The sequence below is a fragment of the Elgaria multicarinata genome, chromosome 6, assembly GCF_023053635.1.
Source record: "Elgaria multicarinata webbii isolate HBS135686 ecotype San Diego chromosome 6, rElgMul1.1.pri, whole genome shotgun sequence".
Classification (NCBI taxonomy): domain Eukaryota; kingdom Metazoa; phylum Chordata; class Lepidosauria; order Squamata; family Anguidae; genus Elgaria; species Elgaria multicarinata.
Window position 1 is genome coordinate 97589358 of NC_086176.1, and position 288358 is coordinate 97877715.

The 288358-nt window shown below is 43.3% G+C and overlaps 6 protein-coding genes, 1 long non-coding RNA gene and 1 other non-coding gene across 13 annotated transcripts; 6 read left to right on the forward strand and 2 right to left on the reverse strand.

Annotated features, from left to right (window-relative positions):
* Positions 1-43862: 43862 nt before the first annotated feature.
* Positions 43863-88405, forward strand: C6 (complement C6). 3 transcript variants are annotated; one of them, XR_010025557.1, is made up of 19 exons: positions 43863-43941; positions 46930-47110; positions 48877-49033; positions 49761-49905; positions 53483-53624; positions 55787-55925; positions 57580-57780; positions 63561-63801; positions 65043-65165; positions 68827-68993; positions 72262-72487; positions 74291-74462; positions 75491-75602; positions 77315-77447; positions 80004-80195; positions 80674-80758; positions 81997-82241; positions 85221-86919; positions 86958-88405. XR_010025557.1 is itself a non-coding variant. In XM_063128111.1 (18 exons), exons 2-18 carry the CDS (start codon positions 46953-46955, stop codon positions 85436-85438), a joined length of 2856 nt encoding a protein of 951 aa, XP_062984181.1. In that variant the 5' UTR covers positions 43863-43941; positions 46930-46952; the 3' UTR covers positions 85439-88405. The 3 variants fall into 3 exon arrangements, 2 of the variants coding, with proteins under 2 accessions (XP_062984181.1, XP_062984182.1); XM_063128111.1 differs by having other exon boundaries at positions 85221-88405; XM_063128112.1 differs by having other exon boundaries at positions 43864-43935; positions 85221-88405.
* A 2693-nt stretch (positions 88406-91098) lies between these two features.
* LOC134399986 (uncharacterized) lies at positions 91099-96652 on the forward strand. The gene is made up of 4 exons (XR_010025558.1): positions 91099-91275; positions 93428-93522; positions 95163-95429; positions 96484-96652. It is a non-coding gene; the product is annotated as an uncharacterized LOC134399986 (long non-coding RNA).
* A 4978-nt stretch (positions 96653-101630) lies between these two features.
* C7 (complement C7) lies at positions 101631-134732 on the reverse strand. Its single transcript, XM_063128118.1, has 18 exons — positions 134599-134732; positions 134238-134293; positions 131803-131878; positions 129259-129400; positions 128348-128501; positions 124613-124751; positions 122829-122963; positions 119801-120044; positions 119001-119114; positions 117535-117701; positions 115059-115287; positions 114417-114588; positions 113203-113290; positions 112160-112292; positions 111602-111793; positions 106695-106791; positions 106127-106311; positions 101631-102260 (listed from the first exon to the last, which is right to left on the reverse strand). The coding sequence occupies exons 1-18, from the start codon at positions 134602-134604 to the stop codon at positions 102067-102069; spliced, it is 2523 nt and encodes an 840-aa protein (XP_062984188.1). The 5' UTR covers positions 134605-134732; the 3' UTR covers positions 101631-102066.
* A 10387-nt stretch (positions 134733-145119) lies between these two features.
* Positions 145120-152520, forward strand: RPL37 (ribosomal protein L37). Its single transcript, XM_063128672.1, has 4 exons — positions 145120-145205; positions 146823-146958; positions 147933-148017; positions 152405-152520. The coding sequence occupies exons 1-4, from the start codon at positions 145203-145205 to the stop codon at positions 152472-152474; spliced, it is 294 nt and encodes a 97-aa protein (XP_062984742.1). The 5' UTR covers positions 145120-145202; the 3' UTR covers positions 152475-152520.
* On the forward strand, positions 152246-152328 carry LOC134400996 (small nucleolar RNA SNORD72). The gene has a single exon (XR_010025628.1). It is a non-coding gene; the product is annotated as a small nucleolar RNA SNORD72 (small nucleolar RNA).
* An 882-nt stretch (positions 152521-153402) lies between the features above and the next one.
* On the forward strand, positions 153403-203559 carry PRKAA1 (protein kinase AMP-activated catalytic subunit alpha 1). The gene is made up of 10 exons (XM_063128790.1): positions 153403-153472; positions 165923-166093; positions 182507-182648; positions 185767-185860; positions 187629-187773; positions 190636-190723; positions 193362-193586; positions 195418-195901; positions 196045-196171; positions 198680-203559. Exons 1-10 carry the CDS (start codon positions 153403-153405, stop codon positions 198922-198924), a joined length of 1791 nt encoding a protein of 596 aa, XP_062984860.1. The 3' UTR covers positions 198925-203559.
* A 4761-nt stretch (positions 203560-208320) lies between these two features.
* Positions 208321-252872, forward strand: TTC33 (tetratricopeptide repeat domain 33). 4 transcript variants are annotated; one of them, XM_063128115.1, is made up of 5 exons: positions 208321-208379; positions 210964-211190; positions 228754-228835; positions 240550-240681; positions 252089-252872. In XM_063128115.1, the coding sequence occupies exons 2-5, from the start codon at positions 210973-210975 to the stop codon at positions 252440-252442; spliced, it is 786 nt and encodes a 261-aa protein (XP_062984185.1). In that variant the 5' UTR covers positions 208321-208379; positions 210964-210972; the 3' UTR covers positions 252443-252872. The 4 variants fall into 4 exon arrangements, with proteins under 4 accessions (XP_062984185.1, XP_062984186.1, XP_062984184.1 ...); XM_063128116.1 differs by having other exon boundaries at positions 208339-208399; XM_063128114.1 differs by lacking the exon at positions 208321-208379 and adding an exon at positions 209848-210063.
* An 8728-nt stretch (positions 252873-261600) lies between these two features.
* Positions 261601-275501, reverse strand: PTGER4 (prostaglandin E receptor 4). The gene is made up of 2 exons (XM_063128673.1): positions 274450-275501; positions 261601-263460 (listed from the first exon to the last, which is right to left on the reverse strand). The coding sequence occupies exons 1-2, from the start codon at positions 275275-275277 to the stop codon at positions 262867-262869; spliced, it is 1422 nt and encodes a 473-aa protein (XP_062984743.1). The 5' UTR covers positions 275278-275501; the 3' UTR covers positions 261601-262866.
* Between the last annotated feature and the right edge of the window lie 12857 nt (positions 275502-288358).

The window sequence follows — 288358 nt, forward strand, 5'->3', positions numbered from 1 at the left end:
CGCCAATCAGGCCTCCAAGGGGAGGGCATTCCACAGTCGGGGTGCCACAACAGAGAAAGCCCTCTTCCTTGTCCCATCATAGCGTATATGTTGCATTGGTGGGATGCGGAGAAGGGATCCTTCAACAGATCTGAGGTCTCGGGCAGGCTTATATAAGGAGAGGCGCTCTCTCTCAAGTATCGAGGTCCCAAGCTGTTTAGGGCTTTAAACGTCATTACCAACACCTTGAATTCCAACCGGATTCAAGGTGTTGGTAATTGGTTCCATTGCTGTACTTCTGTACATTTTTTCCTGATGTCCAGCCGGAATCTGGCTTCCTGTAACTTGAGCCCATTATTCTGTGTCCTGCATTCTAGGATGATCGAGAAGAGATCCTGGCCCTCCTCTGTGTGACAACCTTTCAAATATTTGAAGAGTGCTATCATGTCTCCCCTTAGTCTTCTTTTCTCCAGGCTTTCTCCATGCCCAGTTCTTTCAGTCTCTCCTCATAGGGCTCTGTTTCCAGACCTCTGATCATCCTTGTTACCCTTCTCTGAACCCCCTCCAGCTTGTCTGCATCCTTCTTGAAGTGTGGTGCATCTACACAATGGCATCTATGCAACATGTGCCCTCATAACATCCATCATCTCATAACATCCATTGACAGGTCTTACAAATTATATATATAATTAAAGTTTTATCAGGGTTACAGAAATCAAAAATAATACCAAACAAAAGGAGAAATTACTGAATGCTAAAAATAGTCACTATGTCCATGAGTTACTTTTTTTTAGCATGGGGATTCAAATGACTGATACGAAGTGGCATACTCCCATTGACTTCAATGAGACCCTGTTAGTTTGAGTGATCGTTGAATGACTTTCAGGCCCAGTAGCACCAGTCAAGCAGCTGCTGACAGCCCAGTGCCACCTCTTTGCAGTTTTTGTCCTGCTCTTCCAGCATTGCCTCCTCCTCCTCCTCTCCTCACCCTCTGGGTGCGAGATGATTCCACTCACCCACTGACCCATAGGCTGATAGTAGATGTTTGTAGAACAGAGGTGAGATGATCACAGAGACAGCCCCCGTTACAATGGAAGGGCAGTGGGGGGTGGAGAGATCCCAAGGACCCGTGCAAAGCCTGGAGCCAGCCCTGATGACTATTCTATATGTCGTGCAAGAAAAAAGCTCCCCAAATTCAAAGAATGGCCTTTTGCGTCCTTTCTGTAGTGCCTAATGCAGGCAGAGAAAATTTTGCCTACCTATAAGCTTATATTTCCATTGTCCTTTTAAAAATAAATAAGTAACCCAATTTTTTTAACTGCCTACTATATTTTATTTGGGGGAGGGGGGGAAAATAGTGCTACATAATTTTAAGCCAGGATGAAGAAATAAGTCTGAAATCCTTTGCTGGTGCCTTTAGGCCCTGTTTTAAACTCCCTAGAAACATCACCAGCCATATTTCGAAGCAGAATTAAAATAGGTGGAGTTTTGGTCCGATCAAACAGGGCATCTTCCTATGTTTGTATGCACACAGTTGGAAATAAGGTCCAAAACAGACCGTACTACCTGTCTAGCAGCTATGTCTTTTTTCACCCTTACTCTAGGGTAGATGCAGGGCCCCTAATCCAGACTTTTAAACTCTACTTACTCCCCACCCTATGTTAGGGTTCTTGATCTGGATCAGGATCCCTGAGCCTTCTCTAGAGTACTAAATAAATAAATATGTATCTGGTAGGCACACATTTAAAATAAGGTCTGTTTTTTGGCCCTACTTCACATTAAATCCATTGGAACTAACATCTGCGCAAACATGCACAGGATTGATTGTGCATCTGACTGGTTGTTTGGCTCACAACTCTTGCTTCGGTTTTAAGGCTACAATGCCACATGCCTTTGCATGTGTGTATTTCAGTTCCTTTTAACTCAGAGGGACCAAGGTGCGCATAATACCATTCCAGACTATAGCATAAGGGCCGAACTATATGTGACGTGAAGCGCATAGTGTGGTGTGCATCTTTCGTAGAAATGATAAATAGACGTTTGTGGGGGTCCCAATCATAACTGGGACACAGAAAGGAGGATTAATCTTTTCCTCCCCCCACTGTGATCCCCACTGAACATCACCCCTCCAAGTTGGTATTAGCAGTAGGGCAGCTAGGACTGGACCTGGGTACCAAAGTCCAGAGACCTGAAGTTCAGCCCCCCCCCCAAATGACCACCCAGAGAGAGTGGCAAGTGCAGAAGCAAACTTTATTTTATTCCTGTCGTGGTGATGGTGCTATGATTTAAGTGAACTTAAAAATGCATAACTGCACATGCTCAGAGTATTATTATTATTATTGTTGTTGTTGTTATTAGTTTGGGAAATAGTTTGGTTGTTGCTCTTCTGACATATCCTGAATGTAGGAGCAGTTTGAGCACATGGAATGATGGTTGGAGTGGGGGAAGAGTAATGTTAGCTGCATGCTTCACAACCGAAGTAAGGCACATGGCCATCTAACCACCTCCACCCCCATCAAACCATTAAGTCCAGGGTCTAAAATTACCTAGCTGCACTGGTGTCTATTAGTGATGCCAACTGGAGCTTCTTTACAGTGCCAAATAGCTGTTTGTGTGTGGTGGGGGCGGGGAGATTTTTGTCAGGACCATAGTGTTGGAGGAAATGGTTGAACTCTGCTTCCCCTATGAAATGATCCCAATCCTGGTTGGGTCCTGCAGCTGCTGCTATTTATAGTTTTTAAAAGATACCCACAATGCTAAATCACATGCTTAATGTCCTGTGTCATTTGGATCTAAGGGCTATAATGCCAAGTCCCTACTAGGACTGTTCACACAACCTTCTTCACACACTGGCCTGATTCACACATAATGATGACCCAGTGTATGGGTTACATATGGGATTTCATTGAATCATCAGTTGTCATTATGTGCGAACCCTACACATTAGTTTAAATATGGCTTGTCAACCATGAACAACCCAGGAAGAGAATCCATGGTTTGTTGCTGGGTTGTGAACTCTGGATTGTTTGTGGTTAACAATCCATAGTTAAGCCGTAGTGTAGGGTTTGTATGTTGTGACAACCCGTGATTCAACAGCAACCCATACTCAACCCATAATCTGTCTTGCTGTTATGTGAGAACCAGTGCCTGAAAGCATGTGTCAGGGTGTGTGGGGGCCCACGTTGACCAGCTTTGTCTACTTGCCACCCATGCATGTGCTGGCTACACCTCTTGCCATTGTGCGCATCCCAAGGAACCTACACTCATACCAATGTACACATACAGGGCTCCTCAGTTAGGGATGGGCGAATAATCAATTTCAAAACTTCTCAAGGCTCTCCTTTTCCCACCCCGATACTCATTTTGCTTTGTCCTCCTGTGCAAATGCAACTGGGTGGGTTTTGTTTTTGTTTTTCAAACCGGAAAGTCTGCACTTTCAAACAGGAGAAATGCACCCTTTTCGAAGCGTGCTGACAAATGCATACTTTCCCCTGTTGACTAAAGTGTGAAAACAGTCCTTTTCGGGAAATGCTCAATTCAAAGTGCATATTTTTCAAAAAGACTGCATTTTGCAAATGCGAAGACAGGCTCGAGAATGTACGAGCTTTTTCCGAAAGTTGGGATTGGATTCACGCTTGCATTCAAGGTTGCAAGCAGCCTATTTTTCCAGCGTCAATGAAATTCTCATGCATCCCTAACTCTCATGCAAGATGGTTTCCTGATTGGCTGGGCTCCCCGCTTCACACAGAAGACCCCTATGCGAATTGGTCAGTATATGTGGAGGGACCCTTCACATGGCTGCCAATGTGATGCTGGAGCTTCTTGAGCCTCGCATTGTCATTGGAGTGGGTGTCGCTGGCATGACCCTACAACTCTCAAGTGTGCTTTCAGTGCATAAGGGTGTGCGTATATGTGTGAAATCTCCCGCTCCCCTGGTGAAGCCTAGAGACAATACCACCACAGTGGTTTCATTTATAATATACACAAATTATGGATGTTACCATGTATTTAAAGATGTATTATATATAAATATATGTAGCTATATTGTGTCTTGAACTTTCCGGAATTGTTAAAATGTCTGCTTAGCATCACTTGCATTTGTTGACTGGGAAAATAAAAGGAAAAAACGTGCTGGGAAAATTAAGGAAAAACATGTGAAAAAACCAAGGCCTCTGCAGAAATAACATAAAAGGAAAAAAAAATTTTCGTTAGAAACTTTATTTTAGTGATGTTACTAAACTGGAGGGAGAGAGAGAGGGAGAGAGAGAGAGAGAGAGAGAGAGATTGTTGGGTGTGTGTTTTCGTGTAATTAATCATCTCCTTCCATGTGGAGAAGCACAGGATATTATGGAAATGATAAATTTGCCTTAATTAAAGGAGGGGGTGTAAAATGACGCTGTGGCTAGGTTCACACAATGCACTATCCCACCAAGTGCAGGTTGCTGTCAAACCCAAGATTATTGTGTTGTCTGACTGCAGCGCTTTGTCCTCAGGGTGGCTTGCGAACCATGCAGTGTGGTTTGTTAACCACCCTGACTAACCCAACAACAAACCATGGGGTCTCAAGGTGGCATGTCAGAGAAAAATAAACCACACTGCATGGTTAGCAAGCTACCCTATGGCTTGTTAACAACACAATAGATAACACATGGTTCAACAACAACCCACACGGGGTAGGTTAGCGTGTTGTGTGAGCCCAGCCATTTTGTTCATTGGTGGGTATAGTCAATGATGGACAGAAGTTGTTAGCATGACTGGTAGCATCTTCAGAAGCTCACAATTGACTTAACAGCCTGATACCACTGATAAGAGCTTCATTATTTCAACTGAAGGCTTTTTGCACGGTCTGAATATGACTGCCACTTAGATCAGATCTATGTAGTAGGAGATAGGCAGCTAATGCTGAAATGATATTTTCAGCTGTTTTCTCTCCAGCCATCTGTAGGGGTTAGGGGTGAAACAGAACTCCCCGAAAGATGGGAGGCTGGCAAACTTCTCTGATTTGGGGGAGGGATTGGCTTACCTTGACTGAGCCAGAACATTCCAATCTGGCTGTCCCCAGCAGGAAATTCAGCTAGGTCAGGAGGAAAAGCAGAAGTCCTCGGCCATCTCATTCAACTTGGATGAGCCAACCCCACCCCCATTAGAACTTCATAGAAAGTCAATTGCCCCCCACCCCAAAAGCAGCAGAAATGCTTCCCCATCTTTCATGGGGATAAATTGTCTCCCAAAATTTGGTTCACCATTACTACAAATTGATTGATTCCCTTCTTCTCTGCCAATAGCCAAAGAAGGGCATGCAAGAGTCTAGCCAGTTGAGGGAGAGTGCCATAGTCTAAGTCCCACTCCATGCATTTGATATGGTAACTAGTGTTAGATTTGGACTATGGCAATTTGGGTTCAAGTCTGTGCCCAACTCAGACACGATGCTCACTGTGAAGCTTTGAGCTGGCACCATCTCTCAGCCTAAGTTGACCTCCCAGAATTCATGTGAGGCTAAATGGGGAGGGGAGGGACCATGAGATTGTTGGAATGAAGTACAAACAAGGCATCTGGATAGCTAGATATCTGGGCCAGGAACTGCCTTGTCACACTCCACCATGCTGAAGTTGCTTTTGAGCTGGGCACACAACACAAAACCCAATCACTATTTATGACAAGAGTGGAAGATGTGGAGCTCCTTCAGATGCAGCTCCTATCAGCTATAGTCAGAGTAGCCAATGGTTTGGGATGATGTGAGTTATAGTTCAACAACATCTAGTGGGCCTTATATTCCTCATCCCTGATTTCTGCGATCCAGCTCCATTTTCAGAGATGAGAGAGAGAGAAGTCATATGAATAAGGGGCCCCATGAAATAAGGTGTTGGCTTTGGAGCATCTGCTTGACCAGTGACTTTATCTGCATGGTGAATGGGAAGGACATCAGCACACCTCCTCCACCTGCCCCCTTCACCCACAGCTTCCTGCTCCAAGGCTACTGTCAGTCTGATCCAGGTACAAAGATCCATGTACCTAAAAATGACTTGCTGGACAGAGTACCATAGGTATAACCTGGATGCACATTCAGAGGCATATCTCAGTGAGGGAACAGTCCATTTCCTGTGGTGTGGTGCTTTTTTAAAAAAAGCATATCCCCATTCCTGTGCAACAAGTTACGCACTAACATTTTACTGACATTTTACTAGAGTTGGATTGGGGCCCTCTATCATAAGAACAGAAGAAGAGCCCTGCTGGATCAGACCAAGGGTCCGTCTAGTCCAGCACTCTGTTCACACAGTGGTCAACCAGCTGTTGACCAGGAACTCACAAGCAGGACACAGGTGCAACAGCGCCCTCCCACCCAAGTTCCCCAGCAACTGATGTACAGTATATAAACTTACTGCCTTTGTATATGATGGAAGATCATATATATCTCCCAACTTTCTGTGCCACGAAGTGGGGCTCCTAAGGCAGATAACAGACACAATTCAAGACGTCATAATACATTTAGGGATATTCTTTTATTTTTCACCTAAGATATAGTGTGTGTGTGTGTGTGTGTGTGTGTGTGTGTGTGTGTGTGTGAGAGAGAGAGAGAGAGAGAGAGAGAGAGAGAGAGAGAGAGAGAGAGAGAGAGAGAGAGAGTTGTCTACCAATTAACTATTTCACATTGATTTATCATTTGGCTTTTTAAACTAGGGCCCCACCCAATCCTCTGCTTCTCCAACATGTGCTGTTCCCATATACAAAACTGCACCACTGGGTGGCTTTGGCCCAGTCACCATCTTTCAACATAAAGGGCTTCACAGGGCTGTTCTGAAGTTAAATTAGGAAATAAGAAATCATGTCCTTTAGGCTGGATTTTAAGCAGAAGTGGAATGGAGGGGGAAGCTGGCTTGATATTAAAGCCATACATTCTGCATCAGTCAAAGGAAGAGAAGGCGTTGGCTCTTGTAGGTGCTGTGCAGGTATCAGGAATGCTTAGACCAAGAAACAAACACAATTCCCCATTGCTGAGAATATAAAACAATAATAAAATAAAACAAAGAATCTTGTGGCACCTTCAAGGTTAATACATTTATTATGGCATAGTCTTTCGTGGATACTGTCCGCGTCATGAAAGCTTATCCCAGAATAGATTTGTTAGTCTTGAAGGTGCCACAAGACTCTGTGTTGCTTTTGCTGCAAAAACTTACAGAACTACCCCTCTACACTTACTTATATTGGTCTCCATCGCCAACAGGCTCCTGTTAGAAACAGAAGAGAGAAATCTCAGTTTTTACATTAGAGCCTCCAGAGCAGTGGAAGGCATCTTGGTGCCTACCAGATGTTTTAGACTGCAATGCCCATTAACCTCAACCAGCATGGCCAATGGTCGGGGAGGTAATAAATCCTGTGGAGGGCACTGAGTCACCTGACTCTGTTTGAGATTCACTGCCAGTCAGAGTCAACAGTACTGGGCAAGACAGACCAATGACTTGACTATAAAATGACCCCACTGTCTTGCTTTGTTAAAAAGACACGATCTATTGCCTCGGGATTGGGTGGGTTCTCCTTCATTGAAGGTATTTAAGCAGAGGCTGGGTGGCCATCTGTCAGGGATGCTGTTGTTGCACCCAGCAGTGCAGAGTCTGCACTGAGCAGGGAGGGGTGAACTAGATGATCTCTGAGACCCATCCAGCTCCATGATTCTACATTATAAATAGGGCTGTGCATGGTCCCCCCAATCTGCTTCGGATCTCGATTCAGACCTTCCGAATCGGGCCCGATCCAGTTCAGGTCGATTTGGACCTCCCCCAAACAGCTTTGGATTTGGAATTCGGAGGTCCGAAACACCCCGATCTGCTTTGGATTTGGAATTTGAATCTGAAGCGGTGCACAGCCTTAGTTATAAATGAAATAAACAGATACAGTTTTGTTAGCTGTAGCACCAAGCTCCTAGTCCTTCAGACCTTAAATCGTTGGTGCTTGGACTTTTGGAGTACCCTTTCTGCATCAAGTCATCTGCCAAGGAGTCTTGGGCATTATACGGACTTACCATACATTGCAGAAACATCTGGGGCATGGTGCAGAGCTGATCCATATGGAGCACTAGCAGGCCTGTTGCATCTCCTTGTGCTCTTGCATGGATGGAGAGAACACTGTAGAACATGCCATGCGTTGCAAGCAAGCATCAGTGGTAGCAGACAAGTTGTCCCAGGGATCTCATCAGGGAAGCCCTGATAAGTTTTCAAGGAAACCCATGGTTCCTCAATAGATGGTTTGAAAACCTTTGTCATACATCCTGAGTTTCCAATATGGTGTCAGTGGGCACTACTGTACCACTGGACACTTCTCTTGGTGTCCCCTAGCCCTTCCTGATCTTTATTTTATTTCTTAAGGGATTTTTTGTTGGCTTGTTGCAAAGTAGAGTGCTGCCATGCAGCATCTTCTTTATTTGGGTTCAAAAGAGTGTTTTTGTGTTTTGGAACTCAGACTCCACCTCTGCCTTATACTTAGATTCTTGGCCAAGTTACTTTTCTTTAAATCTCATTCTTCTGGGAAATGAGTTTTCTGTCACCACCCATGCCCATGATGGGATCCATTTTATGTATGGGCAAGGTGCCCCCATGGAATCCATTCTATGAGTGGGCAAGGTGCCCCCATGGAATCCATTTTGTGAGAGTGCCCATGACACCCTCTCAAAAGTCCAAATGCACTCACTGACTCAAAAGGGCATCCGTAGCATGAAGTGTTTGTCCTTGTTTGGCCTTATCCTGTGTTTCAATCTTTATGCCCATCTAAATCCAGTGTGATTTTCACTGGTTTGAAGGAGTGTCGAGAGACACTCCTTCCTAGTGTGTAGCTGAGCAAAAACCAGCGGGCCCATTGCAAGGCCTTAGAGTGAACGATTCTGAAGATAAACTATCAGCATCACAGAACAGCTTCTGTGTGGTTCGGTTTCAAGCAGGGCACCTCGAGAGACAAGCGCAGCTGCCTGAAGAGGGCCTTTTGTGCGGACATAGGAGCTGAGCCGATAACTATCTTAGGAGTCCATTTTCTTATACAGTGAAGCAAAAGCTAGTAACGTATAATACAATATGTGTGGCATAGCACTGCGATCGCTTCTGTGTTGACATTGTTCTGAACTGTACCTGTTTACCTGACAACAAAAGCTAAAATATGCTGTATACTATGTAAAATGTATTGATTACAAAATTTGTTCGGAGTTCAGTGATTCCTTCTCCTACCCGCATAATTTTGGAAGTTGTGCCAGTGTCTGTGTAAGTTTTCATGTCTGTGTGTGTTTGTGTGTGTGCGTGTGCGTGTGCGTGTGCGTGTGTGTGTATGTATGTGTGCAGGGGCGTGGGTAGTGTACGTTGTACAATATATGAAAATTAGCAACTTAATCCTAAATGAAAAGGGTAGTTGTCTTATCTTTCTTAAATGCTGGATCTGCTTAATTTTGTGCAATCTTGAAGTTTCATGTGTGGTTGAGGATTTGTGTATTTGGGCTGAGATCCAATGAGCTCTTTAAAAGTAACTCCATCGATTACATGGAATTCTCAATATGGCCCCTTGGATCTCAGCCTTAGGGTTTGATGGTTTTCCTTCTTCGTATGCAAGTTTTTATTTAAAAAATGAAAATGAATGTGGCTTTAAAAATAATATTAATAAAAAATCGATCTACAACCACAGATTTGAAATGGAATAATGTAGTTGTAGGTTTCATGGCGATGAAATTAGATGTTCATCACAGAATTTGGAACTCATCATCAATGCGTGTTGCACTGTTGGGTTGGTTTCAAACCCGGGAAGGAGGGCAGAGGAATGCTGTCATATTTGTAACCCACATCTGATGAAAGAAGTCCTAGTTTTATTCCTGAAACCTGGATTTTGAACCTAGAAGGAATGGAGGGCTACAATTTGTTTTAAATAAATAAATAAATAAAACATTTTGCTAGATTCTGTGATTGTTCTTGAATGTTCAGAACAGATTCCAATTATTATCGGTATAGAGGAATTAATCCAATGTCAAATTCCAATGAAAATTCATTTCAGCACTAAAGTATGGCCAATTTACACAGCCTCTCTAAGGCTGCAATCCTATGAGCACTTTCCTGGGGCTAAGGTCCACTTAACTCGATGGGACATACTTCTGAGCAGACATGAATAGGTTTGCACGATAAATGACTCAGAGGACCTATGGATTGAATACAGTCCTATTATGAAATTCAGTCTGAAATTCAGTTGAAGGTAAGGGCCTATTTTACACACTCCAGCTTTTTTATTGAGGCCACCTTAAATCTCTTTTGGTGGATGTCTTTATCACCTGGCACGTTGCTTGTGTGGAGCCATTCATGGAATGTGTGGAGGGAGACAATCGTCTCCCCAGCCATATAACCAATAAATAAGAACTCTGAGATGCTGCGTAACCTACCATACTTTTGATCAGCTAACAATGACCCTGGTTGCTGAAATGAGGTTGTTTTGTACTTACAGGCACCCACCTTAGGCTATCAAATTAGGGAAGCTGTGCTGTGCAATGCACTGGCTGTGTTGCCGTTTCTATCAGCCCAGCTCCATTCTAGGTCCAAATTGCCCATTGAAAGAAACACAATGCAGCGAGGGCTACTGAACTGAAGTGGCTTTTGTGCCACATTGCAACTGTGTTTGCTTTGATCAGTATGACAGTGGCCTTACGGGATTGCAGAGTCCACAAATGGTGCCTAAAGCTTCATTGATTGCCACTGAGAACATTGGTTCTAGACAGGTTAAAAATGGTTGTGGCTAAGGCTTTGGGAGCAAGTGCCACTGGGCCGTGCTTCTGAGTAGATATGAATAGAATCAGGCAATGTGCCCCGTTGAAAGCAACGGAACAAGTCCGTTGCATGTCCAGTGGCTAATTTATTGCTTTCAGTGGGATGTTGAATGTAAATAACCAATTGTATTGGGGCCATATAATCATCATTCAAAAACAAGCAAGGGAATCCCGGTGAGTTTTTCTATACGCCAGCATTAATTCCTATACTATCCGATTATACTGGCTCTGAATTACTGTCATTGGATGCTATGGCCCTCCTTATTCTCCGGGAAAGCACACCCTGAAGGTGGGCCCTAAGAGCTCCTGACTTCTGCTAATGCATCAGAGTGATTTGATAGTTTTGGGGTGAGTGGAAATTGTGGATGTGTTAAATCAGCTCAGATTGCAATGTACCAAAGGTTCACAGGCTTGCACCTTTTTCTCTCTCTCTCTTTCTTTTAGGATCTGGGTACTTTAATAAATGTTGCATTAAAAATAAACAAAATAAACAAAATGCCTACAGTTCCGTAAAGCAAATGTGTATTTTTATTACGAGAATGTGTATTTAATGTAAAAACAAACAAACAAATGTTTCTTTGTATTTAGTGAAATGTCGAATAAAGCCCTGATACCCAATCACCGTTTTTTGATGATTTTGTCCAATCCATGTGTACAACAAGGTCCCAAAATAAGGTGGTTTCATGCACAGTGCCCTTCAGTTTACCGTCCTGAAACCTGCTTAATACAGATAGCTGCTTGAATGGAAGAAGTGCTTTCTAAACAGAAGAAGATGCTTGCAGCACAGTGGTGCAGGCAGTGTGTTTTTCTGCCAGGGATCATGGGTCTTGAACTATACTCTCCATTTTCATTGAGGTGGGTGAGGACAGATGATGCCAATGTCATTAATGTCTATTCGCTACCGGGCCAGGTTTAAGGTTCTTGTACTTGTGTACAAAGCCCTAAACAACTTGGGACCAGGATACCTGAGAGAGCGCCTTCTCCCTTACCAACCTGCCCAGTCACTGAGGTCATCCGAGGGCCTGCTCCTGGTGGTTCCATAAAGACCCATCTTCCGATTGGAATCCACCAGAGCCTTCAGCACGGTGGGGCCCCCTCCTGTGGAATTCCCTGCCTCTGGAGTTCAGGCAGGCGCCAACTTTGTATCCGTTTCGGCGCCTCCTGAAAACATCGTCGTTCCAGGAAGCCTTCCCTTGATGACCAGCACGGTTTTCATTTTGCTTCTTTTAAAAATCTATTTTAAAGTGCTTTATTCTGTTTTTATTGTATTTCATCTTGTACATTGCTCCAAAATTTTGAATGGGCAGCGGTATCTAAATATTGTAAATAAATAAATAAGCAGCAGTTTCCTCAGATTACAAAGGAAGATAACTTCTTCTATGTTCAAAAGAACATCCACTGCCTGCTACCTTGCCCTGGTTCCTGCGGTAAACATTTTCACTTAGGGGGCTAGGATGGAGGCGCTGATAGGTGTTCATGAGCAGAACCGAGGTAGACAGTCTGCTTGAGGTGGGCTGTGCTGCCTGACCCGATTTGGCATGCAGAATTTGACCTAGCCAGTCACTTACGCATCACCAAAAAAAGAGGACAAAATATGATACAGATTTCCACATATGAATTTATATGTATACATGCACATTTGGAGAGAATTATTGCGACTTACATACAATGCATCTCACCATAGTGACCAGGAGCCTTTCTACATGACGCTTTTATTGTGTGCTCGTGAGTGCTCACTCATGGTAGTATGCAGGTCCTTTACACGACACCGTCATTATCCAGGGCCTCTCCCATGTTTTGCCACCATTATTATGGGCTTTCCCCCCCCTTAACAGAGAAAGTCTGGTATTATTTAGAAATAATGGAATGAGGGTCTCATGTAATTGTGCAATTCTGCTGTACCACAGCACCATCTAGTGGTTGAATAATGAAACCTATAGAAAGGCAGAGAAAGAAAACCCCCATTAAAAAAGCATGTGTAAAGGAGCCAATCTTAATCCTGCAAAGAATCTGGAAGCAGAAGCCTTGGTAAGGATGTGGAATAAAAACCTCATGTAGAAATGCCCCAGGTGGCCTGTGTGACTGCTTGGTTTGCTGTCCAGGCAGTAACTGTTGACAGATTTTAAGCCCCCTGCTCTCCCTTAGGTTTACGTTCTGACTTGGGATGAACTGCCCTTGAAATAGAGGATGCCTTCCAACAAAGGACTGTCCTCTGTAATGTTGGCCACCCTAATTTGAACAGGAATACTGCTCATCTATATGAGCATCACTGCTTGCTTTCTCAAAAACATCCCTACGTTGAGCTATGAGCCTTTCACTCAGCACAAACATCACTTTTTCAGGCTGGGCCAAGCTTTGAGAAACTGGTTCTGCAGGTTCTCAGTGCAGGTCACTTTAAGCCAGGGCCCCGTCTACATGGGGACGCTTTCCAACACAATGCAGTTGAAAACCACACTTTCCTCCATTCAGATTTGCTCCTGTGGCACATGCAGCCAATTACAGCAGCTTTTACGTGAGGAAAAAGAACCCACTTTCATGCGGCAGGTGGCATAAGAAACTATTTATTTATTTATTTATTTATTTTATTACATTTCTATGCCACCCAATAGCCGGAGCTCTCTGGGCGGTTCACAAAAATTAAAAATATTCAAAGTATAAAACAACAGTATAAAACCATAATATAAAATACAATATAAAAGCTCAACCAGATAAAAACAGCAGCAATGCAAAATTACAAATTTAAAACACCACGTTAAAATGTATTTATAGACTGTTAAAATACTGGGAGAATAAAAAGGTCTTCACCTGGAGTCTAAAAGCATATAATGTAGGTGCCAAGCGAACCTCCTTAGGGAGCTCATTCCACAGCCAGGGTGCCACAGCAGAGAAGGCCCTCCTCCTGGTAGCCACCTGCCTCATTTCCTTTGGCAGGGGCTCATGGAGAAGGACCCCTGAGGATCTACATAATGAACTACATTCATTATGGCATATGTGGATGGGGTCTTGTGACATCAACAAGTCCTTAAACCTATGTGCAGGTCTGCTGCGGTGAATAAGCGGAGACTGAAAACAGAAGGCATCAACACACGTCCTTCTTTAAAGTAGGGTGACCCTATGAAAAGGAGGACAGGTCTCCTGTATTTTTAACAGTTGTGTAGAAAAGGGAATTTCAGCAGGTGTCATTTGTATGCAGGCAGCACCTGGCGAAATTCCCTGGTGAAATTCCCTCTTAAAGCTGCAGGAGCCCTGCCCTCTTTTGCATCTGGTCATGCTAGGCAGGGCTCCTGCAGCTCTAACTGTTGTGACAAAGAGGGAATCTCACCAGGTGCTGCATGCATACAAAGGACACTGGCTGAAATTCCCTTGTCTATGCATACAGGAGCCCTGTCCTCCTTTCCATAGGGTCACCCTATTTAAAGTCATTAAAGTTTCGCACAGTTCCACTGCAGCAGATAAGGGGAGATTGAAAACAAAAGCCCATGAAGTCCTCAATTCCACCTACTTCTCTCTCCCTTCCCATGCTAAGTGCAATTGAAGAAAAAGTGGTTTATTTCTGAAAAGACACGTTTATCCAGGCTGTTTTCAGGGAGCTGTTCCTTCAGTTTCATTAATCTTATGCGACACAGCGTACCTGTTCAAAACGAAAAATTTTTTAAAAATCCCAAAAGCAATGTGCTGACGTTCTCAGGAGTAAGGCTCATTTGGGTGAAAACAAAAGGTGATCCGCAGAGGGTGAAGCCAACTCCTTTCCTCAGGTCCACCCCTGGCTGATGCAACTTTCCCAGAGCTGCTCACTCACACTCTCTCACTCTCTCACACACACATAGAGAGAGAGCCACCTTCACTGCCACTGCCAAAGCCAGTATCATAAGTTGAGGTCACACAGACCCCCAACCTGCACTGAAGCCGTCACAATGGGAAAATCCATCACAAAACGACTTCACAAAAATGTGGGTTTTGCAGCAAGAAAACCCACAGTTGTTGCAGAGAGGGGGGGGGGATGTCATATATTATGACCATGTGTGGGGCACAGTAGCACCAGAGTAGATCCCCTGTGCAGACCCAGCCCAAGAAACAACTGGCTGTGTTGGTGCCTGTTAGCTAGTGTGCATGATGTCACTGACACACACATTTCCTGCCACCCTCCGTGGAGCAGTTTCCCCGACTTATATTTTACTTTTTTAAAAAAAGTGAAAAGGAAGGAAGGTTTTCAAGAAAGCGACAATAGACATCTGTAATAATCACTCAAGTTATTCTTCCTCCTAAATCCCAGCAAGCATTCCCTTGAAGAAATTATGGCGGGGGACAATTTGCATTTTCTTCTACTACATGAGGAATTGACTTTATGGTAGTCCATAAATCTTGACATTTCCTGCTACGCTAGATGAAAGATGCTAGAAAAATGTAAACTAATAACTGAGGATGAATTGGCTTCTCACCTTTGGAGCTGTGCGTTCTCTGACATCAGAGGTGGAGGCTTTGAAATAAAACAAAGGCACTGCTTACATTAATTTAGGCTGACCATATGAAAAAGGAGGACAGGGCTCTTGTATCTTTAACAGTTGCATAGAAGAGGGAATTTCTGCAGGTGTCATTTGTATGCATGTCGCACCTGGTGAAATTTCCTCTTCATCACAAGAGTTAAAGATGCAGGAGTCCTGCCCTCTTTTGTAGCTGGTCAAGAGAGCAGGGCTCCGGCAGCTTTAACTCTTGTGATGAAGAGGGAATTTCACCAGGTGCTGCATGCATACAAAGGACACCTGCTGAAATTCCCTTTTCTACGCAACTGTTAAAACTACAGGAGCCCTGTCCTCCTTTCTGTATGGTCACCCTAGATCCACATAACCTCTGAGCGGTGAGACGTTTCAGGGGTGTAGCAGTGCTTCCCTGGTTTGTGTCCCTTTTGGAATGAGGTCACTGGAGGCTTGTGGCATTTTGTGATATTTTCATTGATTTAATCATCTGCAGCTGGAACTATAGCATTAAACACTCTGACAGATGTCCCAAAGTTCACTCTTTCCCCTGTTAGATCTCTAGGGAGAAAGCCAACAGTTTAAGGGGTTTCCAAGCCCATAAAACCCAACTCCCTCTGCCCTTTATCACTTTGACTCCAAACTGCCAATGTAAACCTTCATCCCATGTACCTGTTTCCCTCGAATTATCCCCTACAGCGCAAAGCTGTCATCATTGTTGTTGTTGTTGTTAGCTAAATCACACCTAAGATCCTTTGCATACCAGGAAAAGGGTTTAAGGGGGGAAATGTAAAAAAAACTCATAAAAAAATCAACGGATGACCCAATCCGATTCAAATTTGGTATGCTTAAAGCTCTCCTTAATATCTATTACTGTGCCAAATTTGATGTCTTTGAAGTGTGGAGGCGGACCAGCGGCCATTCAGTTCACAGGCCTGCCCTTTCCCCCCTGTCTGGGCAGATGGCGACCAATCAGGGTTCACCATCTGCCTGGACACACCTCCAAAGCAGCTCCGGAGCAAGGCGACAGACAGATGGCAGATGCCTTCGTCCCCTCACTACAAGAGAAAAAAGGCAGGGTAAGTCCCTGACTTTTAAATTTTATTTACTTATTTATTGCATTTTTATACCGCCCAATAGCTGAAGCTCTCTGGGTGGTTCACAAAAATTAAAACCATTCAAAGTATAAAACAAACAGTATAAAAGCATAATATAAACTACAATATAAAAGCCCAATCAGAATAAAATCAGCAGGAATTAAAAATTTTAATTCAGCGCTTCAGGGGAAAGCCCTGGAATGGCTACGCAATCACTACTGCATTATTAGTATTAGTATTACTAATAGTATTTACATTTCTATACTGCCCCATAGCTGAAGCTATGCCCAGTGCCACTGTGGATCCACGCCCGAGGGTTTCCTCTCGTCAAGAGAGCCCCAGAGACTCCTTGCTTACATCATTTCTGGTGGGAATGGGCAGAAGAAGAACCCCTTCTTTCCTTAGCCATTGTTAAGGCCATCTATTAAGATCAATTAGCCAATAATTTAAAAAGAAATTAAGCTTTACTTGTCACGGTTTGACCCCATGACATGGGGTCCAGATCACAATCTTACAATCAAAGAATCACTGAGTTGAAAGGGATCATGGAGATCATCCAGCCTAATCGCCTACTTCATAACAGTGAGAGCCAGTATGGTCTTCTTGTCCTGGGAAATTCGCTTCTGGTGGGCTGTTAACCTGGATGCACTTTTTCCTTTGGTGCCCTTTGGGGGTCATCTGGACCGCCCCCAGGTTGTGAAGCCTCCACTCCTTGGTTCAGACTAGTCCTCCACAATCTCAAGGAGGATAGACTTATATGATTAGATGCACATGTATGATGTAGTACAAGCTGCTCACATGGAGAGACAGACAGGTGGTGGCACTATGGAATGCACAAAGCCTTGTTGTAGTGCTTCCTTCTATTTATTGAGATTGCAGCCTTGTTAAAGCCAATGAAAATGTTAGCAAGCATAGGGTGACCATATGGAAAGGAGGACAGGGCTGCTGTATCTTTAACAGTTGCATAGACAAGGGAATTTCAGCAGGTGGCATTTGAATGCATGCAGCACCTGGTGAAATTCCCTCTTCATTACAACAGTTAAAGCTGCAGGAGCTCTGCCCTCTTAACCAGATACAACAGAGGGCAGGACTCCTGCAGCTTTAAGTGTTGCGATGAAGAGGGAATTTCACCAGGTGCTGCATTCATACAAAAGACACCTGGTGAAATTCCCTCTTCATCGCAACAGTTAAAGCTGCAGGAGCCCTGCCCAGAGTGACCAATTACAAAAGAGTGCAGTGCTCCTGCAGCTTTAACTGTTGCGATGAAGAGGGAATTTCACCAGGTGCTGCATGCACACAAAGGACACCTGCAGAAATTCCCTTTTCTATGCAACTGTTAAAGAGCCCTGTCCTCCTTTTCATATGGTCACCCTAATGACATGAAACACAGAGACTTGGGCTCTGACTACCTGAAAGCCAGAGGAAAAACACTTCTGCAAAATTCAGAGCACCGTTTTATGTTCTCCTCAGAAACACTCTCCGCCCCGCCCCATCCCACTGGGCAACACACACACTGAGCTTTATAGGTCATCACACAAAATGTAATTGAATTGTTACCATCACGCGCTTTTGTCAAAGTGAGGGCCCCCGCTCCCTGCTTCTGTTCTCAAGTTCATGGTTTCAAATTGTGCTTTAAAAATGGCTCTCTTATGAATGAGCAGAGGTAGCAAATTACTCGTGGCATCGATTCAAGCAATCTCGATGCAAATTAGCCCTGGTGGCAAAAGGTGAAGGCGAACTAATAAAACAGCATGACTCCCCTCCCCCTCTGCCACTGCCTTATCGCAGAAAGGCTAATGGCGCTGCATACAAATGAAGCCCCAATATTTCGATAACAATTTTCTGCTGTGACTAAATTAATTAAAACCTGGTTTTATGTCTCTCTCTGGGGGGTTACGGGGGAAATTGATCATTGTTCAAATTCATAAATTCCCAAGCAGTCAGCTCAATGAGGAATGAAATAATATTTAAGCATTTAATATTCTCGGAGTGGTGCAACATGGTAAACAGCAAAATTGGACATGAGACAGGGCGAGAGCAATCTATGCCCCCAAAGCAGTGTTTCAGGAGGGCCAAAGGATAGTTCAGATTCCTGGATCCAAGGTTGGAGACAGCGCTCCAACCTTGAACCCAGGAGTCCGAGCCTTCTGCCACTCCCACTCTACCTCGCAACTGGTGTGGAGAGAACCAGTGCAACCGGCATGGAGAAGGGGGAAAGGAGGCAGTTGGAGAAGCAGGGATATAAGCTATCTTCAGCCCACCACAGCCTCCTTCCCTCCCCCTCCACGTAGCCCTATCTAGATGGGCAAAAACACCCGTCTAGCAGAAATGCAGAGCTGGAGAAGCGCAGAGGTGAAGGTGCCCATCAGCCTCCAAGTTCAGAGGCTGATCGGAATCCTGATAGGGTTGCACCTCAAGCTGCCTTTATACTGAGTCAGACCATTGGTCCATCTAGTCCAATATTGCAACCTTCTTCAGCCTGGTGCCTTCCAGATTTTTTTTTGGACTTCAACTAGGGTGACCATATGAAAAGGAGGACAGGGCTCCTGTATTTTGCATAGAAAAGGGGATTTCAGCAGATGTCATTTGAATGCATGCAACACCTGGTGAAATTCCTTCTTCATCACCACAGTTAAAAGTGCAGGAGCTATACTAGAGTGACCAGATACAAAAGAAAGCAGGGCTCCTGCAGATGTATGTCTGCATCTCCAACTTGCAAGGTAGGTAATTAGTCTATATTTTTCAGAAGTAGCACTACCACCGGCCCATGTCTTTTTAATAGCCCTTATCCTGGCCCCAAGATGTTGGCTTGCTGGGAGTCATAGGCCTTTTTCTGTCTAAACATGCATAGGGTTATGCCCTAAGAGAAATGTGAGCAGGGAAGCACCCAAAATCTCACCCAAACCCAAAAAGCAGAGAGGCACTGTATTCAGGAACAGAGAAATGTTTCTCCCTAAGTGCCAAGTTGATTAATTTATGCCCAACGTGTATTGGAATAGTATTCATTCTTCAGGGCCAATCTAGGAATATATAGATGTGTGTATGTGTGTGTTCGTGTTATGCATACCTACCTAAAACCTTAAAACACAGCCAGTTCATATATTTAAAAAATGAACAAAAACAATCCGAACAAGCCAAATTCTCACACAACCAACCACCTAAAAATTATAACTCCAGTAAGAAATGTTTGCATTCAGTTAACTTAGAAATTTTTCAAATGGAAAAATAAAATGCTGCTCTAACTATATATCATAAAACAAGACAAAAAGCACCACACATTCCCATAAAAGATAAACAAAACTCATACCAAGCTGCACATTCTTAGAAATTACAGCCTCAATTTCTACAAGATGGGGGAGGGGAGAGAGAAAAAGAAAAAGATTTAGGGCGCAATCTTAGCAATCTGGGGACCATAGGAATTTTCAGATTCCCCCTCCTGAGACTGTAAGACACTCCTGTCTCTGTAGACACTCTGAATTCTGATCCCCCGCTGCTGTCTGGGACCGTGTTCTAGTGGGCAAGGAAGGGAGGGAGAGGCCAGAATCCACAACATCCAGGGAATTTCAGCAGGTGTCATTTGTATACATGCAGAACCCAGTGAAATTCCCTCTTCATCACAACAGTTAAAGCTGCAGGAGCCCTGCCCCCTTGACCAGATACAAAAGAGATCAGGGCTCTTCTCCAGTTTTAATTGTTGTGATGAAGAGGGAATTTCACTGGGTGCTGCATGCATACAAGAGACACCTGCTGAAATTCCCTTTTCTATTCAAGTGTTAAAGATACAGGAGCCTTGTCCTCCTTTTCATATGGTCACCCTACCAGTAGCCTCCCCAGCTCTGTTCCTGCCCCCAACCGTGCAACCTGCAGGAGTAGAGCTTTTCTTTTAGATAGACTCAGATGCCCATCTAGAAGAAAAAAACAAGGGCCAGTTCTACACCAAGCAGGGTAGTGGTTTGAAAATGGTATATGGAATGTGTCAGTGGGCCCCAGTGGTTGTCTGTGCACTTCAATACCTTTAGAAGGCAGTAGAGTAGACCCTTCCAAGGGGAATGTAGAGGTGAAAATTGCCTCCATCGCTCCTGCTCTGCTGGGCTTCTGCTGCAGAAGATTGGCTATTCGGGGTACTCTGACATAAGAGCAATTCTTCAAAGGATATAGGATTGTGCCCTTACTTACTAATTCTTCTTCCCAACAAACCCTGAAAGGGTGGCACGCCCCCTCCCAAAACACCCCAAAGAAAAAACAGCTCACTGAAGATGGTGCATGCTCTGTGAGCACAGATTGCTGACTGACTGTTAAGAGGTTAAAAAAAAACACAACCTCCCAGCGAACTGGAGATGAGGAAGAATGCAGTGGAATGGAGTATCTTGCAAAAGGGTGTGGCTGGCTGGCTGGAAACTTGAGCTGGAACTCTTCACACTGCAGTATTTTGTTGCATTTTTCACCCGTATAGTTATCATGCCTAATAGCTGTGGATGGACTTACACTCCATGAATTTTTCTAGCATAAACTTGTAACGTCCTTTCCCTCTGCTCTTTTATTTTTTAGGCATAAGAAATCATTGCATCACTGAAAGACTCGACACCAGAGCAAATGTTAGGAGAAATGTATTAATCCATTATTAATCAAATACCAAATAAAAGAAATTACTCACAAACTGTCCATCAGACCTGATGGCGATTGACCCAGGCAGACTGGGAAAACAGGTCTCTGAGACTTTCCGTAGCAGATACATAATTTTACTTCACAGGCACCTTGTTGTAGAGTTGGCACCCTGTTGGATGCCAATCTTCTTCCAATAATAGTGTTAGAAAAACCGTTTTGTGCGGCTCTCCTCTCTTGCCTCATGTTTACCAGTTATTGCGTATCATGTTCAACAGGCTGGCCTTTTCAGCCAGATAGGGTCGAAATTGTCTGCTTTTATATTTTGCGTTTTCCATACTGGAACAAAAGTATAGTAGAATTACAGAATTCCCCACCTTTAGAACTCTATTTCTGCAACGACCAGTAAACCCGCAATTTTGCAACATTACATTAGAAGCGATAGGGAGTCTTTAGCAGCTGGTGTTTTGTGTAAACATGTGTACTGATTATGTGTTCCTAATTGTAACCCCCTGAGACTTCAGGGGGAGTGTGTAGTTTAAAAAAAAATACACACTGAGAAATATTTATAATGCTGAAGCATTTGGAATGTCTGATATCTTTGTGTCTACAGTTAGGGCTGAATTCCTTCTAAAATGGAATTAAAATTGAAATTTGGGGGTTTCTAATTTATTTATTTATTACATTACAATAGGGTCCAATATCCAAAGCTCTCTGGGCAGTTCACAACATTTTACATCTTTCAGTGTACTCCAATTTAGGCTTCCTGAAAAATAAATAAATAAAACTTCTACTGCTAAAATCAGAGAACACAGGGCAACCAGGATGATCCGGGGTCTGGAAACAAAGCCCTATGAAGAGAGACTGAAAGAACTGGGCATGTTTAGCCTGGAGAAGAGAAGATTGAGGGGAGACATGATAGCACTCTTCAAATACTTAAAAGGTTGTCACACAGAGGAGGGCCAGGATCTCTTCTCGATCCTCCCAGAGTGCAGGACACGGAATAACGGGCTCAAGTTAAAGGAAGCCAGATTCCGGCTGGACATCAGGAAAATCTTTCTGAGTGTTAGAGCAGTACGACAATGAAATCGGTTACCTAGGGAGGTTGTGGGCTCTCCCACACTAGAGGCATTCAAGAGGCAGCTGGACTACCATCTGTCAGGGATGCTTTAGGGTGGATTCCTGCATTGAGCAGGGGGTTGGACTCGATGGCCTTGTAGGCCCCTTCCAACTCTGCTATTCTATGATTCTATGAAATATTTAGCAGGATCTGGGTTCTCCTATTGAAGAAGTGTGTGTGGCGAGCGTTAGCCCAAATCCACACTGCTTGCAATGTCATCTGTGAATATTACCAATAGCTCATGCAACATTAAATTGTTCAAACCCAAGACTCTGTGTGACTGCAAGAAAATATGTAAGCACATAAATTTAGGGTTCCTGCAGTCATGCACTGGCAGCAGTATACAAAAACTGCTGTGGTTGGATTTGGCATTCTGCAGCACACATTTTTATTCCAAGAGGTTTTTCTTAAAGAATATAGAAGACATTTCCCTTAATAACGTTCTTCAAAATGTATTGGGAATCATACCAACTTGTGCACTTGTCTTTCTAATTGGCACTGAGAGCAGCACCAGCATCTCTGAGCACAATGAAAGCCCCAACTCCCATCTTAAGAAGGAGGTGCAAGTGGCAGCCGAATGTGGAGAATGTGGATAGAGAGACATTTCTCTCCCTCTCTCAAAATCCTAGAATTTGGGATGATCCCATGAAACTGAATTGTGGGAGATTCAGGACAGATAAAAGGCAGTACTTCTTCACACAGCGCATAGTTAAACTATGGAATTCACTACCACAAGATGTAGTGATGGCCACCAATTTGGATGGCTTCAAAAGGGGATCAGAAAAATTCTTGGAGGAGAAGGCTATCAATGTCTATAAGACCTGATGGCTACATCCCACTTCCAGTATCAGAGGATGTATGCCTAGGCAGCGAGTTGCTGGGGAATACAGGTGGAAGGGCACTGTTGCACCCATGTCCTGCTTGTGGGTCCCTGTTCAACAGCTGGCTGGCCACTGTCTGAACAGAGTGCAGGACTAGGAGCTTCATCACACCTACACATTTGTCCTGGTTTTCCCTTGAATTATCCCACTTTGTTTCCACAGCGTATGAAAGCTTGCAAACTTACACCTGTGCTCTTGTACGTCCGAAGCCTCTTTACACCTCTCCTGTAGCATTGCTGTTATCCTGCTGAGGTTCACCTTGTTGTTTTCACCGTCACCTCCACCCATTGATCTCCTTTGTACCTCCCCCTACAATTTATTGGTTGTTGGAAGTTGGACAACTCCCCCTCCATTCATCCTGTCGGAAAACCTCCCTCCCCACCTCTTCCATGAGCTTTCGCATTACCAGAAGAACCGGACTTTCCGCGCACCAAAATAAGTCACTAAGGGGGGGAGAAACAACCGCAATCATAGCAGGACATGGTTGGCATCATCGGAATCCTTTGCATGCAATTCGCCACAACAGCAGACTGTAACGCTGCTGTGATTGAGCTCTAGATGGACCCTTGGTCTGATTCAACATGGCTCTTCTTATGTTCTAAGAGGTTCTGTGCCCCGACAGAACAGAACAGCATCTCTCTAATGTCTGAAATTCTGCTTGCAGATGCATAGAAATCTATTGTTTTGATCTGGCAAAATGGATCTGGAAGAGGGCATTCACCCAACCACCTTGAATAATTTGCTCTCCTCTGGTTGACGCTCTCACACACAAAAAGACAACAAACGTGGGACAAGGCTGTGCTTTATCCCCCAGTGAAACTAGCTTTTTAAACTCTTGTTTCCATTTGATTTCCATCCGAGCATGTCACAAATGCTTTCCTTGCCAGAAGCAATGTGAAGGAAACCCACTGAGATTTGTTTATACCTCACAGAGAAATGGCAAAGTAATTCTAATTACGCAATGCATAAGTAAGCACGCGCAGCCAAGCACACACCTGCAACCATGTCTCATAATCTGCATACCACTTGACGAAGAGCTTCTTTGCCTGACTGGGCTCCTTCCTTTCAGCAGCTCCTCCGTTTACTGTCGACTTGTGGGTGTACCTGTTGCATTTTATGCCTGGAAGTTAGGGGTATCCAATTACGCAGGCCCATCTTAATTTCTGAGGTAGGAGAAATGTTGTATTTAATGCAGAACTAGGAGCACTTTCAGAGATCCATGAGCCATTACAAATAATATTCACTATCAGGGCCGGTCCTACCATAAAGCAGCCTGATGCAGGCACAGCAGGTGGTGGAATATGGGAAGAGTGGCAAATTGCACCACTCTCCCCTTCCAAAGTGCCTGCTGCTCCTTGATCCTGCCAGCTGCCTCACCTACTCATGCAACTCCCATCCACCCGACCTGCTTGGCCAACCAACTCAGCTGGTACCCCTTGCTGGTTTACTCTTTTTGGTGTGTGTATATATGCCGCATCCCCAGCACACTGCCCATCCTGGGTTTCCACCTTCAGCAGCATGCGGCGCCTGTGTGAATTTGGCCAAAGTATCACGAAAGGTCCTGGAGATTCAGAGATCTGATGCTTTGACCAAGTTCATGCAGGCACTGCGCAGCTCCTGAAGGTGGAAAGCCCTGATGGGCACTGCACTGGTGAGGGGGGCATGCGTAGGCATGCCAAAAAAAGTAAGCCTGTTGAGCAGATCAGATGGAAGGGTGGGAGGGGTGGTGGCAGTAGCCCACCCTTCCCATCCAGCTGTTGCCTAGGATGGGGCCTGCTTGCTATGCCCTGTTTCTCACCAGGGTACACCAGGGTACATTCCAAGCTTGGCAAGGGCATAAGATTTTTCACAATCAAAATTGAGAGAAATGTCACAGGAGAAGACAAGGTAGGCAACATTGACTCAAGGATATGAGAAGCTAATTGCCAAGACAGCTGAGGAGGAATTGACAACCACAACTGCCTAAGAGCATTCCAGGTGAGCATCCTGACAAAGAAGAGGCATTTCCTTGTTAGGTGAAGACAGAGAGAAGAAGGACAGGAAGAGGGGAAGGAAAAGCTTGAGGTGCTTTTAAAACTAAATAGTGGACCAAATTCATCCCCCACTAACAGGGCCGGCTCAAGACATATTGCTGTCTGAGGCAAAGGACAAGCTAAAACAGCTGTTGAACCTTTCTTCAATGGGACGGCATCTTCCACCACACCTGAAGGCAGCAGCCTAGCTTATGTGGTGCAAGGCAGGCTGTGTGGTTCACAGCTATCTCCTCCAGCACCTTGACGCCTCCTCCCAGCATCTGTGACCTGAGGTGACTGCCTCACTTTGGTTAATGGTAGGGCCTGCCATCCCCGCTTAACCATTTCAGAAGAGGATTGACCCATCCCCAAAGGCCCTTGTACTCGCACCAGATCTCACATGTGAGAACTAGATTTGCAAACTCAAATCTGACTGTTCAACTCACCCAGGACCACCATGCAAAAAGAAAAGTAACCTTCCTTTCTAAACACTATGACTGGGAAGTCCAGAACCATAGCTACTAGGAGGAGGGCTTTCTCCACTGTGGCACCCCGGTTGTGGAACGAGCTCCCCAGAGAGGTCCGCTTGGCGCCTACACTGTACTGCTTTCGTCGCCAGCTGAAGACCTTTTTATTCACTCAGTATTTTAACACTTAATTTTAACTTAAATTTAAATTTTACTGTTTTAACTCTGTATTTTAATCCTATATCAACTTTGCTGTGTGGTTTTATCCTGGTTGCGCTTTTTATACTGTATTTCGTAATTGTGTTTTAAACTGTTGGGTGTTTTACTGTGGTTTTAATTTTTGTGAACCGCCCAGAGAGCTTCGGCTATTGGGCGGTATAAAAATGTAATAAATAAATAAATAAAATAAATAAATAAATAAATAAATAAATAGCGAAGAATCTGATAGCAGGTGAGGTTAGAATTTGCCATGGCCAGGGCATAACTCTGGCCTACTATAGCCAAATCTAGACCTCCCAACTCAGCAGTGGAGGCTGGTGACTCCAATGTCAGTTGGGCAGTAAATCTTCTCTGGGTTTCAGTCAGAGTCAGCCAGAACTCTAAAGAAGCTATCCAAGATGCGGAAGCCAACCAGAGTTCTGATTGAAACCCGGAATGGATTCACTGCCCAATGGCATTGGAGCCACCAGCCTCCACTGCAACTCAGGGTCCCTGACAGGGGGCAACATGCAGTAAGCGGAATTGATGCGGGTTCCTTATCCAACAATCATTGATTGTTTTGCCACTGCCCCCTCCACCATAGCAGCAAATCTGGTAGCAGTGGGGATGATGAAGGCTACACTGAAATCGATGGGCAGGGCTGGCTTGCATGGGACACCATTGATCAGCTCTCCATCTGATAATGCTACAGCATCAAGTGCTTGCAGATCATCCGCTGGGCCCATTGAGTAAGAATATCATGCTGCAACATTTACGTGCTTGTTGAAGTTGCTTTCTAAATTAACTCACTACCATTTGATCATGCGTAACTCCAAAGCAGCATGTGTGGGTCTCCGGCTGTAATTAAATGCAATTAACATAATTACATGGGGCTAAGTTCCTTGTGATGCTCCAGATGCTATCCCGGCTTGGTGCTTCCTGATACTATTAACAGTGTGCTGCTTCTTTTACAGAGATGCCCATTGAGATGATCAACGATAGGAAGCCCACCCAGCCCTGCCCGTTTCAACCTTAGTTTGATACTCCAGCATGCCTCTTTCAAGAGATGATCGCACTCTGTATATCCCCCAGGTCATGGATATGGTTACAGATGGAGTCCTTTTGGAACAGTTCCTTACAAAGAGAACAAAATAGGGAGACAACGAAATTGACTAGGCACAAGGCTTGTTCCAGTGAGAAACAATGTGAAATTGACTAAGATAGGGTGAAACTGGTCAATTCTGGCTGGACAATCAGAGAGGAAATTGGAGCATCATCTCTCTCCCCAAAATGATGTTTCATTTTATTTATTGCATTTATATCCTGCCTTTTTTCATTCAAGGAACCGAAGGTGGCATACATAATCCTCCTCTTTTTTATCGTCCCAACAACCACCCTGTGAGGTAGGTTAGGCTGAGGGTCAGTGACCATCACAAAGTCACCCAGTGGGCTTCCATGGCCAAGTGGGGACTAGACAATAAATTGCATGGACACTTAATAGCATAAATCACTCCCTTGGTATTACAATTCACAAATTCCTTAATATAATGGTTTTGTTTAACTGCAGGGTTTTCAAATACTTTTACTGTGGTACACACGCTGCAGTGTCCACATGGGTAATTTCCCACAATCTTACCACCACTAACACTGGAAACTACCAAAGGGGGAGGAGCTTTCAAGGTATTGTGTACCAGTATGTCCCTCAAATTATGTGTACGTTTATATGCAAAAACGGGGTCCTTTCTGCACCATGGAATTTCTGACAAAAGATGCCAGTGTTTGCGAATTACTGACCTTACCTGGGTTGTGTACCCATCATAAGTCAGAGGCACTACCACTCTCTCCTGCTTGGTTTGTTCCAGTGTTGGCTCCAATAATATACTCCAGCCCAAGTTCTTCGCTTTGTACAATGCCTGCCTCAGGACCCTGTTGGGATATCCCCTTTGCTTGAGTTGTTCTGAAAGAATATTAGCCTGTGCACAAAATTCTCTTATATTGCTACAGTTCCTACGTAGTCTGATCATCTGGGAATAGGGCAGATTTCTTTTCAAACGACACAGATCTCTGGAGTCCCAGTCCAACACTCTAAACACCACACCACACTGGATCTCTGGTTGAGAGCCAGTCTGAGGTAGTTATCTCTTATTGAAATGGAATGGTCATGGTTTAATATGTCTGTAAGCTGCCTTAAGAGTTTCAGGAAAGTTGGCCTAAAGATATTTTAAATACATATATGCATACTTACCTATACTGAGAGCCAGTGTAGTGTAGTGGTTAGAGTCTTGGACTAGGATTGGGAGACCAGGATTCTACTCCACAGTCTACCACGAAACTCAGTGGGTGACTTTGGCTTTGGGTTAGTCACTGACTCTCAGCCAAACTTCCCTCATGGGGTTGTTGTGGGGGTAAAATAGAGGGGACGGGTGGAGGATTATGTACCATACCATACATCTTTATTGCGATCCATAGATCCATGAAAAAACAAGAATCAAACATGAAACATCAGACAGTTAGAGCTATTGTCAACTTTCGTCTAATACACAGAGAGCTCTAATCCTGGCTGCCACTGTAAGAAATTTAACAACAGCCAAAGTTACTTTCGAGGACTTATCTTCCAACAGAAACTTAACATAAAATTTGTCTGAACTTCTGGACAGTTTACTCAACAATGGGGTGATCATAAGATGATTATAAAAGCTATAGGACAGAAGGATATGCTCCATTGTCTCCACTTCCATATTCCTACAGGGACACCATCGTTCCTGATAAGGGACACCAGCATATCTGCCCCGAAGTAATTCAATAGAATAAACATTGCATCTGGCCTTGGAGAAAGCAATACAATATTTAGCCACCGACAGGTTCTTTAAATAGTCAGCCAGCTGAAGAGGCCCAACGTAATGAACGTGCAGTGCACTGGGAGAGCAAGAAACATGAGAGTGAGTGCGTAAGTCGCAGAAGGCTATGTCCCACAGTTTTTGTTTAACAGATTTGAAAGCAAAATTCAAGCCCAGATTAAGGAGGAAGGAAGCGGAGAGACCGATTGAAGCTGCCTTCCTGGCAAGAAGAAGGATTATGTACATCACCTTGGGTTCCTTGGAGGAAGGGCAAGATGTTAATGTAACAGCTCACCTGAATCCTGGTTCTTCCTGTGTCTAATTTTAAATAATAATAATAATAATAATAATAATAATAATAATAATAATAATATTTTTTTTTTACTGGGAAGATGGCATGCTGCACAGTGAAGTGCTGCCCACCACCACCATCTCTATTTGGATTCAGAAGGGCAGCTTTGTGATTGGAGCTCAGACCCCACCTCTGCCGTGCATTTCGATTCTTGGGCAAGTTAGTTTTCTTTTAGACTCACCACTCACTTCTGGGAAAATGAGTATTTTGTGACTAGCCGTGCCCACCACGGCAGCCATTCTATGAATGGGCAAACCCCACCCCCATTGCAGCCATTTTGTGAGAGTGCCAAAAACACTCTTCCAAAATCCCAATCGAAAAAGGTCTGGGACTCTGACCTAACCCAATACAGTCTGTAGCCACAGGTGGAGGTCTTTTGCATCACCTAATACCTAGAGCGAAAGAGTTCTGAGGGTCTTGTAAGGCCATCTAGTGCAACCAGGACATGGTCTGAAGGCACATGAAGCAGCCATCTTGCTGAAGCTAATCAGGTCTGGGTCTGGTCAATGTTTGGATGAGAGACTTCCTAGGAAACATATGTAGCGCACCTTAAATTCAACGATGGAAGAAAGGTGGGATATAAATATAATCGATAAATAAACAAACAACCCCCCCCCCCCGCCTGATGTAGGAAATCCAGGTCTTTTGGAGGACTGCAGATGCCAAGGCTAGAACCTGAGGCCTTCTGCATGCAAAGTATGTGCTCTGCTACTAAGCTATTGTTCTGTCTCTCACCATACTTATGCCTCTTAGCAAATTCCACAAGGCCACTTAACATTAATTTAAAAAAAAAACAAAAAAACCTCCCACAGCCAAGTTCTAGGATTGCCACCTCTTCTTCTCCCCCCCACCCCCGGTCCTGCTCTTACGCCCTTAATAGCAGCGTGACACTCAGAAATGTAGCAGATGATGCTTTTTCCTAGAGGTTATCTCCCTGCCAGGAAAAGAAGCAACTGTTACATTTTTATGTGTCAATTCTACAGTTAAAGGCACAGGAGCCAGCCCAGGGTTGTGGCTGTTGTTAGTAAAGGAACTAACTGTGCTTCTTTCTCTTCCCTCTTCTCTGCCCAGACGAAAAACAATCAGCTGGCCTATTTTGCATATTGCAATAATAAACACACCCACAGCGAACAACACTAGAGCATGATGACAGCTTTTGCCATTCAAGCCCTTGTAAAGCCTTTCCCTGTTTTATTTTACAGCCACCTGCACGCCGCCTTTATCCGTGTCCCACAAATGTATTCCCCACTAATGAGTTTTTATAAATGGCAAAAGGTAGGTGTGTACCTTTGCAGATAGAGCAAGCCCAGAAGGGCTTGAATTGGCCGTGAAGTTCCTGTGGTTGTTTTCCGCCGCTTCCCCAGCTGCTGCCAAATAATTTGCAGTTTAGGAAAGGCTAATGGAGCCATAAACAAAGCACAGATGCCGCCTTGACTTTCTTTATTGTGTCGCATTACAGAAATGGTCCTCTGGATATTCTTGGTGTTGAGGCGGTGGGCGGGAGACACCTGTCAGAAGTCATAGTGATACATTTATATATTCTGGTCCAGAGCCTTTTAGGTTGTCAGGTCTCATATACACCAGCAGTCTTCTCGTTAGAACACTGGTGGCATATTACCAGCGTTGTTAATTCCTTGGGGGACTTCATTCACAACAGTCACCTAGCTAGACATTTCTATGCCAGGGACAGGTGCCCAATTCTGTCCCCCACCCCACCCTGCTCCAAGAACCTGCACTGCTGGGGCAAGTTGGGGAACTTTCGGAAAGATGCTGCTGAAATGCTAAGTTCTCATTGCTTAGGGTGACCATATGGAAAGGAGGACAGGGCTCCTGTATCTTTAACAGATGCATAGAAAAGGGAATTTCAGCAGGTGTCATTTGTATGCAGGCATTCCTTCTTCATTACAACAGTTAAACCTGCAGGAGCCCTGCCCTCTTTTGTATCTGGTCAATAATGCACATTAGCATGATGTGCACTTGTGCAAGTGGAACGAAATTCTTATACATCCCTTAAAAAGATCCAATTGTGTCCATGAGTGGGTGATGGAATGAATGACACCTGACAATCTGTGAAACACAAATGAAAAGGATTTAACAAAATCTGTACATTCCTAGGATTCCAGAATGTTTGACATATTGAGCGTGGCTGCAGCTTAATTAAAATTAATGGGACACTAACAGTTGAGATGTTTATCTGATGCAGTCTTGAAGTTACATTAGACCCATTGACCTTATAGTGGTCCATTGTGTGAGTGAGTGAGTAGGTGTGCATGCTTTGAAGGAAAGGCCTCCTGAATCATTAGCATACTGGTGCTCCCTAGTGGTGAAGTTTGCTTTAAATGATGGGATGCAAACTTTGCTCACTGTTATGCAAACCAATATTTATTAATGGGCAATTGTCCTCTGCATACCAAAATATTTGTTAAAACTGCTGCCTTCAGGGGTGGCCCATCTACATAGGCAAACTAGGCGGCCACCTATGGCACCAAACTAAGTGGGACACCAAATTCATGGGGGGATGAATACAATTTTTAAAAAAATGCAAATAAAAATGAAAATTCTGTTGCTCTATTTTATCTGATCTCAGAAAAGTTGGTTGTCAGACAGACAGAAAAACCTGAATAATTTTGACTCTGTTTAAATAAATGTATTTAAAACGCTTAATGATGCATTTGGCATGATGTCTGGTTTGTCCTTTAGGTGAACATGGGCCAGTCACTACTACCTCTCAACCTGACCTATCTCCCTGGGTTACTGTGAGAACAATCCTATGCCCCCTAGACAGTGTCGGAGGGGTGGGGCATAGGATTGCTTGGTTTCTGGTTCTGAGGTTGGAGACAGAGCTCCAACCTGGAAGCCAGGAAACCACACTCCCCACTTCTGCACCCTCCCACTCGTAACCAGTGTGGAGAGAACTGCACCGGCTACCACTCCGCACTTAGAAAACAGACAACAGAGATGGGGGGAAAGGGGCATTCCTAGGGGCGGGGAGGAGACTAAGGCCACAGCTAGACCTAAGGTTTATCCTGGGATCATCCAGGGTTCGCCCCTGCCTGAGCACTGGATCCCCTGTGTGTCACCTAGGTGAACAGGCTTGACCCCTGGACAAATTTACTATGCCACGACACAGGCTCTGACAACAGACCCGGCCGCGGCTTCTCCCTGCTCAAGTCTTTAGTGCTCTCTGTGTTTAGAGTACTTGAGTTCTGGGAAATTTGAGGGTCAGTGTAGAGAGTGGTGTCTTTAGAGTGTAGTGTGCACGTAGTTGATGTATATTAATCAATACTGATAATGAAGTTCAAGATTGATTGTGTGAGAAAAAGGAAAGTGCGTATGTGAATGAGTGAAAGGATTGGATGAAAGGTTTCAAAAAGGTTTTTAAATGTTTTATTTGAAACAAAACTTGTGAACTTTTAAAAATAAATTTTAATTATTTTGTTTTTAACTACCATAAAAATCCCACGTGTCTGTTTGGCATTTATCATCTGAAGTTTACTCATTTAACACCCACTCTGTCAATAATTCCCCTCAGCACATATAACTCACAGTGTTTTATTTTATATAGTAAAATCCTTCTCCATTTTAACCCCCTTCTCCACATAGTTTGGAGGAAGGTGGTTTTTATCCCTTGCCTCAGGCGTATCAAGCGGTGGTGCTTGGCTTGAGCAGGGAGTAGCTGCGGCCGGGTCTGGTGTTCAGAGCCAGTGTCGTGGCATAGTAAGTGGTAACTGCCCCAGCCTCCTTCCCTCCTCCTCTACAGCGCTACTGCTAGATAGGCAAAATCACCCATCTAGCAGAAATGGGGGTGGCGGGGCTGCAGGCTACTGACTATCTACATAGGGGTAGGCCCTGTAATGATAAAATGGGGAAGGGCGGGGGAGGGACAACCACGTAAACTACCCCAAGCGGTTGTGGCACTCCGACTGTGGAATGCCCTCCCCTTGGAGGCCTGACTGGCGCCAACGCTGATTTTATTCTGGCGCCAAGTGAAAACACGGCTTTTTAACAAAGCTTTTAATGGTTGAATTCACTAAGATGGCACATTGTTTTAACTGTTTTAATAGTTTTACTGCTTTTAAATTATATATTGTTTTAACTTGATTTATGGTTTAATTTGTTTTTAGCTGTTTACATTTAGTGTATTATACTGTATGCTTTTATCTGTACACTGCCCTGAGATGAGTGGGATATAAATGGTTTAAATAAATAAATAAATAAATAAATAAATAAATAAATAAATAAAATAATTCTGTGAAAAAGGTTCACCTGCTGAGTTCTACATCACAAATGGCTGATCAAGGCACAATGGCAGGTACTTTTTTTCTGGAGAATTAGCAACCCTTGTCTGAGGCAAAATGTGACGCACAGACTTCCTGGCTCACAGCTTATAATTTTGATTCTCATCAGCATCTGCTTTTTAAAAAATAAGCAAACACCGCAATCGAAAATAGGATTTTTGCTAAATTGTCAGGATAACTTTCAGAATAAGCTTCAACCTCACCACAGCTAGCTCACTTGAAAAATACATGGGGTAGCTGTGGTTTGCCAATTTTACAAAGTGGAGCGAGAGCGTCCCTGCCCCATAGGTGTGCGCAAGGGGTGTGCCAGGTGTGCCCAGGCACACCCTAATATCTTAAACAATAAGCACAATAAGCACTGAATTGAGGGGGCCATTGAGTAGGGATCCAGAGGGGCATCCAGATGCAGCAGGAACGATCCTCTGGCTGCCCCACCATCATGCCAAAGAATTGCTGCCTCTGATAGAACACTGTTGCTTCCAGCCCCAGGAGCAAAAACAAATCACTCTGCTGGGAGCCTCTCTGCTGGAAGCCGCATTTTGAAGAGGTCAGGAGAAGAGCCTGCAAAGGCTAATATTGCCTCGTAAGACCCTCCACTGGCCAGGGTCACCACAAAGCCCCATCTATGCTGGGGCGTGAGCACCTCCTCGTTCCCCCTCCCTCATCTGCAATGGCCCTCCTGTGGTCAGGCGAGTTGAACATGGAGTGTCTAATAAATAAAAGAATAAAAATAATGTCCTTTATGGTTTGAGTATTCAATAAATGCTTGCCTTTAAAAAAAATACATTCCCTGGGTGCACACCCTAATGAAATGTGTTGTGCATGCCTATGCCCTGTCCCGAAGCTACACAGCAGAGAAACAACCTGAGCCCCAGGAAGTCTAACAGAGGGAAGTGTATCCAACTGCACCATTCCACTAGTTCAAATGACATTTGCACTAGTAGAAATTAGGTTCCGAACTATGCACAAGAGGAGAACCTTTCTCTGAGCTACACAACAGAGAAACAACTGGACCCCAAGAAGTCTAACAGAGGGAAGTATCCAACTGCACCATTCCACTAGTGCAAATGACATTTGCACTAGTAGAAATTAGGTTCCAAACGATGCACAAGAGGAGAACCAACGACAGTTATGGTTGCACAAGTGCAGTTGCATAACAGAAAGATTCGGCAGAGCTTGAGTTTGCATAATGCTGCTGCTGGATACTGCTCATAAGAACCTAAGAAGTGCCATGCTGGATCAGACCGAGGGTCCATCTAGTCCAGCACTCTGTTCACACAGTGGCCAACCAGCCATTGGCCAAGGATGAACAAGCAGGTCATGGTGCAACAGCACCCTCCCACCCCTGTTCCCCAGCAACTGGTGCACACAGGCTTACGCCTCGAATACTGGAGATAGCACACAACCATCAGGGCTAGTAGCCATTGATAGCCTTCACCTCCAGGAATTGATCCAACCCCCTTTTAAAGCCATCCAAATTGGTGGCCATCACCACATCTTGTGGTAGTGAGTTCCATAATTTAACTATGCGCTGTGTGAAGAAGTACTTCCTTTTATTTGTCCTGGATCTCCCACCAATCAGCTTCATGGGATGACCCCAGGTTCTAGTATTTTGAGAGAGGGAGAAAAATGTCTTCCTATCCACATTCTCCATACCATGCATAATTTTGTACACCTCAAGAATTTAGCTAGTGGGATGTTGATTCAGAAGGTCAAACTAAGAATGCTTGGGATGGGTGCACAGGTGTACAGCACAGTGGGGAAGGCAAAGATTAATGTCTTGTCAGGTTTACACAATGCACTGCCACGCTACAATCAATTTGGGGAGAGGGTCCCTTGATGCAGTGTTTTACCATAGCATCAGTTTCCATCTGAGTTGCCGTGCTATCAACAAATTGAGTTCATTACAATAATAATAAAGCTTTGCACTTTGAAGCGCCGAGCATTGAAATTCTTTAGAGATGAGAATTGATTACAGCTTCATAACAGAAGTGTGAGAGGAATTATAGATGTATCTTGTAAGCTATATAAATGAAAATGGAGGAACAGAGAGAGCAAAAATGAATCACCTTCATTCATCAGAACATGGTCTCTCTCTGAAGAATTCAATACAGCATATCAGAAATGTAGCAGTGTATTCGCTTCGGTAGTCTGTTGATGACCTGAGGTGAAGATGTTCCCAAGTCACCTGGAGACAATCTAATTCAGAATTTGCACATGAACTAGCTACAGCTCAATCTCAAGAGAAACATAAGAAGATGAGGGGATCCATTTATGCAGACACACTTCTAATTTCACTAATTCCAGTAGCAAATGAATGGAAACCATGACTGGAAAAAGTAGATGGGAGGGATTGCAAACATTTTAGAGGACATTCTAAAAAGTCAAAATACCCTCAATCAACTGCAGAGTTGAGATGATTGTAATGAAATTACATTTTAAAATATAGCTGTAAACCATAACACATAGGAAAGACAAGGCAAATTGATTGAGGAAGATTCCGATTAAAAATGAAATCATAGTTTGAAAATGAATCAATGTGATGGTCATGGCACAAAAATTCTCTTGCCGTTTTGAGTGTAATTTTCAAGGTCCAGGGAATAATAGCACACTTACAGTGCAATCCTATGTTTCTACTCAGAGGTAAGCTCCACTGAGTTTGATGGGACTTACTCTAAGGTGAGTGGGTAGGGTGATCATATGAAAAGGAGGACAGGGCTCCTGTATCTTTAACAGTTGCATAAAAAAGGGAATTTCAGCAGGTGTCGTTTGTATGCATGCAGCACCTGGTGAGATTCCCTCTTCATCACAACAGTTAAAGCTGCAGGAGTTATACTAGAGGGACGAAATACAAAAGAGGGTGTGTCTCAGAGATTTGGATATAATATTATGCTCATCAGGCCCAGTCCGAGGCAAGTCGCTGTCTGGCCGCCCGAAGCAGGAACCATTCGCCACTTCTTTCGCCTCCCACCCACCTGCTAATTGACTTTTCTTGTCATGTGTATGCAAGCACGGCTTGCCATCGCGCTGCCTATAAGGTGTTTCCATCTTCAGGAGCTGCGCAGCACCTGTGCCTCAGGCAAAGTATCGAGATCCTGGAACTTCCTGAACTTCTTACGATACTTTGCCTGACCTTGGCACAGGCACAGATTCAAGGGGAAGAGAGACTGTTTTACATTTTTATACACTTATTTGGGATTTCCCAGGACCTAACGGGGGAAATAGTAGCATATCAAACAGAGAGAGAAAGAGAGACTTGTTGTAACTTTAATACTTTGTATTATTCTTCATCTGTTATGCTTGCTTTTAAACGGAACAGATGCAAAGAGTTTATAATGCATATTTTTTTTTCAATAAAAGTATATTTTCATATAAAAGGTCTTATGGGAGTGCTATGGGCCCATGTCTCTGAATAAAGCTGAGATGACTACCTTTATTCAAAGGCAGTCCTTCCTGACAGGGGGAAAGAATCTGTCAAATCCAGATTTTGTGTTCCTCCTCCCTTAATTCCTTTCACATTCTGGATGCTGGTAATATTTCTGTTTCAAAGTGGGGGGAAATGGCAACAGGATTATCCAAGCTACAGAATTTGTCAACTCTATGGGGAAGAGCTCTGTCAGTGTAACCCAAAAGCACACACATTGCATTTTGAACATTAGTTGGTTGTAATAAAATATATCATTTCATTATTATTATTATTATTATTATTATTATTATTATTATTATTATTATTATTAAGGCTGGGTCAATATGGCTGTTCAAGGTTTTATCTGTAAACATGTGGCTGTAAGGAAAAGATCTCTATTATTCTGGATTCCTTTTTGATCAGCATTGTATTAAATTCATATCAAGAAATGGACCAAGCACAGAAAAATGCTAATGTGTCCCTTTAATCCTGCAACAGTATATCTTTAACCAAAGATTGCTTTCTTTTTTGAGTGCAAAAACCTTCATTTCTGCTTAGTTGCTATAGCAGGTTGCCATGGTAACAGCTGCTATTAAAATCCTTTAAACTATTTATTAAAATCAAGGCCGAAAGAAGCAAAGCAAAGCGGAAAAAACCCCCATAAAGATGATACCATGCCCTTGCTCCCTTTAAGTATAATGTACTTTTTTTTCCAGATAACAGCCTTAACTGATGTCATAAGCCCAAGTCATCCATTACTCAAGCTGGGTGAACAAACTTCACTGTGGTAAATCCCTGTCAGGGTCCAAGACCACCCCAACCTCTCATCCCCAGAAGAAGAGGCCCCTGAAGTTCAGGGATAGAATTTTGTTACCAAAAAGTCTCACAAGGCTTCCTCTTCCTCAGGACCAGTTACTCCAAGAAGACCCCAGAGGTCTACCTTTCCATGCATCCAGAAAAGGTTGCATTGTTATCTTCAGACTCTGAGGAGTCCAACCATGCAGACACCAGCACACTCCAGCCACCCCTATATCATTGCCACCTGAGGCTGCTTTATCTTTTTAATTTTTAATATTTTATTGGTTTTTTTATCATAACAGACAAAATATTAAGAATAATATAGTACGTCCTTCAGATCTTTGCATAACATGATGGATATAATTCAATTGTCAAAAATGCCCATCTACACAGTCCATTAACTATGCCCATGAGCCTGCAACTCTTTCTTTCCCTGGAGTTAGCCATTGTAGGAATAAATAAGTAGTCTAGATAAGTGTATCTTTTAATAATGTGTCATAATAAGCAAGAAACGAAAGGGGAAAGGGGGGACAATGATGTGAAGTTACGCATAGTTGGAGAAACTGGATGGAGAAAGATATTTCTCCCTCTCTCATAATATTAGAACTTGGGCTCATCTAATGAATCTGAATAGTAGGAGATTCAAGGACAGACAAAAGGAAGTACTTCTTCACACAGCTCATAGTTAACTGCAGAATTTGCTTCCACAAGATTGGGGGGGGTAACAGCGATCAATTTAGATGGTTTGAAAAGGGGATTAGACAAATTCTTGGAAAAGAAGGCTAACAATGGCTGCTAAGGATGATGGCTACAGCCGTTGTCAAGTATCAGAGGTAGCATGCTAGGGAACATGAGTGGGAGAGGGCTACAACTCCTGCTTTGGGGCTTCCTAGAGGCGTCTGGTTGACCTCTAGGGGAAGCAGGATACTGGATAAGATAGGCCAATGGCCATGCTGACTGGGGATGTTGGAGGGCAGCAGGTTGGAGAAGGCTGGCGTAAATGATCTCCTCACAAATAAACCAATCTTGGGAGGCAAAGGGTAAATCTCATTACTGATTCTGGCAGAGCCCCATTTGACATGGACTTCATGTACATTATTTTGATGCTCAAGCAAGAAGTTGCTGCACTGTGTTAGAATTGAAATGGGAAAAGCCAGGGAATTTCCCTTTGAGGAAATAAATATTTCACAATCTAGACTCAGGCCCTCTAAACACCAAATGTTGCTTAAGGATTCGAGAGGAAGGTTGAAATGCTTCCCAAACTATGTAATCCTACCTCTGGGTCATTGGCTGGTTAATGAATAACAAATAACAGGAATCTTATGAAAATGAGAGAGAGAGAGAGACACAGACAGAGAAGGGGGGCTGTTCAGACAACATGCTAGACCATGGCGAGGCCATTAACTTTTTTGCAGTAATTGTGGTTATGTAGCCACTATGGTTAAGAATAGTTCACATGATACACTAAGTCATGGTTCCTACAACATGCTAAGCCATAAAGTTTAACCACCATGGCTTAGCATGTTTTCTGAACAGGGTCACAGAGAGAGAGAGAGAGAGAGAGAGAGACCGAGACCGAGACCTTCATGTCTGGAATTTCTTTGAATGATCATAGTATTGCTTTCCAGCGTTTGAATTTTGATTGATACTGAAAGTTCACATTCTCTCTCTCTCTTTCTCTCTCTCTCTCTCTCTCTCTCTGTGTGATTGAAAAAAGGCAACTGGTTTGATTAACAGTAGCACATATTAAGAAAAAGAAATCAGCGAGTATGGTAGTTCAGCAATGCCCATGTTCTCAGACTAATTCTTTTCTTTTCCAAACCACAAGAGATAGGGAACAGTGAGTTACTACAGCATCCGGTTGTATGAATTTATCTTCTGTAGGAAAAAGATCCTGCCTTATAGTTTGCTAAACCCTGATTACGCTTTCACACTCTTCCAACAGGCCCTGGTAATGGGTAGCAGGTTTATTAAATCAGATATACAGCTCCACTAGCAGTGCTGTACACAAGGTTGCCCACTTAAGCATTACAAAAAAGATGACAGAAGAGGACAACAATTTGCATAACATTTGCATATGATTTTTTTTATGTATAGGTGGACATCTAGAAAAACACACACCCTATAATTTAAATAGAAATACTATCATAGTGTCCTGGCCGGTTCAGTTCGAGAGAGGCATTCCATCAAGTATTGCGGTCCCGAGCCGTGTAGGGCTTTATAGAGGTTAAAACCAGCACCGTGAATCGGACTTGGAAATGTACAGGCAGCCAATGTAAGCAGGCCAGAATTGGTCTTATGTGCTCGGACCTTCTGGTCCCAGTTATTAATCTGGCTGCTGCATTTTGCACAAGCTGCACACAAAATTACACACTAATGTGGAATTGGGATGGAATGGACCTATGAGTGAACATACATAAAAGCATCACAAAATGGAAACAGACCAATTCGTCCATCACAAGTGCGGCCATACAGTTGTGCAGAAACGAGCAACCTACAGAGGTGTCATAGCTGAGAAAAGCTGAGTGGTGTTACTGTTCCTTTTTAAATCTAAGCCCTATCCAGCACAGTTACACTTCTCTAAATCCACTCTTCAGTTTTCCTGAAAAGCAGCTTTATAAATTGCACCCGGCACATCCTGTTAAGAATTGACTGGCAATTCTTCTGACACTTCCCCCTCCCACCCCCCCGCCAGTAATAATAAGGGAGACGGTGACATGTCTTCTGAATCTGCTCAAGTCCTTTCAGCCAAGTTTCTCGGAACTTTTAAGGAGTAACCAGAGGAAGAATAATAATGAGCTTCTCAAATATCTTCTCTTCAGCAGCTCTTCTAGGACTGTGGCTTGATTATTTAAGGTGTGTGTGTGTGTGTGTGTGTGTGTGTGTGTGTGTGTGTGTGAGAGAGAGAGAGAGAGAGAGAGAGAGAGAGAGAGAGAGAGAGAGAGAGAGAGAGAGAGAGAGAGGAAGGAGGGAGGGAGGGAGGGAGGGAGGGAGAGACAAGGGAAAGTAGACTTGTGCCCTTTCTACACCATACTGGTATAGAGGGAAGGAGGAGGGAGGATCATCCACCATTTTTTTATATATATATATTTTTTACTGAAGATGAGTGCATGTGAGCTCCAACTAAAAGGTATGTTTTCCCCCCCACCTCCTCACATTTACTTGCGAGAAGGAGGGACGAAGCTGGGATGGGGGCCCACACACCTCCCGTGGTCTCGGGACAATCCTGAGCCCGTGGGAAGAATCGGGTTTTCCAGGGATTATTTATCCCTGGAAAAACCTGTGCTTATCCCCCCCCCCCCATGCTCCCGGGAGTCCCTGTGTGTCATTTGGATGCACAGGGACTTGGCCATGACCAGCCTGGAGTTTTGGGCTGGCGTAGAAATGGCCTTGGGCTTCCAGTAATGTGTTGAGAAATGTTTCAGCAAGCTGTTACGGCTATGAGGAACATGGGTGGGGGCAGGCCTTTGGCTGTTGAATATTCCAGGCATTCTGTATTTAAAGAACAAGCAAAGCTAGAGGCCATCTTCATGGTGCTGGGTCCTCAACCCCGCACTTCCCCTCTCCTGGGGTGGCATTGGGTAATCCCGACATCAAGGGGGGAGCGAAGTTTTTCTGGGTGGCCATCTGGGTCCTGGAGCCACCACCACAGTTAGCCCTGGATTGCCCGCAGAACAACGTTACACGGCAGAAGTGTCGTGTTGATGTTGTTCCCTTTGAAATAGTCGGGGTAAATTCCTGACTTTTTCAGAACGCAGCATCACGGGGAACTGAAGAGAACTGACGGAAGGAGTATACCTCATGGATGGGAGTCCATGTGAAAGGCTCCGCAGGCCAGATGAGGTCTGCAGGCCAGAGGTTCTTTATCCCCGTGGTGGCTGTGAACCTGCACCTGCGTCATCTAACCGGTCCACAGCCACCATGGGGCTTTCCCTATGTGTAGACAGCCCCCTAGAGCTATGAAAAATCCTCTCTGAGAAACTGCACTAACCTTTCAACAGTCTATTTTTATCTAGAAATTCTAAGCAACATTGGTTTGTCCAAGGGCAAAATGATATATTGCGGGGTAAAACATGGGACTGCAGTATGTTAATGCAGGGGCAATTAGAGGGTGGTTTCAGCAAGCAAACAAGTACACTCCGTTTGTGTCTTACATGATCCTGCCCTACAAATGCTCCCTCTTCAAGCTATTTCAACTTCTTCCGTCCTTCCTGTTCCCAGAAGGTGGGACATCATACACCTCCACATGTAGTGGTGGTCATTTGGGGTCGTGATGATGCTCCCAGTGAAGCTGAAGGGTGAGGGTTCAAGGCAGACAAAAGGAAGTTGCTCTGCCTTCATAGAGCACACAGCTAAACTATTTGCTTCCACAAGATGTAGTGATGCCTCCCAGACAACAGGGCCAGCCAGGAGGTTTTGTTGCCTGGTGCGAAGGACAAGATGGTGGCCTTCTCACAAGAGCCAACCAGACTGGCAGGTGAATTTTATTTCCATGCTGGCAATGGGACAACGTCCTCCACTGCACCTGAGGGCAGCAGGCTAGCTCGGCACAAGGCAGGCTTGGTAACACACACAATTTTGCCCTCCAACACCTCACCACTACTTCTGCACCCAGCATCCAATTCTGGAGGCAGCCACCTCACTTTGCTGAATGGTAGGTCCTGCAGACTGCTTTAAATAGGGGCTAGACAAATTCTTGCAGGATAAACCAAAAATGGATAAGTACTGGGATGGGGGATATTTTGAGCTCAAAGATGGCATTCCCTTGCTCGCAAGCTCTCAGGAGTTTGGTGTCAAAAGTAGATGGGGCATTTGACAGGTGTCAAAAGTAGATGGGGCATTCATACAGATACACACTGCCTCCACTCCCTGAAAGACTTTGGGAAGACATCAAACTGTATCAAAACTTTAAAACCTTTATTTTTACTTTAAAAAAAATAATCACATGAGACTCAGGCATTCCACAGGCAGTCTCCCAGGCTGTCTGCACTTTGATGTCCTACCAAAAGGTTTCAGGAAGCCTGGGAGGCTGAAAAATGCTACAGAAGGATTGTTGTAAGCAATAACTATTCACTACCAGCCAGGTTTAAGGTTTCGGTACTATGTACAAAGCCCTAAACAACTTGGAATCAGGATACCTGAGAGAGCGCCTTCTCCCTTACCAACCTGCCTGGTCGCTGAGATCATCAGAGGGCATGTTCCTTATGGTTCCACATGGACCTATGGCCTGACTGAAGTCCACCAGGAGAAGAGCCTTCACTGGGTGGCCCCCTTTCTTTGGAATTCCCTCTCCCTGGATGCCAGGCAGGTGCCGACACTGTGTTGTTTCTGTACACCTCCTGAAAACAGCTCAATTCCAGGAAGTCTTCCTTAACCAACAGCCATGGATTTTATTGGCACTCTGTTTTTTTAAATGTATAATTTTAATATGGTGTTTTAATCTCCCCCCACCCTGTTTTACTTCTTATGTTCCCTACTCCAGACTCTGTTTAAGATATGGAGCGGTATACAAATTTTGTAAGCAAATAAATAAATAAAAACCACATGAACAAACACACAGAGGCTCATAACATTATGAAGAGAACTGACGGAAGGAGTACACCTCATGGATGGGAGTCCATGTGAAAGGCTCCGCAGGCCAGATGAGGTCTGCAGGCCAGAGGTTCCTTATCCCTGCTATATACTGGCTCCAAACACCATTCGGTGGGGAACAACAGTAGGGTTGTTCGCCCTCATGGGGGCTTCTCATACGCATCTGGTTGGCTACAATGAGAAACAGAATGCTGAACTAGGATGTCAGTGCAAACTTAGGCTAGGGCAAGATCTACGCTAGTGCTATTTATCGGGATTGAAGTGCACTGATCTGTTGGGGCATATTAGGCATTCCATGCACCACTTTTCTATTCCATATTATCCAAAATACCACAAAAGGTGTCATTGTGTGCACTATGAGGGATAAAACGCTCAAGGAGAATGTAGTGTCACCATGATGGAATCTTATTGATATGATATGAGACTCATCACACTTCCCATAACATAACTCCACATCAAAATCCTGAAATGACTCTAGGACTGGAAAGTCCCATGTTCAAATCCACAGTCAAGGAAGCTCGCTGGCTGATTGTGGGCCAGACACTGCATCTCTCCACCTGACATACCTCACAGGGTTGTTGGGAGGATTACTGGGGGTCTAGAGCCATGGATGCTACCCCTGAGCTTCATGGAAGAAAGGTAGGATAAGAATGTAGTAAGTAAATAATAAATGTCACTGGTTTACTTATTATTTCTCTTTACTTTTTTGTTTATTAGTGGCTACAGCCATCATTCTGGAAAACAAAAAGGTAGGCTTAGATTTACAGTCCAGTTGTAACCATGTTTACTCAGAAGTAAGCCTTGGTGATTTCAGTTAGACTTATTTCCATAGTGGTAAGCTTGTTTACAATTGCGTACTTGGTTACATTTTAACTGACCACAAACAGAACCGCTGCATTGCACCATCACCAGGTGCCTCTTGTTCTAATGGGGTGATGTCAACACTGCTCTTTGGTCAACAAAGAACCATATTCTGCAATCAAAGTGGTTCACTTTGCCTGCAGGAGCCCTGTGTGAACTATATTTCTTCCTCGCACATAAATTGTAAGGGTAAGGTTTTACTCCATGTATATGTATTGGCTTGTGATCGTGATGAATGAACATACATAGCACACCTGCAGTTTTTTGTGTGGCTCTTCTAAAGCATCAAATAGATATGCTCTCTTAGATTAAGGAATGCAGCAAATAATGCTGGAATTAGATGTGTGTGTTTTTTAGGGTTGCCACACCTGCCATTGGTTTCAAAGCTTAGAAAGTACTGTAGGGAATAAGAGAACTTGTAATTCCAGTTCAACTACTAATGAAATATGATTTTTCTCCCTGTGGGTAAGTAGCCAAACCAATTCTCTGCCACACAGGAGAGCTTCGTGGATTATTTTTTATTTCATAAAATGTAAAAAAGATCTCCGTATGAATTTATTTACTATGGTAAATGTTGGATATAAGGAAAATAAGGGGCTGAAGTTAAAATGGGAGAAGCAAGAATTCATAACGATAATTTTAAAATTAGGTGGCAGCCCGTTCAGTGATTTTTGAAGGGCTGTAGTGATCTTTATAGCTTTGTTAATGTTAAACTTAGGGTTGCCACCTCCCCACCCCCAACTTGTCATGCTCTTTTGCCTTTAAAAGCATCTTGACTCACAAAAATTCAGCTACTGAAACGTTTCCTAGAATTGAGATAAGTGTGGGCAAGGCAGGGACGCCTCTAGCATAATTACTGTGTTTCAGGCCTGTAAAGAAACAAGTAACAAACCTAGCAGATACGGACATCTTTGAAAAGTTGTAAGTGGAGGTAAACGTGGTTAGAAAATGCTGCAATATAATGTGGAAAAAATGTCTTAAGGATGGGGAATAATCGTTAATGATGAGATGAATATCACCATAAACGTACAACTTTAATGATGAGATAAACTATTGAAGGCTGCAATACGATGGACACTTTCTGGGGCTAAGTCCAGTTGAGCTCAATGGGGATTAATTTAGAGTTGGCGTATTTGAGATTGCACTGCATGGTTTCCTTTTTCGGCCTGGCTGGAGCCCTGAGTGGGGATACGCTGTAACATTTCGTTGACACCCCACTTGAACTGTTCTATTGTCAAAGCATCCCGCATCACTCCAAGCTAAAGACAGAGAATTCTACGGATTCAGTCTTGATTGTTCATAAGAACATAAGACGTGCCATGCTGGATCAGACCAAGGGTCCATCTAGTCCAGCATTCTGTTCACACAGTGGCCAAGCAGCCATCGGCCAGGGATGAAAAAGAAGGACATGGTGCAACAGCACCCTCCCACCCATGTTCCCCAGCAACTGGTGCACACAGGCTTACTGCCTCGAATACTAGAGATAGCCTCCTGCTGCTGCGCCCATGTACCCCAATAGGTGCCATGGTGTGAATTAGACTGGAGAAGTTGCTCCAGCTGTCCCAGGCTGTAATGGAAGTCCATCCAGCAAGAGCATCTCTGGAAGTAGTGGTCACTGCAACCTTATACAGAAGGCCTTGCCTAGCACACCCTTCTCAAGCCAAGCACTACTACTTGAACAACCTGAGGGTAGGGTAAAACACAACCTTTTCCTCACATGAGAGGGTAAAGGCTAGAATCTGGAAAGGTTCTGCTGTGCATGAAATAAGCTGATATATATATATATATATATATATATATATATATATATATATATATGGTGTTTAACAGTAGAGCAGGTGATAAAGCCAAGCAGACACGTGGTTTGAGGTAACAAAACATAATAAAATGTTTATTTTATTTAGTTACTTTCAATGCCAGTTAACCTGCTTAATCTACTAGTTCTAATAAAATGGGCTGACCATATAAAAAGGAGGACAGGGCTCCTGTATCTTTAACAGTAATGTAGAAAAGGGAATTGCAGCAGGTGTCAATTGAAATGGGTGAAATTGCCTCTTCATCACAACAGTTAAAGCTACACTAGCTATAGTAGAGTGGCCAGCTACAAAAGAGGGCAGGGCTTCTGCAGCTTTAACTGTGTTAATGAAGAGAGAATTTCACCCACTTCAATTGACACCTGCTGAAATTCCCTTTTCTTCATTACAGTTAATGATACAGGAGCCCTGTCCTCCTTTTCATATGGTCACCCTAAAAACAGTAATCTTATCTCCATTCACTCTCCACGCTACTGGGCACTCTCATGACTAAACAAATCCTAACTCCCTTAACTCACTCAAAACTCATTCAAAACTAAACCTCAATCTCCTCAGCCAACCTATTTATACTCCCCCTCTCTCACAGCATCATCAGCCACACCCACTCAGTCAAACATTCCGCACTCACTAGACATACAAACCCTTCAGACATACCTAAAGGACAGAAAGGTGGATTCGCCACAGTCACTCTTGCTGGTGGACTCTGCAGAAGGTGGATAGTAGGTAGCTGGATGACTGTTGGACGTAGTTGGATGACTGGGGCAGGGGGAGGCTCCTGCAACATGACACATTAATCCACTGTGGGTCATGTTTTTGAGTGATTCATGGTGGGTTAGCATGATGTTTGAACAGGCCCTTGACTTATCGAAAAGGTCCTATGACACATCTCTTTAACCTAGGCCTTTAAAATTATTTTTAGTGGTTTTATAGTTTTATTTTACATTGGCTGAACACCACCTTGTTGGCTTTTTGGAAAAAAGGGACAGTATAGAAATGTTAAATGAATAAAATCCAGATGGGATTGTATCCTACGGGCATGTATCACCGAGGTCTGCTGCTTTGGCAGTTCCTTCAGCACTAATTGGGATGAAGGGCCTGTTATAGGCATTTCAGTGTCTGCTCCTCATACGTCTGGTGAGTCACGGAATTCTCCTCATGCTAGTTCATGCAGTGGTGCAAATCAATGGCTTTGGGGGCCCCATCCTGCTTTCACTTAACATTTTCAACAGTTATCACAGTTTGATCCAGCGTCCGTCATTATCTACAATATATTGCATTGTAGATTAGCTCTTAAGCTGTCCTATTGTAGAAATGGGAGTCAAACTGTTCTAATTGCAGCCCTTTCCCCCATTTTGCATTGTAGGCTTCATTGACTTTGCTAGCTCCATGGCCATAGCTATGGACAAAAAAATTAATTGGCTACTCCTTATCCTGTTGCAAGCCACAATTGAACGCAGCGAGGGATGCTACTGTGACCATTATCCATGGACTCCCTGGTCGAGCTGTTCAAGAACCTGTAATTATGGGACTCAAAGCAGGCAAAGGTAGGTGAGAAACACCTTATTGCTTATATAACAAATGAATTTTTTAACTTTCAAGTTGACTGATAGGAACATGTCTCTTCTCCGTTCAAAAACCTTTTTTAACAATGACATGTTGGTGTTGCGTGATGGTCCCTTTTTATTTCCAGGGTCAAGCACTCCCTCTGTTGCTGCTTTTTTTTGCCAGAAAAAAAAACCCTTCTGAATTTATTGATTTATTGGGCCTCTTCAGACAACATGCTAAACCATGGTTAGGTTGCTAACACGTTCGGAACAAATGGCTAGTGAATGTGTGTTTAAACCATGGTTATGTAGCCACCATAGTTAGAAATGTAATTAAGCGAGGGGACATTCCAAACTTTCCCCTTGTATTCCCTTTTAGGGCAGGTGTAGGAGAGAGCTGGGGGTGCAAGCAACTGATTTAGAAGGTTCCCTGATTGGTGCTCACTACACGCAGTTCCTTTCATGACTCTCTTAATTTGTGAGTGTTGTTGTTAGCTAAACATTTCAGACTTCTAATTCCTTTTATGAAGTCACATCAATATGGCTTATTTTTAATAGGGAAAACTTACATTCCTTACTTTGAATTGGATTCATGGGGTTTAGCCTGTGTTTTCTTCTGCCTGAAACTGTGAGCTGTGCATTTCATAGGAGATTGGTTGACATGCTGAATTGTCAACTTGTTCCTTGTTAAACAAGTACATTATTTTTGTGAACCACCCAGAGAGCATTGGCTATTCAGCGGTATAAAAATGTAATAATAAAATGTAATAAATAAATTAAATTAATTAATGACACATTAAGTCATGGTTCACAAGACATGCTAATCCATAATATTTAGCTCAAAATGCTTAATCACCGTGGTTTAGTGTGTCATCTGAACAGAGTCATTATATTTGTTAAATGCCTATCAGCAAGTTCCCTAAGCATCATACAAAATCAATTAAAAACAATGTAAATATGGCGTTTTCCATGTATTATTTGTTAACTACCCACAGGAGATAAAGGACGCGCTCGGACCACACTTTGGTGGGAAGTCCACCTCACAGGCTGAGCAGTGTGGACTTGTAGCATGTCACTTTAAAGCATCATGGTAAAAGTTGTCCGTGGGCTGGAGTTCACCTACTGCATGGGGTAGTCTCCTTTTCTCTCCTCCCCTCTTAATGGTGGTGCTAGTTCCCGCTTACCATATTGGGGTGCCGCCATTCTGTGGGGAGGGGAGGGACAGAGCCAGGGTGGGAGAGAGAGCTGAAACACACGATGTGCCTGGCACCCTAGAAATAAATGGCATCAATGCACTTCCCTGGAAAATGGATCCATCTGCTGAAGGAAGAAGGCGACAGCCTTGGGAGATTTTGCACTGACATGCTGCCCCTTGTTGCTAGAGCAACGGGCGTGTTATGTCTGTCACCGATACAGGCATCGCCATAGGGAGAAAGGAGGGCAGGAGGCTGGATTGCTCCTCAGAGGAAAAGTGATCTATCTGCCCCTTCCTCCTTTCAGCATGGCTAAAGCAATCTGCAGCGGGACACATTCAGTAAGGACGCCCCGCTGCATGTTGCTGTAGCTGCACTGAAAGGAAGGCAATAAATGTCAAGCTGCAGGAAATATCCTTCCCCTGCACCCAGTGCTGTGGTCCATTTGGAGACTGGGGGCCCGACTTGATGGTGTTGCGTTGGCGCTGTGAGGCCTCAGGCTCCCGCATTGGCACTCCTTCCAGGGTGGACATTCTGTTTCTTTGCTTGACAGGACCTCCTTTTGTATTCTAGGCAAATAAGGATAGATGAGTACTACAACAAAAACTTCTGTGCCCAACTTTGCACCACTCAGGAATCAAGGGCCTGCAACCAGCAGATGTGTCCTATCAATTGCCAGATTGGAGACTTTGGCTCCTGGTCAGAATGCGACCCGTGTATTAAAAAACAAGTAAGTGCAAAAGGAAGGTGGGGAAGATGTGGCTAGAAAAGTGAGGCAGTGGGAAATGGGAATAATGATTTCTGTGATGGAGAACAAGAATATTTGGGTCGGGACATAAGAAGGGTCTAGAATATAGCTCAGTGGTGGAGCACCTGTTTTGCATGCAGAAGGTCCTAGGCCAGCCTTCCTCAACCTGGGGCGCTCCAGATGTGTTGGACTGCACCTCCCAGAATGCCCGGGAGTTGTAGTCCAACACATCTGGAGCGCCCCAGGTTGAGGAAGGCTGTCCTAGGCTCAATCCCTGGGATTTCCAATTAAGGGAACAGGTAGGCAGTGATGGGAAAGACACCTGCCTTAGACCCCAGAGAGCAGCTGCCAAACAGAGGAGGCAATATTGGGATAGATCAGGGGTGGACAACTTGTGATCCTTCACCATTGGGCAACTTGTGGCTCTCCAGATGTTTTGGGTGGCAACTCCCATGAACCTTCACAATTGGATATGCACAACTTCTGGAGGGCCACACGCTGTAGGGTTGTAGATCTTCTGCCTCGTAGAAGAGCCTCTTTAGCCCTTTCCCAATGTCCATTTGTAACAGTATTATGAAGCGTTTCCTGTCTGAAAACAACAACTTTATATAAAATTTGTGGTATGCACTGTTCTTTCTTTAAATGTGCTGAGACTAAGATCTTACTGCCCCCTCCTCACATTTCAATAAGCCCTCGTTCTGCCTTTCAGTTTCGTACCAGAACCCTGAACCGACCCTCTCAGTTTCGGGGACAACCCTGCAATGAGCAGCTGGTAGAGTCCCGGAGGTGCTACCCAACCAAACTTTGCAACATAGAGGAAGTAAACTGTGCAAATAAATTCCAGTGTGAAAATGGTAACTCTCATTTTTATACCCTCCTGAATTAGATTTAAATCTATTGATTTAAAATAATTTGTTTTTTTATATATTTTTAAAAAATAGCCTTAATGAAAACCTCTTGGAATATCCATAATCTGATACAACACTCTGGTTGGCAACTATCCTGGCCTGTGGGCCAATTGGGGCAGGAGCACAGAGGCAAAGATGATTCATAGAAAATACTTTCTACTGCATAATGGCAGCCATCTCTGCAGACAGTTCCCGATGTTATTGGTAGTCAAAAAGACTAAAACACTGTAGATGATGTTTTAGTCTAGGGGTCCTGATCCCGTCAGGTCCCAGTCAAACCAGATTTGTGCATGCCAAAGTGAGACAAAATCACAAATGGATCAGTTTATTGAGGATACACAGATGATAAATGGAGGAAGGAAGAATATTCAAAGAAGGCTCACGTCCCTTCAGTTGACAAATTCTAGCCTGGGGTCCCCAAAGCATACAAAATGTTCTGCTAGTACCAGCAAATGTTTGCCAGGCTGGTAGCGTGTGTATTCCCCCTTGGAGCAAGACCAAAGAGCAAAACCATCTTGTTTCACCCTAATTCAGGAGCTGACAAGTTGGCACACACACCTCAGGGGATGAGATCACACAGCTGGCCAAAACAGCTTCAAGGTGAAGCTGTAGATTTCTAGCCTGTGTGAGAGGTCTTCCTAATTAACTACAAAGCTGCCGGTTAGGCCAAACACATCTCTATGCATTCAAACAGCATATACTGTAGGATACTGCATCAGTTCAAACCTTTGACTCTTCATCAGTCTTCTAGTATCAAACTCACTACAGATAAAGCACCAGATCCATCCAATGTAAAGTGCTTCTTGGTAGGAGTCCACTTGTACAATTTAACACTTCCAAGACAAACTGAAATGCTTGTTTCTGGAAAGAGGCAGGATGGTGGTGCTCGCATAACAGAGCTCCATCGACCTTCCTCTTTCCAAGAACAAGTGTTTCCTCATGTTACAGGGAAATCTCTTTTGTGAGAGTGGTGGGTCCTGCTTGTGCAGTGGAATTGGCAGGACCCACCACTTGCAGAAGGGAATAAGTGGGACAGAAAGGAATCAGCAGGGGCATAGACACCCTATCATAGAATCATAGAATAGCAGAGTTGGAAGGGGCCTACAAGGCCATCGAGTCCAAGCCCCTGCTCAATGCAGGAATCCACCCTAAAGCATCCCTGACAGATGGTTGTCCAGCTGCCTCTTGAAGGCCTCTAGTGTGGGAGAGCCCACAACCTCCCTAGGTAACTGATTCCATTGTCGTACTGCTCTAACAGTCAGGAAGTTTTTCCTGATGTCCAGCCGGAATCTGGCTTCCTGTAACTTGAGCCCGTTATTCTGTGTCCTGCACTCTGGGAGGATCGAGAAGAGATCCTGGCCCTCCTTTGTGTGACAACCTTTTAAATATTTGAAGAGTGCTATCATGTCTCCCCTCAATCTTCTCTTCTCCAGGCTAAACATGCCCAGTTCTTTCAGTCTCTCTTCATAGGGCTTTGTTTCCAGACCCCTGATCATCCTGGTTGCCCTCCTCTGAATACACTCCAGCTTGTCTGCATCCTTCTTGAATTGTGGAGCCCAGAAGTGGACGCAATACTCTAGATGAGGCCTAACCAGGGCCGAATAGAGAGGAACCAGTACCTCACGTGATTTGGAAGCTATGCTTCTATTAATGCAGCCCAAAATAGCATTGGCCTTTCTTGCAGCCATATTGCACTGTTGGCTCATATTCAGCTTGCAATCTACAATTCCAAGATCCTTCTCGTTTGTAGTATTGCTGAGCCAAGTATCCCCCATCTTGTAACTGTGGCTTTGGTTTCTATTTCCTAAATGTAGAACTTGGCATTTATCCCTTTTAAATTTCATCCTGTTGTTTTCAGCCCAGCACTCCAGCCTATCAAGATCACTTTGAAGTTTGTTTCTGTCTTCCAACTCCCTGTTGGAGTCTGCCTCTTGTCTATGATATGGAATTGAAATTGTCTTTTCATTTTGATTTATTTTGTCATAAGTGACTCTGAGAAATGTAAAGGAGTCCACCCATTTTAACAAATACATTGTATTATTTATTTAAAATATTCATCTGCTGCTCTTCGGTATCAAATCACAGTGTACAAAATGCATTATAACAAGAAATAAAATAAAATTCAAAGGTGAAAACAACGACAAAGAACATCTACCAGTCTAGGCATGAAAATCAGCAAATACCTGTGTATACAGATAGGTTTTCAACATGCTCCAAAACACTGTCAAGGATGGCACCTGTCACACTGCAAGGGAGGGGGGGGAGAATTCCAAAGGAAGAGTACCCTTCCCTTGGTCACCATCAGATGTACCTGTGTAGGTGATGGGGCAACCAGGAGACCCTGACCTGTAGATCTCAGTGAATGGGCCAGTTGATATGGGAGAAGGTAATCAAATCTAACATAGATTTGGGTGACTATGCAAGGAAGGACAGGGCTCCTGCACATTTGATCATTGTCCAGAAGAGGGGTTTTCAACAGGCTCTGATGACATGGCAGAAGACTATGGCTCCACTTGGGCTTCCAAGCTAGACTTCACAGACTCAAAGGATGGCAGTGCAGCCTCCTCATGCTGTGGGTGATGGTAATGAGACCGGTTCCTGATGCAGAGCATGGGGTGGTGATGGGGGCTATTTATGGCTCACATTGGGCCAAGTTTAAGCATCTGGCATTTGTTTACAAAGCCCTAAACATCTCAGGGCCAGGATACTTAGTAGATCTCTTGGCCACCACCACCTTCACCCTATCTGCCTTTTAGGTTGCTGCGCTCATCAGGAGATACCCTGCTGATGGTGCCCAAGATTTTGGAGGTCTGGAACATAATGGCTCGGAATAGGGCCATTTAATATTGTAGCACCCACTCCCTGGAACTCCCTACCACTACAAGCTAGTCAGGGACCAACCCTACTGGGGGTTTGGTGCTTATTTTAGGATGTTTTTAACAGTGTTTGCTATGTTTTTAATCAGTATGTTATGTATTTTATGATTGCTGTTGTTCCCCGTCTCAATCCAATCAGAGAGGCGGGTAAGAAATATATTATTATTATTATTATTAATCATACATTTCCTGCCTTCTGAATACACTCTGTACAGCACCATGTACATTGATGGTGCTATATAAATAATAATAATAATAATAATAATAATTAATTATGATATACTGTATTGTCTTGAACATCACTTAGAAATATATTTTAATGTAAGCAATTCATATATATTGCTAAATAAATAAAGTATACCCTTTCCCACTTCCTCTGCATCCATGGCTTCATCTCCTGAACCTGGGGACTCCCCTGGAGTCATGATGCCACCCATCGCTGTATTTTCAGGTACAGTTGATCATTTGCCCTAATATTTAGTTTGGCCCTCTGAATCTGAAATTTTACTTGGCGTGAATATTTTATTTCCCTGTGCAATGACACAACACTTAATGAAAGAATTCCTGTTGGAGCTTCTCGCCTCCAATGCTATGGCCTGAAGAAAACAAAACAGAACAGCTGAGATGCTGCTCTTTCTTTGCAACAGGTCGCTGCATCAGCCGAAACTTGGAATGCAATGGAGAAAATGACTGTGAGGACAATTCGGATGAAAGGGATTGTCGGCGTGTACGGGCTGTGTGCAACAGAAGGCATGAGAGCCTTCCTGGTGTGCATCTAATGGGCCATGGGTAAGTTACTAATGTTTCACTATTGTCCTTGAAAAGGCAAGGCTACACAAAGGCTGGAATGCAAGTTTTGAGCACACTTTGATTATGTATAAAGATCTTGTGGTAGCATTTGTAATTTCTGTTCTCCTAGGCCTATAGCCTCTCTATTTCATAGAATCATAGAATCATAGAATAGCAGAGTTGGAAGGGGCCTACAAGGCCATCGAGTCCAACCCCCTGCTCAATTTCTCTCTTTGAGGATCATCAGACATGGGGAATCATGTTTCCCTACCATCACATACTGTTGCTCTGCTCCCTGCTTCACTTCCGCATTGGGGACGAGCTCAAATTACACAGGGGAGCGTGCAGGGACCACGTGGCTCCTATGGAACAATGGGAATGGCGCCCCTTTATAGCGGAACTTTCCTGCACATGGCAGGAAATCCTGACAAATCCCAACTTATTTCAAAGAAGTTTTCTGTGGCTTTTTTAAAAATGCGAAAACTGGGAAATGGAGCGGGAGGCACGCAGAAGGATCACTGCGTTGTCAAAATGACCCACGAAGATCCGTGACTGGCCAGTTGTGAGGGTGGGATAAAACGCTCGCCTGATGACACCCTCTGTCTCTCTCCTCCCCCTAATACTAGAGATTCAGCAGCAGACTCAAACAACAGTGTCACTTCCAGACAGTCACCAAGTGGCAGTGGGAAGGGAGGGAGTCAAGTGTTGGCAAAGGAGGTGCTTTTCCTTTCCCCCACTAGCCACTTTCCCCCATCAACCCCCTTTCCTGCCCAACTACTTGCCACCTGTTCATAACTTTTCCTCCATATTAGTTTTGTTGGGAGGGGCGATGTCTGCTGGAGAGCATTACAGATAGTGATGCCACTGGAATGTGGAATTAGGAGGCTCGTAAGTCAAATCTGCAGGGCTTACAATGCTCGTATGTATCCCAGGCTTGAAATGCTGGCCTCAGTCCTTCTCATCCCTCTACCCTTTGCCATGCTAATTTCCCTTTCTTCTCCACCTTTAGCCTCGCTGTTTCTCTCCCCACACTTCTTTTGACCAGGCAGGCCCTCACAGCAGCCATTATGTGACTAGCCACATCCACCACGGGAGCCATTTTGTAGTGGTGCACACAGTACTTTCTCCAATTCCCAAATGTACCCACTGGTTCAAAAAGCTTGGGGACTAATGGGTTAAGCTCTCCTGCTTCCTTATTACAACTTCTATCCTCTCACAATTTGCAGTTGTTCTGACATGATTGACTTTCCCAGACTCATGTCTGCCTCTGAATGTTTAGTTCAACAGAAGGGGGCGGGGGGTGTGCTGGAGAGAGATGTGACGGGAGAAACAAACCGGAAATTCTTGCTAATCCTATTCAAAGTCTTTTAACTTGATCAGACATCTTGCACTCTACTTTAAACTATTGTTTCAGATCCTATGGGCTCCCTGGTCAATGTTAACCATGGTTGATTTCCATGCCCATGAATTGCATTACTGAGGAAGATGGGGAGAGCTGCAGGGACATAGTTGTGTCCTAAAGCCTGGTTTCTGATTTCTCAACCATGGCTACGAGAGATTAGGTGTTACTTCTGCACTGTTCCGGAGAGAATAAAGAAAGAGAAACTGATGGACATTAATCCATTCAAACAAAAGGGATCTGGTTGGAAAAGTTGAGAGGATCTATTCCAGCTTTACCTGCCCTGGTGCCCTCCAGATACAACCCCCATCAACCCCATCCATCATGGCCAATGGTCAGGAATGATGGTAGCACATAAGTAGGTTAGGGAGGATAAATTATTCTAATGAAATTTTGAGAAGATCTATTCCAGCCTCACCGCCCCTATGCCCTCCAAATACAACTCCCATCAACCCCGTCCATCATGGCCAATGGTTAGGAATGATGGTAGCGCATAGTAGGTTAGGGAGGGAGGATTATTCTAATGAAATTTTTGTTTATTTGTTTACTTGGTTTCCAATTTACACTCCACCTTCAGAAGTAAGTCCCATTGACTTTCAATGGGGCCTGCTTACCAGTAAATATGCATGGGCATATAGCTTTATTTATTCTTCTGCAAAGTCACCCGTCAGTCAAAGGTGGAAGAAAACCTTGCTTGACTTAAGTGCGACCTTTGGTGCTCATTGTGACAGGCTAGACTTTCTGAAATATTTTCTTCCTTTAGATATCACCTTTTGGCAGGAGAGAACAGAGGAGAAGTCCTTGGTAATTCGTTCAATGGAGGCAAATGCACACTGGTCAAAAACAACGACACGAGGAAAACGTTTCGTGTCCCTGCAAACCTAGAGGCTGTCAGCTTTCAGGTAATGGTCAAAAGATATTAAGCATCAGATTTTGGATAGAAATGCTCTGCAATGCTTACGAGGCCAGTGATATTGCTTGAGTGCCTAGCCTTTGCTTAATGGAGCACTGGCACTTTTCTTTGTGCATCATATTCTATAGAGAGCTTGGTAGAATTTAGGACCGGTTGCAGAATCCTGAGAATCTCAACTTTTTTAAGGAGGACGTTTCTTGTCAGCATGATTTCAATGGTGTATGTATTCTGAAGACATGCAGACAAAGTCTGCAGTAGGCTCCCATCTTTAAAAAGTGGGGAATCTATGGGGTGGTTACCTGCTTCATGAGGTTTAGTCACTTTACCTCAAAAAATGCAACCTTCTTGCCTATCAGTTATCCAACCTTCTGTTGCCCTGTCGTAATCATATTGCTATTTACAAAAGAAAGCAGTTCCCCAAATTTAAACACAAACAAACAATTCCCAGTTCTGTAAAACATCCGTTGCTCCAATCCTGCAGGGAAAATCTAAGAATGTAAGAAGAGCCATGCTGGATCAGACCAAGGGTCCATCTACTCCAGCATTCTGTTTGCACAGTTATATTAAGTGATATACAAGCATTATTAAATTAGAGTGACCATATGGACAGGGCTCCTGTATCTTTAGCAGTTGTATAAAAAAAGGGAACTTCAGCAGGTGTTATTTGTATGCATGCAGCACCTGATGAAATTCCCTCTTCATCACAACAGTTAAAGCTGCAGGAGCTACTCTAGACTGACCAGCTACAAAAGAAGGCAGGGATCCTGCAGCTTTAACTGTTGTGATGAAGAGGGAATTTCCTCAGGTGCTGCATGCATATAAATGACACCTGCTGAAATTCCCTTTTCATCACAACTGTTAAAGATACAGGAGCCCTGTCCTCCTTTCCATAAGGTCACACTAATTGAATAAAGATGGGTCCAATACTATGAGTTCTGCTCTTGATGCTCATTAGAGTCTGAATTTGGAGGCTTATAAGTATCCAGCACAGAGCAGGAGCTGCGGCACAGGTAATCATCACTTTAGTTGCATCTCCCGCTTTGCATTCAGCTAGATGGGCTTTTTCACCCATCTAGCTGAGCTGTCACAAAGCTGGCCTCTCCAGTCCCCTTCCCTCCCTGCTGACCCTGCCAGTTTGTGACCTCAGAGATGCAACTGGGCATGATTGTCTCCACATCAGTGATGATGGGAGGGGGGAGGGGAGGGGGAGGGAGCTTAGATTCCTGGCTGTGAAATTGGAACAGTGTCTCTTACCTCAGATCCTGGAATCCAAAATATCCTATACACCACCACCACCGGACTCTGTCCAAGGCCCCTAGCATTTCTCTCTAAATAAATTACTTTGCATTACAACAGGGACCAGTGTACTGCTGCTGGGAAAATTCATCACCAGCTACTGCAGGGTCACAGCTTAAGCTCAAAGGGATGTCTGATGGAGCTGTGTGGCAGATGGCCTCAGTATCCCTGCTAATAAACAAATGCCTGTGAACCACTGCTCCACTACACCACTGCCATGTCAAACAAGGTTCCCACCCCCATGTTGAACAAAAAAAAATGTGTGAAAACTGATCTTAACATTGCGCCTTTTCTTGAATGTGCCTATCATCAGGAGGCTATCTATGTTTTACCTCTCCTCTCCATAGGTTGAGAATGAAGAGGATGACGTGGCCTCCGATTTCTACAGCGATTTGATCCCCTTAGAGTCCAGTGTGTCTGCCTTGCATTCCTCCTCTGGTTCTCACAGTGGCTCTTCTGGAATCCCCTTTCTGTTCTCTAAAAAGAAAAAAGTGAAGGTCACATCCTCATCCTCCTTCAAGGAAGCCATTCAAGCTTCATATAAAAAGGTATTTGACATGGACTGAGCCCATGGTTCCTTTAAGAGAACATTTTTTGCTTCATCCTAGGGAGAGGGAGAGGGGTTTCTTTGTGTTCAAAAAAGGACTAGCAAGTAAAATGGCATGGCTGCACTGGATGAGAAGTGCCTGGCGTGATAACACCTCCCTGGGCTGGTACCGGGTGGGGGGGGGGAGAGTAACAAGTTGCAGCTGTGCAATGTCTGGGAGCATTCCCCTTCCCTTCAGGAGAGGTGGGGGTTGCTATGGGGTTTCTATTGGTCAGGGTGGGTCTGGTGACAAGGGGGTCCCAGAAAGGGATAAAAAGCTTGGGATAAAAAAGCTTGGTCTCTTTCCTGTGGGTGTCAGGAGTCCAGTGCGTGTGTGGTGAGCCAGAGCATCCAGGCCGGGCCGGCTGGATGGCAGAAGCTCCACGTGGACACTGAGGGAAGGAGTCTAGTTCAAGTGATGTGAAGCTGAGTCAAAGTGAGCAACAAAGAGGTTGAGTCACAGAGTTAAGTGTTTGTTATGTTTTAGATTAGGTTTGGGTACAAGTGAGCAAGGGACCTTGCCGGAGTTACGGCTGGTGGGTGGTTAAGTGGGGAGTGAGTGTGATTCCATTGGCTTGAGCGTGTAAAGGGGGAGGGGGAGGGGAGGTATTAGTCCCTGCTGTCCTGAGTGTGTTATTCCTTTGTCCGTGTTTCCTCCCCCCAAAAATCTCTCTTATATGTGTTTACCTTAATGTGTGGACCCTTAGGGAAGTGTGTAGTGTGAAGAATAAAAGTGTTTGGTCCCTATCTCCTGAGTGTAGTGTCATTTCCTTGAGAACCTAGACTTCAAAGGGTTAAAAAGTGGCAGTGAAGGGGTGAGTGTTTGGGCTGGCTGAGTCAGACCCCCGCCCCCCTTCTCCAGCTGAGGAATCGCTGAGTCAAGCCGAGCGGTTCCACCACAATATTCAATTCATGCTTTGCTTCTGTCGTTTGGTCTCCATCCAATGGAGCCAACTTCTGGCTTGTGGAAGGACAGATCTGGAAAATGCAATTGTTTAATATCCAGCTAACATGAAAACACTCCTGTGCCAAATTGCCTGTATTATAGAGAGCAGAAGAGGGCCTCATAGGCCTGAAATGTCTGCCAAAGGAAGTTATTTTATGATTGAAGAAGAGGCCATTTGGTTCATTTGAGAGCAAAGAATAGAGACATAATGTTTCATATGTGGGTTATTGATTTCTCTTTTCAAAAGACTTCTGGTGGGTGAAATTATATATTTTTTCAAACCCAGTGAAACCACTGGGATAGGATCTGAATAAGAGTGATCTCCCCTTCTTTACTGATTATTGATTCAGCAGGAGAGACTGATGACATTAGATATATTACAATGGGAAAATACCACCATCATAACATTCTGGGATGCAAGTCGACTGAAAATGCAGCGGCATTGAGTCTGAGGTTATCAGCGGGAGATCTGTGGCTGTGTGTGGGCTGGTGTGGGTTTCTCAGACAGCAGGTCAGGGTTGGCGTTAAAGGTAGGCATCATTGGGCATCTGTCAAGGGCCCACATCCCAATAGATGCCCACTGCCAAAGCCTCATGGAGTTGCTCCTCCTCTTCACCATTGCTTCCTGCTTGTTCCTCTGCCTCGTACTCTAGCCATTCCCACCAACACTGAGAAGCAGGAGCTGTAGACACTGCTGACTATTTGCTGATTGGCTCTCTACTTGTCAAGCAAGCGAATGGTAGGATGAGGAGCAATAGCAGCTAATGACGATGGTGGGGAAACAATAGGCTCAGTGAGGGACGGGGCCCATTGAGGGTGTCTTGCCCAAGGGCCCGAAAAATCTGGATCTGACACCATAGAGAGACTGGATATGTGTTGCCAAACAAGGTAGGCAGTACTGGGTCAGATGACCTAGGCTACGACTTGATTCAGTCATCCATGCCTCCAGACTGGATTATTGTAACGTGCTTTACATGGGCTGCCTTTGAAGATGGTTCAGAAGCTTCAATTGATCCAAAATGCAGTGGTCAGAGTTTTGTCTGGCACTTGCAGAGCATATAACTCTGATTCTGTGTCTGTTCCTGTGGGTTCCTACTTGCGTCCAGGTGCTAGATGCAGGAGTCCACCAATGGGAATTGTTTATGCAGGACAGCGGTCATTTTTCCATGGGACCCAACCTATGACGATACCTCCTCATGAAAGCCTGCTTCTGAACAGACATCACCAATTGTAAAGCTGGGTGTCTGTGATTCTAATATATCTGGCAGTAGTTAAGATGAAAGCCAGTGTGGTGTAGTAACTACAATAATGACCTAGGAACAGGAAACCCCTGTTCAAATCCCCATTCAACCATGAAGGTCACTGGAAGACTTGGAGCAAATCATTGTCTCAACTAGGTTAGGCTAAGAAATAATGATTCACCCAAGTGTCAGGGTTGATTTGAGGATAAAATGGAAGGGTCAAGCATGTTCATTGCCTGGAGTTCCTTAGAGGGAATACGGCATATAAATGGATTCTTCTTCTTCTTCTTCTTCTTCTTCTTCTTCTTCTTCTTCTTCTTCTTATTATTATTATTATTATTATTATTATTATTATTATTATTATTATTATTTTAGAACACCTGTTTCTCAAAAGCATATTCTACATGATGAATTTATTTTATTTTTATCGTGGTGCAACATCTGTGCTTTCTTTCAAATATATGTATGTATGTAAATCCTAAATCTATTCACAATAGCTAATGTTCCAGTAAAAGCATGAGTATTATGGTGTATTTTTTTAAAAAAAAAATCCCAACAACCTCAACAACAATAGCTCATTGTATAAAAAGTGTGCTTGATGGAATTTGTTTAATAAAAGGCTAAAATCCTTTTCCAAGTGAAATGAATATGTACACAATTGTTTTTTAGTGTGTGCAATGTAGAGATAATTTTTTTTCTTAACCAAAAAGTACAAAAAATAATAATCCTACATTGCAGCAAGAACAATGGCCAAGAATTTTAAATGGGAAAAGTTTTGATAAGAAAGAAACTATTGGTGTCAGTGGCCATTCCGGCTAGAACTGTTGCTATTTACAATTGAAAGATGCACAGTTCAACAAAGAACTAATGTTAAGTCTCTTTCTAATACATTAGTTGTCAGAAGATGTGGTAAGAATCACTAGCTAAGTTGGGTTTAATTTACAGGGACATGGCAGTGTCCCTGTAGTTAAGGTCGGAGAGTAGATAAAGCAGTCTACCATTATAAAGGGGTAATAGAGGGTTCATAATGTTCATAAAATTGAAAATATTTCACCAATCATCCTGAAATTAACATGTGACAGAAAGAAATGTTGGTTTTACATATCCTGAAAATTTCAAGAAGATTGGTGAAAGATTGAGGGAAGAAAGGCAGTACAAAAGGAAAAAAAAACCCCTCTCTGAATCAAAACGGTTCTGATAATTTAAGCTGTTGATTTTTTTATCCACAAAATTTGGAGTATTCAGCCCCTTACACATTAATCCAGTGGTGGTGTCTTCTTTCTCCTTCATTGTAGTTGGTGGAATGGCTTTTATTTTATTTTAAATTCTCTTTGGTTGATTTTTAATTAATATTTATTCATCCTATTAAGAGTGAATACAGAGACCTTCTTCAGGGATAGGGCGACACATGCTCAGTAGCATCGCTCTCCCCCTCCCTCCTGCCTCCGATAAATTAGAATGTTGAAAATAAAATGGCCACCTGTTTCCTCTAGCAAAGTCATTTCCTTAGTGGAATCATCAGTGTCGTCTCAGAAGTAAGTTCCATTGAGTGTAATGGTCTTACTCCCAGGCAAGTGTGTAGAGGATTTTAGCCTTTTTAAAACTGCCTGGAACCTTGGAAGGGGCTTCATTACACAATGAGGACCCCCAATGACCAGTCCAAAATCTATTCAGCTGGCCTGGACTCAATATTTGGGAATTCATTAACTGGTAATTTTCTTTTCTCAGAGTTAGGATGGGGGGAAAAATAGTTCCTTTGGGCTGCTTATGGGCCTTAACGAAGGATGCTACACCATTCGTCACTGGTACCAATCCCAACTGTTTATACCGTCCTCTGGTAATCAGTGCATGAATCAGTGCTAGCAGCTATTCATGCACTAATTAGCAGAGGAGGATATAAACAGCTGCGATTGGTACCTGTGACCAGTGATGTAGCATCCCTTGTTAAGGCCCATAAGCAGTCCAAAGTAACTATTTTTTTCCATCCTAGCTGCTAGCAGCTAGCACTGATTCATGCACTGATTACCAGAGGAAGGTATAAACTAGCAGCTAGCAGCTGATGGGGTAATGGGACGGAGTGAATGTGTGCTCGGGGGGGGGGGGGGGAAATGGAACGTAATAAAAAATGAAACCAAGAAATTCATCTGTCCCAAAGATGAGACATATTCATGGCGGACAGCTGCGGGAAGGTGTAGTGTGGAAATAAAGAGGCGACACAAGAAAGCTGGGTTTAAACAAGGGCCAACATTTATTTGATGGATCTGGATAGGGAAACCTAAGCGGGCATTTACCTATCACGGTGTACGTCGTTACTAATCAAGGCGAGACATTCCGAGCCTAAGGGGCGGCGAGTATCTGTCGCCACCCCTTTGGCTCCCCCTTTTTGGGGTGGTAGGTCTTCCGGTGTCATCCCTCCTCCTGCCACCAGGCTGTGAGCAGGTGAGAAAGGTTGGCCTCAAGGATAAGCCCTATTTCAGCCGCTGGACCACAGGACTTGGAGCTGCTGAACCTCAGGCGTTATCCTTCACCCTTTGGTGCCTTGGAATGTTCACCTACCTTAACAACCGCAGATGCCTGCCTACCCGCCATAAATGTGACCGAATTCCAACAGATTAACCTATTTAATACTCCCTGGGCTGTCTTGCAGTATGAAGTAGGCGAAAAAACTCATAACCAATTCAGATTATGAGCAAAAAATTCCTACTTGGCCCCCTGAACAGGCAACCAGCAAGCCCATACTGCCTACAGGGAAGGAGGGAGGGAGGGACCAACTTTGGAAAAGAGGGGGAGAGGAGGGGAACAAGCCTTTAAATAGGCTCTGAATCCCCTCCCTCCTCCTTTGGTGCAAAGCACCAGCCAATTGCTGGTGTCCATGCCACCTCTTTCCTCCTCCACCCGCAATTGCCTTCCCCGTGCCCAGGCTGTGCCGGGCGCAGCAGAGTAGCATATCTAGAAATTACTGTTAGCCATTACTTCCTCTAATACAATTCCTCTAATACAATTCTAATACAATTCCTCTAATACAATTAGATTGTAAGCCTATGCGGCAGGGTCTTGCTATTTACTGTTTTACTCTGTACAGCACCATGTACATTGATGGTGCTATATAAATAAATAAATAAATAAATAAATAAATAAATAATAATAATAATAATAATAATAATAGTGAAACAAAGGGGTGAGTGCTGATAGAAATATAGCCAAAATGGGGCCATTGAAAGCAACCCTCCCAAAAAAAAACCTTAAAAAACAACGAGGGGGCAAAAACCAGCCCAATGAGGATTGAGTGGATGGAATGCCCTGTTTGAGCAACTTACATCTTATAGAATCATGGATGAGAGCTTGGCTGGCTGATTATTTCTCAGCCTAACCTACTGACAAGGTTCTGTGGATAAATTGGGGTGGTGAAAATATGTGCATTGCTCTGAGGGACATAGAGTGGTCTAAAAATGAAGATATATTCATGTGTACCAATCCATAGCATTTTGCCACAAGAAACTCTACATGTTATTATTAACTGGAGCATTGTCTCTTTTTCTTCTTCGTCTCTTTCAGAATTCCAACTTCATTCGGATCCATAAGGTGATTTCAGTATTAAACTTCACAGTGAAAGAGTCAGACTTGCTGCTCTCTGGGGTGTTTCTAAAGGCCCTCAACAGCCTCCCTCTGGAGTACAACTATGCTCTCTACGGCCGGATATTCGATGACTTTGGGACTCATTACTACACCTCTGGTTCAATGGGAGGCACATATGACCTCCTCTATCAATACAGTGCTGAAGAAATGAAAAATTCAGGTATAGTGTCATTGGCAAGGGAAGATCAGCCTACTTAGGCCAAACTAAACATTTCACTAGTCACACATAGCACAGTGATGTGGGATGATTTATTTACCCTCATATAAGCATGCATGGCTCCGGTTCACTTTGGAGCTTCAGCACTCCAGGAGGGGATGTTAAACTTCCCCCACCCAATTTTCACCCCAAAATCCCACTCACCCCACAAGGGGGAAGTGTTAAAAAGAAAGAAAACTCCTCCCTTTTTTAAATTTCTCACAGGTTGGTGGAATTTGGTGGGGATAAATTGGGGAAAGGTTTAACTTCCCTCCCTGGAACTGCACTCTCATTCACAATCGGGCGGGGGGGGGGATTTGAGGTAAAAATGAATCAAAGGGAATTTCTCATCTATCCCTATTCTGAGGTGTGTGATAAAGGGGTTTTGTTTTGTTTTTTGCATGCAAACGAGTGCCTGGGAGTGGGCAGATGGTGGTGTGGAGGGCACTGGTGGCTAGAAATCAGCACAAACAGCCAGAGGTGATTGAGCATCACAATAATTTTTGTCTCAAGCTGTTCATCACAAAGCTGCAAAATCTCATCTTTTCTTTTCTATCAGTAAACTTGGCTTTAGGCAAGAAGCCTTCCCACAGTCTCCATTGCCTTATCTGTAAAATGGGTATAACCTAGCTCATAGTGTTGCTTCCAGCGGGTGAGGGTAGACATGAATGCCGAATTGTTTTGCAGCTTTTAGAGCTTCATCCCACATACCCATTTCCCTCGAATTATCCCTACAGCACTAAGCTGTCAGCGTTGTTGTTGTTGTTGTTGCTACCGGGTGGCAAGATCCTTTGCATACCAGGAAATGGGTTTAAGGGGGGAAATGTAAAAAAATCATTAAAAAATCAATGGATGACCCAATCCGATTCAAAGCTCTCCTTAATATCTATTACTGTGCCAGTTTTGATGTCTTTATCTTTAAAGCTTACGCAGATGTAAGCATTTGTTTAATTTTTCTTCAAATTCTGCTCCTGTGCCCCAGTGGCCGCTCGGATGATACCCTTGAACATTAGTATCAAAATACAGTGAGTCTTTTGCTTTTATAGCACAATTAAAGCAGGATGCATGGGAGTGCTTCACAATAAAAGCAGATTATAAGATGGAAAACTTCGGAGTCCTTTGCATGCAATTTGCAGTGATTGCACAGTATAACGCTGGTGTGATAAAGCTCTTAAAGTGTAACAGAAATGACTTCTCTGCCATAGGTTTAACAGAGCAACAATCACAAGAGTGCGTCCGGACAGAAACGACGAAGCGTATCCTTTGGAAAAAGAAAAAGAAAGTGCATACGAGATGCGAACACAATACGATGAGTGCTCGCCATGAAGGTGACTCTAAAGGAAAATGTGTTACACAAAATACATATGGTCATTTTCAGTAGTCCAGGATTTTTGGTAGGTGAACAATATGAACACGGCGACTGCCATGCTGAATCCAACCAGTAGTCAGGTTATCTCAGTATCCTGTCATTTTCCAATGGCAAGTGCATGTAAAGAGGGCACAGTGGATCATATCCAGAGCTGCATCTATGTTGTACTAAAAAAAATATGTTTTTAGTTAATGAGATGCAGTGGCGGCTGGTGCCTCTGATGTCACTGGGACGGTGAATCCACTCCATTTTTAATCAGAACCAGTGAGAACTCTATCCAACCTTGGATAGCTCCTTTAGAGCTCTGGCCAGTTCTGACTGAAACCTGGAGCAGATTCACCACCCCACTGACATCAGAGCCACCAGCCACCACTGATCAGATTCTGCCCTAGAAAAGTCCCAATATTTATTGTTAAAAGTCACCTTCTGGGCCAAACTACATGTGATGCTACATGTGTTGCTTTGAGGGTTCAGGCTTTAAAAAATCCAAAGAGCATCTGCTCAGGAGAGGAAGGGAGGGGACTGCTAACTACCCTGGATCGAAGCAGGCACTCCCTTGCATACATCTGGAGGTTATATGCATTTAAAGTCACATGCATTTAAAGTCACATTTGTTTGGCCCTGAGAATTTAGCCTGAAAAAGTGGTTCATAAATAATGAAAGAATAAACGGTTCACAGAAAGTTCCATTCTGCAACTTGCATGCATCGTGCAATTTCAGGCTGCAAGCCTATCTAGCCTTACCTGGGAGTAAGTTGCATTGTGCTGAATTGGGCCTGCTTTTGCATGGACAGCATTGCACTGTCAGTGAATTTGCCTGGGCGTCTTCTTTCACATAATTTACTTGGCTTTGGCAAAGCATAGCGAGTGGAATAGTGATTTCCAAAGCATGGAAGTCCCCTGACCTCTCATAATCTTACACTACCATTGGCTTCTGAAATTTTACCAGTCACTTTCGAATTTTATTATCGTTACTTGAAGGCTAGAAACTTGCTTTTTTTTAAAAAAAAATGAAATGAAAAGAAAGCTAAGATTCTCAGGGGGCTAGATCCTGTACCTTTTGTTAAACTCTACATGTGAGCGGTGATCTTGCAGAATTGTGGAATACATAGAGGCCTGACAACATCCCTTTCTCAGGGGTTAATCCTCAGTGTATTCCATGATGAGTATAATTAGGAAAGGAATTGAAAAAAAAACCTGCCATCATCATATGGCCCTTATACAAATCTATGGTGCGACCACAATTGAAATGCTAAGTTAGGGTGACCATATGACTGGATTTGGCCAGATTTGTCCGGGTTTTTGATGACAAATCCGGGAGGGGAGGGGAGGGGAAATCCGGATTTTCCCAAAGAGCAGCTCTAATGGGAATTAACTAAAATGCTTATAACTCTGTCATTTTTTTAGATAAAGACATGAAACTTGGCACAGTGGTAGCTCTTAGGAAGGGCTTTAGTGATACCAAATTTGAAACAGATCCGTTCATCCATTGATTTTTTAGGATTTTTTTAAAAATTGAGGTTTTAAAATTATTATTTTTAAAATTGTCATTTTTAAAGATAAAGAGATGAAACTTCGCACCATGATAGGATTTAGGTAGAGCTTTAGCCACACCAAATTTGAAACAGATCAGTTCATCCATTGATTTTTTAGGAATTTTTTTAAAATTGAGGTTTTTAAATTATTATTTTTAAACCGTCATTTTTAAAGATAAAGAGCTGAAAGTTGGCACCATGATAGCTTTTAGGTAGAGCTTTAGCCATACCAAATTTGAAACAGATCTGTTCATCCATTGATTTTTAGGGATTTTTTTAAATTTGAAGTTTAATTTTTTTTAAAAAAATATTATTATTAAAGATAAAGAGATGAAACTTGGCACCATGATTGCTCTTAACAAGGACTTTAGCTATGCCAAGTTTGAAACAGATCTGTCCATCCATTGAGTTTTAGGATTTTTTAAAAAAAGTTTGAGGTTTTAAAATTATTATTTTTAAATGACATTTTTAAAAGATAAAGGGCTGAAAGCTGGCACCATGATAGCTCTTAATGAGAGATTTAGCCATGCCAGGTTTGAATCAGATCTGTTCATCCACTGTTTTTTTAGGATTTTTTTAAAAGTTCAAAGTTTTAAAATTATTGTGTTTTAAAACTGCTGGAGCCATATCCTTCGAACTCAGGTTGTCAAACCTCCTCTTTGGGGTTTTGCATATTGAGCAGTTTCAGCCCTTGGCATTAAGGGGATCTCCAGTCTTTAGGTAAACTGACACAACACCCACCCTAATGTTAGAGTAGAGAAACTTGTGACAATTGTACACAAGCTTTTTTAAAAAATTGAAATTAAAAAAAGCCAGCCATCCGGCCGGCCAGTAACAAACCCTGTTAACAACAACAGCAGCTTTCAATGAGTGAAGACACAGTCAGAAAAGATATTTGAGGGAAGGGGAGACTGTATCACACAAAGCATAGCAAAAGCTTCAAAGTACAGCAAAACTGAGTGAAGTTAATTTCAGATACATTGAATCTCTCCCTTGTTCTTTATTTCAGTGATTTTAACATTAAGATGCTATGTAGAACAGATTTGTCTTAAATGTGTGCTGTAAAATCAGACATGTGACCAAGGCTATGTTCGGGTGGGCACGCCCCCTTGGTGCTGGACACGCCCACTTGGGGGCCGACCATGTTGTCCCCTTTTTTGGTTTCCAAAATATGGTCACCCTAGCTAAGTACAATTCTAGTCACTGCACCTAAAAAGGGATATTGCAGATTGGAGAAGGTGCAGAAAAGGGCAACCAAAATCATCAAAGGGCTAGGGTAATTCCCCTTTGAGGAAAAATTACAATGCCTGGGACTGTTTAGCTTGGGAAAAGGCAAGTTCAGGGAGACATGATGGAGACATACAAATATATGTATAGTGTGGAAAAAGTGGGTAAGGAGACTTTTTCTCCCTCTCTGCTAATATTAGAACCCGGGGTCTTCCCATGAAGCTGAATAGTGAAGGACCCAGGGCAGGTAAAAGGAAGTTTTACACAGCGCATACTTAAACTATGGAATTTTCTCTCACAACATTTATTGATGGCCACCAACTTGGATGGCTTTAAAAGGGGATTGGACAAATTCATGGAAGATAAAGCAATCAATGGCTACTGATCATGATGGGTTTACCTCCGGTCTGGGAGGTAGTAGGCCTCTGTATACCAGTTACTGGAGAACATGAGTGGTGTGGTGCTATTGCACTTATATTCTACTTGTGGGTTTCCCACAGATAGCTGGTTGGTCACTGTGTGAACAAAATGCTAGCCTAGATTGGGCTTTGGTCTGATTCAGCCTGGCTTTTCTTATGTGTAGTAAAAAGTCATCCTTTCCGAATACGTATATGATTCCAGTGAAAGTTGCAGTGGCATATAAGCCTAAAGTCATCTGGCGCAGTGACGAGAACACCCACCCAAACAACTTTAGCAAAAGATAAGGGTGGATGAAGATACTTCTTTTTTACTTCCTGCCATTTTATAACGGTGTCCTCTGCAAACTCTTTTCTGCCTAGACTCTGAATGGATGTTGTGAATTTGATCATGTATGTGGTGGCCAAACTCTTGAAAATCACTAATTTCAAATCTGTCTCAGGTTCATTTTTGCAGTCCTCTGAAAAGTCGATCTCATTAGTAAAAGGCGGGAGGTCCCAGTACGCTGCAGCTCTTGCCTGGGAACAAAGAGGGTCTTTCCCTGAACACGACACGTACACCAATTGGCTGGAATCCGCCAAGGAAAATCCAATCGTTGTTGACTTGGAGGTAGGAAAATGGAAAGGAGAAAGAGTGAAAGAATGTGATGGCTTGACCCATGAAGTTATTGCATATGATGATGATTAATTTTAACAAAGATCCTATATCTCTCAGTTCACAGTTTTGCTAGCCTGGCTACAATTCTTGTGGGTACAAAATACAGTTACATGTTGTTATTTCCTAATGAAGTTGCAACAAAATATTTCAGAGCATTGTTGCAGTCAGTTTTCCCTGCCCACTTTCAGGAAACTCCATTCCATTCCCCCACCTACATGGGGTTCCTCCCTCCCACCATCTTTCTGTCAGGTTTCTGTGGCCACCTGTCAGGTTTCATGCTCAGCCTCCGTTGGGCTGCTTCTGAGGTTCCCCTCTCCTTAGTGCTTTTCCCCCCACTGAAAGGTCTGTATGCTGGGGGAGGCGGGGCGTATGTGTGGATAGAGAGAGAGAGGTTGGTTTAAAGTGACACATCAGCAAAGCAACAAGGAGCTGCTGGATTCACTGTGAATGCAGTCAATCTTAAGGTAAAATGTATAAGAAAGATAAAAAGACTAACAACAGAGTATTGAAATATATATATTTAGAGCTAAACGTTTTGGTTTCTTCTCTCTTCATTAGCTGTGCTGTTAAATGGATACCAGGCGTATTCCAAACAGCTACTGATGGGGACGGAACCAAAACATTTAGCTCTAAATATGTATTTTTAACACACTGTTGTTAGTCTTCCTATATGTCCATTACTTCTATAAACCTGGGGGTTCTCAAATCTGCTGATGCAGTTGCTGAACCTCTTGTGTATGGGTGGTGCCATTTTGGCTACATAAGTGATGGCACTCTCCTTTTGAACACTGGAAAAAGATGGAGGGGTTATTGCTAATGCGTCTACAGTTTTCTACACTCCCTGCGCACAGTCCTTACAATCTAACAGAGGCAGGATCTGCACGACTGCTTGAAAACAGTTAACAACAGTGGTGACAACTGTTGGGGCCCAGGACACATTCCATATACCATTTTCAAACCACTTTCAAAGTATTATATCCTGCTTGGTGGAGATCTGGCCAGTCATAATGCAAAAGGACAAAGTCCAGAAGAAAACAGGGAATTCAGTAAACTCAAGCATTAATTTTTCAGGCTGCATAACACAATAAACAATGAGATTTTTAAAGGCTGTAGTGACTGATGAAAGTGATTGGTCTAGGAGGACAATGATGCAAAATATCCACACTCCAGGCCTTAAGTGTTGTTGTTACTGATGCTGCTGTGGTGTATTTTAATCATGGCTGTAACATCTGGATCAACTGATAGATCTCTGGATGAATGCAGATCACCAATGATTTATGATTCCCAATAGTTTTAACAATAGCAGCAACAAAATGACTCCTCTCTTGCCCTAAAATAATTCTTCTGAAAGGAAGAAAGCTTGATGTAACCAGGAGTAGATTTTTCTGCAGGACTGTGAGCTGTCTTCAGTTGTGGTACTCAACACAAATTCCTGGGCTCAGAATTTTCAAATTTTAAGTATATTTATTTTGTATCTGACTCCAATTTAGGGATGCCCATTGTGGAGAAATCCAGCCCTTTTTAGGCTCTGAGATTTCCCCAGAGCCCCTGGCTCAGCTTGCACATGCTGAGCCAAAATCTAGGACTTTCATGAGCCTTTTCCCCCCCTTTAAATTGACATGTACATAAATAGCAGCTGCAGTTTGCATAATTTGCACACATTTTGGCTGTAGTTTGCTTAATTTGTGTGAACTGCAGCCATAATATGCTTAATTTGCACAAATTTCACTTGAAATTTGCACAAATCAGTTTTTCCCCTTTAAATTGACATGTACATAAATAGCAGCTGCAATTTGCATAATTTTCACACATTTTGGCTGTAGTTTGCTTAATTTGTGTGAACTGCAGCCATAATATGCTTAATTTGCACAAATTTCACTTGAAATTTGCACAAATCAGTTTGTGCAAATTCAGCAAAATATGGCTGAAATTTGCACAAATATCAATTTAAGGGGTGGGGGGAACCCTCCAAAATCCATGAGCTGGCCTGACTTAATCTGCATCATGTCAGGTCAGCTCATGAGTAAGTAAGCCAGAGTCCAGGGAGGGGGTGGACAACCTTCCAGTTCAGAGATATTGGGGTTCTAATAAAAGAAAAAGTAGATCATAGAATCTGAAGCCATCCCAACCTGGAATTAAAATATTTAATGTAGAATAACGGTGAAATTTCATCCTTTGATTGATGGTGTGCCGGCGCCTCTTATGGCAAAAATTGTTTTGTTGCATGCAATCTGCATATTTACTTTATTATTATTATTTATTTTATTACATTTCCATACTGCCCAATACCCAAAGCTCTTTGGGCAGTTCACAACAATTAAAACCATAAAATACAGGATGATAAAATACAGTATAAAAGTTTAAAACTACAGTATAAAAATAATATTAATAACCAAATTAAACCTAGCAGCAGTGCAAGATTTAAAATACAATACCACATTTAAAACAGAAACTGAAAAATTAAAATGCCTGGAAAAAAAAAAAAAAAAGGTTTTCACCTGGGACCAAAAAGAGTACAATGTAGGTACCACGCTAAATGGAGATGCTAATTGCTGGAAAAATAAGAAAAACAAACAAACATAATAATGATTTTGACCTGTAGCAACATTATTGACATCCATTTATACTGGGAATAAAACTCAAAGTTATTTTAAATGATTTAAAAATGAGTACACTTTCACATCAGGTTAACACTGGCCCCTCCTTGAGAGGGTTTTGCCCTTCAAGGCATCCAAAATAAATAGATAGATAATTTTTAAAGAGCATGCAGACTCACATACATTTTTAAAAATAAAAAGATGGGGGCATATCTTATTAAGGCAATCATTCTCTTTGTTTCCAATGTCTGTGTATTGAATGCTGCTGCTTAGATAGCCAGAATGACACCATACACACACGAGAGAGAGAGAGAGAAGCATCAGCAAACGTAGTAATACAGAAAAATGAAAGGAACCAAAGAGAGGAACCCCAGGCAGCCCAACATTTTCATTCAGCGGCTATGGACAGCTGATGCCACTGGGAAGGGGCAAAGACCAGAAAACCAAGGGTGGAGGAGGACTGGAATGGAGTGACTGAAATCCTGAAGAAGCATTCCACGCTGCAACGCTTAGTTGCAGGTCTCACCTTTTCTAACATCATCTCAAAGGCTTTGAAGTCTGATATGCATTTATGTTCTGCGACTGCTCTAGTCCTAATTGCTTCCCGGGCACTTGCTCTTTAGTTGGCTCCCATTTTGGATTTGGTGAAGAACTTCCCTTGCGCAGCGACGAAGCGTCGTAATCTCCGGAGAGCGCTTATAGACTACATGGAACAATTTGACCCATGCCAATGTGCTCCGTGTCCCAATAATGGCAAGGCTGTGCTATCGGGAATGGAATGCCTCTGTGTGTGCCAAGCTGGTACTTACGGTGATAACTGTGAGATGCGAGCGCCCGACTACACATCCGGTATGATGTGTTAATATATATATAGCTGGAAAAGTATTTTTGCTGTAGCAGTGCAAAATAGACAAATGGTATTTTTTGCAAAACATGCTGGTTGTTAGTCAGCATGGTTGCAGATGCCGTCTTGTGCCTCTCCATTCTGCTATTCCCAGCTGGCAACAAATAAGAACAGAAGAATGGACCCTGGGTCCATCAAGTCCAGTACTCTGTTCACTCAATGGTCTACCAGCTGTTGAAAAGGAACTCACAAGTAGGACATGGGTGCAACAGCGCCATCCCACCAATGTTCCTCAGCGACTGTTATATAGGGTGACCATATGAAAAGGAGGACAGGGCTCCTGTATCTTTAACAGTTGCATTGAAAAGGAAATTTCAGCAGGTGTCCTTTGTATATATGGGGAACCTGGTGAAATTTCCTCTTCATCACAACAGTTAAAGCTGCAGGTGCCCTGCCCTCTTTAAAATCTGGTCACTCTAGTATAGCTCTGCACCTTTAACTGTTGTGATGAAGAGGGAATTTCACCAGGTTCTCCATATAGACAAAGGACACCTGCTGAAATTTCCTTTTCAATACAACTGTTAAAGATACAGGAGCCCTGTTCTCCTTTTCATATAGTCACCGTACTGTTATATGTAGGCTTACTGCCTCTAGAGGTGGTAGGGTGACCATATGAAAAGGAGGACAGAGCTCCTGTATCTTTAACAGTTGCATAGAAAAGGGAATTTCAGCAGGTGTCATTTGTATATATGGGGAACCTGATGAAATTCCCTCTTCACCACCACTGTTAAAGCTGCAGGAGCTATACTAGAGTGACCAGATTTAAAAGAGGGCAGGGCACCTGCAGCCTTAACTGTTGTGATGAAGAGGAAATTTCACCAGGTTCCCCATATATACAAATGACACATGCTGAAATTTCCTTTTCAATACAACTTTTAAAGATATAGGAGCCCTGTCCTCCTTTTCATATGGTCACCCTAATCAAGGGTAAAGCAGTTCCACATTCCTGGGTAACCAGCTGGGAAGGGCCTTTCTTCTGTATTCACCTCTCCTAAAAGGCACAGCAGCATATCACGGAAACGTTCTAAAGTGGTCAAGTGTCCTCTTTGACAGAGGATAATCCTGTATTTGAAGGGCTGCCAGAGGAACTTCCACTATTTGAAGGTGTCCTCTGTTTGAAGGGCTGTTTACAGATAATGAACCATAAAAAAACTATCCCCCATCAACTGTTAGCACCTGAGCAGCAGCCTGAACAAGGCACACAGGTCACCTGGTTACCGTCTTCCACACGTACAGCGAGATGTAGTGTGTTTCTACTTAAAGTATAACAATTCTTTTTAAATTTGTATCTAGATATATAGATTAGCCTGTGCAAATGTTATGCCAATCACCACCCTGATTTGGTGAAGCATTTCCCTTTTTTGAATTGGGCGGGGGTGGCCACCCTAAAAAAAAAAAAGGCCGCCCAGAGCAAAGCGCACAAGAAGCCAGCTTGTCTTGTGTGATCAGTGATGATGGAAGACATCAATTAGAAGATGTTTCAGCACCTAGGACAAATGCCAAACCAGGGCAGTGCCCTTTAGTGTTTGGCCAACAAGCCTATGAAGGAACAGGATTACATATTTTTCAGAATTATACCATGCAAGTAAAGGTCAGATACAATATTTCATCCTTGTGAGAGGAGAAAACTATTGATCCAGTGTTAATTCTTTGGTACACAGAGAAATGGCCCTAGCATCTGGTGTTACATTGCAAAGAGCATCATGGTGAATCCAGGCCTGCTTGGGCTCCCAATTCCTCTGTTTCAGTTGCCGTGGATGGTTCCTGGAGTTGCTGGTCCGCATGGAGTTCCTGTGATGCCTCCCATAAGAGACGGAGAAGCCGTGTTTGCGACAATCCCTCGCCGCTAAATGGAGGGAAGACGTGTGAAGGCCAACAGGAGCAAGAGGACGAGTGTTACTTCTCCATATTTGCTGACAGGTAAGAGCGAAAGAGTAAGGCTGACTGAGGTAAGGGCTGTAACTCAACCACAGAACATGCACATTGCAGAGAGAAGGTCTCGAGTTCGATTCCTGGCATCTCCAGTAAGTCTAGGAAACAGAGCTGTTGCTCTGTTGAGATGACCACAGTGGTTCAGCATTTTGAGCTAAACATTTTGGCTTAGCGTGTCGTGGGAACCATTCCTAGCCATGGTGGCTGCAGAACCACGGTTTAAACATGCTCACTAACCATTTGCTGCAAAAGGACTAGCAGCCTAACCATGGCTTAGCATGTTGTCTGAACAGGTCCAGTGTTGACAACACTAAGCTAAATGGACCAATAAGCTAAATGGACTTATTGGACCACTAAGCTAAATGGACCAATGATCTGGCTTAGTGCAAGCAGCTTCCTATGATCCGAAGGCAGCCTTGCTTGCTGGGGACTGCTGATGGTTGTAGTCCAACACATCATGTTGGAAAAGGTGGTCCTAAATCTTCTCCCGAGAGGGTAGGATTCATAAGTCTTTTAATATGTCATAACAAACACCCTCTTCAGTCTGTTCTAATTCATCATTCCCCTCCCAAAACTTTAGACCACAACTCCACTTGATCACAGGTTCACTACTGATGTCATGCCTGGTCTCAGACAGGGTCTTTCACACCACCTGCTACCTGAGCCTTTTAACTGGAGATATAGGCTTAATGCATATGGACATAGACCAGAAATAGAATAAACCAATGGAGGCTAGTGGCTCTGAAGTTAGTGGAGCAGTGATTCCACTCCAGGTTTCCATCAGAGCTTTTCAGAACTCTAAAGGAGTTACCCAAGGTAGCCTTTTTAGAGTTCAGACAGGCTCTGGTGGAAACCTGGAACAGATTTATCACCCCACTGATGGTGGAGCCTCCAGCCTCCACTGGACTAAACCTGGGGTCTTTGGCATGCAAACCACTGAACTCTGGTTCCTCCCCCAAGGGTCAAAAAGACAGGAGTCTTAATGCCTTCAAAGTCAACCGTTCTGTTTGTTTCAGGGGGGGCTTGTGTATAAATGATGATGATGCCATGAAGGAGGCGGACATTTTTGTAGGCGAGCCCGAATCTGGATGCTTTAAACCAGTCCCACCAGAATATGGATTCATCAGGGTAAGTGTTGGAGATTCAAAGCATGGGTGTGGTTTTGGCAAACATCCCCGCTCTAAAAAGGCAAAACGCTGTGCCAAAATTAGCAGCTGGCTCTCTTATTCCTCTTGGCTGAAGCACTTAGGGCCAAAACAGACATTACTTTGACTGTGAATTGAGCAGCTACGACTTTTATTCAGTTTTTACTCTAGAGTAGGTGCAGGGGCCCTGATCTGGACCAGGGACCTAGCATGGGATGTAGGGGCCTTCTAAGTTCTGGACTGAGACCAAATGAAAAGACAGAACTGCTTAAAAGTAATGTCTGTTTTGACCCCCAGCGTGATGGTGGTTGCTAAACTGGAACCTGGGGGCAAAAGGGCCGTTAACGTCATGCCCTCCTTATGAGCTTCCTGACTAGGTATTACTAGTGTAAATAAGCCTTGGGCCTTAGTCTTAGGTGAAGACTAGCACTGTAATGGTGACAGGCATATGCTTTGGGGAGGTTTTCCTGAATGCTGCAAGCCTGTTAAATTAATGGGAGCTGGGAAAGGAAGCAGAGCAGAGCTGCACAGATCTACCTGCCTTGCCTCTAAAGATATGAGTGGAAGCTCTAGCTTTAGATCAGGGATGTGTAACTTAGGTAAGTCCAGGGGGCATTTTTGCCCCCCTGGTGGTGGCATTCTGTGTGGTGACCCCAAAAAAATTTCCAGGGGGAAAATGGCACCTGTAACTGCTTGCAAGCTACATTTGACCCTTTGGGCATTCCATCGCCTCTGTGGACACCTTCTCCCCCTCCTAAAATAATTCAAATAAAAATAAAAAGTGGGCTGCCCCAAATTTGGTGGGGCGGTATGGATGCAGGTGACCCATGGTTCATGTGTTGCTTTAAATCTTGGCAGGCATAACACTGCAGTAGTATGAGCCATACTAACTGCCTTTTGGATACAATACGAGACAGTACCTAGAACCAGTGTGGGATAATGGTTAGAGAGCACAGCTAAACTATGGAATTCACTTCCACAACTTGTAGTGATGACCACCTATTTGGATGGCTTTCAAAGGGGGTTGGAGAAGTTCCTGGAGGAGAAGGCTACCCATGGTTACTAATCCTGATGGTTATATGCTATTTCCAGTATCAGAGGCAGTAAGCATATGTACACCAGTTGCTGAGGAACATTGTAACCACCAGAGAGCTTCAGCTATGGGGCGGTATATAAATTTAATAAATAAATAAATAAATAAGTGGGAGGGTGCTGTTGGTCTTGTGTCCTGCTTGTGAGTTCCTGTTCAACAGCTGTTTGGCTGCTATTTGAACAGAGTGCTGGACTAGATGGACCATTGGTCAGATCCAGCATGGCTCCTCTTATGTTCTTCATCCTAGTGCCAGACTAGGATGAAGGACAACCAGGTTCAAATCCCAACTCATCCATTGAACTCAATGGACTGGCCTCAGTACAGTCACCCTTTCTTTCAACCTAACCTGCCTTGCAGGCTTACTGTGAGGTTAAAAGAATTGGAGGAGAACCAGTGAATTTGTTAGCCACCCTTGAGAGCACTTTTGCTGAAGATTGGGATAAAACTTACTTAATAAATTAAAAGGGGCAGTGATACCCTGCAGCAAAGTTCTGTGCAAAGTTGCTGTATTCCTAAACGAACCTAAGGTCTTATCTCTTGAAGGTTTCTGATTGTCCATGCATTCTGTCAGCGAGTGAATGATTTCCCAATGTTGATTTCAGAATGAAAAGAACCACTATGCAGTCGGGGAAGATGTGGAAGTTGTGTGTTTGAGCGGATATAATCTAGTTGGGTATCAGTACCTTCGCTGCCTGCCGGATCAAACATGGGCACAACAGCTTGTCGAGTGCCAGCGTAAGAATTTTTTTTTACTCACAATTAAACTGGCAACTTCAAGAAAGTAAAAAATAATAGGGGTAAACATTAGTGGTGTGCAGAGTGACTCTAATCCACTCTGAAATTTGGAGCAGAGCTCCACTGACTGTGTTCTCTGCTTCAATTTTGGAGAGGCTCCCCTTACTCCTCTCCATCAGATTATCCAATGGAGCTCCATTTCATTTTTGGATAACCACTTCAATGTAGCCTATGGCAGTTAACCAAAATGCTTACAGCTCTGTCATTTTTAAAGATAAAGAGATGAAACTTGGCACTGTGATAGCTCTGTAATAGTAGGGGTTTAACCATGCCAAGTTTGAAACAGATCCTTTCATCCTTTGATTTTTTAAGGATTTTTTAAAAGTTTGACAGCTCAGCTGTCACATTGCCTATGACAATTAACAAAATGCTTACATCTCCATCATTTTAAAGATAAAGAGATGAAACTTGGAAACATGATAGCTCTTAAGTAGGTCTTTAGGCTTGCCAAGTTTGAAGCAAATCCTTTCATTGCATGATGTTTAGGATTATTATTATTTTTAAAAAAATCCCCCTCAAACCATCCCCCCCATACACATGCACACACATCCAAAACTATGCAGGACCTTTTATCCTTTACTTTGCTGATGTACAGTTACGCATCTCCAGTTTATAAAAATAGAGATCTGCTGCATCCACTGACAGTTTGCTTTAATGGGGTGAAATCGGTGGGTCCTCTCCCTATGAGAACACCCCACCCCAATTTCACACCATTAGAGCAAATGGTCAGGGAACGTAGTGGGAATGGGCCCTGTTATGTGGACATAGATGTATGCACATAGAGCTGAGTGAGTAATTGGCCCAGTCTGTCTCCTCATGTGGAAGAGCTAGTCTGTCCAGGCATAATATACACAGAAGGTCCATTTTCACTAAGGCTGAATGTGTAGCCAGCAGGGGAGGGGGATAGTTGGTGTGCTCCCCCTCCCTCCCTAATGTAATCTGAATATCTGTCTGTTCATCCACACATGCACACAGTAGCGAAAAAATCTGGCTTGTCATTTGATACAGCAAAGCCAACAAAGTAAGTTACACAAATGTCAGGGTTGGACACATTGTGTATGCCTCACCTAAGTGAAGTGACATCACCCCTGCTATAACACCCTCCTGAAGGATGGGTTTGTCCATTCTCCTGTGGGAAAGAGCTGCCCCACAGCAGGGTGAGCCTTATAATGCTATTTCTCTGATGGCTCTCCCCTGGCTTCAAACTGAGTCAAATTAAGTTGTTGTTTTTTTTACTCCACAAAGTTTCATGGTGTGCACAACTCACTTTGCATCCATGAGCCGAGCTGCAAGCTGTTCCCTGAATTCCAAGAACATTTTGGCACATTTGGGAAAGCGGTTGTGCAATTTGTGCAGATTTCTGAGCAACTTCCGAGCAATTTGTGCAAATTATGACTGAATTTGCACAAATTACGATCAAATTTGCGCAAATTACACAAATTCGGCTGTAACTTGCGCAAATTGCAGAACCTTCCCCCTGCCCCAAATTGCTCAAAATTCCCAGAATGTCTGAAAACTGGCCCAACTCATGGCGGATCAAGTTGGGCATCACAGTGGGAACCGAAACAAAGTCTGGGGGGACAAGCTTAGGAAAACCCGTCAAACTCTACCCCCCAAAACAGATTTCTCTGACATCCGTCAGTCAATTGGAATGCTATGTGCTACTTAGGAAAGTCTGCCACCTAGTGACTGAATGTAGTGCCACAGGCTTCAAACATATGGACACATTAAAATTAATTAAAATTAATTAAGGCATTTTAAAAAGCAAATAACCCTGGATCCACTTAGTATGAATGCCATGTTCCAGTTGCCAATGTTCAGGGTCTTGGCAGTGTAACACAGAACAGAAAACACATCATTATTGGGGAAGGCCACCTGAAGTAGTAAGACTGGTGGTGAATCTATTCTGTACAGCACCCAATTAAAATGCTCCTGTTTGCCCAGGCATTTTGAGGAGAATTTTGACATTTCAAAATGCAGTCTAAATAGATTTTTAGATTGTTTCTGTATTTGCTGGATTTATGACTTGTATGTCTCTGTTTCAGTTTTGTAGTTCTATTATATTGTTTGTATAATTTTATATATATACTACCTTGGGATTGCCTTTGATGATGAAGGAGCCATGTAGAAATGATTAAAATAAAATAAAATGCTACCTTCTATGGATGGAAGCACATTCTTTCTAGGAAGCTTACTCCCATAGGATCAGACTGTCCATTTTCAAAATGGATTGAAAACAAAAGTTCACATTTGAAATTTCAGCCGCAAGATAACAAAACTTTTTGTTGCATCTTAAGTTGCAATCCTATGTATGTTTACTGTTTAGACATAAAAAGTGCCCTGCAACTCCCAGCATTCCCCAGCCAGTATGGGGAATGCTGGAAGCTTTAGGACATTTTTCTGTTTAAGCATGCATAGGATTTCACCCTTAATTGGTGATTTAATTTGCAGGCGCTTTGCCATGACATGTTAATTTGTGCTTGTTTTTTACTCTAGCATCTGCTTGCCCCAGGCCATCAGCATCTCCCGATGTCGCGATTACTCCATATAAGAATGAATACAAGATTGGGGAAACCATCCAGTTACACTGCTCTCCGACTCTGAGTCTAAATGGCCCCACACGATACACTTGCGGGCAAGGCCCATCCTGGAACCCTCCTGTTTGGAGACTACTGACCTGCGAGAAAGGTAAAAGGAACTGAGAGGGTCCAGGTGATATAGTGGTTCAGCTGTTGGACTAGGACTCAGCAGACCCAGATACAAATCCCCCACTCAGCCATGAAGCTCATTGAGTAACCTAGGGCCAGTCATACTCTCAGCCTAATATTCCTTGAAGTGTTGTTGTGAAGATGACATTGGGGGAGGGGCACCCATATATGCTCCCCCTGGCTCCATGGGGCAAGGGTAGGATAAAAACGTAAAAAAGAAAAAACATTTAGGGTGCAATCCTATGCATATTTAGACAGAAAGAAGTTCTACAACTCCCAGCATCCCCCAGCCAGCCATGCATAGAATTACCCCCTTAATAAATTTAGGTCCATCCAAACCTCCTTTATAGATCTCAATAATAATAATAATCCTGGCATAATGCCTGACTCAGTCTTGTATAATATTGGCATTCATATTTCTGTGCCTCTCAAAGTCATTGCATTCCTTACTCTTGCAGCTAATCAAGCTCAAGGGAGTTGCAGCCCTGGTCAAAAGCAGTCTGGATCCCAATGTGTGTGCATGTCCCCAACAGAGGATTGTGGGTAAGGTATATGCAGAAGAATGTCACTTTTTGCCCACTACTGGAGGTGTTTCTAGCTCATAACAGAAATGTTGGTTCCAACTGAAGCCCTCTTCGTAGGTTCTCCTGAACGAGTGAGGGCTGAAACTGGGGGGTGGAGCTTCACATGTTGGCTCCGCCTCACAGCTGGCATCAAGGCTAAGCAAAAATCCCCCAGAGTTGCTCTTCCTTTTCACCTTGCAACCTACTTGTTCATCCTCTGATTTCTGTGGTCCAGACAATGGTGGCGTCGAGAAGGAGAAGCAGTACACACACTTTATGCCTGGAATTTGAACAAATTATGCAATTTGTGTCCAAAATTTATGCAAACCTGGAAAATCTGCAAGCCGTCCGGACTCAATGCAGAGTGAGTCGGGTCAGCTGGAGGGGAAGCAAGTCAAAGTTTGGGGAGCCGAGCTGTTGAAAACTCGGTGAACTCTACCCCTTGGATGGGTTCTTCTCACATCCCACAGTCCTAAAAGTGTGGTAACTCTTTCCCTCATGCCTATCCTCCATTTTGGAGTCAAGTGGTCATTCTCAGAATGTCTGTGTGCCCCCTTCAGTAAACTAAAGAGAGCCTGTGAGATGTGGTGGTTAGAGTATTGGACTGGGAGTCGGGAGATCCGGGTTCTAGTCCCCACTTGGCCATGGAAACTCACTGGGTGACTTTGGGCCAGTCACAGACTCTCAGACCAACCTACCTCACAGGGTTGTTGTTGTGAGGATAAATTGGAGAGGAGGAGGATTATCTATTTTACTTTGGGTTCCTTGAGGAGGAAGAAAGGTGGGATAAAAATGTAATAAATAAATAAATAAATGGCTGTGATTGCAATTTTCCCTTGAGGAGGAGCTTTTGTCCTTTTGCAACCTGTGCTTTGCACCATCTTGCCCTTGTACTTGTTTTTCTGTACATAGAGAACGTAATTTATTTATTTATTATTTAGCCTTGAAGTAAACCTGAGCAACTCTTGCAATTGCCTTAATGTCACCTTCACAGGCAGCCTGACAAATTCACTACTGTTGTTTTGTGTCTGGTAGTGGCTAAAACGATCTGGAATGCATTGACTTGGCTTGCCAGATCGAGATGACTCGACCAGAAACAGCCTCCGAAACAAACCCAAGTATTCCTGACATCGTAAACAACTCTGGAGAACGCCTCCTTGTGTGTTGTGCCTTTCAACCTCCTATTACCCAGTAAGGTTTTTCTTTGTCCTTTGGCAGCCACTATTCTGAAGACGTTTGTGTAATACCGGATGCTGCTTCTGAACAAGCCATTACCAAGCCCAGCTGCCAGTTCTTGGCTGAAAAATGCCTGGGAGAGAATCCGCCCCATTTCCTACATTCTGGGCCCTGCCACAGGGTCACTGACTTAAGCTGGGCCCTAGAAAGGCTCAAACTCTCTACAGGCAGCATAAAGCATGAACCCTGTGGCTATGACACGTGCTATGACTGGGAGAGATGCTCAGGTACGTGTGCCTCCTGGATCCTGCTATCGCTCTGGATTGAGGTGAGGGATGTATGGATTTTGTAAAAATCCATTCTACTTGCATTTTGTGGCTTGTCACATGCCCTTCGTTCTACCATCCACTCATTTTTCCTAATTTCCTGAATTTGCGCAAATTTTCATTTGTGCAAATTCACACTAGGAAAATTACACAAATCCCCCCAATGCATAAATCCTTCCCCAAAATGAGCAAATCCCACCTGCAAAACACGTATTTTCAGGGTTTAGCCTATGGTGAAAATGCACTTTTTAACATATGTATATATGACTAAATTTGAGTAAAATTTCAGAAAGTAAAAAACATCATTCAGATAACCTGACCCCAAGTTGTTTAGAGTCCTTCCCTCTTTTGTATCTAGTCACTCTAGTTTAGCTCCTGCAGCTTTAACTGTTGTGGTGATGAGAGAATTTCACTAGGTTCTCTCACGCCTTTGCCCCAGAAGACCTTTTTTAGGGTGACCATATGAAAAGGAGGACAGAGCTCCTTTATCTTTAACAGTTGCATAGAAAAGGGAATTTCAGCAGGTGTCATTTGTATGCATGTCGCACCTGGTGAAATTTCCTCTTCATCACAACAGTTAAAGCTGCAGGAGCTAGACTGCAGCTACACTGTGACCAGATTTAAAAGAGGGCAGGGCACCTGCAGCTTTAACTGTTGTGATAAAGAGGAAATTTCACCAGGTTCTCCATATATACAAATGACACCTGCTGAAATTTCCTTTTCAATACAACTGTTAAAGATACAGGAGCCCTGTCCTCCTTTTCATATGGTCACCCTACCTTTTTTCACTTCTACATCTCAGTCTTAGGACATGTGAAGTAATGAGGGGACAGGGCCTCTGAGCATATTTTGCATGTCTTCCTCCCGTTGGGTCATTGTAGCCATAAGCAGCCTCCAATTAAACAGGTCAGAGCAATCTGAACATCTTGCAGCTCAGACAGGAGGATTTCTAACCCATCCGATGTGCAGCTCTTCTCATTTTAGCACGTGGTTGTTGCCAACGCTCTGGGCCACCCTTGGGAATTCCAACATGCCCTTATCAACGCTGTGTTCTCCTTCGCCCCATGCAGCATTGTAAATCCATCTTGTAAAAACAGCTGCAATGGCCGTGGCCGGGGGAGGGATACTTTCTGTTTAATGAAGAGCTTATAGTTTGTGTGGTTGGGTGAGCCTGTGCCAAGAAGCAAAATCCCCGTGAGATTATTTGTCCAACCGTTCTTGTGCAACAAGGCGAAAGGCTCATGGTTTTTCCCGTAAGGTTATGAAATATTTGTCGCTTGGCGCAGTGCACAGAATAGCCCAGCCAAAAAAAAGTGGGGGAGAGTGACAGCTCTGTGAGAAACAGAGGTCAGGCAGGAGGGTGGTGTGGGAAAGAGATGTCACGGGGATGAAATGTGCCTCCCCTCCCTCTGGGATAAGCCAGCATTAAGCGCACTGTTTCTCAACTGATGAGCCGAGCTGAACAGCTGGGTAACCATCTGAAATTTTGTTTTTGACCTGTGAGGAGCCAGGGCTGCCCCAAGACATTTTGTGAGCCACTGTAGTGTACTGGCAAGAGTGTTAAACTGGGACTGGGAAGACCTGGGTTCTAGTCCACACTTGGCCATGAAGGAGCATAAACAGTACACAATTTAATACAAAGCAAAGGAAATAAAATTGACAATATTTCCACATAAGAGCACTTGCATTTCAAAATTGAACATCCAATGATTTGATCAAAAGTGCTCTTTTTCTAATGGCCAGCCGCGTTTTGACCAGAAGGTCCTCTTCAGTGGCCCAAAGTCTAACGTATAAAGTACATACAAAACATACAAAAAACATTCATTAGTGCCTTAGGAGGAGATAGGAAAGAACGTTTTTTAGTATATACCACAAATAATCTTTATACATACCTAGGCTTGTATGTGCAAAAAACATTTATCACATAGGGCTGACTGTTTTTTTTTATCATTCCTGGGTTCACATAACACGCTAACCCACACTCAGTGGCTGAGTGAGGTTTTTTTGTTGTACTGTGGGTTATATTGTTGTCTGAACACAGCGTGTTTACCACAGGATGGCTTGTGAACCATGCAGTGTGGCTTATTTTTCTCAAACAAGCCAGCTTGAGAACCCATGGTTTGTTGTTGTTGATTAAGAAGCCACACTGCATGGTAAATAAGCCACCCGTCAGATAACGCACTGAGTTCAGACGACACAATAACCCACGATTCAGTGATCGCCCATGATTCAACAGTCCACGTTCAACCACTGAGTGTGGTTTAGCGTGTTGTGTGAACCCACCATGGGAAATGGATGCTGTTTTGTTGCAGTCCAGATTATCCACTAGCATGAAAGCAAAAGGGATGGCATGGACCAGGAGATTCAGGAAACATAACCACCCATGCAGTTGACCCCAGGATACTGAGTAGATTCCTCAATAAATGGTCAGATCGTGAGGCCTTGCTAGATTGTTTTGAATTCCCTTGAGTGCAGCAAACAGACAGAAGACATACAGCTTAATTGCCTCCACATTACACCTTTCCACTAGGCTGGCAATCCCTTGTTCATTCTCTTTTTACAGAGTATCCAGATGTCCACCATTAAATGTGGATGTCTACCAAGGAAAGCTTACGTGCATAGACCTCTGTGTACGTAAGTGTTCCATGTGTTCTGAAACCCTGATTGTGCAGGGAATCAGATGCATGAAAAGCCTGCATACGTCGAAGTTTACCCATGTAGGCTTTCCTCTGCAGACATTGAAGTTTGACACATGGATTTACAGGAGAGGTATTGGAAGCGTCATGCAATTTTGGGAAGGACGAGAGCTGCAGCCCAGTTCTACGCATGGTGCCCATTCATGAAAGAACCTACAATCTGTCTCTTGTTCCTTTTGCAACATTTCCAGCTCTTTCAAAATATGCACCTGGGTACTAAAACCCACTTTATTTCCTTTCGTAGAATTGCGTGGTCAGTGCCTCTGCCTGCTGGCTAGCCAGTGCCCTCGAGGTGGTGAGGAGCACCTTTTCTGCATCCAAATTAGGTCAAGAAAGAAGACGGTCAGCCTCTGCATGCTGGGGGCGATAAAATGCTCCAAGATGAACATTGAAGTGCTACATGAAGGGAGCTGTTCAGCTGAAGAACCGTCAAGGTCATCACTAGACCAACCTCAGCTTTAGTAGCTCCTTTTCTTCTTGGCATCTTCAGACGGTTCTGATTTCAGGGACTGAGCATCCCAATCCAGCATTTTTATTTTATCCAACATTTTTTTTCTCTGCAGTCTAAATGTTCATAGCTTTCAGGATGTCGGAGAAATCCACAATGGAATCAAATGAGTTCAGATTTCTATGAATCCGACCTGCAGATTCTGCAGTGGACCAGCATTTCCTGAGTCGCATGAATGCCATGGACTTGCGGGGTTTCGTTTTTAAATTTCTGGAATTTTACGCAAATTTAGTCATAGAAAAATACTTTTTTTTTAAAAAAAAAAATACAGCCAAAAATGTGCATTTATCCCATAGGCTAAAGCATGGAAATGCACATTTTGAAGGGATTTGCAGATATTGAGGGGATTTGGCATTTGCATAAGTGTGAATTTCCAAAAATTTTGGAAATTGAAAAAAATAAGACTCCGTCAGCAGATGACAAAACAAAATCCATGAAACACAGCTGGAACGGATTTTATAAAACCCATACATGGCAGTTTGCTTTCTCTTCAGTTGACTGCCTCTGTGCATGTGTAGAGCACCTTTTGTTTGAAGGAAACCAGCTTTTGTTCTAACAAGATGGGTCTGAGGACACAGTGCCTCTGAGTGTCTGCAGAGTGCCTTTCCTCTCACAGGAAGCAGCTTTATAAAAGCCAAAGGGCAGTGCCTCTAAGCATACGCAGAGCATTAAGATATAGAAAGTACAGACATAACCCCAAATGCCAAACAATCAAAACTGAGGCTGGATGGCAGTGCGAACTCAAAGCATTTTGCTGCCTGAAGCTGTTAGGGTAAAAAACCCAACCAGAAGGGAGGGAACGGGGGGGGGGATTTACACATCGTCGTGAAGGCGCTTGCGTGCGCCTGCAGTGTGCCTTGAAACTCATCGTGTAGATCCTGCCCTGGACTGCTGAGGGGAAATGTATCATGACGGCGAGGAGCTGCCCGCTCAGGCGCTCCTCGGCTCGGAAAGGGGTGTGTGTGGATGTGTGTGTAGGTGGTGCCCAGCTCCGCCCAGGCTCTCTCTCTCTCTCTCTCTCTCTCTCTCTCTCTCTCTCTCTCTCTCTCTCTCTCTCTCTCCCTTTCCCGGGGTCTACGTGTGAGTGAGCAAGTGAGGGCGGGAATGACGGTAACAGCAGAGCAGCAGCGTTGCAGGTGAATGCGAGGAGTTTCCTGCGGAGTCATGGAGAGATCAGGGCGTGGGAGGGGAGGCGGTGGTGGCTGGTTGAACAGCGTGTGTGTGTGAGAGAAAGAGAGGACCACGGCAGCAGCAGCGACCAGGAGAACAGAATGTGTAGGGAGAGAGCAGTTGGAGTCGGTGAGGATGAGGAAGGGCCGAGGGTGTGCATAGATGAAAAGTGGCACGCGAGAGGAAATCGGGGGAAGAAGTACAGGGGGGGATGTCTGCACATGTGTGTGTGTGTGAGAGAGAGAGAGAGAGAGTGTGAGAGAGTGTGTGTGTGTGAGAGAGAGAGAGAGAGATGAGAATGAGAATGAGAATGAGAATGAATATGAATAAAGTTGCATCTGTCTGAAGGACGGAGTTTGAGGGATCTACACATCGTCGTGAAGGCGCTTGCGTGCGCCTGCAGTGCACCCCGAAATTCATCGTGTAGATCCTCCCCAGGAAAACCAGACAAGTCCAGATTCAGTGACCATTCTTTATTGACCTACATGTGTAGGAGGAAACTCACCCTTGATGGATCGAAGAAGAGCTTCTCCACCCATCATCCACAACCAACATCTTTTATAACATTCCGTGCCCCTCCTGATGAGCTCATCCCTCCTCCCATCCCTTATTGATTGCAAAGTTATACGTTTTCCATAAGTGAAATTGTTTCTAACAGCTAACAATACATAATATTGTAAATAAATTTTATTTTAATTTGCAAATATGACAATACTTGCTGACAAGGGGTAAGACCCAGAAGAGTAGGCCTAATGCTAAGTTTTTGTTTGTTTTTAAAAGGGGGAGAGGAAGACATTTCAAGGTCATATTGTCAAACAGCATTTTAAGGGTGCAATCCTATGCATGTTTAGACAGAAAAAAGTCCTACTACTTCTAGCATCCACCAGCCAGCCATGCTTCTGTCTAAACTTCCACAGGATTGCACCCTAAATCTCTTATATGTGTCTACTCAGAGTACATAAGAACATAAGAAGCACCATGCTGGATCAGACCAAGGGTCCATCTAGTCCAGCACTCTGTTCACACAGTGGCCAACCAGCCATTGGCCAGGGATGAACAAGCAGGACATGGTGCAACAGCACCCTCCCACCCATGTTCCCCAGCAACTGGTGCACACAGGCTTAGAAAGGAAAGGAACCTCTCGTGCAAGCACTGAGTCATTACTGACTCTTGGAGGGATGCCAGCTTTCGCTGAAGTTTTCTTGGCACGCATTATAGTGGGGTGGTTTGCCGTTGCCTTCCCCAGCCGTTATTACCTTTCCCCCAGCTAACTGGGTACTCATTTTACCGACCTCGGGAGGATGGAGGGCTAAGTCAACCCGAGCCGGCTGCCTGAAACCAGCTTCCGCTGGGATCGAACTCAGGCCGTGGGAGAGTTTCAGCTGCAGAAACTGCTGCTTTACCGCTCTGTGCCACACGAGGCTCTGCTTACTGCCTCGAATACTGTAGATAGCACACAACCATCAGGGCTAGTAGCCATTGATAATGGGACTTACTCCTAAGTAAGTGTTTTCTCTTTTTGAACAAGCCATGTTTTTGCACATCGTATTGATTAGAATGTATAGTAAAATCCTGACTTTTGTATTATTTTCTAGAGTTTCTTCCACATAAAATGGTTGTCTGGGCTCTCAGCAATATGCGCTTAACATTAATTATAACCTAGGGTACACTTGGCTTATGTGCCTGAAGTTAAGTTTTCTGTTGAAACTCAACTAATACAAATAAATGCTTGATCAGAAAGGCCAATTATATATCTTCTTTTCATGGATTGCTTTAACAATTTCTCAGCACTCTTTACAAGTCAACCGTTGGACTGAAGGTGCAAGTGGCTTGTACATGCAGTGCCATTTTCTTTACTGTACTGTCAACCAGACCCGAAATTTTGTGGCTTCCTTCATATGGCTTTTAGTCCATCAGGGTAAGTCTCCCTTCTTTTGCAGATGTTAATTCATGTATATCTTGGGCTATATATGCATTAATAAACAAACATAAGAATTGCCTTGCTGGATCACATCAAGATTCAGAAACCTAACAAAGGCCGTCTAGATGGCTCTGGAAAGTTCATAAACAGGGTATGAAAATGGCCTTTCCCTGTTGTTTGTTCCGCATCTGGATGCCTAGTTTTGGTTTGTTTGTTTTAAAAAATGTAATAAATAAATAAAATTACCTCTGAACACCCAGATTCAATTTAGCTATCATTTCCTCTAATAGCGACTTCAGCTGGTGAGAGCCAATAGAAATAAAGCCAAAACAGGGCCACAGGGGGGGGGGAAACATTTGGGAGATCTCAGCGTGCTAAGGGGAACCTTGAGGTTTGCAGAAGTACAATTAAACAAAAAAAAACTTTACATAGAGCATGTGTAGAAAAATGCCTTGCTGCATTGTGCTTTTAGTTTCACCCATCAATGAATAGTGTCATTGCTTCTGACATGGTGCGTGTGTGGGCGGAGGTGGGGAGTGTATTTAAGTTCTTGAAATTGAAGAGTGTTCCTGTTCACAGGTCCATTCAATCAGCAATGCCTTATCCAGGCTATGAGATGGTTCTCTTTATGTGTGTGTTTTATTTCTATGTGTCTCTCCCTCTGTCCTCCTTTTCCAGCTACTCCAGTCCATTCCCTCTCAATTTTCCATCCCTCCCCACAACAGTCAGTCAGCGTTGCATGTCCACTGAGCATACTCCATCCTCATTGGGCTGCTTTTGGCAATCTCCTGTAACAGACCAGCAATACCCTATTCTGTGTGTGGCAGTGAGAATAGCTACCAAGCTAGGTTTAAGTTGCTGGTGTTAGTAAACGAAGCCCTATACAAATCAGGACTAGGTTACCTCAAGGAATGTTAATAATAATAATAATAATAATAATACATTTCTTACCCACCTCTCCAATTGGATCGAGGCGGGGAACAACAGCAAGCATAAAATACATAAAATACTGCTTAAAAACATAGTATACAGTGTTAAAAACCTCCTAAAAGCATCCTAAAAGCACACTAAAATTATCCTAAAATTCTACTGGATAGGCTTGCCGGAAGAGATCAGTCTTAATAGCTTTCTTAAATGCTGATAGACTGTTAGGTTGATGAGTCTCCTCCGGCAGGCCATTCCACAGTCTGGGAACAGCAGAAGAGAAGGTCCTCTGGGCGATGGTTGTCAGCCTAGTCTTTGCTGACTGAAGTAGATTTTTCCCAGAGGTCCTGAGTGTGCAGGGCAGATTGTATGGGAGAAGGCGATCCCGCAGGTAGCCTGGACCCAAACCATGTAGGGCTTTAAAGGTAATAACCAACACTTTATACTTCGCCCGGAAACTAATTGGCAGCCATATACCAACTTTCCAGGCCTAGGGTAGATCATACCTTGTTATCCATGCCTATGAATTTCCATTTGGCGATGACACAGAGATGCTCCTTCTGTATGGCTGTGCCCACCCTGTGCAATGCTCAATGCTTGTGCTGTTTTAGGCGTTTATTGAAAGCACATCCGTTTACTTTGGCTTTTCCCCAGCCATGAGCTATCTTTGAACCAATATCAAGATACTACTGTGTTGTGCATGCACTTGCGGGGTTGTTTTTTTTAAAAAAAAAAATCTTTTGTAAACTACTTTGAGATATGTTCAGATGAAAAGCAGCATATCAATACTGCTAATAAAAATCAGCACTTATTGAAAGTATCTTCAATTAGTGAGATACTAGAGTGAGTATTATTTTAAGAATGCTTGTGAGACATTTTGCATATGGAGTGAATCTCGGGCGTGTAACCAGCAAGCATGCCCCACAAACTGTCAGCTCAGTGACTGGGACAGCTTGTCAGAATGCGAGCCATGTGGTAAAAAGAAGTAAGCAAGTTAATCACAGGGCGCATGAGCAAATAGGAAGCATGCAGTTTACCCTTTGTTTTCAGAGAGTGCATGCACAGTTCAGAAAACAGAACAAGATGAACTGAAGAATTCCAAGAAACTTCCCATGTGGTACTTGAGCTGCTTTCTGCTTAAAGCTCATAGTAATAGGCTATTCAATTATGTATCTTCTAGTACAGGAGGGTTTCTAAGCAGATGCTATTGAGCCTTTCTATACAAGGCATTTATTGTGCACTCATGATTGAGTTGTTTATGGGTTCTTTAGACATCTTGATCCTCCAGTTCCACTCCTGTTTTTTAAGACCACTTTCCTGGAGGGCTTTAAAGCAGGAGAAATGCACTTTTTCAATCTAAATGTGCATAGGATTGTGCCCTAAATTTCTGTATAAAATATGTAAACATTGGAGTAGTAATGGTTCATAGTTTTCCCCTTCTGAAACACATTTTGATCTTGCTTTCTTTTGAAAATCATGGCTTTAAAAATTGGGACTTGTCCCACAACAGATTTTTTATATATTTAAAGTGATTAGGCAAAAGATGTTTGACAACAGTGGCTTTTACTTCGACCATTCCCTCCATCCCAAACAGGATTACTTGGATCTTTGTTGATTGGTGAAAAATCAAGAAGACGTTCTCATAGGAAATTAAGGTTTTCCAAGGGAACCAAGGAAAGTTCTTCTGGAACACCATATTTTGGGGTCTCATTAACCATCACAGAAGCTACATCAGCTTATGCCATCCAGGAAGCCATTAAGTCATCCCATAAAAGGGTAAGAATATGATATCTGCTTTCCCACTAGAGCGATTTCATATTGCCAAGTCTTACTTTTCTACAATTAGCTGAAAGCAGAATTAAAATGGACATTCTACACAAGCGCTTAATTTAGCACAATATTATATCAGCAGTGCCCATCCCAATGGCCAAGATCTTTCCCAGATGTCTACTCGTGAGTACATTCCACTTAGCAATGTCCCTTTTCTAATGTTAAAGTTTACTCTTTCTCTTTCAGCCCATTTTATTGCTTTCCAGCTCAGCACAACTGCGGGATTGGTGCTGATTCATCCCTTATCCAAGGAGTAACTACAGTAGATATGATGTTATTTCTACCCTTGTGTGGACCAGCTCTTCTGCCGGTCTGTCCTCACTCTGAGCTATTCTGTGGGCATTCCCGGGTGGAAGGCGACCTCCTATTGGTCACCAGAAGCCAGGGGAGAGGCGAGCCTAATGGCCGCCAGAAACCCCACACTGCCTCCCCTTGTTAGAACAACTTGCCCCCACCACACAGTGTGGGTTTTGGTAGCGGAGCAATGCTAACCTGGCGCCATGAAGACAGCCCCCAAGAGAATGCTTAAATAATGGGCAATATAAAAATGCTGGAAAATAAATAAATAAATAAATAAATAAATAGCTTACATTCAGAAGGCTAAATTTATCTTTCTTAAACCGCAGCGTCGGCTTGTTCCAGGCCATCAGTCTCCAGTGCCATCAAGATCTCCCCATTTAAATTGCAGTATCGAACTGGGGAGATCCTCCACTTGAGTTGCCCAGATGGTCACATTGTTACTGGCCAAAAGAGCTTCACCAGTGGGGATGATCTCTCCTGGATGCCTTCCGTTTTGGGATTGCTTACTTGCAAGAAACGTATGCACCTACGAATACCAGTTTGTGCCCTTGTGGCATTATGCTTGCTGTGTAGTTTCTATTTACTGTGCTTTTCTTTCGTTTTCTTTCATGCCATCCTATGCTAAAGGTTCAGTGGGGATGACACATAGACCCTGTTTAGATGACACACTAAGCCATGGTGGTTAAGCATTTGAGCTAAACATTACAGCTTAGCATGTCATGTGAACCATTCCTAACCATAGTGGCTATATAACCACGGTTTTAATACAGTCACTAACCATTTGCTGGAAAAGGGTTAGCGGCGTAACCATGGCTTAGTGTGTTGTCTGAACAGGCCCATAGTCTAAAGCAGAGGTGGGGCACCTCTTTCAGCCCAAGCACCAGATTCCGTTTTGGGGAATAGGATCTCACTCCAGCAGTGAACAAAAGGGATGGAGCCAAGTAAAACCCAAATACCAGCATATATTAGCATAAAGCTTTTACTGCCAGTAGCTAAGCTTTTGGGGAGACATTTCAAGCTTTTAGAATGGAGAGGGAAATGCACAAAACCTGGGAGACCACCAAACCATTGTTGGCTGGGGAAAAGGGGGTGGGGCCAGCATAAGGGAGCAGGGCCTTCTGGGGAACCCAAGGGGGGTAGATTGGAGCCCCGGGGCCTATGGTTTTGCACCCCTTTTCTAAAGCATGCATGCCCAAATTGTCAGCCAATCAGTAGAATGCATCCCACCAGCAAGTCCTGAGCCCACCAGTAGCTCAATAAACCTGCCTTGTTTACCTGCGTGGCATTGCAAACAAGGGAGTGTCAAGCAGGAGAGCCTGATGGCTCTGGTTTTGGTGGGCTGTGAATCCATTCTGGGTTTCAGTTGGAACTTTAAAGCTCTATCCATGCTGCTGAAGCCTATACCCAAACTAGATTCAGCACCTTGGACAGCTCCTTTCGAATTCTGACTGGTTCTGACTGAAACCTGGAGTGGATTTACAGTCCCACCAAAATCAGAGCCAAAGTCCTCCACTCGTGTCAAGCATCAGTCATGCAATGACATGCAGTTGACAGGTTGCACCTTCAGCTACAAGTTGCGAAAGTCTCTTCAAAATGAGGACAGAACATGAAAAACATCATCTACGAAAATAATTGCTTCATTTCTGAGTGTGGCGATCCTTGCAGACAGATCAAAATTCTACTCTCCTTCCAGACAAGAGAGGAGGATGAAACCTGGCACATCTGCTTGTCAACTCGCCTTGAAGGCTGCGCCTGTGAACTGCCATGGTCTTCTTACTAAAAATAAAATGTATTTCAGGTGTGCAAACTCATTCCAGAGGCAACTGCAGGCTTGGAGAGAAAGAGCTGGAGTCTTGGTGTGTCTGTCTGCCTCCTGAGGAGGACTGTGCATAAGTAAGGAGAGGGAAGGGTGAGAATGGGGTTTCAATTTGTTTTTGATACGAATTTACTAAAATACCTGAGGGAGCACCTCTCCCTATATCGGTTTGCCCTAAACCTTTTTTGTTTCAACTTGTTTTTATTGTGAATATCAACAAACAGTAAACAAAATACATCATGGAAAGGGGGGACCCCATACATTGTGTATATAGAATTATCATCATTTCCATTGTATGTACCATACCACCACCACCACCACCCAAAAAGGGAGAGTTATACAAAGATTTCAAAAAAAGCAGGCCAGATTACCATATATTTATCCACTTGCAAGTTGCATCTATATAACACTTGTTCAAAAGTTGATAATGTTATTAGGTCCTCAATCCATTGTGTTATGGGAGGTGTGGATTTGTCCTTCCAATAGTATAAGTCTTTTGGCTGTCAGGAGGGCTCTGAAGATCCATCAGCATTGACCTTGTGTTAACTTCCAAGAAGCCAGTAGGTAATTTAGGAGATGCACATTATTTCATATTATAGTTTCAGTAGAAAGTTCATCCTTATTATAATCTCCTCCCAAATGGGGGCAGCTTGCCCTAGTCCTGAGAACTGTCAGAGGAGCCCTTCTCCCATGCCCCACCAATGCAAGATATACACTGGTAGGACATGGGAGAGGGCTTTCTCTGTTGTGGCACCCCGACTGTGGAATTCCCTCCCTCTGGAGGCCTGACTGGCACCAGCCCTGGCTTCATTTTGGCACCAGGTTAAGACATGGCTTTTGATGGATAAATCCACCAGCCTGCACACTGTCATGTTTTAATTAGATTTTACTGTTTTAAAATTTCATATTGGTTTTAACATATTAATGGTTTAATTTGTTTTAGAATTGTATATTTATTCTATTTTATATGTGTGGTTTTATCTGTACGCCACCCTGAGATCCTTGTGATATAGGGCAGGATATAAATGTTTTAATAAATAACATAAATAAATAAAATTCACAGATTTCTTCATATTTTGGATGGAAAGAGCTTGAGCAGCGGGTTGCTGTGTGCAAGTCTTTTCTTCTCCTTCCTGAGGCCTGGGAGGGAAAAGGAGGCCCTTGTGCATGCTCATTGCCTACTCATGGACAAGCAAGCCAGAGTTAGGAGGGCCGAGCTGTCAAAAGCTCAGCGGGCTTCACCCCTCCCCTGGATAGATTCCTCTGTCATCCCTAAAGAGAAGCAATGGGCTAGGATGTGCAGGACTGATGGATCCTAGAGAGAGGGGGGCGTGCAAATCTACATAAGTGCTTATAACTTTGTTTATTACCATTGGAAATGTTATATTTACTAGCGTGTTAAAATGTCATAGGGCACACTCAGGGAATACAGTGTAACTTACCTTTCTCTTTCCATTAGTAATCCATTAAACCAGGACACACTGTACAGCAGGATCGGCACTCCTGCTTTAAATCACTTTATAACAGTTTTGACAACTGTTGGGGCCCAGGACACACTCCATATACCATTTTAAAAACTGTTATAAAGCGCTTTAAAGCAGTAGTGTAGCTAGGAGTTTCTGTTCGTCACTCGTTTCAGTGATCTGCCCACTTCCTGTTCTCCTGCCTTCTCCCCCCCCGCCCCCCCCCCCCCCATTTTCTACAATCTCTGCTACAGGGTGGGTGAATGAACACGAGGAGAAATGCAGGAACAACTGTTGTTTTCGGCGCTGAAATCAACTGGCCATGCCTCCCAGGTCAATGACTGGCTAAACAATGAGGTTTGAAATTTAAGAGAGATGTAGTGATAATGAAGAAAGGGGGCACATACGAAATCATGCAACGCTGTTACAATGTGAAAAACGAAAATATATATCGCTAGAAAGAAGAAAACGACGAAGATACAATGTTAAAAGACAAGCATCATGTGTCCCAAACAGTTATTGTAACCCTTCCTTAACATTTTTTTCCCATAAGTGTAGATCCAGCCAGAGGGGGGGGGGTATGGGTGATGGAGAGACCGCGAAAGTGAGCACAAGAAAATAGCTATAGGGAAAAGAGGTGGGGAATCATAGAATCATAGAATAGCAGAGTTGGAAGGGGCCTACAAGGCCATCGAGTCCAACCCCCTGCTCAATGCAGGAATCCACCCTAAAGCATCCCCGACAGATGGTTGTCCAGCTGCCTCTTGAAGGCCTCTAGTGTGGAAGAGCCCACAACCTCCCTAGGTAACTGATTCCATTGTCGCACTATGCCCAGGGACAGGTGGGGGTTGGCTGGGTCCTCTCAAACCTGGACATGGGCCTGTTGATTAAAATATTTATATCCTTATGTTTGAGGCCAGCAAGTTGTTATAAGGAGCTAATAACAAAGGACTACTAAAAAAAGACAAAAAGATGAATAAACATAATATAAAATATTAAAAAGAAACTTAATAGTCAAATTGAATCAATTAAACAGCAGCAAACCAGCAAAGAAATTTAGCAGAAGAATTTTAAGGGGGGGAAATTGCCAGGAGGAAAACGTTCTCAAATTCAGAAAGGAGCTCCAAAGAGTTCCAACACATTTCTATGCCTGTCTACTTTGACGTAAGCCCCAGTAAGTTCAATGTGTCTTGTTCCCAGGTAAGCGCATATAGGATGGCAGCTTTAATAACTCTCTAGTGACAGAAGATTGGTCAAGCTGTTGGCTCCTCTTTATAGGGTCATTATGTTGATGTTAGAGATAAAATCCGGTAAGCAGTGCTGGCATTATTGCACATTATGCACTCACAGATGGCTGAATAATACTGGAAGTTAATGGAATGCCAAGTATAAAAAAGCCACGGAATGTGAGATGCCCAGGTGATGAGTCCAATGATAAAAATGCCAGCTGGACAATGGCAAGAAGTCGTGGGACTGCATTCTCTCCGAGTTCTAACTTATATCTATTGACAATCGCAACACAGAAGATATCTGTGTTCTGGATGCAGCATCTAAGCAAGCCCTTCCAAAATCTAGCTGTCAATACATGGCTGAAAGGTGCAGGAGTGAGGATCGCCTCCATTTCCTCCATTCTGGACCATGCTAAATTACCACTACTTGAGCTGGGCCATTGAAAGGGCGAAGCTTTCAACGAACAGCACAAGGAAGGAGCCTTGTGGATCCGATATATGTCACGACTGGGAAACATGTCCAGGTATGTCTCTTGCACATTGCAGTTCTGAACTGGAAAGTCCAAAAACAGAATTATGTATTTAGAAAAATACCTGGTTTCAGGTCATGATTAAGTTATTAAGTTATGAATCAGTATTATATCATTTTAATTACAAATTCGCTTTAATATACATAATTCCTAAATGCCTCCACACCGTATGAAAAGCACTCACAATTATTCACAAAGAAAATAAATGAAAGTTGAATAGTATCCTTAAAGTAATTATTCCAATATACTATAAACAGATTCTATTTTCCCATAAATCCCTATTACTACCCTTTTTATTTCGGAAATAATATGTAACCTTAGGCGTAGCAGCAATATGCCATATCTTTAAATACCATTCTAAAATAGGGGATGGATTACCGTTTTTCTCAATTAGCTACACAAACCTTAGCTGCTCTAATATTAAAATAATAATAATAATAATAATAATAATAATAATAATAAATGTCGATGAAAATGTGTAACAAATTCAAGTAGTCAAAGGGTTGTGAGCTGATGTCCACTTGTGCAACAGCACATCTCCCGCCCTGATCTACTGGGAGGGTCTCCTGAAACCTATGTGTGAGACCCATATTTAGTTAGTTTTAATGAAAAAAGCGAGAGTGTAAGAGAAGGCTTTTGGGTGATTCACTCTCTATAAAAATGGAACTCAATGTCAGTGTTTGTTTTGCAACTTGTTGTTCACTGTGTAACAGGGTGAAAGCAATTGTGGGTTTTCTGGTAAAAGGCCTTGGCTGAAAACACAGGAATACGTTTTTTGCCAGGAAAAGACAATTCATCTGGTTACATTCTTCACCTCTCTCATTCTTCGTATGATTTTCTCTGTTTAGCTTGAAGTACAATCAAAGCCAGTTTTAGATGCTTTCACGCCATCTCTCTCTCTCTCTCTCTCTCTCTCTCTCTCTCTCTCTCTCTCTCTCTCTCAATTTCACCATAGACTTGGGTAGACTGTGACCAGGGGACAGGTGGGCTTTGCTCAGTCTGCTATCCAGGTATTAACTGCGAATGGGCAGCTTCAAACTCCTGCTGTCCTTTCTTATGGTTCTACATCTATAAAAGAGGACACATGGGATCCCCAATCCTAGGCCGATCCATGCAAGCCTCTTTTGCTCACATCCACCAACTTCTGTAAATGTGTCCAAATTTACAGGTTAGAAGGAGCATTCAAGGAGAAACTTCTTCCTCCTTGATTAATGCCTCAGAGAGTTAAGCTCATTGTTTGCGCTTGCATAACAGGCAGGCATCTAGTTATGCAGCACAGCCTGGAGCTTTTCTATCCACCCTGAATGTTCTGTCTAGGGAGATCCTGCAATGCTTCGCCGTAACATTAGTTCTGCACCAAAGCGGAAGGTAAGTACCTTGGATTTATCTTTTGGCCCATTTCTCTGGCATAGAGAATTTCCCCAGCGGCCGAATTGATCAACAAACCTTCTAAAGTGAAGGAAAATTGGCAAATGCATTAATCAAAGTGAAGCCAAGATTTGAGTTATTGAAGGGGACGGACGGACCTGAGAGCCAAACAACTCTGACTCATATTATCGTCTCTTGACAGAAAATCCCACGGTACTTTACACAGGCAGAAGGGCAGCAGCAGGCTCTGAAGCCAGGATACATTTTGCTGATGCAGAGACCTCTCCTGTTGCTGCTTCCACGCATGGCTCTTGCTCCTAGAGATGCATGCTCACATTTTTCTTGGGAGTGCCTAGGCACCTTCCCCAGGTGCCTCCCATATGCTCTCTAGACTGTACTTTGTAACTGCAAGCTCCTCTTTTCAAATGTGACTATTCCTTTAGGCCCTCCCCAAATGGCCCTAACTTACGCTACCTATTTGTGACCGTGGGGATGTCTAAATACTCAGAAAACGCAGGGTGGATTCACAGTAGCACGGTGTCAATTATACGACGCAGCTGCGGTTATGCACCCACCCATGGGACTTTCTGCCGAAGCTGCGGAGAAAAAAGTCAGGGACTTAACCAACTTTTTTCTCTGCAGGCAAGAACGCATAAGACGATGTCAGGACAGCCCCTTACCTCCCTCCGGAGTCAAAGCGGAGGCTTGGCCAGGCGGAGCCTGGTAGAAGGCGACCTGCGATTGGTCGCCTTCCACCAGGAAGAGGCCAGGGGCAGCTCTGGTCCCCAGATGGCTACTCAGAAACCCCGCACTCCCCTCTCAGTGTCAGGATTATCCTATGCCACCCCAAGGGTTTCTCAGGGACACAGTGCCGACACCTTCCAGTTGTGTACCAGGACCAGCCAGAGGCAGACAAAACAGAGAAAATGCATCACCAAAGGAGGATACCAATTTGCATATATACCATTTAATAGCGTGTCAGTAGTATCCTCTATTTTTTGGATATAGATGCAAATTTAGAAATAATAACTGAAGACTTGTATAGAGCACTCTCTGCATGGGGGCGGGCGGAGCTTCCTCACTGAAAGGACTGCATGCCAGCAGTGGGTAGGGCACAACCTTCCCAAACACAGAACCCCCGCCATACACACACTCAATCCCTACTCCAAGATACTCCCAGCCTATGGCAATTCAGCTTCAAAAAAGCTTTCCATTGGAACCACATGGGCTGCAAAGCCCCAATTGGTGCACCGGGGGATTTTCAGGGCAGGGGTGCAGCATGCAGAAAGGGTTAACCCTTCCCTCCCCAGCTGCCACCTTCCCCAAATTGCCCCCTCTGAATTGCAATTATGCTTGGTGGGGGAAGCCTCCCAGGGGTTTCGATGGAACGCTGTTTTCCCCAAAGCCTAACAGGTGTGGAAACAGCTGGTTGGGGAGTCCCCGCAGGCCGCTGGTTCCTCACCCCTACTTTGCATATCACACTATCAATACCAGGTTTTGTGTTTGAAAGGCATGCTGAAATGATTGTGAAGTAGATGGGGAATATTAATCTAAAGAAGACTAACTTTTGAACAAGAATTGCACTGCTGCATTTTTTTAAAAAAACACAAAAACATTTCTTGATAGGCGATACTTATTCATCTCTGAGTGTTTTAAGATTGCTGAAAAAGTCTAGCATGGCACAGTTCTTCTGCTTCCTTTAATAAGTCAATGGGAAATAAATGCAGCTTACTGCAGGCCTACGCAGCTGACGACCCACCAAGCCGCTCACTAACATGTATGGGGGCCTACTAGTTCCAGGCAGGCAGCAAATGCAGGAGGGTTTCTGAGCCCCTAGTGAGCAGTCATATATGGCTGATGGGTTCTTTGGCTTGGTGGGTCAACAAATGGTGCAGGCCTCACTTATTGTATTAATATTCCCTTCCTGTCCTGCCACTACCCATTAGTTTTATACAGAGACCATCTTTCCAACTAATTTGCATGCCACCGGCAGCTATTGGTCCCACATTAGAGGCAATTCTTTGGTATGCGCACATTCCAGCCCCAGTAACTCCAGGAATTTCAACAGCAGGGATTGAAACACAGTCTTAAGTCTCTCCCTGAAATCAAAAGGACTGAACTTGGGATAAATCGTGCCTTAAGAGAAAAGGTTTAGAAGCAGCCACAGGTTTGGAATAGGCCTGTTTTCTCCTTTGCGGTTGATCAGAAGTCTAAAGATGCACAGTGTGGTCATGAGCTTTTAAAGTTCTACATTCTGATGTGAAGAGTGAGTTCCAACCCAGGTAGCATGCCAAGACCTGTGGCTAAGTCCCTGATGAGAAGAGAAGAGCCCTGCTGGATCGGACCAAAGGCTCACCTAGTCCAGGGCCGGATCTACACTACTGCTTTAAAGCGCTTTATAACAGCGCTTTGAAGCAATAGTGTAGATCCAGCCCAGCATTTTGTTCTCGCAGTGGCCAACCAGATGCGCCAATTGGAAGACCCCCAGCAGGACATGGGCGTAACAACACCCACCTGCTTGTGTTCCCCAGCAAGGGGTATTCTGCACATGAGGACAGCGTCCTTATCTGACAGCCAGCCAGATTCTATGAGTTAAAGGGCTTCTGTAGTTGGGGCAGCCGAGGGAGCCACAGTTAACCTAATCATAGGTTAGCGATGGGTTGTTTAGCCCACATGTTTTGGCAGATCACAATGCAGCTTGGCGCCAGTTAAAGAAGCTCCCTCTTCTGTACAAGGAGTCCGGCCACTCTTTGCATGTGGTGACCCTACTGTGCCTATATGCCACATTCTGTCACAATCTTATCCGAGTTGCCTTCAACTTTTACAGACCCTCCTTTAGCTTCAGCCTGTGACATAGGCCTCGCTTATGGGTCTTCCAATAATCTGCACCACCCTGATTTTTAAACCATACATGTCCATCCTTCTTTCTATTTTTCTCATCCCTCCACCTCTCTCTCTCTCTCTCTCTTTTTCCCCATTGTCCTTTCCTGCTCTCTACTTCTCTCTCTGTTTTTCTCAGTCTCTCTTTCTTTCTTCTCTTAAAAGAACAACCCTTTTTTTAAAAAAACAGGCAACTAAATAGTGATGCTATCACCGGTATGATATGCCTTAGGTTATTGGTCCCAACCCAAGATTTTAAGACAGGTGATATATGGCACATTCGTGATTGGCCACTCACAGACGTTTGCAGGTCCTTTAGATGATGCTGTCAACCTCCTGCATGGCTCCCGCACCTTCCTGGGGTTATCCCACTCTTAAAAAAAACCTTGGATATCCCAATTTTTCTGAAAAGTTGTGGGTTTTTCTAATGTATGCTGCGGAAGTTGTGCAACATACTAGAGGGCGCTGTCCATTCAAGGCTATGCAAGGAGGGGAAGTTTTCAATTACAAACCACGTGGTCGGGCAATTCAAACCATATGGTCACCCTATTCACCTGTGTACTGGAGCCCGTCTCAATGCGCAAAGGAGTAGCCCCAGTAAGGCTGTGCAATTTCCCCCTAATGTAGAGACACTCCATATGTTTTCACGTCATCAAGAAACGGTACTAAATATAAGCCAGGGAAATAGGAGGAGGCTTTTCATTCCCATTGGGTGGGATCAGCAGGTGCAAAGAGCAGTTTAACAGCATGTCCGTAGTGTTCGCAAATGCACCCCTTTACTTTCTCCCATATAAACAAAAAAATCCCATTCACTCCACCGGGAAAACATAAAAGCACCACACTTGCGATCACACTTGTAATATGGACGCAATCTATCCTACGTCTCACATTGGGTGGCCTTCCCGTCTTTGACAGGAATCTGGAGAGGAGGGAATGTACCTCCCCAGATACCCATCCAAGGGGTATACACGCCTTTTCTCTCCATATCATATACACAGTGACGGTCCTTGAAATATACAAGCCCTCTCTTCCCCATCACATCTAGAGTGATGTTCATCTCAGTTTGTTCATTTTGATCCTTCCCCTGTCCCCTTTATTGCACTTTGTTTATAACACACTGTAAAACTTGTCCTGCTACTGATGCATCTTGGTTATTGGGGACTTTGTACAACACAAGGCCTTATGCCAACAACGTTGATGCTCTGTCCCTGGCACTTGAGGATGCCGGCCTCGCATTCCGCCATAGTCTGCTGGGCACCGCTGCCATCCACGTCAACACAGATGCTTATTCCTGCACTGCTGCTGCACTGTCCGGCTTCTCTGCATACACATTGGTTGGTTTGACCTAAAGAACAGCCACAAATTAGTAAATTAATCCAGTGAAAGAGAAAAATCAGACATGGGGGCTGTCTGGACGTCTTCTTTGCCCTGGGATGGCTCCAAAACTGTGCGGCGTCAGTTAGATGACGCAGCCACAGATTTGAAGTCACCCTGGGGCAAAGAGCCAAAAATGTGGGGCTAAAATGTCGGGGACTTGCCCCAACTTTTCCAGTCAGAGCAAGGGCAGCCCTGCTCTTCCGCTGGTCTGTCTTCACTCAGGAGCCACTCTGGGGGTGTTCCCAGTGGACGGAGACCCCTAATTGGGCAGGGGGCGGGATGGAGAGCGGAACAGACGCCAGAATGCCCCATGCTGCCTTGCTGTGGGGAGAAGAGTTTATTTTCTTCCCTCAACCTGCCACTGCCATCACTTCCTCCTCCTAAAACAAATTCTTTTCTTCCCCCTCCCTGAGCTGCTGCCACCGCCTCATCCTCCTATAAAATACTTTCTTCCCCCCACAAACTGCCACCACTTCCTAAAATATTTTCTCACACTGAGCTGCTGCTGACGCCTCCTCCTCCTCTTCACCCTAGTCCCAAGGAGGGAGGGAAGAGGGGGCGGATGACAGCCATAGATCCTGCGCTTGCTCCTTGGCGTGGGGATTATCTGGTGCAACCCCACAGGATTGAAAGGGAGGTTGGGGAAAATGTGGCACCAATTTGGTGCCACCCCCAAGAATTAACTGAGCAACCTGAACGAACAAGCAATGCAGAAAGAACAAAAAGAAAAAAGAAAAGAAAAAGGCTGAAGCGCGGGGGGGATGTGACCCCCCAACAAGCTCTTGGGGGGTCGTCACATTCCAGTAGTGGGTGGGGCCAAAGGGAAAAGGTGTGGGGCCAAAAATACCAGCATATTTTAGCTTAACGCTCTTACCACAGGTAACTATGCCTTAGAAGGGGCATTTCGACCTTATAGAATTGGAGGGGGGGTCGGGGAAGCTGCCCAAATCCAGGGAACCATCAAACCATTGGTGGTTGGGGAAAAGGTGGAAGGCCATGGCCATCCATTGTACTGTTAGCACCAGGGGTGCTGAACTTTAGGGCCATGGGCCAAATTCGGCCCACCCAGGGTCCCAACTGGCCCACGGCCCTAAAGTTCAGCACCCCTGGTGCTAACAGTACAATGCGGTGAGCTAGGAAGCTTCTAACTCTTAAACAGTTCCCCAGTGGAACAAGCTGACTAGGGAGAATGTGAAGCCTTTTTTCCCTAGCGGTTCTCCTCAAACTGCAGAAGCACAAATGTAGAAGGGACCCAAGCAGGTGTGGCCCACCAGAGGTTCATACTATGGTGCAGGGCGTCACTGTCCAATGGCAAGCCAAGGCAGGAAGGACAGTTCAAGCCATTCAGGCATTAACAATTTGCAGAGATGCAGAGGCATGTCATAGTCTACGCCAGTGCAAAGGTCTTCCATCCATGTAGTAGTGTTGGTCTGCAGTGCAAATGATAATGCCCTCGTGGGCCATGCTTAGGTCCAACAGCAAGCACTCCAGTCCCCTGGCATGGGACGGGAAAACTCAGCTATATAAGCCAGACTAAATTGTTTCAATTTGGTGGGGTGATAAATTATGAAGTGTGGGCTCTCATCATGACAGTCTCCCAAGGAGAGTCCCAAAAATGCAGGCAGTTGTGGTATGCGTGCATATGTATGTATATTTTATCTCAAGGCGAAACATTTTCTCCCAAGGGGGAAAACCAATAACCCAGTTCTAGCTCCACCAGGAGAAGGTCTTCTGTAAAGCTGGTGTGTCAGTTGCCCATTCAAAACAAAGCCACCCCAAAAACTTTGAATTATAACAGAGATAGCTCACAATGATATATTGTTGCAGGGAAACCCCATTTTCCACCAGCTACTGTGAGATCACTGCTAAGGTCAAAAGGGAACAGGGAAACCTGAGGGAGGCGGGACAGGATGCCTTGTCCCTCCTCATCAAAATGTCCCAGCACTTCACCCCTGTGGACCCTGTCTCCATGACACTACCAGCAGAGAACAAGGACATTTGTTCTATTTGCGTATAGAGGATATTAAAAATCAACCGAAGGGATTTTTTTAAAAAAGAAAAGCTATTCCACCAACTACAAGGAAGGAGGAAGAAGACACCAGCACTGGATTAATTAATAAGGCCCTAATGACTTCAACAATCATGGGCAAAAATCTCGCCAATACAAATCCAGCAATCATGGTGAGAAAGAAAGAGGGTTTTTTTCCTACTTTAAACTGCCCTCCTTCCCTCAATCTTTGACTAATCTTTTTGAAATTTTCAGGGTATGTAAAACCAACATTTCTTTCTGGCACATTTCTTTCTGGAATTTCAGGAAGATTGGTGAAACATTTTCAATTTTATGAATGTTAGAATGACCCCCCATTACCCCTTTATAATGGTAGAATGCTTTTTTCTTCTTTTTTTACTGTACGGCCTTAACTAAAGAGGCACTCCTGGGCCTCTTTAAATATGATGCAAAGAAGGGAGCTGAAACCTATGGACCCTGGTTGAACAAGGAAATTAGTTTCTGTATTCCTAAAGAACAACCAATTAGTCATTTCAAAGTGGATAAAGAGTGAGATGTCCTTGGTTATGGATAACAGGTACAGCCTTGAGAACAATGCCTGTCTATATCCCTCCTAGTTTCCAGATGTGTTCTAAAGAGGGGAAGTTTACAACAGCTGGGATTGTTTAGCTTGGAAAAAAGGAGGCGAAGGGGAGACATGATAGAGGTGTACACAATTATGCATGGCATGAAGAATGTGGATAGGGAGACATTTTTCTCCCTCTCCCATGAAACTAGAACCCGGGGTCATCCCATGAAGCTGCTTGGTGGAAGATTCAGGACAGATAAAAGGAAGGACTTCTTCACACAGAGCATTAAACTATGGAATTCACTACCACAAGATGTAGTGATGGCCACCAATTTGGATGGCTTTAAAAGGGGGTGGATAAATTCCTGGAGAAGGCTATTGATGGCTACTAGCCCTGATGGTCATATGCTACTTCCAGTATCCGAGGCAGTAAGCCTGTGTGCACCAGTTGCTGGGGAACATGGGTGGAAGGGTGCTGTTGCACCATGTCCTGCTTTGTTGGTCCCTGGCCACTGTGTGAATAGATTGCTGGACGAGATAGACCCTTGGTCTGATCCAGCATGGCACTTCTTACATTCTTATGTTCTTAAGAATCGCCGGTAGAATTCAGCGGAGTCCGGTGGCTCCGACATCAGTGGAGCAGTGAATCCACTCTGGATTTCAATCAGAACCAGTCAGAACTCTAAAAGAGCTATCCACCCATCTTAAAGTGCTGACCAACTCTCTGAAACCTGGAGAGGTAGAGCTGTGGTTGGCAGGTCCCTTGAAGAAGATCATTATTACCCTTCTGCCATGCAGAAGAGCCTCAAAAGAGCACTGGGCACATTCTAGGGTGCATGTTGACTTTGCTTGAAGCAATGGCAAAGCTAAAGAGGCCTGGCCCGCCTCCCATTGAAACTGAGAATGTACCCTAGGACCCCCTCGCTATTGGTATTCCTCAACAAATTGTTGTTAAAAGGGCTCCCAAGAATATTAAGTCTGAAAGGCAGTCCCTCCAGTCGCTTCCCTCTAATCTCTGGTAATGATTCATAATTCACCATCTTCATGGTTCTGAAGAGCACATCGAGGAATATGGGAAATATAGTCCCATAAATTTGGGGCATTTTTGCCCAAGGCCAATCCTGTATTAAGCACAGGAGGCCACATGTGTAGATTCTTCCTGCTAGTTCTATTTCCATTAAAACTCATGCACAGATGGGGTCTGGTAGAGGTTGTAGCACCCCACAATCCCCCGGCAGGATGTAAGGAAACCTCTTACCATCACAGGTCTCCCAGATCTGGCACGAGCCACAAGACCTCTCAGCGGCAGCACGCGTCCTGCAGTTTTCCTGTCCGACCAAAGCATATTGCCTTCCCATGCACTCGAGGGCATGCAGCTTACAAACTGTTAGCCATGTGCTTTTCTGGGTTCTTTGGTCCGTAGCACAGATGTCCAGGGAAGAGCTGGAAAGGAAAGCAAGAAATCACACTGTTACATGCACCATAGAACCAGATTAAAATCCCAGGAGGCCATAACCCTGTTCCCCTCCTCCTATTTTACAGATCAAGCAGAACCAAGGCTCTCTTTTCATTGAGTTAAGTCCCATCTCTGCTAGCACCAAACGACATCTCTTTCAAGCCAGGTAAAATGAAGAGACAGAGTAAAGTGGTCAGAGCCAGGGCCTGGGGAGGCTGAGAGAACGGGTTTTTTAATAATAATAATAATAATAATAATAATAATAATAATAATAATAATGAATGAAGCTCAAAGCTCTCTTATCTGTCACACCCTCATGCCCTCAGAAATGTACATTTTCAAATGTATGTTTCAACCTCTTGCAACTCACCCACATTCGTAGGGCATCTTACACACACATCTCGTCCCCTGGACCTTCTCCCATGGCTGGCATGAGATCGTTGTGGGTTCAGTAGCCACACGGGGAGCTGAGGTGAAAGAAGAAGAAAACACACGCTCCAGAAGAGGGCAGAAAGGCAAAGAGTGGATCACCTACACTGCTTCCAGAATATTCTCATTGGCTTCAGTGAGACACATTCTCCGTGCCGTTTTGAGAGAGGTCCACCAAGGATCAACTTGTGTTTAATCTGCAGCGTTGGTGTTGACATAGTGCAGAGGTGGAGAACCTGAGGTCCGAGGGCCAAATCTAGCTTGGGGTGTGTGTGTGTGCCAATCACAAGTGGCCACGCCCCTTTTCCCCAGCCCTTCCCTCCCAACCACCAATCGATCGGTTATGTAGTGGGTTTTTCCAGTCCCCCCCCCCATTCTAAAAGGTTGAAATGCTTAGTGACTGGCAGTAAGAGCTTTAAGCTACAATATTTTGGTCTTGGGTGGGAGGGTTGGCCCTGTTATGCTTTGCATTTGGCCGTGCCCACCACTGGAACGGGGTTCCCAAGAGCTTCCGCATCATTAAATTCTACTCTTGTGTTGAAAGAGGTTCTGCGCACGTGCATAACAAAGGCCCAACTACATGAGCTCCTGACTTTTTCAGTTTATCTTCATTTAATAACAGACTTTTGGGGGGGGGATTTTTATTGGCACCACAGTGCAGAAGGAGGGTTAACCGTTTCCTCCCCTACGGTAATAACTATGAACAGTGTTATCGTTTCTACCCACCCTAGCTGCAATTCACTTTCCCCCCCTTTTCAAAGCCTCTGTTTCTTTTTCCTAGGAGGTGGATTATTTTAATTGCAATGACAGTGGGGGAGGGAAGGCTTTAAAAAAGTGCTCCCTTTTGGAATGGGAAATCTGCCCTTTGTCATGAACTCACTGGGTGGCATAAGAGAAGCTAATTTCTCTCAGTTGCAATTCCCATATCTACAATATTTGGTGTGGCCGGGGGCAGGGGGGGTGTAATGATACTGCCTTAGCTTACATTGTCATGGTAAAGATTACAAGTAGATAATTTAGGCAAAGTGCTGTGAATATCTGAAAGTGTTATGCAAAGATGATGATGATGATGATGATGGTGGTGGTGATGATTAAAATGGGAGGTGCTGGACCTCAGAGCCCTGCTCTCAGCTCTGAAAGGTCTCCCTGTGAATCCCTAAAGCAGCCTTCCCCAACTTGGTACCCTTCAGCTATGTTGGACTTCAACTCCCATCGTTCCATCATGTATTATTAAGTAATAATATAAATACATCCCCTCTGCAGTCTTCTTGACAGTTTTCTCTCTAGTTTACACAGAGGAATCTATTGATTCCTTTCGTTCTACCATGCCTCAAAAAGGCCAGTTATGTTTACTTTAGAACCTCTCACAATCAAGCTCATCCATTTTTAATATATGTGCTTTAAGCATACACATACACATACACATACACACACACACACACACACACACACACACACACACACACACACATCCATACAGAGAGAGAGAGAGAGAGAGAACACTTTTGCACATCTTTTTTGATGCACTTTGGGGCTGTTGTTGTTGTCTTAAAAAAGCATTCACTGTTTATTGCCTTAGTCATTTGACATTTTCCTACTCTGCGGGCTCCATCACACCTACTTTTTTTTCCTGGTTTGCCTCCACGATTTCCACCTCTGGTTCATTAGTACGTCAAACTAATGGTCCCTTACACGTGTGTTTGTGGTACCGCCACTGTACCGGTGAAATCTTCTTTCACTTGTTTGCTCTCCCACTCCACCCCACCCCTTCTCCTTCCCACTCCAGTTCATTGATTCTTGTCGTTGATGGACATTGTGATGGACAGGTGCCTTCTCCATATTGCTCTGACTTTGTTGTCTAGCATTTTACCGATTTAATGTTTCATCGTCGGATAATGAGAGTAGTGTTGGAGCAGCAAAAATCCGTTCAACTGAGTCAGCACAAGCCCATTCTCTTTCGTCTGCAAGACCTCCCTTCAAAGCACCCCCCAACAAAGCACATAGCACGAGGATGGCAATACATTGGGACAGAAGGGAGCTTTAATCCCGCATGGAGGAAATAAACCGGACTTTCCCCACTCTAGGAAAACACAGAAATGGAGAGGAAGAGGCGGGCATGACATCATGTGAGTACCGCGCTGCAAAATGGCAATCCAGGCATGACGAGTGCGATAAAACGCTGGTGTGACAGAGCCCACAGTGTGTAGAAAAAACAATCACTATGTTGTTGTTTCTTGTTTTGTTTTCATTTTGGCATGGGTGTGTGGGTGTCCTCCCTGTGTATGTGTCTTTTCTCTGAGCGCCACCAGTTTGCCTTCTGTTTTGTTTTGCTTTGTGGGGATGAAGATATGATTTAGCTTCTGGGGCTCAGAGACCCCCACCTTCACCCTGTGTCGCATTTCATGGCCAATTTACTTTTCTTTTAGCCTCACCAATTTGCTTTTGGGGAAATGGGCATTTTCGGACAGGCCATGCCCACCATGGCAGCCATTTTGTGAGAGCACCCACAACTCTCTCTCAAAAGTTCATATGCGCTCCCCTGCACCAGGGTTGGAGACACCGATCTAATGGCGGTAATGGGGCAAACGCCAAAACGGTGCCATGGGGTGGAGACTAGGGGTGTGATCCGCTCCGATTAGGAGCATAGAAGCAGTAGCGGATTGGCCTGCTCCGCCTTACCCAGAGGCGGAGTAGGAGCGGACCGCGGACCCCTAGAAGCAAGGCGAAGAGAAGCGCCCATTTTTCGGAGCGCCTAGTTCAGGCGGAGTGCTCCGGTCGCCATCTTGAAAACATTTCACCATAGGATTGCATTGCGGCAAATAATCGCGGATAACTACGTTCTTTTTGAAGCTATCGTTCTGGAAATTCTTGTGCTCAGAGAGTCGTGGATGGGGGTCATTTTGAGACCACTCTCACCTCTCTGTGTCGTGCGGGTCGCGTGCTATATTTGTTTGAAAATCGGGTCAACCGCGCGGCTCAAACGGCGTTTTCGGCTTTTCGCCCATAGGATTGCATTGAGGGAAAGAATCGGGCATAACTGGGTTGGTTTTTAAGCTATCGTTCCAAAAATTATTGTGCACAGAGAGTCGTGGATGGGGGTCATTTTGAGACTACTCTCAACTTTCTGTGTCGTGCGGGTCGCGCACTAGAAGTTTTTAAAAAATCGGCGGGAAAAATACCTTTTTCAAAGGGCTGAGGGGCAGAGTCAGCTCCCGGTCATGATGATCCCAAAGTTAGAGGAGGACATAGGCAAAACGGGTAACTTGGGATTCTGGGAAACTTCTCTTTCTTCATCTGAACGGGCTTTTCCCAGTGTTTTTTAAAACAGTAGCCCCACCAAATGCACAAACACAACCTGAAATCATATACTAAGCCAAGAATAAGAGATAGAAACACAGCACTGCTACCCACCCTAACTTTGGGGAACAACTGAAAAGATGTGGTGCAAGGGGATGAGCTCCCCTAGGGCATCTCATCGTGGACGTGCCCCCACTCTCTCCTGCACTGGAAGGCCATTAGAGCCTTCCAAAGAGAGTAAAACGGTGGAGCAATGCCTATCATGAGTCGAAGTGAGCGTTCATTTCTTAGTGGTGGAGCGATGCCTGTTATGAGTTGAAGTGAGCGTTTGCTTCTTAGAGCTCTCGTGGTGAAGCAATGGCTGTCTTGAGTTGAACTGGCAGCTACTTCCCCCTTCCCCAGGCACATCCCCCTATTGCTGGTAAAAGACAGATATAGCCTTTTTAAAAAAATTCTTCTTGCTGTTTATTGAGCAACACTGCTGCTTTTAATTCCACCCCTCCTTTGTTTATTTATTGATTTATTCCATTTTATATGCATTACTGGCTTATCCTTGGCTCACTTCCTTATGCCCCCAGAAATGCCAGCTGCATGCCTGCCTGCCTTCCCTCCCTCCTCCCCTGCCCACCTCGCAGGGATGTTGTGTGTGTGTGGCTTTGACTCAGGGGAGAAGTCCTTCCTGCGCTCACTTGGAGTTTTGGAAGTTCCAAATTTTGCAGGTTTAAGCCCCGCCAAAAAACAGGGGATGATGGGACTGCCTTGAGTCTCGACGTGCGTATGTATCCCTGGATAAGCTGTCATGGTGGTGAGTTTGAGGTTTTTTTTTAACGTGCAAAATTGACGGAGCTATGGAAAGGGGTGTTGAATTTTCATAAATTCCCCAAAAATCAGGGGATGATGGGACTGCCTTGAGTCTGGGCGTGCGTATGTATCCCTGGATAAGCTTTCATGGTGGCGTGTTTGAGGTTTCTAACGTGCAAATTGACGGAGCTATGGAAAGGGGTGTGAAAATGGGGTGCCCGATTTTCAAAAATTCCCCCAAAATCAGGGGATGATGGGATTGCTTTGAAACTTGGCGTGCGTGTGTATACCCCCATGAGGTGTCATGGTGCCAAACGTGAGGTTTCTAACTTGAACAGAAAAAAAGTTGTATAATTTTTTAGCTTTCAATGCAAGCCTATGGGGGGGAAAAACGGAGCTCCGGATCCGGATCCGGAGCTCCGAGCGGAACGGAAGTGGGCGGGGCGGGGGCGGGGCGGAGCAGCCCAATCCGGAAAATGGCGGATCTGCAAGTGAAGCGGAGCGGGGGGTCCGTGCACACCCAGACACCAAACTGTAGGTATCTGCCCCCTCTCCCCATGCACTCTTGAACTGAATCCCGAACCTTCTAGAATCTACTGCCCAACCTTAAATGGATGCCTAATTTTCCAAGCCCTTGATGTCACATTCTTGGGAGCCTTTTGCCACCATCATTCTCACACACTGTGTAACTTACCAATATAAGGAAGAGTACTGTTCCTTATCAATTCAGGAAGAGTGTTTTTGACATACCTCTTCTCCTGCACTGGATGTCATTAATATTAGGAGACCATCTTAGACTAGGTTCACACAAAAGGAGAGCTGCTCCTTCCAGCTGCATGTCATCTGGGCACGACAGGCGTACTTTCTCTCCAATCTGATATGAGGGTTTCGCAGGGTCTCCAATCAATCCTCCTTCCAACGCAGGTAAGACGCAAACTGTATCTAAAAAATAGGAAGCAAAGATAAATGCTTTCTATTCCTATATAAGTGGCTCTTTTCTTCCTTCTCTAGATGGTTTACATTTCTTAAGTCAGTAGTCCTCAACCTTTTCAGACCCAGGATCCCTTCTTAACTTCAACCAGAAACAATGCTTAATATACTACTACGTATGTTTATCTTTCTCTTCTCCTCTGTTTTTCTCCTTCTCCCCCACTTTCTATCTTTCTCCTATTCTCTACATATTTTTCATTCCTTCTTATAAATAAACAAATAAACAATAAAAGGATGGTTTGGTTATAGGTGGAATAAACCATAGGCAAGTTTTAGGTATTGCCCACCAGTTGAAGTCTCACATTTTCTTATACGTACTCTGGCACCTTATCTGTCCCATGATCCACTGGAAGCCTTCACCACACGTAGCAATCCGTTCCCCGACAAGGGCATATCCATTATTGCAGGTGTAGCTGATGCTTTTCCCCACAGGATATGATGAATCAGCATCCTCAAAAGAAGAAAACTTGGGAATCACTGAAGGTGACAAGGGCACTTCAAAAATCCTTATGTGATGGAACAATTCTTATAGAATTCATCAAAAGAGACCATGTTGTGGCCTTTCTTGCATTTTTGATGTATAACTGCCGCAGCCCTGGACCTGGACACTTCTGATTCAAGAGAAAAGTTCTGGGACATTGAGAAATGTGGTCATGGAGAGGACACACCCTCTGCACCATCTGAGGAAGCCGTTACTGAGGCACCAAACCTCTTGCTTGTCCTCCAGTAAACAAACAAGACAATACTTCCTTGGATGAAAAAGAACCCCAAGAGAGAATGTGCTTCTCCCATCCCTTCACCCAGGGCTATAGGATAGAAGCCCCTACCCCGCCGCCATTTTTTCTGCGCCCCCTGGTGATGAATCTGCCACAGCAATAGTAGCAAAAAAAGTGGTAATTTTGCAAGGAAGCAAGTTGCTAAGGACAAAAATGAAAGATGGCATATAAGAAAGGGGGGGAAAGACTACAACTGCACATTAAAACATGGTTTTACTCTGGTGTAACCTAAATCAGATGTCACACTCGAGTTATACTACTTAGTAAATGCTACTAGTATACTTGCAGTAAACTAACAGTGCAATCCTCTACGTATCTACTCAGAAGTTCCCCACTTGAGTTCACTATATGGCTGATGCCTGAGCAGGTTGGTCTAGAATTGCAGTCAATGATCTACACTACTGCTTTAAAGCGCTTTATAACAGTTTTGACAATTGTTGGGGCCCAGGACACACTGCATATACAGGTTTCAAAACGTTTTCAAAGCGCTTTAAAAGCAGTAGTGTAGATCCCCCCCACACGTAATACTATTCTATTTACAAAAAGAACCTAGGAAAGGAACACATTCTCTTGTGCTTCACCTACTTGAACATATCCGTTTTCCAAGGGAGGAGGTGGGGGACAGGATTCTGTGCCAAATGCAGACATATCAAAGCAGTGTGGTTCTATTGAACTATAAAGCAAAATATGTTAAAAGACCATCATCATCATCATCATCCTTATCCTCATCCAGAGTTCAAGAGATTTGTCATCACTCATTTCAGAATGCTTCACTTCTCAGGGAAATCAGTTCTGCAAATCCATTAAGCTTCAATCAGATGACAATGAGGATCACCTAGAGCAGTGGTTCTCAACCTGGGGCACTCCAGATGTGTTGGACTGCATCTCCCAGAATGCCCCAGCCAGCAGAGCTGGCTGGGGCATTCTGGGAGTTGTAGTCCAACACATCTGGAGCGCCCCAGGTTGAGAAAGGCTGACCTAGAGGTTGGGAGAGGGGAACCCAATGCAGAAATGGGAGCTGTGGGGTGCTCCTCACCTTTGCTTCCCCCCTTGCGTCTCTCCCTCCCCCACCCCCATCATCCTTTTCTTATTTTGGTATAAATAAAATTTCCCAAATCTTTGAGCCTCACATGAAAATGTTACTTTGAGCCAGGGCATTTTCCTAGTCACAATCCGTTTCAAAGTCTCACTTGCCTAATGGACAATTTCAGTGAGTTGTGTGTACATATGTATGTGTGTACTAGTGATTGGTCCTGATTTCACACGGGTTGGAATAGTCCTTAGTTTGATACAGCAAAGCCTTTGAGCAAATGTATGCAGCTGTCATTAGGTGGACACATTGTGCCCACCCAGCCTGAGTGAATCCAAGCCCGCTGGCAACCTATAGCCCCCGCAGGAAGGGCCTGTCTTCATTCACCGTGGGGAAGGCAGAAGGGAGGGGGTGAGCATATAACTGCCCGTTGGCCTAATAATCTCCCATCACTTCAAACTGTAAGAGGCTAGTTCTAGTTAGGGAAGTCTGCCCTTAGGCGTTGCTGCAGGCTTCAATCACATGGGCACATTTAAATTAATTAAAACAAATTTATGTGTTTCAAAAACAGAATAACCGTAAGGTGCATACCCCTAAGATTGCTTTAGTATGCATGCCAGGGTTCAAGTGTCTAGGTTACACAATCTTGGAACTATTGTGCTGATGGACACATGGGCAGACAGACACACATCCTCTTTTTGTGTGTGTGTGTGTGTATACTCACACACACTTATCGATCTTACACAGGGTATCCCAGTGGTATCCCTACCGAAAATATTGCAACTCCTCATCCTCGCACTGACGGTTTTCCAAAGCTTCTCCAATGCAGGACCTTCCGCCACCGCTAGGGTATGGATTGTTACAGCTTCGCTGTCTTGACTTCCTTCCCGCTGTACAAGGACTCCAAGAGGACCAGCAGCTCCAGCCTCCATCAATGACTCCTGCAAAATTGCAGGAAGGGCCACTTGTCACAGACTCACAGAAGGGATGTCATCTAGCCTATCGCCTCCGATCGGAGCAGGAATCTTGCAACGGCAGCATAGCTGACAGACCAGCCTCTGCTGAAGTCCCTCCGATGAAGGAGAGCCTCGTTTAAAGTTAGTATCCCTGGGTGGTCTACTGGGTTATCATCCCACAGTTGGGGTTTTGCTACAGAAAAGGCCCTGTCTCAGGTAACCAACAACCCTAGCCTCATACAGCAGGGCCTCTGATGAAGTCCACAAAGTAGAGGTAGACTCATACAGAAGATATCCTGATCCCCAGCCATTTAGACTTTATAGGTCAAAACCAGCACCTTGAATTGGGCACAGGAACAAACTGGAAGGTGGTACAGCTGGTCCAGGACTAGTGATACACATTGCCCGGCCTGCTCTAAATACCTGGAATCTAAAACAGAAGAAATATCACTTGCCTGGCTGGTCTTGTACAAGAGTTCCCAGTTCACAAGCTGCTCCAAACGTATACGGTTTGCAGAAACATAGGCACTGAGTTCCTATGATGGCTGCTTTGCCTCCATTTGGACATGGCCGGCATCTGCAGGGATCATTTTCACTCAAGTACTCTTCAATGGCTTGTTTCAGGTGAAGTCTTTTGACTGAGGCACACGGTACTTCCTTCACCAACTCAAACAGTGGTGTGAGCTATATATAATGAACATGTTCAGCTTTTAAACACATTGTCGTTCAGGCTGGAACTTTAATTTCCAAGTCTTTCCCCAAGGAATAAAGAGCCATTTTCATGGAGCACAACCCAGCCAAAGTTAAACTCTTTTAAGTTCCATTGACTGGAGTACAAGAAGGTTAAACAAGTACTTAATAGTCCCATTAAGATCAGTGGGACTTAAAGGAACTTTATTTTGATTGAATCATGCTCATGGCGTTTTCCAGGGTCTCCCACATAAAAGCAAGCTAGGCTTAGATCTGCATAGCAGTGGCAGAGATATTCAGCATCCTCAGACTCTTCTCTGGACTAGGGACATATGAGAAGTTCAGTTCAGTTCATTTTTTAAAATCAGAATTTAGTTTCTACTTCCTGGAACTGAACACAGACCGAAACATATTTTGCAGTTGAAGTCCATACTCTGAGTTTGAGAAGTAATTCGTGGGGGGGGGGGGAATGTGTTTGAGAAATGCCCATGCTTCAATTAATGGGAGAAAATGTGTAGATTTCAAAAATGTATGCAATCCATACGAACACTTGTGGAAAGGCATGTTAAATTTGCTCAAATTTTCATGCAGAAAAAAACAAAACACCAAAGCTCACAATCTGATGTGAGCATAAGTCAGAACGAACTTCAAAGTGGAATTTGGAGAACCTCAAAGAGCTCAAAGTTTGCTGATTTACACAAGCCATAATACCTTAAAAGTAGATTTGCCAACTTCTTTATTTATGAATTTATACCCTACGTTTCAATGCCCCCAAAATATTTCTAGAGTGGCATACAAAAATACAACACAATAATAAAAGCCAAGAGATAACACACACACACACACACACACACACACACAAATAAATGAACAGAAAAATAAAAGCAGCCGTTAAAGCAGCTCCACCACAGATTACAATGTTTTAAGAATTAATATTTCATTTGGCGTGCAAGATACCGGTTGCAGGTTTCTATCTGATTTAAACTTAATAAACATTTGGCATAAAAAAAAAGAAAACCATTTTCAGGCAGAGAAAAATTGAGGGGGAAAACATTTTTTGCATTTCATTAAAGACTGATAAAGCTACTGATTGACCTATGATAATGATTGTTCTGTGATGTCTATATATTAGGGTGACCATATGGAAAGGACAGGGCTCCCGTATCTTTAACAGTTGTATAGAAAAGGGAATTTTAGCAGGTGTCATTTGCATGCATGCAGCACCTGGTGAAATGCCCTCTTCCTCTTAACAGTTAAAGCCGCAGGAGCCCTGCCCTCTTGACCAGTTACAAAAGAGGGCAGGGTTCCTGCAGCTTTAACTGTTGGGAGGAACAGGGAATTTCACCAGGTGCTGCATGCCTACAAATGACACCTGCTGAAATTCCCTTTTCTATACAACTGTTAAAGATACAGGAGCCCTGCCCTCCTTTCCATGTGGTCACCCTACAGCTGTTCCTTCATTTACTTGCAGACAAGCTACAATGATCACAGGGATTTCCTTTGATTTCCTGTTCTTTGACTTAGCCAGTGGCCAGTTCCAAGAGACCTTCAGCAGCACAGAAGGGGAACCACAGGAAATGTGGAAAAGCAAAGCAAAGTGAGATTGGTTGTTTTAAGCAAGGAGCAGTGAGGTCAGGCTTTAAATCAGCCCACCCCAAGAGAAATACTTGGCTGATCTGGGCATCGACAGCTGTGAAAACAGCTGGCCAATGTATGGAGATGAAGATATATGGAGCAGTCAATGTATGGCTGGTTCAAGATATATGGAGTGATGCTAAACTGAAACATAAAGACACATAAATTTCCTCCTCCTGATCGCTCCCAAACATCTCTCAGGATACCTGCCATTTTGATTCCTCTTTTCTTCCGCTTGAAAGAAGTTCACGGGACTTTTCATGTGGTCAAAACTGAGGGATGTTCCACATGTGGAAGGAATCCACTGTCTCAGCTCCCGACCTCCAAAAGTTGACCATTCCTCCATGAACAGAGTCTACGTACATACACATGGTTTGCACGCATGCTCTTGTTATGTGGTTGAGAACCCTGCATTTTGCAGAGCACCACATCACCTGTGCAAAGCTGACATGCATGCAAGTTGAAAGTGTGCAGGCTCTGCCCAGGAGATTGGATCGACACCCGGAGATCGGAAGCAGAGGCAGCCACCACCATCCCGCTGATCCCCTGGGCTTTGGACTGGGTGAACTGGGCTCGTTGAATCTAAGGAAGAAATCCAACTCTTACCTTTCGCTTAACGACTCTAGGATAAAGGGTCACAGATCGAGCCCAACGGGCATATCGTTCAGAATTTGCGACAGGATTCTGCACATCCAAGTAGACCAGGCCAGCCACATCTCCTGGACTCCCTCCTTCTACATAGGGGTCAGCTTTAATCTGATGGCTGCTGGTACCTGGAAGAACATGTGGAGTACAGCATATAAAAATGAATAAATAAATGTTTTATATTGTCCGATTATTCGTGTTATGAGTTTACAGTCAGACTAAATGAGCTTTCAACCCAGGGCTTCTGATTGCAAAGAGATTCAACTTTGCAGTTCTTGATTCTAAGCTTTCTAGAAGTAGAGCTATTGATGTAGACTCCTGGAAGCACAGACTCCTAAAGCCCTGACAGTATACAGCTAAGAGCTAGGTACAATTCTGTTAATGTGTTTTAATGGGAGCTGAGATGCCCCAAGAAGGCATAGGTCCTTTGGGTGGAAATGGCTCATCTTTGACCTAGCACTCCCCAATCTCCAAAGAAAGTGCTAAATGAGTCTGGGATCTGAGTTTGTTTGTTGAACTGTGGGTTATCATGTTGTCTGAATACAGCCAGGGTGGCTTGTTACCTATGCAGTGTGGCTTATTTTTCTTGAACAAGCCATCTTGAGATTCCATGATTTGTTTTTGTGTTGTTCAGGGTGGTTAACAAATCATGCTGCATGGTTAACAAGCCACCCTGCGGAAAACGCGCTGCATTCAGATAACATGCAAACCCACAGTTCAACAAGCAACCTACAGTTCAAAACAACCCGTATTCAACCACTGAGTGTGGTTTAGCATGTTGTGTGAACAGCCCCTCTGTGTAATAGGCAGCCAGTGCTGGGACTAGATCGGAAAGAAGGCAGGAAGCTGACCTTGCTCTCTGAAGGAAATCCTATGACCCTATGGGTTCCCCTAGACCAAGGGTGCAGAACCTCTTGCTCGTGGGCCTAATCTGTGCAGGGACTGCCAAGCAGGATGCCACTGAGCAGAGATACATACAATGAAGTGAAATAATGCCACCCGCAATAAAATGCTAACAAAATGTAAACCGCCCAGAGAGCTTCAGCTATGGGGTGGGATACAAATGTAACAAATAATAATAAAATGGTTCACTCAAAGCCGGGAGAAATAATAATAATAATAAAAAATTTACCTTGACACCTAAAGCTAAATAAGCTAGGGATATATCTGGGGAGCATGTTCCACAGTTTGAGACACCACCACAGCGAAGACCCTGTCTCTGGTTGGTGGTCACCACCTGCCTAACCAATGAAAGTGAGGACACACGGAAGATAACTAAGGACTGGACAGGCTATTGTGAGAGTAGGTGGTCCTTAGATATATTGGTCCTAGAAGTGGTACATCACTGGTGCTGCCAGCAGGGGTCATGTGAGCAGCAGGGCCACCCCACACAAGGGCTCCGTTCAAGAATATACACAATCCTTTACCTGAAGATTCCCGCAGTAGCTCATCCACTTTTTCACATTCTGTTTTCTTCTTCTTTGCAAAAATATAATTCTTGCTCGATGAAGAGCATTTGTGCATGTCTATTATGCTCAAACCTAGTAGAAAAAGCAACCATTAACTTTGACTATGCAGTGAAGGATCAATGCAAGAATTTCTAAAGAGCAGAACTTCCTGCCGAACATAGGCTAGTTCTATGCTACCACTTAAGCAGCCTTTCTTTCTTAAAGGTTTATCCCACTTTTCTGCCTCAAACCAAAGTCTTTAAGGCAGTTCTCCGATTTTTTTAAAATAAAACATCACCACAGTAAAAGCAAACAGAATAGAGGTCGTTATTGAGTTTATAAAACTAGCAGGAACCATGAAAGGAAAAGGCAGTAGGATGTTCCACAGTCTGGGTGCCACCACAGAAAAATCTTTTGTCTTTTCTGGCCAGCCGTCTCACCTCTGAAGATAAGGTACATGAAACTGGGCCAGTAGCATCACTAGAACAAAATATATGAGGGTGGCCACAGAATCGCAAAGTGAATTTGAGGGAGTTTGTCTCACATTGTATTTCTGAAAGATATATTTGAATAGCCAGGGCTGGCCCTCCCATTAGGCAGTCACCTCAGGTGGCAAAGGCTAGGAGGTGGCAGCAAGGTGTTGGATGATAGAGCTGTATGACCCATGCCCTCTGCCCCCTAAGCTAGCCTGCTGCCTTCAGGGGCAGTAAGAATAAGAAGGTAGTTTATTCACCAATGAGCTCTTTCACTATTTGGAAATGGATACCCTGACACAGTACCTTTTGATTTTCTGCTATCTGAAGCCACGTGAAACAGCAGTTTGTAATATCCACCCAAAGATCCAGACTGCACAAAATGTGTTCCAAAATGCTCAATTAATCTCCGGTATGCATTATGTTCATAGAAGGTGGGAAGGTTTGCAAGCTCCTTCCAGAAGGGTTCAGCCAGAGTTAGAAATTCTGGTCGATTATTGATGAATTGAGCAACTTCAACGTCGTTTTCAATAACAATGAGGTGGTTACTCTAGGAAGACAGAAATAAAGATGTCAACGTAGGAACATAGGAAGCTGCCTATACTCAGACCACTGCTCTGTGTAGCCCAGTAGGATCTCCCACCACATTATTTTTAATTTATTTTAACAAGTAATCATAACAATATATCAAATAAAGTCACACATATACATTATGTCAATTAGAATATTACATCTATTGTTAATTGTGTATTAATTAGTCCATTCCTACACCAAACTAGAATCCACTGTGCCAAAAATTCAATTGATTAATTGGAAGCCCATCTTCTGTATTTAGTTTTAAACAATACCTTAAGAACGGGTGCCAAGTTTCTACAAAATTATCTTCCTTTACTTCACCTCTAGCCATACGGAAATGACTGGTTAGTTTCTTTGCCAGTGCAACTGACCACGTTCTATCAAGATAGCTCTGGAGTGAAAGTCCTTTGCATTTTCCCAGACTCTAGTGATCTCGGTTCTCTAGTCCAGTATTGTCGACACTGACTGGCAGCGGCTCTCCAGGCTTTGAGCCAGGGGCCAGATCTACACTGGATGAGCAATACTTTGTTGACTGCTTGATTCTACATGCTTGAAAATTCAACTACTAGAGGCTATTAAAAAAAACTGCCTTCTGCCAAGCGGATGAGGGATGGAGTGATTTTTCTCTCCTCTGCCAGCCTGCCTACTCGCCTGCATCGATTTCCCACTAGCCTATGGCTACCAGGTGAGGAATTAAATACTGCTCTAGATTTAGGATCAAAAACTTAGCCCAAGTGCTTGCTTTCACCAACTGAAGAGGTTGTTAAACTTTTTCTTTTAACAACAGAAATACCACAAACTGCTTTCGCAACTGTCCTGTTTTCTAAAGTAATTTGCCATGCAGCAGAGGGGTGGGGATGCACGTGATCCACATCTGAAAGTTTTAGGAGATCATCAGATGAGTGTTTTATAGCATGCTCGTTACTGGGCACTCGCAGATTTTCACAGGTCCTTTTCACGACGCTGTCTACCTTCCACGCACCTCCTGCTCCTTCTGGTCATTTTCCCGTTAAACCCACCCCCCACCCCTGAAAATCCAATTTTTCCTCCTACAACAAAATGTGTTGCTATTTCCTGTTGTGTGCAGGGAGAGCAGTGCGATAAAAACACCCACTTCAATGGGCCACGTGGTCTTTGTTTACTTCCTCTTTCTTCAGCATGTGAAGGAAGAGAAAGCTGCCCATCCCTATTGTGAGACAGGAGCATGAGGCAAAGCGATGGGAGGGAAATGCAATCCCCCCCTTCTGAAGAAGCTCTTAAACACCCTTGGGTGCCATGAGGAAGTTGGAGAGACTTTTGAGTCCTGGCCTAGTTTTTGTACAGACTGGAAGCTAATGTGAAACAAGAGTTGGTTAACGACTGGGATATTTGGGTCATATGCTAGAAGAAGGGAAACCATTGGGAAAACGGATTCCCCCTCCCCGCTGAAGCTCTCCTGCACGTGGGGGTCTGCAAGAGGAAGAGAGCAAGTTGTGTGAGTGGAGGCCTAGTCACACAGCGTCGTATTTAACTCTTTGCCCTTTTCTTTTGTTCTAAATCAGCTGTACAGAATCCTCCCCCTGAACTGGGGTCCCAATCTAGCCCTCCAAGGTTCTTCCCCAGGTAACCACGCCTCTTTCAACTGGCTCCACCCACTTTCCCCTGACTATCAATCATCCAGAGGTTTCCGTGGATTTCTGCAGCTTTTCTCTCATTCTAAAAGTCAGATGCCTCTGCTAAGGGTTACTACTGGCAGTAAGAGCTTTAAACTGGAATTTATGCTGGAATTTTTAGTCCAACCCCTTTTGCCTCTGGCCCTGTGCACTGTCGAGAATATTGAAACCTTGACTGCAAGTTACAGGAAGGGGGCAGTGTTGCAGTTAGCTAGTTAAAATGGGAATTTTGGGCATAGCTAGCCTTAGGATCTCTATAGCTTACAGTGAGGTTTCCTTCTCTTCTCCCTCTCTTACTCTGGCTTCCAACCTTGTTGGGAGCACATGTGCTTGATCTCAATCCTGCTAGTGTTATAGAACACAAAGAAATGGACTGAACAAACTTTGTCTGAAACTATATGCTGTACCTGTGTTTTTATGCACGAAATTGTGAGTAAAACAAATTATCTTTTCGTCACTAAAGAAGTGTGGCCCTCTTTTTTTAAAAAAGCCTTTGAGTATTATTATATTATTGCATTTATATCCCACCTTTTTTCCTCCAAGGAACCCAAGGCGGCGTACATAATCCTCCTCCTCTCTGTTTTATCCTCACAACAACAACCCTGTGAGGTGAGTACATGTGGGACTGGTACGCATTCATTCTGTTATGGCTTTTGTTTTTCTCTGCTAAGTGCCTTTTTAACAGAAAGCAACAATACCAAATAATTCCCATCATGCACTATTGGAATGTGCCCCCCACCCTCCGAAAACTTCTCTGAAATGGAATTTGGCAATCAGGCTGAAAGTAGTTCAACACCCTTGTTCTAAATTCACCTTGAAATGCTCAAACTACCCACTAGGAAGAAAACAGAGGTGAGTTTTTTTGCCTAGCCTGGCAGATTCATCAAGAATATCGGGAGCTCTTGGATTTTGTAAAAACACATTTGTTGTCACTGTGTGATCACTCTTGCACACACACACACATACACATACACACACACACACACACACACACACGGCCACTCTATACATTTGGCCACGTCTCTCCTCCAAGGAAAAATATCTCTGTAAATGCTATTCTGATCTTTCCACTACTTGGGACAGGAACAGCATGAAGGTGTATTTACCGCTGAATAGTTTTCTTCATTTTTCGATGGTGTGTACTCTCGGTAATTATTTGCAGTTACAAGAGTCTCTTTATGTTTCATATACGCCCAGGAACTGCTATAAAACTCAGCACTGAAGTCATTCTGAATTTTCACCTATAAAAAGGAACAAGTCCACTTAATACAACTTCTATTTTTATTAAGAAGTGAGAAAATATTTACAATTATATTCTGCTTCTTGGCATAGTTATGGGATGCTTCCGCAATAGGCCTTTTTGTTAAGCAACAATAATAGCTGACACTACCAAAAATTAAGTAAGACATTCAAACATTAAAATTAAAACCCTACAAATTATGCCACAGTTAATGAGTGAATCCCCCCCACACACACATACACCAAGATTCTTTATTGGAGCTTCCACCACAATAGGACTGTGTTTCCTCTAACGTTAGCCACACCACCCATGAAGTGCTAAGTTGCAGAAATTGCTTGACAGTTGAAATTGAATGACAGTCAAGCGGGAGAGGAGGCTCATGGGCATTCAATCAGTGGGCATTAAAAGGTGTTGGCAGGAGCAGGCTAGGTCAGCACTGTGCAATTGTGTGGGCAGCAGTGCTACACAGTGATGATCCGGGGTCCCTGGGCCTCTGATGTCACTTCCTGCTACCTATCAGTAAGGATGTGGGTCTACCCTTCTGTTTGGTTGCTGCTAGGAACACATGAGTCTGCCCATGTCACCTTCACAGGTTAGACCTGTTCAGGTGTTCGTCTGAATGCATGGCAGCCAAAAGTGGGAACAGGATATGGGGGCACACATGCTAGGTTCTCCCCCAACTGCTCCACCCCAACCTTCATATGTTCTACATGCCTTCGGGTGAACATGCTTAAAACCCTCTTGGCGACTGGGAACCCTGCTTGATAAGGTTTTCCTGATTGCACAGGGGCTTCTTCAGTCCTTTGTGCTAAACATGTGAAGGTTGAGGGCAGTACTGGTGGGGCTAATGTGTGCACCCCATCTCTACTTTTAGCCCTCAAGCATTTGTTAAAAAAAACCAAACACATCTGTGTAAATATGTGTGTGGAAAAATACATATGTTTTTATACACAATTTCATTCTGTTAATGGATTTCTTTTAAAAGTTCCTCTCAAAATGTGTCATTCATTAAGTATTTAAATGTGTAATTTAAAACCTATTTTAATGCATATTTAAATGCATATTTCCCCCCCCCTCTTAAAATGTGTGTTCTCTCAAAACGGCCCTGTTCAGAAGACATCTTAAAACATGGCTTTAACGACAGTGGTTAAGCCAGAAAGCCAGGCCATGTTCAGAAGACACCTTAAACCATGGCTTCAACCACGGTGAATAAGCCTTTTTGCCTTAAGTCACCGTGGTTAAAACCGTGGTTTAAGGCATCTTCTGAATGGACCACTGTGCCTTTAAATGCAAATTTTCTAGGAAAATACGTATTTAAATGACAGAATTACCCAGCAGAGGCTTGAAATTATAGTATTCAGGAAATGTTTCACCCCTTTTGTTTCCTTTGCTGAATGTCTAAACTGGCCACAGATCACAATGGATTTTTGCTGGATTATGTCCATTCATTATAATTCAAACTGAACCCTCAAGATATTGCAGATTCCATCTCCCTGCCCTCCCACATTTTTATTATTTATTAAAGAGAATCTTGAATATATTTATTTATTTATTTCATTTTTATACCGTCCAATAGCCAAAGCTCTCTGGGCGGTTAACAAACACCATGACTATACTGTAACATCATGACTAAAATAAAACAAAACACACCTGGAACGTGTAAGCAAGGACACTGTCACTCAGCCGGTAATATTTTCTCTGGTCACCACTGTATACCTTTCTGCACTGGCCACCAAAACTCTTAGTGTGAATGACTCCAGCTCGGGTCTCACCAGTAAGGGCATCAAAGCTGCAACCAACCAGAGTTATGACACAGTCTGTAATGTTCACTGGATTTAGGAACAGCCAGTTGTGTTAACTAAACACTGACATATCTGCAGACTACATTCAAAACTAAATTACGCAGAGAGCAGGGTCATGTATAATTCTGTACTGACTAAGCCATAGCACAGATCCCATCATAGCATGCTACCTCAGGGAAAACAAGATTGCTCTCCCGATTGTGTCAACAGAAGAGAGCAAGTACCTGCTAATTCTAATGCATTTTATCTCTATAGCAACTGTCCTTGCTAAATTACATTTCTAGGTAAAATTAATCCAACTTGATGAACAACAATGGCCAAACTCCTCCCATCTTTTTTATCTGTTCACCCTGATAACAATGTTCGCCAACGTTGTTATCTTTTCGGCGCCAGGCATTTAACAGCATTTAACAACATATGCTAAGTTTGTTTGTTTTTTAACGGACCCCAGAACTGTTGCTGTTTAAAAGGGATACTGTAATACTGTTGTTTTTATAATTTTTGATGGTTTTAAATTTTGTATACTTTTTAATGTCCACTGTTTTTTAACTTTTGTGAACCGCCCAGAGAGCTTTGGCTATGGGGCGGTATATAAATTTAATAAATAAATAAATAAATAAATAAATAAAATTAATAAATAAAACTGCAGTTACCTGCCAGGCCACAGGGACACATCAAACCTGAAAGGTGTTTGCTTTGAAGCAAGCCTTTATACTGACATTCTTGTAAACCCACCAAGTGTGGATCCACAAAGCTAAGGGATAGCAATAGTAGTTCATGACCATCCCTACGATCCACCATATTCAAACAGTGACTTATAAGAACAGATGGTAGAGGACCAAAACCTAGTCTCATAGCAACTCAATAAGCCAACCCGGGAGACCTAGAAATTAAAAACAGGTGACTTTGCAACCAGAATCAAACCCATTCTGAGCATCACTGTGGCAGTTTGCTTGTAGAAGGAAACGCTGGCACTCTTTCTGCTGCACTTGAGCACCACCAGTGATACAAGTCTAGAGATGTGAAGGCCCAGAGGGGGGTGGGACCAGAAAAATTCAGGGTGGGGGAATGGTTTATTTCCGAGGACTGTTCTTGGTTCCCCCCACAAAATGGAAAAATTGATCAGCTTTAGATTATGAAATATTTTCTTTTAGAATTTAAGACAACATATTTAAATATTGTTACTCAGCCTTTACTACCCCCAAAATGATTTCTAAAAACTATGTTGTAAGAATGCTTTTATAGAAAGATTAGAGATGTAAAATGTCTGAAACTAATGAAGACATGTGGGGTGAATGTTTTTTTTTTATCCTCTCTGTAAGATTCCCAGCATAGTTATTTTTTTCATTCCTTATTAAAATTATTTATCTAAAGTATATTTTACTTATGGACATTTATGCTCCGTTTCCTAACTGACAGCATTCTTGACAGCATTCTTGACAGTTTGGGTTCTGTTCCATAGAGTCCTGTGTTTCTGATGCTGCAGCAGTCACTTAACGTAGTTCTAATCTATTCAAACATTAATTACAAATTTATGAACTGAGTTTACTTTTAAAAGTTTTAAAATATAATGATAATTTCATGGGCAAACTAAATTATACATAAATAAACTTTAGGAACAGAAAGGCTGCTTTATGTTCTTAAAGCAGCCCTCCCAACCTGGTGTAGTCCGGATGTTTTGACTACAATGCCCAGCATTCCCGAAAATGGCCATGCTGCCTGGGGCTGATGGGAGCTGAGGTCCAAAATATCTGAAGGACTCCAGGTTGGGAAAGGCCGCCTTAAAGCAACAAAGTGACTTGAGATCTGCAAAGAGCACTAAAAAAAATAATGCGGATTTTTCTATTTCCCCCCAAATTTCCATGTCCCCTGCCCCGTCCAAATAATAAAAATAAAACTCACTCCCCCACACACATGGATTCAAAACTCCCAGAAATTTTAGATCTCTATGCAGGTCAGGAAGTGGTACTGGAGTTGCTATCTCAGCAGCTGTCAGCCTATAGGGATCTACCTGGCCTAAGACATGGGTGGCCTCAGCTGCCCAGTTTGAACAGCTTGTTGCATGAATCAGGAACAGGCTGCTTGCAGACTCTGTCTGCCCACCTGGGTAATTTACCTGTTTGCTCAGAGCTTGCTTTACCTCCAGACCACCAACGGTGACCTGACCCAGGAAAAAGTATCCCTTCTCTTCCCTTGCATAGCCAGGAGGATTGATTAACTGGATTCGATCAAATGTTTTGCTATAATTATATTACATGCCAATCAAGAATTATATAATCTACCCTATAATAGAGCTGGATTAACTCTGATCTAGGGTGGCCAGGTGTCATTTTTGACAGAGGGCAGTCCTCTATTTGAAGGGCTGCCAGAGAACTGTCCTCTATTTTGAAGGTGTCCTCTCTTTTAATGGCTGCCCTGTCCAAGTCTTGCATAAAGTTCAAGAATCTTCAGAAGGAAGAGGTGGGCCTTGAAGTTGCCTGTCAACAGTACCTGGAGAGCAGACTGAGCCAAGGCACACAGGTCACCTGGACACAGTCTTCCACACTACTGTAGTTCTATTTAAATTACAATAAATATTTCTAAATATGTATCTATACATATAAATTAGTGTATGCAAAATGTATGCAAATAGGTATCCTCTTTCATCCCCTTTTTTTGGTGATGCATGCCATCTTTTATGACAATTCACAAGTGGCCGCCCAATGCTAAGTAGTCTGCAAAGCAGTGCCCCTAGCTAAATTTTGGGTGTGTGGCTGTGTTATGATTTAATTATCTGGACGTTCCAATATGCAAAGAGAATATCTAACCTCCTACGATTAAGGAGCGGGATATGGCAGCAAGTGGAAAACAAATTGTAGAACATTGCAAACTACCTTAAACCCATGGGATGGAGAGATGCAAATTCAAATAAGGCTTCCTTTCCTCATTCCCCCCCCTTCCTTTCGTATCATATTTCTTAGATTGCAAATCTGTGGGCAGGAAGTGTCTTATTTTCTTAATCTATGTACGCTGGCTAGAAGACATAGGACACATTGTGTTGTTGTTTTTATAATTAATAATAATATCCTCACACTATTTCTCTTCAGCTCTCATCCAAGCAAGTGGAATCTGCATTGATCAAACATCTTCAAGCCATCAAGGATCCATTATGGAAGCACTTTTTAGCTATTAATCCTAATGAAACGGTCAACTTCTCGCTTCATATGGCCACCAAAACATAATGGGAAATACTTCAAATGCTTGAAATACATTAAATTCATCATTGTGTTGCCTGGAGCCAACACTGTTATCTTTCAGGCACCAGGTCAAGACTTTTCTCTTCTCCCAGGCATTTAACAGCATTTAACAACGCTAAGTTTGTTTTTTAACGGACCCCAGAACTGTTGTTTTTAAATGAATACTGTTGTTTTTATACTGTTGTTTTTGGTGGTTTAAAATTTTGTATACTTTTAATGTTTACTGTTTTTAACTTTTGTAAACAGTCCAGAGAGCTTCGGCTATGGGGCGGTAAATGAGTGTAATAAATAAATTTAAATAAATAAATCATCATCACTGCACCAATGAGAACCACAAAGAAACTTACCCTGCTCCTGTAAGTTCTACATTAGGAGGGGGCTTCAGAGGAGGATTAATGTTCTCACACACCGTATTGACCACCTCACACCCATCTTCATCAGCGCCATCTTCCTCGCAATCATGATCCCCATTGCACACCAACAATTTGCTAATGCACTGTCCTAGGGTGGTAAAGGTAGATAAGAACAACAGTGAAGAAATTCCTGGACCCAGCTAGAGAATGAAATTGACACCTTCTCTGTCATTTAAACAACCCAGACCTGAGATGTCAAGTTCATGCAAAAAAGACCAATGCACTTTTTCTGCCCCCTTTCTAAACATGCACTAGCTGTGGAGTCAGAGTAAGCCTCATTGACATCTGACACAGAAGACCTGAGTTTGGATCTAACCTTTACTAGAGCTATGTATCGCCTGCCAGTCTTGGAAACCTGTGACTTGTTTCTACCACCAACTAAGGGCTGGCCCTACCGTTAGGCAGAGTGAAGTGACTGCCTCAGGCGGCAGATGCTGCAGGCGGGGGCTGGGCAGCAGTGGCAGCCTCCCAGCTGTTTCTCAGCTATTCCCCTTGGACTGAAACTAGAGCTGTGTATATCACACAAACTCCTTAGCCTGTAAATTAGTCTTGAGTTAAGTTTCAAATGGCAGTCAAGTACATAGACAGGGGAGCGTGTGACAACTGGTTCCTCACCTCAGCCAGCAAAATGTCTTGAGCTGGCCCTGCTCCTCATCCTTTTAAGTTTCAGGCTTTAGATCTTAACCTGCAGTCCCTGCTCTGGCAGCTTCACTACATTCTGCCCTACCAAAGCCCTCAACTGACCCTTTATTTTCCCAAATCTCCCTCTGCTTTCTCTTGAGCAGATCCCATTGGCATCTCTTGTGGCACCATAAAGCGGTCACTGGGTTGTTGAAGCAACATACCTGATGAACATCTGAAACGATCACCGCAGCCTTCTTCTGTGGGGCACCCTCTCGTGGGTACACATGAACGGGTTTCAAAGGAATTCCCCGAACATGGATGCCCTCCAAACTGTCCGTAAACTGCTATGGTCCGTCTGCGAATCTAAATCCAAAAACAATCCTTTATTCCCTTGAGTAGAGTTACAGAACTAGTTTTGGGTGGGGGGCAGGGCCGATGACCTTGCCCAGCCCTCTGGGGCCATCGGATGCGAGTGGGCACGGCCAGCCCGTGACATGAATGGTGTGGCCACACCCACCTGATATTGTTTGCTTCCTGGCCCAAGTGCTGGGTGGATCATACTTGTGCTTGCACCAGTGGCTAGACTTCTTTATGCATGGGATTTCCTGGTTAGGGATGCTCCATGCACAGCACAGCAAAGCCAAGCTGTCCATTTCCCCTTCAGTGACTCGTCTGGCTCTACCCCATCTTTGCACACCCTACTGTAAGGATTCAGCCCAGATTCCCTGCTTTGTTTTTGGACTTTGATTCAGATTCAGAGGTGGAGCTAGAAGAAGCCCAACCAAAACAGGGAGCGGGAAAGGAAATTCCCCAAGACTCTCCAGGAGTCAGGGATGAACCTTCCCAGGGGCTTATCAAACAGGAGGCCCAGATTCAGAGACCGTCTTCTCCACCCTCGCTGTGGGAATTCAGTCTTTGTCAGAGGGGGAGGGAGCACCAGAACTGGCATGGCAGAGTTCATCACAGAGCTGAGAAGAGGTGGGAGGCAGTCCACCAGATGGGCTGCCTGTAAGAAGTGGAGTCAGGAAGACCCTCCCTGAAGGAGGAGCCCAGTAAAAGCCTTGGCATGGTGTGAAACTGTCCATTTGAGTTAAAAGGCAACTGCCTTGCTTTATTTAGCTAATTAGGCTTAGAAGACAGTTCCTGGCCTTCACAGATGCTACAGGTGATATTAACTGAATAACGAGTTTGTGGATTGCACAGGAAGTTTCTGTTGCCTTATTATTCAGTGGGAGGGCTTGGAATCCTGACACCTACCTCCTTCGTGCAAAAAGATGAGGAAACAGGATAGATGAAGCAGAAGGAGACTCTCCCATGTGGGGAAGAGCAGCTGCTTTCCCCAGTGCAGATGAGTCACATCGCCTGTTGCTCCACATCACCGCTCCTATCTCCATTCTGAGATTGGAGATAAAGTGTAGGGGTTCTGCTGCTGATGGAGAATCCCTGCTATTACCTCAGATCAGGTAGCAGTAGGGGGATACCCTCTGAGGTGATTATACAGGGGGTGGAGTTTATACAGGGCAATGGGCTGGACTGACTAGATTGGGGTGTCCCGCAGGCCAGAGGTTGTTTATCCTCCTGTCCATGAGGATAAACAATGGCAGTGGGCAGGGGTGGAACCAAAAGGGGACATGGCAACCACCTTTTTTCTCTTCCTTTCTGCCATCCCATTTCTCTCTCTCTCTCTCTCTTTCTCCATCCCAAAGGTGACCACTTACACATTGCCAGGACAGAGGAAATGCATGGCACATCCGCCAAAAGGATCATAATTTGCATAGGCAACGCTCATGCAAATCATAATTTGCATAACCTTTGCATATGCAGATTATAATTTGCACGACCTTTGCATATGCCCTTCAAACAGAGGACACCTTCAAATAGAGGGCTGTGCTCTGCCAGTTCTCCAAGTCAGAGGGCTGCACTCTGTAAAGTAGGGCACCTGACCATCCTATACCTCCCTCTTTCCCTCTGTCTTCATACCCAGGGACTGATCTCTCTTGCGAGACATCTGAGCTGATCACTCTTTCGAATTCAAGCCAAGGGAAGAATCAAAGTAGGTTGCCCACCACTGTTTTAGGGGTATGTTCAGATGGCGCTCTTGCACTGCAATACTCTTCTCACTTCCTTGGAAGTGAGCCTATGGAATTCAATGAAACTTACTTCTGAATAAGTAAGCAGGGTTTATGAGTCTAAGGCCATAGCTAGACCTAAGGTTTATCCCTGGATCATCCAGGGGTCAAACCTGTTCATCTAGGTGACACACAGGGGATCCAGTGCTCAGGCAGGGGTGAACCCTGGATGATCCCAGGATAAACCTTAGGTCTAGCTGTGGCCTAAGAGCGTCATCAGATGAGTGTTTGACTACTGCCCATTTATGGATGTCCACGCGTCCTTTAGACAAAGACATTCATCTCCTGTATGCCTCCAGCTCCTTCCACTCACTTTTCTGTTGCAAAATAGATCCCTTTTAATCTGACTATTAAAAAAAGAAAAGAAAAAAGCAATGTGCCTCCATTTCCTGCCGTGTGTAGGAAAAGTGACGCGATATGAACCGCCCCTGAATGGGCCATGTGGTTGTTGCTTCCTCCTCTTTCTCTCCCTGTGTAAAGAGACCATTGCTATTGTGGGACAGCAGCAGGAGGCCATAGCGACGGTAGGGAAACGCGAAAATCCACCTGCCCGATGATGCTCTAAATGTACTTAATTGCTCAGGATTTTGGATCGGAGGGCCCAGTTCACATACAGGTGAGAAATGTTTTTAGTACCTGAATCTTACTACAGCCATCACATTCTGACCAAGGACCAAATGGATTCCAGCTGCAATGGACTGGAGAAGAAGCCCTGTTGCATTTTATAGAGATAGAAGGAAAAGCATCGTCAAGGATTGCAACATTGAGACAAGTGATGTAGCTTGATTGTATAGCATGAGCTTTGCATTCAAGAGGTCCCAGGTTCAATCCCCAGCATCTCCAGGTCAGATAAGGGACTGCCTTCAAGGCGCTGGCTAGGCGCCGCCTCCCTCTAAAAACCCGCACTTTCCCTCTCCCATGGTGGCATTGGGTAATCCCACTGCTGAGGAGGGAGTGCGGGGTTTCTGGGCGGCCATCTGGGTACTGGAGCCACCTCCGCCATCTTCCTGGTGGAAGGCAATCAGTCGCTAGTCACTTTTCACAAGGCATTGCCCCCGGATTGACTCCAGATTGACCCGGAGCGATGGCAGATGGCAGAAGCGGCGTACTGACATCGCTCTGATTGGAAACATCAGGGTAGATCCCAAACTTTTTCAATCCTCAGCTTCGTGGGAAAGCCCTGCGGTAGCTGTGAAGCTGGGCTTGCATCGTCTAACTGATGCGACGCAGATCTGCCGCTACCGTGGGGCTTTCCCGGTGTACAGACAGCCCCAGGTAAAGACCCCTGCTCGAACCCCTAAAGAATGGCTGCCAGTCAGTGTGTAGTCAATGCTGAGCTAGATATAGCAATGGCCTAAGGGCCAAACTAAATGCTCTGTTAATCACACACAGTGTAGCTATGCAACTTCCCCTACCTTTGTGCAAGTAGCCCTGGCCCTCATTCAGTTCAGGACAATGGTGCCCTGGGAGGGGGTGGTTTAATGTGCCCATTTTTCCCCTGCTCTAACTCAGAGTCCCTAATCTATTTCTCCAGGACCATGTCTATTTTGGCCCTTACTTACTAGTGCAGGGACCACATGGGAAGTGGCTGTATTGACATACTTCACAACATTATGAGAATAAGTGAGATAGGACTTTTAAATAGGGGTGTGCACGGACCCCCCACTCCGCCCCGTGGGCCAATCCGAAAATTTCGGATCAGCTCACTCCGCTCCACGCCGCTCCGCCCATACTCTGCTCCTCTTCGCCTCGGAGCTCCGGCTCCGAATCGGAGCTCTGCAGTGGAGGGGAGTGGCGCCAGGTAAGGCTGGGAGAGGAGGGCGGGAGGTTTACCGGGCCCTGCCGCCATCGCCACCCGTGCGGCGACGGCGGCAGAGCCCAGTAAGGGACCAAGGGGGAGGGGGGCCTTACCTGCCTCCATCTGCGGTCCGTCGGCATCTTCAATTGAGCCCGCGGTTCAACCAGGAAGTCTGGGCCGCTTCTGGTTGAACCGCGGGCTCAATTGAAGACGCCGACGGACCGCGGATGGAGGTAGGTAAGGGAGAGGAGGGCGGGGGGGTTACCGGGCCCTGCCGCTGTCGTCGCATGGGCGACAGCGACAGCGGCAGGGCCTGGTAAACCCCACTTACCTTTCCGGTGGAGCTCCGGATCGAGGCGAAGGATCCGCCTTCACCTCGATCCTCTTCGCCATGCTCCGCCGGCCCCCCAATCCTCTTCGCCTCCGCCTTAAGGGCAGGCGAAGCCCCCCGCTCCGCTTCTAATTCGGCGGTCCGATTAGAAGCGGAGCACATCCCTACTTTTAAAGCCTTTTTAATGCTCAAAGATTCCATGGATGTAGTTTCTTCACAATTCTGAACTATGGTAATAAGAAATAGGTTGTGCGCAGGGGTTGTATCTCGAGTAGCCAGTCTTTAAGGAGGGTTTTTTTTTTTTTTTTGCAGGCTTCCCATCCTTTAACAGTGGAATTTCTGCCTGTAGTTCAGCTGTTAAAAGTATAAAAGTCCTATTTAATTAAAAGAATGACAACTTGGAAAAAAGTGGATCTCTGTGAATCCACAACCTATTCCATACAACTGAAAAATAACAGTCATGCTGTCCCTGCTCTTGAATACACTCACACTCAGTCACTCTCTCTCTCACACACACACACCTACCTACCTCTAACAGAGAATGGGGGGGGATGAGTTGCGACAGAAATTGAGTCAACATGAGGTTGCTGAGGAACACGAGGGAGGTATCAGCATAGTTGGAGGAACTTCAAGGTTTGCAGAAGTAATATTTGGGGGGGGCACTCTCACGGGGTAACCACCTTCAAAAGCAACCCAATGGGAACTAAGCTTGCTCAGTGGGCATAGAATGTTGGGTGTCAGTTAGGAAATAAAACTTGGCGGGGGGGACGGGGACAAGAATGGTGAATCCTGCAACAGAGCATGGCTGGCTAGAAACCTGAACAGGAACATTCCTATAGCACATCAACATACTTCTGCAGGTCCTACTTGTGCTAAATAAAACACATTTTCCTTAAAACAAAACAAAAAACACCTTACTAGTAGTGCCAAAGGACCACTTACCCTGTAAGAGCAGGAAAGGAGCCTGCAATTTCCAACAGAATGAAAATTCCAAGTGTCTAAAAATGAGGCAAGGGAAGGGAGAAATTATTCTTTGCAATTAAAGTGTCTATACGTTTGGTCTGGTTTTCCAAATGTTAACCAGTCAAATTTCTACTGCAAACAGAGGCCGCTGTCAATGACGCTGACACTAAATGTATACATTCTGGTTATGGTTGCTCCTGGCATCAATCCCCTTCCTTTTTATCCCCCTTGACAGATCTGCCACCACTCTGAACTTTTCTTCCGAAGGCCTGCCCTATATAAGTTCCTATTTCATTAGCATTTGTTTCATTAGTAGAAACTGGCTCAGTGAGTGCCTTACCTTCATGATCGTAGAAATACTGAGCTACACAGCAACTAGCAGTGAAAAACACATTCCTCCTTCGGGACAAGAATACAGTTCAGAAGCAGGAGGAGCAGTCGTCAGTCTGTCTGCCTCTAAACTTCTGGAGACTGTCTCCCCGAATGTTTCACTTTTTCTTTTGCTAGCGAGGCTTTAAGCAACACAGTGGAATGTTCAGACTAACCCATCTCATCATCTCTGGGGATGCAAACAGCCTGTTCTCGTAACCGCTCAAGTATCTTAAAGTACTAAAACAAAACAAAAAGCCTTTATAAATCAAAGCTTGGCTGTTTACACTGCAAAGCACTGGAATACAATCCAGAGAAAATACTTCTGAAATAAAGAGAACTTAGAAACCTGCCTTTCAGTAGGTTGGGCTTTTGGTCCATCTTGCCAAGTATCATTTATTCCATGGTAGGCAAGACTTTGAATACAGTTAGATTTGCTTCCTTCCCAGTAAACATGGCTAGGATTGCACTGTAAATATAGCAAGAATCAAGAGGAAGGAGGAGGAAGGTTAAACTAGCTCTTTAATGATTAAATATGTTCCTTGATACGTGCTTGGATAATCCATTTGCATTTGTAGAAACTAAACAACTGTCTCTACATTATTCATGTTATTAACACAAAGTGATTTAGACAAAAGAGTAGGCAAAAGAGATACGTGCCAAGATTGGCCTTGAATATCTTTCAGGGTTGTGATTTCACATTTTCCCTCAACGGTCCATGTAGCCAACTACTTTCATCTGATCCTTTAAGATGGAATTCATGGCATGTGTCGTTTGTCTTTCATCTGTTCCTTTGTATCATTATATTTCTTTCCAAATAAACAGATGTGAGTTGATTCCAATTGTGCTACCTAAGCAGAGATTCGTTGAGGAAGGATAACCTTCTGGCATTCTCTTTGTTTATTTATAACCTCTTTTGAAGACAGAGGGCCAAACTAGATGAGATGAGATGCAAATCACACAATTAGGAATTGCATTAATGGCTTTCTAAAAGTAAATTGCAAGGTGGCCTGGGGACCAATCCTGGCTGGGACTCTGGCATGGGAAGACAGGAGGGCTTTAACTCTTTGCCTCCCACTGTGCTCCTGATCAGGTCCCTCTATTCTTACTAGACGTCCTTGGTCACACACACACACACACACACGTGTGTGTGTGTATAATCTATCTATCTATCTATCTATCTATCTATCTATCTATCTATTCATTCGACCAAGCCATATATTTTAGGATTTTGAATCTAGAATCATTGTGTGCCTCAGAAAGCTCATAGAGTAAACTTATATACCACGGGGAAATTAGCAGTAGGACACAGACCAAGGCTTGGATCAAAGGATATTGATTTTATTACAGAATGCAACTGGATTGCTTAATACGCAACTTCGGTACTGCAGAGAAACATTGGTTAGATAACCAGCTACCTATATATTTGACGTCCTTGAGACAGAAGGAAAAGACAAGCAGAATGCCAAGTGAGGTAGAAAGCATATGCCAGCACCACATCAGTCTGTGGTGAGGTGTTAGGGAAGCTAAGGGGCACCCAGGAGGCATAACCACAATGGGATAACTTGATAGGTGAGAAGGGATTTAGCGCTGCTCAGAGGGGTGACTGGATGAGAAATAGCAAGTTGGAGAGGAGGGGGGAATGGAAGGATAAGGAATCAAAATACAAATATTACCTCTCCAAATCAAGGCAAGAAAATGTTCTACTTTCCTGGAGAATCAGCAGATCGTGAGGTTATCCTAAGCATCACGAGACCAGGAGTAGCTTAGATGGTCTTTGATGGTGGTAAGTGGAGCCCTGCAAGTTCCTGAAGCCTTATATTGTGGAAAGCTTTCTGCGAAAATGGTCTGAAGGAGGCAGTGCATTCCCCTGGAATCCCAACTGAACCAAGTTTGAAACAAAACAAAAAATGGTGAAGGGGCAGGAACACAAGAGGGAAGGAATAAAGAAGGGTAGACCTGATTAGTAAGGGGATGGAACAGTATGCTTCGCCCCTGAGGTTGCACCCGAACTGCACTGCAGGATGATTGGAGTGAACACTGAGGTTTAGGAGATATCTTTGATAGGTTTGGTTAGCTGAAAAAGCAGGTTTCCCTAGATCAACAAGAATAAGGGGGACTATATTAGGAGTATTCCACACCAGGGGTGGGGAAAACTTGTGGCCATCCATTGGCCTGTAACTTCAATTAGCCCTAGGGGCTGCCTTCACAGCGCTGAGTTGGCACCACTCTGCCGCCAAACCCTGCAGTATCACTGCTGCTGGGTGGTGGAGAATAATCCCCACAGGAGGAGGCAGAGCGGGCTTTCTGGTGGGCAGCAGGCTCACTGGTCCTGGTCCCTTCCACCTGGGAACTCCTTTAGCACAGTGCCGGAGCAGGGACAGATGGCAGAAGAGCCACACTAACTTCTCTCAGGCAGAAAATTCAGGTTAAGTCCCCAACTTCTCTGTTGCTCCTCTTTGCCCTGGGGTGACTCCGAATCAGCGGCTGCATCATGTAACCGATGCAGCGCTGATTCGGAACCACCCTGGGGCAGAGGCGATTTTTAGACAGCCCCATAGCCAGCATATCCAACAGTGAGGGATGATGGGAGTTGTAGGCAAAAACTTCTGGAGGGCCACAAGGTGCCCTCCCCGGTCTACACCATGGGAGGTATGCAAATTTGAAGAGGGCCTAGGTCCCTAAGCATTCTTGACACAGATGCCTTGTGAAAAAATGAATCAGGGTTCTGGTTGTAACAACTGCTAGCTATTTACAGGTAGCAGCAACACTTCAGGTACGGAGTTTTCTCCATGATGGGGCTCTAGATTGGCTAATTCAGAAAGTTCCTTGGGAAGCTTAAGTTAATGCCTATGCAATCAGAAAGGCATTTGCATGTTCTGGAGTGCCTATAGTTTCGCATCACATTGAAGGTCACTCCTAGTGATTTAATTAAGCCAGAGGTCAGCTAGCACTAGTGGTATCTTCCTCTTCCTGACTGATCTTAAGCTCTTGCTCGGTCAGCCTTCCTTGTCTCTCAAAAGGTGTGAGAGGCATCCTTAGAAATGGTAGTAGTGAGGCTGAGCTCCCTGTGCCATTGGAGCAGGAAAAATGGCATGGGGAAGGTCAAAGGTGTCACAATTTGTGGTTGGGGGCTCCTGCCCCTACTATTTCTATTTTTTTTTAAAAAAAACAGGACTGGGGAAACAATCTTGTGGTGAACGCATGACCCATCAGAGACAAGTATTAGCTTTGGGCAATGTGACAGAATCTCTGCCTGAAGGAACTTACAGCTGAGGAAAGGAAAACCGAGAAATGAAAGAAGTGAGGAAGAAGAGACTATAGGACGTCTTGACCACCCACCCCGCACTTATTCGTTCAGTGCAAGAACTAATTTTAAACTTGCTTCACAAATAAACGTTACTATAAGCTAAAGCCTAGGAACTTATTGGATATCTATACATGGGTATCTTCAACTTGCTTCCATCTGGCATCTAGCCGTGGGATAAAACAGAAGGCACTGCCTAAGAGATCATAATAACTCTTCTTCCAAAAGCGGTGTACTCTGATGGGGAGTCTATTACACTTCCTTATTAGCTTTTGGCTCTTATTATTCAACAAATAGGAAGGTTCCTCCTTAAATTTCAAATGTCCTTGGATTTTAACAACGTCACACCCATGAAAACTGATTTTAAGTCTTAGAAGGTCTTCTGGTCTTGATCTGGACTGAAGCTGAAGAAGAACTCATCCCTTCATGCACCACTGCTGTTAATGTACATGAAATTCCGCTTTTCCTTCATTATGTTCTTATGTTTCCAGATGCCAGCTCTTCTCCTCTATTACTTCTGCAGATGGCAAGGATCAAATAATGTCTGGAAAGAGAGAGAACGCCGAGTTGTTAAATTCTTAGCTTGTGAAATTGGCTTTCAGCAAGAGTTTCTGGACTTGTTTCTGTTAGCAAATGTCATCTGCCTTTTTCTAATTAGCAGTAATTAGCTCCAAGGCTCTAAAGGTATTGATCACATTTCAGGGACTTAACTGAATGTGCTTGGAGACCTTGATCTCAGAAATGTGTCAAATGACAGTGTTGGGCTATTTTCTCCAGCACAACTGGTTCTTTCCCAAGTGCCTTAATGGAAGCAGACTTTTATAAATATAGTAAACTTTTGGTGGCATCCAAGGAAAATGAAGGGTTTATCTGCACATTCATGGAAGAGGTTAAATGCCTCACCTTTTAAAAAAAATTAAATTAAATGTTTTAGCAGGGTTTTTTTTTTTGGAAGAATCATGCAGAGAAAATCCTAAAGGCAGACCCATAGCAAGAAATTGGTTTTTCCCCCCTGTGGCAGGAGAGCTAATCACAGACTGGGGGAGAGCATCATAAATTAATGTAAAATTTTAGGCAAGTTACTACCCAATTCCACAGTAGAAGTAAACCTGTCTCAAACTGGTAGCCATTCAACACTTATATTTTAAGTTCTTTATTACAAATCAGGGTGGATAAAAATCAATGATTTTTTTTTAAAAAAAATCAAAAATCTTTTTTTTTTAATTTAAATTGGTTTTAATTTAAATCAGATTTTTTTTATAAAATGCTTTTTGAGGAAAGGTCTATCTAAAGATAGTTTTCTATTTATGATACATTATAGTCCAAAGGTTATTCATCCTGAAATAAGGATTAGTTTTTAATTATGTAGCATGAGGCTATATATTCATGCAATGTTTAAATTTTTTGGTAAATGAATTCCATTAATCCATTCACAATGTCAAGCACTTCCAGAGGTTTCTGTAAGATTATTGGGCAAGTTTTCTATCTAGAAGATATTATCACAGATGCTTGGTTCTGAATTTGTGTCTGCAGATATCACAATCCCATTGTTCCTTTGCAAATCTATGTACACAGAATCAACCCCTTACCTCTTAAGTGCTAAGTTTCAAAAAAATCAATGAATAGAGTGCACTTTTTTGGGGGGGGAAGTCACATGATTAAATCGAGTCTTTCTGAGAGCTTCATCCCACGTACCTGCTTCCCTCGGATTATCCCCATAGCGCTAAGCTTCTGCCATTGTTCTTGTTTTTGCTACCGGGTGACAGCGATCCAGGAAGTGAGTTTAAGGGAGGAAATGTAAAAAAAAACATTAAAAAATCAACGGATGACCCAATTCTATTCAAATTTGGTATGCTTAAAGCTCTCCCTAATATCTATTACTGTGCCAATTTTGGTGTCTTTATCTTTAAAGCTTACGCAGATGTAAGCATTTCTTTAAAATTCTGCTCCTGCGCCCCGGCGGCGGCTCAGAAGATACGCTCAAAAAGTAGGGGCTAAATATGGCGAATCTTTTGGCTTTATAGCACAATTAAGGCAGGATGCATGGGAGTACTTCACAATCAAAGCAGATTATAAGGTGGAAACTTCTGAGTCCTTTGCATGCAATTCTCAGTGATTGCACAGTATAACGCTGGTGTGATAAAGCTCTACGTAGTGATTTAAATCAAATCCACCCTGTTACAAATGTATTTAATTATATTACGCATTATTGCATTTTATATTATGTATTATTGCATTTTCCTCCAAGGAACCCAAGGCAGCGTACATAATCCTCCTCCTCTCCATTTTATCCTTAATTGGCTATCTTATGGTCCCTGAAATGGCATGTCAAAAGCCATAGGATATAGTGGAACTCCTTTACCCACAGAGAGGGAGATCCATGGGCAAAGTGGCACCATCCTGTTAAATAGCTGCCTATTTAACAGCAGAAAGGTCCACTACTGCTGGTCTTCCACTGTTGGCATAAGGAAGGGGAGAATTTAGTTTGGGCCGCATTTTTAAACCGACCAACCTAATTTGCAGTTCCATGACTAACATGTAGATTAGAACACAGTTATCCTTTGAAGTGCACACTTCGCTGGATTCTGTGATGAAATTCTTGGGTCAAATATTGTGTACAAAAATGTGAATATTAGAGAATATGACATGCAAACACATGTAAGTTAGGGAAGGTTGAGCACAAAAATGTATATGTTAGGAAGCTGCATGTGAACATGAATACACATTTCATGTGTGTTTCTAGCAGATGGGTGTGGAAATTACATGGAATGGACTTATGACTGATTATAGACTGATTTATGCATCCCTACATTGAAGGTCCAATGGCACGGAGGGCAAGAACGAATTGTTCTGCAGGCATCTGGAACAAGGGGGAAACTTGAAGCTGGCAATGGAAGGGAAAAGTTCAAAAAACAGGAAGGAGAAATGCCCCCGCCCTGATCTTCCATCCTGCCATTGGGAGCCCAACAGGGCATAGGAAGTAGTGATTCAGCGCTGTCCTCTCTTTAACATATGCAGATTTGTTTGCAGAGAAATGAATGACCACTATACTAGGGTGACCATATTTTGGAAACCAAAAAGGAGGACAACATGGTCGCCCCCAAGGGGGCGTGCCCACCTGAACATAGCCTTGGTCACATGTCTGATTTTACAGCATACATTTAAGACAAATCTGTTCTACATAACATCTTAATGTTAAAATCACTGAAATAAAGAACAAGTGAGAGTTTCAATGTATCTGAAATTAACTTCACTCACTCCTACTTTTGTAGGTTTTGCTGTACTTTGAAGCTTTTGCTCTGCTCTGTGGGTTACATTCTCCCCTTCTCTCAAATATCTTTTCTGACTGTATCTTCACTCTTTGCAAGCTGCTGTTGTTGTTAACAGGGTTTGCTACTGGCCCCAGAACTGTTTCAAATTTTGTATGGCTAAAGCTCTAACTAAATCCTATCATGGTACAAAGTTTCATCTCTTTATCTTTAAAACTGACGATTTTAAAAATAATAATTTTAAAACCTCAATTTTTAAAAAAATCCTAAAAAATCAATGGATGAATAGATCTGTTTCAAATTTGGTGTGGCTAAAGCTCTACCTAAATCCTATCACGGTACAAAGTTTCATCTCTTTAACTTTAAAAATGACGATTTTAAAAATAATAATTTTAAAATCTCAATTTTTTAAAAAAAATCCTAAAAAATCAATGGATGAATGGATCTGTTTCAAATATGGTATAACTAAAGCCCTTCCTAAGAGCTACCATTGTACCAAGTTTCAGGTCTTTATCTTAAAAAATGACGGAGTTATAAGCGTTTTTGTTAATTCTCATTAGAGCTGCTCTTTGGGGGAAAAAAATCCGGATTTCCCCTCCCGGATTTGCCATCAAAAACCCGGACAAATCTGGTCATATGGTCACCCTACACTATACCACACTGGAAGGGAGGGTTCTGGATGGCACCCTTGAAGGCCAGAGCTCAGTCTACCAGGTTTGTAGTAGAAACAACAGAGTGGTGATAAAGGAGGCAAAGTTCCAGAGTGTGCCTGATTTGAGCTGCCTTTTCTCTCGCCGGCACCTTACACCAACATGAAGGAAGATAATCATTTAGAACTGTGACATTATCCTTTCTGCTTTTGTTTATGAATTGTGTGTTTCATAAGCAAGTTTCCATCCCACAATTTTTCTTAAATACTTGAAACTTTTGAAAAAGATTACATTTTAGGACTTGTTGGAATTTAACAGTGCTCATTTAAAAAAAGAGAACACACGAAAAGCTTCCAGAAAAAGCTCTGTGGACAGAATTAATTAAAGTTCCCTTGTGCAAAGTGACAGACTCCTGATGAATTTCAGATAGTTCTGAAATTCTTTGATTGTTGTTCTTTGGTTGCTTTTAAAAATCTCTGTATATTTCTGTTGCGATTTCTGTCTATTTTCTACTTCAAAATAAATGTAATGTTTCTTTACTGAATGGCATTCATGTGTGGAGTGATATACTTCTGAACTATTATTATCTGAAAGTTTTGCTCTTAGGCAGTTTTGTAAAAACATAAAATGCTACTGTGAATTTTCAGTGCTGGGACATTGGATACTATTTCTGTTTCTGTTTTTCTTTATTAATTTTTATTGTGGAGATTTTGCACTGTTGCACTGTTGGATTTGTTTTAAAGGGGTTTAAGAACATGTACCAGCTAGGAGAAATTGTTCTGTAGATTGATTACAAACTGTATATATATGTTGTATATATCACCTATGTCTCTAATATATTGCATCTATTTTACATCTCTAAGTGAATCTTTGTGGTTGAGTGTTATCACCCTTATTGTGCTTTGTCAATTCAACCACAGCCTTCTATCTAATTCATTTTTTTCATACAGCATTGAGTACATAAATATCATGATCCATCGAAAATATATTTCCTAGGAGTGAGAGGGTAGAGACAAACCAGCAACCAATTTAAGGGCAAAGTTTAAGAATCTCTGTCTTAGTGTTAAGAAATACACCCAGAAATATTTAAAGCTTATGTTCTTATGGTGCATATTTGAAATATTTGAGAATGTTCGTTTTTTCAGCAATCCATTTTCTTAATATTAAAGATGTATTACAATGAGACGTTCCACTTCATCATTCACTTTAATATGACTCCATGTTAAATTTAATTTTCCTCTATTGACTCTTTTTAAAATCACAGTAATGAAAATCAGTAACTTCCCCCCATCATCTGGGTAGATACAAGCAATTAACTGAAAATATACTGACCTCTAGTGGCAATCTAGGTTTGTTTTCTCTGCATTAGGCCTGCACAATTTAACCCACCAAGCAAAACACGTACCCTCAGCCATATATTCTGTTGGAATGCCAGGCACTTGGGGGGGGGGGGGGGGAAACCCAGTTATAGCAGTCTCAGGCAGGCTGCAAAACCAGGAGATTTATCAAGCCCTGGTGGGTCACTGTATATGGCTGTGTTTTGCTTGATAGCACACAAATTCTTCTAGTGAAATCTGTTGACAAATACAACATGGAATCAAGACCTGTAGGACACATGGTTACAAAGAAGTATTTTATTATCCTGGTTTCACTTAGCTATTTTAAGATATACTGATTTTTCAAGGATATCTTACATGCAAAAATAATATACTGCAAGAATGAAAGCCTTTCAACGCCAAAGATAATCAGAGACGTCCAACAAGTTGTAGCGTGAAACATAAGGAACCAGTTGCTTCTGCCAGGAACAGCGTTGGCTACGCAGCTCATTGTGAGTTCAGGCACAATGCTTTGAAATGCTCTCCTATGTGCACCACCACCTCCTCCTCCTTCTCCTCCTTCTGGGGATTTATGGTGAGCCAAGGCCTGAAGGCCCTATTACCGCCACCTGCTGACATCTAATAGCCCAGACAAATGAATTACAATGTGCAAACTAAATTACTATCTAGCAGAAAATGCCAAATGGCAGAGATCACACAAGATCGAAAGCTCAGGGATCTTAAGGACAACACACAAGTCCCCAACAGGAGCTCCGTTCTCCCATAATAAACAAAGGAAAGGATCCCATTCTCCCAAATATTCCATGCAATCCCATAAAGTATGATCTGCTGTCTCCTTAACTCCACAAGTTGAACAGAAGTCCAATTCCACCCGCCCAATATTATGCATGTTTAGACAGAAAAAGTCCTACAACTCCCAGCATTACCCAGCCATGTCTAAACATACATAGGATTGTGCCCAAAGTCTTAAAAATGTGTCCATTTGCACAAATCAAAAAGTTGCCCTTAAAACAATCCCACACTTTCTCCACCCAGTCCCCAAATACAGTGGCATTTTTAATTTCTAAACAGGAGAATGCTGTTTCTGAATGCTAAATTTGGATTTAATAAGTGAAAACTATCAACAGTTTAAATTCCCTAGCTTGGCTCTCTCTAGAGCTGTCAGACCACATCTCCCACTCAATGTGCTAGCTAGTGGGCAGGGGATCTACACTATTGCTTTTAAAGCGCTTTAAAGCACTTTGAAAACGTTTTGAAAACTGTATATGCAGTGTGTCCTGGGCCCCAACAGTTGTCAAAACAGTTATAAAGCGCTTTAAAGCAATAGTGTAGATCCTGCCCCAGGACGGCACCAAGTGGGAAAAGCTGCTTTAAAAGATAACGGTATCTTTGCACCATTGGCAAAATATTACAATATTTTCTTTCATAAGCGGCTGCTGATTGCTTTCTGAGCGAGTTCATTTATTTTCCTACTTGCTGACTTTGCTTTTCATTTACGCCTTATAAACTTCAAGCGTACATCACGTTCTGGGTGTACTCTAAGTAGGGCTAGAAGTGGATACAACCTATTATTATTATTATTATTGTGGGCCGAGCTGAAACAATACGTTTTTATTATTATTAATAATAAAAGTATTAATTATTATTGTTTCAGCCCACAGCGACATGTCCTTTTCCTTCGTCGCAATTTCGAGGCAGAAAAAAGAAGAAAATGTTTTGTTTAAGAAAACAAATTTCGAGGCAGGGGAAAAAAAACCACGGGCTGAAATACGCCACGGAAGAAAGCGCAGCTTCTCTACCGCCGACTTTGCTTCAGCCCCTGAGCGGGGGATTTATCTCCGAGCAACGCCCTGAGCCTCTCCAAGCCACGAGACGTCATTTCTTCGCCTCGCCCCTTTCTGTCGCTGCCGGAGCCATTTAGCCTCCGCACCCGTTTCGCCGGAAGTGTGGCGAGCATATTGCGGAAGCCGGGGGCGGAGCAAGTTCTCTTTCGTTCTGGCGGCTGAAGGAAGATGGTGAGTGTGGGCCGGGGGCTGGTGGGGAATCCGCGTCCATCCGTCGCCATCCGAGTCCCTTGCGCCTGGGGCGCGTGAGGAAAAGCTTGCCTAGAGCCTGCTGGGACGGGGGAGCTGTGGAAGTCCCCGACACGACGCTTGTCTCACAGGCGACGCGGCGGGCCAGCCTTGAGTCCCGATCCTAAATCCAGGTCCGTAGGCGGCCTTAGGGACGGTGGTTTCTAGCCAGGGAAGCAGCGCCTGTTCAAGGCCTGGCAGGGAAAGGTCCCACGTGGCTGTGAGCAAACGCTAAACGTCGTGGGTGCTCCCGAGGTCTCGCTCTGAGTGGGGGAAGGAATGTACTTTCTATGTGCTGAGGAGGCCCTTTGTTCAAAGGGTATCGCGGTTCTCCTCTGGGATGCCTTCGCTTCTCTACTAGTTGTTCCAGATTGGTCCACAAGTATTTAAGGGTACAATCCTACGCAGGTTTGGGCCGAAAGACGTCCTACAACTCCCAGCATTCTCCAACCAGCAGTTTTTCGGCCCTCAAACCTGCATAGGATTGCATCCTAAATGGGATCCGGCATTGCCTCGGATGGGAACCTACTTCTGAAGCGTAGTTGCTAGGATAAACAGGGTTGGTCTCCGTAGTAACAGGATGCTGGATTAGGTAGGTCCTTAGTTTGATCCAGCAAGGGTCGTTTTACGATGGAGAAAGGAAGAGCAGCTTTTCCTGACATGGTACTCTCCAGATGTTTTAGACTACAACTTTTAGCATTCCTGGCCATGCTGGCTGAAACTGATGAAGTTCAAAGCATCTGAAGTATGCCCAGGTTGGGGAAGGCTGATGTAGAAGCTCATGGAGGAATCCTTCCATTTTGTGCCTGTTGTGTGTTGCCTCATTTCTGCCACTGTTTTTAGGGCCTAAATGTGTGGCCAAAGAGTTTTTTAGTCCAGCGGGGAGTGGGGGGGAAGTGCTCTTTGTAAGATCTGGTGACATACTCTTTCATGAGTATTCTTGGGCAAAAGATGCTTCTGCTCTGAAAATAACTATGCAGGTGGCTTGTGTTTGGCCATAAGGTAATTGTAAAGCCCTCTTTTAAAAATAAAGTACATTCTCAATTCTAAGTGGCTCCTTTTTCATCTATAAGGGTGCACTAGGATCTATGCTGTGGCCTATGTAGTATACAATCCCTATTAAAATGCTTAAAGGTGTCTCAGTAGACTATGTGAATGTGGAAAACGCTTTACAGCCTGATCCTCTCTTATGTATACTTTTGGCACTAAACCTCACTTCAATGTGACTTGCTCCCAAGTGAGGAGCATGCATAGGATTGCATCCCTACTTCATTAAAAGTACTTGTTTTTAGTTAATCCACCTAGCAAATTCACTGCAGAGAATAGAGCCGAACGAAGATTTTGCAGCTCATACTCTTTTAACTGCTGTGGTGCAGCAACTTGTTATGCTTTGCACACAATTCTATTTAAAAAACTATTTTCTTTAAAGCCCTTGTGTTACCTACTGATGGTTCATCGAAAGTGTGTAACGTTAAGAATCTTTTATATCTGTAGTTATACAAAACGGTATGAGTTAGAGCAGTTGCAGCGTTTGCATAAACTAATTTTTAACTGTTTCAGACGAAAGGAACATCGTCCTTTGGCAAGCGCCGCAATAAGACGCACACTTTGTGCCGTCGCTGTGGGTCCAAGGCCTACCATCTCCAGAAGTCCACCTGTGGAAAATGTGGATATCCTGCTAAACGCAAGAGAAAGTGTAAGTACAGAACTTCCTAAAAATGCAAGACCACTTATGCACAACTGCTCCTTTGAAAGAGATGGTGCTAAGTCCAAATACAAATTCCTGGGTCTTCCTTGAATTTAATAGAAATATTGTGTGCAGAAACCTGTGTATTTAATATGTAGCTAGATTAATTCAGCCTTCTACATAACAAAACTGCTAGCCATCAGCAATAAAGAATTCTGAACAGGCTGACAGAGGAGGGACAGATCACTTTATAGTGACTCCCCCTCACCCCAAGAATGGAAATTCAGGGTACTAGCCTCTTCAAAAACTAGTAAAAACAGTCGATTTAAAGTTTGTGAGCTTACTTTCAAGGGTACTTTAATATATATGGAGTAGAACTTCACAACATGCTTCCATGTTATTTTCTGAGATTGCTATTATTCGCCTTGGCCTTTTCAGAGAGAGTCAGGATGGTGTAGTGGTTAGAATGACCTGAGTTGGTTAATCTCAGGAATTGGAGTGACAAGAGGAATGTGATACATTTCAGTTTCCAGGTAACATACCAGAAACACCCCTTTCCTGGCATGTTTTCTGATGTCCACATCCAAAAACTCTGGGTTGCTCATGGATTAAACAACCCAGAATTGCCCAACAACAAACAATGGGTGATTGTTGGTTTAACGCTGAGTTGTTAAACTTCTAAACAACCCAAATTTCTGGGATTGGATATTACAAAACAACCCAAGAATTGCTGCTGTGATGTGCAAACTGAGTCCGTGTTTGACAAAGACTGAGGAATCTTAGGTTCAAATCCTCACTCAGTCATATAGCTTTCTATATGGCTTTCTGCCTTTCCTACCTCACAGTGTTGTGAGTAACAATAGTCAGGGGGACTATATACATCAGGCTTGTGGGAAGAAAGGCAGGATATAATTCTAATAAATTCAATATAAATCGTATACCAATAACTTTTGGTCTATGCTTCACTCAATTCATTCTTCTAGATAACTGGAGTGCTAAAGCCAAGAGACGCAATACTACCGGGACTGGCCGTATGAGGCATCTGAAAAAAGTCTACCGTAGATTCAGGTACAGTAGTATATCTTTAATGTTACAGAAAATGTACTAGAATGCAGGGTATTCTTTAATACAACATCTGTATGGTTAGTTTTAATATCAATGCTATTAATATAACTTATCCCCCTCTGTTACACATGTCTTCTGGTTCATTTCCTTCTGCTTTTAAACATGCTACAGTCTCTCCCATTCTCAAGAAACCTACTCTTGATAGGCTATCTCTGTCTAACTACCGACCTGTCTCTCTGTTGCTTTTTGTTTCAAAGATCCTGGAGCATGTGGTCTACTCTTGCTGTCTTGACTTTCTTTCTAGTAACTCTGCTCTGGATCCTTTTCAATCTGGATTCCGTCCTTTGCATTCCACTGAAACAGCCCTTACTAAGATCACCAATGATCTTCTTACTGCCAAGTCTAAAGGCCTTTATTCCTTTCTTATTCTCCTTGATCTAACCGCAGCCTTTGACACGGTTGATCATGATCTTCTCTTAGACTCCCTCCATGACCTTGGACTTTGTGGCTCTGTCTATAACTGGTTTGCCTCCTATCTAACGGGTCGCTCATCTTCATCTTTTCCACTTTCAGTAGGGGTTCCGCAAGGCTCGGTGCTTGGCCCATTGTTGTTTTCTTTATACATGTTGCCCTTGGGTAAGCTTATTCAATCTCATGGCCTCCAATATCATCTGTATGCCGATGATACACAACTATATCTCTCATCTCCGGAACTTTCTCCTGATGTTCACGATCGTATCTCAGCTTGTCTTTCAGATATCTCCGCCTGGCTGCTTCATCGTCGTTTGAAACTTAATATGGCTAAGACTGAATTGCTTGGTTTTCCTCCTAAACCTTCTCCTCACCTCTCATTCTCTCTTACTGTCAATGATGTTACGCTTACTCCGGTCAATGAAGCTCGTAGTCTTGGCTTTATATTTGATTCCTCGCTCTCCTTTAGTCCTCATGTTGAGGCAGTAGCTAAATCCTGTCGTTTTTTCCTGTATAATATTGCCAGGATTCGACCATTTCTGTCTGTCTCTTCTGCCAAGACGCTTGTTCATGCACTGGTTATTTCTCGGTTGGACTACTGCAACCTTCTCTCTGGCCTTCCTTCTTCTCACATCAGTCCATTGGTTTCTGTTCACCACGCTGCCGCTAAGATCATCTTCTTGGCTCGCCGCTCTGACCATGTTACTCCACTTCTGAAATCTCTCCATTGGCTTCCAATTCACTTCAGAATCTAATATAAACTTCTCTTGTTGACCTTCAAAGCTTTTCACGGTCTAGCTCCTTCCTATCTCTCCTCTCTCATCTCACACTATTGCCCCACTCGTGCTCTTCGCTCCTCTGATGTCATGTTTCTCACCTGCCCAAGGGTCTCTACTTCCCTTGCTCGGCTTCGTCCATTCTCTTCTGCTGCCCCTTACGCCTGGAATGCTCTCCCAGAACTTCTGAGATCTACAAGTTCAATCTCAGCTTTTAAAGCTCAGCTAAAAACTTTTCTTTTCCCTAAAGCTTTTAAAACTTGATGTTACTCGGACTTTAGACTGTTAGTTATACTGTTAGTTTTTCCCTACCCTGTGCCTGTTTACCCTACCCAGTGCCTGTTTGCATTCTCTCCCCCTCCTTATTGCTTTACTATGACTTTATTACAATGTAGGCCTATGCGGCAGGGTCTTGCTATTTACTGTCTTACTCTGTACAGCACCATGTACATTGATGGTGCTATATAAATAAATAATAATAATAATAAAGTTTCAATTATTGAAATGTTGGCATTTTTAATAGTTTAGAAATAATAATGTGAGCAAATTTGTGCTTTATGCCGATAAAATTGCAGCCCTGATGCTGTGTCAAATATGTATATAGTTAGAAGAAGATAGAACTTTATCTTACCTAGCAAGTGTGTATTGAATAGGGCTGTGCACTGAACTGTTGATTCTAGCTTCCAAATTGGCCTCAGTTTGACTTGGGCTGCTTCAGGGCTGAGCTTACCTGCTGTGGTTTCAGATTTGAAGCAAGATCTGGACACCCAAAGTGGGTCCACTGTTGTGGGTTCCCAGGTGCCCACTAAGCATGGGCACAAGGCCAAACAAGAGTCCATTAGACTCCTCCTCCCACCCCCACTTGCCCCTCCCCAACCTAGAGCCGCTACCTCCGCTCGCCCGTGGGACTTACCTGACCAGCCTGGCATGAGAGCAGCCATTTTAAACATGTGGACTCTGTTGTTTTGTAGATCATAGAATAGTAGAGTTGGAAGGAGCCTAAAAGGCCATCGAGTCCAGCCCCCTGCTCAATGTAGGAATCCACCCTACATCATACTTGACAGATGGTTGTCCAACTGCCTCTTGAATGCCTCTAGTGTGGGAGATCTAAGGTCACAAACTACAGCAGCTAGTCATGTAAGCCCCATGGGCGAGCACAGTGGTTTACTATTAGCTCGATCCAGATTCAGACCAAGGCAAGCTGAATTGGCCCGCTTTGGTTGGGATTCAAGGTTCAGGCTCAAAGTGATGCACAGCCTTAGTATTGAAGTTTGGTATCTGTTTAAAAATGCTGCAATTTGAACTGTATTACTTGTCAAGATTGTGTGTATGTATACACATACAAATTCATTTATTACTAACATTTATATACCACCTCATTTGCTAAAAAGCCATCAGGGTGGCGTACAACAGTTTTAAACAATAAGAAACAATAACATTAAAAACTGTAAAACATCTACATAATTGAAATGGCTAAGTTAAAAAGATGTTTTCACACCTAAGAGTGGGGGCGATTGTTGTTCTTGAGGGAGCACATTCCACAGTTTGGGAGCAGCAAGGAGAAACAATTTCACACATGCCTGACAACAGTCCTCTATGGGGAATGGTGTCCTCAAAAGGGCATCTCCTGCAGATCTTAAGAATCTGGGACAAGTTCATAATAAGACAGGTGCTCCCTTAGCTAGGACCGAAGCTGTTTCTGGCTTTTAAGTTTAAAATGACATCTTGTTTTGAGCATGGAAAGCAATTGGCAATCAGTGCAGGTCTTTCAAGGCAGGTTCTGATACTGTGCATCTAGCTGCTGCATTTTGCACCAATTTAAGCTTCTGGACACTTCAAGGATAGCCCCATGTAGACCACATTGCAGATGTCTAAGCATGATATAACCAAATACATTTGACCCACGCTATAAGACTGGTTATTATTGATAACTGGCAAATAGAGGGAGAAAACGTGGAGGCAATGGCAGACTTTGTATTTCTGGGTGCAAAGATTACTGCAGACGCTGACTGCAGCCAGGAAATCAGAAGACGTTTACTTCTTGGGAAGAGAACAATGACAAATCTTGATAAAATAGTTAAGAGCAGAGACACCACACTGACAACAAAGGTCCGCATAGTTAAAGCAATGGTATTCCCCGTAGTAACCTATGGCTGCGAGAGCTGGACCATGAGGAAGGCTGAGCGAAGGAAGATAGATGCTTTTGAACTGTGGTGTTGGAGGAAAATTCTGAGAGTGCCTTGGACTGCGAGAAGATCAAACCAGTCCATACTCCAGGAAATAAAGCCAGACTGCTCACTTGAGGGAATGATACTAAAGGCAAAACTGAAGTGCTTTGGCCACATAATGAGAAGACAGGACACCCTGGAGAAGATGCTGATGCTAGGGAAAGTGGAAGGCAAAAGGAAGAGGGCAAGATGGATGGATGATATTCTGGAGGTGACAGACTTGACCTTGAGGGAGCTACGGGTGGCAACGGCCGGCCGACAGAAAGCTCTGGCGTGGGCTGGTCCATGAAGTCACGAAGAGTCGGAAGCGACTGAACGAATAAACAACAACATAAGACCTGGACAGTTAGCTGTATGAATGAGCAAACATTTTGTTAGCATCGAAAACCATCTGGGTTTTGTGATCATTCCTTGCATGCACTTGGATTGACTCATTTAATTGCAATTTCGAATGCTTGCCCATTCTTCGTTAACTATGCTAATAGTATCCTTGTGCATTGAAGTAATTAGACTAGCTCATGCTTATGTGGGTGCTGTTTGTGTTTACGTCCTTAGCAGTGCTTTTGGTCAATTTTGGTCTTGTCTCCCATTTCCTGTAATACACTATGCCTCCTTCCTACAAGTTGGCTTAGAAATCACCGGAGTGAATATTTTGGTGTACATTTTTAATTTTGAAGTATTTGCTTGCAAATACTATCTAATTTTAAGATGAAAGAGGCACAGAAGTGTGAAAGTAAAAATGATATGGATTTTAGCAGCTTATCTGTGATGTTTCTCTTTTAAAAAATGTCTGAACATCTGAGTTCATAAGTGATTTCATTTTGTAACTGAGATAAGCTGATATTTAAAAAGTGTCAATAAAATGCAAATACTCTCTTGCATAAAGTCCCTATTCTTATTTGTCTTGATACACAGGAATGGATTCCGTGAAGGAACAGCTCCAAAGCCCAAGAGAGCAGCCGTTGCAGCTTCCAGTTCATCTTAAGGACTCAAATGCCTGTTTAAAATAAATGATCTGAACCATGGAGAAATGTTGTCATCTTTGTTTTCTAATTAGAAGTTTGTTCTGATTCCTAATGAAGAGCATAATTTGAAATTTGATGGGAAAGTATATAGAAGCTTCTTTTCAAATACGCAAAATACATTTCTTAAAACTTTGTAACTGTTGTGTGAATCTTTGCTTGGATAATGTGCAGTTGGATTTGCCTCAACACAACAATGAAACATAGTCAAGAAACATACAAAATGCAGGTTTATTATTTTTTCAATAGTGTTCATAACTAGCTTTGTATATCCCAATATACAGAATAGTCGTTCAGGCTGTAATTCTCCACCTGCTTATTCTGAAGCAGCCCACTGACTGCAGTATTGCAGTTTTATCTCTTGTGGCTTGTTGGTTGTTGCTACAAAATGGCTTTGTTTTTATTGCTGCCAAGGTCTTGATTTGAGTATTATCCCTGTATTTTTAACCTGTTTTTTTGGAAAAACTTGATCAGAATACAAAGACGGAGCCTAAAGCAGCTTACATCATTTTTTTAAAAAAAGACAGGCCCTACCATCAGTCTTAAAATCTAAAAAGACAAAACACACGAGAAGGAGAGTGGAGAGAAAAAGGAGATCAGTTTTTCAAAGCCAGAACAAGGCAATGAGCTTTAAGTAGGCATTTAAATACACCTTGGGCCTGGCTGATCTTCTCATGCTGGTGTTTTTGCCTGAATAGCAATTGGTGACTATTTGGCCAATGGATGGGGCCAGAGTGTTCTTTCCCTTTACTTCTGCAGTCCCAGGACTCCAGGCAGTTAGAGCCTAGTGTTCTTTCTAGTAAGGAGGGGGAGGTGAATGTCTTGCGACTGTTCCTCTGTATGATGTATAGGCCACGTTGATCACCCTCTTGGATTGATACTATTCCTGCGATGTACCCTTCTAGAGGTCCAAGACAACTCTTACAGATATGTCACCTAGGCTCCCAGGGGTTTGATCAAGGTACAGCAAAAGCAGGCTTTCACATCTGGATCAAAGTGTTCAAACATCTAAATGTCATTAAACAGGCAAAATTCAGCTGTAATAAAAATTATAGTAAGGCTACTTGGTAGGGATGACACTTCAGGTCAGGGTATGAAGGCAGTCATAGAAGGGTTATGTCTAGCACAATAAGATAATGAAGCATGCCAGTTTTTGCTAACAAAATGTTTATTATTTTTCTTGCATGTGTATGCCAAGTTATAGTGAGTAAAGCGTACATTTGCTTTATTGTATTAGTGAAATTGCCAACTCATGGTAAATTAGAATAATACAGCATAGTGTATTTGCTTTTATATATTGCCAAAAACTACTAATCTTATGGAGAAAAAGACCTTATTGTATGCAAATATGCAAGCTGAAATTATGTGTAAGGTAAGTGTTATGTTTTGTAGAACTGCATGGCTAAGCTGCTTGGGGTGCCATCACAGACCTGTTCTTTTCCCTACTAATGGCATGAATTCAACTAGAACTCAGTGCTAAGGAGACATGTATAAGATCATTTTTGCTAGTGTTATTTTGTCTAGAACCAAGCTGCAGTGGTGTGATCTTTAACTGAAGAATTGAGGTCCCTATCCCAGTTAGGTGAAATAACTAATGTGTTGGGTTTGGATGTGGAAAAACCTGGCTCATTTGGGCAGCCATGGGTAGGTCTCTGAGAGGGGCTAAAGAGGGTATAGTGTCAAGAAAACAAGAAACCTTAAAAGAGACATACGCCACATAATGGCAATGAGTGACTACCAGATCCCCAAAAGTAATGTACTGTGGACATGCTGTTGTCCCCGTGACCGAAACACTCCGAGTGATCTTGAAATGGAGAATGAAATCAGGGAGTCATTGAAATGAAGAAATGTGATGGGCAACTTGAATTACCTTCACGTTGACCAAATACATGCATGTTTCAGTTACAACGAAGAGGTTACATTTCTCAGTGCCTTATGTCAGCGGTCCCCAACCCTTTTGGCACCAGGGACCGATTTTGTGGAAGACAATTTTTCCATGGGTGGGGGGGATAGTTTGGGGAAGCCCACCCCCTACCCCAGTGTCCTGGCTTCGCTTCGGCTGGGCAGGCGAGATGACGCCCCGCGCCCAGGTACGCTGGGGTGGGTGAAAGCAGCTCACTTGCACGGCCCGGTTCCTAACAGGCCATGGACCGGTACTGGTCCATGGCCCAGGGGTTGGGGACCCCTGCCTTATATGACTGTCCTAGAACAGTTGCTCATGAAACTGACTAGAGGAGAGGTGACCCAACCAAGTAAGAGGTGTGAGTGTTGTTGAAAGAACAGGAAACACTGACCATAATGCTATCAAATCTTAATTTATAGTTGAGGGAAATTGCAAAGGAAGTCCAACACCCATTTGACTTCAGAAGAGGAAACTTCTCTAAACTGAGGTAACGGGTAAAAAGAAAGTTGAAAATTTATTTATTTATTACATTTTTATACCGCCCAATAGCCGAAACTCTCTGGGCGGTTCACAAAAATTAAAACCATAATAAAACAACCAACAGGTTAAAAGCACAAATACAAAATACAGTATAAAAAGCACAACCAGGATAAAACCATGCAGCAAAATTGATATAAGATTAAAATACAGAGTTAGAACAGTAAAATTTAAATTTAAGTTAAAATTATGTGTTAAAATACTGAGAATAAATAGGTCTTCAGTTGGCAACGAAAAGAGAAGTCAAGAAGGTTAAATCTCTCCCAAATGCTTGGAGGTTAATCAAAAATACAATCATAGGTCAGTAAAGATAGCACCATGTCCAGAAGGGCACCAGCATGGTTAACAAGCATTGTCAAGGAAATGACAAAAGGAGGCTTCCTTCAGAAATGAAACCTTTCCCAAACGAGAACAAAAAAGACCACAAAGACCTATGATGGAGAACTTGGGGTCATTCTGTAAAGCTGCTTTGTGGGAGATTCAAGACAGATAAAAAGAGTACTATTTTACAGAGTGCATAGTTAAATTATGGAATCCCCTACCGCAAGATGTAGTGATGGCCACCTATTTGGATTTCTTTAAAAGGGGGATTAGACTGCCTTGCATAAGTATTCATACACACACCCCTTTGACCTGTCCACATTTTGTGTTACAACCTGAATTAAAAATTGAGTTAATTGGAATGTTTACCATTTGATTTACACAAAATAGTCCATAATGTCAAATTGGAGAAAGAATTTATGTTTTACAAAATGATTTACAAATACAAAACTGAGAGGTTTTGATTGCATAAGTATTCACCCCTTGTGCTATGATGCCCCTAAATAACGTCTAAATATGCAAGGCACTGTACGTTTAGTATCAGAAGTGTGCCAGTTGCTGGAGTAACCAAGTAGGAGGGTGCTACTGGCCACTGTGTGAACAGAATGCTGGACTAGATGGACCCTTGGTCTGATCCAGCGTGGCTCTTAAGTTCTTGTGTGTAGTGATTGTAGGGATGAGTCCCTGAGTTGTCTGAAGGAAGAGCAGGATACAAATGTGCTAAGTGGTTTTATATGCCAGTTGTGAAAATAAATAAGATGTTGAGATAATAGATGGTGGGATCTGCAAAGGTGGACAGTTGATAACATCTGGTTCTGCTTATTTCAAGGTCTTGACAATACAATAGACTGATTTACTGAGTCTAAAGCTACAATCCTATGTATTAGGGGTGTGCATGGACCCCCCGCTCCGCTTCACTTCCAGATCCGTGATTTTTGGATCGGGCCGCTTCGCCCCGCCCCTGCTCCGCCCATTTCCGCTCCGCTCGGAGCTCCGGATCCGGATCGGAGCTCCGTTTTTTCCCCCCATAGGGTTGCATTGAAAGCTAAAAAAATAAACAACTTTTTTTCAGTTCAAGTTAGAAACCTCACATTTGGCACCATGACACCTCATGGACGTATACACATGCACGCCAAGTTTCAAGGCAATCCCATCATCCCCTGATTTTTGGGGAATTTATGAAAATCGGGCACCCCATTCAGACCCCTTGGGATAGCTCCGTCAATTTGCACGTTAGAAACCTCAAACTTGCCACCATGACAGCTTATCCATGTGTCCACATGGACACCCAGACTCAAGGCAGTCCCATCATCCCCTGATTTTTGGGGAATTTTTGAAAATCGGGCACCCCATTCAGACCCCTTTCGATAGCTCCGTCAATTTGCATGTTAGAAACCTCAAACTCGCCACCATGAAAGCTTATCCAGGGATACATACGCATGCCGAGACTCAAGGCAGTCCCATCATCCCCTGATTTTGGGGGAATTTATGAAAATCCAACACCCATTCACACCCCTTTCCAATAGCTCCGTCAATTTGCACGTTAAAAAAAAACCTCAAACTCACCACCATGACAGCTTATCCAGGGATACATACGCCGCATGCCGAGACTCAAGGCAGTCCCATCATCCCCTGTTTTTGGGCGGGGCTTAAACCTGCAGACCTCTCAATGGGGCCATTTCAAAGGAAATCCCAACATGCCATGAATTGGGGAGTAGAGATCAACCTATATGAATCTTCTTCCACACTTGAAAAATGGATTTGGAACTTCCAAAACTCCAAGTGAGCGCAGGAAGGACTTCTCCCCTGAGTCAAAGCCAGACACACACAACATCCCTGCAAGGCGGGCAGGGGAGGAGAGAGGGAAGGCAGGCAGGCAGGCAGCAGACATTTCTGGGGGCATAAGGAAGTGAGCCAAGGATAAGCCAGTAATGCATATAAAATGGAATAAATAAATAAATAAATAAACGAAGGAGGGGTGGAATTAAAAGCAGCAGTGTTGCTGAATAAACAACAAGAAGAACTTTTTAAAAAAGGCTATATCTGTCTTTTACCAGCAATAGGGGGACGTGCCCAGGGGAGGGGGAAGCAGCAGCTGCCAATTTGACTGGTGGTCAACCAGTCTTTTAAGAAGCAAGGCTGTCAGTTCAACTCATGAAAGCCATTGCTCCACCGCTAAGAAGTAGAACTGTCACTTCAACTCATGATAGGCATTGCTCCACCACTAAGAGAAGTAGACAGCTCACTTCAACTCAAGATTGGCATTGCTACACCGGGTTACTCTCTTTGGAAGGCTCTGATGGCATTCCAAGTACAGGAGAGAGTGGGGGCATGTCCACAATGAGATGCCCTAGGGGAGCTCATCTCCTTGCACCACATCTTTTCAGTTGTTCCCCAACGTTAGGGTGGGTAGCAGTGCTGTGTTTCTATCTCTTATTATTGGCTTAGTATATGATTTCACAGGTTGTGTTTGTGCATTTGGTGGGGCTACTGTTTTGAAAAACACTGGGAAAAGTCCGTTCAGACTAAGAAAGAGAAGTTTCCCAGAATCCCAAGTTACCCGTTTTGCCTATCCCCTCCTCCAACTTTGGGATCATGTGATCATGACCGGGAGTTGACTCTGCCCCTCAGCAATTGAAAAGGTAATCTTTTCCCCACCTTTACCCTACTTTTTAAAAAATTCTAGCGCGTGACCCGCACGACGCAGAGAGGTGAGAGTAGTCGCAAAATGACCCCCATCCACGACTGTCTAAGCACAAGAATTTTCAGAGAGATAGCTTAAAAAACAACCCAGTTATCCCCGATTCTTTTCCGCAATGCAATCCTATGGGCGAAAACCGCCGTTTGACCCGCTCTGTCCGTTTGTTGACCCGATTTTTTAAAAAATATAGCACGCGACCCGCACGACGCAGAGAGGTGAGAGTAGTCTCAAAATGACCCCCATCCACGACTGTCTAAGCACAAGAATTTTCAGAATGATAGCTTCAAAAACAACCCAGTTATCTATGGGCGGAAAGAGAAGCGCTCCGAAAATGGGCGCTTCTCTTTGCCTTGCTTCTAGGGGTCCGCGGTCTGCTTCTACTCCGCCTCTGGGCAAGGCAGAGCAGGCCAATTCGCTCCTGCTTCTGCGCTTCTAATAGGAGCGGAGCACATGCCTACTATGTATGTCTACACGGGATGGGGGTGGGGGAGTTTACAACTCCCAGCCTTCCTCAGCCAAAAGCTGAAGAACCCTTTTCCTGTCTAAACATGCATATGCTTGCAGTCTTAATTATATAAATAACACCTATGGTTACCATAGAAGCATTGCAACAAGAGCATGTTGAAGGGAATTTTTAAGTAGGGTTAACTCTACAACGCAGGGTAGTCTGAAATGGCATCTGAACTTTTATTGCACAGTTTGGACTGGATGGGTTTTCTGGACTTTTCAAGGAGAAGAGGCAGACCTTCCTGTTGCAATACAGAGGAGACAAAATAAATTTTATGACCAATTTGCTCCCTGGACTAGAAAATCCAATATGCAGTTGAAGAGAAAAATGGCAAGCTCTTTACAAATATTGCCTTGCAGGTCCACTGACGTGAATTTATATTGGTCCATGGCATCAACTAGAAAGAGGTCAATTCATGTCGTACTGAAATAGAAGTGCTGGAGCAGAAAATCAATCGTATTTGTAACAGACAGAAAAGAATTTCAAAGCTTTTTTTTTTTTTTTTTGCTATGCAGAATTAAATTATTGCTTCTGTGTGGTATATAAAATTGTTAGCGTTACCCATTCTTTTTTGGGATCAACTTATCCATGCTGTTGGAAAGATCAACCAACATGAGGGTTGGAGGGCCCGGAACTGCCAGGAGTTGTCATTCTTGCCAGTGTCAGCTTCAGGTTTCTGGGAAACCTTTTGCAAAACACCCTCAGTGGTCCTCCTCCCTCTTTAATCCTGTTCAGATGACATGCTAAGCCACAGTGGTTAAGCATTTTGAGCTAAACATTATGGCTTAGTGTGTCATGTGATCCATTCCTAGCCACGGTTTAAACACACTCACTAACCATTTGCTGCAAAAGGGTTAATGGCCTAACCATGGTTTAGCGTGTTGTGAATTGACCTCACTACCATAGTCACCAGCTGCTATTGTTCCTCATCCTTTCTCATTGCTGCTCCCACTTGCTTGACAACTAGAGAACCAGTGAGCAAACAGGTGGTGACATTTACTGCTCGTCCTTCTCATTGTCAACGTTGTCTGGGCCAGAGTGAGAGGCAGGTGAACAAGCAGGTTGGAATGGTGAAGAGGAGGAGCAAGTCCAGTGGGCTTTTGCCAGTGGGATCCCACTTGAGTGTGGACTCTCAGCAAGTGCCCAACCATGTCTACACTTGACACCGGCCCTCGTTCTTGTAGCTGCTTTGTTGGGCGTGCCTAGTAATCTTAACAGGTAGGTGGCTACTGGAAAGCAGCATCAACTGAATTGCCTTGGTGGTTCAAAAGTAGCACCCCACTTCTAGGTTACCAACGTTAGGAGTGGCAGCTTATTGCACTGATCCCTTCTCCAGTTTGTGGTGGGGGCAGGAATGCCAGTAGACAATAACTGGATAGATTCTCTCCCTCCACTACTGGAGCTCAACAGTTCAAGAGGCATGTTTATTTGTAAAGTGCTTTGCGCCAAAGCCTTGTAAAAAGATGGTTTTGTCTGGGTTGGCCAAGTGTAGTGCTTTAAATTCAGAATATCAGCTCCCCTCCCCCCCAGCCCCCCCCCCCGGTCAAAGATCTTAAATGAAACACATGCTTTCATTCATTTCGCCTTAGCTCTGCCTGTTCCCTTTAGTTTATCAAACCATGGCAAAAAGTAGCATCCCGTAGCATAGGCAACCTAAAAGCATTGCAGTTAACATCTGGCCTTATTTACCATCAGCAAATAGGGATGTGCGGGTGCGTTTTGACATGCTTGTGTTAATTGTGCGCTTTCCCCCATTTGATTATCCCCAAAGCAACAGATTGAATCCAAGCAAACTGGATCACAAGCAAAATATCCGAATATGCTAGCAAATACATAGATTAGATAAAGAGAGAAGCTCGTGGCCATATTCCAGTGGTAGGCAGGGCTGAAGGCAAAATGGGATGGGGCCAAAATATAAAATATACCAGTAAATTTCAGTTTGAATCTTTTACTGCCAATAACTAAGCCTTTAGAGTAGCATCTCAGTCTTTTAGAAAGGTGGGGTTGGGGGGAGGAGGACAGAACCGCACAACAGGTGAGAAACCATGGGATGGAAAAAGGGATGGAGCCAGGGAAAGCAGGCCACATCTACACCAAGCAGGATATGACACTTTGAAAACGTTTTGAAAACTATATGGAATGTGACCCTGTCCTCGTTCTGTATCCCTGCTCTAAAGTGTTACTCAACTAACAAAGTTGGGAAGAAAAAACAGTAGTTATTTTAATTTATGGCTTCCTTGGGTGATTTTTCTTGATGAAAACATTGATGTGCCCACTGAGTCTCGTATTTGAGACTCAAATTTGTCTCAAATGTTTGAGGAATAGCCTCATAAGCTTTTTTAAAAAATAAAAAAATCAACATTTCCATGTAATATTGTTTTGAAATGCTTAGGTTTGTAAAATAGATTCCTAGTAACTTCTCCAGTTAACTCCAGTTGCCATGAACATGGACTACAGTAGTCTTTCATATACAAAACCATATTTTCTTACAGGTTTAAGTCACCCCTGAGGTAGGGAGGCTTTCATTCTGAGTTAATGATCACTGCAAGAATAAACTGAATGTTTCTGATTTCAGCATAACTGGGACTTTGCACATTCAGCAACTCTGAGTTAAAGAGCTTAAAAGCAATGCTAATAAAGGCATTGAGGTGTGTATTTCTCAGTAACTCCAGATTTGTCTCTTTAAAATGAAGAGAAATGAAATGAAGTGGTTACACAGAAAACAATAGAGTTGGAATTACAAATATGAAAAGAAAGGGGAAATCCTTATCCATAGTATAGATTACTCTGCTTACTGAATATATATTACATGTGTTTCCCTCTTTCTGGTAGGGTCCATATTGTCTCTTTTGCCAGATGCAAACATGAAACTGCCTTGGGATAAGCTTTCGTGGACACTGTCTACTTCATTAGATGCATCTGATGGATAGTGTCCATGACAGCTTGTGCCATAATAAAATTGTTAGGCTTTAAGTTGCCAGAAGACATTTGTTGAGTTTTCTGCAAGAGATCACTGCAGAATACATACTTGAGTTTCCTGCTTTGGGTAATGTGTATTCAGGGCTAGATCCACACTACTGTTTTATAGTGGTATTGTAGTGATAACTTGGGATACATTACACATTCTAAATACTGCTATCATATTTCCTGCTTTTTATTCCACATTATCCAAAATACCGCAACAAATGTCATTTTGTGTCCTATAAGATATAAATGAGCAAGAGGGATATAGTGTTACCATGATGGGATTGTAATGATATGAACCGCCCAGACAGCTCCGGCTATTGGGTGGTATAGAAATGTAATAAATAAATAAATAAATAAATATGACACAAGGTACAGCCCGTTCCATTTCTTCTTCTTTTGCCTCTGCTATGGCTGTTGCTGGCTAGGCATGCAAAAAATGGGGTTAGCTTCAGTTTTGAAGAGGAGGGGCCCAAGCTCAGCAGTAAAGTACATGTGTTGCAGTGGAAAAATAGTTACATCTAAATCCAGGTTGAATCCCTGTCATTATCAGTTAAAAGTATCAGGTAGCAGGTTATGGGAAAGATTCAATCTGAGATTCTGGAGAGTCACTGTCAGTTGGAGGAAATGACTGGGTTCACACAACACACTAGTCCACACTGAGTGGTTGAGTGTGGATTATTATTAAACTCTAGATTGTTGAACTGGGGGTTAGTGTGTTGTCTGAACCCAAGCCATTTTCTGCAGGGGGGCTTGTTAACCATGCAGTGTAGTTTATTTTTCCTCAAACAAGCCACCTTGGGAACCCATGTTTTGTTGTTGGGTTATTCAACGTGGTTTACAAGCCACACTGTGGAAAATGTCCTGGTTTCAGACAACATGCTAACCCACAGTTCAAACAAATAACCCTCATTTAAACAACCCATACTCAACCACTGTTGTGTGAACAGCCACAATATGGGCAGATGGGACAAGGGACCTGAACTGGTGAAATGTAGCTTCTTATGTGCACTGTATTTGTATACAGAAGTTCAATCCCGGATACCTCCTGTTAAGATTCTAGGTAGCAACGCTGGGAAGTTCAGACTTCAGAGAAGATGCACCAGACTAGTTAAACCAAAGATTTGACTCAATACATTATTATTATTATTATTATTTATTTATTTATTTATTTATTTATATAGCACCATCAAGTACATGGTGCTGTACAGAGTAAGACAGTAAATAGCAAGACCCTGCCGCATAGGCTTACATTCTAATAAAGTCATAGTAAAGCAATAAGGAGGGGGAGAGAATGCAAACAGGCACTGGGTAGGGTAAACAGGCACAGGGTAGGGAAAAACTAACAGTATAACTAACAGTCTAAAGTCCGAGTAACATAAAGTTTTAAAAGCTTTAGGGAAAAGAAAAGTTTTTAGCTGAGCTTTAAAAGCTGAGATTGAACTTGTAGATCTCAGAAGTTCTGGGAGAGCATTCCAGGCGTAAGGGGCAGCAGAAGAGAATGGACGAAGCCGAGCAAGGGAAGTAGAGACCCTTGGGCAGGTGAGAAACATGGCACCAGAGGAGCGAAGAGCGCGAGTGGGGCAATAGTGTGAGATGAGAGAGGAGAGACAGGGCGGAGCTAGACCGTGAAAAGCTTTGAAGGTCAACAAGAGAAGTTTATATTGGATTCTGAAGTGAATTGGAAGCCAATGGAGAGATTTCAGAAGTGGAGTAACAAGGTCAGAGCGGCGAGCCAAGAAGATGATCTTAGCGGCAGCATGGTGGACAGAAACCAACGGACTGATGTGAGAAGAAGGAAGGCCAGAGAGAAGAAGGTTGCAGTAGTCCAACCGAGAAATAACCAGTGCATGAATAAGCGTCTTGGCAGAAGAGACAGACAGAAATGGTCGAATCCTGGCAATATTATACAGGAAAAAGCAACAGGATTTAGCTACTGCCTCAACATGAGGACTAAAGGAGAGCGAGGAATCAAATATAAAGCCAAGACTACGAGCTTCATTGACCGGAGTAAGCGTAACATCATTGACAGTAAGAGAGAATGAGAGGTGAGGAGAAGGTTTAGGAGGAAAAACAAGCAATTCAGTCTTAGCCATACATGAAATCTTCACATGTTCAAGTTTCTTATGCTTTGAATCAAATTGTCCTAATCCCAAAGGCTGTGTTCAACCTCCATCCCGTAATGAGGAAATAGTGTTGGTGGAATAAATATTTCAATTGTGATAAGAGATACCATGAGTGTGGTTCTTTTGTAGCATTTATGGGGAACTTGTGGCTCTTCAGATGTTGTTGGACTGCAATTTGCATCATCCCTCACCATTGACTACGCCGGCTAGGGTTGATGGGAGCTTGTATTGCCTCCATTGGTGGCTTCACTCCACCCTCATTGAAATTGCCACCAAATTTGTTGCTGCAGTGGCAGCAAAAATGTGATATTGCAAGGAAACAAGGGGTGTGGGGAGTGGGGGGGCGTGTTTGTGAGCAGAACCACTCTCCTGGAAGGCCTCTGGGAGTGCGATTCCTCTTACAAACAAGGGGTGCATCCCCCATGTCCTTTGTTTCTTTGCAAAATGAGTGCTTTCGGGCTGCCATGCCAAATTTGGTGGTGCCCCCTCCCTGCAGAATGGCCATGGGGCCCTGCATGCAGCACATCTATTGCTCACCCCTGATTTATTTTATTTTATTTATTACATTTTTATACCGCCCAATAGCCAAAGCTCTGGGGGGGGGGGTTTCCACAAAAATTAAAACCATTAAGAACATAATAAAACATCCAACAATCTAAAAACCCAAATACAAAATACAATATAAAAAGCACATAAGGATTACACAAGTGTGTGATGAATGCTGTGAGGTGGCTGGTATTTGGTTAAAGGCATGGGTGGATCAAAGCCACTGACTTGCAATGATGCAACGTAACGGCATTGACCAAGTGGCACTTAACTGTTCCTTTTGAAGAATGTTATTTCTGTTTTTTGCACTGTGCCTTGTATTCCGCTGGCCTAATTAGCATTTGGCACGGAGACGTTTTATTATAGCTGCAATGCAATGAACACACTTAGGAGCACCTCCCATGCAATGTACTGGGGCTTACTTCTGAGTAATCATCCCAAAGCACAGGTTGCATATGTGCTGAAATTACAGGCCTCTTCCCCCCCCCTTTTTTTTTTTTTAAAAAAGAAGAGCTGTGAGTCAGCCTTTCTTCTCTGCCCATTGCACCTCTCTTCTATCTTGAGGCCCTGGTCAGTATTTAATTTTCTAGAAAGAGAAATGGGAAGGGAGGGAGGGGGTTTGAGTTCCTCTGGGATAGATTGAATTACTTTTTTTTACTAACTATTCCTATGCCTTTTAATAGCAGCCTGAACTACAAGAAGGTGAACCTTTTTTGATCATCTTCTCTCTGTGCCGGGAAAAGCTTGTACCTCTTAAATTTCTAATAACTATTTTTAATTTGAAATCTAGCCCTTCAGGGTTCAAGCCTATGCATGTTTAGACAGATAAAAGTCCTAGCTGGGGCATGCTGGGAGTTTCTGGACCTTTTGTGTCTAAACATTCATAGGATTGTGTCCTTAACAGTTCACATAGATGTGCGTGTCATGCTGCTATTAAGACAAAATACTATGTTGTTTTGTTTTGTTAAAAAGTAAGATGTTGCTCGATTTTAGTCATGTACACTCAGAAGCAAGTCCTGCTGGGTTGGGTGCTGATTCCCACCTAAGTCTGAAGAGGATTGCAGCTTTAGGACATGTCTGGAAGCTCTACTCCACACTTGGGCCGGCCCTATGATTAGGCAGAGTGAGGCAACTGCCTCAGGCAGCAGATGCTAGGATGCAGAGTGGTAGTCCCCTAACTATTCTACTTTCTGAAGAGGTTAAAGCTGTGTGTGCCTTACAATCTGTCCTACATCCCCTAAACTTGTCTACTTTCCATAGGTGTGGTGGAGGATTCTATCATGTTGCCATTGTTAAAGTAAGGTTGAAGTGCCAGTCCATTTGGTTTCTGGACGCCATCTTGTCTTTTACTTCAGGCAGAAAAATGTCTTGGGCCACACCTGCTGCCCAACCTCCATGTGTGGTGGTCAGAGATCATTGCAATGACAGATTCATGAGGCACTCTTTGCATGCTTAGAAGCCCTCATCTTGTCTCCATTTTCCTCTTGGCAGACCTTCCTTTCACCACAGCCCTTGAAAAGGGGTGTTGGAGGAGGATGAGGATGAGGATGATAATAATAATAATAAAATAAAATATAATAATAATAATAATAATAATAATAATAATAATAATAATAATAATAATAATAATAATAATAATAATATGGTTCTCTCTCTCTCCCCCCCCCCTCCCCCTCGGACGAGAGGAACAACTAGAAAACCAGTTAAGCAGCAGCCGAGCTGCTTGGTTTTGAAGCGGGCGGGCGCTCGTGTGGTTGAGCCGCTCCTTCCTTGTCGCGCCTGGCTTCCCTCTCCCGCCTCCTCAGGGAGGGACGCGGGGGGAGATCGTCTCGTTCCTCGCTCTCTTCTGCGCAGGCTCGGCTCTTGGCGCAAGATGGCGGCGGCGGATAAACAGAAACATGAGCACGGGCGGGTGAAGATAGGGCACTACATCTTGGGGGACACGCTGGGCGTGGGTACCTTCGGCAAAGTCAAGGGTGAGTGCTCGAAGGGGAGGACGGAGGCGGCGGCGGCGGCGGCTGCAGCAGCAGGGGCAGGCTCTCCCCCCACCTCCGGGGGTCTGGATAACACGGGGTTGGGGTGAAGGTGAAGAAAGGGGGCTGTGTTCTTTTCGCCCCCATAGACTCTTAGGGGTAGCGCCGGTGCGCTTTCTCCCCAAGGGAATAGGGTGTCTGTGTGTGAGGTAGGGATCGGGGGTGGGTTGTGTAGCATCCTTGGGCGGGGATGCTTGGATCCGCGGAAGGGCCCTCCCCCCAAGTTTTGCAAAACGGGACTCCCCTATGTTTTGCCTGCACTGGGGAGGAAGGGAAGGGGTGACTCCAGCTTTTAGGGTATGCATTGAAGAAGGCAGAGCGCGCCTTTGCATCAGTCTTCAGCCTGTTATTTCTATTAGGAGTGGCTTAAAAACGACAGCCTCAGAAACCCAACAAGCTATCCAGCAGCCCAGATCTCCCCTCGGTGTAACCCTTTCACATGTCTACATGGATTTTGGATGCTTTCTCCTTCATGGACAATTTTCTTATGTCTACTCAGACGTAATCTCCATTGGGTCCAATGGGACTTGTTTCCAAGTAAAAAAAGGTGTAGGATCGTAGCCTTACGATTCTGTGCCACCCAACCTTACGCACCTTTATTCCGAAGTTAGGCTCCTTCAGTCCATTGAGGCTTTTCTCCCAGGGCAGTATATAGGATTGTATTTTTGCGACCTGATCCAAAGCGTTGTTTAATCAGATGCGAGCCCTGCTGAGAACAGTGGGTTTTACTCCCTGGAAAGCGTGTTTCAGGGCGGCAGCATTCCAATGTGCAATCCTTTGCTTGTTTTACTTGGAAGTGAGCCCCACTGAGTTCAATGTGTCTTTCTCCCTAGTAAGTGTGCATAGAGAGTGTGGCCTCAAGGGTCGCTACATGCGTTATTTCAGATTAGTGAATGTGGGGCAAAAGTAAGTAGTCTTGCAAACTCACCTTCAGACTCTCCCTGTAGCTGTCACCTTGCAGCCTTAGCTAGGGCTAAGTTCCTTGTTCTTGCCCTATCCAGTTTCAACCAGTCAAGGCTGTGAGCTCTCTCCCTCCTCGCAAACTTTGGTGAGGTTTACATCCTCTAACTAATTTGTTAAAATAGGGAGGTGAGAGTGGCAATAACCGTGTTTAGGAACGGATCTGTGTCGTTGTCCTCGGTAATCAACCATTTAAATTCTCTTGCAAAACAATGGGCTGACTGTGAACGTTTTGCCAACGTTTGTGTCGAATCTCAAGTTCATGGTGTTCCTCAAACTTTTTTTTCTTCGAATGGAAAGCTGAGGTTGAATATCAAGGAAGGAATTGCTTCTCTATTATTTCTTGTACCCCCATTCCCCCTTAAAATTACAATTGGAGACATGCTAATAGCCGCCTGGATCTTGCAGCCTGATCCTAAGCAAAGTTTACTTAGAGGCAAGTCTCAGGGTGTTCATGAAATGAAGCAGAGGTTTGAAGGTTTGTCATGAAGTCTGAAGGGTTGTTGTAGACCTGCAAGAGACCTCAGTTTCATCTGTTTAGATGTATTAAAAATTACTCCATTGCCTTCCTATAGAAATTGGGCTTGAGGTGATACGCAAACCATAATTCCAAATATCACACTAAATAATCCAGCATCGTAAAAATAATTGCAGCGCATTGAAATAATTAAGACAAAGTAGTTAGTTGTACATTAAAAACCTGCTGAATTTAATGAAGTTTTGCTTGTCTTCTATATTTATTTATTTAAAACATTTCTTTAAACCATTTCTTGGCTGCATTTCAGGGCAGCCCTCACAAAGGTGACCTGCAACAATAAAGCAGCAATAAAAACCAATAAAAGCCAACAGTAAAACTTGCAACAACAAAACGACAATAGCCCCAATAACAGTAGTCATACGGAATCCGCTTTAGGGTGGATTCCTGCAATGAGCAGGGGGTTGGATTCGATGGCCTTTTAGGCCCCTTCCAACTCTGCTGTTCTATGATTCTATGATCAGGCCATGATAAAATAATATGTTTTCAAGGCCTTCTTAAAAGCCTGCAATGACTGACTCCCGATGGGAGCTTGTTCCAAAGCTGTGGGGCCACTGCAGAGAAGGCCCTCTGCAATAGTTTTACAGTCTGGCACACCTTCTCTGGTTACATATTCTCCAGTTGTGGTGCCACCACAGAGGGAGGCCTATCTTATCACGTACATGCAAGTCTATTAGTTCTTGTACCTGCACTCCATCCTCCCGTTGCATGCTACAATTCTTTCGGGAAAACCATAAGCCAGGAATGCAGAACCTCTTTCAGCCTGAGAGCTACATTCCTTTTTGGAGAAGCTCACGAGGGCCTCATTTCAGGGGTGGGTGAGGCTGAAGGGGAAAGGGCGTGGCCAAAGGCAGAAGAGGTGGGATCAAAATACCAAACATACTATCATGCTGATACGGTTAGGGGAATGGGGGTGGGGTCAGTGGAAAGGGAGTTGCCTTCTGAGGAACCCTGGAGGGCTGGATTTCCCCCCCTGGGCCTTATACACCCCTTCCATAAGCCATGGTGAACAAGAGAGCTGATCTGGAACATAGGGTGGAGTGTGTGAGCTCAATCCACGGTCCCAACAGCCAGTCTACCAGTTTGACCATTGTGAGCAATCTGCACTACAGACTTAAACCAGTGCAGATTTGAGTTTGTTTATTTATTTACAATATTTATATTCTCCACATCCAAAAGATTTCGGAGCAGTGAACAATAGGTAGAATAAAAGGATAAAGCACCATGTTAAGAATTACTGTTTTTAAAAGAACAGAATTCTGATAAAACCCGAGTTCTGGTAAAATTGCAGAAGGTCATGCAAGAAAAGCTACCTGAAACAACAACGTCTTCAGGTGGTGCTGGAAGCAACACCACGCTGGCGCCTGCCTGACCTCCAAAGACAGGGAATTCCGTAGAAAGGGGGCCACCACACTTAAGGCTCTTCTGGTGGACTCCAATCATGTGGAACCGCCAGGAGCATGCCCTTAGATGACCTCAGTGACCAACAGGGCGGTAAGGGAGAAGGCGCTCTTTCAGGTTTCCTGGTCCCAAGTTGTTTGGGGCTTTGTACACTACTAGTACCTTAAACCTGACTTGGGAGCGAATAGACAGCCAGTGCAGTTCCCCAGCAAAGGGGGGACATCACTGTGTAGTTAACAATGACTTTGTTGCTTCCTTGTCCTTCATCTTGTATCCGTGGGATTGCAATTGCTCCTTGCTCCACAGGGTTTGATCGAAGCCCTTTCCCCTTGCTCCATGTGTCAGAGAAAGGGACTGCAACTGGGAATATTGGGACAGGCTAACTCCCTCCATATTCCGTTGGCCCAAGGCTCTCAGAGGCCATTTGCTACTCCTCCCTTGATGATTACTTTCTTATACCTCTAGAATTTTGATTCCCAAGGTAGCTGTTTGTACTGCACTTGGGGTTGGGCTAGCTGTTAATTTGGAGCATGACTTCGCCAGAAGATCACATATGTTCTCCTTGGCCATTCAGTGCTGGAAAGGTAGTATCCAGCATCTTGAATTCCTCAGTTATGCTGCAAGTGAAACAGAACAAGAATAATGTGTCTTCTATGTCCAAGTCTAGTTAGCAGTCAGGTGGTAGAATTTTGTACCAGTTAGAGCCTCCAAACTGCCTTTCTTGTAGGAATCCATCTCGAGGTTACAGGAGCATGAGCAACTTTGGCAAATCACTGTCTTTAAGGAAGGGTGGCAGAGAGCTTACCAGATGCAGCTGGTTAAATGTAGTGTGCTTCCATATTAAGGTTTTGTTTGCATTGATCTATTGGCACCTAATATCTGACAAGAAAAGCTTTCACAAATGACCAGAGCAGTGCTAGAAGCCATCTCTTGCAGTTACTAAATTGCACCCAGAATATTCAAAACATGGTAGTTTGTTCGTTATAATGATCTATATACGGACTCGACCATAAACTTTGAACTGGTTTTCTTGAGCCTTGCCTAGCTTTCCAGTCTGCCAGTCAACATTTTGTGTACGTTGCTCACCAGTACGCTTGCCAAATCAGTAGCATGGCCATGCCTAGTTTGGCCCCATGTGCTAAGGTGGGATCTTCTATTGTCAACATAGTGCTAAGAAACCTGTACCTGGCCTAAATGGTGTCTTCCAACCTTATAATTCTATATTTACACTATATAATGTGTCTCATCCAGGCGCAGGAACTAATGAAGATCTTGTAAGGCAATTACCAAGTTTCCTAAAGGTGATGGATTAGATTAGTATCAAAGATGAATGTAAAATCATAGAATCATAGAATAGCAGAGTTGGAAGGGGCCTACAAGGCCATCGAGTCCAACCCCCTGCTCAATGCAGGAATCCACCCTAAAGCATCCCTGACAGATGGTTGTCCTCTTGGGCCTCTAGTGTGGGAGAGCCCACAACCTCCCTAGGTAACTGATTCCACCGTCGCACTGCTCTAACAGTCAGGAAGTTTTTCCTGATGTCCAGCTGGAATCTGGCTTCCTTTAACTTGAGCCCATTATTCCGTGTCCCATTCCAATTTGAAGTCCCATTCCAATTTGCCCCCCCCCCCAATTTAATGCTTCATATTCACGTTGGGTTGCTGTGGGACTGTAACATGCTCCAGTTATTCCGACCAACAAAACAGAAGTGCTCACGTTACAGCCTGATCCTGCCATGTACATTTATTTAGAAGTCCCACAGTGCTCAGTGGGGCTTATTCCCAAGAAAGTGTGCATGGGGATTGTAGACTGAAGTTACTAAATACTGTTGTGTTTCATGCCTTTCAGGAAGTCATTAAAAGGAGGTATCCGTTTGTGTTCCTGATGTGTGCATGTGAGGTTTACGTGATGGGATCACTTTGGGATATCATTGAGACAGATAATTAGCAGCCTTGTTTAGAAACAAATGGAATCAGAAGAGGGTGACTAGTAATGTAAAAGCAAAAAAGCAAAGAAAGAAAGTGGAGTAAGCTGTTAATGCCAGTCTTGGTGAAGAAATTGTGTCCCTTACTGCCATTGCTCTGTGGGCAATTCTAAGAAATATATTAATTATCTGCTGTTGTGGTTGCTACATTCGGAGGCAGGATTTTGAATTGGATGAATCACTAGATGTACGAATCAAAGTGTCAATTTCTAATGCTCTTCCGGTCTCTCTGACTAATACCGGCAAAGCTGAATTGGCATAAGGGGAGTGTCGGTGTGATAATAACTGAGTCAGAGACAAGTTCTTAGTACCCTCTTGTGTGAGGATTTGCAATGGGGACATCTGGGAAATGCAGGCACGTGTTGAAGTGGCCACCTGTGTGTGTGTCAGTGCGTATAAAACACTGATACCTTTCCTCTTCCAACAGAATGTTGAAGCATTTTGATTGATTGATTTTTTTACTTAGGCAGTTGGTGGAGTCAGAATTATGGTGTGGATATTTGGACAGCATGCTGCAGATTCTTTGTTCTTTTCTTGTGTCATCTTCACAGGAAATTGCAGCTGAATTGACACTGGGTGAGCTCTGTGTAGTGTTGCAAAAATAAAAGAACCCAGCCTTTGGCAAGAAACAACATTTTATTCCATGTTGCAGAATCTTCTTAATTCAGTCCTTGGTTTCATTGTCGTCCCCAATGCCTGTTAATGAGAGTTTGGCCGATATTTCAATACTTTAGGGCCAACGTAGATTCTTTAGGAGCACTGGGCAGTCAGATGCCTGAGAGTTTTCACTCCTGTGGGGCTATTTGCCTCATGGTTGTATTGCACTACATTTGTTTAACTCTGTTTTTAAGCAGTTAGAATCTCGTTCCTGTAGAAGCTTGTGGATTAGTTTCCTTGAGACACAGGCAGAAATCTAGTCTTGCTGCTTTAAAGTGAGATGGTTTTCCTTCAGAGTCCATTATCTTCAGGCTTATTCCAGAATACATTGGTTTGTCTTTAAGGTACTTCAAGTCTCTTTGCTGCTTCAGGTGAACTGCTATATTGGAGATGGCTAACTTCGAGCCTACAAAGCATCCAGGATCTGAAACAATGTTATTTTCCCCGCCCCTTTGCAGTCCTGCCAAATTTTAATTAAGCTGTCATTACAGGGTGCGTGTTTTTTGCTCACAGTTTCCATTTTAAGAAAAAAGAGCAATGAATCTGTGTTCAGACAACATGATAGTCAACGGTGGGGCAATAATCAACTCAACAACTGTTTATCTAGAGGGTACTCCCTACACAACTTGATAATAATCAACTGTAGTGTGGATTAGGATCAGCATTGAGTTGACTATTAGTCCACGCTGAGTTGACTCACTCATCCCCCCCCTCTTCCTCTTCACTCCACTCTTATCCCATCAGCCATTGCTGCCAAAAAACTATCCTGCCACCTGGACTAGAACAGCAGCCCTTTGACCGCTCTTGCCTTATGACTCTATGGCTGACAAAATAACCAACGGGGGCTGAGGAAATAACCTACGGTGCTCTCCATACAACGTGATAGCCAATGGTGGTTCAGATAGCCAACTCTGCACACCGTTGGTTATTTGCATTGGTTATTTCAGCCAAATAACCAACCGTTGGTTAAAAAAAATCCCTCCACACAACACAATAACCCATGGTGGGTTAAATAACCAACTGTCAACTGTTTAAACCACCATGGGTTATCGTGTTGTCTGAACCCAGTCCTTGTGTTGTGCTAGTAAGATGAAGGGCCACAGCTTATTGAGGGGAGCTTTTTGGAGGAACAATTATCTCTCTACATCCATAGTGATGTTCGTATCATGCTGCATGTGTTAAGTACCTGTGAAGTTACCAAGTTTGTTATGCCAACTTTGTTCAAGAAGAGTCTTAGCATCTTGTTGGATTGTCTGACTGCTGGATTAGCGGCTGAAGGATGGGGTAGCCCCTGAGAACCTGGAAGCTAGCCATTTCTGCTCTGTATCTTGTTTAGTGGTGATTTCCTGGTGCATGGATGATGTCTTCTGTTGAGACATTCACATGCAGCTTGATCCTATGCATATTTATGTGGAAGTAAGTCCCACTGTGTTTGTTTATTATTTATTACCATTATTTAAATCTTGCCTTTCAGGATGCAAATCGTTCCAAGGCACCTTACAAAGTTAGTAAAAAAGTGATCAGGCAGATAGTGATAAATAGCTGTGTTGAGTTAGGGTGGGGGAGAGGGTGCAGATAAGTCCAGTTGGTGCAGGCTCTGAAATGGTATTTACCTGCCTTTGGCTCAGTTCAGACAACACGTTCATCAATGGAGTGTGAAAACTCCACTCAACAGTTGAATTTTTAGGAGGTACTCCACACACAACATATTCTAACTCCACCATTGTGTGACTGTGGGCTACCATGGCATTGAGTAAAATCCATTGCAACGTTTGATTGACAGTCCCTCCACCCTCTCTCCTCCCCCAGTCCTCCCGATGGTATCCCATCAGCCATTGTTGCAAAAAAACAATCCTGGCAGCACTCCCTCCTTTTGCTGCTCTTGCTAGGGAACTCTGTAGCCAATGGGAAAAGTCAACTCCACGCAACGGAAAACTCCATGGAGCCCGCCACACAACACAATGGTTGTTCAGAAACTCTCTTTGCACAGCGTGGATATTCTGCGTGGAGTGTTTTCCAAAAAAAAACCCTCCACCGTAGCATGGAGTTTTCCCGCCAGACAACGCATTTCTTAACGGTGGTGTAAAAACTCCACCGTGGAGTTCTAAAACAACCATTGAGAGCTCTGTTGTCTGAACTGAGCCAGTGATAGATGACTGTGTTGAGTTGGGGCAGGGGAGAGGGTGCAGAGAAGTCCAGTTGGAGCAAGCTCTGAAGTGGTATTTGGCTGCCTTTATCTCCCTACTGGAATCATTCCCACAGGGCTGATGATGGTAGATGGCCCTGCGGGGGAGTGGGACAGTCTGGCTTGAGTGAGCTTCAAGTTGTTGTTTGCCTACCTTATGATCCATTGGGCTCAATCCCAGATAAGTGTGTGCGTGCCCCCCCCCCCCCCCCCCGTCTGCAGTCCTATGTAGAAAACCAGAGTCCAAAGGTTTGAAATCATAAAATAAGCTTAGCAATCACTGGGGCAGAAAGTATAAATCTGATTATTTAATTGCCCTCATTATCTCCTGTCTATTTTTTTAAAAAAAATTAATTTTCCAAAACAAGATCACTCAAAGGAATGAAAAATAAAAAAGAAGTAAACAAATATAAAGTAATAGATTGAATTTAAATCAAATGATTAAGTGGTACACTTAACCTCTGTTCATGTTTTTTGCTTTGTTTTACAGACCAAAATATATGTGGAGTGTGTGGGATGCTTAGAGGTTTTCTTTATAATTCTTCTATATATCAACTCATCATCTTTCAGCATTTTGTTTTCCCTAGTAAATAAACTATAGTTGTTGCAATAAATAACTCTTTATATTTGACTAGATGTGCTCTTCTGCATTCCAGTTGGTAGGGATGCTTATACGAGAAGGGTGTGTATCAGTGCCTTCTCAGTTATGGCACAGTGGCTTTGGAATACCCTACCTTTATTAAAGTTTAGGGAAATGATTAAAAAATGGAATGTTCCACCCAGCTTTTGGAAATACGATGTTTCTCTGCTGTTGGTTGTTTATGACCTGGTTTGCACATAATGAAAAAAACATGGTTTGTTGAATTGTGGATTGTTAGTACGTGTGAACTTGGAACTATGGGGTAACTATGGGTTGTTAACCAAGAACAACTTACGAAGAGAACCCATGGGTGGTTGTTGTTGGGTTTTGAACTGTGAGTTCTTAAACCATGGGTTATCGTTATGTGTGATACCAGAATTGTGGGTGGTTCATAGGTTGTTTTGCCACACTGCAGAGGCGGTAGGCAAGAGCAGTCAAACAACCCAGCCTCTTTACATGCCAGTACTGCAGTGCCACAAAGGAAGGGAATGGGCGAAGGAGGAGGGAAACAAACAAGCCAGGGACTAAAAAACAAATCATAGTTTGTTCAGACAAACCCTGGGTATGGTGAAAAACCATGGTGTTAAGTAAAGCATAGGTTACAGGGAGTTAATATACTAAACCATGCCTTACAGGGAGTTAATATACTAAAGATAATGGTGGTTGTAATTGTTTTTTATTGTGCATGTTTGTAATACTTATACTGCTCCAGGCAGCTGTGTAAATGGAAGGGGGTAATCTATGCACTTCAATAATAATCATAAACTACTTTAGTTGTTAAAGAACTAGCCTGGTGTAAAAATTCCGGTTGACTTACTCATTTTTTTTCTCCCAGAGGCCCGTTGCTCTCGCTGTTTGTAGCATGCTGGTTTGTATGCTTTATGTTTCATAACAGTTCAAGGCCTGGTCTTAGAAAGGCTACTACTTTGACCTTAGTCGACAGTACTGCCATGTTTTGTGTATTTTGAATCGGATCCTGCCCGTGCTTTGTTGTGAGAAACAATACTTGTGCTCTAGCGTTACTGTTTTCTCTTCTAGTTGTTCTGCATAGCTTTTAAACTTTTGTTGAAACAGGGCTTCGTTATGCAGGCCGTGTGCCAGGCTAAACATACTCCCAACCGCATCAAAATCTGGCTTTGTTCGTGTGCTTTACGGGGCATGATAGCTGGGAGTAATGTGAACACAGTCCAAGAATATATTTCTCGCCCCATTTAAGTGCAGTGATACTGTACCATTGAAGGCTGAAAGTCATTGCTCAGGCCCTCAAATCTAGAAACTATCTGGCCTCACCCCATCTTAATCCAGGTTCAGCCCACTGAAGGCCACATAATTCTTGCTTGTATGAATTATGATGAACTATGATGAACAAAAAAGCCCCAAGTGAGCAGGCTGGAAAATGTTCATAAACTTGAAAATAATTAGTTCTTTCTTTTCTTTCAGATTATCACTGTGCTTCAAGTGACTGGCATGGGCCTTTGAGACCATGCAGGCTAGTAAAAAAAGAAATAAATTGTGGACTAGTAACTTTTGTGGACAGTTTATTTATTTAAGATACCTATATACCATTTTTTCAGGCAAACCTCACAAAATGATTTACATAATATTATTAAAACAGAAAACAATCAGTTACTAACAAGTAAGCTTCAATATGCAACCCAACAAAGAAGGGACTGCTTTTCCTTCTTCTCCCCTCAGGGCAAGATGGTTCCTCAGAAGCCCCTGACTAACTTCACTGCCTTTCTCTAAATTGGCGCTCACCATGGTCATTACCCCACCTGGTTCTTATTTTATTAAGATTGTTTAATGGATAAAAAAAAAATAACTTGGAGAATGGCATATTGCAAAGTGAGTTCAAAAGAGTGGTTTTGAGTTTTGGAACTCAGCCTACACCTCTGGCTTGCACTTTGGCTCTTGGGCAATCTATTTGTCTATTAGTCTTACCAGCTTGTCTTCTGGGAGTTTTATGACTGGCCATGCCTACCATGGCAGCCATTTTATGATAGGCAAACCACCCCATGGAAGCCATTTTGTGAGAGTGCCTATTATACAAAATTCCAAATGTGCTCACCGGTCCAAGAAGGTTGGGGATCCCTGTGCAACACTGACTGAACCTGCCTCCCTTTGGAAGCTAATATTTTCAATTGACTATATTATGCTCTGATTTTAGGAAAGCTTGGGTTTTTTTGCCCTTGATTTGTGCTGGAAATGACTTGATTGAAGATAGGAGGAAAGTTTGCTTTGCTGTTCTCCTACTTTCCCACAGAAACTGAGCAATTGGCATGAACTCTTCAAGCTTGCTTTGAACTTTACAATTCAGTTGCAGAGGTGAAGGCAGCCAGCAATATGTCACTAGAGAATTTTGTGTCAGGTCCTTTCAGCACTTTTCTGCTTAACAGAGCTTCTCATAATTTTATTTCCTTTTCCCCCTTCCCTTTTATTATTAAAAGCCTGCAATTTGATAAATTAGCTTGGTCTTCTAGCAATGGTGCAATAAAGTTAAATTATTTTCTGTTGAAGACACTGTGACATTGAGTTTGGATGATCACAAAGAAGCCAACTTGTGTTCTCCGTCCATCCGTGTGCATGAAGTACATAATTACCTCCGATGCAGTGTGGGTTGGCATGTTGTGGGAACATGGCGCCGTGGGGGATGACTTTGTACCCACCCTACAACCCACAACATGCAGAAGGGGTTGTAGGGCCGGAATGAATCCACTCTTGCCCCATGCCAGGTTTGCATGATATGCCAAACGTTGCTGCAGCGTGGTTAATTATGTAAACAACAGGCATGTGCATGGCACACACGGGGGGCAGGGGAAGAAGCCACGATGGCTTCTTTCCCACTGCGATGATCTGAACACCCCGTAAAAGGAAACTGCAGACGTAAAGACTTAAATTCCCAATAATCAAAACGTGTCTAGGCACAAAGAGAACTTTGTTATTAGCAGTCCTGTATGGGGGGGAAAAGCCCTTGCAAGCCATCCTTTGGGGTCAGGGAAGCTAATTACAATTTTGAGGCATTCCCTTTTCTACATTTAAACATTTGACCATCGCCTGGGAATTGCAATTCCATTCACCAAGGGCATGAGAATCCATCCACACAACATACTTTTTTTTAATGTAATATCGCAAATTACCTTGGACATATTTCTCTGTTGGTGCAGGGAGGCCTGCTGTGGCAGATTTTTGCATCTGGGGAATTTACATAGGAAATGATTGGTCTTATCTTGGGTATCTGGCATTACGGAGGAGTAATGACTGTGAATTAGGCTAGCATCAACCAGGGAGCCCAGCAAAGAGACTGAAGGCCAGTTTACACATGCATATGCATTGCTATTTGACTGGAAAATCAAGTGATGATTTGCATGGGTGATGCATCAGTCAGCTCTTGCATTGATAGTCACAGAGAGGCTTTTGATGTCATGTTTCAGTGGAAACCGTTTGCACAGTGGACTAAAAGTCATAAAGTAGATATGTGAAACACCCTGAATGCAATGAAGTAGCTCTTCCTGCTTTCCTCTTTACATATGCGTGCCATAGTTGCTTCAAATTTTACTTTTCTTCCTGAACAGCCCTGAGTTCCAGGTTCAGACGTCATGTAAACAACGCAGGGATAGGATGTCTCTGGGTTGTTTGTTGTAGCAGCAGCAGTGGGCGTGCGTGTGGGAACCAGCACACGCTCTCATTCCCGCTGCATTTCCAGCAACCCACGATTTGTTAACTGTGGGTTTTTAGGCAGAACAAAATGGGATTTAGTACAATACAAGGTTCAAATGAGCTACTGTTATGCACACTAAAGGAAGGAACCTCTCGTGCAAGCACTGGGTCATTACTGGCTCTTGGAGGGACGCCAGCTTTCACTGACGTTTTCTTGGCAGGCCTTATAGTGGGGTGGTTTGCCGTTGCCTTCCCCGGCCGTGATTACTTTTCCCCCAACTAGCTGGGTACTCATTTTACCGACCTTGGGAGGATGGAAGGCTGAGTCGACCCTAGCCGGCTGCCTGAAACCAGCTTCCGCTGGGATCGAACTCAGGCCGTGGGGAGAGTTTCAGCTGCAGAAACTGCTGCTTTACCGCTCTGCACACTAAATTGAATGAAATAACTGATCCATACTGTTTAGTGTAAAAAGTAATAGTAAACACGTAATAATTTTAAAATGTAATGATTTAACACTTAACATAAAATTATACCAAAATAAGAGCTAAACAGTCCACAAGCTCTAAATGGAAACTACACATTTCACTTGTTTCTGCTGATCATATGGAAAGCTATACACATCCAGTTGTTGTAACCATGGGTTTTTGGTCAACATGCGAACCGAATCAGTTATTTTCTTTCTTCACAGGGTTTTTTTCAGCAGTGAGAAACCTGATCTTTGACAATAACATCTAGCTAGTATTTTTTTTAATGTAACTTGATAATTAAATCATCCTCAGTTTTCCTGAATGGGTTTGACCTTTGTAGGCATACATTTGTGCTTCTCTTGAAGTAGTTTTCACGCTTTTGAATTTCAATATTTCTATTACTGGACAGTTTTCTGTTTCTATTGTTAATGCTTTTAAGTAGCTGAGTGAGTCTTAACTGTTGAACCAGATTTTGGACACTGCTTTTGATTGAATCCTGAGTTGGCTCTGCACTTACAGTTATGGGGGGAAAATATTCTGAGGCTTAAATCTATTATTAAATGTTATTTTTATTTGTCCTACAACCCACCGATATCAAGGGCTTGAGCCAGATAACAGTATGCTAATTATTCTACCCTGTCCCTGGTGCTGCTTCTGGAAACCGTACAAGCAGGTGTGGGGAACCTCAGGCCTGGGGGCCCAGTCTGTTCCTCTGGGGTTCCCCAGATACCTGCTTGCTCTTTCTCTGGCCCTACACCCTTTCCTGCAACCATCGTTCATTGGGTCATTTCCCAGGTTTTGTGCAGTCCCCCCCCTTCTAAAAGGTTGGAATGCTTCTCCTATGGCTTCATTACTGACAATAAGAACTTGAAGCTACAATATGCTAGGGTTTTTTTCATATTTTGGTCCCATTTCTTTCGTCTTTCTCTCCGTCCGCCACTGGAAAGTGGCCCCCGAGAGCTTCTCTGGAATTGAATTTGGCCCTTGGGCTTAGAGAGCTTCTCCACCCCTGCTGTACCTACTCAGCCTTTGGTGAGTCTCCAAGGATGAGACCTTCCACCTTTATTTGCCCGAGCGTGTTGAAATTGAAGTCACATTTTGCCTCTCTGGCTGCCTCCCTCATCTCTCCTCATGTCTGAGGATAGCCATATAAACTTATTGTTTGCAAATAACATGATCCTGAGTTAATGGATTCGTAAATCCTCAATTCCCTAAACACTGTACAATAACCACATTTTTTCTTAGTTGCTTCCTATGATGGTTTCTTTTCTACAATAATCTCTCACTTATAAGACAGACTGTTCCTTAGGAAGCCAAGCTTTTCTCTTGCTGTGTAAAATGAATGCTGGCAGGTTTTCAGGTAGAATTGTGTCTCTTCCTTCTGCTCTGTAGATGAATAGTGGCGGACACCCATTTATAATTCATGTGGCTCTACACTTTTCTATTCCAAAAAAACACTCAAGTCAAACATAGCTTGAGAATGAAGGCTTCTTAATAGCAAACAACACAATTAAAAAAACCATGGTTAATTACTCCAGTGAGGCCTGTAGAAAACTGGGAGACAAGACTGAATTTGTGTTGTATTTGTTTGTGGAGTAAGGGGATGCAGGCTTTCTGTGATGATCCTTACGTTTCAGGCTGCCAAGTAATTTTCAGCCGAACAAGAAATGATATGGGAGATCTGTGATCAGGATCTTCCAGTTTTTAGTAATTATTAGTCCTCCAGGGCTACTTTGAAGATTCAGGAAACTGCCCAGGGCATGCAGATCCGGTAGCAACTTTGGGAGAATCATTTAAGTTTCCCTGATCTTCAAAACAGCCATGTGGGGCTACTAATTGCTTGGAGGAAAAACACCAAAAATAATCTTGGCGATCCAGATCGTGGATTTCCTGTGTCATTCTAGTTTGGCCTTTATGTAAGCAACTTGGAAGTGTTATTTTATGGAATCTGGCTATTGTTCTGGGCTTACAGAAAGGATGTACTGTTGGCTGACCCTTTCTGAACCTTAATGAAAAGGTACAGCAGTATTAAGGAGTTTGTCAATTTGCCTTCCCCCCGTTTAAGTGCCAAAGTGAGCAAATGTAGTTTAGTATGACTTCAGTCACCCTGTTACCTTTTCTGGAGGGGTAACATCTAAAATAATTATTTCCTTACTTTTAACTACGAGACTAAGGGAGCACTCCTATGGTCCTATCCTAAGGTCCCTCAGGGGCAATAGGATATTTTGGATTCCCAGATCCGAGGTCGGAGACAGTGCAATCTCCAGTATCAGAGGCAGAAACCTTTGTGCACCAGTTGCTGGGGATCATGGGCAGGAGAGTGCTATAGCACCTGTGTCATGTTTGTGGGTTCTTGGTTTACAGCTGGTCAGCCACTTTGTGAACCGCCCAGAGAGCTTCGGCTATTGGGCGGTATAAAAATGTAATAAATAAATAAATAAAAATGTAATAAATAAAATAAGACTATGCGGACCCTTGGTCTGATCCAGCATAGCCCTTCTTATGTTCTTATGAGTGGGGAATCTGCCCTCTGCTGCCCTCCCCTTTGCGGTGGGTGCGGAAAGAGCCATTATCCCAGGTCAGGGACTCAACTTTGGAGGATGAAGAAAGGGGCAGTTTCAGTGAGTGAGAGGGAGGAGACAGTAGAGGCCTCATTACAAGCTATCTTGAGACCTCTCCAGCCTCCTCCCATCCCCTTCAAAGTGCCCCAGATAGAGGGCAAAAAAAGCCCATCTAGCAAAAATGCAGAGTGGGAAGTTCGCCTCTGCCACACCTCCTGCGTGTGGCAGAGGCGACAAGCAATCATTGGATGATTGTAAGCCTCCCAAGTTCGTTCAGCTGATGCTCATCGAGGGTGGAAACAGTAGGATTGCATCCTTAATTGACCGCATCCTTTGACAACGATTGGATTTACTACCTTTCTCACCTATCCGCATTGCCAATAAAGAGTGTTGACTCTATCTGCATGATGCTTTCACACATGATTACAACCTTGCCTTTAGGAATTACTCTTTTAAAACAGCTTTGTACAGAAGTTACTAGTCCACAACAGTTGTTGTTACTACCTCATCAGCCCACACGAATGCCTGCTAGCCATTTTTGGCATATCGTGTCCTAAAATAATTGGATCCCTTCCAGATTACAATAGCTTCCCTGACTAGTTGCCTGTAAGCAATTCTTGCTCAGCTCAGGCATCTTACTGTACTTTCTTTACTGTAAAATTATGAGAGGACAGTTGAATTTTTAACGCTTCAAATCACTTCACACGCTTTAGCTCTGCATTGCCCTCATGGAATGAACGTGATCCCCGTTTTGTTAGGAAAAACTGGGGAAGGCACTGCTGTAAATCAAATGAGCTCTTGCCATCATCAGGTTCTGGAGAAAACATCAAGAGACTGAGTGAACAGTTGTGGGACTTCTTAACCCCTAACCCTTCCTGTGTGCCCCGAGGAAAGAAGTCCAGGCCTGGGCACTTCATGTGCCCATCAGCTTCTGAAAAGACCACCAAGGGCCTGAGACAAGTCTGCTGTTTTACTTGTATTGTTTATAACGTCAGTTTGTGTTAAATTGTGAAGCGCTTTGAATGTCTTGGTGGTAAAGGCAGTATTCAAATGTAGTAAATAAATAAAATGGTATGGACATCAGGTGTGTCCTGCTGAACAATTCCTGTAGAAGTACCCGATGCTGCTTGCATTTCTTCATGTGAAGTCGATCTGAGGAGAATTCCTTCTCTTTCCACTTCTTTTAAGGGAAACACACTGGATTGGTATAGTCGTAATGAAAGGCTTTGTGAGCAATCTTCTGATCTCTGGAGCTTTTAAAAACAATATTTATCAACCCTGGTGAAACTTCTTTCTTTTTTTCTTGTAGTTGGCAAGCATGAGCTGACCGGACACAAAGTGGCAGTGAAGATCTTGAACAGACAGAAGATCCGCAGCCTTGATGTTGTGGGGAAAATCCGCAGGGAGATTCAGAATCTGAAGCTGTTTCGGCATCCGCACATAATTAAGCTGTAAGTTTGTGGATGTTTCTGCTTGAGTATAATCTCTCTAATGGTGGATGTTCTTTGAGAAGCGGAGCGTTTCCCGTTCACTGGGCAAAATGAAAGTTGGCAGCTTTTCTGGTGGGATTCTCTTCCTCCTTCGCGGTGCTATAAACCACTAATGGCATGAAACCATTTATGACTTGCATGGAGCTGGAAGGCCCTCGGCTAAAACGTTGAGTGAAGACTTCTTAGTAGAACGATAACAAGGAAGGAGAATGACTCCTCTGAGGTTTGGGGAAGGCAATGGGAGGCCAAAGCATGATTGCATGTGTGGGATGTGTTTTGATTATTTGGGAATGCAGTTTCCCCTTGGCACGCAGTTGAATGGCAAACTGCCCTTGCTTTCCCCTCTGATGACCCGCGTGTCTAGCCGCTGTTGCAGGTCTTAGGAGCCAGCCACTGTAGTAGGGCTGCTCTGTATTTTTCCTGACTGTGAAAATGCTGCAGCAATTGCATGTTGCTGCAACAGTTGCCCTCAAGGCTTGGCTGTTTCTACTTGCCTTGCCTCAGCTCTGGCCACAGCAGTAGGGGTGGGGTGGGGTGGGGCAAGAAATTCATTCACATAATTTTGCACTTTCGAATCACTATGCAAACAGAAACTTGGTTCTCCTTTGAAATTCATACTTCTCCAAATTTTGCAGTGGAGTTCTCCAATGAAAAACAAAGTGTGTATTATTGTTATTGTTAAAAATTATTATTATTATTTTTTGTACTGCCCCATAGCTGAAGCTCTCTGGGCAGTTTACAACAATTGATAAAAATGCAGTTGTTCGGGACAATAGCGTTAAAGGTGCATTATATTAGGTAATGTTTTTGCCAAAAAAAAAAGTGTATCATAGGCAAATTTCATATAAAAATGTATGTATTAGGAAGGAATGTTTACAAAATGCTTACGACTTTCCAAAAAAGAACCACAATGTAATATTGGACAACTGATGGAAACCGAAATTGACCAATTCGTTCCTCCTTACCTAAGAAGCCTTAGTAAGGGAGCCACTGCTGGAAAGGATGGTGAGGGAGCCTTCTGGCCTTTTGAGTGTACTTATAAGAGCTTGTGTGGGACCACTGTGGGTTAATGCTATTGGCCTTGAGACTACATTTGGTAATGTGTGCAGGTATTTGTATGTGGGCATCTGCTCAGGGAGAGACTTCTGTCCATCTTGCCTTTCCTGGTGCACTGCTGCTAAGAGACAGTCAGGAAAGGAGTCACCATGGAGATGAGGGTGCCCTTTCCTGGCTGAGGACATGGGACCTTGGCTCTGGGGCTCTGGGTTGTCTCTTTCTGCTGTGTGAGGCTGGGCTGTCTAAAGTCCCTTGTGACTATTTTATCTTCCCCTTTTTGTGCTGAGTTTGATATGAGATCTTGCTTAGATCTCTTAATATGCACTGTCTAATGAGTTGCTTACTATGAGTATGTTGTTGTCATTATTGGATATTGTTAACTGACCTGTTGGTAAGTTTTTTGCTCCTTTAAACTTTTGTTATGTTTTAAATGAACTGTAATTGAGTTAATATAATGTGCTGATATCTTATAATTATGGTTATTATTTTTTGAGAACAGCTTTGTGCACAATATTTGTGGATAATGTGGTACATAAATTGGCTATGACGAGGTGTAAAGTGAAAGAAGTGGGGGGATCTTGATCCTGGCATGTGCTCAGTCTTCAGCTATGCAGGTCATGGCACCAACCAGTTCTGGCTTGTTATGTTTTCATCCCATCTGTCATTTTCTATGCTAGCTACAATACGCCAGGTATGTCCTCCTTCTAAAGCAAGGATGGGGAACCTTTCAGTCTGAGGGCCGAATTGCAAACTGGGAAAGGTCTCAGGGGCCACATTCCATCCGTGGGTGAGGTGAAAGGCAGGTTGGGCAAGGGGGACTGGGCGATTATTACCATTTCAAGCCTACTTTAAAGTAAGCAGGACTGACTCACCCAGCAGTACTTTTCAAATAGCATCCCGAGTACCAAGCCTGTGTGCATTTCTACAAGTAAACATCATTGCAATTGCACCGATTCTTTGCAGGGTGTTAAGTACTGCCTTCTCTTTGATCAGTGATTGGAGATAACAATAAATGAAGCTTGTGGGCTGGATGGGGAACTCCCAGGGTGCATCCAGAGGCTTCCATCACTGTTCTAAAGGCTGGGACTGGCGCATAGGATAGCATTTGCAACAATACAAGGCTAGGTCGTAACACTGAGAACAGAGGCAGATAGCTAGCAGCAGAGGAGAGAAAAGGAGGAGGAGCAGTAGAGTTGTCAAAGGGTGACCCACACCATATCGTTATTTGCAATGTTGGTTTGTAATTTGCTGCTTATCTTAGTAACTAGCTGTAAGCTTTCTACAATGAATTTAAATAGACCTGTTGTCTAATGTGCTCTTTTGTGAAATTGGGTTTTAGAAGTGCAGTCAACCGATCAAATACTGTCTTGAGCAATTCGAATCAGTCTCCCAGCCGTGTCTTTATTATCACAGGTGAGAAAAGGAAAGTTTGATTCCATTGGGAATCTTTCTCCACGGCATGTAAGTGGAGCAAAAGTTGCCCAGATTTAGGGTTCAATTAGGGTTCAATTGAAGTTCCATTTCATGGAAGGACGTTAGATCTTGGTTATGATTCACAGCTTGCTTTGAGTGAAGGATTAAGGACCTTATATGGCCATTTGCCAGCTTCCAGCTAGTTGACTCACCACAAATCCTACCCGTCCACTTTCAAATGTAAACACTCAGTTCATAAAGAACTGCATATTCTCTTGCATGATGCAGAAATGACTCTTCAGCTGATGGACAGAAGAGATGTGACTGAAAAATCCTATGTCATAGATGTCTGCCACAGGTTTCTATCTACTTCATATGACATGACCAAAAATGGATTGGGGACCTAAAAGGAAAACAACAACAACATATATGCCAGATTTCACTGCTGTGTCTAAGGTTTAACTGAATCTTTGCACACTTACTTGGAGAATTCAATACTTCCTTCCAGCAGAACATGCATGTGATTGGGTTATCCTGGATTACAAGACCTACTTTATATGGGGTGTGTAAGTGTATACAGTCAGTTAAATAATAATATTGTCTTTCTCAGGTACCAGGTTATCAGCACACCATCTGACATTTTCATGGTGATGGAATATGTTTCAGGAGGTGAACTGTTTGATTACATCTGTAAAAATGGAAGGGTAAGAACCTCCAGCTTTCCAAAGTGCTAACTTGACTTTTTGCAGCCTTGGATGGGCCTCTTATACATGACTGAACTGTGCAAAAAACAGGGCTCATGTTTGCATACATGAGCTTTCTTCCCCGTGATTTGTAAAATCACAGTTGCACGGTTCACAGAAGGAAGCAGATGAACCTGAATGAGTTGACTTTGCCTGCATTATACAGTGTCTTTGCACAAGATAGCTGTTGTTGCGTATTGGAATCAAATTTCTGTGGCTCTGAGAATGCATAGATAGGCAAGCAGTGTGATGGTTATTAGTAGTAATTGGAGATAATGAGGCTCATGAAATCCTTACATAGGATTTTACAGGGAGATCACCATATAAGTAATCATATCCCAAGGGTGTCTTGCTATTTCTGGGGTTGTTATCTCAGGAGAGCATCTACAGCCAGTACTTACGTTCATTAGCAGTACACTGCTAATACTAGCCATCCTTGTATTGCGTGCCAGCTGGTATTTCCACTCATTCCCCTGGAAACAGATGCAAAATAATTAACAATGAAATAGAAATGTAAATGGTGGAAAGTCTTTTGCTACCAGTGGCATTTAGTCATGTATTTGGGTGTGCAGCTTTTTTCTTTTCAAATAGATTTCTATTGCATGATGGCTGTATAGTTTGGAGTCAGGTGAGAAACTGAACCATACGGCATTTGGTTAAACTGCAGCTAACTTGTAGCTTCAAGGTTGCAGACTGCTCCTTTGGTCTCCTAGCTCACTGTATGTTTTGCATGCAGAAGGTCCCAGAAGTATTGGGGAGCAGATGACCCCTGCCGGGGACCCCAGATGGGAGTAAATACCGGGCAAGACAGGCAATTATCTGATCTTAGGCAGCTACCTTATGTGTATTCCAGCAGTCTTACTTGAGCTTTTGTGAGAAGAAGAGCTCTTCCATTGATTTCATAACGAGGGCAGCTCCCGATTCTCATCTCAATTGCAAATATGGAGCCAAGCGATGTTCCAAGTGTGAGCTCCATGTATGATCAAATAAAGCTTTGCATAAGAGCCCTGAACTAAGTAGAACTCATGGCAAAAAGCTTAAATCCTTTCAGTGAAACAAAATTTGCATCCCAAGGGATTCTGAGATGTTGAGAGAGCTATCTACCTGTAACCTTATCAACATTGTTTAAAACTCCAAAATGAGAGAGGATGGAACTCCTCAATGTTGCTATCGGAATGATTAACAGTTTTGCATAGGTGAAACTGCATTACTTCTTTAAAAAGGGAAATAGTAGATTCCGATGTTAGTGTCACGAAAGCACAGTAGTGGTTTTCAGAGAATTTTGTTTAGCTGTTCTGTGGTTGCAGTCTTTTTAAAGGTGTTGACCTTTTAAGGTTACAAGCTATTGCAGCAAGCCGTCTAAGAAGCTGTTTTCTTTATCATGAGATGTCAGCGTTGACTCCTGCACACTTTTCACACTGGTGATTTTTAGGAGGGCCAGAAGATTTTCAGTTCAGGTCTCACTACTACAACTACATCAGCGAGAACATAAGGACCACTTTTCTTTTTTCTAGTTCTTTTGCATCTATATTGTGTTTCATCACTCCCCCCTTTCTTTTAAAGAGTCGCGTTTGGCATTCTTTAATACCTCAAAATATGTCTTATACTGAAAACTAATGTTTTGCTGTGCCATTAAAATATTGGAAATGCTCAAGTTTTTATTGTGTGTGTCCTTAAAAATGTACTCCTTTCCCCCCCACTTTTTGTCTCTCCCAATCCCCTTTGTTAGCTTGATGAAAAGGAGAGTAGACGTCTGTTCCAGCAAATCCTTTCTGGTGTGGATTATTGCCACAGGCACATGGTAGTCCATAGAGATTTGAAGCCAGAAAATGTGCTGCTCGATGCACACATGAATGCCAAGATTGCCGATTTTGGTAGGTTTCCTCTGAAGTGCAACTTTATTTTCGATTGATTATTTACATAATGCCAAATCTCAGATACTTGTGTTGAACTCCATCACTGAACAAAGATCTTTTACTTCTGGTGTCAGACATTTCTTTTCCTACATAGGAACTGTGTAGTTCAATGCTGTGGTTTTCTGCTTTGGATGCCTATTTTTTAAATTTAGGCATTTGCTACTTTTTTTTTTTTTTAAATTGCCATTAAGGCAAAATCCCTCTGTGTCCAGATAAGGCACACGTCTTGTATTTTTAAAATACCCAGTACAAGATGTTCTAGTAAAGGTTGTTGGAGTAAAACATAACACTGCAATGCGCTCTGCATCCTTTCTGTGATACTGTTCACATTGAAATGCAAACAGGTTTATTTTAGATTTTAAAAGCACACAAAGTCAGCATGCAACTTGGTGAATAGACCAGCAAAGAGGGAAAGCAAATGACTTACTAATTCCGACCCACCCACCCCATTCTGTCCTATATATAATAGATCAACTCTGATGCCACAATTTGCTTTAACCAAAGTTATATAAGGGATTTGCAGCCCAGTCCTGTGTTGTAATAAGTCCGACATGAGTTCCAACAGTACTTGCTTCCAAGTAACCATACATAGGATTCAAGCTGAACAGCACAATCCTATGCTTGCTTATTCAGAAGTAACTCCCACTGTATTCAGTTGGGTTTGCTCCCAGGTAAATGTGCATAAGACTGCAGCCTCAGTCTTTACTGCATCACTGTAAGGGCTGCTTCCATGAGCTGTCATCTTACTGAAAGCCAGCCTGTCAATCTGTGCTTGTTTCTGTCCCATCCCTCCGGAGGGAAGAGCCTGGGGGGGGGGTATCACCATCCCCCTCACCACTAAATTTTGAATTGAATTTTATTATTAAGGCAACCCCACGTGGGTTTTAGCCAAATACAAGATCAGAGTCATGATATACAAACATTACCTTATAGCACGTATTGAACTTCAAATAGTTACATATAAAACACCATATATGGTGCTGGGATTTTTTACCAACAGTCTTAGTTATCATCAGGGGACACTAAAGCTCTCCTAATTTTTGCCGCTTTCACCGCAAAACAAGCCAGGTTTAACAGGATGAATTTCGCTGTGTTTGTGAATAGGTAACCAATTTTATCCATATCTGTATAATGAGTAATTGAAGCCAGAAATCTTGCTAGATGTTTATCCCTAGGGGTGTTGTATAGTTTACAGTATAGAACATAATGAACTGTATCCTCTACTGCTTGGTCACCACAAATACATAAACTCTGTCCTCTAGGGATGTTTTTGAATCCCCCCTCTCTAAAGTTGGATGGCATTGTCTGGAATCGCAGGCTAGTAAGAGCTTTGCGAAGACCAGGGCGGGTAATTTCTGTCAGATATTTTTCTTCCCTATGGGTTAGTTTTATGAGCTGAAAGCTATCGGAAAATCTGGAGACTTTAATTGCAGCCATGTCTATTTCCCCTCACCACTAAACATGCCTAATTATATTGTATCCCTCTGTGGATTTTACTTGGAAGCCAGTTTTGACCCTTGAATATAAATACATGATAAAGCAGAGCAGCCTCTCCCAGCCTGGTGCCCTCCAGATATTTTGGACTATAACCCCCAGCATTCCTGAATATTGGCCATTTGGGCTGGGGCTGATGGGAGTCAAAGTCCAAAATACCTTGGGGGGGGCACCAAATTGGGGAAGGCTGAAATACAAAGAGCGAAACCACAAATGTCTGTCTATTGGACTGTCCGTATGAAGAATTCATGGCATAGAAATACAGAAATACTGAAACACAATTTCATGTCTCATCGAACAACCCAGGGACAGGGCGTTCTTGGGTTGTTGCTGAAAGCAGATACAAAACAAGTAGCGAGCAGGTGGGAGGCAGCGCACTCCTGCACGACCCATGGTTGTTATGAGTAAACGGGGCACAGCTACAACGGTGTGAAACCAAAAGCACAACCTGATTTATTTATTCATTTATTTATTTATTACATTTCTATACCGCCCAATAGCTGGAGCTCTCTGGGCGGTTCACAAAAATTAAAAACATTCAAAGTATAAAACAACAGTATAAAACCATAATATTAAATACAATATAAAAGCTCAACCAGATAAAAACAGAAGCAGCAACTGATGCCACAACAGGCCATAGACTTAAGAGGTGGCACAAAAAGAGCCTTGTAATGAACGGTACCTTCATGCTATCTTTGTTCCCTCTCCCCCTTTTTTGTATTGTGAAGGATACACGAGACAGCATTTCCTCCTCAGAAGAATTTAAATCAGTATGTGCCATCTATAAAATAATCCTGCCATTAGCTACCAACAAAATTGCTAATGTAATTAATATGAAACTCTTTAGATTGATGCGAGGGAACATGCCTTCTTCATCTTCTCTTTCCTGTTTTCCGTGTTACAGTGGTGGTTTTGTTCTTGAAATGGTTTTTGTTATTGCGAGGATTTGATATTATTGGGCCATCCTGTGTTCAGCCTCTTTAAAAACTCCAAAAATATTTTGGTCTTGCCACATACCTGTACCAGTCTTAAAATGCCAATTCCATTTAACCTAAAACACAAGATTGGAGGGGGGTGGCTTAGACGTGTTTAACTACATTTTTAACTTCAGTCCAGAGCAGTACCATGAAAGCGTTTTCTTTGAATTATTGTATGTGCTGTCCTTTTGGTATAATTTTTGTGTGTGCCAGGCAGTATAATTCCAGGTAACAGAACTTTTGTTGTTCAGCTAAATTAATAACTTGTTAGCGCAGTGACAGGCTTTAATATGTGTTAGTCATCTAGAGCTGGTCATCTTTATTTGGGTTTTTTTTCTTCCATTTTCAGGCCTTTCAAATATGATGTCAGATGGAGAATTTTTACGAACAAGCTGTGGTTCTCCTAACTATGCTGCACCAGAAGTAATTTCAGGAAGGTAGTTTCTCTTCTTGGATAAATGTATATATGTATTCTCAAAAACAAAGCCCTGCTCTTCAGTGTTAAAGCTGCAAGGTAGATTGCTAAACTTCCAGGTTTGGACATTTGAACTTCCTGGTTTTGATGGCTTCTTTTGATTAGTCTCACTGTTTGATTAGTCTCATTAGTCTTTTGATTAGTCTCACTGTCTGATTATGGTCATGTTTGCATTCTTGCCTTCCCTTGTATTCCTCGCATAGGACCGGGAGGAGGACTTCAGAAGCATTTACTTTTTTGGTTTTACTTTGCTGTATTTTGTTTTGTCATCTCACATGACACGTTGTAGTTGATGCTGACTGAGGTTATTTTCAAGTAAGCCAGACTGCGGTATCTGAAGTTGGCTTGTGTAAAGTAGCCATTTTTAATGCTAACCACAATTTTGGGTCTGGACAATATGGCAAACTGTAGTTGACAAGACAAAAAGTAAAATCTTCTGGTCACATGGAGATGGAGGGGGAGGAACATGGGAGCCAACGTGATCTTTGGCTTGTGCACATCATGCTAAACCGTGGTTTAGTGTGTTGTGCAAACACAGGGTCTGACCTGCCCATGTGGTAAAAAAAAATCAACTCTGCCAGCATTAATAATTCACATTTGTGGAAATATGCAAGCTTCTGGCTTTAAAGAAGATGTCATACATTTACCTTTTTGGACTTAACTGGAAAAACAATTTCAGTACATAGAAACCAAGGCCACCGGAAACCTATGATTTTTCCCTGTATTTCAATTATTGGTTTTTATAGACGCTGTCTTAGTGGGGAATGCATTATCTTAAAAGAAAATGCTTGTTTCTCCTATCTTAATGGTTGTGGTTAGGTGCTACTTGGTGCAAGAATATGGATACTTCTGCCTCAAGTCAAATGTGCTATAAAAGCTCCCAGATTTATTCAGGACTTAATGCAATTTTGTGACAGTGGCTAATGTTATTAAACATATAATTTGATTTATTGCATTTGTCCCATGCTGCTCTTGCAAGGAGCTCAGGGTATATTTATATTTATCTTTGCAATAATCTTATGATGCAAGTTAAGCTGAGTGATAAGGCCTTCGTAGACATAGCACTGCCCGTCCTTTAACTATAAGTTAAGCAGGCCATGAACAGGGCATGGAATTGTGCTCTGCATTCCCTCTTGCAAATAAATTCCCCTGCAAGCCATAACCAGACGTTGGGCTCATCTACACCAAGCAGGATATTCTACTCTATTCGGCCCTGGTTAGGCCTCATCTAGAGTATTGTGTCCAGTTCTGGGCTCCACAATTCAAGAAGGATGCAGACAAGCTGGAGCGTGTTCAGAAGAGGGCAACCAGGATGATCAGGGGTCTAGAAACAAAGCCCTATGAAGAGAGACTGAAAGAACTGGGCATGTTTAGCCTGGAGAAGAGAAGATTGAGGGGAGACATGATAGCACTCTTCAAATACTTAAAAGGTTGTCACACAGAGGAGGACCAGGATCTCTTCTCGATCCTCCCAGAGTGCAGGACACGGAATAACGGGCTCAAGTTAAAGGAAGCCAGATTCCGGCTGGACATCAGGAAAAACTTCCTGACTGTTAGAGCAGTGCGACGGTGGAATCAGTTACCTAGGGAGGTTGTGGGCTCTCCCACACTAGAGGCCTTCAAGAGGTAGCTGGACAAGCATCTGTCAGGGATGCTTTAGGGCGGATTCCTGCATTGAGCAGGGGGTTGGACTCGATGGCCTTGTAGGCCCCTTCCAACTCTGCTACTCTATGATTCTATGATTCTAAGGGCAGGAGCCACACGACTGCTTTATAGCAGTAATGAAGTGCATTGCAGGATCTACACTACTGCATTATAGTGGTACTGAAGTGCACTGACAACTGTTGGGGGCCAGGAAACATCTACACCAAGCAGGATATAATACTATGAAAGCAGTACATGGTATGTGTCAATGGGCCCCAGCAGTTGTCATTGCACTTCAGTACTGCTATAAAGCAGTAATGTGGCTCCTGCCTTTATATACCGCTTTCATAGTGGAATATCCTGCTTGGTGTAGAGTCCCTAGCCATTATATAATGTTAACCACAGTTAGTGCTGTCAAGTATTTGCTTCTAACCAAGTTATTGAAACCAAGCCCCCCTGCCATGTATGTTGATATAGACATAGTAAACAAAAATGATGCACATGCCATGTGCATAATTTTTGTTTGATATTTTCACCTGCTGCCTCCTCTATTGGGGTTTAGACATAGTGACTAAACTATGTGGACTTGGAAGCATTTGTTGGGGGAAAGACCTGGTTTGAGTAAGGGGGAGGGAGGTTGTACAACTGTATGTCGTATTTCTGATCTCTTAACCACTGCACCGTATTACATTCATGCCAGCCCATAGTGACTTGCCAAAGCAACCCAGTAAGCTTTATGGATGACTGTTGATTTGGATCCAGGTCTTCCTGGCTCCAGCACTCAGTTCACAACAGCACTCCATTTTATATTATCAAACACAACTTAAATATGTGGGTTCTAGTGCCTTTTGTAATATTTCCCAGTAACTGCTGAAAGATTTATCAACCACTTTAAGAACTGCTTTGCGTAAGTATTTGTTACTTGATCAAAATTAATTGCGAACTCCATTTTTCAGGTTATATGCAGGCCCAGAAGTGGATATCTGGAGCAGTGGAGTTATTCTCTATGCTTTGTTATGTGGAACCCTTCCATTTGATGATGATCATGTGCCAACGCTTTTTAAGAAGATATGTGATGGTATCTTTTATACTCCTCAGTACCTGAATCCAGCAGTAATTAGCCTTTTGAAACACATGCTGCAAGTGGATCCCATGAAGAGAGCTACAATTAGAGATATAAGGTATCTCTCACCTGATGGTTCAAATATTGACCATGACACAACCCTAATTCTAAACATTTGCACCAGCTTTGCTGCACCTTTGGCTTGACATTGTCCCCATTTGGTCGTAACGTTAACCATGGTTTGGCCTTATACGAATGAACCTTCGGTTCAAGTGCTCCTTTCCCATCTTCTGGTATAGCCACTGATTTGAACTAAGTACAGATTGTCATTGCATCTGAAACAGACCAAACTACACTAAGTTTAAACCATAGTTTCCTGAAACAAGCCAAGATCAGAAACCAAAGTTTGATCTTGGCTTGTTTCAATAAACCATAGTTTAAACGAGCCTTCCCCCAACCTGGTGTTTTGAACCACAACTCCCAGAATATCTGACAATTAGCCATACTGGCTGGGGTTGGTGGGAGTTGAAGTCCAAAACATCTGGAGGGCATCAAGTTGGGGAAGAATGGTTTAAATAGTTTGATCTGGTTTGGCTGTAATAATAAACTGTGATTAGTTTAAACCAGGAAGCAGATGCATTTGATCTCCTCCTTTTGCCATGCCGAAGAAGGAGATGGGGATGGGAAGCACAGGGGACCAAGGCTTTCCAACCTCTTCTAGTAGCTCTGAGCTAGCATTCCACCTGAACGGAAAACTCTGTATAGGGATTTTATGGTAATTGGTACAACTCAGCTCATCTAGTATTGGAAGCCCAGCAAACAGTAAGTTCATAAATCTTTTAACGCAATACTTAGTAGACTGAAATAAAATTAATGTATTTTACTTTTTTAAGAGGTATGCTTTTAATGTAATGTTATTTCCAATTTGTGTGGGTTTTTTGTTTTTTGTTTGGTATAATTTTCTTCTTGAAATCATGCTTTTAAAAATGGTATTTGCAGGAAACCTTTTGAGTATTTTTTGCAACTAACTTTCATATATCAGTCTCAAATAATGTGAAAATAGGCAGTTAACAGAATAAAAAAGTGTGAAATTAATTGTATACAACAGCAGTACATTACAATGCAACCGTGTAATTACATTGTACTGTTGTATACAGAAAGTGCTGTGTCATATTCTAACTGTATTTATAATTGCTAAGGCTGCAATCCTATACCCACTTGCTTGGAAGTAAGTCCCATTGAACTCAGTGGGGCTTATTTCTGAGTAGACAAGTATGGATTACGCTGTAAGATTATTACTTTTTTTATATCGATCAGGAATAATACCTCTGAGACAGAGGGAGCAATTGCATGCCCCCTCAATAGTGGCCATTGGACACTTCAGATTACTGGATCCGAGGTTGGAGACAGCACTCTGACCTCTGATCCAGGAATCCGCGTTCAGCTGCCCCACATTGGCTGCTTCGCCAAAGTCACAAACTCAACGTCGGAGAGGGGGTAAAGCGGGTGTTCTGGTGGGCAGGGAAGGGACTGGACTGGATTGACTGCACAAGCTTCCTTCCCTTTGCCTCTGGAACACCCCTGCCGAAAGGTAGACAAAAAAAGCCTGTTTAGCAAAAATGCAAAGCAGGTGGCAGTGAAGACTGCCTCCGCACTCCTGCTTTGCAATGGATGCTCATAAACTTCCAAGTTTGGGGGCCTAGGAGCATCGCGGGTGCAAGACCAAGGATTGCGCCCTAAGAGAATTAGCTATCTGCAGGTAAGGAGCCAAAAATATTTATATACTTTTATTTAATACTTGAATACTATTTCATACTTTTAGCTCCCAGAGTCAGTCTTTAAATAAAATCTGTGTTTGCAGATTGTTGTTGTTGTTGTAAAAGGCTTATTAAATACATGAACAGCTATTTTTTTTAAAAATAGAAGTGACTAGATTTTCTTGCATCTAGGGAACATGAATGGTTTAAGCAAGACCTCCCCAAGTACCTCTTTCCGGAAGACCCATCTTACAGTTCGACGATGATTGATGATGAAGCCTTAAAAGAGGTCTGTGATAAGTTTGAATGCACAGAGGAGGAAGTGCTCAGCTGCTTGTATAACCGAAATCATCAGGATCCGTTAGCGGTAGCCTATCACCTAATTATAGATAACAGAAGAATAATGAACGAAGCTAAGGACTTCTACTTGGCTACCAGCCCACCAGATTCCTTTCTCGATGATCACTTCTCCCGTCCCCACCCTGAAAGAGTGCCATTTTTAGTGGCTGAAGTGCCAAGGCCACGCCATACACTCGATGAGCTAAACCCACAGAAGTCCAAGCATCAAGGGGTCAGAAGAGCTAAGTGGCATCTGGGAATCCGGAGTCAAAGTCGACCAAATGACATAATGGCAGAAGTTTGTCGAGCGATCAAACAGCTGGATTATGAGTGGAAGGTGAGATTTGCTCAAGGGGGCTCCCTGCCCCACAGGCAGCATTTTGAAATGGAAATAACGAAGAACAGATTTAGAAAATACGTCTTTTGGTGTTAGTTGATTAAAAAAAGAAGTGGGAATTAACTTTAAGCTTTGCTTCCTAGGTGGTAAATCCATACTACTTGCGTGTTCGAAGGAAGAATCCAGTGACTGGCACGTATTCCAAAATGAGCTTGCAGTTATACCAGGTCGACAGTAGGACTTACCTACTGGATTTTCGTAGCATTGATGGTATGTGAAGTTGATTATTTGCCAGTAGTCTTGTAGATTGAAAGCACACGTTACTTTAAAGACATAGCTAGTAACTTTGTCATCTTCTGTTTTACTCTAGTGTAAGTAAGTGCAGGGATCCAGTTTCTAGCATGGGGGAAGAGGAGCTTTAATGCCCCCCTCCCTCTGCTTTTCCAGTCTGGATTGGGGGGGCCCATGCCTCAATTTATATTGCCAAATAGTGATTTATTATTTATTTTCTTCATTTATTTATTGCATTTTTATACCGCCCAATAGCCAAAGCTCTCTGGGCGGTTCAGAAAAATTAAAACCATGAAAACCATTTAAAATATAAAACAAACAGTATAAAAGCATAGTATAAAATGAAATCTAGAAACACAACTTGGATAAAACCGTGCAGCAATGTAGAAATTAATACAGATTTAAAATACAAATTTAAAACACCAAAGTTAAAATTTATTTGATAAACTGTTAAAATGCTAAGAAAATAAAAAGGTGTCTAAAAGAGTATAATGTAGATGCCAGGCGAACCTCTTTAGGGAGCTCATTCCACAGCTAGGGTGCCACAGCAGAGAAGGCCCCCCTCCTGGTAGCCACCTGCCTCACTTCCTTTGGCAGGGGCTCACGGAGAAGGACCCCTGAGGATGATCTTAGAGTCTGGGCAGGTACATATGGGAGGAGGCGTTCCTTCAGATAGCCTAGCCCCAAGCCATTTAGGGCTTTGAATCGGGCCCGGACCTGGACTATTTGGCAATATTATTGCAGGGATGGTGTGTGAGTGTGTGTGTGTGTGTGTGAGAGAGAGAGAGAGAGAGAGAGAGAGAGGTTGAAATCTCAGCAGGTGGGAAGGATTAACCGCCTTGCTCCCTATGTTATGGTCCCAGTCTGGACCCTGCACTTACTCTAGAGAAAAAGAAAATACTTTATTCTGCAATGATATATGTGCTTTGGCCCTTATGCAAGATGTTATACTTCACGTATAACGTAATGGGATCTGAGCTAGCGGTGACTGAACAAGAAAAAGATCTTGGGATTGTGGTGGACAGCTCAATGAAAGTGTCCACCCAGTGTGCGGCCGCTGTAAAGAAGGCAAACTCCATGTTAGGAAGTATAAGAAAAGGAATTGAGAATAAAACGACCAGTATCGTACTGCCCTTATACAAATCTATGGTGCGACCACACTTAGAATACTGTGTACAGTTCTGGTCACCACACTTAAAAAAGGATATTATAAAACTGGAAAAAGTGCAGAAAAGGGCAACTAAAATGATTAGGGGGCTGAAGCATCTCTTCTACGAGGGAAGGTTACATCAACAGGGATTGTTTAACTTGGAAAAAGGGAAGCTAAGGGGAGAAATGATAGCGATGTACAAAATTATGCATGGTGTGGAGAATGTGGATAGGGAGACATTTTTCTCCCTCTGTCAAAATCCTAGAACCTGGAGCCTAGAACCAATGAAGCTGATTGGTGGGAGATCCAGGACAAATAAAAGGAAGTACTTCTTCACACAGCACAGAGTTAAATTATGGAACTCACTACCACAAGATGTAGTGATGGCCACCCATTTGGATGGCTTTAAAAGGGTGTTGGATAAATTCCTGGAGGCAAAGGCTAACAATAGCTACAAGCCCTGATGGTTGTGTGCTACCTCCAGTATCGGAGGCAATAAGCCTGTGTGCACCAGTTGCTGGGGAACATGGCTGGGAGGGTGCTGTTGCACCATGTCCTGCTTGTCCATCTCTGGCCGATAGCTGGTTGGCCACTGTGTGAACAGAGTGCTTGACCAAATGGACCCTTGGTCTGATCCCGCAGGGTGCTTCTTATGTTCTTAATTCTTACTGTATTTTATCCTATCCTCAAATTTGTCATTGTTATGCCAGTGATACAGATGTGGAATCTGAGGCTGTAAATGGAATGGAATGTTATTGCACAATGGAATGTCATTGCAGCGGGTTCAAAAGAGATGAAAGGAAGTCTTTATTTATATCACGCTTTTCCACTAAAAAGAATGCTCAAGGCAGCTGGAAATAATAAAATACAGATAAAATATCACTTCATTAAAATACAATGCAAAACCTAAACAGAATTCACTATAGGTGGTGATGGATACTGGGCATGGCTTTCATGGAGAATATGTGCCAGGGGTACCTGTGATAGCTGTATGGAGACTCCATGTTTAGGAGCCATGTGCTTCTGAGTACCAGGTACTGGAAACAAATGGGGTGGCCAACACCATTGCAATCTGCTTATGAGCTTCCTGGCTGGGCACATGCAGAAAGGAAATGCTTTGCCTAGGTGGTCTAATCCAGCAAACAATTCTTAGACCACCCGGTGAGTTAATAGGGTTACACCTGGACCAAAATGTCACACTTGATCCACTGAACCATATTGGCTCATGCTCTTGATGTATCACCATAATGACCCACCTGTCCTCAGCTTATTTGCCTTTTCTTCCATTGTATAGTCATGCCGGCATGCCTTTAAATCGTTCTCTTTTCTTGCATTAGATGAAATTACTGAAGGGAAATCAGGGACCACCACTCCCCAGAGGTCGGGCTCTGTGACTAACTACAGATCTTGTCAGAAGGATTCGGACACTGATGCTCAAGGAAAATCCCCTGATGTTTCTCTTACCTCGTCGGTGACCTCTTCCCTTGACTCTTCTGCAGCTGAGTTAACTCCGAGATCAGGGAGCCACACGATAGAATTTTTTGAGATGTGTGCAAATCTTATTAAAATACTGGCACAATGATTTGTAGGATTGGCTTATTCTTATTTTTTTTTACAGCAATAAGCATGCCTAAAAAAAAATAAAATCATAGTCAAATGCTTCCAATTATAATCAAGTTACAGTTAACTTTGGCGCTGAGAAGACTAGCCACATTGCAATTTGCACAGGAATTGAACATGCATTTAAAAGCAGTCTAGACCTCTTAACGTAATGAAGCAAATGATGATTAGACAGTACACCGGTTTGATACAGGTACAAGAAATGACAACCTTCTTGAGCAGAGTTTATTTTTCATTGTGTACACATTGGGGCTTCGTGGCGTATTAACCATAAGGACCTTTTCATAGGTTGTCTTTATATTGCTGATTCTATATTCGAGTTGCAGTATAAGTGGTCACTTGTTAGATCAGGGGTTCATGAAGGCGACTTCCTTTGGATCCTAGTCTTCACTTGCACCCTGCTCTATCAGTATAAATGTTCTCCTTGTCAAACAGCACTTCAAACGTCTGGCACTTGCTCTGTGTTTTTGGCAGCCGGCGGTGCGCTTTGGGTGGGAGAGGCTAAAGCAGCCCCCGATCTGGCTTTTTACTGATTTTTTCATGTGTTGTGGCAAATCCAGAATCAAAAACCTCACATGTGTGAATTCTCATAAGGTGCAGGAGTGAACATTGCAGGGCCAAATATAGCCGGCAGAAGCAGTGTTGGGTTCAGTGCTGTGAAAAGAATGAAGAAACCGGCCGAGAGCTAAAAAAAAAAGCCTGGACCTTCTTCTCTCAGCCCACCCAGGGGCTTTAGGCATGGCTTTTCTCACACGCGGTGACTCAGAAGCAGTTTGCAATATGCTATGGCGGAGGGCCTGCTGTCTGAGGGTGGGAGGCCAGTGAAAAGTTCTCTTGTCCAAGCGCAAGTCCCGTCTGTGAGCCTAAACAGGGGCTCGGATCCTGATTATGGGTTTTAGTTGAGGATTAGATTGAGGCCCAGTTCACACGATCGCAGGGGTGCAAGAAGCCATCATGGCTTCTCCTTCTGCTCGCTGCGGGTTGTGCTCATGCATCCCAGTTCTTTACATGGTTACCCACACGGCAGTCCAGGTTGGTATATTGTGCAAACTTTGTGCATGGTGTGGCAGGGGTGGCTTCATTCCCATCCCGACTGCATATCATGGGTGGTAGGAAGCCACCCCCGTTGCGCTATGTACCGGGTTTGCACAACACAGCGACATGGGCTGCAGGATGGGTAATAATGGAAATAGCTGGTTGCTTTTACACCCGCGATCGTGCGAACCCGGAAAGGGTTTTTCCAGCTTTGGGCACCAACCGATCTGTTAAGGTGAGAAGATGCTTTTTAGATTTGCAACTATGCAGATTCACTGGCCTGTGTGTCATGCCAGTAGTCAATAAGCAGCTTCTTGCATGCTACTATAGAGGACGTGGATCCTGGGCCTGAACCCACTGAGCGTGCGGCTGATAGAACGCCCCAAACGGATTGGCTCACGCAGTTCTTGGAATCTTGCACTGAGAATCCTGTGTCTCCTGTTTTCATATGGCTTTTCGTATGCAGATTTTTTGGCAGAATAACTCTTCTAGTAAAGATGATTTGGATCTTGCCTGTGTTGCATAATCACTTTTTTACACCACTTTTTTATACTGAATTTAGATTTCTAAAAGTAATGGAACGTTTAAGTAACTTTGGTTTGATTTTGCAATGTACAAAAATCCATTGGTTAGAAATGAGCGAGCACGTTTGGCTGTTTAGAAACCAAGCTTGCCTTTGGTAATATATTTCAAGTGTTGACATAATGCTCCCCCAAAAAACCCTGGCACTTTTTTTTTATTAGGCAAGTTTACTCCAAATAATCCTTGATTTAGACTAAATAAAAAACAGAAGTATATGCAGGTAGTGATACTACATGTTTCCAGTCATTCTTGCCCAGTGCAGACGCACAACTTCATGGTTAGCATTAACTCTAGTTTGCTGCCTTAATCCTGATTAAGATCCCAATCATACTGGCTATGTTTGCACAGAACTATAAGCCCATAGTTGCAGAGAATTCTGGTTTAATGTGAACGAGCTGCATGCCAGTGTATGCAGCCTGTTCTCTTCTGTTTATTGCTAGCACATCTGCTAAATAAACCAGGAATGATTTGTTTAGTCTGACGTCTGAACTGGATATCCAAACTTGTTGCTGCAAAACAAGTCCAGAATCACAAACCAGGGTTTGTTCTCGGTTTACGATTCCTGGCTTGTTTTGGAAAAAAATCAGGAGCCCCAGTTCAGGCAAAACACTACACAAACCTTTCCTGGCTTGTTTAGCCACTGTGCTAGAAGTGGGGGGGGGGCAAATGGGCTGTAGGTACTAGCACCCACCCTGTTCATGATAAACCAGATTTTCCAGAATTCTGGCTTATTGTTCTGTGCCACTGAGCCATAGTGAAGCTATGGGGTTAATTTGTCAAGCTTAAGCTTTGCCCCCAGAAAGCATGTATAGGGAGGTACCAAAGAGACCTTATTTTCACCTCACAAGCAGAGAGGCAGGGGAAACTGCCTTACCCATGGTTTGCTTGGTGCAGATGTAACCCTTTAACTAGGGTTAATGCAAACTCATTGCAAACAAAGGTTTCATACTTTTGTTTGTGGCCAATCCTTAACTATGATTTAGGTATCTAAATGGTTAAGGAAAACAAAACCATGGTAAGTGTTGTAGATGTATAGGACCTAGAGCATGTGCAGATGCCAGAAAACACAGAGATCCCTTAATCCTTCATTTCAGTGGGGATGTGTGGATAGGAGAGGTTCCCATTGGATTGTGCCAGCAATGAATTTAAGATCAACTGAGGAAGCGGTTCTCTAACCTGCATCTGTTGAGCGAGTTGATATTTACAGCTAAAGATGCACTGAATTCAGGGCTTGTACTGTTGTCTGTTGGTATCTTAACTAGGTAGACACTAGACCTTAAATTTTGTGCTATCTTCAAAGACCCATAAACTCCGTAGTCACTCTTAGAATTTTGCCATGCGCTGGTCTTTCAAAGTCAAGAGACGTATAGTGGTCTTCTCGTGTTACGTTTTCACACTTCTTGAAATAATGGCGTTATTTTCCAGAACGCAACAGTGTCTTTAGAATGAAAAATTAAGTAGAAGTCCTTAATGTGTACTCCAAAAGGAATATGTGTGTGAAGGGGGTGGGCAGCGGCGGGGGGGGAGGGAGGGCATTGAAAAGGAACCATTGGGTATATAGTACCATAAGAGAGAGGTTGTCTTGGGGGACCAAGTAATTGTCCTGCCTTTTTAATTTACAAAAAAGAAACGTACTTTTTATGTCTAGTTCTGCTGCACCGATTCAATAATTGTGATTTTTTTTTTTTTAGTTATGCTGTGTTAATCTTGAAATTGTTAATATTGCACTTGGCAAATGGCATGAACGCACACTATTCCCCCCCCTTTTATTATTATTATTATTATTGCTGGGTAGCCTCCTAGGATGGGTTTAGTGATCCACAATCTCTGGCTTTGGCAAACATCAAACAGTAGCCGGCATAAGCCATAAACGCAACTGCTGCGCATTTGTCTTGTCTATTTCAGTGGGACATGCAGCCCAACTGTATGCCTGTTTACACTGAAGTAAGTCACACTGAGTTCAGTGGGATTTTACTCCAAAGTATTGATTGCATTAGGACTGCAGATTTGGTGTGACTCCCATACAAGTTTCACTGAAATGATTGGAAGATGGCTGACAGCAGCATCTGGTGGATCAAATTCGGTGTCTTTTCATTGGAAAGTTACATGGTGCAACAAACTTCAATTTTTATACTTATACATTTTTGTTCAAAGCTACGAGGCTTTAAGTTTTATCCTGAGATAATGGAGGTTAAATTACATAACAGAAAAGTACAGTTGCCTATTCCTAAATGGTCAGTTTCAATTTTAATTTTATTTTTGTTTAGTCTTTGGATGTTTTTTAATGCATTTTTTTTCATAGCTGGGGCTGTCCAATATGTATTATTCAAGCAAAAAACATCACTTTTCATAACCTTTTTTACAGTCAAATATTGATGGTGAAATGATTTCTTTTCACTATTATTATTCTTAGTATTACGTTAGGAAATCGCAGTAGATGGTGACAAAAATAGAGGAGCTGTTTTCAGCTATGGAACTGTGAAGAAAAAGGGCTGATTTAACACCATCTTCAAAAACTAGTCATAGGGAGCATTGTGTAACTGGCCAAGTACCTTTTTTTTTTAATAGTGTTTCTCCAGGTTTGTTCCAGTGGGAAGGGATCTTTTTTTATTATTATTGCAATTCCTAATCGATCGGGAAGTGGCTGGGGATAAAACTGTCCACGTGCAATGTAACTTAACACTGGTAGAGAAGGTAGAAGTCCATCTTTATGGTGCAATATTTTCAACGACCAACTTTTGTATATGTTTTGACATTTTACGTGTTTCAGTACAAGCTTTGAGAGATTTGTCAATTAATTTTACCATTGTATAGCTTGAAAAATGGATGACCACCTTCTCTTACAAACAAGATGTGCCTACTTCCATTGCAGATTTTTCTCTCTCTCTCTCTTTCTCTCTCTCTTTTTGGCAATACTGAATGAAAAACTGCTTGTGATAGCTGTATATGACTTGTTACTTTTAACAAACATTAAATTGTATGCAAGTAAATTTATGTGATGTTTCTCTGTGTGCATAGTGTCCTAGCTTCCTTCATCTCTATGTCAAATTTTAATTAATCGATTGCTTGGGAATAGTTAAACCCTGATTCAGGTTTAAAAAAGTGGTGAAAGTATATTCTGCACCATTGAGTAGAATCATAGGAGAGTAGAGTTGGATGGGGCCTATAAGGCCATCGAGTCCAGCCCCCTGCTCAATGCAGGAATCCACCCTAAAGCATCCCTGACAGATGGTTGTCCAGCTGCCTCTTGAATCCCTCTAGCATGGGAGAGCCCACTAGCTCTTTAGGTAAACGGTTCCATTGTCATACTGCTCTAACAGTCAGGAAGTTTTTCCTGATGTCGAGCCAGAATCTGGCTTCCTGTAACTTGAGCCCATTATTCCGTGTCCTGCACTCAGGGATGATCAAGAAGAGATCCTGGCCCTCAAGGGTCTCAGTGTTCCTTCAGATCCCATGATTCTAGGAATCCCAGGGTTTCTAGAAGTTTGTCAGAGATACCTTAATAAGATGATTAGTAATGGCAGACAAGCTTCCTGAAAGACAACTTGTCTGTCATTGCTGATGTGCTGGCTCTATTCTAGGTGTACATGCAGGTCATGGTGTGTGGGGAGCCTGTTCTAGTGTACATTCAGGGTGACACTGAGGCCTATACAATCTGGCCACTGCCTTGGGAACTGAGGGCATCTTAGGCCATACCCCAGTATCCTCTACAACAGTGGTTCCCAAACTTTTTCAGGTAACCACCCCCTTGGTTCCACAAACTCATGCCCAGTGCCCCCTACCCTATACTATAAAAATCATTATTCAGAATAGCGGTTTTCAACGACCCACTAAGGAAGATAATAATAAAATTCAAAACTGTAACAATTAATTGAATATTTATTCAAAATCCAATTATATTTTTTTAGTTTATTCAATTAAACATAATTGATGAACTTGATCCAGTGATACCATCTTTTCAAAGTCTGATAGTCATTTAGCAAGAATATTAGATATCACATTTAGTAACTAGGGTAGAGTACCTCACTATTCTGTAAATTCTTAATGTTCCTCTGGATCCTGCTGGTCTGGGTGCCTGGGTTGAGCAGCGGTGGCGGCAGCCGCCGGGCGGAGGAGCTGAGCTGAGAATGAAAAAGGGGCCATGCACAGCACGGCCCCTTGAAATGGGAAGCACCCGCCACAGGCTTGCCGCGGAAGGGAGGGAAAAGAGAGCCAATGCCTCTGTTTTGCAGCCGGCGTGGCGTGGCACACCAAGCAGGGTATATCTCTTTAAAAAGCATTTTGATGCTTTTGAAGCATTTCAATTCACGGTTAAAAGGACTCTTCTCCTATATGTCTTGGGACCAAACTACCTTCTCCCATAAAAATGTCCCTGGGTTTTAAGACCTTCTGGAGAGGCGCTTCTCGGAAGAGACCACCTCAGGCGCCCCTTGTCTCTTAACACCCACCTATGCAATCCCACCGCCCCCAAGGGGGCAGTACCGCCCACTTTGGGAACCACTGCTCTACAACATGCTGGAGTAGAACTGCAAAAGTTCTTCAAATATAAAAAGCTGTACCAAGTCAATCCATCTAGCCCAAAATTGTTGTATCTGACTGGCGGTAACCCTGGAGCTGAAGTCCTGGATCACATTAAGAAGTCTTTCCCACACCTTCTACCTGAAATCCTTTGAAGTAGATTGCACCTGAGACCTTATGCTTGCACAGCATGTACTCTAACACTGAGCAGTTGGCCCACTATGAAGAATAGAATCACAAGCATAGAATCTGGTGAAACTGGTACTGATGACCATGGTACCCATTGGGAGTGGGGAATGTGTATCCCCATCAATATCTGGAGGGCCACAGGCTGCCCTGCCTAAGAAGGCCCAAAGTACTTGAGTGTTGCAGAGAGGGGTCCAGACACCTTTTGGACTTCCCTTTTTGCTTACTGCTAACCATAAATGATTACAGCTACAAGCTATGGTAAACAAGTATGCGGGCAATTGCTGCTTAATACATAGGCAACCTGTACCCTCCAGATGTTTTGGATGACATTTCCCATCTTTCCCAATCAATGGCCATGCTGGCTGTGGTGGATGGGAGTTGTAGTCCCAAACATCTGGAGGGCACCATGTTGCTTACTCCTGATAGATATCTCTGGTTGAAAAACGAGCATCAGTTGCTCTACAAGCTCATTACACACTGATGCATCACTGCAATGAAATCTGAGAACCGGTCTAGGGAGAAATATGTGAAAAATAGCCGGGGCAGACTTGCTATTCAATGTAAGGAATGTGTTTTTGGTCACTGATTTACTTGGCACTAAGTTTACACAATTTTGCAAAGTGATAATGGAAGAGAAAGTGGCTGAAAGTGTCTTTTCCCCCCACTTCGCTGCCAAGGATTGCCCTTGACTGCAATTGGAGATAATTAAATTTGCAATGGATACCTCCCAACTAGAAATGCTCGTGCTCCAACTAATTCATACTTGCAGTGAGACTAATACTCTTTTCAAATGTCTCCAAATTTGTAAGCACATTGTATGCAACTTGTGAACGTTACAACAATGAACAGTGCTATAACAAACTGAAGTTAAATCTTTTTTATTTTTAATTCCAGTTACTCATTGGGAGTCTACAAAGCCTTATGCCACAATAATGTGTTAGTCTTTAAGGTGCCACAAGACACTGTTTTTGCTGCAAGAGATAAACATGGCTACCCTTCTGGAAATTGTTTCTGCTGCTGAACTTGAAAGAGCCATTGTTTTCAGATCCCTGTTTTTATACACTGAAATTTTGAACAGAAACATACTTCTGAAATACTCTATTTGATGGGAACCAAATTTAGTTGGGTCAAGAGGGACCTGCAACAAAATGTTGTAATATGGAGTGCACTTTTTCAGGGTGCCAGCCAACCCCTTCCTCACTTGTTCTGTTTTCCCCCTTTTCAACAGTTGGCATTCTGTAACCTCTGGGCATGCTCAGTCCTCATTGGGTTGTTTCTGAGGTTCTCTTGTGCCCTGAGAGGGGTTTCTAAAGATTATTATGTTTTTCAGTTGCCCTTATGCTATCAGCCTGTTCCTACCCCCTTGTGGGTGGTATGGTTTGGGCTACAGTATTTGCAGTGGTTAGAATGTTGGACTGGGACTTAGGAGATCCACTCAGGCCATGAAGCTCACTGGGTGACTTTGGACTAGTCACTAACTCTCAACTTAACCTACCTCACAGGGTTGTTGTGGGGATAAAGAGGAGGACGATATAAGCTGCCCTGGGTTCCTTGCAGAGGAAAAATGGAGCTTCCTCTTTCCAGCATGTAACTCCTTTGCTGAGGGAACTGCACTGGCTGTCTATTTGCTACCGGGCCAGGTTTAAGGTTCTGGTACTTGTGTACAAAGCCCTAAACAACTTGGGACCAGGATACCTGAGAGAGTGCCTTCTCCCCTACCGACCTGCCCAATCACTGAGGTCATTGGAGGACATGCTGCTGGTGGACCCACATAGACCTACTGTCTAATTGGAGTCCACCAGGGGAAGAGCTTTCAGTGTGGTGGCCCCCATCCTATGGAATTCCCTGCCTCCAGAGGTCAGGCAGGTGTCAACTTTGTGTTTCTTCCAATGCCTCCTGAAAACGTCGTCGTTCCAGGAAGCCTTCCCTTAATGACCAGCCAGTTTTGCACTTGTAATTGTTTTTATTCTGTTTTTATTATTTTATTTAATTTGTCCACCATTCTGAAATTCTTGAATATAGTAGTATATAAATATTGTAAATATAAATAAATAAAATTAAAACAAAAAAGGTGGGATATTTACGTAATAACTGTATCCACACTCTGAGAATGCTATTAGTTGTATATATAATTCTGTCTCCTTCAGTAGAATGGAAGTGGAAAATCCAAGTCTTTGTGTACATTAGACGAGCCATGCTGGATCAGACCAAGGGTCCATCTAGTCCACAGAGTGGCCAACCAGCTGTCGACCAGGGAGGGACTCACGAGCAGGAAATGGTGCAACAGCACCCTCTCACCCATGTTCCCCAGCAACAGGTGTACATAGACTTACTGCGTCTGATACTGGAGTGCAGCAGCCTCAGATCGCTGCTGTCCAAAACATTTCGAGATCACAAGGTTGGGAAAGGCTAATTTATAGGATTGCATCGAATAATAGCCTTACTTAGAGTAGACCCATTGCACTGAACGGCTCTTAAGTTAGTGGATACAATGTTTTCAGAGTGCATTATTTCGGCAGCGGCTGTATTTCCCCCTCTCCAGACTAGATTGCTGGCGTGTGTTCGTCACACCGCTCACGTTTCGCCGGCTACCTTCGCACTACATCACCCAGCATGCTTTGGGGCGCCATCGTAGTACGCACAAAACTAGCGCGACTCCCTCACTAGGCTGGAAGTTGTAGTTTTTCTGCGCTCTCCGGCTCTCGACGCCATAGAGATAGATAAAAAGGAGACTGACACACAGCCTCAACTTCCGTAAACCCGGAAAGCCTCCAGCAGGGCAGGATCTACACTACTGCTTATAATGGTTTATAAAGGTTATGACAACTGTTCAGACCCAGGACACATTACATATACTGTTTTAAAAGTGTTATATCCTGCTTCGTGTAGATCCTGCCCAGGATTGTCGAAGGCTCCGTCGCTCTAAAGCCTGGGTATAATTAGCGACTTGGTACCGGAAGTTAAGGGGGAAACTATTTCCGTATTGGACCGGAAGCTATAGGATGGAGGGCCATAGACGCGGATTATCCAAACTGGCAGAGCGCAGCTGTTTCCGGTTCTGCCGCTTCCAGAGAGGCGGGCCTTAATCCAGAGGTGAGGAGAGGGTGTTTCAGGTAACTCTTCGACCTCTTTTCACCTGGGCTTTACTCCCTTCTCCCCTCCTGTGAGTAGAGAAAGCAGTGTTAGCCTAAACACTCGCCTCTACTCTCCAGAATCATAGAATAGCAGAGTTGGAAGGGACCCACAAGGCCATCGAGCCCAACCCCCTGCTCAATGCAGGAATCCACCCTAAAGCATCCCTGACAGATGCTTGTCCAGCTGCCTCTTGAATGCCTCTAGTGTGGGAGAGCCCACAACCTCCCTAGGTAACTGATTCCACCGTCGCACTGCTCTAACAGTCAGGAAGTTTTCCCTGATGTCCATAAAAGAAGGCCTTCCTTCAACAGTCTTCTCTCTCGCCCCACCCCCACCCGCAGGTATGGTGGCCCCTTATGAGTCGCCACAAAAGAAGGTTTGCAGAAAATTGCATGTGCTTATTTATACGTATAGGTTCAACTGTAGAAATATTTATTATAATTTAACTAGAAATAGAGTGTGTCTCACCATAGTGTGGAAGACTGGGATCAGGTGCCCCATCTGCCTGCCTGCCTGCCTGCCTTTTGTTGCCCAGGCCAAGCTTCCAGGCCCAGCTCTGCCTGCTGATGGTTAGCACATAAGAAGAGCCATGCTGGATCATACAAGGGTCTGTTCACACAGTGGCCAAGCAGCTGTTCACCAGGGACCAACAAAGCACCCTCCCACCCATGTTCCCCAGCAACTGGCGTCCTTAGGCATACTGCCTCTGATACTGGAGGTAGCAGGACTAGTAGCCCTTGATAGCCTTCTCCTCCAGGAATTTATCCAACCCCCTTTTAAAGCCATCTAAATCAGTGGCCATCACTATATCTTATGGTAACGAATTCCATAGTTTGTGTGCTGTGTGAAGGAGTGCTTCCTTTTATCTGTCCTGAATCTCCCACCAATCAGCTCCATGGGATGGACACTAGGTTGTTATGGGAGAGGGAGAAAAAATCTTCTTTATCTTTAAACCAGACTTGGACTGGACAGCCCTTCAAATACAGTTTGCCTTCAAAATAGAGGACAGTTGTCTGGCAGCCCTTCAAATAGAGGACAGTCCTCTGTAAAAGAGGATTCCCGGTCCCCTTAGCAGTTGTCATTCAGTTTTTGGTGGGTGAGGAGTACATCTCCCAACCCCCCACCATCATTATTGGCCCACTGAAAAGCGCCTGGGTGAGGCTGTCTTTTCACTCTGTAACTGCTAAGAGGGGACCTCCATGTTCAAGACACAGAATGCCACTGGCTACCTGCTGCTTGAGGGCAATGGAAGGGTGGTCTTGATAGATCATTGGCTACTTGTTGTGATGGCTAAAAAACGGGAAGCTCCATGGGGCAGTAGGCCACTGAATCCCCCTGGGGGAAGCTGGGGGGGGGGACACAAGGAATGAGTTGTTGCCCTTATATCTTGCTTTAAACTTTGTAGATGCATCTGGCTGTCCACTGTTGGAAACAAGATGCTGGGTTTGATGGGCCCCAAATCCGATCCATTGAGGCTTTCTTACTCTCTCACTTCTAGAGCTGCAGAGTGACTGTTGGAACATAAGATGGAGAGACCTCTCTGTAACTGGCCCTCTGTATGGAAAACATACATCCTCACCTCACCCCCACTTACACACATTTAAAGAAGAATAGTATGATTACTGTTGGAGTATTAACTTCTGTAAGTGCCCATCACTTTATCGTTTTCTCACTAAGATCCTTCCACAACATTCAGTACAGGGTGATTTGGTGAGCAACTGTCCATCTTAGATGATCAGATCCTTCCCTGGGAATGTGTGGCTGTTCACATCTCCTTCCTCAGTGATGGCCAGAGTCCCTCTGTGGATGGGAGGGTCTTATTGCTCCTTCCTTGAGGTGTCCCCTCTGCTCCTATATTGCTTAGTTTTTCACTGTAAACTGAGATGTTTGTTATTGTCCTTTATAAACATTGGAGCTATAGCAAACATGGATCTTGCCATGGCAGGTGTAAGAATATGTAATATACTACTAACTGTGTGGTTTGATAGAGAGCTTTCTTCCACTACACACACCCGAAGAAAATGCCAATAATATTTAATACATTTTAAAGGGTTTCTTTAAAAGAAAAGCCCCAGGGATTGGTTTGGACAATCTGGAATTGTGCATTACCCACTGAAAACCTTTATGTGTGATACCTGTAGAATCTGTCTAAAGTTAAGCCCAGAATTAACACCTCTGGAGATATTTGGAAATTCAGGAAGCCGAAGCTTGGGAACGCTGGGCTCAGATGTTTGTTGATCATTGTCTGAACCATCAGGGGCATAAATGTGGAAGTGAAATAGATGAAATGTGACCTAAATATCCCTTTCATAGTAAATAAGTAAATAATAACCTCATTCTATGTTTTGATTTTCATTTCAGGAGGTTAGATAGGTTTGTTTCTGTGTGTAGATCTTGAAGTCATAGACTTTGTTTGCAAAAAAAAAAGGCTTTTGTGAATAGGTTGCCCTGTTGCCTGTGTTAGAACTAGTTTCAGTTGTAATCTGTTAAATTTCATGTAAAAACAAAATTGTGTAATTGGTTGACAATATCTTCTTTCCAGTGTTCTGAAATGGCTTCCTTTGGGTGGAAGAGGAAGATTGGCGAGAAGGTGTCGAAGGTAACATCGCAGCAATTTGAAGCTCAGGCTGCTGATGAACAAGATCTTGTTGACAATGATGAGGTTGATTTGCTTCATGAAGCTAAAAGGAAAAAAGGACTTCTTGAAGAGTGCTTGGCCAAAAGTAAATGTTTAAAGGATGAAGGAGCAATTTTGGCTGAAAATGAAAGGTATGGAAGCTGCTTTCAATTTCCTGTGATGGCCAGACCTTTCTCAGGTGTGCACATTGTACATCTAATTAGAGAGTGTCTTCTGAAGTATATTAGATTTTGGAAATCTGCAGTTTGCCAAAATCCAATGGGTATGTCCCAAATTGCCTACCTATGGATGCTCACACGCTTCTTCCAGCTCATTTCTTCTCTTTCCTTAAAACATCACATTCCTATTCCTTTTCAGTTTCAGAGTTAACTATAGTTAGAGGTGTGTTGCATTTATATCTTGCCTTTCTTCCTCCAAGGAACTCAAGGCAGCGTACATAATCCTCCTCCTCCTCCTCCTCCTCCTCCATTTTTATCCTCACATGAACAACCCCATGAGGTCAATTGGGCTGAGAGTCTGTGACTGGCCCAAAGTCACCCAGTGAACTTCAATGGCTGATTGGGGACTAGAACCTGGAACTCCCAGGCCAATACTCTAGCCACTGCACCACATTGGCTCTAATCTTAATACTAATCTATGAGGGAGAGTCTCATAGAAGTCAATCATCCGCATTTCCACAGTGTGAAAGTGCTGCTGGGCTGGCTGGCTAGCATGGTGAGTGAGAAAGCTTCTACACCCGAGTCAGGCACAGGCAGGTTCTTTATTTCAGTGGTTTGGCTTTCCGTTCCGGTGGGGTGGGGAGGGGAGTGGCTCCATCCAATAGATCTGGAGGGCACCAGGTTGGAGAAGGCTGGAGTGGGGAAAGTTAAAAAAAAATCAAAGTATGAATGGATCTGATTCAAACTTGGCATGGCTAAAGCCTGTAAGAGCTATCACATTGCCATGTTTCATTTCTTTAACTATAAACATTATACAGATGTAACCATTTTTTACATTTCCATTTAATATTCCTAAAAAATCAAAGCAGGAAACGATCTGATTCAAATTTGGAGGGGCTGAAGTTATCCTTAAGAGCTACCAGTGTGCCAAGTTTCAACTCTTTATCTATAAAAATGAGGGAGCTGTAAGCATTGCTGTTAATATCGGTTACCTGAATACTAAACGGTTCTTCGACGGGTAATTCAACAAGGTGGAGAGAGGAGAGCCGCTCCAAAATTGAGGCAGAGAATCACTTCTGCGGAGCTCCAGATCGAATTTTGAGGCAGAGTAGACCCACTTTGCACACCCCTCGTGGATTCTTGCTTTCTGAGCCCTGCTTGCCAACCAGTCAATAGCAACAAGTGTTATAGTCAGCTTCTCCCCCCCCTATATTTAAGAAGCACATGGCACTTTATAGCAGCCAGTGATTCCATTTCCATGTAATGTTCAAAATTATTTGGTGTGTTGTACATAAAAATTGGAGCTAAATTTGCAGAGGTGAATGCGCCCTTTTAATGGTGGCTATCTGTTAGAAGATTTGCAATGCAGTCTTATGCACATCTACTCAAAAGTAAATCACACCGAGTTCAGTGGAACCTACTCCCAGGAAAGTATGCATAGTATTGCAGCCTTAGTGGTATTTGCAGACTGTCTTTGTGTTCCTCTTTGATGCTTCTTGGTTTTAAACAAATAACAATGAAAACAATGAATAAGTGAACTTAACTGGTTCAGTTGCCTGGTAAAATGTGATGACCAAATTCAAATTTGCACTAGATAAACCTAAATTTGCTACTCTGTATACTCTTACCAGGAAGCTGCAGCCAATCACAGCTCTCTACCGGAGGTGCACCTGTTCATCAAATTCACACTTGATATTTTTACACATACACTTGGAACATTTTAGGTGTATACCTAAACATGTATTGTGTGTGAAGTTGCCTTCTGTCAAAAGAGGACTGTGCTCAAAAAAAGCATGACATTTTATTTACAAATCAAATAAATTTAGTCAAGGCCTAGTAGTAATGCTGCCTAGCCACTAGATGACAGTAGAGACCATTTTAATGCTGCACTAAGAGGATACAGAAATAGGATCACTTTCTTTTGATGGAGTTCTCAAGCTTTTTTTTATAAAAAGTCCTTTGGGCAGAATGGAAAGGCAGCTAGTCATCTAAATAGGCAGCACAGAAAGAAATTAAGAGATTTATTTTAGTCACTGTAGATAAATCGGGGATCTAAATTGTGGCACTATTTATTCATTTAGAATATTTATATACCATTGAAAAATTTCGGAGCGGTGTACAAGATCAAATGAAAATAAAAAGAGAATAAAACAGTTAAAACAAAATTTAAAAGAAGCAATTTGCAGTAATGCTGAGCTGGTCAGATCAGTGTTCATACCTACTTTGCCTGCAGTAGTAATTATTATTTGTTAGAAATGTACTAGGCGTAAAATAGTTTGAAATTTCCACCTTAGTAACTGGGAAGTTTTTGCTGCATCCATAGACAATTGTATTTGTATATCTTTTTTATGTGAATTGGTTCTCATTGTATGTTATTTATTTAGTAACAATATTTATATACCATTTCTCATTTGAAACAAATCATTGTTGGTTCACGCACCGCGCACACACACACACACACACACACACACACACCACATTGAAGTTAAGAAGCTGGGTATTTGTGTTACTATTTTCTTTGAGCCACTATATGTGCAACAATATGGCCACCAGACTCCAAAAGAATCACTGCAGAGTGTACCTACCCATAAAAAATAGTTTTTCAGATGGGTTTCGATTAAAAACACTTTCAGATGGATGTTTACCCTATCTCACCTGTATTTTTTCTTTTGCCTGTGAGGGTGAACTTCTGCACTAGCTATAGATCTGCACTAGCTATATATCTTTGGGCCGTTTGTATTCTGCCTTGAGCTCCTGGAAGAAATGTGGAATATAACTACAATACAAAAATAATAAAGAAAATACATAAAGGAGTTGAACTTACCAGATTTTGTTTTTAATACACATTTTTTTGTGAAAAGTTTTATTAAAACACTACATCATTTTTACCATAGCTAATTTATATATATGAATGTGGATATCTTTCTCAGCCTTTATTTTTCTTGCCTTGTTTTCTTTTTACCCTTAAGTGGTAGATTATTGATAAACGTAGAAGCCATTAACAACTTCGCTTCCTTCCTACATATTGCTACTCAGGTTTATTACAAAATTGTGATGGAGGACAGAGCTCTTAAGATTACTTAATCAGCTGGTATTTGGCATAGCCACAGCATAAAAACACAAAACACGTTTTGTGTTATTTTGAGATATGGAGCCATTATAGTTTATATGCAAATTCTATACACGTGCTTCCTTCCCTAGAATTTTATAATACTTACAAAATGTAATAATGTTATCTCTTGTTGCTGCTGAATTGCAGACAGATATGCAAGCAGCGAAATAATGTTCTTTCCGGGCTACAAATTACTTTTAGATGTGAGGAATGTTGACAGAAGACAAAGCTGTTAGAACTGTTTAATCAGTTGAGGAAGTTGGCACTTCTTGCATCAATGTAATATGAAGAAGTGATATTTTTAATGAGCCGAATAATCTCGGGGGAAATGTAGCAACTGTTTAATAGCATATAATATGCAACAGGATAGGAAATGAAGAACAGGGCATGCAGTTGTGAGGACAAATACAAGCTCGTGAGAGATCATTGCTCAAGCCGAGATTCACCCAGGATACAAAGACTTGAATCCTAAACAATTAAACCCCTTCATGCAGTCTGGGCAAACCACAAAGGGCTAGAAACGTGGGGCTGCCATTGAAAAAGCTACCCTATGTCAAGTTTTGCTCCCATCTACTCGATGGGGCGCAGGTGCAGCTCGGTGCATGCAGAAGGTCACAGGTCTGATCCTCGGAATCCCCAGGTAGGAAACAAAGCCCTATGAAGAGAGACTGAAAGAACTGGGCATGTTTAGTCTGGAGAAGAGAAGACTGAGGGGAGACAGGATAGCACTCTTCAAATACTTAAAAGGTTGTCACACAGAGGAAGGCCAGGATCTCTTCTCGATCCTCCCAGAGTGCAGGACACGGAATAATGGGCTCAAGTTAAAGGAAGCCAGATTCCAGCTGGACATCAGGAAAAACTTCCTGACTGTTAGAGTAGTACGGCAATGGAATCAGTTACCTAGGGAGGTTGTGGGCTCTCCCACACTAGAGGCATTCAAGAGGCAGCTGGACAAGCATCTGTCAGGGATGCTTTAGGGTGGATTCCTGCATTGAGCAGGGGGTTGGACTCGATGGCCTTGTAGGCCCCTTCCGACTCTGCTATTCTATGATTCTATAACTGGAAAAACACCTGGCCTGAAACCGTCATGAGCTATTTCCTGTCCGTGTTGACAGTACTGGGCTTGATGGACCAAGAGTCTGGCTCAGTATAAGACAGTTTCCTATGTTTCTCTGTGGTGACACCCCGGTTGTGGAATACTCTCCCCTTGGAGGCCTGACTGGTGCCGACGCTGGCTTCATTTCAGCGCCAAGTTAAAACATGGCTTTTTATTAAAGCCTTCGAAGGCTAAAATTCTCCAAGGTTGCACATAGTTTTAATTGCTCTTATTGGTTTTAAACCTTTCTACAGGTTTTAGTATATTAATGATTGAATACATTTTTAGCTTTGTATATTTATTGTTCTACATTGTTCTGTTTTTATTTGTATGCCACCCTGAGAGTCTAGTGATATAGGGCGGGCATTCAAATGTTGTAATAAATAATATAGATAAATATGTTTCTCCCCCACCCTTCTACCAAGAAAATGGCACTCAAGGCAGGTTACAATCAAACCATAAAAAATAAAGACAAAAATTTGGTTAAAACGATAATAAAACTAATACATTAAAGCACAATTAAAAATTCAACAAGAACAGAATAAAAGCAGCAGCGCCCAACAGACCAGCATGCGCGTCAAAAGCCTGCTTTAATAAAAACGTCTCTGCCGGTTGGCAGAAAGACAGCAGAGAGGCAGAGTTTCCCTCAGCAGGGAATTTTAGACAGGGCACCATTTTGGTGGTAGTCCTGTGTTTCTGGAGATTGTACCCTGTGTCCGATGTTTGAGTCTATACAATTTGCAGATGGAAAGGCCTGTCAGATTGCTACAAGCATAGAATCATAGAATCATAGAATAGCAGAGTTGGAAGGGGCCTACAAGGCCATCGAGTCCAACCCCTTGCTCAGTGCAGGAATCCACCCTAAAATATCCCTGACAGATGGTTGTCCAGCTGCCTCTTGAATAACTCTAGTGTGGGAGAATGCAGAACTGGGCAGGCAAGAAGGGGAAAGATTAGGCCTGGAGCCCTTTGCACGTTCACCTGGGAGCATGCCCCACGGAACACTGTGGGACTTACTTCTGAATAAATATGCATAGGATTTCCACGATAGGATGCTTGGATAGGGCCTGAAAAGAGATCTTCTTCTGCTATTGTCACATGCAGTGAAAGTGATCTTGGTTCGGTGGATGCTGCCTTTTATGTAACACCATTCATACACAAAAGGGAGACCTCAACAGACTTGCAGAAATACAAGAGACCTGTGGGTGGGGGTAGGGATCCTAAATGTTGACAGAATGAACTGGAAAAAATGGAAGCCGGGGTGGGTGGGCAGTAGAATGGAGTGGGTGGAACCCTGAACAGAAATGCTCCACACTGCAACATTTGGTTGCAGGTCCCACTTTATAATGCCCTCCACCAAAAAGAAGAAGAAAAGAAACCATGTCAATAAGCCCTGAGCTTGCGTGACTCACCTTTTGGGGGGATGGGGGAGTGGTACAGAAAACCAAGTGGGAGGGAGATGTAATAGAGTATAATGAAGAAGGGCATGGTTGGCTCACAGAACTAGTGAACAGGGGGACTCTGTACTGCATCTTTAGGGGAAAACTGACTCCAGTCCTTCTCCTTGACATGCTTGTTTTCTAAAATGCACAGGGAGGCTTTTTTTTGTTTGGAAGGTGAATAGTCTGAAGTGGTAATAGTCCAGGAAAATCTTTGCCATGTAATTTTGAGTCGTCTGGCCCCTGTTCCTCTTGAACAGCAGCCCTTCCCTGTGTCTCATGGCAGAAAGTGAGGGAACATATCAAGAAAATGTGTGTACGTGTGGGTTAATATATCAGCTGTTCTTAAAAAGAAAAGAAAAGTGAAAAATGGACAGGCTTTTGGTGAAACTGTTGTGTACAGAATGTAATAAGGAGACTGCGTAATCTCTAGCACTGTTCTCACTGGAACCCAAGAAACCATTATGCTCTTTCTGAAAGCAAATTTGGGCAGAGGCTATTGTGTACTACCGGTCATATGTCCAGATGATGCCTATAAGTCTAGGATAGTTTCCTGAACTAGTTGATGTCACCTAAGTTGTTTTAAAAGCAACACTTGATAAATTAATTATGTGTGTCTTTTAGGAGACTGGATCCTCCATTGTTATGGAAATCTCCCTTAACCTAACAGGTCTTTGCTGTTTCTTGTTTCATTTCTTCCAAAGGGAAGTAGTAATGAGCTCATATGAAAGCTCCCCAAAGCATTATTTTTCCAGGGTAATAAAAAGCACAGAGACAACAATTGCTTGAAAGAGAAGAAGAAATGCATTTGCAGTGCTGCTGGTTACCATGGTAGATTTATATAGAGGATGGGAGGAGAGAACTTCAGGGAGCTAAATTATTAAATGCATACAAAAGAGATGGAAGGGTGTGACATTATTTGCTATTGAGTTTTGCAAAGCCATTCACCCCTCCCCATTCTCCAGGCCATTCAAAGCTCAAATGAGCTGTCGCTCTTAAATGAGCAGATCTTCTGTACGGAAGTAGTAGTCATTAAACCTCTCATTGCCCTAAATTGCAGAATGACATCCCCACCACCACACACACAAAACCCACCCCTACAGAATAGGAAATGAGAAAAGTGGGAGCCTGTCCATAGGTTGGGGACAAACGTATCTTTCAGAAATAAGTGGGTGTCAGTGTTCAGAGCACTCTAAGGATTTTCTGCTCTATATAGACATAAACCGGTGTAAGTTTCAAGGCTTCTGTGGAGGAAGCCCCAGGAATCAGAGGAGTCTTTGTAAATAAGCACACAAAAGTTAGTAGCCTTTCTTCCGCAGCCCTCTATATTTCTACGCTGATTGGGGAAGATGGGAACCCCTTCCTTCTAGCAGCCTTCTTAGTTCCTGTGCTGGGCACGGAAGAAGATTGGGGCAAACCATCCCTCCTCCACCAGCTAGCTCACTCACCTGCTTGCATTTACTGGTCGTTTATGGCGACCAGGCTTGTGGTTAAATACAAGGCTGAATTCGAGCATGGTGTCAAGGAACTTGCAGTATTTCTCTACTGAAAGGAAAGCTGCCCATGAAGAAGCCTGTCTTGAAATCGCAGGCTACCCTAGCCCAGTTCTAGGCTGTGGGCTAGTTGTGGTTACTCTGTGATGGTTTCCATACCCAAAATACTCTACTTGTCATTATGACACACCAGCAAAGCAACAACAACACCCTTATAAAAGGTTTCTGGGTGTGGTGGTGGGGGAAGCATACAAATCCTGTCTAATGGAGAGCCTCTGTTTGCTGTGCATATAGAGGTAATGGCACCTTCCGTGGGATCTGTTAGAGAGGGTTGGCCTGGGCCTCAAAATTTTCAGGGGTGGGATGGAGCAGAAGTTTTGCCTTTGCTGCAACAGTCTTCTGAAGAATAGCATTTTCTTCGTTGGCATCAATGTCAGCAATTTACTTATATGGGGAAAGTAAGGAGGTGTTCCACATCTGGTCACACAAGAAATGGAATTTTGGGAACTCTCTTCAGATGGGAAGAGGAGATAGAAATAGGAGTTATTCCAGGACTGAACCATGGAATTGAAAATTGAGCCTCCCACAACCTGGGGCCACTGACCAAGCTGGCTGGGAGTGATGGGAGTTGCAGTCCAACACATCTGGAGAGCCTCAGGTTGGGGAAGGCTGGATTGGGTCAAAGGATCTCCAGTAGAGAGTTCTAACTATCCTTGCAAAATTACATTTGCCAGAGTTCCTTGAGTGAAGTTGTGACACTTTAATATGGTTGCAAACAGTGTGTGTGTGTGTGTGTGTGTGTGTGTGTGTGTGTGTGTGTGTGTGTCTGTGTGTCTGTGTCTGTGTCTGTGTGTGTGTGTGTGTCTGTGTCTGTGTCTGTGTCTGTGTCTGTGTCTGTGTCTGTGTCTGTCTGTCTGTCTGTCTATCTTATGGATGTGCCCCAAAAGTATGGTTGGTTGTTTACTAACTTGGAAAAGAACAATGCCAGAGGCCTTTGGAAGATGAGGTGTTTAATTTGATTTTTATAACAGCAACCCTTACAGTGGGCTAGACAATTCAAAATGCATTTAAATAATAGAATAAAGGTCTAAAAGGGCCTTATATATTAATGATTTTCAAGATGTGTGTCTTAGAGCTGACATCCTTAGAGTCTCTTCAAGAGACCAGTGCACAGGAAGAGCAGCAACAAGAACAATCGTGATTGGTTGTAATGTTTCATCACTGATACAGTTTTTACCCTTTCCGTTACACTGAAATGGCTTTGCATAATGAAATATTCTTTACCCAAAAGGAGGAGATCTCCTGTAATATTTCCCGAAAATGGAATGTGACATCCCAAGAAAGTCAGCAGTTTTTATGTTTCAAATGTCCAATTATCTTAGTTTTTCTCTTACTAATCACAATGTCATCAGTATTTGTAAGGAAAGGTTCTGACCACAGATGTGACCTTCTAGTTAGTTGAGAGAACACCGGTGCTCTATGACTCATGATGTAATAGACTAGAATATAGGTTTAGAGGAAAGTAAATTATAGTGTCTTTTCTAGCATTATTGAAAAAACGTGCCTCATTTATCATAGCTCAGCTTGTTGCATCATCAAAACATTGTAACACCATCAGGACAATAGGACTAGTGACTAATATGTATTTTTGATATTGTTGTTTTTTGCACAGACTCCATTTGTGGGTTGCAGAAGTTCCTGTCTCCATTTTGATATAATGAACAGGATAAACTAGGTTTTGAACACACACCCCACCACACACACACACAAATGTGGTGTACCTAGGGAGGTTGTGGGCTCTCCCACACTAGAGGAATACAAGAGGCAGCTGGACAACCATCTGTCAGGGATGCTTTAGGGTGGATTCCTGCATTGAGCAGGGGGTTGGACTCGATGGCCTTGTAGGCCCCTTCCAACTCTGCTATTCTATGATTCTATGGTCCATATCCTTGCTCTTGGTGGCCTTCCTCTCTCTTGTATGTGCCAATGACATGAAAATGGCAACTCCTTTGATTAGGAATGGATACCTGGTGTGCATTTAATGCTGCATGGGCAGACAAGGCAACCTGTTTTTAAGAAGAATTAAAAACACACCATCCAGGATCAGACCCAAGATCTATCTAGTCCAGCATTCTGTTTGCTCAGTGGCCAGCAAGATGCCAACAGGAAACCAATAAGCAGGACTCTCAAATAGAAGCCTACAAGCTGGATGATCAAGGGTCTGGAAACAAAGCCCTATGAAGAGAGATTGAAAGAAATGGGGATGTTTAGCTGGGAGAAGAGAAGACTGAGGGGAGACATGATAGCACTCTTCAAATACTTGAAAGGTTGTCTCACAGAAGAGGGCCAGGATCTCTTCTCAATCATCACAGAGTGCAGAACATGGAATAATGGGCTCAAGTTACAGGAAGCCAGATTCCAGCTGGACATCAGGAAAAACTTCCTGACTGTTAGAGCAGCACGACAATGGAACCAATGAGCTAGGGAGGTCATGGGCTCTCCCACACTAGAGGCATTCAAGAGGCAGCTGGACAGCCATCTGTCAGGGATGCTTTAAGGTGGATTCCTGCATTGAGCAGGGGGTTGGACTCGATAGCCTTATAGGCCCCATCCAACTCTACTGTTCTATGATTCTAAGCATACTGCCTCTGGTACTGGAGGTAATATATTGTTATCATGGCTAGTAGTCATTGAAATCCTTATCCTCCATGAAGCTCGATATCTTGCATGTGCACTGGTTGTCAATCAGTTTTGACAATACTGGGCAGAATGGACCAGTAACATTCAGTAGAGAATGATATGATGAAGTCTCATTGATTTCATTGATTACTTTCCAAATCGATGTGATTGGGATTCTTGTCTGTCTGTTGTCATAAGAATATCAAAAGAAATATGGACCAAACGTCCATGTAGTCCACAGTCTGTTCACACATTCTGTACACCTATCATGTCTCTCCTCACTCGACTCTTTTCTAAGTTAAACAATCCCAGATATTGTAACCTTTCCTCATTGGGGAGTTGTTACAGCACCTTAATCATTTTGATTGCCCTTTTCTGCACTTTTTCCAACTCTACAATTGCATTTTTTTAGGTGCAGTGACCAGAACTGTACACAGTATTCTAAGCGTGGTCACACCATAGATTTATTGTCATAGCGTAGCATCTGTCAGGTTTCTTGTATCATACTGTTCGTTGTACATTGCATGTTTATAAGAGAACTATAAAAATGGTGATGTTCACTGTCTGGACCCGTTGATTCTTCTGCTTCTTTATTTATTTATTTATTTATTTATTTATTTATCATATTTATACCCCGCTCCTCAGCCAAAAAAGGCTCTCAGAGCGGCTTACACTTAGCAAAAAAGAGACAGTCCCTGCCCTCAGGCTTACAGTCTAATGAAGACATGACACACAAGGAACAGGAGTTCAGGAGGGAGGGAGGTTGGAGAGAGAGAGAGTCCAACAGGAGCAGACCATGATGTTTCTTCTGCCTGCTCCTGTCCCCTTGCTCTTTCTTCTTCCTCACAGGGCCAAGATGACAGTTTGCCCTGTGGGGGTGGGGGAAGAGTCCAACAGGAGCAGGCCATGATGTTTCTTCTGCCTGCTCCTGTCCTCTTGTTCTTTCTTCTTCCCCACAGGGCCAAGATGACAGTTTGCCCTGTGGGGGTGGGGGAAGAGTCCAACAGGAGCAGGCCATGATGTTTCTTCTGCCTGCTCCTGTCCCCTTGCTCTTTCTTCTTCCTCACAGGGCCAAGATGACAGTTTGCCCTGTGGGGGTGGGGGAAGAGTCCAACAGGAGCAGGCCATGATGTTTCTTCTGCCTGCTCCTGTCCCCTTGCTCTTTCTTCTTCCTCACAGGGCCAAGATGACAGTTTGCCCTGTGGGGGTGGGGGAAGAGTCCAACAGGAGCAGGCCATGATGTTTCTTCTGCCTGCTCCTGTCCCCTTGTTCTTTCTTCTTCCCCACAGGGCCAAGATGACAGTTTGCCCTGTGGGGGTGGGGGAAGAGTCCAACAGGAGCAGGCCATGATGTTTCTTCTGCCTGCTCCTGTCCCCTTGTTCTTTCTTCTTCCCCACAGGGCCAAGATGACAGTTTGCCCTGTGGGGGTGGGGGAAGAGTCCAACAGGAGCAGGCCATGATGTTTCTTCTGCCTGCTCCTGTCCCCTTGTTCTTTCTTCTTTACAGCTGCATGGCTCTACATTTATCTGTGCTTTACCTCTATCTGTTCAAGAAATCAATTTCTAATGTATTTCTACTTTTTACAGTATGGTTGTATATGCTTTTTGTGCATCTCTTGTTTGAAACACACCCACCCGAACTTTCTGGTGGTTCTTATGTAGGTGCTACCAGTGGTTTATAAACAGAAGACAATGAGAATCTTTACCAATGAAACTGACAGGAAATTGTTAGCAAAGCCTCCCATATAAATCCACTTTTAAAAAATGACTTAATTAAAGCTGTAAAACTGCTCTTCCTCAGTCAGCTGACACAATGCAGGTTAGAATCCCCGTTTCCACTCATGTGCGTGCATTGAAAGATTAGTTCCTATAATTTTCGTTTTTGTTTCCTTTAGCAATCCTGATTGTCAAAAAAGTGCACCATGATTGCAGTGTTGAATGATCTCGAATACATATCTTTTCAGGCAGAGCTTTAACTACCAGCAGTTGGATATGACCAAAATAGAAAGTCTCTGTCTAGAGATGTCTTCAACAGCACCACATTTCTGAGAATCAAAGGTCATCAATGCTGTAATAAGTAATTGTAATTCATAGAATCATAGAATAGCAGAGTTGGAAGGGGACTACAAGGCCATCGAGTCCAACCCCCTGCTCAATGCAGGAATCCACCCTAAAGCATCCCTGATAGATGGTTGTCCAGCTGCCTCTTGAATGCCTCTAGTGTGGGAGAGCCCACATAAGGAAGAGGTCTGCCAAACTTAATCAGCAATGCTACTTCCTGTCACATTCTGAACTGCTTCTGGTGGTGCTGAGTGGTGCTTGGCTTTTGCTGTGTAGCCCCTCGCCTTGCATTCATGTATAGGCAATTAAAAAGATAAACACCTTCAATAAGAAAAGCTGCTCTCTAGCTCTTGTGTTTTATAGAAGCAAAGAAGGCTAGATAATTCTGGGTAGCACTTTCAGCTCAACACTGAATCTTCATTCACTTGTAATGGAAATGAGTGTTTGTTTTTACTGGCGAAACCACATCAGAAGGTGAAAGAGAATAATTTTCTTGAATGTGTTGTATACATCCTGTGGGAACCCCTAAAATACACTTAGAGACATCAGGTCAGACACTTATAGTGTGATATTGCCCAAGATCAACTCTCTTTTTTTTAAGGTTTTGAGATTAATGAGTGAGTAGATTTGACTTGTATGGAAGTAATATTGTTTTTCTTATCAATCTGGGAAGGTTGCAACAGGATATTCTTATCAAACAGCAGATACCATGTCAAGTTTAGGAGTAATATACTTTACAGACTGATCTTTGAACTTGCCTTCCATTTATTTGTGTTCCTGTACATGTGACTGTTGGACAGGGTGATTATGTTGTCCAATGAAAATAAATATATTAGTTTTAAGCTCAGCAGAAGAATAGCTCCTTCTGCCAGGCTCCACTCATGGAAGATACCTCTGCCCAATTTTGGGGGTTCCCCACATATCCCTGTACTACATTCAGGATGGTCCCCTGACCTTCTGTGAAACATTGGGGGGGACAGGCAGAGAAATGACAGCGATGTCTGGTTTTGGGGAGCAGGTGAGCTTAATTGTCTGAAATGTTTGTCTCTGCCGAGCTTAAATAGATCACCCACATATTTATAGTCCTGTGAACTTCAGACATCCCAGGTCTAGTCTGCAGAGGTATCTTTCTGCTGCCTTCCTTTAAAGAAGGAAGATTAATACTGTCCAATTAAAATGTTAGTAGAAATGCTGTCTGATCTCTGCTCTTTTTGGTCTGTTTTCTGTTGGCAGTGTCCCAGTATGAATAATAGGTCTGTGCTGGAAACATTTTTGTTTACCTCTCTCAAACATGCATCAGATAATAGACAATATGAAATATTTGGTAAGGCAGCCCACTATCGTTCAAACTCTGATTATAACAAGGGTTGGGGTTGGGAATCAATTATTATTATTATTATTTATTTATATAGCGCCATCAATGTACATGGTGCTGTACAGAGTAAAACAATAAAATAGCAAGACCCTGCTGCATAGGCTTACAATCTAATAAAATCACAATAAAACAATAAGGAGGGGAAGAGAATGCACCAAACAGGCACAGGGTAGAGTAAAACTAACAGTATAAAAGTCAGAACAAAATCAAGTTTTAAAAGCTTTAGGAAAAAGAAAAGTTTTTAGCTGAGCTTTAAAAGCTGCGGTTGAACTTGTAGTTCTCAAATGTTCTGGAAAAGCGTTCCAGGCGTAAGGGGCAGCAGAAGAAAATGGACGAAGCCGAGCAAGGGAAGTAGAGACCCTTGGGAATCAACTATTTTGAAGCCACAGTGAGGCACTGAAGTATATGAAACTTTCTTGGGAGTCACTGGATTTGTAATTTAGGAGGGTAACTTATGAGAGCTGATAGCAAATGCCCACTGAAATTGTGCACTTAACTACACTGAAATGTATACCTTGTCTGTCATAATTAATATATGTCCCATCTCAGGCTCTAAGAACAAAGGGGAGTCCTCTTCACAGTATCACTCCTCTGTTACAGTATGACACATTAGGGACATGCTGGGTCGGTTCGCACATCACTTTAAGCCATGATGGTTTATAAGCTACTCACAGTGGCTTATTTTGAAAATAAGCTACTGTTATCCAGTGCACAATTGGACAAATAAGCTACTGTGCTTAGTCAATTTTCCCCACCTTTGCCCCTCCTCCCTCTACAGTCCTCCCACTCAGCTGGGATGGTACCCCAGTTTTCTTTGCATTAGGAACCAAATCCTAGTGTCACATGCACCGCTGCTATGTCACCTGCACCTCTCCAGTGGTAACTGTGAACTCAGGGTCCAAGGTGCGTATGCAAGAGAGTTGCACAAGCCATTAGAAGAGTCTGTTGGGGAGGTGAGCCATGCTTAGAGCTTATCGCTAGGGTAGAGGTCCTGAATGAGTCTACGTGTGGATTTTTCAGCGTGTGTTTAACTTGGGCTTTGGCATGGCAGCCAATATATTTTAGACTGGAATGCTTTAAAAAAAATCTGCACTACAGAAGTGATGGGAATGAAACTCCTAAAGGTAGACCCTTCAGAAGAACAAAATTAAATATATCGTTACCCTGACAGTGGTGTTTCATCTGTGGCTATATAACCTCAAGAATGTTCTCCTGCTGCAGAGATTAAGTGTTTCGTGAGTGAGTGAATATGAATGTTCTTGGCGGCATGTTAATGTGTAGCAAAAAAGCTTCAAATAGGATTAGTTGGGATGGAAAGAGAAATGTCTAGATGGATTTAAGGAAACTTTTGAAAATCTTAAGCTCGTATTGAAAATGTAGCCAATTATTTTCTTTTTATCCAAACTCATCTTCTGATAGCGGGAAGGTGGTGGGGTGTTTTTTTTAAAAAAGAAAAGAACAAAAATTAAACAAGCTGTCATTCTAGAGCCTGTCACTTCAGGTGCAAAAGAAGTTACCAAGATGGCATCTGAACAATCTTTTGTTCATTAATATATTTCAAATTTAAAAACAAACACAAACTTCCAAAATTAAAATCAGTGGAATGTAAGTTCATACCACTGCACGTGAAATCGTTATGTAAATGTGCACCTTTAATTTGCACGCACATATCTACTGGCCCATATTTCTGAGGTTGGATTGTTGCTGCCCAGGGGTTCTATATCAGACGCAAATAGTTGATTTACCTTGTTGGTCTGATGTGTGGCACATACAAATTTATAGGAATAAACAAATTTCTGCAATGCAACATTGGGAACACCAGTTGCTCCAAGTATATCCCTCAAAAGTATATTATTTCAGGTTAAATTCTAATTTCTGGACAGAAAGATTTGGCTGCTGCAAACTTGACAAGCATATCAGGACACGTGGTGATGAGTGTAGAATTGTTAGGTGACTTGATGTCTTCAGGTGATGAAAACCACGCTGTTGTCGGTTGTCATTGAATTGGACCCGGGTGGTCACACAGAGGCACTATTCTCAGGATATTTTAGGAAAACTGCCCATTTCTATTTATATGGATGCAAAACCAACCATAGTTAGTCATGCCTAAGGCTGGATCTCACAGACTTTTAGTTGGAAGTAAGTCACCATGAAACTAATGAGATTGGCTTCTGAGTAAACATGCATAGGGTCAAACTGCACATTGCACTGAAGCCAGTGTGGCTTTATGTTTAAAGTGGGTCCTTTGCCACTATCGGTGTTGCATTAACGTGCCAGGGCCAGCCTGGGCCTTGATTTCCTTTTATTCTTATTTTACATACGAAAGTGAGGTGGCTCTGTTTACGTGAAACACCAAGCACTTTGGAATGCGACATTAGTAATGTTTGTGAACCTTCAACAGCACCTCTGAATCGGGCCTTAGCCACTACATAATCAAGGTTTAAACATGCTCACTAACGCTTTGCTACATGGTGGCCTAACCATGGCTTAGCATGCTGTCTGAACAGGCCCATTCAGTTATATTGGAACATTTAGTGGAGTTAACATGGCCTGGAAGGTGGTATAAACCATGTAAGTTCACTGGCAAGTAAAAGTGCATACACAGAGGCCAAGACGTAGACCAGGGAGGGTGTGGCAAGTCAGACACAGGGTCATGTTAGCCTGAACTGAAGGCATGATAACAATTCTGACAGGTTGTAGAAGGTCACTATTGAAATGATCACAGCTGTGGCTGGCCTAGCTTAGGAAGGGTTATGAATGCTTCACCAGCCAATCTTGAGGCTGGTCTGGGAGCCAGACTGGGCCTGAGAGATTGCTGAAGGGGGGAAGGGCTCTGTGGTTTTCCATACCATTTATGCTGGCTGAGGGCATGAGGCCTCTGCAGCTGCCTCTGGACTTGAAGGATCTCGGTCAGGGATAGGAACCTGGCGCCCTCCAGATGATTTGGACTACAATTCCCATCATCTCTACTCTGCCAATGGTTGGGGGTTAGTGGAGTTGTAGGAGGATGGCATCCAGTTGCCTACCCGTGATCAAGATTTTAGCCTGTGCAGGCGTGACCTGAATCAAGATGCTGCATTTGTTCCTTTGTGCAAATGTGTTTTCCACTGGCAATTTCTAAAAGTCTAAAAGTTTTTCTATTCCTATTTTGCTCATATGAAAAATATGTTATCTTCCAGCTCTTGGCATGGACCATGGCCTGCATTTTTTCATTCATTTTGCTGACACTGTAAACTCCAAAAGGGCTTAACTCTGATTACAGCTAGAAAGTCATGGTTTTAATCAACCCATTTTGTCCTAACGATTTTATGGTTGTGTCTTTTTGTCCCACAGATAATTTCAGTAGCACGTCCAACATTTAATTCGCTGCATGTTTTGGCAATCTTTATATAAATATATTTAATGTCTGTGTTTCCTGTGGGGTTTTTGTTTTTATAATTATTAAATAGCATGTTTAACCATTGAGCATGGTTTATGTTTGTAAGATATCACTTAGTAAAAAATGGAGATGCTGTACAGTTTACTTTTCCACAATGGAAAACCCACCTTTAAAATGCATTGTACATTATTACAAAACCATAACATTCATTCTGATGTTTATAGAATGTTAAAGGGAAACGTTATTTATTTTAAGATGGGACTGAAAATTAGTTTTTATGTACACAAGAGCTGCAGCAGAAAGCTGTGTGGGATGTCTTCCTTTGCTGTCACTGGGATAGCGCTGAAAAATATATAACAGCTTATGTAACATGGTGCCTTCTAGATGTTTTGGACAACAACTCCCAGCATCCCCAGCCATTGGTCCTGCTGGCTGGGGCTGATTGGATTTGAGACATGGAACATCTGAAAGGCACCAGCTTGGGGAAGCCTGTTAAATTACATATTTTTAAAGCCCATGTTCTGTTTGGTTTCAGGTCTTTTACTTAAAATGAAGGGTGGAAAAATGTTTACAAAATTTATGGAGCAAGTGAGAGTTTTTAGGAGTGAGATAGGAGAAGATAACTGCTTCCTAACTTCTGCAGCAATAGTAGGCACCTAGAAGCCACTGGCACCTATGATTTTACATCAGCTGGGATTGTTTAGCTTGGAAACTTAAAATAGACTGCCTCCTATGCTTCCAGGTGATGGGAGCATTAACTCGTATTTATGACATGTTTGCAGGAGAGATCATTCTAGTCAAAACCATCTTGGTCCCTTGATGAAATGGTAAAATACCATCTTTTTAAAGTTTAAAGCATCCATAAATCTAGTGAGAATGTATTATTGTTTTAACAACTTGCAGGTACCGGGAGGCTGTTCAGAAATGGGATGAAGCACTTCAGTTAACTCCAGAAGATGCTACCCTCTATGAGATGAAATCACAGGTAACGCATGACATGGCAGCTTAAAAATATGTGGATATTGATTTGTTCTGGCCATAGGCCATGACACAAACAAAAATAGTGCAAGTAGATTCTAAAGAAATTCAGCAGCTCAGTGATGAAGTACAGGAAATGCATAGCATAACGTCATCATCAATAACCCAGGCAATAAAAGTGATAGAACAAAGAAATCCATAAAATGCCCCCAAAGCTAAATATCACTGCCTGGAGTTTAATACTGAGAGTAATCAAAGCAAAAATGCTATTTGTTTTGCAATAAAAGAACACATAGCTCACTAAAAGTAAAATTATATCCTAGAGAAAACATTGAATATATCTGTTGACAGCTGGCAATATCCATTTTGCCTTTTAAAAATCTCATTGCAGAGTATCATAACTTCCTTTCTCGTGTATCGTTTATGAGTTTGGAAAGATGCCATTGGATGGCCAGGCCATATGAAATAGAGTATGTATTAGTGAAACATAGTCCCCGTTCACTTACTAGAATAACAGAGGGAAATCAGCTCAATTCAGATATTATGCTAAGCCATGATTAAGGAAACGAAACCACAATTTGGTATGATATCTGAACTGAATACACGATTTAAAATGGGTTTGCCGATCATGGTTTGTGCTAACTATAGCTTGGTGTAGCTAAGGCTGTTGCTTTACTGTATCTAGAAACTAGAATGCTGGCCATGGAGCTTTGAACCATGGCTTGCTCGGAGGTTTGGAATTTCAAGCATAGTTTGAGTTCTAATCTGTTAACACAAATCATAGCTTGCAATGTTTGTACTGAACTACCGTTTGGTTAACTAGATATCTGGATAAATAATGTCCTATTTACACACAGATTTGGAGACACAACTACATGTATTTTAAAATATTCAGATAATCATCGTTTAGTTAACGAAAGGTTTCTACATGTTGTTAGATTTGTTGTGATAAAATGATAGGATAAAAGTGGTAAGATAAAAATAAGTGATCAAAATTTGTGACCGACACGATCACTGCTGATATACTGGTATTTACTACAGCAAACAGGTAAAGTATGGACAATATATCCATGTTCTTAAACACCTGTATACTCATGACTGGGTGACCTTTATGCATGTTCATGAGCATTTTAAGTCTTGGGTATATTACCCGTAATTTACAAGGTTGTTGTGGGAAATACCAGTATAATGCCAGTATATTCACAGCAGTTGTGTCTGGATAAAGTGTGGAACTGTTCTAAGAGGGTTCTTTTGCAGAAGGACAAGAGTTGAAGGGAAAAGATTCTGACTGTAGTTCAGAAGCCTTTTAAAATCTACTTTCAAATAAATTTTACTTTCTGAAAAGCAAATGTGGGAGTAAAACTGCAAAGTAAATCTTGTATATTAATTCTTGTTATTCCAACACTTTTGTAATCTGAATAGAGTGTGACGTTAATGACACTAAAATAAAGACTTCACCCATATGAAGTCTGGTTCTTTTCATAGAAAACATTTTGATAATGAACCTGTTTTCCATCGAACATCTTGAATACATTCCTGGGATAAAGGTGTATGCATTTCAGCATGTTCAAAGTCAATTTCCCTACTCCTTAAATAATTGTATATGTTTGCAAAATCAGCTGAGCTACTAAAATCTCAGGTCTTTCCCTTTTTGCCCACTTAACACCCATGTCTAGGTTTGCGGGGGGAAGTTGTATTACAGCAGCTGGTTCCATTTACTTTATCAGCAGCAACATAATGTGTTCAGTGATGTTCTCTCTAAATAAACATTTCAGATGAATATGCTGGCTATTGAGAAATCCATTAATGTTTAAATTGAATTTGAAATAAGCAAATATTTAAATAAAGGAGTTAAAAGTCAGCTGGGCGGGCTCTGTCAAATTTAGTCCTCTTTTTCTGGTCATTAAGTGAATTATATGTTTATATAAATTATAGAGAATGATAAGCTTCCATTAATCTTTTTTATAATTTCTATAAATAGATCCCCCTAAAGAGATATATACCTTGGGGCACATTCAAACAGTTTGTGTGAACTCTGTGTAGTGAATATAAATGAGATGCTCAACCCATGGAGGCCAGTTAAATCTTTTCATGGGCTCTAGCTCGTAAGTGCCTCTTGGGTTTTACAGGAGCACGTAGGTACTGACATTTGCAAACTCAGTTTGGTTTTGAACTTGAGAAGCTCCTCTTTCAAATCTGGTGTTGATTCAGAGGGGAGGAGTTACCAGTGTGGAAAGCCTCATGCAGAAATCTGTGGAGCTCCTCTTTGACTACTGCACTGGACAAGGCAGGATATAAATAAATATAATAATAATACTGTTTTTTGCATGAAATGGAGCATCATATTTTTTTTTACTTTGTCCTCGTTTATATCCTTTTCCTTTCCTCCTTAGGTTCTGGGTTATATTCTGTTCTTACATGGGGTCTTTCTAAATATGTTGTATTTTGGGACTAAGAAGTTTCTTTGATGGCAAGGAGGCTGATACTTCAAATCTGAAAGCCTCACCACCCTCCCGGCACTGAATGGTGGGTAGAAGGAATGCTGGGATTTCAGGATGTGGCTTATTCTATGAGACAAACTCTTGAAACGTACCCCTTTCTTTACCATTTCTTTAGGCAGGGTTCTACAAATTTTGGTCAGCCTTGCTAACCCAGCCAAAACTGAGCATCAGGACCTAGTTCGGCCCTGAGCACTGGAAGCCGCTCCAAGCACATATTGTAGAGGACATATGTTGAGTTGATCAAAATGTTTTCACTTGCCTAATTGAACCAATTATTCAATTATATATTGTGGCCCTAATGATTAAATTGTACATTGGCATTTTTCACATTTAGAAAACCGGGGAAGGAAGGAAAGTTGTGACAGAGCACAGTCTTAAGTGTACAGTGCGTCAGCTACTGGCAATATATAGTAAAGTGAATGGTGCTGACAGAAAACCCCAAGGAAACATCGAAGTGAAAGTTTTAATTGTTTTAATGCCCTTTAGAATTGGAACATGTTTTGCCCCCAAATTATTATAGTTAAAAGGTAGATGGCTGAAGCTACAAAGGGCCATGAGCCAGTGAAAGAGTAATTGACTTTTCTGCTATAAAAGTATTAAAAGACATAAAAACTGAGATATGAAGGATTTTATTCTTCTCATTAAAATTGAATTTTATATGAAACAAGGCATGAGGTCATTTTGGAAGGTATCCACAGGTCATTTTGGAAGGTATCCACGTATTGTAGAGAAGTAAAATTACCACTAAAGGCTCGTCTAAAGCAAAAGCTCGCTGCCATAAAATTCCCATGAATGGGCAACTTAAGCAATTCAGACTGTAATTGGTGCAAAGAAATAACCAATAATTGAATTCTTTAGCTCTGATTATACAGACTGTGAATGCTAAATAGCATTTTAATGCCCTGAATTTTTTGGTAAAAGTAGCTGCTTCTCATCTTAGCAGCTTCGGCTGAACCACCAGGTGCATCCTTTGGTAGAGAAGTCAGTCCTCTCATATACTCCGGTCGCATCTGGATTAGTTTCTTATAATGCACTCTGCATGGAGCTGCCTCTGAAGACATTTTGGAAACTTCATTGGTTCCAAGTGCAGCTGCCAGGGGGTTAGCTAGGGCTTGCTGGCTGGATCATATAACTCTGATGTTATGGGTTGCAGCCAATGCTATCCTTCTCCCAGTGGAAAAGACACCACTGGTGAATTCGATTCTTCCTCTCCCTGAAGCCTCGCATGCCCTCCACACCTCCAAACTTTTTCCGGAGGCTTAGAGGACCCTCCACAGTAGATTTAGCAGTGAGCTGGAGAAAAGGAAGGGAAACTCCCATTACATGAGCAGCAGTCTGGTTCTAGCCCCATGTCATCGTCATCAGTAATTTATTTATGGGCTCGGTTCTGATGCTGGTTCTGACCTTCAAAGCTTTAAACAGTCTCAGTCAGTCTTCCCGAACCTAGAGTCCTCCAGATGGTTTGGACTACAACTCCACATTCCTGAACATTGGTTATGGTGGCTGGAAACGATGGGAATTGAAGTTCAAAACATCTGGAGAGCACCAGGTTGATCAAGGCTAGTCCAAGGCCAAGTTATCTTGAGAATTGCTGATGAATATTATCAAGCATTGCCAACTTTGGAGACCATGTTCTGTGTCCCTTCACCATCATAAGTCCGGTGGGTAAGCATGAGGGGCAGGGCCTTATCTGCTGTGGCATCAAGGCTATGTAACATCCTGCCAAGGAAGGCCCACCTAAAGCAGGAAGCAGGAGTTAAGGGCCACCCACACAGCCCACATAGTACTGAATTGTATTTCTGGGTCAGCTTTACATGCAGAATTCTATCAGAAGCCAGGGTTGGGGGCATCAGACAGGGAGCAATAAGCTTCTGCTACTTGCCTTAGACCTAGCAGCTAGCTGGATCCAAGGTGCATGGTTGTGGCAAACAATTGGTTGATATGCTAAAAGGAAGGAAAACAGACAGTTGATGTCCTTATTTTACATGGATGTTTTCTTTACAAACTGATGATTCTCATCCACAAGCAGCTACTTTAGTTGATAGCAGGCACCAGCACTCAAGAGGCTTAGAGTCCATGTCTTGATTTTGATCTGACTTTTATACTGTTAGTTTTACTCTACCCTGTGCCTGTTGATGCATTCTCTTCCCCTTCTTATTGTTTTATTATGATTCTATTAGAATGTAAGCCTATGCGGCAGGGTTTTACTATTTTATTGTTTTACTCTGTACAGCACCATGTACATTGATGGTGCTATATTAATAATAATAATGTCCTTTAAAATGATGTATTGGAGCTTTTCACAGCCATGTCAAAGGAAGCCACCAATTTATTTTATTTTAATTTTTGCTGATCAGTACTTGACCTTTCTCAAGCCTTTTTTTTTTTTTTTTTTTTTACTCTGACCGAATATCTTGATTACTCAGGCAATCCTATAACAACTTCCCGGCTCAGTCCAGTGCTCAGCCATAAACATTTTGGCTGCCTCCTTGTCTGCAGTACGTTGCTCCCTGCTCCATTTTTCTAACCCTGCCAGCCTACTTAAATTATTGGTGAACCGCCAAGAGAGCTCCGGCTATTGGGCGGTATAGAAATGTAATAAATAAAATAAAATAAATAAAAATAAATTATTACTTCTGGTAGTTTTGATGATCTTTTGATAACCAGGTCATCAAAACTACCAGATTTTCTCAGCATTTTAACAGTCTAGCAACTTAATTTTAACTTTGCTGTTTTTAAATTTGTATTTTAAATCTGTATTAATTTCTGCATTAATGCTCAATTTTATCTTGGTTGTGTTTTTATATTGTATTTTATATTATGAATGGTTTTAATGGTTTTAATTTTTGTAAACCTCCCAGAGAGCTTCAGCTATTGTTTGGTATAAAAATGCAATAAATGAATAAATAAATAGATTTATGTAGCATCAGTAATGCTCAAAGTATTTTCATTGTGTTTTCTTCCCACCATAACCGTGGGAGGTATGTAGCTGTTATGGCCATTTTACAGATGAGAAACTTGTGCAAGGCTAGCAGGGAATAGCATCAGAAGTAGAATTTGTTCCTAGAGCACACACCTCCAATTGCCTGGGTGTTGGATCCCAGCCCCATGAAGACATGGAAGGAGTTCTTCAATTTGTGCATGTGCAAGTCCGGGTCCAATCCATAACATTGGCAAAGGAACTCGTGAGGATGGGGAGAATGTGCAGAGCTTGCATACCCACCTTCACTCATAAGTATCTTTCTGAATGTTACTTCAGAAGACTGACATATTTCCTTCCCTGCTGGCATCTGTATTGGACATCCAAAGCAATCTGAATTTAAACTCATCCAACTTTGACAATATGGCCACTGTCCAGAGAGTCACAGAACTAGCTCCTCTTAACTATCTGGGCTTCTGCCTATCTAACACCAGCCTCTCAGGATGATATTGGAGTGTCTGACTCAGTGGTAAATTTGGAAGTGCAGGGGCTCATCGTGCCAGTTCCCATAGCCACGCCTCCAACAAAAATGCATGCACCTGTGTAGAGCTGGAAAAAGTGCGGAAAAGGACAACTAAAATGATCAAGGGGCTGGAGCAACTCCCCTATGCGGGAAGATGACAACACATGGAATTGTTTAGCTTGGGGAAAAAGGAGTCTAAAGGGAGACATGCTAGAGGTGTACAAAATTATGCATTGTGTGGAGAATGCGGATAGGGAGACTTTTTCTCCCTCTCTCATATTATTATTATTATTATTATTATTATTTATTTATATAGCACCATCAGTGTACATGGTGCTGTACAGAGTAAAACAGTAAATAGCAAGACCCTGCCGCATAGGCTTACAATCTAATAAAATCATAGTAAAACAATAAGGAGGGGAAGAGAATGCAAACAGGTACAGGGTAGGGTAAGCAGGCACAGGGTAGGGTAAAACTAACAGTAGAAAGTAACAGTAGAAGTCTGCACAACATCAAGTTTTAAAAGCTTTAGGAAAAAGAAAAGTTTTTAGTTGAGCTTTAAAAGCTGCGGTTGAACTTGTAGTTCTCAAATGTTCTGGAAGAGCGTTCCAGGCGTAAGGGGCAGCAGAAGAGAATGGACGAAGCCGAGCAAGGGAAGTAGAGGCCCTTGGGCAGGCGAGAAACATGGCATCAGAGGAGCGAAGAGCACGAGCGGGGCAATAGTGTGAGCTGATTGGTGGGGGATTCAGGACAGATAAAAGGAAGTACGTCTTTGCACAGCACATAGTTAAACTATGGAATTCGCTATCATAAGATATAGTGATGGCCACTGATTTAGATGGCTTTAAAAGGGGGTTGGATACATTCCTGGAGGAGAAGTTATCAATGGCTACTAGTCCTGATAGCTATGTGCTACCCCCAGTATCTGAGACAGTAAGTCTGTGGGCACCAGTTGCTGGGGAACATGGGTAGGAGGTTGCTGTTGCATCCATATCCTGCCTGTGGGTTCCTGGTTGACAGCTGGTTAGCCACTGTGTGAATAGAGTGCTCGACTAGATGGACCCTTGGCTTGATTCAGAATAGCACTTCTTATATTCTTATGATACACAAACAGCTCACCCAATTACTAGAAAAGATTGAAAAGGAGATATTTTAACATTATAACTACAGGTCAAAGCGAAGGACATGACATTTGCCTCATAACAAGAGGCCAATGCTCAAGTACAGACAGAGCAAAGCCACACGCAGGAAGGAACTTCTGGTGTCTATTCATTAGCTTGAGCCAGCCTTGGGAACATTTCCAAGTGGCAGCCAGGAATATCAGCATATGCTTGCAGAATGCAAGCTGCATTTTCTAGTGTGTGTATACCTTTATAAAATATGCTACTCCAGTTTCAGGGGCAGAATGTACACGAGTTGCTGGGGAACATGGCCAGGAGTATGCTATTGCACTCATGGCCTGCTTGTGTGTTTCCTGTGGGCATCTGGTTGGCCACTGTGTGAACAGAATGCTGGACTAGATGGACCCTTGGTCTGATCCAGCATAGCTCCTCTCATGTTTTTATGTCCCATGTCAACAAACCAGTTCTAGCAGTTGTCATGTCCAGCAGGACCAGTCCTTTTGTAAAGCTATTGGGTCATGTTCCATAATAGTCCATTCAAGACTAAGCTACCCAATAATATGTTGCATTACAGCAGGGAACAATATATTGTTGTTGTGAAAACTCATCTCAATCCCACCACTACAGGACTGCAGCTAAGCTCAGGGGGAACAGGGGATTCTGAGGGAGGGGGTGGCAGATGACATCAGCATCCCCACTGCTGTCAGCACGGCATCCCTGTACCTCCTCATTCTGCTACACCATTGGTCTGACTATTTTATTCAATGTTTCGACAAATATTAAAAGGCTGTGCCTATTAAAAATGGCTAATAGTAAGAAATCGTTCCGTAGTCATTATGTTGGTGTTTCAGTAGTGTGTATATCTTTCTTGGCACCCCACTTTCTCTGAGGTAGACCCGTGTTGGCTCTTTTCTGTGGGATGACCTTGTCATTAATGGCGTTTTGAAATGGTATGTTGGCTCTGTTGGGGTTGTTTCCCCCAAGCGAGGTGCGGGGATAGCATTCCTCCCCACTGGGAATTGTCAAGTTTACTGTGTCTGGAAGGTTAAATAAAGATTTAGTGTGTCAAAAGGCTGCACCTGTGCCATGGGAGACATAACCTGAAGGCAAAGGTGAGGGATCACTGGATGTTTTATTGTTACAGACAGTGCTCATGGTTTGCCGTTTCGGCTGTAGTATATAGGAGGGTCGTTCTGAGCACATTGTTCTATTCTGGGTGATGTACAAACAAGACTGGGAAAGAGCATCCCACTTTACAGCTTTACAACCAGTGGTATCCTGTAATTGTTCCCATTTGTTCCCCGTTTCCCCGTGTCACATGGGGAGGATTAATACTCATTAGTGGATCAGAGGGAGACTGGATCTGCCAAGCCGCTGCTGCATCCTCTGCAAAATCCAGCTTTTCCTGAGGTAGAAGCCTAGATTAAGTCTTTGCCAATTGACAGCTTGTATAGCTTTCCTACAGAGTAAGAGGAACAATGAAGATGAGCCTAAATTGCGCATCTTATTTATTTTTTTATTTATATCCCGCCATTTTTCCTCCAAGGAACCCAAGGTGACGTACATAATCCTCCTCCTCTCCATGCTATCCTCACAACAACAACCCTGTGAGGTAGGTTGGGTTGAGAGTAGAGATGTGAAGGCCCGGAAAAAAACCAGAAAAATTTGGAAAAACAGTTTTCCCCCCGAACGCTTTTTTGGTTTTTTTCCAAAAAAATGAAGAAAAAACGGATTACGGGATATTTTATTTTAGCATGACGAATAAAATGTTTAAGACAAGGTGTTCAGATATTTACTTCTCTGAATGATTTCTAAAAACTGTACAGTATCAGATTATTACAATTTCTGTGCACTGAGGACAAGCAAGTCCTAGGTTGCAAACTGAGACTACAACTCTCAAATGCAAGAGCAGGATGCCTTTCTTGCTCTAGGGGGCACCACTGCCATTGAAGCAGAGATTGAAACTGATAGTGATAGCTACAGCTCAGAAAATGTCTGATTAAATTTCATGCATATTCATTGAACCTTGGTTTCCCTCTTTTTCTCAGTTCTTTTTATGGGAATGGGTGCTTTATGTCTTGACACTGGAGGACTAGCAGAAACATAAATAATTTTCTTTGTTACTAATGTTGGTGGTTTCTTCTGTTGTTGTTGTTTTAAATTGATTTTTTGCCTGCTCCTCATAAACTGGCAGAACCAAAGAGGTTCCTTACAGTTCTGGTGTTCCTAACAGTTCAGGAGCTTGTAACTCTATTTGTTACCAAAAAATAATAATAATAAATAAATTTGTAATAATTGTTTGAATACACTGTACTTTTAATATACCAAATGTAATAATTTTATGCCAAACCAACTTGGACATAATTACTTTTTATGTTACTAAAGTAACAAAGTGACTTTCAATCTGTAAAAAGTGCTAATATTGCATTATTTCAATTTTTCCGAAAATTTCTGTCCCCCCCCCCCAAAAAAAAAAAAACAGGGAAAAAACTGTTTTTTTCCATGGCTCCAAAATTTCCGGAAATTTTACATCTCTAGCTGAGAGTCTGTGACTGGCCCAAAGTCACCCAGTGGGTTTCCATGGCCGAGTGGGGACTAGAACCCGGATCCTCCAGCTCCCAGTCCAACACTTTAGCCTCTACACCACACTGGCTGATTGGATACTCTTGTTTTGTCACCACTGAAGCAACTTCTATGAGAACACAGCTTCCCAAAAGCATGTTCTGCTAGCTACAGGATAGATCATGGTTTGGCATAAGATGGAAACTGATCTACCCGAGTCCTAAATAGTCATAATTAGAAAACAGAGTTACTTGTCAAATAATTAACAAGTAGCTAGTGTGTGTGAAATTGGGAGTATGGGGCAGCTCAGTTGGGCTTGGTGGACAGTCCTAATGAGATAAAAGATGGCGCCTTGCTGCGTCACGTAGCTTGATTCGGAGGCAAGCGGTGTGTGTGGAAGGAGTGGTGATTGTGGTACAACTCGCTGTAAATCCCAGGAGCTGGGACTCGGGGGTGGGATGGGATGGGTTGATCCTCCATCTCATTAGGTGTTACTGCATGGTATGTAATCTTTAGTACTGCTCTTTGTCTTACATTCAAATTCCATTTTAACGGAGCTTGTTTTTAACATGTGAAGTATAATTTATTTATTTCAATGTCTGATTTAAATCAGCACTCATTTTTCTGTTTAAACAAAGAAACATTTTTATAAACCTTGGGATGCATTCAAGGACTCCTGTATTCCACTTCTGCCTCCATTAGTCATCTCATCTAAATGCTGTCGGACACGTCTGTAGTGCTGCAAAGGAAGCAAGGAACTGTTATTTTCCAGAATGCTCATGATTTTTGTGTCTTTCCCTCAAACATCTTCCTCTTTTCTCTAGGTAGACACTTCTCTCTGATAATCCCTGGTGCAGGCTAAATACAGAAATGTCTGTGAATGGTGTTCATTGGGCTCCCAGCTGATATTAATATGGGGAGGAATCTGAACCTGGGTAGCTTACAGAACTGGCCACAATAAAACATCTTCAGAATGGTTGCCAGGTTGCACTTTTAGAAAACGTTTAGAGCAGGAGCGGATTGAATAAGTATGGCAATCTGTGTGTGTTCACACACAAGTGTTTTTAAAATTAATGTGATTATGAGTTCTTTTGGAAGTCACTGTCTATCTCATAACTTGCCATAGAATCATAGAATAGTAGAGTTGGAAGGGGCCTATAAGGCCATCGAGTCCAGCCTCCTGCTCAATGCAGGAATCTACTTTAAACAAACTTGACAGATGGTTGTCCAGCTGCCTCTTGAATGCCTCTAGCCCATGACCTCCCTAGGTAATTGGTTCCATTGTCATACTACTCTAACAGACAGAAAAATTTTCCTGATGTCCAGCTGAAATCTGGCTTCCTGTATCTTGAGCTCATTATTCCATGTCCTGCACTGTGGGATGATCGAGAAGAGATCGTGGCCCTCCTCTGTGTGACAACCTTTCAAGTACTTGAAGAGTGCTATCATCTCTCCCCTCAATCTTCTCTTCTCCAGGCTAAACATGTCCAGTTCTTTCAGTCTCTCCTCATAGGGCTTTGTTTCCAGACCCCTGATCATCCTCGTTACCCTCCTCTGAACCCTCTCCAGCTTGTCTGCGTCCTTCTTGAATTGTGGAGCCCAGAACTAGACGTAGTACTCAAGATGATGCCTAACCAGTGCCAAATAGAGGTGAACCAGTACCTCACATACTTTTGGCCAGAAAAAAAACATTTGTCTCCAAATGACAGTTGCCCTGGGACTACAGAAGGAGCAGGAAAGAACGCTGAGGCCCCCTTCATAGTCCTAAAGAACAAGAACATTCAAATAAGAAACCAGCGGGGGAATATCAGTCTGGTCCAAAGCGCATTTAAATGTTCACTTATAACTCACCACCTTGTCCTTAACTTGGAAAAACTGATCTTTTTTCCTTTTCCTCCTACTCCCCTTCCTTTGTACGGCTTGTCATTTTAGTTTGTCAGCCTGATGGCAGGGCCTCTCTCTCTCTCAAATTGATGTCAGCCACTTTGAGAGACCAGAATTATCTGAAAAGTGGGATAGAAATGCTGTCAGTAAATAAATAATAGAGTTGGTTGGTTGAAAACTTACTCTTTATTTTTCCCTTCTCCCCATTAGGTCCTGATGTCTCTGCATGAAATGTTCCCTGCAGTGCATGCAGCAGAAATGGCTGTCCAGAGAGATCCTCATTCTTGGGTGGCAAGGCAGACATTGGGACGGGCCCAGCTCGGCTTAGGAGAAATAGCACTGGTAAGTGTAAAAAAGGGAAGTGCTAATCTCCCATTTGAAATTTCTTTCAGCCAACACAGCTATAAGTTGAAAGTATTTTTTTTTAAGCTACTCACTTTTCGTTTAAAAAGTGTACTATAAATGCAAAGATTCTGCCCTGAATACCTTCTCTGTTAATTAGTTCTTTCACGTATTGTTCAACTAGCTGGGGGTTTACACGGGGTATGTCCAATGCTCATCTGCTGTGTGGCCTTCACAGTGCATGGAATTCTCTTAAATTTCCTTAGATCAATATATCACACATCCACTTGTATCTTTACCCTCCCAAAAAAGACATCTAGGCCTCAGCTAGACAAGGGGGTTGGAGGGAAGCGATCTCACGATTTGATGATCGCGAGATCGTTTCCTCGTCTACATGGGGCGCACGACATCATGGCTGCCAATTTTTTTAAAGGGGACGGAGCGCATGGGTGCTTGTGTGCAAATGGTGAGGTTTAAAAACAAAAAACAAAAAAAACTCACCCCTGATGAGCACAGAGCTCTGTGCCCCATGCCCGGCTCCTGGCAGTTACTCGCGAGGAGCCGGGACAAACTGCAACGCCTAGCCACATGTTCTCCGGTCTCGAGATCATCCTGAGACCGCAGAAAAAGCGGGCTAGAACTTTAGGGCAATATCCCGGGGAAAGGGAGGGATCATCCCTCCCTGCTCCCGGGATGCCCTGTGCTTCATTTGGACGCACAGGGATGATCCCGGGGCAATCCCCCGGATATCACCCCATCTAGCTATGGCCCTAGTTTAAAAAAACAAGCCGAAGGCAGGGGCGGAACCATGGATAATCTTCGCAGAATATTATTGGTATGAAAAATGTTTAATGGAGGTGTCTCTTCCTGCACCTAGTTTAAAAACAAGCAGGATTCAAACACACAGCCTTGAGGATTATAGATGGAGGGGATCTGTGTTGTTTTCTGTGAATCACAGTAATTTCTCACCATTTGTTTTTTTAAACGTCCAGCAGCTTTTGGAGTCATCTCTTGCTTATGGGAGAGCTACAAAAACAAGAGCATGTTCCACGGTGCCCTGCTGATTATTTTTCTGTTTTTAAAAAAAGGATCAGAAAAGATCCAGTCTGTGTCAAGGGAGCACATTCCTTCAGAGGAGCTTTTATACTACTGGAAGAAATGACTGCCGTTTGTTCTGTCTTCTATCTGCTTCGGCTACCAAGTGGACAGAACAAAGAAAATGCCATTGCTTTCAGCAGCATGGAAATTGTCTGCAATCAAAGTGCTTGCTTAAAATACGTCAGGTCTTTTCTGGTTCTTCTTGGAATAGATAGAGATCAGCTACAGCACTTTGGGATGTTTCCCGACATCATTGGTGCAGCCTTCAGGGTGTTTTGTTTAGTGGGAAAGCTGCCCACGAGAGAAAAGCAACGAGATGCCGAGTTAACATCTTGTTTCTTGTTGTTGCGTTGACGCATCTTGTTTCTTTTATTTGCATTGACTCTGCTGTAAAGAGCTGGAGAAACAGGTGAGGATACGCAGTCCAGAGCAGGAAGCGATCATAAAGTAGGTTATTGAATGCCATGTGCAAACCCGTTACAAGAGCAGTTCCCTGGCAGCTAACTCTCAGCACGAGGCTTACATTACATTTTGCAAGGCTTTCATTTTTCACACCATCCAACACATGAAGACAGGCACACCTGTACAAACACCTGATTCTCATACCAGGTATAAGATTCTCAAAAAAAAAAAAAATCACCTCCCAGTTACATGTTGTAAAGATACACTAGAGCAGCCTTTCCCAACTTGGTGCCCTCCAGATGTTTTGGACTACAACTCCTGGGACTCCTGACCATTGGCCATGCCAGCTGGCTGGGGTTATTTATATTTATTTATTTATTACATTTATAATACATAAATTATATATTTAATTTATAATACATAAATTATAATACATTTATAAATATATTATTTATAATATAATAATTATTTATTACATTTATAAGAGAGCTCCGGCTATTGGGCGGTATAGAAATGTAATAAATAAATAAATAAATAAATAAATTTATATACAGCCGAAGCTCTCTGGGCGGTTTACAACAATTAAAAATACTAAACATTAAAAGTATACAAAAATTAAAAAAACATAAAAACATTATAAAAACAACAGTATCCATTTAAAAACAACAATTCTGGGGTCCATTAAAAACAAACTTAACGTTGTTAAATGCTGTTAAATTTATTTATTTATTTATTTAATTACATTTATATACCGCCCCACAGCCGAAGCTCTCTGGGCGGTTTACAACATTTAAAAATAGTAAACATTAAAAGTATACATTTTTAAAAAAAACACACACACACACATAAAAACAGTATAAAAACAACAGTATCCATTTAAAAACAACAATTGTGGGGTCCATTAAAAACAAACTTAACGTTGTTAAATGCTGTTAAAATGCTGTTAAAAATGCCTGGGAGAAGAGAAAAGTCTTGACCTGGCGCCGAAAAGATAACAATGTTGGCGCCAGGCGAGCCTCATCGGGAAGATCGTTCCACAGTCGGGGGGCAACCACTGAGAAGGCCCTCTCCCTTGTTGCCGTCCTCCGAGCTTCCCTCGGAGTAGGCACTCGGAGGAGGACCTTAGATGTTGAGTGCAGTGTACGGGTAGGTTCATGTCGGGAGAGGCGTTCCATCAGGAATTGCGGTCCCAAGACATGTAGGGCTTTATAGGTTAAGACCAGCACCTTGAATTGGGCTCGGAAACATATAGGCAGCCAATGCAAGCGGGCCAGAATCGGTGTTATATGCTCAAACCTCCCTGTTCCAGCTATCAATCTGGCCGCCACATTTTGCACAAGCTGCAGCTTCCGGACCGTCTTCAAAGGCTGCCCCATGTAGAGAGCATTGCAGTAATCTAATTTGGAAGTTACCAGAGTATGGACAACTGAAGCTAGGTTATCCCTGTCCAGATAGGGGCGTAGCTGGGCCACCAGCCGGAGTTGGTAGAAAGCACTCCGTGCCACCGAGGCCACCTGAGCCTCAAGTGACAAAGATGGTTCTAGGAGAACCCCCAAGCTACGAACCTGCTCCTTCAAGGGGAGTGCAACCCCATCCAGAACCGGTTGAACGCCCCCCATCCGATCAGAGGAACCACCCACCAGCAGCATCTCAGTCTTGTCTGGATTGAGTTTCAGTTTATTAGCCCTCATCCAGTCCATTGTCGCAGCCAAGCACCGGTTCAGCACAGCCACAGCCACACCTGATGAGGATGAAAAGGAGCAGTAGAGCTGCGTGTCGTCAGCGTACTGATGACAGCGCACTCCAAAACTCCGGATGACCGCACCCAACGGTTTCATGTACATGTTAAACAGCATGGGGGACAAGACCGATCCCTGCGGAACTCCATACTGAAGAGTCCACGGGGCCGAGCAATGTCCCCCAAGCACCACCTTCTGGAACCGTCCTGCTAAGTAGGAGCGGAACCACTGCAATGCAGTGCCCCCCACTCCCAACTCAGCCAGACATTCCAGAAGGATACCATGGTCGATGGTATCGAAAGCCGCTGAGAGGTCGAGGAGAATCAACAGAGTCACACTCTGATGGGACTGAAAATCCAAAACATCCCCAGGTTGGGGGAGGCAGCACTAGAAAAACAACATGATCCCAGAGTTCAAAATGAGCCTCCTCTGCATGTCCAATTGCCTTCCAGCCCTGCTTGTGAGCATCCTAGAGGCATCCAGCTGCTACCGTGGGAAGGAAGAAGTTGGATCAAACTGAACAGGGCCCTCATCATGTTTGTGCATGGCATGAATTGTGTGGTTTTTAACGGACATTTTTGTAAAGCGCCCTATTGCGTCCTTCCTCAGCATGGCTCCCTCCAGATGTGCTGGACTACAACTCCCATAACCCCCCAGACAGTTATGCTGTCTAGGGGCTTATGGGAGTTGTAGTCCAACACATCTGGAGGGTGTCAGCTTGGGGTAGGCTGTCCCATTGCAATAGAAGGGTGAGGTAGAATGTTTCATAATAGATAAAATGTGCATTAAAGGCACGGCTGATCCCGCTGACCCTCTCATTTAACGACTAGAGTTAGAACTCTGAAAATTGATATCTCTAGCAATTCACACTGAATAGGAATGGAGAGGCTGTGTGAAAAAGTACTTCCCTTTATCTGTCCTAAACCTCCTGCCATTCAGCTTCATGGGATGATGATCCCATTGGGTTGTAGTATTTTGAGACAGGGAGAAAAATGTCTCCTATGCATACTTTACTACACCTCTACTTGCCTCTTTTCTAACCTAAACAGCCCCAGACCTTGGAACCTTTCCTCATAGGGGAGTTGCTCTAGCCCCTTGATAGTTTTAGTTGCCCTTTTCTGCTGTTTTTCCTGTTCAGCAATAACCTTTTTTAGGTGTGGTGAACATAACTGTACACAGTATTAAATGTCTGGTTGCACCATAGATTTATATAAGGGCAGTATGATATTGGCAGCTTGCTTTTCAATTCCTTTCCTAATTATGCCTTACAGAGTTTTCCTTTTTCACAGCACGCTGGGTTGACATTTTCATCAAGCTGTCCACTCCAACTCCAAGATTTCTTTCTTGGTCAGACACTGTTAGCTCAGATCCCAGTTGCTATATAACTGGGCATGTTTAGCCTGGAGAAGAGAAGATTGAGGGGAGACATGATAGCAGTCTTCAAATACTTAAAAGGTTGTCACACAGAGGAGGGCCAGGATCTCTTCTCGATCCTCCCAGAGTGCAGGACACGGAATAACGGGCTCAAGTTAAAGGAAGCCAGATTCCGGCTGGACATCAGGAAAAACTTCCTGACTGTTAGAGCAGTGCGACAGTGGAATCAGTTACCTAGGGAGGTTGTGGGCTCTCCCACACTAGAGGCCTTCAAGAGGCAGCTGGACAACCATCTGTTAGGGATGCTTTAGGGTGGATTTCTGCATTGAGCAGGGGGTTGGACTAGATGGCCTTGCAGGACCCTTCCAACTCTGCTATTCTATGATTCTATGATTCTATATTTGACTCATCTCATCAGCAGATGTTCATTTCCCATGCTAGCTGTGATCTGCTGATGAATTATTATTATTTTGCTACACATTGCCTGCAAAAAGTATTTGCTAGGCCAGTACACCATCTTTTGTGGAGGCCAAGGCCTTCATAGAGCAGCTGTCCTTTCAAGGTAGCATGGCAGCTATTATGGATCTTTTCTCTGAGGAACCTCTGAAAAGCTTCAAATGAACCCCAGGTTTTCAGGGATTACAGTTTGAAAAACACTGGCTAAATGCAACAATCAGTTGCAGGGATTCATTATAGGCTTTAAAAAGTGCTGTGAGTCCCTTATATATGTCAGTTTAGAAGTTAGTTACCCTGCTGGGATACATTTTCTAAACCAAAGGCCATTTTGTTAACAGAAAAGAAATCAATCAAACATAACGATGAAGTACAGAGGCTGGCAGGAAGAGAGGAAATATGACCAGGTTTCCAAATGGATAGAATGAGCAATCACAATTTGTTGAAGAAGCGATTCTTTAACAATCTTCAGTCAGTACTATGGCCAAAAAAATACATTCTATAATTTTGTGTTTCCTTAGTTCTATGCTAGTTCATAAGAGACGATTGCTGATGCTCGCACAGATATGTCATTTCTCGTATGCCAGTTTTGGCTTGGTCCTGAAAGTCTTATGGATCCCTCAAATTTTCACTGAATAAAATGAAGCAAATCATACTTAAAATTCCAAAGTTGAATAATAGGCGAGATTAAGATCAACGTAATTAGAGAACGTTTTTGTTTGTTTGTTTGTTTTTTAAAGTTTCAGCAAACAAATGAGGGGCTATTCTTGGTAGCCAGATGGTAAAAGGGACAGAATGTTACACAGCTGGAAATGATGTTTTCATATTCCTGCAGGAAGGAAAAAGTTTCTTCCTCCACTTAGTAGTTATACTGGAAAAAACCATCTAGATAATAACTGTAGTCACAGAGGCAAGAATGTACTTTATATGTCATATATATATTGATGCACACAGATCTTTACTTGGGTTCCTCAAAGCCTGGGAGGCAAGGTGTCACTAAGGAAAGTGTGTGCCCAGGCATAGAGGCACCATCGCACCAAGGGGCAGGACAGCATACCCTAGCCCTTTCCTTGCGCACGGCAGCTAAACCAATGGTAGCAGCAAAGCCAATGTGGGGAATGGGCCCATCTCATCTGCAGAGGCATCCCCAATAAATATGGGTGATTTGGAGTCCGAGGGGGAGGGCTTTGCTGAGGCTTCACAGTTGCAGGGGACTGGCAGTCCCAGAGTGGAAGTTGTCCAGGTGAGAGCTAATAGTTGGAAAGTAGACATCCAGGGCCCTCTTCACACATGGGAATGCCAAAGCAGGAGGAGTTAGAAATGCAAGATCCCAGGGTGAGACATCGCGCTATGCAAGGGTTTCAAAAGGCTGACTGTGCAAGGAAATCTCCTCTGGAAAGTCTATCCCTAAAGGGGTTGTCAGGTTGTCAAAAGGACAACTGGCACCAGGTTTGTTGCAACTATCAGCATTTATCAAAGAGAGATGATTGTAGATTAAGTGGCCCTGTATTATGCAAAGCTGTCTAGAGACCTAATGCTAAGTACAATCGTGGATTCCAATTGTGACCTGAGGCATTGCTGATGTAACTTCAGTTTGCATAATAAACGCAGTTGTTTTGCACTTTCGATCACAAAAGAGATCCGAGGCTGGGCACTTGACAGTCATCTCTTTGGTGCTCAGCTGCGTACTGCTGAAAATGTGGGGAAGCTACAACCCAGCCTTGCCCTCCTATGCATTTATATTTTTGGGACGCAGATCATCTCATTCGTTCAGCTAGAGTACAATACTAGTAGTGATGATGAAGATGATATATAATAATTCAATCATAGAATCCCTAACTCTGTTTACAATATCTGAAACATGGCCACTCTGATCTAGCTACAGGGCATACTCACACAGACACAGGAGGGTGGGTTTCCCTCCCCTGATCCAACTGCTGGGGTTGTGCATGTGTAGCTCTATTAGAAATATAGTGATAAAATTGATAGCAGAAATTTAGTGGCAGGGTGGGAGAAAGAGCCATATTTAACTACTCCCCCTCTCCCTGTCTGATGGTTGCTCATTGATTGACAGAGTTGTATACAGTTTTGGCTCAGACCACATACATTTACATGCCTATATTTCATAGAATCATAGAATAGTAGAGTTGGAAGGGGCCTATAAGGCCATCGAGTCCAACCCCCTGCTCATTGCAGGAATCTACCTTAAAACATCCCTGACAGATGACTGTCCAGGTGCCTCTTGAATGCCTCTAGTATGGGAGAGCCCATGACCTCCCTAGGCAATTGGTTCCATTGTTGTACTGCACTAACAGTCAGAAAGTTTTTCCTGCTGTCCAGCCAGAATCTGGCTTCCTGTAACTTGAGCCCATTATTCCGTGTCCTGCACTCTTGGATGATTGAGAAGAGATCCTGTCCCTCCTCTGTGTGACAACCTTTCAAGTATTTGAACAGTGCTATCATGTCTCCCCTTTCAGTTTATCCTTTCCTTTTATTATCCTTGAAATTGAAATGGGGAAAAAATCAGTCAATTATTTGTAAAGAGCCTCGAAGTTCCATTAAATTATTTCCACCATGGATGCTAGAATGGGTGATAGCAGCTTTTCCGTTTCTGCAACCGACCATAATTTGTCTAGCCATGGTTAACACCTCTCTCCATTTCCAACATTTGGCAAAGTTTACCTTTTCCACTGCTGATAAATTCTTAACGGTAAGCACCTGGCTCTTCTTCTAACCCTAACTCTTTTAGATACGTTTGCAAAATAACTTCAGGATTTCTCCCTAAATGATACCCTCTTCTGATGCTGTATTATAACCAGCACTTCTCTCCAAAACATCTTAACTTCTAAGCATTGTCCCCAAAATGTGAAACAAGCAAGATTCTTCATTCTGAAAAATGGGATGTGTAGAGGATGACTTTCTTTGATTACAGTTAGAGTTAAAGGACCTACGGGGCCACAGTTTTCTAATTTTATGCTAAGATTGTTACATTTCAGTATCCCTGAAACATTTATGTCTGAAAATGGAATTCTCTTTTATCCAACAGCAACCATTCATCTAGGGATACTTTTAGAACAAAGGTGCTTAGTAATGCAATTTTACGGCCTCATAAAAGCCAATGGTATTTTACTGACGAAGTTATGTAGTGACAAATATATGCCTGGAGGAACTCTTTCTTAAAGAAATGGTAAAAAAAGATAAAAAATAAAAGTGATCTTATGTGTTGTGTTGCAATATTTTGGATGTTGTCATGTTTACTTAGTCTAAACAGCCTCTTGATGCAAACAGCTGTTGATGGGTGCTGTGTTTGAAGAAATAAGCTGTGCTGTATCAAGTATCTGCTGAATCCAGATTTTTTTCAGAAACGTAAGTGCTGGGAGTAGGCCTTCAAACAACATTTCTTCCCACCCACGCACCCATTTCCCCCTTGGAAACCAATGGCAGTTGATCAAGATCAAAAAGCAAACAAAGAGATCATAATTATAATCTGCGATTCAGCATTTATTCTCAGAAATGACAACGTTCATAACTGGTTTCCGCTGGGACCAATACATCTCCGTATGGAACGCATATTTTGCAATGACAACTGGGGTAGGATAGGAATATGTGAAGTCATTTTTCTGCCTCTGGAAGACAGCTTTGCTGTAAGCAGTCCTAATATTTTGACAGACTCGTACAAAATGAAATGATCTCTCGATAGATTTTTGTCGGTGTCAATATAGGAAAGCTTTGTCACACAGAACTTTTATTTATTTATTTACAACATTTATATACTGCTACACATCTAAACAGATTCTGGAGCAGTGAACAATAAGAAAAAGTAATAAAAAGATAAAAAGACTAAAGTACTATATTAAAAAAATATTCTTTTTAAAAACAGAGTGCCAATAAAAACCGTGGCTCGTCAGTCAAGGAAGACTTCCTGGAATAGAGCTGTTTTCAGGAGGCACCAGAAACATCGGAGTGTTTACCTTTTGCCTTTCAAAGCCTGTCTGACTTTGAAAGGCATAGAAACGGGGCTATCACACTGAAGGCTCTTCTCTGGGTGGACTCCACTCGGGCCAGAGGTCCATGTGGAACCACCAGGAGCATGCCCTCTGATGACCTCAGTGACTGGGCAGGTTGGTAAGGGAGAAGGCACTCTCTCAGGTATCCTGGTTCCAAGTTCTTTAGGGCTTTGTACACTAGTACCAAACCCCTTAAACCTAGCCTAGTAGTGAATGGGTAGCCAGTGCCGTAGGGCAGCCCCACATCAATTTCAGCAATCCAGTCTTGAGGTTAGTGCCTGTTCCACTGTGGCCAAGCTATGCCTGTCTAGGAGAGGCCATAGCTGGCGAACCAACCAAAGCTGGTAAAAGCCACTCTGAGACACTAGGGCCCTTTGGGCCTCCAGCAACAGTGATGAATCTAGGAGTACCTCCAAACTACAAACCTGGTCTTTCAGAGGGAGTGCAACCCTATCCAGAATAGGCAATGAGCCTATCTCCTGGATTTGTGAACCACTCACCCATAGGCTTCCGTCTTGTGAGGATTCAGTTACAGTTTATTGGCCCTCATCCAGGCCATCCAGTTTTGGCACTGATCCAGGACATGCATAGGCTCACCTGATTCAGACATCACAGGGAGATAGAGCTATATCACATCAGGATACTGATGGCACTTGGCTCCAAATCCCCTAATGACCACTCCCAGTGGCTTAATATAGATGTAAATAACATTGGCGACAAGATGGTACCATGCGGAATCCTATAGGTCAGTTGCCAAGATCCTGAAGAATTGTCACCCAATGTAACTCTCTGAAATCGGCCCCACAGGTAGGACTGGAACCACTTTAATACAGTGCCTCCAATGCCCATCCCACAGAGTCAACACAGGAGGATACCATGGTTGATGGTATGAAAAGCCGATGAGAGATTGAGCAGAAATATCAAGGTTGCACTCCCCATGTCCCTGTCTTCATAAAAGTCATTTGTCAGGGTGGACCAAGGCTGATTCAGTCCCGCAACCAGGTTGAAAACCAAACTGGAAACTTAAATTAGAAAGTCAGTATCTTCTAAGAGTGCCTGCAGTTGTTCCTCCAAGACCCTCTCTAGTAACTTCCCTATGAAAGGGGTATTTGCAAAAGGGTGGTAGTTGTCTAATACGATTGGGTCCAGAGTGGGCTTCTTCAGGAGGGGTTGCACTACTGCCTCCTTAAGGACAGCAGAAACCACCCCTTCCTGAAGAAAAGCATTCACCACACCTGGACCCACCCAATCCTACCCTTTTAGCTAGCTTTTATTAAACCGGGGGGGGGGCAAGGATCAAGAGGGCATGTGGTCAGTCTCATTGCTGCAAGTACCTTGTCCACATGCTGCAGCAACTGAAACTGATCTCACAAAATTGTGCAGATGGTGGTATCAGACACCTTGACTGGGTTGACTGGAGGGTTGACTGGAGCTGTGCTAACAACAGCAAGTTTTCTACAGAGACAAACAATTTTGGCCTAAAAGTACGATACAAAAAGTTCACAGCAGGTCCTTGAGAAGACCAGGGACCCATTTGCTGGGGAGAGAGTTAACAGCCCCCAGACCACCTGAAAGAGTTCCGCTTGACAGCTACTTGAGAACTTAATGGAGGCAGCCAAATAAGCCTTATGTGCGGCCCTCATCGCCACACAGTAGGCACATTTTATGTGCTCTAGAACACGCTCCGTCATCTTCACTTCGAGTCTTGCGCCAAACATCAAAGTTCAGTGTAAATCCAAAGCCTGAATACTTATACACTAGCACATACTGTACACAAGTAAACAAGAGAGAGACAGAGACTGCAATGTGATTAGTTTTGTAATAAAGTTACCGCCATGATTCTGTTCAGCCCTCAGCTTTTACAGATGACAAAATGCAGCCAAGAGTTGGTCTGACAATTCAGTCGTAGGCAAATAAGTGCTCACATAGGCAGGGTGACATTAGAGCTGCATATCCATGTAACATCACGACTCCTCTTCTGTGATCTGGAACAGTAGCAATTATCAGAATGATCACTCACATAAGCAGTTGTTTACAGATGTGCATGGTCAGCTGATCATGGGCATCAACTCTAAGACGTAATTACTCATTTCTGAAGCACTTCGAACACATTAAATGCATGTTAATAAATGCAAAGTAGCATCATTACACTTGTCTAAAGCTGCTGGTGAGTATGTAACACCCTCATTATTTTAAAAAGATTCAGTATTATTAGTATTTATATAACAACATCAGTGTGTTACATGGTAACAAACTGTCCTTTATTCTCTGAAGACAAAGTATGTGTTGCGCTGAACAATTCTAACCTCGCTGTTTCCACACCCGTTTTTATAGGCTATCCGGAGTTTCCAGATCGCCTTGCATATCTACCCGCTAAGCCCTGAACTCTGGAATGAAGATCTCTCTTGGGCAAGAAAGTTACAGCGGGAGAAGAAAGCAACCAAAACGGAGGCGGGCCCACAAAGAACGGCCACTCAGGGAGAGACTTCGGATGAACCAATCCCGGATTATGATTTTGAAAGCGACGAGATTTTGGCTGTGTGTGCAGCCATTGCCGAGAAGGAGAAAACCGCATTGGCCTCTAAAACTGTAGTGATTGTGTCTGCTTCAGGGGAGGTTGAGACTGTAACGGCAAAAGAGGAAAGTGCCACGACCCCTGACGGTACTGTTTTTATCAAAGCCCGATAAACAGCATCAACTCTTCTGGTAACAGCCATGTCTTTGAGGGCCTCTTTTCTCACCTTCCCTTCCGCTGCAGCCTCATCTTGGATTGCTGGAGCATTGGAGTTCCCTTGCCCTTCCGACAGAGTTCAGCCTCAGTGTGTATGGTGGCATCACTTCATTTCCAGAGCTGCTCGCTTCTAAAATGGGAGAAACCTTTTAAGGGGCTGCCTGTCCATCAGGCTCCATCACGATTGGATGATCGCAAGCTGAATGCCAGTATCTGCGAGATGATCAATAATGAGAACGGCTCAGAGCGCCATGTAGATAGGAGCGTAGAGCCACAGACCTTGGCCATGTTGTGTTCCTGATCTGGAAATGGTGGCTTTCAGTTGGAAACTGGAAAGTTGGGGGCTGTGTGCATTCATAAACCCATAAACAATCCCTCATTATGTTTTCCTTGTCTGCCTTACTTGATTCGTATCCCTGCTCTTTATATGCACTACACACATGCCCAGGGTTGCTCCGTCAGCTTGCTGTCCATGCCCACTTCTTCCTATGGCTGCTCGTGGCTATGAGCAGGGCGGAAAAGAGGGTACTATCAAAGGGGGCGGGGCGAAAAGGGGAGGAAAACCTCAGAAGGAAGTTTATTGTGGTAGGCCAAACATATTTCAGTTTATAGTCTTCGGAGACGAGAAGGTCTTAACACAGTGGGCTGGTTTGCATGACACAACAGACCACCATGGGTTAATTTACCCATAGGGGCTGTCGCACTGTGCTGGACACCACAGGCACCATATTTGCATGGTCTTCACAGGCACCTGACTTACTGTGGATTGACGTGTCATACAAACCCAGGCAGAATGGGTTGTTTGAGGGTTAGTCAACCCTCAGATTACCCTAAAATAAGCCATGGGATATTTGAGGCCTATCTAACCTTCAAACAACCCCTGCTGCCAGGGTTTGTACGACATGACAACCCATGGCAAGCAGGGTGCCCATGGGTGCCTGGCATGATGCAATGGCCCCCACAGGTAAACTATCCCACAGTGAGCTGTAGTGTTGTGTGAACCAGGTCGATTTGATTCTACTGTCTTATTGCAACAGTTTATGGAATCAAATTTTGTTGTTGTTATTATTATTATCATTTATAAACCACCCCATAGCCGAAGCTCTCTGGGCAGTTTACAAAGATTTAAACACAGAACATTAAAAACAAATAAACAAAATTTAAAAGCATCAAAACTGATTACTTCTAGGTTTTTTGAAATCCAGTTATAAACAATTTCCCTTTTTCCACTTGAATAGGGTACTCATGAGGAGCACAGTGTGTCATTTGCCCTCTTCTCGTATCCCCATCCATTTCCAGAACTTTAACTTACATATTTGTCATTTGAAAAAGCCATATGAACCCAAGAGTTCTCAGAACATAAAACCAAAGAAGCAGAATGTGATTCATCACAAAAAGAAATGCATCCCAGAGCAATTGGTGGCAGCAATTTAGGGCCCAAATACTATTCAAATTATATGTACTCAAATATGTACGTAAACTGTGATCTTTCCAGTACAACCAGTCACTGTTTCCATCAGGGTTTGGAAACCATTGCTTTTTAAAAATTATTACTGCAGTTTTAAAACAAAACACCAAGTGGGAGCTATGAAGAAACAAGCTAAAATGCAGCTCTCTCAGTAATATTTGATCGTATGCAAATGCTGTGTGGCCCAAGTCATTATTCATGGTTAAGGAAATTCTAGTATCTTCAATATACACAAAAAGATGTGTGTATAATTTGTGCTCTTTTGTCATAATCCTCTGGAAATCCCAATCCATTTGCTTTGTAAATAAATCTGTCCCACAAGTACTACTTTCCAAGTCAAGCAGTCAAATGAAGTTTAGCCGCATTCGATTTATTAAAACAGCGGCGTTATGAAACAGTCACTCCCCCAGCAGGCAAATTTGGAATAAACTATCTGGTACACAAAGCTGAATAGAATCCTTTAAATTGGTTAAAGAAAAACTTAGGTGAGTGTTCCTCTCGTCAACAACTGCTTACCCGACACCATCTCTTTTTGTAATAATAAAACTTTATATGAATGTTTTTCCATAAAATCTCTCAGATATCAAGGATTAGATGCTATGTCACAAAAGTGGGATTTCTCCTTGCTCGTCTCCCTCCTGCACCTCCCAGATCTGCTCTGGAGAGTACTTCAACCTTTGAATGTAATGGAGGGTGTGCAGAGGGCTACAGTGGGTTTCTGTTCTGCTGGCAGATGATGAGTGTTGGATCCAAACCCAAATCTTTAACTCAAATCATTAACCCCCCCGAACAGTAACAGATTTATTATTTATCATGTCCATGTTCCCTTAAAAGTCCTACTTACTTTAAAGGGACTTATTTCATGTAAATGTGTATCGGATTGCAGCCTATGAGAAATATTAGGAAATGGAACAACAGACACATTTTTCTGAGCATCCTTGAATAGTGTCATTGTGAACTCATCTAAGCATGTTTGTTGTTGTTGTTTATTCGTTCAGTCATTTCCGACTCTTTGTGACTTCATGGACCAGCCCACGCCAGAGCTTTCTGTCGGCTGTCGCCACCCCTAGCTCCCCCAAGGTCAAGTCTGTCACCTCCAGAATATCATCCATCCATCTTGCCCTTGGTCGGCCCCTCTTCCTTTTGCCTTCCACTTTCCCTAGCATCAGCCTCTTCTCCAGGGTATCCTGTCTTCTCATTATGTGGCCAAAGCACTTCAGTTTTGCCTTTAATACCATTCCCTCAAGTGAGCAGTCTGGCTTTATTTCCTGGAGTATGGACTGGTTTGATCTTCTTGCAGTCCAAGGCACTCTCAGAATTTTCCTCCAACACCACAGTTCAAAAGCATCTATCTTCCTTCGCTCAGCCTTCCTTATGGTCCTGCTCTCGCAGCCATAGGTTACCATGGGGAATACCATTGCTTTAACTATGCGGACCTTTGTTGTCCGTGTGATGTCTCTGCTCTTAACTATTTTATCAAGATTTGTCATTGCTCTCCTCCCAAGAAGTAAACGTCTTCTGATTTCCTGGCTGCAGTCAGCGTCTGCAGTAATCTTTGCGCCCAGAAATACAAAGTCTGTCACTGCCTCCACGTTTTCTCCCTCTATTTGCCAGTTATCAATCAAGCTGGTTGCCATAATCTTGGTTTTTTTGAGGTTTAACTGCAACCCAGCTTTTGCACTTTCTTCTTTCATCTTTGTCATAAGGCTCCTCAGCTCCTCCTCACTTTCAGCCATCAAAGTGGTGCCATCTGCATATCTGAGATTGTTAATGTTTCTTCCTGCGATTTTAACTCCAGCCTTGGATTCGTCAAGCCCAGCACGTCGCATGATGTGTTCTGCATACATGTTAGGACTTTCTTATTTCAGTCTCTGTCGTTTTTCTGTGGGAGACAATGCAAAATATTCAACAGGACAAAAGACCCCGTCAGCGTTCCCTTCCCAATATGTAAATTCATTGGATAGCCTCATAAGAAGTAGCACCCAGTCCGTGTTTTTTTTTAATCATTGATTTTCTACCCAAATAACCGGTTTTATCAGACCTAATTTCCTTTGAAGGTTTATGTTTTGTATGCCTAGGTTGTCATTGAATATATCTAAGTTGGAATTAAAGTCTGCTTCCTCTGAGAACAAAAATCTTTGTTTAAAATGTATGAGGTCTAAAAGTACAGCAGAATGATACGCAAATCAGTTTGTGGGCTGGGACCCATGGCTGTGCATTCATCACACTAAACAAATAACTAAATTCTGCATCCAGGCAATCCAAATTCTGCACCAAGAGAAGCTGAATTTTGCAGCAGGGTTTAAATTACACACATTTGCATCATTTCTCTTCTTTGGCTGCGCTTGGTTCAGCAATGTTTATTATTTTGTTCCACTACTTCTGTCCCCCACCCCACCCCTACATGTGTGGCAAATGGAGCAAGGAGTGATGTAGGGTACTGAGGGTTTTTTTTTTTACCACTGAACATTTGGTTCAGCCACCACTCTGCCTTCTGAGATTTCAGCCCATGCAAGTTCAAGTATCTCTGTCTGATCAAAAGGGCTAGAATGGCCAACCAGCTGTCAGCCAGGGACCAACCAACAACACAGTGCAACAGCACCCTCCAACCCATGTTCCCCAGTAACTGGTGCATATAGGCTTACTGCCTCAAATACTGGATGTAGCACGAAGGAAGGAAGGAAGGTGAATTCTGTGCCTAGTACCACTTCCTGCACATTCTGGAATTATGATGTTATTATTATTATTATTATTATTATTATTATTATTATTATTATTTATATAGCACCATCAATGTACATGGTGCTGTACAGAGTAAAACAGTAAATAGCAAGACCCTGCTGCATAGGCTTACATTCTAATAAAATCATAATAAAACAATAAGGAGGGGAAGAGAAAGCAAACAGGCACAGGGTAGGGTAAACAGGCACTGGGTAGGGTAAAACTAACAGTATAAAGTCAGAACAAAATCAAGTTTTAAAAGCTTTAGGAAAAAGATGTCACCTAAGATGCACTTCCATTTCTCTCTCTCTGTGCTAAATCATGGGTTAGGACTGCTTATGTAAAGGGGGAGTCTCTCTGTGAACTGGTCATTTAATCTAACAAGTTTAGGTTTGAAGTATGGCCTGAAAAACTAATTTTATAAAGACATATGAACTCAAGGAAATGCAGCTTGCATTCTGCAAGCACACATGCACGTTCCTGGCTGCCACTTGGAAATCTTCCCAAGGCTGCCTCAAGCCAATGAATGGACACCTGACGTCCCAGCAGCCCAGTAATCCTTACTGTGTGTGGCTTTGCTCAGTTTGTGCTCAAGCATTAAACTCTGTTATGAGGCAAATGTCATGTTCCTTGCTTTGACCTGCTAGAACATTAAAGTATCCCATTTTCAGGCTTTTCTAGTAATTGGGTGAGCGGTGTGTGTATCATAAGAATATAGGAAGAGCCATTCTGGATCAGACCAAGGATCCATCTAGATGAGCACTCTGTTCACACAATGGCCAACTAGCAGTTGATCATGAACCCACAAGCAGGACACACGGACACACACACACACACACACACACACACACACACACACACACTCACACACACGTTCCCCAGCAACATGTATATAGGCTTATTGCCTCTGATACTAGAGGTAGTATATAACTATCAGGGCTAGTAGCCATTGATAGCCTTCTCTTCCTGGAATTTGTCCACCACCACCCCTTTTAAAGCAATACAAATAGGTGGCCCTCACTACACCCTCTGGTAGCAAATTCCATAGTTTATGCACTGCGTGAAGAAGTACTTCCTTTTGTCCTGAATCTCCCACCAAACAGCTTCATGGAATGATTCCAGATCCTAGTATTATGGGAGAGGGAGAAAAATGTCTCCCTATCCACATTCTCCACACCATGTATGAGTTTGTACACCTCTAACATGTCTCCCCTTAGCCTCCTTTTTTCCAAACTAAACAATCCCAGCTGTTGTAACCTTCTCTCACAGGGGAGATGCTCCAGCCCCTTGATCATTTTAGTTGCCCTTTTCTGCACTTTTTCCAGCTCGACAATATCTTTTTTTAGGCGTGGTGACCAGAACTGCACATAGTATTCCACCTGTTATGGCACCACAGATTTGTATAAAGGCAGTATGATACTGGCCGTTTTATTGTCAATTCCTTTTCTGACAATGCCTAACATGGAGTTTGCTTTCTTTAGCCATATCAAATTTCAACTTGCTGGTATGAGACTATTCTGTAGTGCGCATCACATCCTTCATTTTGAGGGAGTGATACATCAGCGTCTTACTTTTCAGACTTCTGCAGTAATCAGGGTGTGTGATTCCTCCACATACGCCAGATTTCAGATTTCTCAGTAAGTACTCTAACAATGTTGATGGTTTCCAGAGAAGCAGCTGCATGTCTCTGTTGCAGCAAAACCAGCAAAGAGACTCATGGCACCTTAAAAGACTTAACACATTTATTATGGCCTAAGTTTTCATCAGATGCAGGGAATGTTATCCTAAGTTGGCAGGTCTGTATACACATGAGTATATATAGAGAAAAATGTGACTTTGCTGCTAGCATTTTTCTCTGTCTACTCACCCATGTATATATATACCTGCCAGCTCACGCTAACATTCTGTGCTCTATTTTTAAATGTTTTTCTCTCTCTCTCTCCCTTTTAGTATGTTATTTATTGTGATACTGTTTTATATGTTTTAATCTGTATGTCAACTTGGGGTGAAGAGTTCTTTTGGGGCCAAAAGGTGGCTAACAATTTGATAAATAACTAAGCATCCCATGCAATTGTTGAAGTCTACTCATATACCACTATAACAAGTCCATTTTAACGTCTTCCGTATTATTCTCATGCTGACCCCGGAGAATTGTTTTTGTCCTTCAGTATGATACTGCATTGGATGTGAAGTGTGTACTGATACATTTTAGCCCCAAGGAAACAGCACGACATGGACAACCATGTAGACTGCAAGGCCATGTGCTGTGTATATCGGTGAGGGACATATATTGGCTGAAGCATTCTGTGCGTATGATCTTCCAGGACGAAATGTGCAATTCCGCCTTCTCCCATACAAGCTCTTTGAAAGAGACCCTTCTTACAGTACTGCCGCCTTCAGAGGTGTGTTTAGTGGTGACATGGCCTTCTCAGTGGCTGCTCCCAGGCTATGAAACTTCCTGTCGAGGGAGACTAGTTGGCAAATAAGTTTTTATTCAAGCAGGCCTTTGGCATGTAGGGTTGGGTGCTGATTTTATTCTGCTCTTGTGTTATGCATTGTGCTTGTAATGTATTTATCTCATTGGGCCTGTTCAGATGACACACTAAGCCATGGTTAGGCTGCTAACGCTTTTGCAGCAAATGGTTAGTAAGGGTGTTTAAACCGTGGTTACGTAGCCACCATGGTTAGGAATGGTTTACATGACACACTAAGCCATAATATTGAGCTCAAAATATTTAACCATCGTGGTTTAGCAAGTCATCTGAACAGGGTCATTGTTTTAATCCAGTTCTTATTTATCTGTGATTGTAAGCCAGCTTGAGTACCATTTTAGCAAACTCAAATCAAATCAATAAATAAATTATCCAAAGTAAAAACTGCACAGATGTTCCCTTGCCTTGCTGGGCAGTTAATGTGTTGGTACGAGGCAGTAAAACGGTTAAGTCCGACAATGAGTAGACAAACATGAACTCACATTGACTTCTGTATTCCAGTGGCATGTCTGCATTTAATTGTGATTTCCGCCACTTACAAACAGTTTTGCAAAATGTATCACCAACATTCAGGCTCAGAATTCTAATTCCAACAGAGTGTGATTCACATGAAAACCACGTTAAGCAAGCTCACATGCTTGATATTTTCTTTGCAAAAACCAGTCCTCCAACTACCAGTACATGGTAACAACAACACCAGGACACAAAAATCAAACCCTCTGAACATGGTAGACAAACACAGAATTCCATCTGGCCTTTAGTGGCTATCTGTTTTTTACAAGGTGACATCTTAAACCTGATGGTCCCTGTGGTATCCTACCAGTGATTGCTTGTAATAAATCTACCTCTGTTGTTTGCTTTTTGTTCAATGTATTAATTTTTAAGTACAGTGCACTCCTATTCCAAAAGCATTCATGCAAACTTATTGTATCTGGTATAACAAATGAACAGCGTAAGACCAAACTGGGCAATCATTTTTCAGGAGGGCTAAAACACAGCAGCAACAGTGGTGGTGGTAGTTTGAAATACATCCAAATGTGTCACAATGGACAAGATCACATCTGCATCCCAAAACAGAAATACCATCCATCTCTAGGTTCAATCACAATTATGCATATAAGCACGCACACTAACACAGCATTGCACCCGGTCATGGGTTTCCTGTTTGTCAATGGACCAGTTCGCATGATTGTTCAGCGCACTGGAGTGCATGCCAGCACCCAATTTAAAGATTCAGGCCGCAGCTATGGCTTGTTGTATCATCCAAACCCAGAGATCGTGGGTTATGCAAGGGTTAAATGACCCTCGCATAACCCATGGTCTTTGGGTTCAGACGACATGACAAGCCGCAGCTTGAATATTCAAAAAACACCTGGCACGTGCCATGGCTTACAAGCCACAGTGAGCTATGGCACGTGCTAGGTGTTTTTTTAAACAAGCCTTAGCTTGAATATTCAAAAAACACCTGGCACGTGCCATGGCTCACAAGCCACAGTGAGCTATGGCACGTGCTAGGTGTTTTTTTAAACAAGCCACAGTAATCCTGTGAAGCAGGCGGATCTCTTGTACAGTGATCCTATCCTTGATATAAATGGTAACAAGTATTTTGCCATCTGTGGCAGCCTTCCCCAAAGCGGTGCCCTCCAGATGTTGGCATTGAAATCCAACCTGGAGGATGCCAGGTTGGAAAAGTGTAATCTATGAAGTGGGAGAAAGCATTCAGAGTAAGCAACTGGCAATATTATGGCCATGTAAGTGGAGTCCACTGTAGCGATTAACAACATTTAACAAGTAAAACAGAACGCATTAGGATTTTCAGCTCTCATATGATCACCTCCAACAGCAGGAGCAATTGATGATGTACTCATGACCCAATGATATGAACCAGCACTTCCACTGTGAGGGTCAGGCGTATACATGCAGCCCCCAAATTTATGCCACTTGCAGTGTCCCTTTTTTGAGCCACCACAAACACATGAATTGCAGTGGCTGCATGTAAACCTTCATGTGGAGGCACTGGGTCATAACACCTTTACTCTGGTTGGGCCATATGTCCATCAATGGCCCTGCACACTGGCTGCATGAACTGGTCCTGGCATTACAACCCTAAACCTAATTACTTGGCCTAAATTCAACTCAAATGGACTTCCTTCCAAACAAACATGATTGGGGTTGGACGTTGGCCAGAGATGAGGGTTCAGACCCTTGATCCAACAAACACTTTTGGAGAAGTACTTTGATGTGGACAAATTTCCCATTGGCACCATTAAGGCTTCAATCTTATGTCCATTTACCTGGGAGTAAGGTCCATTGAACGTGCTGACTTATTATTTATTTATATTATTTATTTATTGCATTTATATCCCACCTTTTTTCCTCCAAGGAACCCAAGGAGGCGTATAACCCTGTGAGGTACGTTGGGCTGAGAGTCTGTGACTGGCCCGAAGTCACCCAGTGGGTTTCCATGGCCGAGTGGGGACTAGAACCCAGATCTACTGACTCCCAGTCCAACACTTTAGCCACTACACCACACTGGCTCACCACATGTCTTAGTAAACCTGCATAGGATAGGACCATAGCTGTGTATCAGATGTTTAGAGAACTGGGTTATTAGCCAAGATAGGAGGCCAGTGCATTTTAAGGAGGAACACATTCACAGCACATAAACTCTGCTTTCGTTTTAAGTATACACACACAATATCTGGAACATTTAAAAACATAACGCCTTTATTGCCCCCAGTGGTATCATAACATGTTCCTCGTATAATTCAGATGTCCTCCAATTCTGTCTTGTGAATTAGCTCTGCTTTGGCCCATTGAGTTTGCGTATCTGAAAAATAAATCTAACGTAAAATTACCTATCAGCAGGCATGGAGGGGGGAGAGGAGAAGACTGACAATATTTCTTTTCTATATACTTTGTATTAATAATTCACCTTCTCACAGAGAAGAATACAGCACTTTTAAATACATTCAGTCACAATATACACAGCCAGAGAAATTCACATTTTGTTTTTCACACCATAGGAGAGATTTTCAATTCCATATCAACTGGAGCAGTTTGCACAGCTATTAGCAAGTGTCTTTTAATTAGTTCTCTCTAAACCTTATTAAGTAATAAGGGAGGAGAGAGGAATAGGGAGTAAGTATGCTTCAATTGTATTTAGAGGGGGGAGAACTGGCGACTCTTTCCAACCTTGGACTAATGGAAACAGTCCCAAGGCCCTGAAACCAACAGCAGCCTGCACTTCTAATGTCATTACATTCATCTGTTACTTTGGAAAGGTCTGATGGCAGAAGATAAGTCTGCAGGCTGATCCTTAGTCCCCTGCAAGGACTGTGCTTATTATATAATAAAAAAAACAAACACCAGCAGCTATTTGTCTTCCTTTTTTTCAGGATAGATGGCACACCTAGTGTGTAGATATGTAGCAGCCAAGAACATAGGGTGCTTATTTCCACCCCAATGGCTGCCATTTTGTGTCCCGTATAGTCTCTCACTAAGTGCCCATTTCTAGTCCACTTTGCTCTAAATGGCTACTTGACCCTATTCAATTGGGAAAGTGAAAAGCCAGATAGGCCTTGGGTGTGCCTTAGCTATGACAGGCCAACAAATGGGATGGCAAAGGATGGACATTTGATATGTCTGTTGTACCCGTTCCTCCTCGGACTTCCTCTGGCATCTTAATTCCTTCCACTCCTTATATACACTTCTCTGACAAGTTCAGTGTCTCGTTGGGGAAGGTGACTTGAAGAGAGCTGCCCTTTGGAGTAGTACTGACTTCACCACTGGGCCTGAGTTCATTCACCAAAAGAACGTTCTCACCGTCCTGCCCCTGTGAAGACTCTGAGGTGTTTGAGCTCCTCAGTGTCCTTATGGATGTAGTATCTGATTGGGCCAGGCTGCTACTCGCTCCTGGCAACAGCATCCGTTCGCCAATGGTCCCTTCGCTCGGCTCGAGGGGGTACAAAAGAGTCTGCGAGGTGCTGCTGATCTCCCTCAGCTCTCGAGAGATGAAGGAGGGCGAATGGGCAGCCGTGGTGGAGGAAGCCCTGCGGCCGTCCGTGCAGTTGCAGTTGCTCCCCGAGTGCGGCCGGCGGGCCCCTCCGATGCGGCAGAAGAGGCATTTGACCTTCTCAATGGCTTTGCTCAGCACGGTCTTGCGAAGCAGAATGTAGACCCACGGATCGAGGATGGGGTTCACCGAGGCGATGCGGATGGCCTGTAGGTCAGGGTTTTGCCTAATATCCCTGACTAAAGGTGGCTGGTACAGCTGGTTCACGAAGACACGCACCTGGAAGGGGGAAAAGAAATAATAAGGATCCGTATATAATTGGAGGACAGACGGCCAGCCTGGCATTTCGAAGCTAACAGCCGGCTTAGCAACTGCCGGATACAACAGGAAGGGAGGGAGGCAGAGCACGGCTTTCTGTAATTTCGGAAGGGAGCTAATTTTAGAAAGGGATTTTTTTCCAACAAGCTGACTTCATGTGTGGATAAAAGACCTTTCCCCTCTTCCATATTATCTAAACTACTGGACTATCCATTGGTCAATAAACCCGTTGTGGATTCTATGTGAGAGGCCTGTTCTCTCCACTCCCAGGTATTTCATTGTTCCCTAATTTAGAGCCCTCAATTCAGCACCACAAGTTTCTTTGGTGTGTTTTTTTTAACAGCCAACTCTTCTGTATAACCAACTCTGCTATTAAGTGTTCTGGGTGTGTAAGGAGCTACAGAACGTGGCCTTGAGTCATTCTGGGTAATCTAGCCAATCACTGAATACACTAATCCAGCCAACCTCCCATAAATATACATTTCAAAACAAAATTGGGCCTCAGTTTCCATCTCACAGGCAAATTCTCCTTCAGGGACAGGCCTGGAACTGTAGGCTCTTTGAGGTTAGAAGTAATGCTTGCTGGAATCTTCCAAGTCTTGAGTATTCAAGGAAAAGTTGTCGTTTTAATACCTGCCAAATTTTGCTTGTAGTAGCTTGTTATTTTCTTTAAAGACAGGTTGCCTGTAATGATCTCCCCCCCACACCCAGATAGTACACCACTTAGAAAGATGAACAGTGTTAAATTGTGCTGTTGACATTGTTCCACGTGAAGCTGGTCTGTCCTATTTATAATGTATTACACACAGATGTTGGCTGTGATCCCATGAATGGTTAAAGGTGCGCCACAAATGCACCAGATGGCAGCCAGGAACTTAAAAGTATTCAGTGGTCTTCACGTTCAAGCCCAACTCACTCCAGATAAGTAGTCATAGTAGATTTTTGCAGCAAAAAGAAGGGGGGAAAGTTATGTGTCACAATGAAGACTAAGGGTGCATCCCAACCAAAGTTATTCACTTTTAAATTCCACTATTTTAATGGGAGAATCTAGAGTGTGCTTAACACTTTAGTGAACTCAATGGGACTTGCAACATCTGAACTTTGGCTGGACTGGATCCTAAGTAATCACACATTTCATTTTGAAAATGAGCTGATGGAGCAGCTAAGAGACTGAGTTGCAGATCAGGAAGGCTCCAGTTCAAATCTCAGCTCTTGCTAACTGGCTTTAAGCAAGTCACTCATCTCCAAACTTGTCTGCAATATGGAGATAAAAATATTGACCTATCTTACAAGCTAGTAAAGACTGCAGAGATAATGTATGTGAAGCTTTGGATACTCAGAAAACGCTGGATATTATTAGGCAGGAATGCAACCTTTTATTTGTTAGTTACATTAGATTAATCAACTAAAGGATTAGTTGATTAATTTATGGATATTAAAATTAATCATGGGTGCTGAGAGGAAAGGGCACACATTTGGTTAAAGGGAGCTGATAGCTAACTGTAATAAGGAATGAAATATGGCCACTTCTAACAATGAATAAAATATTTTGTTTGTTACACTGTAAATTATCTTACACCTCTTGTGATTTCTCAAAAGGCACCTTATACTGAGCATTTGGCAACATGGAAATACACAACTTCACTGGAGAACAGTGCTATGAATGAACAGAGATTAGTTTGACTTGAACGCTTATTGGTGTAATTCAAGTGGACACATTTTTAACCACTAGGTGGCACAGCAACTTCACTTCTGGAAGTTCCTCTCCTGCGAATGATTTGGGAAAGCATGTAAGACACAAGAGGGTTGCTATCAGATTTGGCTTTTGAATGGCTATGGCCAAACTTTAAAGTTGGCGCAATAAAGCAGCAGCAGCAAGAACAAACAAAAAGGATGAAGGACTTGAATGCCCAACAGATTAGAGTACCAAAATTCAAATGATAAGCATTGCATCCAATGAGTAGCAGCAATGGGGAGATAGTCACTTACAGAGTTAAGAGTTAAGCCTATATTTATTTGGAGCTCACCCTATATATTACTATAATTTAGATCAGTGTTTCCAAAACTGTATTCTGGAAACCTAGAGCTCCTTGAAAACTTATCCGATGCTCCTCAATGAGAAGACCAGAAATGGTGGGCAGTAATCTTCCCTGAAAGAGAGGTAGCCCATCACTTATGATGTTCCTGAGTAATGTGCAGATGCAAGAGAGTCTCAGCAGCTATGCGCATATGATGCTTGTCACATAGTTCCACTCTTAAGTCCCAGGTTTGGGTGGAAATGTTTTTTACAAATAGCCAATGTGTCCCCCTGTATCTTAGTGTGAGGGAGGAGGCTTTAAACCCCACCCCCCACCCCCAAGGGGCCAAACCGGATTGTGGGGCACATTAGAAATTTGCACTGTAAAAAAAGTTCCCATTAAAACAAATGGGACTATTTTTTTGCAATGAAAATTCCAAGCCTGGGCCCCCAGATCTGGGTTGAGCTTGCAGCAGGCAGTCAAAAGGTTAAAGCATACCTATCCTAGAATCCTGATCTGTATAGGAGGTTCCACTCTGGCTGTTTGGGGAAAAAAACCACGTGCAGGGGTTTCCCTAAAACATTCCCCAGAATCCGTTGTGGGGATTATAGAACGAATGCTCAATTATTCCTTGGCAGACAAGTTTGAAAACCGATGGCCTAAGGTAATGCTATTTCCACGTCAACGTGTCCTCCTCGCCATCACCATTTTACAGTGGGGAGAAAACACAGGCAAGCTACAAGGGATTTGTCAAGGGCTGTTCTGTGAATCTTCAGCAGAATGGAGATTTGAACTCATGCCCATCTCCAACGTTTTGACCCACTGAAGGCGATGTCGAGTCCAGTTTCACAGTGCTAAGTGGTAACAAGACAATTACCATAGGAAATGCTAATTAACTAAGCTTATTCCTCCTGCCCTGCAAACGGCCTACATTTTCAACTTAGGTTCAAATTACTCCCTGTATATCTCTTTCCTTGGTGACTCAACCAAGCCTACTCCCAAACATCTTTTAGGAATCCGTCACACTGTTCTATTAAGGCTGACTTTGGTTGGCCAGGGTTAAAGGCAGCATGAGGGTCAGGCTAGTACATATTTATTGCTTTAATAGTGCAATCCTATTCATGTCTACTCAGAAGTAAGCTCAACTGAATTCAGTGGTGCTTACTCCCAGGTAAGTGTTATAGGATTTCAACCTTAGCTGCTGTTTTTACATATGGTTCAGCATTTTTCAGCCTTAGATATAAGCCCACAAGTTAGTAGCCCGCAAGGCTACTTACTAAGCCTTCCTGATCACAGGTATCTACATTAATAATCGGTTTCCTAAAAGGAGGAGGAAATTGCATAAACTCTCTGCCCCAGAGGTTTATGCTAACCATCTATGAGTGAAGGCCGTAACTTAGTGGTAGAAAACAGGCTTTGCACGCACGGTCAATCCAAGCCTCTCCTATAAAAATGTACTGGGTCCTAGTTGATGAGTGGAGGCTGGTGGCACCAAAGGCAGTGAAACAGTGAATCTGCTCAGGGTTTCAGTCAGAACCAATCAAAATTCTAAAGAACCTATCCAAGGTACAGAAGCCAATGATGTCCACTATGAGAAAAACCCCTTTGGTCCCAAGAGAGACAATGCCAGTCAGAAGATGACAATACTGAAACAGAAATACCAACGGCATGACTGAGGAGAAAGTAGTTTTATATGTTCATATAGAACCTAATGATAAATACCTTCGCAATAAGGATGTAAATAAACCTCAAAGTGAGATTAAAGACCTTCAGGAGAACAACCAAATAAAGATGCTAGACCAACTGTCTCCAACAGAATGGGCCCTTAAAATGCCAAATATGCATGCTAGCACTCCAGGGGTAAATGTGACCCTCTAGCGAGTCCACCTGTACCAGATGCAAAGTTGAAGCCGTGCCATTCTCCCACATAAATCACACCCATATAACAACATATTTGATGGACATGTGGAAAATGTATAGTACTGAACAGCCTCTTCTGTACAACACCAATAGAGTAATGGCATGTTCTAGGAGAGCTGTCCCAACATGGCGCCTTCCAGAGGTGGACAACTACAACTCCCATCATCACCAGACACCTTGGGGTGATGGGAGTTGTAGTTAGACACCTCTGGAGGGTGCCATGTTGGGGACAACTGTTACAGTAGGTTCTGAATAATCCTTTAGAATAATTGCTATCTTATCTAGCAACTCTTTGCTTCTGAACAGCTCTTTTGCAAGCACTGCTGAATTCCAAACACAGACAGTAAAAGCTTGGCTGAATTCCTGATTGTACTGATGTCTCTCCCCCCCCCACCCCCAATAATTGCATAAATGAAGTTCCCTGATAATCCTCTTGATTTAATAGGGCTACTCTGAGGAAATGAAGTCATGGCCTAAATCCCACTCGCAGACGAACATCTTGTTCGCTATCCTTTCAGGGGCAGAGACCACTCACTTTGGGAAAATATTAGTGTGTATCCAGCTGTTGCTAAAACTCCTACAATGCTGCCACGGTATGCCTGACTAAAACGGAAACCAAAGGAAAAAACAACCTGCAAGATACTATACAGGCAGTTAGAACGTTTAGTTGAATCACTTTTCTTTATCACAAAGCTGAATTAATGTTTATTTACTGTACCTTTTCTCAGGGTCTGGGCTGGTGGCACCTCCCAGTAATAATCACACCTTCCAAATCCAGTTTAACGAGGCAAATGAAAACCCTGCTACTGAATGACGTTCTAACCAATTCCACCAAGGTCTACCGAATGACGTTCTACCCAACACCACTAAGGTTGGTGCTGCTCATCCATCTTGAACAGTTCAATTCTCCTACACATGTTCAACCCAAAAGTAAGTCCAATTGAAGTTCAATGGGACTTACTCTCAGGTAACTCTCTGGTTGTTACTCTCAGGTAAGCATGCATAGTTTTGCAGCCCAAGGCAAGGAATTAGCTGAAACTCATCAACTGATTGGTGGATGGGTCTGCGTTATGGAGTCCTACAAATCATAAAAATATGGGCAATGCTTTTTGAGACACTTATCAGGCTTGAAGTATTTACTAGAACAGCCTCCCTTGACCAGGTGCCCTCCAGATGTGTGGGACTACAACTCCCATAATTCCCAGACGTCTGGAAGGCACCAGGTTGTGGCAGACTGTACTAGAATATTAGGTTCTAGAATCCAGTTTGGAGCTTTGCCTCAGCCAGAACTATCACCGTATACTTAACTCTAACAGGCAAAAGGTTTCGTCAGTAAAAGACAGCTCCCATTAACCTCAGCCATGTCATGTCAGCTGGGGCTCATGGGAATGGTGGTCCAACACATCTGGAGGGCACCAGGTTGGGGAAGGCTACTTTAGCTCTTGCCAAAGTTTCCGCGTACCTTCTATACCCGCCCTCTTCTAATGTAAACCAAAGAAGGTGGAAAAATCCCTGCTGTGTGGATTTACCTGACACCCACACGTCCACTGCTGGAGTTCACATCTAGAATGTGTGAGTTAAAAGTGAAGAGTGCTTTTCTGATCACATGCAAAAGGAATTTTCCTCAGCATGAAGTAGCAAAGTTAGCAAATGGGCTCTTAGCGTCTGTCTCCCAGACATTAAGGGAAGAAAGGATTTCCCCCTCCTGACTAATTGCAAACATAAAAGTATTGCTTACCATAAAGTGGCCTTTTACAGCAGTTACCTCCCACAACAAACAAAGGAGTAGCCTTCCAGAAGTCTTCACCTGTCCTCATAAAATTCTCTCTATCACATTCTCATACACAGCCATATATAGACAGCTAGTTAATATTAAGTGGGAAACCAAATTTACTAAGTAACCTTTGCCCAGAAGAACCTGGAATTTATTTCAGCAGGCCTCCATATGCTTCCAAAATCTGTTCTGCCATCTCATCAATGCCAGCTGAGACCAAACTAAAAGATATGGGGGACCTTATAGATTTACTATGTTCTGAGAACTCAGGTGAACACACATGAGTAGAAGAAGACATCCCACCCCACTCCCCCACCACAATTTAAGGTTTTTGTGTGTTTAAAGAAGAGAGGGTATAAGGGAAATGTTATACATACAGGAAAACATTAAAAGTTAACCCCATGTTGCAGGCTCTGAAAACATGGAAGATTACTGTTTTAATTACTGAAAGAGTCCTACTTTCAGGCGGGGTTTATTTTCAGCCAAGTCCCAACCTAAGAACACATGAAGTAGGGTTTGCACTTTCAAACAACTGTATGACAGGCAGAAACTCAATAGGTGAAACCTTCCCCATGGCTGCATTTCCATATTGGGAGAAGTTGCACCCATGACATTTCTGTCATGCGACAAAGGGATAAGGATCATGCCAGATTAAATACGGCAACCTTGGCAGGATCTACACTACTGCTTTAAAGTGCTTTAAAACAGTTTTGACAACTGTTGGGACCGAGGACACACTCCATATAAAGTTGTCAAAACTGTTATAAAGTGCTTTAAAGCAGTAGTGTAGATCCAGCCCACATGAAACAATAACAGGGACTGCTTTTGAGCATGTGTAAAGTGCTTTCCTCCAAAAACGAATAACCACAATCAGCACACTCACGTGTTTGAGATTAAAGGTCAGAGGTCATGATTTCCGGCAGTCTTCTTACCCAATACGTTATCATTTCAAAAGTTAAATATCAATACCAACGAACACTACCTCCAACGAACTCATGAAGGAAAAGGCTATCAATGGCTTCCAGTCATCATCATCATCATCATCATCATCATTATTATTATATTTATTTATTTATATAGCACCAACAATGTAGCCAGTCATGATGGCTATATATTACTTCCAACATCAGAATGTGCATGCCGTTCAGTACTAGTTGCTGGAGAACAGGAGTGAGAGGGTGCTATTACCTCATCTCCTGCTTCTGGGATTCTGAGAAGCTTCTGGTTGGCCATTGTGGGAACAAACAGAATGTTGGACTAGATAGGCCTTGGGTCTCATCCAGCATGGCTCTTTTTATGTACATATGTTAGCAGTCAGCCTTTCGCACTTCAATGGAAAATAAGCTGTGCAAATCACTGAGCCACTTTCAGTGAAACTAAGAATTGCTTGGCAGACGTTTTGTTTTCCATCCTCAAATGCAAAATCCTGTTATATTTAATACATTGACCTGCACAGTTACTTTTCTCTAGTGTGTTGATAGTAGAATAAAGTGTGTCTGCCTCGTACGAGTTCGTATTCCTGCTCCACTAGAAAGCTTACTGAGTCAGCTTTGCCCAGTCAAGTATCTCTCAGTCTGACTTATTCTCACACAGTTGTCATGTGTATAAAGCAAGGGAAAGCCCCGTGTATTTCGGGGGATTAACACATGATGCAAAAAATGATTTAAAAAACAACAACCACACCCTGTAGTGGTACTTAGCCTCATGTAGCAGTGAACTCCCCAAAATGTCACTGTGTTTGTCTTTTGCTTATTGGTTAAACATACACATCTTTAGTTTTCTTATCTACCTCTGCACTCTAATGATAGACTAAAAACCTTCATTCAATATTTGACAATGAATCTATGAAAGTATGAAACATATATGTAGAAGTGGCACACTTCTCTTTGGCCACGTACTTTTCTTTTCTTCCCATTTTCTGTCAGATTTTTGTTAACTAATTTTAGCTGATTCCTTCATTGCTTAGAAAATTATAACATTAAAAACATCAGTTTCTGAAATGAAGTCCAAGGGGCTAATTAAACTGACTCACTTTTAACTATGTTCATATTTATTAACTAGTTTTAATAGCAACTGGTATAACTTAGCATGGTAAACTCAACTCTCGATCAATCTCTGCAATGAATGCATAATTTATTCATCAGTACATCTTTTCTCTTAACAAAAAGTATGTGCATTTCTATTTATTGGGAAGTCAATCCCACTGAACTCAATGGGATTTCATTAAAGTACAGGTGTTTAGAAATGGAGTATTATGTGATTCTCCCATCTGTGAGGCCAACTGCTATTTCAATGAGCCATTACTCGTGAGCTATATCGTTTTGAAATCTCAGATGCTTTTAATAAGAGCTCTCCTGGATCAGGCCATCTAGTTCAGCATCTTGTTCCCAGTGTTCAAATATTTATTTTAGTGCTTCCTGAAACCTCTCTCTTCTCAATCTCTGCATCCTTCTACACTAATGAATCCACAAGTGTTTTTCTACCCACTAACGTCAGATACACAGTCTTCAACGCTACCCATATATGTTAGTGTAGCTGTTAGTAACACAACTCTGCAAACTCATTCTGTAAAATGGTCCTGCAGTTCCTGTACCTTAGATGCCCAAACATCTGATTTTTTTTGTCTATCATGACAGACTTTGAGAACTAGGGGTCCACAAATATTGTCTTGCCTTACTAGCCAGCCACTTTTTGTAGCCACTCCAAATCCTCTCTCCTGTATCTTGAGGCATGCACAAAAGGCTTGGGAGAGAAACAGGAGGAGTTTCATCGCTTCTCAGAAGGGAAAATGCAATGGAAGTGAGACCTGCCAGAGAGATCTGTATGTTATGAAGGGTCCTATTTGCCAGAGGGAAGGGGTCACTCGCCCTTGGCAACCTGGACTTCTGGATGTCTTTTGAGAGCAGCCTATCCAAAGGCTTAAAAGTAAAAGCCTACACCTTATGAAGAATGAGGCGCTACTATCTGGGCTGTACCACTTCAGACTACAAGTGGGGTGTTCACATTTTTAAGCACTCCTTCCATGTTCTAAAAAGGCAACCTGAGCTCTCCTGGATGTAAACCAACACATTAGGAAGAAACAATGGGCACAGTCCTCTCTTTGGTGTGCTAGCTTTACAACATGCAGGGAAACTTTTCTAGGGGTTTCATCCCAAACCATAGCAGCCTCCAACTTGCAATCTGAAGTGGAATGGTCCAGAATTCTATCAACTTAAAATTATGTAGGAGGCTCTAATGCTGCCCACTCAGTACGGTCGAACTTCCGGGATAGTGAGCTGCCATTTAAGACACATTTAGATGGAGAAACAGGTATTCCAATAAATACCCCTACAAATTACAGCAACACTGAAATGCTTGTGTTATTATGTTGACAACAGAGTCCAGCCATTTCCAGAACAAAACATGCTTGTGTCAAAGCACTAAACAAGGTTCATTTTAGCTGTATGGGTGGTGATGTAAACTTTTCTTTTACCACTTTAACAGAAATAATGGCACCGCAAGAAAGATATCACATGCAAAACAGCATCCGGCAAGCAGTACGACATGGAAAGGTGTACAGTTACACCCCGCAAAACACAAGCCGAACTACTTTAAGGAGTGCTGGTGTCCCAGACTTGGTATCCGTAGCTAGATTATGTTAGTTATGTTGCAAAACTGGCCTAACATGTAAAATTATACCATTTACCTGAATAGCTCAGGACTGCTCTCTGCCCAGTCTTCAGTTCCCTTTCATTAGGAGGCTCCCTTGTTTTGCTACACCCTTGATCGAGAGCCCTTTCGGAGTGACCTCCGCCTACAATAAACTCCACTGCATGGAGTAGGGTCCTACACACACACACACTTCTCTCTAACAACTGCTGAGCTCCCAGGATGAAAGGGCGGGGCGATAGCAAGTATGCCCTGTCAGTTTTTTGTTTAACTGATCCCTGCCAAGAAAAAAGGAGTTTGCCATGTTTTATTGGTAAATTTATAGGAGGGGAGACAAGTCCCAGCTAAGCCCACAACTGGTGTTATGTTTTGTTTTTCTACCTCCTCGGGAGTCAAACGGAAAGAGAGAAGACAGATGTAGGTCATGTCCAGGTTTTTGTTTTGTTTTTTACCCAGTGGGTAGAGGTGGAGCTTTTACCTCCTAAAATCATGTACACAAGCCTTGCAACCATTGTGTCACTTCTACCATTCTCAGTGGGAGATCTTTGGTCTTCCTTGAACCCAAGGTCATTTTGCTAAAATTAGCAGCAGCTCCTGACATATCCTGACAAGAGTGGTTTTGGTGGCAGGCACTAGCACTAGACTGTAAATCTTTCAGCCTGAAATCTCCATCCAGAAATATTTATGCAACACGCCTATTACTAACAGTGGGCGATTTTAAAGTAGTTTAGCAGGCTTTTCATCCTCTGGAGTTTGAATGGCTCTGCAAACTTTGCACTAGTCCTATAAACACTTAGAAATCTAATCAGTACGCAGGGCTGGCCCCAAATGTCATATGGTTCCAATGAGTTTTAAGATGTGCAAGTATCTTGCTCAATTTTTGTATGTGTTTCTCTGGGACAGGCTGGAAGCAACACCGTGTTATTTCTCATTGTTTAGTCTGTCCCACAACCCAGTCTATGCACACTCACCTGGAAGAAAGCCCCACTGAGCACAATGGGACTTACTTCTGAGTAAACACACAAAATATAGCACTGCAAGGCTATTTTTGTCCCTTTAAAAAAGATGACTTGTACACCATATTAAATTCAAGTAACATGGCTTAACTATTTGATAGGTGGGGTCGCTTGTATTTCTGGAGTTATTGACATTTTATGGGACACAATGGATGTTTTCATATATTAGGCTCAAATCCACCACCACCCTTAACTTTGACTGTAATGTATGTTTAAAACTTAGACTGTCAAGAATGCACATTTGGTTTCACTTCAGGATTCTGCGATCATGTTATCAGCATTAAAATGTGCAATAAACGGCAAGAGGGCGGTTCAAAGGTACTTCTTAGTTTCTGGTGTGAACGTGGCTTAGCCTTAGCTGCCTAGTCATGAACAATGTGAAAAAGGAAGGTTTAGATAGAGTTGGTTCCTTACTTTTTCCCAGGATAAAAAAAAAAAGCTTTAGGCCACATGCATGAAAATAACGCAAGTAGGAACCTCACTTTTCAGCCACAGAAGCAATGGTGGCGTTTGGTTCTCCCTACCCAGGAAAATGACGATATCTGGAGGAAAGGGTCAACCCAGCATTACTCACCACTAGAGGAATGGAGCAGATCAACACAACCAAGGAGGTGGCAATGAGCAAGATGACCATTTGGATCTCTGCTCCGGCCATGCGCCGGAAACTCCTGCGCCGGCGAACGTCCGACAAGCGGCTGGCGGTGTGGTCCGTACCCAAGGAGGTGCGCCGCATGAACTGACGGTGCATGCGGATCAGGGCCATGCACACCAAGACGTTGGAAACCACCGTGACCATGATTAAGAAGGAGCTGAAGCCGGCATACATATAAGAGTAGGCGGCATAGGTGGAAACGTTGGTCCGCCAGTCTATGAAGCACCACGTCTGGGGGTACTGAAGCTTCGTGCTACCCAAACCCATGCTCGGTAGGGCACAGAAGAGGACATTGGAAACATAGATAGCAAAGAGAGTCAGCGCGGCCAGCTTCTTATCCACATAATGGCTATAGAAGTAGGCATGGTTGATGGCCAGGTACCTCTCGATAGACATGGCGCAGATGATGCTGAGTCCAGACAGCCCAAAGAAGAGGAGGATGAAGGTGCTGTACTCGCACAGCGGGTCGCCACCCGGCCACTCATTCTTCAGGTACGTGGCAATCGTGACTGGACTGACCAGGCAGGTGCCCAGGAGGTCTGTGACAGCCAACCCACAAACCAGCGTATAGAAGGTGGTCTCTTTCTGCTCCTTCCGGGACTTACAAAGCACCACAATGGCAATGAGGTTCCCCACCACCCCGAAGATGAACATGACAGTGGGGATAGTCACAGGTTTCCTGTTCTCCAGCGTTTCAGTCCCATTGGATGAGCTGTTGGCAGAAGAGAGCACGGTGTGGTTGAAAGACATGATGGTGATGACGGACGAGCCTCCAGGAGAAAAGTGGAAAGGGGGGGGGTTGTACTGTTTTTTAATTAAGAGTCAAGGCTTGCAAAATTTCAGTTCGAAGCAGAGAAAACAAACACAATCCAAATTGGGGGGAAATAAAGGTGCCTGCATTTCAAAAGCAGAATAGGGAGAGATGGGGGGTGACAACACTGCAGGGTTCTTGTTTTTAGAAGATCAAGAAAATGGGGAGCAGAGGTCAATAAAAACAGAACATCCGAAACTCCCAAATGCAATTCTGAAGGCCAGCAAAAAGAGTCTCCCGCCCCGCTTTTCTCTATATCTGCAGGGTGAGTTTCTAGACTTCCTCTTAGGACTTTCCCCCTCTTCTTCTTATTCTTACAGGAGGTTTTGCACTTTTCAAAGTTCAGCTTGGGGACCGATCCTTCCTTCCGTCAGCAGGATTTCCCATCCCTCTCTCCTGATAAAAACCGTTCTTTTTTCCCCTCCTGGTTACTCAGGTGCAATATTCCACTATATGCCCTCCAAATCCTCCGCGAACCCCAAGCCGGTCGCCCAATCAGTTGCTGCAATCGCCTTCCATCCCTTTCGGAAGGCGTTTTCAGTCTGCTGGCGGAGGCGACCCACTTGCTGGCTTCTCAGAGGTGCCGGTTGCTGTGATCACAGCGTCGTTCCGGCAGCAGAAGGCGAGGAAGGGTGGCGGTTCTCGGTGGTCACACCCCTCGCTCGGCACGCACGAGCGCCACCGCCTTCGGAGGGCAGTTGGGAGAGGGGCGCCCCAGGCAGTCCGGGATGAAGATGACTGGGGTAGGGGCGGCGGCGGCGATGATCACGACGATCGCCGCCTGAACCCAGCGCGTCCTCTCCGGCTCCGACCATGTGCTCCTCGCTGCCTGAGGATTACTCACTCGTCCGCTCGTTTGCAACTTCGCTCCTTCAAGTTTCTCCAGGCTGGGCGGCAACTCGGCTCGGCTCCACCCATGCTCGGGCCTCATTGGTCGGAAGGCGGCTGGAGGAGGAGGACGCGCCGAGCGCCGCTTTTGCACCTCCGGAGGTCCCCGGGCGGGCGCTGCGCGGCTGGAGCGGCGCGGCCGAGGGCTTGGTCGCGCAGGACAGTGGATGGCGCTGGGCAAGGGCGCCGGACTCACACGGCCGCGTTCTTTTGGAAGGGGAGCGGCTGGTTGGCGAGGAGAGGAAATCCTACGGGCAACAGGATCGCTTCTCTTCTCCCTTGTGCTACTGCTGGTTGGGAGGAGGAGAGGGACCCCCCCTCCCCGAGCCAGGAAGCCCCCGGGTCCCTCCAAACCTCCTCCTGCCTCATCTGAACTTGGCCACTTCTGGAGCAGAAGGGAAGCGTGCGAGCGAGAGAAGGCAGCCGCTGCGCCGACCTTCCCTCTCACTGGGCACCGTGGCAGCGAGGATCGGGCCCACAGGACTGCCCAGAGAGAGAGAGAGGGAGAGCGTGCGTGAATAGAAGCCTCCTTCCGTTCGCTCGCCCAGAAGAGCCATGCCAGGTCAGGCCAAGGGTCCATCTACTGCAGCATTTCTGTGCACACAGTGGCCAACCAGCTGTCGGCCAGGAAACCACAAGCAGAACATGAGGGCGACAATACCCCCACCCCAGCATACTGCCTTTGATGCTAGGGGGAACATAGAGGCATCAGGACTTTCTCTCTAGGCAGTGCAACATACAGGGTTAGTTATTTAAAGGTGCCCAGGAGAGGGGGCCCATCCTTTCACACACACCCAGCATGCTCCCTCTGATGGCTAAACAGACCATCCTGATCCCCCCCCCCTCTGTTGGAACTATGTGGGACCCTGATCTAGACTGTGACTACTGCACAGGTAGGGGGCTGTTCAACCTCCCCACAGCCCACTCTAAAAAGAACTGGGGGTTAAATTGTGGGGGTGGAGTTGGGGCTTGGAGGGAGAGTTTAGCCTCCTTAACCGCATGCGGTGGTCCCGATCTGGATCAGGACCTTGCACGCTTACACCAAAGAAAAGAAAAGAAAAGATGATCAGCTGCACTCTAGCATTTAGCGTAGGGTGTAGTTAAGCCCTGAGTGGCATGGTGGTGGGATTGGGCCCAACTAGCCCAACAGTATGAGCAAGCGGACAAATGTGGCACCTTTTACTTGCCCTCTTGATGGCTAAGCTCCGTCCTTCTTGCTTGGCCCAAAGAGTTAAGGTACCCAACCAGGTGGAGCATGCCGGGGCAGGAGAGCAATCGGATTGAGCTGCAACTAGAGATGTGAAGGCCCAGAAAAATTAAGAAAAAACCCATTCCCCCCCCCCCCCGTATTTTTCCGAAGCCTCTTTTGATTTTTTCCCGAAAAATTGGAAAAAATGAAGAAAAAACGGATTATGGGATATTTTATTTTAGCATGTTGAATAAAATGTTTAAGACAAGGTGTTCAGGTATTTACTTCTCCAAATGAAAAACTGCACAGTATCAGATTATTACAATGTCTGTGCACCAAGGACAAGCAAGTCCTAGGTTGCAAACTGAGACTACAACTCTCAAATGCAAGAGCAAGATGCATTTTTGCCTCTAGGAGGCACTGCCATTGAAGCAGAGACTGAAACTAATAGTGATAGCTATAGGTCAGAAAATGAGTCTGATTAAATGTCATGCATATTAATTGAATCTTGGTTCCTTCTTTTCCCCTCAGTTCTTTTTATGGGAATGGGTGCCTTGACACTGGAGGACTAGCGGAAACATAAATAGTTTTCTTTGCTACTAATGTTGGTGGGTTCTTCTGTTATTGTTTTTTAAAATTAATTTTTTGCCTGCTCCTCATAAACTGTCAGAACCAAAGAGGTTCCTTACAGTTCAGGTGTTCCTAACAGCTCAGGAGCTTACAGCTCCATTTCTTACCAAAAAAAAAAAAGGGAAAAAAAGGAAAAAAGTTAATTAAATATGTAATAATTGTTTGAATACACTGTACTTTTAATATACCAAATGTAATAATTTTATGCCAAACCAACTTGGACATAATTACATTTTATATTACTAAAGTAACAAAGTGACTTTCGATCTGTAAAAAGTGCTAATATTGCATTATTTAAATTTTTGCGAAAATTTCCGTTTCCCCCCGAAAAAACCCAGGGAAAAAACTCCCTCCCCCCATGGCTCCAAAATTTCCGGAAATTCTACTTCTCTAGCTGCAGCAATCACTTCTCCACTCTCTCCTTCTGAGGTGTGGAAGCAAGAGAAGGCAGTGGTTGCCCCTACTTCAACTCTCCTGCTCACTCTCTCATGGTGCTCCGGAGAAAGAGAGCGAGAGGCTGCCTCTGCCCGCTCGCTCACCCTCTCTCTCTGGGTGACCAAACCAAACCTCTTACTTTCTTACCTGAATTCTCCCTCTGGGCAGCACAGTAGTGGGGATTCTGTTCAGTGGACCAAATCCTCCCTGCTGTGCCACCCAGGGAGGGTGAGCAGGAGGAGGAAGAGGCAGCTCCTTGCAGGAGCAGCTGCTACCTCCTCTCAGCAGCAAACGCTGGGCAAGTGAGGCTTGCTACTGTCTCTGATTGCTCCTCACCCTGTGCAGTGCTCTGGCAATGCAGCAGGAACCCTTGGGAAGGAATGAGCAAAAGGAGGTCATGGTCAGCTGCTTCCCCCCTTCCCACTGCCTCTGCCCGCTTTCTCCCTTGCTTCTGTCTACTTCCCCCTCCGTGCCTCTGCCCACTTCTCCCCGCTTCCCCCTCCCTGAGTCTGCCTGCTTTTGCCCTGCCTCTGCCTCCTTCCTCTGCCTGCTTCCACCCTACCCACCCACGCCCGCCCGCCTCTAGTGTGGAGGAGAGGGAGCGAATAAGTACAGCCCTCGCCTTTGCCTGCTCATTCCTCTGCTGTATGGTATGGAGGATTGGGCTGCCTTAGGTGAGTGAGGCAGCTGCTCTCTCAATGACCAGCCCATTGCTGCACTGCTCAGAGAAAGATGATGAGCAAGCGGGCAGCAACATCTACGGTGACTCTCTGGGCAGCATTGTGGGCTCAATCCTCCAAAAGAGGGCGGCCAAGAGAGAGAAGTTGCTCACTTCCCTGGCTCCCTCCCAGAAGTGGCAGAGCTCAGAGTATGTGTGGGGGGTGGGGGGGTGGCTTCTTGGCTGGGGAGTTCTTTCCCTCTGCTCTTTCCCAGCTTCTGCTGCGGCACAGTGGAAAAGAGGAGAGATGGCTATTTAATATTTATCTCCACTCAGTCAGCTGCTTTTGTTGAAAATAAAAGTGGCGGTGTTAAGCACCCCTTTTCAAAGATGTGCTTAACTTCGAAGGAAGCCAGGAGCACAAGAGCTTGTCCAAGCTGCACATGAAAAATAGCATCTTGCTTTGCGGCAGAAGCTTTTGGAGGTCTCTCTCTCTCCCTCCCTCCAGCTGCACTAAGAAGATGCTGTGGCTCAAAAACTGGAAGCCCACCTTTTGGATACAGCCCAACCGTTTGGCACTTCTGCAAAGTAAAAGCAGCAGGACAGTAAGGGCCAAGCATGTGTCCTTGGAAGTTTAGGACCAATTGGCAAAAGAACCAAGTGGTAATACTTTTCCTAAGCTTTGTTTGTTTTGCCTCCACTAGACCAAAACAAGGCAGTCCCTCTGGCAGCCCCCCTTAAGCCTGCAGAGGGTGTGTGGTAAGTTTGAATGTTTCACCATTCTCCTTTCCTCAACCCCTCCCCGCAAATATTCCCTGCATGTAGAAAGCTAGCATATCATGGAGAATATTTCTACAACTTATTTAAAGTTTTTATTAGGTTCATTTTTAAATGCAAAGAAATAGTAGTAATCGAAATCCCCAACCCACCTATGCCTTCCTAAAATCTCCCCTCCCCACCATCAGTTAACCCTACCTGTTTGTCAACATTAATTTTGAGAGTTCCGACTTGGGCGGTATAGAAATGTAATCAATCAACAACCAGTATCTACAACTTATTCAAAATACGAACCTGGGGCCCTTAAGATGTTTTGGATTTCCATTCCCATCAGCCCCAGCCAGCATGGCTAATGGTCATGAATGCTGGGAATTGCGGTCCAACACATCTGTAGGGCACCAGGTTGGGGAACCAGTTTTTTAGAATGTTCAGAGTGCTTTGCCTGCTTAGTTCAGACAACACGTTAGTCAACGGTGGTTTTAGAACTCCATGGTGGAGTTTTTACACCACCGTTGAAAAATGTGTTGTCTGGCAAGAAAACTCCACACAATGTTGAAGTTTTTCTGGAAAGCACCCCACGCAGAATATCCACGCTGTGCAGAGGAGAGTTCCTGCACAACTGTTGTGTTGCATGTTGTGTGGCGGGCTCCGTGGAGTTTTCTGTTGCGTAGAGTTGACATTTCCCATTGGCTACAGAGTTCCCTGGCAAGAGTGGAGAAAGGAGTGAATGCCGCTATGGGAGAGCCACCAGGATTGTTTGTTTTTTTCAGCAATGGTTGATGGGATACCATCCGGAGGACCGGGACACTGAGAGGGCGGAGGAACTGTCAATCAAATGTCTCAATGGATTTTCCTCAATTCCACGGTAGCCCACAGTCATGCAATGGTGGAATTGGAATATGTTGTGTGGGGAGTACCCCCTAAAAACTCAACCGTTGACTGTTCACACTGCGTTGACTAACGTGTTCTTTGAACTGAGCCAGTAGGTTGGATATAAAGGAAGGGTGCTTCCAGACGAGGGGTTAGATGCAGGATTTGCCTTCTATGGATGGAAGTGCTTTGGTCGCTGAAGATGCCCCCTCTCAGTTTTCAGAGATCCCCCCTCCTCTCTGCACCACACTCTACCATGTGGTCTTCAACTGGTCCAGTCCCGAGACCCACCTTGGACTCCCAACCTGCAATATGGGACCCACTTCCACAATTTCCTCCATGCCCAGCATGACGGCAACAGCTTGGCCGAGACCCATCTGTACTGATCTAGTGACCCACTTTTGGGTCAGGACCCACCAGTTGAAGTTAAAGCTGCAGGAGCCTTGCCCTCTTGTAAAGTGACCAGATACAAAAGAGGGCAGGGCTCCTGCAGCTTTAACTGTTGTGATGAAGAGGGAATTTCACCAGGTGCTGCATGCATATAAGGGACACCTGCTGAACTTCCCTTTTCTGTACAACTGTTAAAAGATACAGGAGCCCTGTCCTCCTTTTCATATGGTCAGCCTAGCTTTAGCAGTGCTAAAACTAAGGTGAGGTGGGACTTCTGGAAGAGGGCCCAGCCTCCTTGAGGGCACTATGTGCAGCTGAAGGTGTGTACAGGTAACGATGGCATTCCTTGCAATTAGCTAATGAGGAGGGGGAAGATGCCACATGCTGTGAGTGCCATAAAAGGGAAAGATGGGCATGTGAAAACCAAGGTTGCTAATTGTTTCCCTGGAGCCAAAAAAGTGATCTCAGTCTTCTAAGAATTGAGAAGATCTTGCTGTCTCCTGGCAAAATATAGTCACAGCCCCAAGCAATCGACTCGGCTGCTGCTTTTCTGCTACTGTGGTGAGATTAACTTCCCACCACACAGAGAGCCATCTGCGCTCAAGAATCCTTTTCTCCTGGCAGAGACTCAAGAATTAAACTGTGTTGCTTAAACGTGAGAAGAGTGTCTCTGTGCAGGGAACAAAACAAGTCTTGGAACTCAGAGGCTGTGAGTCTGCACCCTGTCGGTTAGACAACGCAGGTGCAGGTTTGCAGCCACCGCAGGGCTTTCCCCTGTGATGCAGCATTTTGAAAAAGGGTTTTACCCCAACTTTTCTAAAGGGAGTGACATCAACATGGCATTTCTGCTGCGTAATGTTCCACGGCCAATCCGGGACTAACCCAGAGGAGGAGCCTGGTGGAAGGCAACCAGCAGTTAGTTGCCTTCCACCAGGAAGAGGGCAGGGGTGCCTCCAGGAGCCGGATGGACATCCAGGAACTCCGCACTCCCTCTTCGGCGTCGGGATTACCTGACACTGCCCTGGGAGAGGGAAAACGCGGGGTTGAGGAGGGAGTTGGCGCCAACCCGGTGCCATGAAGACAGCACACAGGAGAATTTCATTAACACCAGGCTCTGGGGATGGTCAGATCACATTTAGTGTGGCAGCTGTTAAAACTTGGCCATCTTCGCTGATGTCTGTCTCAATTGCATGTACACAGACTAGGATGGAAGTGTCCCATCCGGGGCTTTACTAGTAGGGTGACCATATGGAAAGGAGGACAGAGCTCCTGTATCTTTAACAGTTGCATAGAAAAGGGAATTTCCTTTCAGCAGGTGTTATTTGTATGCTTGCAGGACTAGGTGAAATTCCTTCAACATCACAACAGTTAAAGCTGCAGGAGCCCTGCCCTCTTTTGTATCTGGTCAAGAGGGCAGGGCTCCTGCGGCTTTAAGTGTTGTGATGAAGAGGGAATTTCACCAGGTGCTGCATGCATACAAATGACACCTGCTGAAATTCCCTTTTCTATACAACTGTTTAAATTACAGGAGCCCTGTCCTCCTTTCCATATGGTCACCCTATTTACTAGGCACTTAAAAGATTTGGAGCTCAGGCCAATGGGACACAAATCTGATAAATTTAGCATATTCTGATTTATATTTAGATATGCAAATTTAGAAATAATTACTAGGTTTGATTTAAATTTCACAGAAGGCAAAGCCAGGCAATTGGTTTCTCATTTAAATCATTTAAAATAAAATAAACAATTTGATTAATTTGCACCCCACCTCAGATTATCCCAAATGTGTAGTTCCTCTTCAGTTACACTTAATTTGCAGTCTTCACTGTCCCTTCTTTCACATGCAGCACTTGGTAAAATTTCCTCTCCATCACCACAGTTAAAGCTGAAAGAGCTATACTAGAGTGACCAGATGCAAAAGAGGCCTGGGCCACTGAAGCTTTAACTCTTGTGAGGAAGGGGGAATTTCACCAGGTGCTGCATGCATGCAAATGACACTTGCTGAAATTCCTTTTTCTATACAACTGTTAAAGCTACAGGAGCCCTGTCCTCCTTTCCATATGGCCATCATAGTTAAAGTTAGTAAATAAACTGCTATTTCAGTGTGGTGGTGGGCAGATTCAGTGAAGCTCAAGGAGTTGATCTTAGACTGTTCTTTAGCTAACCTGCGAAAAAGTGGTGCGTTTCAACAGCAGTTGTGATATATTTTTTAATAACTCATAATAACTGTAACTATAGAAATGATATCAATGCAAGAGAAGCAGGTGTGACGCCAAAAGTTAATATTAACTGGGCTAGTCTGCAGCTGCAATGCCTGTCCATTGTTGTAGAAGTTTACTGAGAAAATATATATGTATCTTTTAGATGGTGAAGGGCTGAAATGTGGTTCTAGTTTCAATGCAGAGCAGAAAAGGACCCCGGTTATCAAAAGCCTGAGAAACATAGACCTAAACGGTAGTCTCTTCTCTAACTCACAAGTTAAGAAGCGTTCAAAAGGCTTGAATCATACCCAGAAAGCATTCCTCAAGTTATTGAGTCGGATGCTTTCAAGACAAGCTACTTAAACATTTCCTGACCAGATTTCTATCCAGCCTTAATTTGAGTGCTTGCAGAGAAGGGAGGGAGCGGTGGGCTCATTTCAGAAAACATGTTTCTCAACAGTGGTTTTAGAACTCTATGGTGGAGTTTTTACACCACCGTTGAGAAATGTGTTGCCTGGCAGGAAAACTCCACACAACGGTAGAATTTTTTTTGGAAAATATTCCGCCCGTAATATCCATGCCGTGAAGAGGAGAGTTTCTACACAACTGTTATGTTGCAGGGCAGGCTCTGTGGAGTTTTCAGTTGTGTTGAGTTGACTTTTCCCACTGGCTACAGAGTTCCCTACCAAGAGCAAGTGCCGCTCTAGGAGAGTTGCTGGGATTGGTTTTTTTTTTACCAGCAATGGCTGTTGGGATACCATTGGGAGGACTGGGGTTGGAGAAAGGGCGGAGGAACTGTCAGTCAAATGTCACGATGGATTTTACTCAACTCCACGGTAGCCCACAGTCACACAATGGTAGAGTTAGAACATGTTGTGTGGGAGTTTTCACACAACCATTGAGTGGAGTTTTCACACTGCCTTGACTAACATGTTGTCTGAACTGAGCCGTTCCAGCTACAAACCAGATTATTTCTATCACCTCCACACTAACAACAAGGAAGAGGCCTGGAGTTCCTTAAACAGTGCTTCTATTGGAAGCTTTGATTGTGCAATCCTGCTACCTCAGTCACTGAATGAATAGTATCAAGTGTCTTGATAAGTTCTAATTCTGCTATTTCATGCTGGAGTCTTCCTTTGAAGCTCTTTTGCAGGCGAAGCTGTCAGGGGGTGGGGTGTGTGTGAATTTTGCCAAGGTTTCATCATTTTGGCCAGCTAGATTTTGGCTTACTCATGAACTGGCCTGTCTCAATGCAGATTGAGTTGGGCTAGCTCGTGGATTTTCAGGGTTCCCCCCTCCTTAAATTGACATCTGCACAAATTGCAGCTGCAATTTGTGCAATTGTGTAAATTTCAGGTATAATTTGCTTCATCTGCACAAACTTTGACCCTAATATGCTTAATTTGTGTTCACGATATGCACAAATTGCCACTACAGCTTGCATAAATTAAACATATTATGACCACAATATGTGCAAATGAAGCAAAATTTGTGCAAATTATAGCTGCAATTTGCGTAAACCATTATTTAAAGGGAACCCCCTCTTCCCCTCGAGAAGAGTTGGGGGAAAAGTCCCTCACTTGGCTTGCAAATGCAAGCTGAGCTGGGGGGCTCGGGGGAAATTTGGTAAGCCTAAAAAGGGCCAGATTTCCCCACGACCGCCATCCCAATCAGTGGTAGAGTGTTCTGCAAGGTTGAACTATGGTTTCCAAATATTGCCCTATTTGTGTCCATTAATTCTTTTGTGTAGAGACTCACCTGGGGTGATCCCAGATGGAGGGCTCCTCTACCAGCCATCCAAAGGCATCATGCAGCTACTGAGTCTTTACAGATTCTTTTTTTTCTGATAAGAAAAATGGTGGAAGAAGTGGTAGGAACATATGGGAGGTTTACAAATTGAAGATGTTGTCATCTGACACCCCCCCCCCCCCGGTAAAATTTCATGAATGAGGTAGTCCAATTGCACATTCAGAGCCTTGTCTGGAAGCAGCCCTACTTGTTCTGGGTAATAGGCAGAAAGACATCATTGGCAGGTAATGGTGAAGTGTGGTGTAGTGGCTAAAGTGTTGGACTGGGAGTCAGGAGGTCTGGGTTCTAGTCCCTGCTTGGTTATGGAAACCCACTGGGTGACTTTGGGCCAGTCACAGACTCTCTCAGTCCAAACTACCTCACAGGGTTGTTGTTAGGATAAAATGGAGAGGAGGAGGATTAGGTATGCTGCCTTGGGTTCCTTGGAGGGAAAAAGGTGGGATATAAATGCAAACAAACAAACATACACACACACAAATAGTGTATATATGATGTTGGGAGGTGAGCAGATAAATATTGTAGCTGTTATCTTCCAACTTGCTCATAAAGGAACTCTGTCCTCCGCGGCATCTGTTCTCCGCTACTCCCCCTGCATGATAGACATGAAAGAAAGTGTGATTGATGAAACATCCCTGTCAAATCAGGGTCATTTGTGGTCCTTACTCACCAACTGAAAGACTCCTGGTCCATGTCATTTTGGCAATTTAGAGTTAGTTTCTTTCCAAGTCCCTTCCTTCTTGCCTTCTTATTTTTATTTAGCCGCTGTTTACATCTGTCTTCATTCTCAGTTGTCCCACAATTGCCATTTGCTCAGTGGCATATTTTGTTTTGTTTTTACATTTAAAAAGAAATCGCATGTTTACACAGAATTATTTGGGTATAAATAGTATGTTCAGTTTCAATGGTGTAATCTTGCTTTTGCAGCAAAAACAGGCCTGTTTTTTCCTAGATAATGATGTGGAAGTACATCGACATCATCATCTGCTCGTCTCCATTTACAGGGATTGTGGAAGGGCGTTCAAGTTCAATGGAACAAAGAGTGGATGCACACTGATCTGCAGCATAATGGAAAGCATGATTAAAGGTCACTAAATAACCTGCCTCTAATACTGTGACAGCGCTGCAGCTCAGTGGGAGAGCACCTGCTTTGCCCGCAGAAAGTCTCAGGTTCAATTCCTGGTATCTCCATGTAGAGTTAGGAATGGATCCGGCCTGAAACTCTGGAGAGCGTGGTGACAATGCTGAGCTAGATGGGTCTGATAAAGGTCTGATTTCCTGGCCCTGTTCAGATGACACCGTTAACCATGCTGGTTAAGGGTTTTTGGTTAAGCAACAGGGTTAACGGTGTCATCTGACATGTTTTCCTTAACCAGGTGCCTCCACTAAACACATTGTGGTCAGCTTCACTAACACTGTTCTGCAGCAGGGTTAGCACTAACTTTGACTTAAGGTGTCTTATGCGATGCAGCTGTGGTTAAGGGGCTGAAACCATAGAGCTAGCAGTATAGAGCTGCCTAAATAGCCTAAACGTGCAGCTGCCGGCTCTCTTAGCACAAGAGCTGATGGGATACAGGACAGAGCATTCAGAGGACTCAGGTGCTCATCTAACTGCTTTGTGGCTAGCATGTGGTTAAGGAAATCAGGAAGCAGACAGGGTTAACGGTGTCAAGTGCAAACGTACAGCTTGTGGTTAATGCTAACAGAGAAGCATGTGTAAGCTAACCACAGAGCCCTCAGTGTCGTCTGAATGCCCCCCCCCCCATTCCTAATTATCTATTTGTAGATGGGGAACACTTAAATATTTGTGTGTGCGTGTTTTGTACTCATTAGTGCTAGCATAGACATTTTTATACTTGAAGTGAAAAGTCAAAATGAAGCCCTTTCTCACTCTTTGGGAGTTGAATGACACAAAGATGGCCACTGGAAATATCTAGACATGCTGGCTGGGGAATGCTGGGAGTTATATGGCTTTTTTTCTGTCTAAACATGCATAGGATTGCATCCAAATCCTCTCAGTGTGAATGTAACAAGACCCAGAATACTTTTTTTTTAAAGAAATATATATATTACAAGATAAAAATACATTTACAGTTATTTCTACATAGCATGATTACAATCATTAAAATACTAAAAGGTTTTAACAGTAGAGCATTATCTTATCTATTTTATATATCTGTCTTACCCAATCTAGTTTCAACCTCATTGAATAGTAGCAATGGTAGAGGAGAAATTAGTTACGTAGAGGTTTAATTCAGTCAATAGAATCTTTAACATAGTTTACATAAGGGGACCATATTGTTTCAAAAGCTCCAGAATTCTTGTCGGCTTGTGTGTGGAATTCCATCTTTCAGAGCTTAGCTAGCTGCATATGAAACTCATCCAACTTTAACTTTTGGCAGTCATTAATTCCACCCCAGTAATAAATTCTGAGAATCACAGAGCAGGCACTCAACCTTTTGAGAACTGAAATGCCTGTTTACAATTTCTAGCACCAGATGAATAACAGTGAATAGCAATAGTGAATTTATTTATTGTTATTAATTTACTTACAACATTTTTATACCATTCCACATCTAGTCAGATTCTGGAGTGGTGAACAATAAAACTAAAACTAGGGTGACCATATGAAAAGGAGGACAGGGCTCCTATATCTTTAACAGTTGCATAGAAAAGGAAATTTCAGCAGGTATCATTTGTATATATGGAGAACCTGGTGAAATTCCCTCTTCATCACAGCAGTTAAAGCTGCAGGAGCTATACTAGAGTGACCAGATTTAAAAGAGGGCAAGGCACCTGCAGTTTTAACTGTTGCGATGAAGCGGAAATTTCACCAGGTTCCCCATATATACAAATGACACCTGCTGAAATTTCCTTTTAATACAACTGTTAATGATACAGGAGCCCTGTCCTCCTTTTCATATGGTCACCCTAAATAAAACAGTATGTTAGAATAATTACTTTTTTTAAAAAAAGAAAGAAATAGAATTCTGATAAAACCATGGCTGGTCAATCAAAGAATTTAAGCCCAGGTCTGAAATTGCTCTTAGGGCTCAGTCATATGCATGTTCAGACAGAAACAGTCCTTCAACTCCCAGCATCCCCCAATCAGCATGGGTGGCTGGGGAATGTTGGGCGTTGTAGGGCATTTTCTGACTAAACTTGCATAGGATTGC

What these genes read in the sequence shown, in the direction of transcription:
- C6 (XM_063128111.1), top strand. Translation starts at nt 46,953, where the DNA reads ATGGCCATAGCTATGGACAAAAAAATTAATTGGCTACTCCTTATCCTG. An exon ending in GATGAGTGCTCGCCATGAAG is followed by an intron (nt 65,166 to 68,826) that starts GTGACTCTAAAG and finishes AATCTGTCTCAG; the next exon opens with GTTCATTTTTGCAGTCCTCT. An exon ending in TGACTGGGAGAGATGCTCAG is followed by an intron (nt 82,242 to 85,220) that starts GTACGTGTGCCT and finishes TTCCTTTCGTAG; the next exon opens with AATTGCGTGGTCAGTGCCTC.
- C7 (XM_063128118.1), bottom strand. An exon ending in AGATAGCAGAAAATCAAAAG is followed by an intron (nt 119,115 to 119,800) that starts GTACTGTGTCAG and finishes TTTTTCTACTAG; the next exon opens with GTTTGAGCATAATAGACATG. An exon ending in TCTTGTACAAGACCAGCCAG is followed by an intron (nt 114,589 to 115,058) that starts GCAAGTGATATT and finishes GCAATTTTGCAG; the next exon opens with GAGTCATTGATGGAGGCTGG.
- RPL37 (XM_063128672.1), top strand. An exon ending in TGCTAAACGCAAGAGAAAGT is followed by an intron (nt 146,959 to 147,932) that starts GTAAGTACAGAA and finishes TCATTCTTCTAG; the next exon opens with ATAACTGGAGTGCTAAAGCC. An exon ending in AAAGTCTACCGTAGATTCAG is followed by an intron (nt 148,018 to 152,404) that starts GTACAGTAGTAT and finishes CTTGATACACAG; the next exon opens with GAATGGATTCCGTGAAGGAA.
- PRKAA1 (XM_063128790.1), top strand. Translation starts at nt 153,403, where the DNA reads ATGTACCCTTCTAGAGGTCCAAGACAACTCTTACAGATATGTCACCTA. An exon ending in CTCCCAGGGGTTTGATCAAG is followed by an intron (nt 153,473 to 165,922) that starts GTACAGCAAAAG and finishes CCGCCTCCTCAG; the next exon opens with GGAGGGACGCGGGGGGAGAT. An exon ending in TACCTTCGGCAAAGTCAAGG is followed by an intron (nt 166,094 to 182,506) that starts GTGAGTGCTCGA and finishes TTTTTCTTGTAG; the next exon opens with TTGGCAAGCATGAGCTGACC.
- TTC33 (XM_063128114.1), top strand. Translation starts at nt 209,980, where the DNA reads ATGGAAAACATACATCCTCACCTCACCCCCACTTACACACATTTAAAG. An exon ending in TCTATGAGATGAAATCACAG is followed by an intron (nt 228,836 to 240,549) that starts GTAACGCATGAC and finishes TCTCCCCATTAG; the next exon opens with GTCCTGATGTCTCTGCATGA. An exon ending in GCTTAGGAGAAATAGCACTG is followed by an intron (nt 240,682 to 252,088) that starts GTAAGTGTAAAA and finishes CCGTTTTTATAG; the next exon opens with GCTATCCGGAGTTTCCAGAT.
- PTGER4 (XM_063128673.1), bottom strand. Translation starts at nt 275,277, where the DNA reads ATGTCTTTCAACCACACCGTGCTCTCTTCTGCCAACAGCTCATCCAAT. An exon ending in TCTGCTCCATTCCTCTAGTG is followed by an intron (nt 263,461 to 274,449) that starts GTGAGTAATGCT and finishes TCCCCCTTCCAG; the next exon opens with GTGCGTGTCTTCGTGAACCA.